General features: G+C 31.9%; 7 protein-coding genes and 1 long non-coding RNA gene across 20 annotated transcripts in view; 4 read left to right on the top strand and 4 right to left on the bottom strand.

The window, feature by feature from the left end:
- Positions 1–57,602, bottom strand: part of LOC143045978 (MAM and LDL-receptor class A domain-containing protein 2-like) — a 74,979-nt gene extending 17,377 nt beyond the window's left edge. Inside the window, exons 1-34 of the mRNA XM_076218881.1 lie at positions 57,426–57,602; positions 56,971–57,068; positions 45,287–45,361; positions 40,997–41,080; positions 36,792–36,879; positions 35,068–35,188; positions 34,584–34,653; positions 34,081–34,272; positions 33,136–33,265; positions 32,452–32,562; positions 32,036–32,142; positions 31,421–31,545; positions 30,862–31,016; positions 30,293–30,409; positions 29,598–29,695; positions 28,642–28,765; positions 27,793–27,977; positions 26,504–26,576; positions 25,957–26,076; positions 21,878–21,972; positions 17,063–17,189; positions 16,520–16,695; positions 14,991–15,072; positions 14,596–14,706; positions 11,730–11,824; positions 9,233–9,353; positions 8,773–8,945; positions 8,208–8,289; positions 7,873–7,995; positions 7,019–7,363; positions 6,482–6,585; positions 5,821–5,950; positions 4,984–5,159; positions 4,684–4,762 (exon numbers count right to left, since the gene is read on the bottom strand). Coding sequence (XP_076074996.1) covers positions 4,684–4,762; positions 4,984–5,159; positions 5,821–5,950; positions 6,482–6,585; positions 7,019–7,363; positions 7,873–7,995; positions 8,208–8,289; positions 8,773–8,945; positions 9,233–9,353; positions 11,730–11,824; positions 14,596–14,706; positions 14,991–15,072; positions 16,520–16,695; positions 17,063–17,189; positions 21,878–21,972; positions 25,957–26,076; positions 26,504–26,576; positions 27,793–27,977; positions 28,642–28,765; positions 29,598–29,695; positions 30,293–30,409; positions 30,862–31,016; positions 31,421–31,545; positions 32,036–32,142; positions 32,452–32,562; positions 33,136–33,265; positions 34,081–34,272; positions 34,584–34,653; positions 35,068–35,188; positions 36,792–36,879; positions 40,997–41,080; positions 45,287–45,361; positions 56,971–57,068; positions 57,426–57,501 — 4,168 coding nt within the window. The 5' untranslated portion in view covers positions 57,502–57,602. The remainder of the gene's footprint in view (positions 1–4,683; positions 4,763–4,983; positions 5,160–5,820; positions 5,951–6,481; positions 6,586–7,018; positions 7,364–7,872; positions 7,996–8,207; positions 8,290–8,772; positions 8,946–9,232; positions 9,354–11,729; positions 11,825–14,595; positions 14,707–14,990; positions 15,073–16,519; positions 16,696–17,062; positions 17,190–21,877; positions 21,973–25,956; positions 26,077–26,503; positions 26,577–27,792; positions 27,978–28,641; positions 28,766–29,597; positions 29,696–30,292; positions 30,410–30,861; positions 31,017–31,420; positions 31,546–32,035; positions 32,143–32,451; positions 32,563–33,135; positions 33,266–34,080; positions 34,273–34,583; positions 34,654–35,067; positions 35,189–36,791; positions 36,880–40,996; positions 41,081–45,286; positions 45,362–56,970; positions 57,069–57,425) is intronic.
- An 8,436-nt stretch (positions 57,603–66,038) lies between these two features.
- LOC143045976 (polycystin-2-like) lies at positions 66,039–85,021 on the top strand. Of its 5 annotated transcripts, XM_076218873.1 has the most exons (16): positions 66,039–66,187; positions 69,741–70,081; positions 73,367–73,480; positions 73,845–73,972; positions 74,986–75,242; positions 75,663–75,887; positions 76,234–76,396; positions 76,626–76,862; positions 77,687–77,868; positions 78,134–78,353; positions 78,791–78,924; positions 79,114–79,231; positions 79,600–79,935; positions 80,745–80,927; positions 81,949–81,984; positions 83,327–85,021. In XM_076218873.1, exons 2-15 carry the CDS (start codon positions 69,826–69,828, stop codon positions 81,982–81,984), a joined length of 2,589 nt encoding a protein of 862 aa, XP_076074988.1. In that variant the 5' UTR covers positions 66,039–66,187; positions 69,741–69,825; the 3' UTR covers positions 83,327–85,021. The 5 variants fall into 5 exon arrangements, with proteins under 5 accessions (XP_076074988.1, XP_076074992.1, XP_076074987.1 ...); XM_076218872.1 differs by lacking the exon at positions 66,039–66,187 and having other exon boundaries at positions 69,606–70,081; XM_076218875.1 differs by lacking the exons at positions 66,039–66,187; positions 81,949–81,984 and adding an exon at positions 81,844–81,876 and having other exon boundaries at positions 69,606–70,081.
- Positions 85,022–91,947: 6,926 nt separating this feature from the next.
- LOC143045974 (alpha-2-macroglobulin receptor-associated protein-like) lies at positions 91,948–104,808 on the bottom strand. 2 transcript variants are annotated; one of them, XM_076218869.1, is made up of 7 exons: positions 104,585–104,808; positions 99,287–99,428; positions 98,434–98,583; positions 97,590–97,685; positions 97,005–97,234; positions 95,417–95,575; positions 91,948–93,789 (listed from the first exon to the last, which is right to left on the bottom strand). In XM_076218869.1, the coding sequence occupies exons 1-7, from the start codon at positions 104,720–104,722 to the stop codon at positions 93,721–93,723; spliced, it is 984 nt and encodes a 327-aa protein (XP_076074984.1). In that variant the 5' UTR covers positions 104,723–104,808; the 3' UTR covers positions 91,948–93,720. The 2 variants fall into 2 exon arrangements, with proteins under 2 accessions (XP_076074984.1, XP_076074985.1); XM_076218870.1 differs by having other exon boundaries at positions 104,716–104,773.
- A 234-nt stretch (positions 104,809–105,042) lies between these two features.
- LOC143045975 (FAS-associated death domain protein-like) lies at positions 105,043–109,218 on the top strand. The gene is made up of 3 exons (XM_076218871.1): positions 105,043–105,553; positions 106,449–106,475; positions 108,547–109,218. Exons 1-3 carry the CDS (start codon positions 105,136–105,138, stop codon positions 108,813–108,815), a joined length of 714 nt encoding a protein of 237 aa, XP_076074986.1. The 5' UTR covers positions 105,043–105,135; the 3' UTR covers positions 108,816–109,218.
- A 2,713-nt stretch (positions 109,219–111,931) lies between these two features.
- LOC143045977 (ankyrin repeat and KH domain-containing protein 1-like) lies at positions 111,932–145,976 on the bottom strand. 3 transcript variants are annotated; one of them, XM_076218879.1, is made up of 34 exons: positions 145,673–145,976; positions 144,098–144,251; positions 141,803–141,959; positions 141,224–141,374; positions 140,078–140,234; positions 139,326–139,559; positions 138,630–138,772; positions 137,566–137,755; positions 136,122–136,313; positions 135,535–135,644; positions 134,854–134,941; positions 134,315–134,442; positions 133,838–133,978; positions 132,529–132,625; positions 130,893–131,807; positions 129,699–130,514; positions 128,818–128,963; positions 127,844–127,986; positions 127,239–127,344; positions 126,815–126,922; positions 126,280–126,455; positions 125,896–125,957; positions 125,153–125,349; positions 124,444–124,661; positions 123,710–124,119; positions 123,208–123,316; positions 120,775–120,903; positions 120,012–120,161; positions 117,249–118,549; positions 116,494–116,733; positions 115,370–115,597; positions 114,570–114,751; positions 114,052–114,231; positions 111,932–112,136 (listed from the first exon to the last, which is right to left on the bottom strand). In XM_076218879.1, exons 1-33 carry the CDS (start codon positions 145,847–145,849, stop codon positions 114,061–114,063), a joined length of 7,926 nt encoding a protein of 2,641 aa, XP_076074994.1. In that variant the 5' UTR covers positions 145,850–145,976; the 3' UTR covers positions 111,932–112,136; positions 114,052–114,060. The 3 variants fall into 3 exon arrangements, with proteins under 3 accessions (XP_076074994.1, XP_076074993.1, XP_076074995.1); XM_076218878.1 differs by having other exon boundaries at positions 114,091–114,231; XM_076218880.1 differs by having other exon boundaries at positions 114,091–114,231; positions 140,087–140,234.
- Positions 145,977–162,329: 16,353 nt separating this feature from the next.
- On the top strand, positions 162,330–199,569 carry LOC143045973 (arf-GAP with dual PH domain-containing protein 1-like). 5 transcript variants are annotated; one of them, XM_076218865.1, is made up of 11 exons: positions 162,330–162,450; positions 169,508–169,641; positions 170,283–170,374; positions 172,320–172,364; positions 174,356–174,560; positions 184,030–184,176; positions 184,864–184,947; positions 185,388–185,522; positions 193,046–193,268; positions 193,684–193,727; positions 195,905–199,569. In XM_076218865.1, exons 1-10 carry the CDS (start codon positions 162,369–162,371, stop codon positions 193,722–193,724), a joined length of 1,188 nt encoding a protein of 395 aa, XP_076074980.1. In that variant the 5' UTR covers positions 162,330–162,368; the 3' UTR covers positions 193,725–193,727; positions 195,905–199,569. The 5 variants fall into 5 exon arrangements, with proteins under 5 accessions (XP_076074980.1, XP_076074978.1, XP_076074983.1 ...); XM_076218863.1 differs by having other exon boundaries at positions 184,030–184,197; XM_076218868.1 differs by lacking the exon at positions 172,320–172,364.
- A 1,821-nt stretch (positions 199,570–201,390) lies between these two features.
- LOC143045971 (cytosolic endo-beta-N-acetylglucosaminidase-like) lies at positions 201,391–217,562 on the bottom strand. Of its 2 annotated transcripts, none has more exons than XM_076218861.1 (13): positions 217,499–217,562; positions 212,754–212,869; positions 211,235–211,419; positions 210,633–210,781; positions 210,018–210,172; positions 207,837–207,985; positions 206,510–206,681; positions 206,124–206,227; positions 205,490–205,598; positions 204,900–205,090; positions 204,282–204,590; positions 203,133–203,244; positions 201,391–202,107 (listed from the first exon to the last, which is right to left on the bottom strand). In XM_076218861.1, the coding sequence occupies exons 2-13, from the start codon at positions 212,829–212,831 to the stop codon at positions 201,820–201,822; spliced, it is 2,001 nt and encodes a 666-aa protein (XP_076074976.1). In that variant the 5' UTR covers positions 212,832–212,869; positions 217,499–217,562; the 3' UTR covers positions 201,391–201,819. The 2 variants fall into 2 exon arrangements, with proteins under 2 accessions (XP_076074976.1, XP_076074977.1); XM_076218862.1 differs by having other exon boundaries at positions 217,534–217,552.
- A 2,701-nt stretch (positions 217,563–220,263) lies between these two features.
- On the top strand, positions 220,264–227,982 carry LOC143047050 (uncharacterized). Its single transcript, XR_012969381.1, has 5 exons — positions 220,264–220,386; positions 220,488–220,592; positions 223,698–223,740; positions 226,858–226,972; positions 227,874–227,982. It is a non-coding gene; the product is annotated as an uncharacterized LOC143047050 (long non-coding RNA).
- Positions 227,983–288,358: the final 60,376 nt, after the last annotated feature.

The raw sequence follows: 288,358 nt of genomic DNA, 5'->3' as shown, positions 1-288,358 counted from the left end.
CTGTAGGTCGTGACGTTTTCTCCTGGTTTTTGCATGCAGGGATTTAAAATACAATCATTAAAAGTCTTGGTTTTTAATCATATTTTAACGTAATCGTAAGCGCGCCGATGACTAATGCTATATCTTATAACCATCCGATAATAAGAAACTAAAATGCACAGATGTGTAGTTGTACACATTCTATATTTACCGTATATATTTCGATTTATTTTTGTAGACAGCACAAGAAATTATTATTATTTTATTTGCTTTAATATATGCTTTTTCAGACTGATAAAGTGAATAAATTAAAGTATATAACTTAAAACTGTTAAGACAATATATATAGGTTTACGCTTATTGACCTCTTACTACCTACTATGACTAGGTATATGTGATGTGTGTATTATTCACCGACAATACCTGTGAAAGGCCTGTATAAAGGTGAAATGTTATTTGCAGATCGGTAATAAGTTTGGCCTCTGGGGCACACCGTGCCAGGAGTGACTGTCTATTTGGATTTAGTGGATAATACAACAGGAGGTCGCGTTTAATACACAAATTTAAAATAAATGTCTTCTACAAATACTTTAAACAAACATATGAAACTGACATGATCGATAGTGTATTAAAAAATACATGTTTGTATTTTGAACTTTTGCTTCATTCTAGCAAACATTTTCACTTGCTTGTACTGTGGAAATAAAATGTGTATTAATTTGTGACACTTAGTGAACGTTAAATGCGTAGTTAAACTCGTAGTAATTAAAAGATTAGCATTATGTAATTCTTATCTTTAGATCTTCAGTGACATCTAGGCGTCACGGTTCACCATTTCAGGTGTGAACAAAATTTCGTATGAATGATACAAATAATTGTTAAAAAACAAAATGTCAAAGTGGCTTGACACTCAAATGGCTTCATGGTGCCAAGAAATCTTTCTTTTGCATGATTAAAATTAAATAAATTTTCATTTTTCAAGTATAATGACACATTTCGTAAACTTGAATATGAATATATGTATTAAAAAGTAAATATTTCAAGATATTTCTCTTATATATTCAAACAATTGTCAACAGATTATTTGTGACTTTTTGTCCTGTGACTTTTTGTCCTACCAAATTTGTGACTTTATGTCCTGTGACTTTTTGTCCTGTAACTTTCTGTCCTTTTATCGAATGATATACGGGAGTCAGTTATAGTTTTAGACACAGAAATGTAAGAAAAAGAATTAAAATTAATTTAAGGGAGTAATAAGGTCGCACAATAACTGGATAGCTGTTGTATATTTTTATATATTTTGCATAAGCTCACTTTTAAATGAATTATAACTTCCGATTACTTTTGTAACGATAAAATACTGAATTATTTTAATTGAATAAATTTATAAATAAAATTAGCCTTCTAAACACGAGTGTATGAACTAAAAATTGTCCTTTTTTTAAATTAGAATCAGCAACCTTTTATATTTCAAACAGATCATTAACAATTGCAATTATATAATTTAGTCCACCCAAAGCGATCTTTATTTACCTACTTAGGAATTAATGTTCTCATCAAAATAGTTTAAATCTCACAACACATGAATACTTCAGCTATTTGAAAAAAAAATTCGTAAGGGTTCCACGGAACCCGGTGTCTCGCCTACTTTTTCTGTTAATCGCAGACTCAACAAAAATGAGGAAAAACATCAATAAAAATTTCCCCCACAATACTGTCTTTTGATTGAAAGAAGCTTCCAAGTTTGGTAAAAAAATCCAGGATAGTTTATGAATCTAATAAATGTTTTATAAACTTTAACTGCAGACTGTATGTAATGTTAACTGGAAGAAAAACTAAGTCCATTTATAAGTAAAATACGGAAAAAGCGAATTTTTTTTTTACAAAATTTACTTCTGAATAATATCTTATGATCAGAAATAAGCTTTTGTCTAAGTTTGGTAGAAATCCAGGATAGTTTAAGAACATTATAAAATTTTAAAAACTTAAACCACAAAGTCCATTTATAAGTAAAATACGGAAAAGTGGAAATTTATTTTTACAAAATTTTCTTCTTGATACTATCTTATGATCATAAACAAGCTTCTGTCCAAGTTTGGTACAAATCAAGGATAGTTTATGAAAGTTATTAAAATTTTAAAAACTTTAACCACAGAGTGAATGTAATGTTTCCTCGCAGAAAAAACTAAGTCCATTTATAAGTAAAATACGGAAAAGTGGAAATTTATTTTCACAACATTTTTTTCTTGATACTATCTTATGATCATAAACAAGCTTCTGTCCTAGTTTGGTACATATCAAGGATAGTTTATGAAAGTTATTAAAATTTTAAAAACTTTAACCACAGAGTGAATGTAATGTTTCCTCGCAGAAAAACTAAGTCCATTTATAAGTAAAATACGGAAAAAATGGAATTTTATTTTTACAAAATTTACTTCTGGATACTTTCTTATGATCATAAACAAGCTTCTGTCCAAGTTTGGTAGAAATTCAGTATAGTTTAAGAAAGTTATTAAAATTTCAAAAACTTTAACCACAGAGTGAATATTTGTGGACGCCGCCGCCGCCGCCGCCGACGACGACGACGCCGACGACGATGGAATGTAGTCTCGCTTAGTCTCGCTTTTTCGACTAAAGTCGAAGGCTCGACAAAAAGATGTTTTAAAAAATTGACAGGAAATTTAAGGATCTTCTTGGAATGGAATCGAAAAAGTACGAATAGATATTCTTACAAGTGTGAAAAACGTCAACCGAATTTATTCATAATCGGAAACGTCCTTATTAAAATAATCTTCGTCTCACAACGTATAATACTTTAGCTATTTGACCAACGATGACCGATGTTTAAAAAAAAAGACAACGAATTTAATGTCATATTTCCCTATTTTTGAATGTAATTATAAGTCTGTTCATCTGGCAAGAATACCCCTAAAGCGGACAAGCAGTTTATTCTTTAAATTGCTGTCATTGAATATCAAGAAAGAAAATAAATCCCGAAATGGATTTGAAACTTTAATACTCAATAGTTTTCCTAGAAAATATTCACATCCCTTGGGGATTATTAGTGAATGTCCAGTTGCACATATATTACATGAATGTCGGAACAATTGTGATGATGACGAATTTCTTCCTTTATTCGAAAACAATCTAATGATCGATGAATGAAAGGAAGTTATATATCGACCTGTATTTAAATCAAATTGGTTCTCTTCTTCTTTTGGTATACAATAGTCTATCGAATTCAATGATTACATACTGTTGGCATACGTGGACTAGTCTATTTACAAATCTTTTACCCCAATTTACACAAAATGTATGTTTCTTTCTTATGTTCAATGTATACATGTATATATTTTAAATTGCGCTATAGTTCCGTAACTTTCTATCCAGGCGTATAAACGAATCGTCGACAAGTGCGTACATTTTTTTCAAATCAATATTTCTGGTATGTTCCAATCTGTCCTTTACTATTGACAACGAGTATATATTACATTTTCCCAAATTAACTCTTGGAAAAAATATGTAAATAGATTTTTATTTCATCAAATCTTTTTTTGTTTGTATTATTTATAATATTCTTTACACCAGAAATGTTATTTATAAACAAGCGTTTGCCTTTAGTAATGACTAGTATATTATATCACTTTCGGACACGCAAGACAGAGATGTATAGTATACACCTGATAGTTCAAAATGGAAAGTTATAAGTTATCGGCTGTGTACACTGATCAATACCTACAGAAGTGAAACGATGCATGAACTTGCAAGCCCGACTGGAAATCGCTTGAATACCTGGACGTGTCACCTCACACCTCTCACAATACCTTTGGGAGTAATACCTTTAGCCATGCTGGTGATCAGATGAGGGAAGATCCGAATTTATTTGGATAACGTTTATTACTTTAAAGAATTATGAACGAATTAGATTTTCGTAAACAATTTTCACGGAACACTTATTTATGATTTGAACCTTGACTTTTTAACTAATTCCAATATTAACAGTTTAAAAATAACAGACTATGGTTATTTAAAAAAAATAAGAACATTTTCCGTATCAAGTTAGTTAGTCAGATAAAACAACCGTACGATTGACAAGATATCGACACGCAATTAGGACTACATCGGTTACTGTAGTTTTGGTCCTTTGTGGTTTATAGATATATCGGGATTTTTAATCAGAGGAGATGACAAAATGGCGGAACGCAGAGAATTGATACTCTAAATTTGAAATCGATGGTGATCTCTTATCTAGCGGAATAAAACTTTAATATCTATAAATTTGAGCATTCTTATACAAAATGGACATAATATCAATTTTTGATTTTTTGGCGAAGTTTCCCTTTAAAAGGAAGACATTTCACCCTATAAAAACAGATTATTCTGACTCCGAGCCAACAAGTTATTGGTGTTACTACTGAATGCTGCATACCTAACACAAAAGCAGCAAATAAAAATGTTAAAGTCATTGGCATGACTTGGCCATGACTTGACCAGGGATTGACCACACAACCTCCTCCTCTCAAGGTGAGAATGTTTCAATGAAACAACCAAGAAGGTTCACCTATAAAGAAAATTAACAAGAAAATTGCAATTGTTCATTTGGCTTGTTGGACTAGGTAAAGTGCCGGTAACATATGTTTACAACTAATTATCTGAAGATAACATATGGTTGTCATTTAAACCTGAAGTAATAGAAATACATACGACATTCCTCTGGTTTCAGTAAAATATTGTCCACAGCAATGTGTCCTTTTTTCCCCCCTACTACACCTTCTATTGCCAGCTGTAAAACAGAACAAAACAATGGCATTATGTAGTTTAAAAGTTAAAGAGTCCAAAATAAATGGTTTACACAAAGATATGTCCCACCTGTATGTAATTTTGAAAGTATAAGGCAAATGTTAAAAGCAATACTTTGATATTTTAAAAAACACTCAAAGTCAATAATCCATGACTGAGGATGCTGGGCAAAATAATATTTTTCAATGGATTTGACTAAATTACCTGCATATCTGGTGAAGTGTTAACATTAACACTTCCTTGCCTCCACACATTTCCCTTGTTTCCATTTCTACTCCATAAATTTGTTTCCTGTTCACTAGAATCTATATGAAGTACATTCAGAGATCCTATCTGGGGACCATTCATGTTGTACGAAAAGCTGAGACATCTACTTAAAGCTGAAAATAAAATTAACTAAGATGAAATGGAGAACAAAAAATATTTGAAGTAAAACTAAGCTTGTTACATCTTACAGTCAATAGACCATGATTATTTATCAGAAATATATTTCAAAGAATGCCGCTCAAACCAGTGCTAGGGATTTTCTTAAACTTGAAGTGAGGTGAGAGTTTTTATGCTCCATGTCAAAGGCCTCACTGTGAATTCCAGATGAAGAACAGCAATAAAAGCACTGTTCTTTTGCTTTTGTGCAATGTTTGCTATGCAGGTACTAATTTTATGTCACGAATGGATACCTCATTCCCTTTGTTTTTCTATTATGAATGCTTATAAAATGAATGCGTTAAGAACTAAGCCAACCTATACTAACAACATGGAAGAATTAAATCTAAAGAAAAAAATAGCAAGGACAATATGAATATTATAAACTGTGGATTCATTATTATTTTCGTTGGATACCAATTATCATGGATTTCGTGGGTATAGGTGAACCAACAGATGACAAATGTTCTAAAGGCTTGTATAGAGACTTCGGCAAAATCACGAAATTAAATGTTCACAAATATGCAAGTTGTCCTTCATCCACAAAAATTGGTGCCCACGAAAATAAATGAATCCACAGTATACTTTATCTGCACTAGCCATTCATTAAAGAAATACCTTTGAGACTCTGTGAATTGACAAGCCTTGCATTCTGTCCTTTTTTCCTAGGTTTCAAAGTTTCTATATATTTGTAGAATGTTCCACTGGCTGCAAATGAGGGCCCAGTCTTCTTTATTTTAGTGGGACCCTATAAATGTATTAAGACAATAGATGTTTAAGTAAAATATGATAATGTTATACCTTCATTTTCATTATCAAATAAAAAGTACTAATTTTACTGCATTAGATGTGCATTTCAACTATTAATGTCTCTTCAGTGATGCTCAGGGCCTTTTGAAAATCCACTTACAACAAATATACTTTCTGGTGTCAAGATTTATTTTGCTGACATGAAATGAACAACTTTCTGGTGTCAAGATTTATTTTGCTGACATGAAATGAACAACTTTCTGGTGTCAAGATTTATTTTGCTGACATGAAATGAACAACTTTCTGGTGTCAAGATTTATTTTGCTGACATGAAATGAACAAACTATCATAAATGACAAAAAAAGCCATATTAAAAAAATATTCTTTTCTTATCCCCATCAATAGCCTTAACAAGCCTCATGGTATATTTATAAAATAAAATGCAGTGCTCGCTGCTTGGTAGTGTTATATATGTCTGATATTTTTAGAAAGCAAAGAAATATCTTTTTGGTACAAAAAAGTAACTTACAGAGTTTGTAGTCCAATCAAATATATCTCTGGATGGGTTTTTCTCATCAGTCAGAAAACAGGAATTATCACTAGCCTCAAATGTGCAACTAAATGTTTCATCATCTGGAAAATAATGACTCACTTTTAGACTCATCAGGATTCATGCATTATCTAAACAAACAATTAGTACTTAGAATAAGGTAATTGGTAATGGACTTTTTATAGAAATGTTTCTTATCACCAATAATTCTTTTTTTCTATAAAGTCACGTCAGTCATATAATGTAAGTTTGTATGTTCCAAATGAACAGTTTATCTTGGGCAGGTTGGTACTATTTGCAAATAAGACTATTTTATAAAAATTTATTATTCTGTCTGTCTGTCGGCGGAGTGAGTGAGTGTAATGGTTTCTAATAGGTGATTTGATGGTCCTAAATTAAGTTTACTGGTGACATGTTGTTTTGTTATTTTTTCTTTAAACTATAAATAGAATTTAAATATAATTGGCTTCATCTAATGTTACAGGTTTTTTAAAACAAAATCAAACCTGATCTAACCTGGACATTTTTCATCATTACAGGATTCTGATTCTGTAGATGATCCCATACAATATATTCCTCCCGACTCTGGAACAGGATCATCACATGACCTTATCCTGGCCTGTGTTCCTCCGCCACAACTCACTGAACAGGAAGTAAAATCAGACCAAGATCCCCAGTTACCATTGACTGGAGGACATGCTCCTTCATTGCAAACTTGAATTTCATTGGCTGATCCTATGCAAGAAGCTCCACCATTGACTGGTACTGGATTATCACATGTACGTGTCCTGGTTATTTGTCCATCACCACATGTTACAGAACATAAGCCATCTGTCCAGGATCCCCAGTTACCATCCACCACTGAAAAATAGTGACTAAATAGTGAAAAATAGTCTTATTAATATAAAAGTCCTCTTTTTAAAAAATAAATATGCCATGACCCTGAAGTACAAGAACATTAAGAATGAAAAGCATAAATTTTAACAAACTATCTTCATGACTTCATATGTTATTGAGGGAAAAAAATCACTGATTTAATGCCAAATTTTAAAGCTAGGAAATGGTGCATTAGGACTGTAGCTATTGGAAGCATCCATTAAGATGAATTAAATATTAAAATTTAAATTAATTTATTAAAGTAATATTAAAAATAATTTAAAGGAACTACTTTATAGAAATAGATTATTAAGACACAATACGTTTTGGAATGCTATACATACGTTATGCAGTGCCTATTAAGATTATTTACTGACAGTTCAAAACTTCAAATAATTATGCCTGCTTCTTTTGACTTTTTTATCATGTTCAACCATTTCACACTTTTCACTTCAGATAAATGTTAAAATAACAAGTTACTATAAATTACTCACCATCCAATTCACAAATATTTCCAGTAAACTCTTGTTTACAACTACAAGTGAAAGACAGGGCTGTTTCGGTACATAATCCAGAGTTCTGACATGGATTTGGAGAACAAAAAGATGAATTCTGATCTAAAATATATGAAAAATTATTTTGAACTAATATGTAATGGAGAAAAAATTTGAACTTTTTTATATAGTGGGAAACATTCATAGTGCTAGGCCCTAGTAATACACAAAGAACATACAATATGCTATTAATGAAAAAAGCACAAGAAATATCAAAGTTATGATACATATAAACAGAATAATGTTTTTAAAATAAACTTGACCATAATACTTACCACAAGTCAAAGGTGATACTGAAATGAAATCTACAGCAATGTCAGACTTGTCGCCACTTCCCACAATTCCTTCTATTATTATCTGTAAAAAAAATCAGGAAACTAACTTATCTTTTGTGTTTTTTTAAAGATACTTTGACTATAACTATTTTGTGTTTATAAAAAAAAAACAATGAAACATGACTAGATTTATTTTTTATTAAATTAAAGATTTGTCTACTTTTTCAGGCTAATTTCAATATCCAAAATCTAACATTTATCATGGAGTCCATTCCATTCAGTTGTTCTCTAAAAGAAGACATTTGTATGTATTTCCCACAGGGTCCTATATTAAACTAAGTCCCCTGTTAGCAACCATCTTTGAATGATGGATCAGCTTCAAAGTAGCAACACTTGGTAAGCACCTTATAAGGAACATTCATGCTATTTTTGGTTCTATTCCATTCAGTGGTTCTCTAGAAGTTAAAAATGTAAAACGTTAACAATGACAATGGTGAACGACGACAGATGCCAAGTGATGAGAATGTAAGATCAAAATGTAAGATATTGCTTATATAAACTTTACCCTAGATGTTGAAGTAAAGTTCAAATCAATTTCAACTTGATGCCAACTTTGACCTTGATCTCCAGATCTTGTCCACTGAGTTGTCTCCCCTACTTCATCCTTTGTTATCACATTCAGGGAACCAGTATTTACACCATACATATAGTAGGAGAATTTCATGCAGTGCTCAGTTTCTACAATCATAAATTGATAAAATGATAAAGGTTATTCATTAGGATTTATAGGAAATATGAAGTTTCAAGGTTATTGAATAAAAATGATGAAATAAATGTAATTACAGATATGAGATTGAAAGACTGTGTTTGATATTCAAAAGAAATGCCTACATCTATTGACTAATTAAAACCAGTATCCAACAGTTTGATAGCTCTTGTTAACTTTAAACCGTTCAGTTAAGTTCTTTCTTCATAAATTTAAACCAATCAATTGTGTATATTTGAATTGTTTGCTGATGTAATACCTGATAGTTGTAGTGAGTGCAGTCTGGCAGTAGAGTCTGTGTTACCCTTCCCCTCAATGTACAGATAGTATGTCCCTGCTGCAGCACTAGAAGGTCCTGTTCCTGACATTGATGTGTGTCCCTTCAATTATATACAGGAGGTATTATTTAACTCATTGCATCTAGTCCCTTTAATCTTATACAGGAGGTATCATTTAACTCATTGTATCTAGTCCCATCAATTATATACAGGAGGTATTTTTCAACTCATTGCATCTAGTCCCTTTAATTATATACAGGAGGTATTATTTAACTCATTGTATCTAGTCCCTTTAATTATATACAGGAGGTATTATTCAACTCATTGTATCTAGTCCCTTTAATTATATACAGGAGGTATTATTAAACTCATTGTATCTAGTCCTTTTAATTATATACAGGAGGTATTATTAAACTCATTGTATCTAGTCCCTTTAATTATATACAGGAGGTATTATTCAACTCATTGTATCTAGTCCCTTTAATTATATACAGGAGGTATTATTAAACTCATTGTATCTAGTTCCTTTAATCATATACAGGAGGTATTATTTAACTCATTGTATCTAGTCCCTTTAATTATATACAGGAGGTATTATTCAACTCATTGTATCTAGTCCCTTTAATTATATACAGGAGGTATTATTCAACTCATTGTATCTAGTCCCTTTAATTATATACAGGAGGTATTATTCAACTCATTGTATCTAGTCCCTTTAACTATATACAGGAGGTATTATTCAACTCATGGTATCTAGTCCCTTTAATTATATACAGGAGGTAATATTCAACTCATTGTATCTAGTCCCTTTAATTATATACAGGAGGTATTATTTAACTCATTGTATCTAGTCCCTTTGATTATATACAGGAGGTATTATTCAATTCATTGTATCTAGTCCCTTTAATTATATACAGGAGGTATCAGTGTCTTCCCTAGAAAATTCTTCATGCATGGTGGGTCTAAGGTGAATTTGCAACGCAGAGCGCGGCGTTGTTTTGTAGAATTATTTTTATTACACTAGTGAAATGAATTGTGCATGTCAGTTTTAAAACTTCACATAAATCTGCAATAGTCAGGAACAGTACTTAACATTTTCTCCCAAAGTCAGCCTGGATCCAAAAGTTTATTTCAAGGGCCCTGTAGATTTTTTTAGGCTCTACCAGGTTTTTTTTTACTACAGGTACATACTTATTAATAGACTGGAATGTTCTTATATAAAAGCCAATAATATATGTTTGAAATACCTTATACATGTAGCTTGTTTCTGATTATGATGGAAATAATAAAGGAATTAAAAAAATTTACACATGAGTTTTTCAGAATTAAAATTCATTTAAGTAACTATGTATTTTCAGACTGTTTAACTTTATATATTTGTAATATTATTTTGAAAAAAAAACATAAACTACCCCCCCCCCCCCCTTTACTGTCTATAAATAACAATGAAATGTAACTGTTTCCTGTTAAGGGGTTTCTCGAATTTTCCCGCCAAAAAGCACATGGCTTTCAATAATTGTAAACAAAGCATTCAATTTGTGTTCATGGATTACAGCTTTAATTGATTTAATTTGGATATAGATATTCAACTTAAGGTACAGTCAAGCAATGTTTTTACTTTCTTCTGGATTAAAACTAGTTTGAAAGATCAGTTTGAAAAATAAAATAATTTTTGACATCAAAACAAAAACGATGTGAATTGTGAATATTCAGTGACCCATAAATTTTTTGAACTCTGCTACGGAGGTCAAAGTTACATCATGTTTCAACCCAATGATGTGTATTCTATGTTACAACTATATTTATATACATATTTCAATGTCAGACTTATGATTTCAAAACGTAAAATTTATACTGCAAAAGGTTTACTTTTTATTTTTCACGGAAGGATATTTGGAAGCTGTATCAGGCTATAATATTTATCAATAAAACAATTTGAACTCCCAATTTCTATTATGTAATCAGTCTTGAATGTTGTTCTATCTAATCAACGTGGTTGTAAAATCAGAGCGTTGCATCTAATTATGATCAATTATCAGTCCAGTGAGTTTGTAACACCTGTAGAGTTTTGTCACTTGTCACTTCTTATTATAAGATAATAAAAATTTCACACATAGCGGGATGCATAGCGGGTGTGATAAATGCATGGCGGCCGAAAGTTTATGCGTAGCGGTACCGCAATGCATGAATAGCCTAGGGAAAACACTGCGTATTATTCAACTCATTGTATCTAAGAGCATATATTCATAATAAAACAATCTCCTTTTCCAAACATTATAAGGCCAAAAATTATCCCAAAGGTCTTATGAAAATGCTGAACATCATATATATATAAATTGTCCAAGTGAAGCTGAACATAAAATATGATCAGGTGAATAAATATATTGAAACTGATCATGTGAAAATTAATATACAGGCAAATTGAACAAGTGAAACTGAAAATTACATACAACCAGGTGAAACTAAAAAGAAACTTACATCGTTTAATTTCCAGTCTATAGTATCATTGTTCTGGTCTTGCTCCAGGAAAGAACAAAATGTATTCTCAAATGAACATATCAAAGCTGCAGTATCTACAAATAATAGACAAACTTATAAGGAAAAGCTATGGACAAAGGTACATTCATCTATAGCAGTTAAAATGATAATGGCAAGACATTTCTTCTCCAATCTTTAATCATTATCAACCTTATTCATCAATATGATTTTGTGCATTTTCTTCCATACAACTATTTTAGGTCTGTTTCATTTTTATAATCATCATTATTGTAAAATTGAGAATGGAAATGGGGAATGTGTCAAAGAGACAACAACCCGACCATAGAGAAGACAACAGCAGAAGGTCACCAACAGGTCTTCAATGCACTGAGAAATTCCTGCACCCGGAGGCGTCCTTCAGCTGGCCCCTTAACAAATACTAGTTCAGTGATAATGAACGCCATACTAAACTCCAAATTGTACACAAGAAATTAAAATTCAAAGTAATACAAGACTAACAAAGGCCAGAGGCTCCTGACTTGGGACAGGCGCAAAAATACGGCAGGGTTAAACATGTTTATGAGATCTCAACCCTCCACCTATACCTCTAGCCAATGCAGAAAAGTAAACGCATAACAATACGCACATTAAAATTCAGTTCAAGAGAAGTCTGAGTCTGATGTCAGAAGATGTAACCAAAGAAAATAAACAAAATGACAATAATACATAAATAACATCAGACTACTAGCAGTTAACTGACATGCCAGCTCCAGACTTCAATTAAACTGATTGAAAGGTTATGTCTTCATCATATGAATATCAGGCAAAATCCTTCCCGTGAGGGTTTTAGTATCATACCATCATAACATATATGAGAAGAACATATCCCGTGTCATGCCAACAACTGGTTTTCAAATAAATGTGTTTAGTTCCGATGCAAAGACCCTATAATTGAATCAATATTTACGCCAAAATATGCAATCTTTAATGACCTGACAACAGTATCGTAACTATATTCCTTCCTAATAAGTTTATTTAAAGGTTTTGTTAGCTTCTGAGGTGAATACTGACATTTTTGTGCTTTATAAAGAATATTTCCATAAAATATTGGATGTGAAATACCTGAACGTATAAAAAGTCTGCATGTTGAGCTATACTTACGAATGATGTCCTTATACCGATGACAAAATTTAGTAATTGTTTTGACTAGTTTGTGATATTGAAAACCCTGGTGTAATAATTTTTCAGTAACACATAAATTTCTCTCGTTAAAATCTAAAACATTGTTACATACACAAGCGAACCGTACAAGTTGAGATATATAAACACTTGTATCAAGATCAAGGAAAGGGCAGTGGTCATTGTTAGTATTAGCTTTATTTAAAGTAAGTTCAACAGGATAAATTTCTTTAGTATACATACTGAAGTCATCATTATTGAGAGCCAAAATATCTAAAAGTATTATTAAATTTGTGTATCAGATGTTGTTTCGATGGGTCTTTGCTGATTTTTGTCATAAATTGTAGTTTGTAAATGGTGATATCTTTGCCAAGTCAAAATTATGCAAAAGCTAATTATGAGAAAATTTCCATATCTTTTTGAAACTTAACATTTAAGAACTGAATAACAATGGTTGCGATTTTCTTGAAATTATTGTTTTTTTTAAATACATGTATTCATACAATGGCATACTGTAGATTCATTTATTTTTCGTGCATTGATGAAAACTTGTATTTTTGTGGACATTTAATTTCATGGTTTTACCATATTTTACCATATTCGTTGAACATTTAAATATGTGGTTCACCTGTACCCACAAAATCCACGAAAAATTTGTTTACAACGAACAATTATGAATCCACAGCACATCCTGTGCAAAAAAATGTTCATTGATCTGAAAAAATTTGTAAGAGTTCCACAGAACCCAGTGTCTCGCCTACTTTTGCTGTTAACCAAGGCTCAACAAATCAATGAAAAAAAATATTAAAAATATTCCTCATGATACTATCTTTTGATTGTTAAAAGCTTCTGTCCAAGTTTGGTAAAAATCAAGGATAGTTTATGAATCAAATAAATGTTTTAAAAACTTTAACTGCAGACTGTATGTAATGTTAACTGGAAGAAAAGCTAAGTCAATTTATAAGTAAAATACTGATAAACAGGTAAAAAATTTAAACAAAATTTCTTTCTAAATACTAGATTTTGATCATAAATAAGCTTCAGTCTAAGTTTGGTACAAATCCAAGATAGTTTACAAAATTTATTAAATTTTAAAAACTTTAACCACAGAGTGATGGAATGTATTGTTTCCTAACAGAAAAACTAAGTCCATTTATAAATAAAATACGGAAAAAAAGAGAATTTTATTTTTACCAAATTTACATCTGGACACTATCTTATGATCATGAACAAGCTTCCATCTAAGTTTGGTACGAATCCAGGATAGTTTAAGAAAGTTATTAAAATTTCAAAAACTTCAACCACAGAGTGAATGTAATGTTTCCTGGCAGAAAAACTAAGTCCATTTATAAGTAAAATATGAAAAAACAGGAATTCTATTTTTTACAAAATTTACTTCTGGATACTTTCTTATGATCATAAACAAGCTGCTATCCAAGTTTGGTACGAATCCAGGATAGTTTAAGAAAGTTATTAAAATTTCAAAAACTTTATCAACAGAGTGATTATTTGTGGACGCCGCTGCCGCTGCCTCCGCCACTGCCAATGACGGAATGTATGATCACTATGTCTCACTTTTCCAACTTAAGTCCAAGGCTTGACAAAAATGAATTTCAAAGGAAACTGTTTTCAAACAAATTAAAATAATTACCATTTCAATTGCATTAACATATGAGTAATATCTTACCAACAATTTGACAATTTGCTCCACTAAATCCAGCAGCACATGAACACTGATAGGTTGAGTTGTCAACAGGGATACAAGTTCCACCAAACATACATGGACTGGAATCACATACTGAAATAATGGCGGTACAGAATGCTAGTAAACTTCTTTAATAATTATTGAGCAAACAATAACAAGAAAAGTTTACACATGACATTAAAAAAAAAAAGGACTGATACACAGAGTTTGTAACATCTTTGAAGATAATGGAACTGTTCTCATGGGGATATGACTTCTCAAACACATTATTTGGACTGCAAGGTAGATTTGTGTCAATTTGGAATATTTTTTTGTTTTATGGCAATGCAGTACACCTCTAAATGTGGTAACAACACTAGACCAGCTTAAATACTTACAACAAAGTCCAGGCCTCAGCAGTACATCATCTATGGCAATGTCTCCCATATAATTACCACCACTAGAAGCTTCAATGTATATCTGTTTAAATAAACATAAATAAAAATAAACTGAGGCTCTCAAGAGCCTGTATGGCTCACCTGACTCTACCTGGGTTTTTGAAATAAAAAAGTTAAAATTTGGCATCAAAGTAACAACACTTGGCCAGCACCTCATTAGGAAAGGAACATTTATGCTATGTCTGGTTTCATTCAATTCAGTGGTTCTCTAAAAGATGAAATTTGTATGTATTTTCCATAGGGTCCTATGTTAAACCAAGTTCCCCAATGATGGCCATCTTGGATGTTGGATCGGCAACAAAGTAACAGCACTGGGTCAGCAACTCATTAGGAACATTCATACTAGGTTTGGTCTCATTCCATTCAGTGGTTCTCTAAGAGAAGTCATTTGTATGCATTTCCCATAGGGTCCTATGTTAAACTAAGTCCCCTGCTGGCGGCCATCTTTGATGATGAATCAGCTACAAAGTAACAACACTTGGTCAGCACCTCATAAGAAACATTCATGCCATGTTTGGTTTCATTTCATTCAGTGGTTCTCTAGGAGAAGTTCAAAATGTAAAAAGTTAACGCCGATGACGGACGACAGATGAGAAAAACTCACTTGGCCCTCTGGGTCAGGTGAGCTAAAAACACATTTGGTGAAAATATCATTGTTTAAATGCATAGATGTTTTATCCCTGTGCGGTATAAAGCACATTCATCACTTTTTCTAAAGCATGAAAAAAACATGATTATAAGTTACTACTAAAATAAAAATATCATTTGAATTCATCCTCTCTTGCAGAATACCTTTTTGTTTTATGTATAAATAATAAACTTTTGACATAATTATTTCATAATGTTCACTCCTTGCAGGTTTACACAACTGGCTAATCTCTTACAGTGTTCTAAAAGAGAGGCGAAAGATACCAAAGGAACATTCAAACTCATAAGTCAGAAGTAAACTGACAACACCTTGGCTAAAACAGAAAAAGACCAACAGGCAAACAATAGTACAGAAAACTAAAGAGTGAGCAACACAAACTCATCCAAAAACTGGGGGTGATCTCAGGTGATCCAGAAGGGTAAGCAGATCCTGCTCCACATGGGCACCTGTTGTGTTGCTCATGTTAGTACAAATCCAGTCATAAGTCTAATAAGGGATGGAATTGTAGGTACAACATTAGGAACATATCTGCTATCATCTAATGGATATTACATAGCTGTCAACTCATGATGGCATCCATAAGATTTCAACTTCACCACTTGGAACTCTTGGTATATTAGCTTCATTGTGAGCAGTAAGCCTTAATATCAAGGAAATCATAATAGGAAACACAAGCCTAAAAGAGTGAACATATTATCTCCAGCATGTCACTGTCTATTGATAAAGGCCATACTCTAATCTCTTTTTTTATTAATTTCTGTTGCTTAACTGCTATCAAATATTATGAACTTAATCAGTTTTGATGATTTATAGTCCATACCTCAAGACCAGCCATGGAAGGAATATCTAACCCTGCTTGATGCCACCTGTTTCCATGTGAGTAATATTTGATCCATTTAACTGTTTCTTCCATCTCTGTTCCCCTTACTTTTACTTCTAGACTAGCCACAGACAATCCAAACATATGATAGCTGAATATCATACATCTGTCAGTTGCTAAATAATAATTTGTGAAATAATGCATGTCAATATATCATTTTTAAAGTGCTTCTTTTATACCAAATATGTACATGTATATATATAAAATTAAAATGAAATGCTGAAAAGATTTTTTGTTCATAAATAAGAATTTTCTCAAAGTTAGGAAAGTTATTTCTTGTTCATTATAAACATTATTTTATCTATTTGCAAAAATTTGACAATTTATGCCGAGATAAACAAGAAAACATAAACACCACAGCAACAGTATGGGCAGAGACAACCTTTCATCTATAACTTGTAAGCAGATATTATCAATATTTAGTACATTTATCCTGCACATCTAATGTGTAAGACATTTGTTTTTACTTGATAAAAGAAATACCTTGAAGATCAACATTCGATTTATAAATGGCTTTTTGTCCCTCGTTTGTTGATGATGTCTCTAAATAACTGAAGAATAATCCTTCCGCAGCAAATGATGGCCCAGTAACTGCTGATGGTGTGGCTTGCTGAAAGTAAACAATGAAATACTTGGGGTTATAGAGAACTACCATATATTGGGAGGGTTATTGTGATTAAAACTTTAGCACTTCCTATTTTGGTTCAAGTTCTGACTGTCCTTCCTAACCCCCAGATGGGGTTTTGAAGGGGATTCAAAATATATTTTTCAATTTTTTATGGAAAGGAAAACCAGATAAAGTGAAAAGAACAATGGTTATGTCCGAACACTGGTGGCGGTAAATTTTTCTACAATTTATTTCTGGAAGATAATAAAGTATTATCACTATCTTCCCGTAACAAATGGGAAATAGACCGAAATATACAGATTAAAGATTGGAATGCTATTTATTCCATGCCCTTCATTATAACCAGAAATTCGTTTTTACAAAATTTTCTTAGGATTTTACCATGTAATTCCTTTTTATATAAATGTAAATTAAAAGAAACCGAACTATGTACATTTTGTTCAGAAGTTAGAGAAAATATTTTTCACATTTTTTGGGAATGTAATGTAACACAAAACTTTTGGTTTTCAATTATAGATTGGATTAGAAATTATGACATCTTCTTGCCTTTTAGAGCAAAAGAGGTCATTTTAGGTGTGTTTGAGGATTTTGTCAACAGTAAAACAGTTAATAATATCTTGTTGTTACTTAAATACTATGTATAGAAACGTAGATGTAAGAGCATATTGCCCACAAAATATGGTGGGATAGAATATTTAAAGTATTGGATTAAAAAGAACCAGATGCTCCGCAGGGCGTAGCTTTATACGACCGCAGAGGTTGAACCCTGAACGGTTAGGGCAAGTATGGACACAACATTCAAGCTGGATTCAGCTCTAAATTTGGATTGTGATTAAATAGTTGACACAGCATAGGTTTCTGACACAGAATGAATGTGTTCTAATGAACTTAAAATTTTTGTTTCTCTTAGAGCAATTCACTATGCTGTTGAATATTAATCCTCTCAAAAAAATGTTTGAAGAAATTTTCTTTTTTATTTATGAAATTTCAAATGAGAAAAATTGAACCCAATTTTTTTAATCACATCCCCCTTTCCCTTATTCCAAAACTAATCTCAATTAAAATTTCTAATGGAGTTTGCAACAATAACTACTCATTTAAATACATCATAAAATATTAAGATGTAAAAAAACTGCTTGTTATCACTGAATGGTAAAGATTATTTTAATTTATCAGTTGGTAGTAAAAAGTGAATATACATTGTATATTGTATATAACAAAGATTTAAGTTGATTCTGGACAAAGAAAGATAACTACAATTAAAAAAAAATCTTGCTATTGCACAATATTTTGCAATTAGATATTTCTTGCTTACTATTCTGGACAAAGAAAGATAACTCTAATTAAAAAAAATTTTGATATTTCACAATATTGTGCAATTAGATATTTCTTGCCATTGCGCAATACTGTGCAATTGAAAAGACTTGCTATTACACAATACTTAATATAATAATTTTAGATCCTGATTTGGACCAACTTGAAAACTGGGCCCATAATAAAAAATCTAAGTACATTTTTGGATTCAGCATATCAAAGAACTTCAAGATTTCAATTTTTGTTAAAATCAGACTAAGTTTAATTTTGGACCCTTTGGACTTTAGTGTAGACCAATTTGAAAACAGGACCAAAAATGAAGAATCTACATACACAGTTAGATTTGGAATATCAAAGAACCCCATTTATTCAATTTTTGATGAAATCAAACAAAGTTTAATTTTGGACCCCGATTTGGACCAACTTGAAAACTGGGCCAATAATCAAGAATCTAAGTACATTTTTAGATTCAGCATATCAAAGAACCTAACTGATTCATTTTTTGTCAAAATCAAACTAAGTTTAATTTTGGACCCTTTGGACCTTAATGTAGACCAATTTGAAAACGGGACCAAAAGTTAAGAATCTACATACACAGTCATGACAGTTAGATTCAGCATATCAAAGAACCCCAATTATTCAATTTTGATGAAATCAAACAAAAGTTTAATTTTGGACCCTTTGGGCCCCTTATTATGTTGGGACCAAAACTCCCAAAATCAAACCCAACCTTTCTTTTATGGTCATAAACCTTGTGTTTAAATTTCATAGATTTCTATTTACTTATACTAACGTTATGGTGCGAAAACCAAGAAAAATGCTTATTTGGGTCCCTTTTTGGCCCCTAATTCCTAAACTGTTGGGACCTAAACTCCCAAAATCAATACCAACCTTCCTTTTGTAGTCATTAACATTGTGTTTAAATTTCATTGATTTCTATTTACTTAAACTAATGTTATTGTGCGAAAACCAAGAATAATGCTTATTTGGGCCCTTTTTTGGCCCCTAATTCCTAAACTGTTGAGACCAAAACTCCCAAAATCAATCCCAACTATTCTTTTGTGGTCATAAACCTTGTGTCAAAATTTCATAGATTTCTATTAACTTAAACTAAAGTTATAGTGCGAAAACCAAGAAAATGCTTATTTGGGCCCTTTTTGGCCCCTAATTCCTAAAATGTTGGGACCAAAACTCCCAAAATCAATACCAACCTTCCTTTTGTGGTCATAAACCTTGTGTTAAAATTTCATAGATTTCCATTCACTTTTACTAAAGTTAGAGTGCGAAAACTAAAAGTATTCGGACGCCGGACGACGACGACGACGACGACGACGACGACGACGACGACGACGACGACGACGACGCAGACGCCAACGTGATAGCAATATACGACGAAAATTTTTTCAAAATTTGCGGTCGTATAAAAATACTTTGTGTTTTTTAACCCTACACAAAAAATAACCAAGTGCTCCACAGGGTGCAGCTTTATACAACCGCAGAGGTTGAACCCTGAACAGTTGGGGCAAGTATAGACACAGCATTCAAGCTGTGAATTTGGATAGTGATAAAATTTTTGACATAATATTGGTTTCTGACACAAAACAAATGTCAAGATCTTATAAATCTATTGCACAATATTGTGCAATTAAAGATTTCTTCTTGCAACCTTTTTAAAAATTTAAAATTTGAAAAATTTGGAAAAATATATTGAAAACTACTAACAAACCCCCTTTTTTTGCAGTTAGTCCAAAACTTGACATTTCTTTATACATAATTTAAAAGTATTGTAAAGGAGGTAAATCTGAACATACCCAACATTGTATGTTGAATACTTCTGAATTACCTCCCCTACACTGCTTTGAAATTGTCTTAATTGTCCATTGACCAGAAGAAAAACCTAGTTTTTTTCCCTTTTTTTGCCCCTAATTCTAAAATATTTTGAGCCATGACCCCCAAACTCAATACTTACTACTCCTAATGGTATGGAAACTCGTGGTAGAATTTCAGAGAGATTCTTACACTTAAACAAAAGTTATTGTTTGAAAACTACAAAAATGCTTATTTTGGGCCCCCTTTTGGCCCCTAATTCCTACACTATTGGGACCATAACCCCCAAAATCAATACTAACTATCCCTTCTTGGTATGGAAACTTGTGGCATAATTTCAGAGAAATTCATTCACTTAAACACAAGTTATTGTTTGAAAACTACAAAAATGCTTATTTTGGGCCCCTTTTTTGACCCCTAATTCCAAAACTATTGGAACCATAACCCCCAAAATCAATCCCAACCTTCCTTTAGTGGTATTGAACCTTCTGGTAAAAATTTATAAAGATCCATTCAATAAAACTAAAGTTATTGTCAGGAAACAAAATGCGTCTTCGGACGATGACGACGCCATGATAGCATTATACAACGGTCTTAAAAAAATGGATCAGAAGTGGCAATTGTTAGAAGCAGCATTTAATTAACAAAATAAATTGTAATATTTTTATCTTATTATACCATTATGATTTAATCGATCTTACAAGTGTTAATTAACTTTTTATACTTTGTGTCTAATACATGTACTGTATTATGTAATTTCACATGTTTCATCTTGGAACTAAAATAATTACAAAAAAAAGTAAACAATGAAAGCAATATTGACAATGACCAGCTGATGCAGCTAATTAACACAGTTTACTATAAAATATATATCTACAACCTAGGTTGAACTAGTTCATAACAAGTCCACAAAGTACAAAAGTATACCCTTTTTCCAACTAAAATAGATTATACACTACACAACAATCAATCTGCATTATTATCTCCTGCAGTTCTCGTTTTCAAAGTTTATGTATGTGTATCAGAAATTATGTGTATGAGAAACAACTTTTTATGTTTAAAAGTAAACAACAGTTGCACACTTTATTATGCTTATCATATCCCAACTATTGATTTTAAAACATGTAAACAAACAAACAACAGTACAATGTCTACAAGATCCTAAGTGTTATTACTCATCACTGTCATCATAAGCTGCTGACTACATGAGAAGTGATTCTTTTCTTAAAGTACAAAATAAATTTGGAATCGACACAGATGATGCCCCATCTTACATAACATATAAAGCTTTAAATGTAGATAACTGAAGAACAATAAAAGTGATGCTTCCCAAATTTATACTTGATCTGACATGCGTATATAAACCACATATATTTTTTTTGGAAAAAAGCGAACGAAAATGATAAAATCCAATGTGTAAACATTTTTGGAATCAAACATCAAAAACTAAAAGGAAACTTTATGACATAGTTCTTTTTTGGGGGGTTTCAAACAGGATAATTATTTATTAAATTCTAATACAAACTTACAGATGTAACAATCCAGTTCTTTTGACCAGTCTTTGATTGTGACAGAAAACAATCTGCACCATCTTCAAATGTACAGCTGTATATGGTTGACACTCCTACAAAACATAAATCATAACTATACACAACTGACAACTAAATACTGTAAACCATCTTATTTTCGTGGCTACTTATTATTGCGTTTTAGGAAGTCAATTCAATTTCACGGCTATTTAATTTTGAGATTAACAGTCTCTCTAACGATTAACACTCTCTTTAATGTGTATTCTAAAATTAACATAAAAACAAGAGTGCACACACTGAAATGTCTCGCCTTCTTTACTAATCATTGATATTATGTTGATAGTCCTAAGTATAAAGCGTTATTACAACTGTCACATAAACTTAACATTAAACAAGATAGTTAAACAAAGACCAATGAACCATGAAAATGAGGTCAAGGTCAGATGAACCATGCCAGGCAGACATGTACAGCTAACAATGCTTCCATACAACAAATATAGTTGACCTATTACTTATAGTTTAAGAAAAATAGACCAAAACACAAAAACTTAACACTGTCCAATGAACCGTGCAATTGAGGTCATGGTCAAATAAAACCTGCGGGACTGACATATAGATCATAATATATTTCCATACACCAAATATAGTTGACCTTTGGCATATAATATTAGATAAAAAGATCAAAACTTAAAAACTTAACTTTGACCACTGAACCATGAAAATGAGGTCAAGGTCAGATGACATCTGCCCGCTAGACATGTACACCTTACAATCATTCCATACAACAAATATAGTAGACCTATTGCATAAAGTATGAGAAAAACAGACCAAAACACAAAAACTTAACTATAACCACTGAACCATGAAAATGAGGTCAAGGTCAGATGACACCTGCCAGTTGGACATGTACACCTTCCAGTCCTTCCATACACCAAATATACTAGCCCTATTGCTTATAGTATCTGAGATATGGACTTGACCACCAAAACTTAACCTTGTTCACTGATCCATGAAATGAGGTCGAGGTCAAGTGAAAACTGTCTGACGGGCATGAGGACCTTGCAAGGTACGCACATACCAAATATAGTTATCCTATTACTTATAATAAGAGAGAATTCAACGTTTCAAAAATTCTGAACTTTTTTTTCAAGTGGTCACTGAACCATGAAAATGAGGTCAAGGACATTGGACATGTGACTGACGGAAACTTCGTAACATGAGGCATCTATTTACAAAATATGAAGCATCCAGGTCTTCCACCTTCTAAAATATATAGCTTTGAAGAAGTGAGCTAACACCGCCGCCGCCGGATCACTATCCCTATGTCGAGCTTTCTGCAACAAAAGTTGCAGGCTCGACAAAAACTCGAGGCTCTCAAGAGCCTGTGTCGCTCACCTTGGTCTATGTGCATATTAACAATAAACACAGATAAATTCATGACAAAATTGAGTTTTGGTGATGGTGATGTGTTTGTAGATCTTTCTTTACTGAATATTCTTGTTGCTACAATTATCTCTATCTATAATGAACTTGGCCCAGTAATTACAGTGGAAAATATTTCCTAAAAATTAACAAAAATTAACAAAAATTTATGAAAATTGTTAACAATTGACTATAAAGAGCAATAACTCCTTAAGCGGTCAATTGACAATTTTGGTCTTGTTGACTTATTTGTAGATCTTATTTTGCTGAACATTATTGCTGTTTACAGTTTATCTCTATCTATAATAATATTCAAGATAATAACCAAAATCTGCAAAATTTCCTTAAAATTACTAATTCGGGGGCAGCAACCCAACAACAGGTTGTCCGATTTGTCTGAAAATTTCAGGGCAGATAGATCTTGACCTGATTATTAATTTTATCCCCATGTCAGATTGCTCTAAATGCTTTGGTTTTTGAGTTATAAGCCAAAAACTGCATTTTACCCCTATGTTCTATTTTTAGCCATGGCAGCCATCTTGGTTGGTTGGCAGGGTCAAGCCACACATTTTTTTAACAATATACCCCAATGATGATTGTGGCCAAGTTTGGTTTAATTTGGCCCAGTAGTTTCAGAGAAGATTTTTGTAAAAGATTACAAAAATTTACGAAAAATTGGTCAAAATTGCATATAAAGGGCAATAACTCCTTAAGGGGTCAACTGACCATTTTAGTCTTATTAACTTATTTGTAGATCTTACTTTGCTGAACATTATTGCTAATTACATTTTATCTCTTTCTATAATAATATTCAAGATAATAACCAAAATCTGCAAAATTTCCTTCAAATTACTTATTTTGGGGCAGCAACCCAACAAACCGTTGTCCGATTCATTTGAAAGTTTCAGGGCAGATAGATTTTCACTTGATGAACGATTTTACTCCATGTCAGATTTGCTCTAAATGCTTTGGTTTCAGAGATATAAGTCAAAATCTACATTTCACCCCTATGTTCTATTTTTAGCCATGGCAGCCATCTTGGTTGGTTGGCCGGGTCACGCCACACATTTTTTAAACTAGATACCCCAAAGATGATTGTGGCCAAGTTTGGATTAATTTGGCCCAGTAGTTTCAGAGGAGAAGATTTTTGTAATAGATTACTAAGATTTACGAAAAATGGTTAAAAATTTACTATAAAGGTCAATAACTCCTAAAGGGGTCAACTGACCATTTCGGTCATGTTGACTTATTTGTAAATCTTACTTTTTTGAACATTATTGCTGTTTACAGTTAATCTCTATCTGTAATAATATTCAAGATAATAACCAAAAAGAGCAAAATTTCCTTAAAATTACCAATTCAGGGGCAGCAACCCAACAACCGGTTGAAAATTTCAGGGCAGAGAGATCTTGACCTGATAAACAATTTTACCCCATGTCAGATTTGCTCTAAATGCTTTGGTTTTTGAGTTATAAGCCAAAAACTGCATTTTACCCCTATGTTCTATTTTTAGCCATGGCAGCCATCTTGGTTGGTTGGCGGGGTCACGCCACACATTTTTCAAACTAAAAACCCCAATGATGATTGTGGCCAAGTTTGGTTAAATTTGGTCCAGTAGTTTCAGAGGAGAAGATTTTTGTAAAAGTTAACGACGATGATGACGGACGACGACGACGACGGACGACGACGCTGGACACCGGACGCAAAGTGATGGGAAAAGCTCACTTGGCCCTTTGGGCCAGGTGAGCTAAAAAAGAACTTCTATTTTCACTAATCAAAACATGACTGAAAGTGAACTGAATTCACGCACATATACAACTCCAAAATTGTTTATTCTTTAAGGAATGACTGTAATATTTTTTCTGTCTATGAAGAAATAACATAAAAATTTTGGTGCACACTTAATAACTTACGTAGCGGGTTATTTAACAGTGTGCACCACATTTTTTATGTTATTTCGAATAGACAAAGAAAATATTACAGTCATTTCTTATAATTTAATTCTAAATTCCATTTTAAACCGTAGAAAACCATGAAAAAATGTTGATGACGTCACGGACACATGACTAAATTATGTCTACGGGCTCATAACAAAATAACGTCAGCCAATCAGAAGACACGTTACATCCAAAATTAAATTATTATTATTTAATTGTCAGTTTAACTACAAGTGGATAATTAGACAATGTTTTGGATTCTTTACTGCCAAGTTTAATACACAAATAAGTCTACTTAGTGGGATCTTATTGGGGTATTTAATTTAAATGTATTATTAATCAAAATAAAATTAACTCTGCCATTTCATTCATATGAAGGGTATGGAGAACGATGTCAATTGAGCTATGTGGTCTTTAAAATTGGATTGTGCCGCATGTTGCAGTATTTTTTGTGAATTTTTTGTCGTTGTGCCCTTATGTGTACTATGCAAAAGTACACGCTCAGATTAGAACTGATCATCGTTGTAAACTTATGTTGACATCTGCGATTCAGACTATCCATTTATCTAATTTAGAATGAATTCGACAAACACAAAGTTTTATCCTGACTATGACAAAGAGATGATGTACTGATGGTTCAAACCATTATAGGATCTGCAACCTTTTGCAAAATTGCCTGTTAATTGCCATGAGTTTTTTTTAAATCAGCGAAGAACCCACCTGTCAGTGTACAATCATCCCCAGTAAATCCTGTCACACATTGACAAGTGTATTTTGTAGAACCATTGGGGATACAAACTCCTCCATTCTGGCATGGCTTGGTAGCTGCACATGGTCCACCTAAAATACAAGTTCAAGTATTGCCACTAAGTAGATATAGGAAGATGTGGTATGAGTGCCAATGAAACCAATTTCCATCCAAGTCACAATTTATAAAAGTAAACCATTATAGGTCAAGGTACGGTCGAGATATGCTCTATAACAATTACAACTCATGCTGATGTTAATCTTTCAAGTGTTGGGGAAATAATTATTTGGGATCAATTATGTTAAAATTTATTGTGCTCCTTACCCTGGTATTTAATAATTTTTACATTTTAGAGTATTTTGTATCATTCGAAAATTATCAAAGTTGCATACAAAGAAATATTAATAGATTTTCAAAATGATTTTGCAATAATCTCATTAAACTGAGTGAAAAATAACATTATTATCAAAATTTATTCTCAATATGAATAAGAGGTAGAAAATATATGCAAAAACTTACTACATGGTCCTGGTAACAGAATTAGATTATCAATAATCACTTCACGGTCACCAACTGCAGCTTCTATGGTAATCTGAAATTAAAGTTATCAAATCAGTTTGTTTTCTATTTTTTCTCTCAATATCCAAGAAATCATTGCCCAAGATGTTTCTGTACCTTATCATGGATCTTTAGTACTACACAAAACTTTAACAAACAGCAGGCATGAGGCATTTAATTTTTTCCTTAATGCTTCATGCACATTCAATAGACCACTTTCGAGTTTGTCCTTCTCCAGAAAAAACTCGTCAATTATGCGTGCCTTTATGACGTGTATTTACCAGATAGAGAGGATCGCCTATATCCCTGCACTATTAACATTTATCAAGCGTCTTAGTAATCGTCATTGTGCAGGATAAACTAGTAATAAGGTTTGTTCAGTAGGTACTTAATCACAATTCCCTAATGACAGCAGTGCTGATTGTCAATTATGAGAATACAACTTGCCTAATAATTTGTGCAATATAGAATCAGACTTTTCCAACCTATTGCTCAACATGGGAACAGAAGTGATAAAACCAGATTTTTGACGGAAATGCATCGAACTCGAAAGTTGTCTATTTAAGGACTGTCAACCAATCTTTATAGGTAAAAGAAAAATCACATTCCATAACTTGCAAATATTTAAAATCATTAAAAATAGAAAGGTAACACATATGGAAACCTGAATATAAGGTAAAAGTGAGAAAATTAATCATAGTAAACGTACAAAATACATTATTATTCTCAACTTTAACCTAGAAGTCAGATATCAAATTGAATCTCTTGACAAATCTATGCAAGGAATGTGTTTAAATTGCATACATATCAAAGAGACCAGGAGTTGCAATTTCTGGCAAAGAATACCAACTGACTTTTAAACAGTGAAAAAACATTTCATGCTCAGAGGGTATCAAAAACTCAAAGTATCACTTAACAAACAGCGAGTGCTGGGCAGATATCAAAATCTTTAAAAAAAATATAAACAAACTTAATTTTTGAGTTTTTTTTTATTTTCATTTTTGCATACTATATTGAATCACAGCATTTAGTTTTTGAAATATTGTTTAAACACCTGTTTGTTTTTGAAGACTATGTGACCATCTAAAATGTCTTATGTTTACTTTTATCTTTGGGTTCAGGATTCATTGACATATACACCACATCTCTTGAGGTCTAGTAATTCTTGAATGATTAAAAACATTTATAGAAGTTCTCAGTGAAAAGTGCATTTTATTTTTTATTTGCAGCTTTCCTGTTTAATGCTTTACCTTCAAATCCTCAACTGATGGTATATCCAGATTTAAACTTTTCCACTTGTTAGAAGTATCTGCTTTCTGGTATAAGAGTGATGTTTTGGACTGATCTTTACCAGTGTAGCTTATATCCAGGTAGAAATTGGGATCATTTGCATAAACTGTAATCTGGTATAACAACTGTAAACATCTATCTCCAGCTTATACATGAAAAATACAACAAATTGTGTTATGAAGTACTTAAATGCTTGCACTGCCTTTCAGGTTTTTTTTAATTTGATAATAAAATATTTTAATTAGAAATTCTTGAGAAATATGCAAAATTAATTTATTTGGACTGTTAATCAATGATGTTTTTTTTCTAAAAGTGAATCAAAGAAAGTTCTTTATGATTTGTATCATGATTAATAAAAGTATAACCATACTAGGGTATAGTGCACAAAAATGGTGGTCAGACAATATCAATATTTTAAAGATTAATTTACAACTTAAGAGTATACTATTTTTAATGAAAAGAGAAAAATAAATAAATACTTTTAGATAATTCTAGTTATGTAAATACACATCCATCAACCTATTGTTAATAAACAAAATATTTGTTTATTGTTGAAAAAAAATGTCTAGCAATATGAATTCTGATGTAAAAAGACAAACTCTTCAGATTGTTTTACAAATAAATAAATAAGAATATAAATATTTTTCAAATGTTTCTGTCTCTGGCCTTTATCAGTTTCTCTTTTATCTCCCTATATCAATTTAAGAGAGACACTAAAGAAAGCCAGGGGCTGAAACTTCTGCAAATGGTTTTTATAAAACAATGCAATCCAAGTTCTTTTTATAATTTCTACACAAGAATAACGTTACCTTCAAATTCCAAATTAGTAACAAGTCGAGCAACATCCCCATAATATGTCAGTTTATAAATATATAAACCAGCCATAATATGACCTGTCTGTGGGTAAACTGTTCTGGAACTCATATAAAATGCCTACAAAATAATTAATACAATTAATAAAATCTGAAAATATCTGACATATGAAAATGTTATTGAACTCACTTAGACCTCCACGCAAGACTATGTAAATATGTCTATAGAAAGATTTTCGGAACACATGAAATTTTTTATTTTTTTTTAAGAAGTTTGTTGTTTAGCAAACACAGGTTTCATTATATACACAAACTGTATATAACACCTATTTAGTCACACAGCTATGTTGCACTATTGAAACAGTACCACAGATTAAGGATGACAAACTTGAAAATTTCATAAATTGAAAGTTAGCTTTCTCTCATCTATTCCATCAATATTGTAAAGTTTGGAAGAAATCAATCCAGGAAAACTTGAGTTAGTTAACTTTTTGTGAAAAAGAAATGCCTTAAATGTAACAGTAGGTTCTGTAACTAAGGAATAACAAATATAAAAAAATAAATGAAAGGGAGCTTTCTGTTGTCAATTTTAATGTTGTGTTAAAGTTATAATAGAATTGGTTAAAGTGAATTTGAGTTATCTCACAAAGCGTGTACAGACACACTTAATTTAAGGACAGACGAATGAAAACCCTTAAAATTTGTAAGCATTTTCATTGAACAACTCTATGAAAAAGTCAACCTACAATTTTGGCCTTTATATAGATTTGTAAATCTTGTCTTGCTGATCATTTTGGCTTTTCAATAAGGTTTTTTTTTTTATCTATTGTAGCATTTCAAACAATAGGCAAAAATGAAAAAAAAAAGGTAAAATTCATCTTTTAGAGAAGCTAAAATTATATCTTATTATGCCAAGAAATGCAGAACTTGAAATTAACAACACTAATTCATACCGATAACATGCTCCATTCTATATCAGTAGTTCTGTCAGAATCCATAAAACAATTTCCAAGTAGATCTGTTTCAAAGTCACATGTTACAACAGCTGTGGCTAAAATAAAATATATTGTCAGTGTTAGTATGTCTATGTAGTAAGAATAAAATCCACTCTTAACTAATTTAATTTTTTCAACAGACATGTCTCATTGAATAAATAACAAGAATGTGTCCCCAGTACACGGATGCCCCATTCGCACTATCACTTTCTATGTTCAGTGGATTGTGAAATTGGGATCAGAACTTTAATTTGACATTAAAATTAGAAAGATCATATCATAAGGAACATATATACAAAGTTTCAGGTTGATTGGACTTCAACTTCATCAAAAACTACCTCGACCAAAAACTTTAACCTGAAACTGGACAGAAGAACGAACGAATGGATGAACAGACCCACAGACCAGAAAACATAATGCCCCTCTACTATCGTAGGTGGGGCATAAAAAAAGATTTTGTTCTCTGTTAAGTACATTAAATTGGAACTTAAGCTTTCTTTTTTCTCATTCACTGATAACATTTTGCTGTACTACTAGTGATGGAACTCACTAAGGATCAGTCAGCCCCAGTTTGGTTAGAATTTGTTCATAAGTAAAGGCAGTATCTCGTCTGGTGCATTCAAACCAGGGTAGCTTATAAAAAATAACTTTACCAGTCACTTTGTTACAAGTAGTTCCACTGTAGCCAGGTAAACATAAGCAAACAAAGGTTCCATCCCCTGGTACTTCTAAACAGGTTCCTCCAGAATCACAGGGGTTATTATGACAACCTGAAATAAAATCAGAATGTAATAATTTTCCTTTGAAATTCTTATTTTAATGTCATTGTCAGTAATGGTTGTGCTGTAGGACATTTCTAAGCATGTGTGAGGCAAGTATATTATGAGTACTAGCATCCTTTTTTCTGTATTTGCTATTTTTTTCTCTGTATAACCATTGAAATGGATAGAATTTTTATAACAAAAAAAATCATATTCAAGTGATAGATTTGAACATTAAATTCTGCAAATTAGATAAATTTTGTAAAATTTGGCCACAAATTGTACATGTCCTAATGTGTTTATACTTATATTTTAAAGCTGTTGTAACAGTCATCCTTTTGGTAGGTCAGTAAATTCACATAACAATTTTGAATTCAATTTCAAAGAAATAATTGAGACCAAGTTTAATTCCATTTAGTCCAGTGGTTTCAGGTAGAGCAACAGTATATAAATATTCCAACCTGCATTGAATGCCTCAACAATCATAAAGAATCCTCGAGTTGGCTCCTTGCTGCTGACAAACTGACTATCAAATTTAAACATCATCAAGTTGTATTCTCCATTATTAGTTGTTTCATATTCTAATGTCTGTCCACCTTGTAGCTCTCCACATTTTCTGAAGAAAAAAAGCAATTGTTTTAATATTATTCAATAGCTGCACTTTACTTCTTAAGAGTTGGTTTCTCTGAAAACATTGAACTGCAAACTTGTTTTACACAGATTTACAGAAAGACAGGTGAATAAACTTGACATTAAATTTAGAAAAACTTCATTTACAAGACAAAAATTTTATCAATGTTGCATCATTTCAATAGAAATTGTCAATTAATGACTGGAGGGTAAGGTATTATGAACATCAAAATCTATACATTTAGACACAATGTTAAAAAAATATGGTTAACTTTTACAAATTGTGACTTGGATGGAGAGTTGTCTCACTGGCACTCGTAACACATCTTGTATCTATTATCTATTTTTCTAATTGGTCAACACTTATAGAAAACTTTTCTTACAACTTACATAATTCCTGGCTGTGCAATCAAATTATACTGAACTTCTAACCAATGATAACATCTAGTCAGTTCATGATTATAAGCTATGTCCATGTCTGTTATGGTGGCCTTTATTTTAGCACCTGCTGGAGCCTACAGAAATAAATAATAATCTTATTCAAAGAATTTGATACACGACACATAAAGGTTAAAAATAGAAAAATAATGTGTCTGAGGACACGAATGCTCAAGCTCAAGCTTGAAGTTTTCCATTTTTAAAAGGGGCATTACTCAAGAGTGGCAAGTGGCTCACTGCCAAATTTCAATCTCTTATCTGCAAGTTTTGGTTCTTATCATTGTGAATAAATTATATAAAATTTGCATGAGTTATAACTTAATGAGTAGAAACTATAGGTTAAAGTGTGTAGAACAAAATTGTTTGCAATTTTCCAAGTTTTAAAGGGGCATAATTCTAGAAGGGTAGATGACTCAGTGCCCAAATTCGAATTCTGTCTGCTAGTTTTGGTCTTTAGCAGTGTGTAGGAGTTTCTTAAAATTTGGATTAGGAGTTCTTCAAGATAGTGTGCAGAAACTAAAATTGAAACTTAAATGAAGAAGAAGAAAAAAATACATAAATACATACCTTCAAAGCCCAAACACAGTTGTCCCCAATACTGTATGGTGATGGATAATTTGAAGATTTGATCATGTAAGGTGTACCAACAGTTAAGTCAACTATACCTCCACAGTCTAAAATACAAAAAAAGATTAATGTAAAAAGTAAAAACCAAAATTAACATTTTTAAGAAACCAAATATTTAAAAAAAAATCAAGATTTTTATCAGATTTTCCCTATTAGATAAGCAATATATCATAATAAAACTCCATGTCTGCTAGCCAGGTAAAACAAAAAATAGACAACTGTTTTGTTCTAGGATAGTTAAGCGACTGAAAAGACCATGCTGTGGTGAGAACATAAAATCAAAGCTTTGGTGAGAACATAACATTACAGCTGAAGTAAAGACATAAAAACAAATTTTTGGTGAAAACACTTCTTACTTCCTTCTGTTTCAGTACAAGTTGGTCCTTTTAGTCCTTCTGGGCATAAACACTGACACTGGAAATCTACAAATCCACCATTTTCACACACTGGAGGTTCACTGCAATCTTCTGTTAATATAAACAATATAAATATTGTATAATATATTTCTACAATCAAACATTTTATCTACATAATAAAGATTGTGAAGTGTGGATGATACAGACAAACTTGAACTAAAATAGAAAATGCCTTTATACATCTATCAACTAATATCCTTCTTATATTTTCTCTTGACCATTGTTCTTCACTTTCATCAGACCATATTTATTGTCCTCTGATCTTAGTTATGACAAAAAATAAACGATCTTATATATGTATCTCTTTCAGGGAATTCTAAGGAAAAGGGGAGTTATACTCCTACTTGCCTATTAGAAAATATATTCTATCCTGGTACTTTTTTAGATACTGTCGATTCATATATTTTCGTGGGTATCAATTTTCGTGGATTGCTGAAAACTTGCATATTCGTGGATATTTGATTTCGTGGTTTTGACAACATCTGTATACAAAGCCAATTGAAAGTATGATATTTGTTGAACATTTGAATTCGCGGTTCACCGATTCCCACAAAACCCACGATAATTGGTATCCAACGAATTATAATGAATCCACATTAATTTAAATTGAGATAAACAACTTACTTGTACACTGGTATGTATCCGTTATATCTTGTATATCATAGAAAGTAAGGTTCCTCGTCTGTTCTGTGAGGAAGTTAAGTTTAGAATCTGTCAAGTACATACTCTTCTTCTGATTACTGGTACTGAAAGACTGAAATCACATAATCACTTTAAATATGTACTAAAACATAATCCCTATCAACAGTAATACAACATATTAGATGAATAAAAAGGGATGTAGAGTATACATATAAAAAAATTCTCCGAAGATTAGAGTATCAGGACAAAATCAGTACTTGGGTCTTTAAATATAAAGTTTATAAAAGTTAACAATTCCTTCTCAGATAAAAATAAGCAAAGACATCAAGGAAAATATTTCATAATTGAATTTTGACCAAATGAAGAACTGAAGACAAGACATCCAGAGTCTGATCATGAAAAAAAAATAGAGGGAGGGTCGGAGGGGTCCTGATCCCGAAATCCTAGACTTAAAAACGTTGAAATCCTGAGGTCCTGAATTTGAAAAAAATTAAATCCTGACATCCCGAAATTCGAAAAAAGAATTCCCTGATTCCAAAAGGATTAATCCCGAAATCCCGAGCTTAAAAACACCCCCGATGCCGATGTCTTGAAAAAGGTCCTTCCCCTCATAAAACCATGAAAAAATTTAAATCCACTAAGACATCTCAATCTTTTTATCTGTGGAGCATGCTCACTTTGATAGTGTTAATCTTATCAAAGTCAGTCACACTGGCGGATCTAGAAATTTTCATAAGTGGGGGCCCACTGACTGCCAAAGAGGGCATGCTTCAGGGATTCCCTATATAAGCAACCAAATTTTTTCCCAAAAAGGAGGACCCGAGCCCCCTTGGCCCTCCCCCCTCCTAAAATCCGCCTCTGAGTCAATCATTTAGGTTTAAAATGGAATGATAAGATATTGTTTGATTCATCATCTGCAATACTTACAGATAAGCTATACTGTAGAACAGAGTGCTGGTCATATGGGTTATGATTGTTTGTGTAAGCCATATCAAAATTGTATGCCCACATAACTGGTATATTTTGCCAGTTTGTTCTGAGATATAGGTATCTATCATAACGGCTCTGTTCATGTAACTGTCCTAAAGCATGGCACATTTCATGGATCACTGTTTCAACCTAGAAAAAAGTATTTGAATACAATGGTAAAAATTGAATTTTATATATCTAAATACATTAATGAATTTAAAAACTATAACAGGAACAAAAGTGCTGAATATGAATCTTGATAGTTATGTAACAAAACATATTAAGGTTCTACTACAAAGTGCTGCATTTCAGGACAGGTTTGTAAGGATGTAATGTTACAGGTTATTATTCAATAAAATTTATCCCTTTGAAACTTATTTGGTCATACTAATACAAAGAAGTGAAAATATGGAATACACTTCTATAAATTTTGTCTGATCTGTTAAACTGACACAACTTACATTTATACATCCAGGATCTTGCAATGTGATACTTTGTTTACCACCAACAATACCAATCCAAGATCCACATCTGTAATCAGAAGGCAGAGGATACATAGTTCATATTTTAAAAAAGAAAAGAAACAAATATATTGTATGGTGCTTTTATTGTTAAGGAAAATCTTAGTCTCCATATAATTTAACTGATTTATTTCTTGATCTAGGTGGTTTTTTTTTACTGATCAAGACTACATAAATTCAACATCCAATGTTATCGTCACACTTGTGAGAAATAGCTATGTTTCTTAAACTTTTAGACTTTCTAAAGGTTGCATTGATACTGCCATCACATGTCATTGGTCTATTTATACATAGATATAATGTTTAAAGTGTTTATACAAATTTTGAATGTGTTCTGTCCTATTTGTCCTATATGTATTGTATTATCTTGCACATAAATGTTGCTTATTATTCAATAAAAGTTCATTGATTGACAATATCTTACCCTCCCCCATCTTCAAATGATACATAGTTTGCCTGATCATCTCTTGGTATCCACTGGACACATGTGTGTTTATTGAATTCTTCTATTGAATCAGTAATCAAGGTCTTAGATGCACCATTGCCTGTAAATTAAAGAATAAAATGATTGAATGGAAGTCTCTTTTTATTTAGAAACACCTGAGAGGTAAAGAGTGAACTATACACAATTTTCATTCATGAATTTGTTTTAATATACTATTACAAATTAAAGGCTCTAAAGAGCCTGTGTCGCTCACCTTGGTATATGTGAATATTAAACAAAGGAAGCAGATGGATTCATGACAAAATTGTGTTTTGGTGACGGTGATGTGTTTGTACATCTTACTTTACTGAACATTCTTGCTGCTTACAATTATCTCTATCTATAATGATCTTGGCCCAGTAGTTTCAGTGGAAAATGTTAGTAAAATTTACAAATTTTATGAAAATTGTTAAAAATTGACTATAAAGGACAATAACTCCTTAGGGAGTCAATTGACCATTTTAGTCATGTTGACTTATTTTTAGGTCTTACTTTGCTGTACATTATTGCTGTTTACAGTTTATCTCTATCTATAATAATATTCAAGATAATAACAAAAAACAGCAAAATTTCCTTAAAATTACCAATTTAGGGGCAGCAACCCAACAACCGGTTGTCGGATCCATCTGAAAATTTCAGAGCAGATAGATCTTGACATGATAAACAATTTAATTACCAGATTTGCTCTAAATGCTTTGATTTTTGAGTTGTAAGCCAAAAACTGCATTTTCCCCCTATGTTCTATATTTAGCTGTGGCGGCCATCTTGGTTGGATGGCCGGGTCACCGGACACATTTTTTAAACTACATAACCCAAAGATGATTGTGGCCAAGTTTGGATTAATTTGGCCCAGTAGTTTCAGAGGAGAAGATTTTTATAAAAGATTACTAAGATTTACGAAAAATGGTTAAAAATTGACTATAAAGGGCAATAACTCCTAAAGGGGTCAACTGACCATTTCGGCCATGTTGACTTATTTGTAAATCTTACTTTGCTGAACATTATTGCTGTTTACAGTTTATCTCTATCTATAATAATATCAAGATAATAACCAAAAACAGCAAAATTTCCATAAAATTACCAATTCAGGGGCCGCAACCCAACAACAGGTTGTCCGATTCATCTGAAAATTTCAGGGCAGATAGATGTTGACCTGATAAACAATTATACCCCATGTCAGATTTGCTCTAAATGCTTTGGTTTTTGAGTTATAAGCCAAAAACTGCATTTTACCCCTATGTTCTATTTTTAGCCATGGCGGCCATCTTGGTTGGTTGGCCGGGTCACGCCACACATTTTTTAAACTAGATACCCCAATGATGATTGTGGCCAAGTTTGGTTAAATTTGGCCCAGTAGTTTCAGAGGAGAAGATTTTTGTAAAAGTTAACGACGACGACAGACGCCAAGTGATGGGAAAAGCTCACTTGGCCCTTCGGGCCAGGTGAGCTAAAAAATGAAGCTTTTCAAATGAGTTTAAAAAATAATAAAATTGCAAGTAAAAACTAATATTTACACTTTAAGTATGTGTAAACTTTATCATGCATAAAACTAAGCATGCAACTGTTAAAATTTATCTAATTGTAAACCAGTGAAAATGATCTTTTTGAAAAAAAACTAGTCATTGCCCCTCCTGATTGTGTAAAATAATAAACTTTATACTTACTATGTTTAACAATATAAGGTACAATTCCATTTGGCCAAAGGGAATCAAGGATCCCAACATTAAAATTTCTTTTCTCCTTTGAACGAGGCTAAAAATAGTTAGGGTGACAAAGATTAAATTATCATTACAGTGAGTTGACTGTTAGTGTTGCTCTCCACCAATTGCAACTCATTCAAAATTTTGACCAAATTGTTCAACTGGTCAGAATATTGAACAAATTGTTCAGTCAAAATGTGAAAGTGCAAGGTGATAAAATAAAATTTACTTACAATCCTATAAGACTTTAACTCCACTTTAATGATGTTGTGACAAAATTAGTTTATCAGTTTGTATAGTTATATTATAGTCATTTCCATGCTGAAGAGGAACTGTTTATTTTGAATTGCTATAAAATTGTCCAAACTAAGCTTTCATGTAGTTTTTCTTTCTAAAAGTATTCTATATTCATAAGAATCAGATATCATTTTAAATAAAACACCATATATTCAGTAAAATATGTGTGAAATAACAATATGCTATTGATAAGTTTTCAGGGGAGATAACCTAAAATATTATTCTTTTGAATAAAGACTTTTTGAAAGAAAAGTTATTATCTCCCCCATGGAAACTTCCTACAAACACATATTGCAATTTTACACATATTTTACTGAATATGAAATGTTTTAATTCACATAATGTCTGATTCTTACAAATATAGAATACTTTTAGAAAGAAAAACTATATGAAAGCTTAGTTTGGACAATTTAATAGCAATTCAAAATAAACAGTTCCCCTTCAGCATGGAAATGAATATAATATAACTATACAAACTGATAAACTAATTTTGTCACAACATCATTAAAGTGGAGTTAAAGTCTTATAGGATTGTAAGTATATTTTATTTTATCACCTTGCACTTTCATGACTTGGCTGTGGTTTTCTACTGCAGTTGGTTCAAATTTCTGACCAGTTGAACAATTTGATTTTATAAAACAAATTGCAATTTGGTCAAAATTTTGAATGAGTTGCAATTGGTGGAGTGCAACACTAACAGTCAACTCACTGTAAAAGTCTAGTAATAACAAGTTTACTATTTTTTTCTGATCTGAATAATAAATATTGTCCTACAATAAGAAAATCAAAATACTAAAAAATAGAAACAGACATAGGAACAGCATTTTTAATTAATATTATGCATCATTGCAAAACAAATCTCATTAAAGGGGACATAAGCACTTTGTCTGCATGTTATATTTCTAATTAATTTGTGTTCCTCAAACACTGCTAAATGTTTAAGGCTGTAGTTTAACCACCATCCTTTGGACTAAGCCCATTTCTATATATTTGACTCATTGGCAATCATCTCAAAATAGCCTAATCTAATATTAACTAGAGGCTCTAAAGAGCCTGTGTCGCTCACCTTGGTCTATGTGAATATTAAACAAAGGAAGCAGATGGATTCATGACAAATTTGTGTTTTGGTGACGGTGATGTGTTTGTACATCTTACTTTACTGAACATTCTTGCTGCTTACAATTATCTCTATCTATAATGAACTTGGCCCAGTAGTTTCAGTGGAAAATGTTAGTAAAAATTAACAAATTTTATGAAAATGGTTAAAAATTGACTATAAAGGACAATAACTCCTTAGGGAGTCAATTGACCATTTTGGTCATGTTGACTTATTTTTAGGTCTTACTTTGCTGAACATTATTGCTGTCTACAGTTTATCTCTATCTATAATAATCTTCAAGATAATAAAAAAAACAGCAAAATTTCCCTAAAATTACCAATTCAGAGGCAGCAACCAAACAACCGGTTGTCCGATCCATCTGAAAATTCCAGAGCAGATAGATCTTGACCTGATAAACAATTTTACATCATGTCAGATTTGCTCTAAATGCTTTGGTTTTTGAGTTATAAGCCAAAAACTACATTTTACCCCTATGTTCTATTTTTAACCATATCAGCCATCTTGGTTGGATGGCCGAGTCATCAGACACATCTTTTAAACTAGATACCCAAAAGATGATTGTGGCCAAGTTTGGATTAATTTGGCCCAGTAGTTTCAGAGGAGAAGATTTTTGTAAAAGATTGCTGAGATTTATGAAAAATTGTTAAAAATTGACTATAAAGGGCAATAACTCCTAAAGGGGTCAACGGACCATTTTGGTCATGGTGACTTATTTGTAAATCTTACTTTGCTGAATATTATTGCTGTTTACAGTTTATCTCTATCTATAATAATATTCAAGATAATAACCAAAAACAGCAAAATTTCCACAAAATCACCTATTCAGGGACAGCAACCCAACAACGGGTTGTCCGATTCATCTGAAAATTTCAGAGCAGATAGATCTTGACCTGATAAACAATTTTACGTGTGTCAGATTTGCTCTAAATGCTTTGGTTTTTGAGTTATAAGCCAAAAACTGCATTTTACCCCTATGTTCTATTTTTAGCCATGGCACCCATCTTGGTTGGATGGCCGGGTCATCAGACACATTTTTTAAACTAGATACCCCAAAGATGATTTTGGCCAAGTTTGGATTAATTTGGCCCAGTAGTTTCAGAGGAGAAGATTTTTGTAAACGATAACTAAGAATTACGAAAAAATGGTTAAAAATTGACTATAAAGAGCAATAACTCCTGAAGGGGTCAACTGACCATTTTGGTCATGCTAACTTATTTGTAAATCTTACTTTGCTGAACATTATTGCTGTTTACAGTTTATCTCTATCTATAATAATCTTCAAGATAATAACCAAAAACAGCAAAATTTCTCTAAAATTACCAATTCAGGGGCCGCAACCCAACATCGGGTTGTCCAATTCATCTGAAAATTTCAGGGCAGATAGATCTTGACCTGATAAACAATTTTACCTCGTGTCAGATTTGCTCTAAATGCTTTGGTTTTTGAGTTATAAGCCAAAAACTGCATTTTACCCCTATGTTCTATTTTTGGCCATGGTGGCCATCTTGGTTGGTTAGCAGGGTCACTGGACACATTTTTTAAACTAGATACCCCAATGATGATTGTGGCCAAGTTTGGTTAAATTTGGCCCAGTAGTTTCAGAGGAGAAGATTTTTGTAAAAGTTATCAACAGACGACGACGGACGACGACGATGTACGACGGACGCCAAGTGATGATAAAAATGATTGTGTATTCCAGATCATAATAAAGAGAGTTGTGTTTATCTTTTATGTCACTTTTTCGTGAAATAATCAATAATCAATGCAAGAAATATCAAAGATGTAATTTCAAATTGTGAATGTCTGGGAATTAAAACAAAAAATCACTGTGATCACACATGCACTATGAAGACCTTTGGTTAATGAACATTCTTAGATCCTTAGTCTGACGTTATAATTGTGTTTCAGAATTATAAACACTTTGTATTTTGTAATGAACATTTTGAGTGTTGACTCCATAATGTATGAATAAATCATTAAACAGGTTCTAATACATGTATTGATCTCCTAAATTACCAAATTACATTTTTTTCCCTCAAATAACAATATCAAATATACATTTTACCAGTCAAAGTTCTCATTAAACAAGAAACAGGTAAAACAGTACAAATACTGAGATCACAAGTTATTACCTGACACGGGCTAGTAATATAGACAATAACTGTTTAATGTCTTTAAATATCAGTGGAATTATACAAGGTTAAGGAACCTTGTTTTGAACCAAGTGACATTCACTGATTATTGAAATTGCTACATGGTTGTTTTCTGGGTAACATATGTACACATTAAAGTTTTGAACTTGAAGATTGGCACAGTTTAAGATGGAGTTAATCCTGCTGTTCATGTTTGTCTGTGAACAAAGTTGATTGTTTGGTCAAGAGACTGGAACATTTACCAAGTTGTAAATACGTCATAGGAATACGACTGCAATACACATTCTAAAGTCATGAAAGTTCATACAACACTAGTCAACAGCGATACACAAAAGTAGTCTTGTAGTTAGTAGAGCTTAAAACCATATCTTTATAGTATACAAATACAGTTAATGTATGATTAGTCACCCAATGGCAGGATAAAAACTCATCTTTGGTGAGTTTGTAATATCCTGGTCACACTCACACAAATTGTGTCAGGTGAGAAGTATACATATAAATTTTACATTTGATGGCAGAAAAATCTAAATAATTTGATATTCACAATTTAATTATGAATGACAAAGAGTATTTTGTACATATATTTTTAATGGTTTTACCCGTAAATTTTGTTGTTTGTAAAGGTGGTGATCAAGATTCTCTGCTGTAATTTCATTTTTATCCAAAATGTGTAATCCTTTAGGCTGAAATAAAATATGATACAAAATCAAATATGTAGTTAATAATTCATGAAAAGAAACTTTGTTTTAATATTCTATGTAACATGTAATGTTTTCTTCATTTCAAATCAAAGTTTCATCTTTGAAAGTTCAAAGCTGTATAGAATATTTCAGCCAACATAGCAAGATAAATCTTAATCTCAGCATAAGTATGCTTTCCATTATTCTTTTCTGCTTCATTTGGAGTGAAAAACACTACAATTAAAATCAACTCCATTTTGCTGACATTTTATATATTTTTTTATTGTTATTGCCTAGATCTACGAAGAACAGGATTTGACAGAAGATGGGACTATAACAAACAAAACGGTTTAAACCATTTAAAAAAAGCAGGATCAAGGATTAGGATAAGGTCATTAACTTCAAAGCAAGTATATATCATAGAGCTGAATAAAATTTGGGACATTCCTATAATTTATAAAATTGCCTACAAGCTATGAAATAACATTTGTGATGTTACATGTATAAAATGCTCTGTATATGTTGATTTTATTGACCAATCTGATAGGTTACATAATATCTTCATCTGATAAATAGGGGACAACATTAACATCTATTGTAGATGTTTAAAAATGATAATTAGATTACTGGAGTATGATAGAACAGCACATATTACCTTAAGGTGAAATGTAAAATATGACAACACTTGAAATTTTTTAGGTGTGCAAACAGTGATTTTTATACTCTGTCTTAATTTTTTTTTTTTAAATTTATGAGGAAATATACAATTAATTAAACCAATAACCTAAATTCTTGACATGATAATTCAAGAAGAGAAGACATGAACATTGTCATTTAGCAGCAGTTTGAAAGCCATGCACAATATTTCAAAACCAAAAGTGTCAGATGTACTGGTAAACTAAAATATTCGAAAAATGACAAGACACAATCATTTTTCTTATTTTTATTTTCAAATAGTCTTATTATATACAAGTCTCTCACTGAATCTAGAAAAATCATTTGTATAGTGTAAGTTCTGTACAGAAAGGTTTTATCTCACCAACTAATTACATCAAATTTTTAATTTGAGGCCATAAAAGGCCAAAAATTTATATACATGTATCTGCAGTCTGAGAATTACTTTTACTTCTCACATCAGAAACATATGATTTATTGCATAATGAATGAAATACTGTAAATTCAGAAATTATTGCATGCATTTGTTACGGAGATTTTTTGGAGAATGGACTTAAGGATGCACTCTTCTGACGTTTCAGTCTCATTGAAATCTCGTTCTGGAATTATTTCAAAAATATGTGATACAAGTGGAAAATATCAATGAATTTAAAAAAATGTTATAATTAAACTTACCTCTGTGAAAAAATTGTGTATTTCCTGTGAATAGTTTTTGAGTAATCAATTTTTCAAATTTTATTATCAATCAAGTCAGTCTTTTTAGCCAAAATTTTTAGAAAATGTGTGAGGGATACAAAAAATGATTTTACCAGAAACATGTACATCCCACATCCCTTTTTTGTTTTCAATTTTCTAAGATATGTATTTTTCAATCAATTATAACAAAGAATTTGAAAAAATATGCAATTTGTACTAAAACAGAGAAAAATCACAAATTTACAAAATTGACAACATGGTGAAAGTGACACAAAAAAGCATCAAAATATGATGAAATTTTCTTATATTAACACCTACCTATAGTTTTTTTATTTCAAATTTATTCAGATAGGTCTCCTTCATTTTTATTGAAAGTATGACAAAAAGTTTAATTGTGGAATTGTGATTTTTTTTTCACGATAATAGCCCAAAAATAAGTAAAAATTGATGCAAAATAGGAAAATCATCAAAATTGGGTACTTTCAAAGGGTCGTAGCAAAAAAAAAAGTGCACCACCAATTGATTTTTTCTTCACCAATTATTTTTTTAGTCATATAAATTTAAAAATCAGGTTTAGAAAAAAAGTTTAATTCTAGAAATGTCTGTCTCCTCAGAGGTGTACATCCTTAAGGTTGCATTTCTGTAAATATTGACAATGCAATTTCCCATAGGAACTCCTTTTACGGCTAAAACTGTACCACTTTTACTATGAAGTTTTGAAAAAAATCTTATCCTAGAATTGAAAGTTCATTTGCACCACAATTTTTTTCAAAGGTCAAAATATAGGGCTGTGCGGCATATTTTCAACGTTTATATGCCCCGAACTTCTCAGAGTTGAAACTTACACTTATTTTCTTAACTACCCCTACCTCGAATGAAAGGTTACCACAGATTTCAATGTAAACAATAAGCACGTGTTTATTTACTGGTAACATTCCCCAGTTCTGTCTCTGCGATATGGAACACAGAGAGCATAACTGGGAACCAGTATGTAAACAAAATTAATTTTCTATGAATATTCTATTTCTCCCCAAAAGAGGCGTGTTGTCAGAAACAGCTGTATTTACAAAGTGCAACCTATACAGACATTTATTCAAATAGAAAACTCTCTAAAATCAGTTTTTCTCACATTATGACTCATTTATCAGAATTATAGTCTTAAAGAAATCACTGTGTATACTCTAAGTTTTTCTTTACTATACATTTTATACCCCCTCCCCTGTTGCAATTTTTTTAAAGAATTTGAAAATAAGACTTTAATTATTGCCAGCTTACCCTTTTTACATATTTTCTGATAAAAAATGCCTAGAACCTGATTAAAACTGTTTTGATAACATATTGAAAGCATATCAGAATATAATAAATGTAATGTTTAGCAGTCAATCATCACAACATTCAAGATTATATAAAGTATCCAATCCAGCCTCTGTCTCCAGTCCACATCTTACTGTATACCTATTTGTCAATTAAAGAACACATTTTCTGCCTCAAATGGTCAATTTAGAATTCTTGTCACAACAGTATCATCTGTAACCATATATCTGACACAATTTAGCTACTATATATACTAGAAGTGTTCAAACAAAGCCATATTTGCAATAGTTGTATGTATGCAGATACCAGTCTGAGATATAAATTCACTTAAAATGTTGTAGAGATGACTGCTAACATCTGATTTTTGCATAACTTCCAAACATAGTTATTGTTTCTATATCAAGAACATTAAAATCAGAAAATCATACCATTTACAAGTTAAATTATTTGTTTTATGACCCAGGGGGTAGGCAATTTTCTATGTTTTTTGCCCCTGGGGCCTCAAATTTCCTAAATCATTCTGCTGTTTCTAGCAATTTGAAATATTTAGTACATATTCAGGATAGAACACACTATTGTAAGTTTTCTTGAGATATTTTTGTTTTTCTAGCTTGTATTTGTTATGCCGTGGTGACAAAAAAGAAGAATTAGGTGTTGCGGCTTAATTTTGGGTTATCGAAAGGACACAAATACTCCATAAATAATATTCAGGAAGGATCTATGAGTTTCAATGACTGCGAAGAGTAAATATAAGCACTTTTTAACAATTTAACTTACAAATATGCAAATGTTATGAATTAATTTTGTATCCAGGACTTTAAGTAAACTATGCATACTGTAATCTGTGAATTTATGCTGAGTCATCATATCTAAGGCCCAGGATTCTATCAATCTTCATTAAATATTTATAAAACTTCATATTTGAGTTAATTTCTTTAAAATCTGTGAAATAAAGCAAATTTGGTTAAATTCTGAATGTTCCCCTTTTTCACCCTATATAGGTTGCATTTCTGTAAATATTGACAATGCAATTTCCCATAGGAACTCCTTTTACGGCTAAAACTGTACCACTTTTACTATGAAGTTTTGAAAAAAATCTTATCCTAGAATTGAAAGTTCATTTGCACCACAATTTTTTTCAAAGGTCAAAATATAGGGCTGTGCGGCATATTTTCAACGTTTATATGCCCCGAACTTCTCAGAGTTGAAACTTACACTTATTTTCTTAACTACCCCTACCTCGAATGAAAGGTTACCACAGATTTCAATGTAAACAATAAGCACGTGTTTATTTACTGGTAACATTCCCCAGTTCTGTCTCTGCGATATGGAACACAGAGAGCATAACTGGGAACCAGTATGTAAACAAAATTAATTTTCTATGAATATTCTATTTCTCCCCAAAAGAGGCGTGTTGTCAGAAACAGCTGTATTTACAAAGTGCAACCCTAAGGATCACCCATTTTGATTTATATTTGCATTAATAAAATCCTTGCAAGAATTTCTGAATTTACAGTTACCTACCCTTAGTTCTCCTGCAGGGGTCTCAACAAACTGTGCCTCTAAACTGTGTTCTAAACCAGACTCCTTGTTGACAGTCTACAAAAAACACTATCAAAATACAATGACTTCTTATGATGAGTTCGAAATTATTATCTGTTTTACTACAAAACAAACTCTTCCGGCTTAATATTAAAATAAGAAAATGTGGTATGATTTTGAAGTCTCCGCCTGAGACCAAATAAAGAAGAAGGTAGTAATCATTTTTTTATTTTTTTTGCTGCCTCATTGACTCATTTCTTTTTAAGTGTGTCAATAATTACTTGGTCTTCAACCTTGTTGTAATACATAAAAAAAAATGTCTGATTTTTTTATTTAATATCAACATCTATCAGGTTTATATGGGCCTTTTTCAAAAAATGTGGATTTTCTTGTACAATCAATATTTCCAAAAAAGTGTAAATATTTTTATCCAATTTTTACATACACCATTTAGTTTTTGGTGTGTGTAACAAGTTCCAGCAAATTCAATATGAAATTTAGCTACAGAAATTGCTTCCAGTGGGTTTCAAAGGGTCCAAAAACCCCAAAATTGCTTGTACGAAATTGAAAAACTAGTCTTTTTTAAATGCTGGTTTTAATACCCAGCGGAAATTATTATTTTTCTTTTGTTATTATAAATATATAGGTATCACTGCAGGTATGTATACACAAATACAGGGAATTATTAGATTTTATTAGCATTTTTTTTTTACTTTTCATTTCGTACTTAAAAAAATGTCAACTACATAACACAAATGAAATAATGTTGCCAATAAACAACTGATTATATCCCTTGTAACTAAGGAAGTGTTCTCTACTTACTCTTCATCCTCTGATGACGTGCTTAAAGTTACAGGATGACATCATTGATTCATTTCATTATAGATTAGTTTTGGTGAGTACAAATTACTCCGTAATTTTATTCTATGTCAACTTTGTAACGGCAAAAACATTGATAAATTTTGGCATAAATATTTTTTTTTACATAAATCATTCAAAGTCTATAATACTGACTCTAATTCAATAAAAACCATTTATCTGGTAGTATTAGGGTCAAGAAAAACATCCAAAAACCACAAATAGGTCAACAACATAACGGTCAACTACATAACGCAGTGAATCGTTATGTAGTTGACAAAAAGCGTTATGTAGTTGAAAATGCTGAATTAAATTCACTTTAAAATATGTTTCTAAAAAGTGTTATTTTAACCATGTTAACTGTTTTGAAAAAAGTGTGATGATTTTTATGGAAATATATATCAAGCAAAATGTAAATATTATTACAAAAAAATTAGGGACCGAAACTAAATCCGTTATGTAGTTGACATATGTCCCATACTTGTTTCTATGTTATTTTTTAAAATATTTTTGTAGTAGCATTTAAGATTGCATATTTTTATTTCAGGTTGTATTGTTGTTAAACTATTCAATTTCATATATTAAAGTTGAAAATTGAATATTTTTTTGTATTGTTATTTCACAACTGAAATATCCACATTTTTTGAAAATGACCCATATGGCTCTATTGTAGTCTGAAAGTTCAAACATTCTTATTTTTAGTTTTTAATAACTTAACTATTTCAGATGTTTCAAAAGTTAGAATTGCAATTGGTATGTTATAAGATTTATATCAGATTGTCTCTTACTATTGGCAGTCATAAGTCTAAGTTAAATGCATCACTGCATATCAAAATCTTATGTTATAAGCCAATTAATTTCAAAACAAGAAATGAGCTGTCAAATTGACATTATTTAGCTTGTTGTGTAATTTGAAAGGTCATATAAGATTTTTTGATCTGCAACATGCTGTGCTGATTTTCCGATTTATCACAATTCATCAACAGTAAAAGTGAATACCATCAACTTGTCATCAGTAACAGAATATTCCAATTTTAGGAGCATTGGATGAATGATAAATAAACTAATTACATAAAATCTGTCACAACAGAAAAGGTCAAAATTATCAATATTTATCTTGAGTTCAATTTATGCATCGGTAATAAAATATTAAAATTTCAAAAGCGGTCGTCAGTTTGTTCACAAGTAATTGAATGGAAACAACAAAAAGTGTAAATTTACAGTAAATCAAGGACCTCAACTCCTAAATTGTAAAAGTTAAAATTGTCAATATCAAACTTTAAACCTCCAATTTGTCATCAGTAACAACATATAATAATTTGAAAACAAATAGGTGAAACTTTAACATGTGAAAGTGTTCAAAAGTATATCTTCAATGCTAGCTGACTAAGTAATTCTTCTAATTATGGTTTTTAGTGTTGGGAGAGTATGATCAATATTACAAAATTACATTGCCTCCTAAAAGATTTACCCAGGACATCTATGTTACAATACAGGGCTCTGACAAGTCTAGCTGACTAAGTTTAAGAAGTACTCTGTATATACATCTGTTAGCTCAACTGATAACAGATCACTTAGTATTCAAGGGAAACAATCTCATAAAAAAGTTTAGTTGAGATTGGAAGAAATCTCAGTCCGAGGAATAGCAAAAATCCAATCCAAATATAAAGCTGAACTAATCAAACACCAGCTAGTTGAGAATGGAAGAAATCTCAGTCCGAGAAATAGCAAAAATCCAATCCAAATATAAAGCTGAACTAATCAAACACCAGCTGGAGGAGTATCTTACCATCAATGAAACATATGAAAGCCAAGAATCTCCATTTGGTAAGGCTATTTATCAGGCTATGGATTTGTTAAAAACAAGAAAAGTAGATATGGCAAGCCGTTCTCGTCAAAACTATGTTTAAACCATTTTTCGAAAAATTTACACACTGAGAATTACAACAAAGCACACTGAGATTTAAAAACTTCAAAACGCACACTGAGAATTGAAAATTACACACTGAGAATTGAAAATTACACACTGAGAATTAAAAATTACACAATGAGATTTCATAAAGACGCACTGAGATTACAAAAATGAAAAACGCACACTGAGAATTGAAAATTACACACTGAGAATTGAAAATTACACACTGAGATTTCAAAAAGACACACTGAGAATAAATTAACTGAAAACACACACTGAGAATTTGAAATTACACACTGAGAATTTAAAATTACACACTGAGAATTTAAAATTACACACTGAGATTTGTGCGCACTTTTTATGCGCACATAGCTAATTAGCATACTTAATCTGAATCTATTACAAGCTTAAAACAACAAGGGGACAGAACTCGTTAGTCCTTCGATTTGGTTCCAAATTATTAATAAAAAAACTTTAAAATACAAGAACAAGAAAAATACCCACTTACTCTTATTACAAAATATAACCAAATGGTGAAAAACTTTATTAAAATTATAAGAAAACATTCGAACAATCTGCAAAAGAATGCAGTGAAATTTTTACCCAAGTGTCTATTATAGCATATAAACGTAACAAAAATATACAAGATTAACTAGCGAAACCAGGGAAACAGTTGGAAGACTTTTGAAAAGGGACCCACGGTTTTAAGTAAAATAAAAAAAAAGCATCCCGATACACTGGTAGTAATGATCTGAATTATAGGCAATAAACTTATGAATATGAGCGATGTTAAGTCTTGAAATTTATTACGAATGTTGGTTGAAGGAATCGCATTTCATTATAATGACAAGAGTTCTTGAGATCAAGATATTAATCTGTTGAATTATTCATCTCATGAATATTCATTAGTAATTTGCATATTAATCTCAGTGTGTAATTAACAATTCTCAGTGTGTGTTTTTCAATTTATTTCATCTCGTGTGTCTTTTTAAAATCTCAGTGTGTAATTTTCAATTCTCAGTGTGCGTTTTTCATTTTTGTAATCCCAGTGCGTCTTTATGAAATCTCAGTGTGTAATTTTTAATTCTCAGTGTGTAATTTTCAATTCTCAGTGTGTAATTTTCAATTCTCAGTGTGCGTTTTGAAGTTTTTAAATCTCAGTGTGCTTTGTTGTAATTCTCAGTGTGTAAATTTTTCGAAAAATGGTTTAAACATAGTTTTGACGAGAACGGCTTGCCATAAGTAGACATAAAACTGATAGAACCAGAAATTACCTACATGTACAAGACAGAAGTATAAGACTTTATGCTGTCGAGAGCACCAAGCTACTGGAGTTGATTGGGAAGCTCGAAAAACAGCACTGCAGAACCAACTGCCCAAAGCAAACAATTTGTACAAGAACTGATAGGAGAAAGCTCAGAGTCAACAGCTATCGCATTTACAGATGGCTCCTGTCAGGGAAATCCAGGAACATGTGGAGCAGGAGCAGTTATTTATACTGCGAACCACCAAGGAACTAGCCTAAAAAGACCAGTAGCTAGCAGAGGCTCAATACTCTTAGAGGAACTCATAGCTATCCTTATGGTCCTAGAACACTGCATTTACACACTTAGAGAACAGTTCACTGAAAATAAGGATTCTATCAGATAGCCAGACAGTGGTTGGCATCTCTACTCCTAACTGGAAATCATCTAACTACATCAACACTATCACAGACGTCAAAGAAAGCATTGGGACCCTCCTGAGAGGCAACTTACAAACTACCCTATCTTGAATCCCAGGCCATGCTAATATAGCCGGGAACGAGATACATGTACATGTAGCGGACCAGTTAGCAAAAGATGCAGCATAGGAGGCCTCAAATCTAAATGACCAGTACAAGGTCATAACAATTTTTGATGTGAAAAGTGCAGTTAAATATAAGATGTCAAAAACAAAAAACTAAAATGGAAAAATAGATGGACTAGAAGTGAAACTGGGAGACAACTCCTCGAATTAGCTCCTATTGTAGGTAAGACCCATCCACTTGATTATCCCAGCCTAGCTATAGGGAGAATCATGTCGGAATTTAGAACCGGCTATAATAGGCTCAATGAATATCGCCATCAGATAGGCCAATCCCTCATGCCAAACTGTGAATGTGGTGAAGAGGAAAACACAGAACACTACCTACTAAACTGTCCGGGATACCACCAGGAAAGAGAAAAAATGGAAAGTCAGCTGGAAATTCAAAACATTAAAATAGATCTTCAAACCCTGTTAGCGCCAACAAGTAAGGAGACATACAAAAAACAGTAGATATAATTGAGGAATACGCAATAAGTTCAGAATTAAAGATTCATATATAGCTTTGAAAACCCGATTCCTGTGTATCGGTTTATTTCTTCCTCTGTGATGTGTTATCCTGAGGATAAATTGTCACGGTAAATTTTTTCCAGGCATGGTATTTCACAGGTAGAATTTTTCCAGGAGTGAAAATCTATCTGTGTTATGCGGATAGTATGTACCGGTATATATTTGCCGTATCATATTTCACAGAACCTTGTGAATACTGTCCCATTAACTAGTATGTAAGTTACTCACAATCAGGGTTTCCGCTGGCGGTCGCCATTTTCGCAATTTGCGAAAAAATAATAATTGTGGCGATTAAAATTCGTCATTGGCGAAAGAATTTGGCGAAAGAAATATATAAAACGATTTATTTTCAGCCATCTTGTTTATTTACTTTTTTCGGGTTTCTCTGACTTTACCGATCAGACAATACTCGGAATTCACCTTGAACTCGTTAAGATTTTGACAGAAAATCAATAATCAGCTGATTGCATTCATAGATCATTCGTAGCTATCGACATCAAAGGACTAATTAATAAAGGTGTTGATTGTTATGATATAACAAAATGATGTGATTAAATGGCTTCTGTCACATGTCACAAAATTGAACTATTAACCACTTTGCGACGCACGTGTTTGAAGCAAAATGTTTACGCTGCCTCTCCTTCTTTTAATGATAGTCCAGAAAAGAAAATTGTTGTTATGACGAAAAATGTTCAAAAGCAAGAAAGGTCTCTGATTTAAAACTTTATCATTTAACTTTCATATAGATCATTGATTTGAGTGGGTACTCCAAAGTCGTTTCAGTGACACACGTGTTTCAAGCATATCAACATGTATAGTTTTACTTATTTACGATGGTCTAGAAAAGAAAACTGTCGTTATTCTCAGATCCGGACATCCTGGCATTTACATTTGTCAGGAGGTGATGCCATCCGGAATCCTCTAGATTTTTCATCTATTTGAAGGGGATTACTGATTATTTATATTGCCGATAATTTTTTAACGAGAGGTTATAGTATGTTAAAAATCAAAATAGAGATATTATATAGTGTCTTTAACAGTATTAAAAGAGTAAAATTACTATATTCAACTGGTTACGATATATATCAATTAAATTAATTTGCAATAAGTCTATGGAAAATCTAGAGGAATCTTATCCGCATCACCTCTGAACATTGTTTACATAACAAAAATGCTAATCATTGATTGGTCAGTTACATGTTGTGATGTCACTGCAGATCTGAGAATGAAGAAATCTATTCAAAAAGTTTGGCATGAGAGTAACCCTTCAATGTAATGACTACACCTTACACGAGGGATCAATTCTTGCTTCGTTTTGTTGTAAAAACGACTTCTTATTTAGGGGGGGGGGGGGGGGGGGGGGGGGCTGGAAAAAAGGAAAATTTTAAAAGAAAAATATATTGTGTTATTTGGCGAAAAAAATAATAAAGTGGCGAAAAATATATTGTTTTGGCGAAAGAGGTGGCGAAAAAAATAATTGACCCAGGGGAAACCCTGCTCACAATCAATATATACCTGACTTTAATTATAAAATGTTTCACAAAGGTAGAACAAATTTGCATAATTTATCAAAGGGAGGTAATTATGAGCAATTTATATTTTAAAGATATTAAATATATTCCTGAATCTATTTCATAGTGAAATTTTTCCTTGAATCTTCTTGAATCTTATTTTTTATATATTCATTTATATTACAAGATGACTTACAACAGGAATTTTTAATAAGACAGATAACATTTCACAGGTAAATACTATCCAGCTGTTAAAATTGCTTTTGTTCCAATATAGTGTTATGCTATAATTTATCTGATTTCCATATACATGATATAATCAACAACAACATCTTTGTCCCCAGACTATTTATATAGTTAAAAATATTATCATAATCAAATTCTTCCATTACTATTAACAGTAGCAATGCAACTATTTTCTACCTTTATGTTTTCATTTATATTTGTACTGAGATCTGAAAACAACTCACTTTTACATGTATTTCACTTACCTTATTTAATCATGATATTATTTCACAATTCTTAGAAATTATTTCTGGTTTTCTTTCTTATGTGTATTGATAATTTTCTTTTTTAAAGAATGATATTTACTTGAATTTTTTCAGGAAATTTTTTCAATGATAATTTGTGAAATAATTCCCATTATAATACATTTTTTTTACAAAATAGGTTTAATTAAAATACACTATTATTATTTCATAGTATTTGTAAAGGATAATTTTTTTTCTAATAACTATTCAATAAGTTAAATACCCAGATAGAATTTCACAGCGAAGGAAAAAATATCCCAGGGAAATATTTTCCTCCGGATAAAAAAATAACAACAACTACTGTGACATTTTTTCCTCCGGATCAAATTTCACCCGGATATAATTTTGCTTTACACCTGCTCCTAACAAATTAACCAATAAGTACTGTGTGAAAATACTAATGGAGAAATTAAGTACCAGGATGAAAAAATCCAGCACAAAGAGTTGTGTCATAATATTATTGACCTTAAGCTTAGGATCAGGAGAGCATCAATCTATATATAACAAAATCACTTTGTCTCCTCCATAGGCGGATCCAGGGGGGGACCTGGGGGGCCCGGGTCGCCCCTTTTGCGGGAAAAATTTGGTTGATTATATAGGGAATCATTGAAGCATGACTGGAGCGGGCCCCCCCTTAGGAAAAGTTCTGGATCCGCCACTTTCCTCATGCACCTAAACCAAGGACCTGCATGTGTTCAATAGCAACTGAACTAAAGAAGTGCTATCTCAGCTCAATCACTAAAGGCTGATTAATTATCTACTATGAAAATGCAGCAATCCTGTTACATCTGAATTTATTGATCTACCCTGATTCAGTGATTGACATATGGGTAAAAGGAAGGCAATTACAATGGACATTGTGAGGTAAAGATATATGCTTTCAGATGTCAATTGCACAGGCACTTGTTTCTATCCATTGGAAGACCCACTATCAACGTATATTGACTCGTAAATATACGTTGATAATGGGTCTTCCAATGGATAGAAACAAGTGCCTGTGGTCAATTGACCCGGGGAAACCGAAAAGGTATCAATATGGAAGATAATATATAGTTGTTAACAGTAACAGTAAGCAGTAAGTGAGTAACAATATGACACACATCAGCACATATACAATGTCCATAAACAAAAATGGGGATTAATTTCTTGAACACCCAAATTAGCCATCTGTCAATCTTTTCAAAACGAGCCTATGATCCTGTTGCAATTTGTGTCTTTTCTGTCAAGCGGTGAACAAGTATATAAAGATAATTCATGGGAAAATAACCTATTTTTTTTTTCAATTACTTTCGCTTGGCGCCAAAAGGGAAATAACTCTATCTTGAAATGACAACCTCACCGGAGACGGACAAATTCCGGATTAAAAAGGTCTCGACGGTGGAAAAAATATTCACAATACAGTTGTAAATTTTAAAAGAATAAAGAAAAATAAAACCGTACACAATGTGCCAAAAATCGAAAAAGTTTAAAATTGTGCTTTAAGGTTACCGGACAATTTTATGCTTTATTTGTAATTTGTATGACTGATAATATCATCAGCCTGTAAAAGTAGTCAAAATAATTCGAAGTAAGGCGTCAAAGAAAAAAAATAGTATAGCCTTTCAAGACGTCATAATTATTTGGCCTACCTGTAAAAGATGCTATAAAAAGTTCAAGTCTATCAAGAAAATAGGAAAAGAAATATTCAAAATTGGCATTTTAGGGCATCAATTATAACCCCAGGTAACAACTGACATTATAAAATCAAAATGTAACTGTACACTACGACTAAAGTTTGTTATGCAACTAAGGGTACCAGACAGAAGGAATTGGAACGGGTCAAATGAGTTGAGCAGGAGCTACGAACCCTTCTTCCAGGACGGCACCTATACAAAACTGAGCACCTATAACTTCGTCAAAGTATTTCGAGCGTGGTTTGTGTTGCTTAGGCATCATTACTTTCGTGTAAAGTCATTTTAATTAATTCATTTCAGTACTGATGTGGTGAAATTTAAATAAGCTGAGGGTGTAAACTCTGGCCGAGGACCATTTATCTAAGTTAAGATAATATATTGTATTTAAGTTTAAAATCCAAACAATACTTAGGATTGTTACTAAATACAAGGAATTGTATATACAATTCCTTGCTAAATACAAACAGCACTGAGTCATCACCCATGTCAAGGATTTGTCACTATACAAATCATTGCCCATGTGTTTAAGTTATATCAAGGATTTGTATAGTGGTTATATGTTTTGTTTCATTTACTATTAATAAAGACATTGAAATTCAAGGTGTCGGTTGTTTCATTTTTAAAACGTTATCATGGGTATATAGACTGGGACTACGCACATTTGCGGGACATGGGTGCCACTTTCCCGTCGGTTACATATACTAGTAATCTTATATAAATCAAACGTCTTTATCTTTTCAGCCGTGTTATTTGATGAAACAATATATATATATGCTATTCAATGAAACAATCTGGTGTATATATAATTTACCGGTGATAAGAAGCCGTGTGCGAAAATTAAAAGCGGTAGAAATATATCTACCCAGCATTTGTTGACAAGAATTGTTGAATCCAAATCAAGTGGAATTTCACTACATGAAATCAAAATAACGTTATTCAGTTTACTTTAAACATATTTTATTTGCTTAAATATGCAAAAGGGGTGAGACGCAAGTTAATCAAACTTATATAGTCTTCTCCCATAACAATTTATAACAATAGAATGTGATTTACAAAGCATGCATACAAACAATATATTATATATATAAAAAAAATATTGGAACTGTGAAGAGATGGTGTGTGATGATGTGAATGGTTATACACAATATGCATGTATTTGCACTTTATAATGTGCTATATAACACAATTAGAAACCTCTTAGACTCTTTAATAAATTCATATACATTCTTTACAATTCTTTCATTTCAACATTAGTTAAAGACGTATCGCCGGAGGTTAAAATGTTCAAATTTAGTAGAGAGTTATCTGGTAACCAATGTAGATAAATAATTTGGTTCTTATATTCGCATAATTAGGACAATAAAAAAAAGAAGTGACATGAATCTTCGCACTTAGCACCACAACTGCAAGACGGATCTGAAATAATGTTGACTCTGTTAAGGGGGCTCCTTGGTATAAATCAATTTTTTTTCTAATATAGGATTTCGCTATATCTTTTTAGAAATAAACAATATCATATACTTAAAAGAAAAATGAAATAAAAAAAATGGGGTCACCGTTCATTTAAGCTCACAATCTGCCTCCGGAAGAAACATACATTTTTGTTAATGTCACATTTTTTTTTTTTTTATTATTGTCTTTTTTTTCTGTTGAACTAATAGGAGAAATAGAGGTAATATCGAAATAAAAAAATAACCTTATTACAGAAATCGCTTAGATTTTACAATTATTTAGTTTATGTACAGCTTATTTGAAAACAATAATAAAAAATATAGGTCACCGATGAGTTAAAAAAGATATTTCAAATTTAATGCCAAAAAAAAATGACATCTTTGTACCAAAGGGAGATAATTTGGAGCTTTTTAAATAATATAAACATTTTAAAAGTCATCTGGAGCCAAACCGAATCGATTTTTTGGGTTGATTTTTGGTAAAGTAATAACTAATAGTGTAACAAATAAAATTTTAAATGAAAAAATAAAGGTTTAATTTTTTGCTGAAATTTTTGAACACACGAGCCACCCTAACATCATAATTTAAAAAGAAGCTGAGCACCTAAGTTGTGTCAAAATAATGTTGAGTTTACAATTGCCAAAGTCTTTGAATTCAATTTAAGATTTACCTAAAGAGTCAATGTTGCGTGTCACCACATTAAGGTTATTTCACAGTCGTATTGTTGAAGGTATGAAGGATTACAAGTTAGGTTAATGCAAGTCTACAAAAAAGGTATATTATATATATCATTCCCATTACGTAATGGATAAACAGCTGTACTTTGGATTGTTGGTGGAATTGAATTGCAAAGATAGGCTGGTGCATTATTATGTTGAATATTATAGAATAATTGTAACTTCCTTCTTTTCGGATTGGCGAAATCGCACATATTGTTTTTGACAAGTATACGCGCGTCGGTGTACTTTGAACACAGAGTATCCTCTACCATTCTCCCATATGAATAAGGCACAAAAACTTACACTTGAAAGCTTTCGTTGAGGTCTAAGTTATAATAGTAAAAAATATGAACAACATCTAGAGTTAACATTTTTTTTTTTTTACAAAAATGCTCATTTTGACGACAATACTCGAACGAAGTGTGTTGAACAAGAATAACAGGCATATACTTCAAACACCGTAAACACTCAAACATTATAAAATCCCGTCATAAAACCGATTGTGAAAACTGATGCTCTCAAAAAGACGCCGTCCCTTCTTCGAAAAGCCGAGCTTAAGATCATGAAAAACAAACAAACCAAAGATAGCAGCCAGAGCAATCAAATTACTTTTGATTTTTACAAAGATTGTTTGATATAAAATGCATTTCCTATACCTTAGTGTCAATATCATGACCATGGTCTCGTATAACTATAAGACTGCTAACGTCGGTCGCATCAATAGATGTAGTGTTGCCCAGAAACTTCGAAGTTGCTGAAATAAATAATAAAACATGTACAAATATAACAATAGTTCCGTCAGTCACAGAGTGTATTGTTTGTAGAATATATCAGGCCGTTAATTTTCTCGTTTGAATAGTCTCATCTCTGTTATTTCGGGGCCTTTTATACCTTATTATGCGGTATTGGTTTTGGTTATTATTGTAGAATGTACCGTGAGCTATACTGAGTTGTTAATGTCTATATTTGTCATTTGGTTTCTGATTTAGAGTTCTCTTAATGGCAATCATATCACAACTTCTTCTTCTTATATTTTTCTGTATTACTAATAAGTGTGCCCGGAATTTTTCACGAGTGTATTCTGAAAACGTTAAAAATAGATACTACCTACCGTTTTTCACTATTGGTAAATGCCCTTCGCACATCAGTCCAAGTAAAAGAAAGAAGTACGAGATAATTTTGTCCATAATTGTAAGTTTCCGAGTAAATTAACTAGAAGAATGATGAAATGGCTCAATTTACAATGTAGTTCGTTCCCCGTTGACCATTTAGTTGTATAACGCTTGACCAGCACTATGAAATTTAATGGATATTACTCCTAGGGGCTATGGACACCTTTTAATCAACTTTAAAATCAGATGTTCTTTTTTTTTTTACAGAATGACTCATTAAAATTGTATACAGAAATAGTTCAGAACTTCATTTATCCCTCTGCCATTTTTTTTTTAGTCTTTTGGTGTGTGTGTTTTTTATTGTAAATATTTATTTTTCCTGATCATGGACGTGTGAGCTACATCAATGCCATTTGACATTTTCAATAATTAACATTCAGCGACAGCAAAACAGAAAAAAAAAATACCAAAAAAAATCATGGAAAAACAAGACATTATATAATGGGTAGACAAGATAGTCATATGACACTGAGACTATGTGTTATAGTAGTCTCAGTACATGACATTAATTTTACTAGACACTTTTTTTTTCTGCACTAAGCAGAAGTTGTACTAACAAGCCAAACACACTAAATACCACAAAAAAATCTTATGACAAAAATTGATGGTGAGTTATAAATAATGCTTGGTTATACTAAAATGTTTATGACTTGCGAGTATTTTTCTCAAAACATTTTTGTGAAATGAGTCGCAGCACTTAATGTTAGTACTGATATGCTTGATATCAGAACACAGCTTTAGGGGCTTAAGAAGTACATCGCTGAACATTTTAAAATATGTTGCAGGTGGGATAAGAAAATTGATTTTACTGGACAGATTGTGTGTATTTTCGGGTATTGTTGTGTTATTGTTTTCCGTCTTGATTACTTATATCTAACATTTACTTTTAATTCAGATACTAGAAGTATTTACTTCAAATGTAATAATGAGGAAAGGAGAGGATCGAATCAGATATTTTGCCATCTATATCAGGTAGCTAAATGGGCGAACGTACGGATGTTAAAAAAATGCCCGGAACAATAGCCGACAGTTAAGATGTGGTACGGTTGTCAATGAGACAACTCTCAGACAGAGACCAAATGACATAGAAGTAATCAACTACATGAATGTAAAGTACAATGATATATGCAACTCAGTGTTGTTTTCTGAGATATACTAGTAGTTAATTAAGACCTTGAAAGTACTAGTATACAAATATAGTTAAGGGTTTTTATTGCATATAAATTACAATTTTCGTTGATACTCTCCATTACTCTTTATACGCGTTTTTTGCTCTTATCCATATACGAACAATACTTTATATGTGATGCTTCTCTACCCTGGTGAAAAACGAGGGCATCACTTATAAAATAGAATTATTTTGAATTCGGAAAAAATGTGTCAAGACTTCATTTTGCACACTTGGGAAAAGAAATTCCACACTTTACACTCATCAGTGGCAGATTTAGGCCGAGGGGTCATAGTGTACGTATGTCCCTTTTTTTTTTTAGGAAAACCTTTTTTGCTTAAAATTTTTTAAAATGTCCATCCTTGGTGGTTATGTTGGCTTGAAAGTAGTAACAACGGACAAATTTCTTGAACAATAAACCCAAGGGATTATTGTGTTCAAGTTTGGTTTTAGTTTCCAGATGAGACTTGAGGTTTTTGTAAATGTGAACGGGTGATGAACAACAGACGACAGACGCCAAGTGATGACCGGCGGGCTGATTCAGATGAGCCAAAAATGATGCAGAAGATACTAAGGGAAAATGAAAAAAAATAATAAGTCTTTGAAAAAATGGGACTTGCCAAAGTTTATACGTAAATAACATATATCAAAAACTAAACTACTGGGGATACTGAAACCTATAGTGATTTACTTTTACAAATTGTGACTTGTATGGAAAATTGTTTCATAGGAACTCATACCACATCTCCTTATATTTATTTAACGTATTTCTTTCTTTTTTTTTAAATGTATTTATTGTAATAATTAAAGAAATTAGAATCGTGAGGATAAGTATGAATGAATAATCATCAAAGTAAAAGATTAATCATTGTGTGTATGTGTTATATTTCCGAATCTAATTGAGATTCTGAGTGGAGTTAGATACATAAACATACCGAGTGTTGTCTGTCAAAATTACATATACACTATCAGCAGATGTAGCTAAAACTTCAGTTTCATTTGAACGTTGGACGATGAATATACAGGAAATACTTTAACATGTTCACACTTAAATTTTCCCTGATATTCTTTATTTATTCGTTTTTTGTTAGAACTGTTGTAATGCAGATTGTTAATGAAATACTCGAGGAAGATGTAACCGACTTAAATAGTTCATTCTGCCATCAAAAATGGTCATGCAAAGAATTGGATATTAACGATAGGAATTGTAATTGTGATTCTGAATGCACTGTATATAATGATTGTTGTTCTGATGTCGCTACCAACCAAACCATTCAAACCTCCATACCAGATTTTAGTTGTGAATATATTCCTGGGATTGATGAGGACTCGTACGTATTTGTGGTGCAGAAATGTCCAACAGGCACAAATACCGAACTAAAAAAAGAATGCGAAACATTTGGTAGTATACAAATTCCAGTGAGCGGTAAAGCTACTGGATATATGTATAGGAACATGTATTGTGCAGCATGTCATGGAGAAGAATTCTTGTCATGGCAAACAGGGTTTTCTTGTAATTGGCCTCACAGAGGAGACGTTAATAGAACACTCGAAAGTATGAAAAACGATGAACATTGTAGCAAGCGTCTCTATCCACCAACATCGGGCGCTGATTCAAGATACAAATCTAGGCGATGTTTCCCTATAACAGATACTTGTTTATCAACACATAGTGCGAGCAGATGTCAAGATGGACCAACTGAAGTAGTTTTTAATGGTCATGTTTACAAAAATAAAGACTGTGCCCTTTGCAACAATGTAAGTATTGATCAACTTGTCTGCAGTGCTCGTGCATGGACGCTGAGACCGTCCGGAGAGAAAAGGAAAATAACTAGTTACAGTTACAGACTTTTGTTTGATTATCACACTAATCTGGCTACTGGTACATATGTCAAGCGACGTCGAGCGCAGAAACCAGAAAGAAACAGTAAAATCTGCCCAACATTTGAACTGTATGATCTCTTTACCGATGTTTGTAGAAAGGTTAATTGCATAATTCCTCTTGTTTATGAAAATGGGAAATGTGTATATAAACCGACAGTTTCAAGTAAAGACATACTAGATACATTTTCCCGGGGCAAAGTTCGGAGTGATTGTGTTTATATTCAGTTGAATGATACGGAATATGAAATTATAAACAATAATAACATATTTATATATACTATAAACAAAACATTAACTAATGACTCCTTCTATGAAGATAGCAATCATGCATATGTCTGCCGTGATCTACTTAATGAATTGTTTTCTGGCGATTATTTGGTCAGCATATACCGTGAAGCGGAGAGCATTTTGTCCCTTGTTGGGTCAGTGGTATCTATCACTGCTCTGACCGTAACACTCTATCTTTATCTACGTTTTCCAAAGCTTCAGAACATCCCCGGTAAAAGTTTAATCTGTTTGATGGTGTCTATCATAGTCGCACAGTTATTATTCTTACTCGCCAACACAGTGGAAGACCAAAGACACGTTTGTATTGGGTTTGCAATAACTATACATTATGCATTCCTGGCTTCCGTATTTTGGATGAACTGTATGTCATTTGATATTTTCATCACATTTTCGAAAGGATTTGTGAAAACAGAAGAGGACGAGAGTAACAAGAAATTTGTGTGGTATTCAGTATACGCATGGGTTAGCCCAATGATCATTGTAGTATCGGGAGTGTGCTTAGATGCATTTACAGTCAGTGACTTTAGTCCGCAGTATGGACAAATTGTGTGTTGGATTGGAAACAAGCAGGCATTGTTGGTGTACTTTCTTGTGCCAATTGGGTTTTTAGTGCTAACTAATATGTTTTTCTATATTTTCACCGTAAGGTCTATTTTTGTTTCTAGTCGAAAAACAAATAAGATTTTAAGAAAAAAAGAGGGTTGTAAACTTCTTGTCTATGTAAAATTATCAATCGTAATGGGGCTAACATGGGTTTTCGCTTACATCGCTTCGTTTTCAAACGAAACAGTTTTTTGGTATTTATTTATTTGTTTTGGTTCTTGGCAGGGTGTCTTTATTTTTATTTCGTTTGTTTGCTTTGGGAAGGTACGAAGTCATGTTATTGATAGGGCCAGAGTTGTGTCATCCTACCTCAGAAGTCGTACTATAACCACGGTTCTGACGGATTCAACAAAAACTTAATGACATGTTGTATATGTGTGAAAACTTTCAGCTTAGTTTTTATTTCAGTAAAATGTATTCTATTAATTTTCTCTTCCTTTTTATTGTCAAGAAAACATTGTAGCTATTGCAAATGAGATGCTTTAACTACTGGAAACTGTTTCCTCTTTCTATTTTGCATCTTGCCACTACGATCTCGAATAGAAAATAACAAAATACAACGTTTTTCCTGTATGCTACTATATAACATTCAAAATACTTTTATGATTTTAAAGTATAAAACCACTGTCTTTTATCTGCGTAGTTTAGCCAACTGAAAATAAAGTGGGATTCGTCACCAACTACAAATGTATTAGAAACACAAGAACACTTTTTTTCCCAAATGTTTCAAATCCTTTTGATACACCCCACCACCCCTAACTGTCTTTATGTTGTGTGCAAATTCCCTGTTTACTTGTAACCAGCGTCTTACATGAAAGATGCTAAATGTTTATTTAAAAAAATGCATTGTAATGATAGTTGAGGTTGTTAATAAATATAATTTGAACTGAGACATTTTATTCTTTAGTTGATTCATGTAGTACTTGAAAAGATTATACTTATATATAGGTTATTATCAATCACACGAAGAAAATCGGGTTAAGTCATATATCAAGTAGGGACAATTAATGATGATTCGGGGTGAGAATGACGTCAAATATATATATTGTTTTATACTTATTGGTGTACAAACTGAATTTGACCAAATCGCCCACTAAAAATTGTTTGAAAGCTAAGTATAGAATCGTTGTATCCCGATTTCCTGGTTATATTTATAACTAAAGTAAGAGATATGCAGTGATGCTTTCTATGTGTTGATGGACATATATCTTACAGCTGTTTTAGTGTACCTTTCAATCGTTGTTTAAAATAAATTGCGTCTACATCTTACATGAAAAATAAGATTATGCAGTTTGTTTATTCTGTACATCCTGATAACGGCTCAATAACTCGCCAAGGTTATAACTATTAATTATTTATAAAAGCTCAGATAAACTAGTACTTAGTGTTCAATCATTTGGTTTTCTTAAAATAATCATTTTCAACTCAAAGATCTAGTCTTACACAAAAAAAAATTGTGACCTGTTTAGTCTTTCTCTTTTAAAGACTTTCACAAGTACTTTTTTTTTACCACAGTTAATAGTATGGTACAAATACCAGACCTGTTGTCGATACAATTTAATTCAATGTTTTTATATTAAAAACGTTGTCTCTTAACAAGTACATTCGATAATAGGTATACATTGTAAAAATTGTAAAAGGAGGGGCGAAAGATACCAGAGATATGCAAACTCATAAGTCGAAAATAAACTGACAACGCCATGGCTAAAAAAGAAAGAAAGACAAACAATAGTTCACAAAACGCAACATGGAAAACTAAAGACTAAGCAACACGAACACCACCAATCTTCTCAGGTGATCCAGAAAGGTAAACAGATCCTGGTCCACATTTGGCATCCGTCGTGTTGCTCATCATGTTATAACGAACCCGGTTCGGTACACATAAGTCACATTCGACGGGTTTATAACTACGACATTAGGAACATATAAATGAGACTCAGAGCCATTATATACAGAATTATAAAAGACTATTGAAATGCATAGATAAAACAATATAAAATAAAGTACTATTTACAATATATAAACAAAATATGTCTTCTTAAAATCAAATAACAGGTTTTGGCACACATAAACGTATCATCTTTACACATGAGAATAAAAACACTTACTTTTGGTAATTATCTAAAGTATTCAAATTTTCATTAAAAGTTTCAGCAACATAATATAAATGGTTTTTAAAATAGTTATGAAGAGGAAATCTTAATAAAACATGCACTTCGTCTTCGTTAAAACCATCACATATATGGCATACTCTGTTTCATGTGCTTTATTGAAGGCTTAGTTCTATGAATATCGCAACAGTTAACTTGGTTAGAAGGTTAAATTCTCTTCGTAATCTTAAACATATATAAGGCACTAGGCATCAGGCACCAATCGTCAGTGGCGGATTCAGAAATTTTCACAAGGAGGGTCCACTGACTACCTAAGAGGGGACCCGCACAAGTCTAACCTCAGTGATTTCTAATATAGTCAACCAAATTTTCCTCACAAAAGGGTGCGACCCTGCCCCATCCCTTAATCCGCCTCTAATCGTAATATATCAATAGACAATCAGAATTGTATAAAAATACAAAATTCCACAAAGGAAGAGGACGGATCATATTTGAATTGGCAACAACAAAGTTCGGTTTACACGTGCATATACGTAGATATTGCTTTCACAAAACTGTTTTTTTTGGGGGGGATATTTCAACAGGAAAACTTTAATTTGAAAAAAAAGAATCTATTCAAAATGATTTATCGGGTAAATTGAGTTACGTCATGGGGAATTTGAAAGGTTCTTTAGAGGAATCATTTTGTTGTAGCTCTTGGTATGTAAATCAAAACAGAAACTTCTGACCTAGCTTTATTCGATCTGTTTTTTATTCAAAGCTGCACTCATCAAAGTTTTCCCTATTTTGTTTGCGTGCAAACAATATAAACACGTCTCGTATGTGTGCATTAGCCTATACCATGTATATATACAGTCTCGTATGCGTATCTTTTGTATAAAAAATTTCCTTTTTAGTGGACCAATACACAGAACACGTTTGATAGTTTTAATTTAAATCTAACTCTGTTATGCAAGTAGCAGTATAGATTGTATAGTCTAAAAGCATTGTAAATAGAAACTTAAAGTTTTATTGGAAATTTTAAATTAATATTAAATTAAATTTTATGAGCAATATCGATTATGCTGTAAATATATATTGCCAGAGTTATTGAAGTGAAATGGAATTATAAAGCATTTCAGGATTCCAAACAATTCATATCGATTACACAAACAGTTTTATTAAGCTACTTTGTTCATATTGCATATTGATTGAACCAAAGGATTCATACCTACTGAGCTGGTTGTTCAACATTGTATAAACCCATTCCAAAGGGAATTACTGGAATACCCCGAAGACCATTAGTGCTTTTTATTTTATGTATATAAGAAAAATAGATATATCATTGACGTGTGTCCATTGTCATCACTTGAATATATCTCTTACAGCCGATTGCATTGAGTGTGAAGTCAAAAGTAAAATCTCTGGTTAGCTTGCTTGTTAGCTGAACCGTGAAGTCATTGTTAGATCAGGTAAACTATCCTCCTTTAAGAGTAGACTAGTTCAGCAGATAACCAATCTATCTGTCTGTTGGACTAGGCTACTTCGAAAGGTGTGTTGTATACCTGACCTAATAATGACTTCACGGTTCAGCTAACAAGCAAGCTAACCAAAGATATTACCTTTGGCTACACACTCACTGAAATCGGCTGTAAATGAAAAAGAAAACCACCCTTCAGTTTCTGTAGGGTTCGCCAATCTCTTTAAATATTGAGCACATTTTTTTTTTATGTGATAAACAAATCCCAGTTTGTCCAACGTTAAATGATAATTACCCAAATGACTGAATGAGTTTCGGGTATAGCAACTATAACAGACACACACAAGGTTAAAAGTAGGATAAGAAATTGAAAGAAAAATATACTAAGTCTAATATTTTTTGACAGAACAGTGGGAACAATGTCATATATCCAACTTTGTATTTGTAATCTGATTGGGAGGGGTGTCCACAGAGTACGGTACATCCAATCGTTTGTCACTCGTCCAAAGAACTTACTTCGGGAAAAATTGATTTACCAATAGGGATATATGTAAAAATCGATTTTAGATATACAAAACTTGCAGAATTTTAACCCCCCCCCCCACCCCCAAACTATTTGATTTAAGTTTTTTATCCTACATCTACATCGATCTTTTGATGTCGTCCCTTAGTTTCTTAATATTTTTTTTTTTTTTTCCTTAACATCTAGTGCCAAATAAGACTTATTCATGACAATCTACATTTTAAAACAGACCAATCAATAAAAAATTGTCCTCCTCTAGTGTCGATTAAATATTTTACTTAAATATTGATATTAAAAGTCTAATGCAAATATTGATCAAACCTACCACTTTAACCAACCCATTATATTAAATTAAACTACCTGTTTTGTTCTATATTAATAATTGATAATTGTATATTTGACGCAAAACATCTTTCCAAATCAATATTATTTACCATTTTGGTAGAACTGTAATAAAAGTTTGATTGATTTTCCTATCCGTATTGTTTGAAAATAAGGAAACTATAAAAGTTTACTGTGAAATATCGATACGGGACCGTGTTTCTACATCTATTATGCATGGAACTCTTCAGGTAACTTGATTGCCTAGGTAGCAGGTCGATAGTGGTATAAAACTTAATGACGCAGTTTCAGGACCATTACAGAACTGGGGAACGAAGATACAGGTGAGTGTATCGTTTTTATTATTTTTCTAAAAAAAGAATAACGACTGGCAAAAAAGAGACAGAATATTTAGGAAATGAAACAAAATCTGACAAAAACATGATTTTATGGTTAACGTTTTCAGCAATTACAAGTACTTTTTCTTGTTCGTCAATTGATACGTTAAAGATGTACGTCCGGGATGCTTAATGAGACTGCACAATCAGTTTGAGTGAGAGGACACATCCACGTGGACCCGTCCGAATTCCATTCGAATGTCTATGTAAACGGATCCGTGACCCGTACACCACATCCGCCATTAATCTGAAAATCTACAACTGAAATTTAACCAAACAATGTTAGATCTGTAAACTTACAGAATGCATTGTTCTTCTCTCAAAGCGATTCGAACTCCTGTTTTTGTGACAATGTGGCAACACCTACTGCATGCACAAGGCCAAGCGCCCTAGACCAATCGACCTACCAGGCTATATAAAATATAGCTTTCGTTAGTAGAGTGAGGCCTTTTCTCAACGACTAAGAGAGTAAAAAATGCAAAGATCTGATGTAATGTGGCATGCCAGTAAATGCCATATCTGGCAGATCAGCTATGCTTTGTGTCTGTCGAAAATGATGATGATATTATTTACCGATGACATACAGTCACATCAAAATTGAGTGACATATTTACGGCAATATTATTTTAATTTAGACTTGTAGATATAAAAAGGTATGGTATGAGTGCAAATGAGACAACTCCCCATCCGAGTCACAATTTGTAAAAAAAATATAAATAGTCTAAATATGTGACAAATTTACACCAGACGGTCTCAATCGGACAACCTATGGTTATACAGGGCTGACTTTATATTCATATAATATGAATACTTCGACCGAAATTTAGCCAAACAAATTGGAAATTTGCGATAGCTAATTATTGTTCTTCACCCAGTGGCAATAGATTATAGATATATAAATGACGTCTCTGTTTAATTTATTTAAAACTTGACAGCACTCAGCGATATTTAAAGAGTGATAATACGCAAAGGAAAAAAGCAGGAATTATGAAAAATATTGGACAATACAACATACCAATCCAAGCAACAGCAAACAGCATCCAACTCCTATGGTGTCTGTTCATTACATAAGGATAAATAGATGTTCATTTGAATTGGTCGCCGTAATTTGTTTGATTGCTGTATCTTAAATTGCGGTGTTTATCTATGCAGACTATACAGAAATATAATTATATATATAGAACTAAGAAGATGTGGTATGTTTTCCAATCAAAATCTTGCTTGATATGAGAAATGGGAATATCTTTTTTATATTTATAAATTATCGTTGATCATCTCAACGAGATTGATTTTCTCGCTTGAGCTGGTACAGCGAAAGTGAGAAAAGCAATCGAGTTGATATGACCAATGATAATCTGTTTATCGCTATTTTACCTTTGACGACGTTGTCATTTTCATGTCAATTTCGTTAGCAACGCCATGTGGCTTCCTTAGTTTCTAGCGATAATTTTTCCATCTCAAGCGAGAAGCATGATATGAAAATTATCACAAAAAAAAAAAAAAAAAAAATCAAAGGAAAAATGCACAAAATAGCGATAAATATACTTATCTGTCATTCTAGATAATCTGTTTCTGTTTTGACTTCGGACTTAATAGAATATGTATATATTTCACTAACTTATGGGTAAATTAATTGGCTCCCAGATACAAAATTGTTCAATTGAATAAATGAATACATGGTAATTGCTATCCCTCAGTTTCTATAAAGGCTTAAAGTTAACTGAAATGCGTCAAACTGTTTCAACGTAGCCAATCGCACATGCCCTTGTGATGTATAAAACCAAAATAAATTACATATAACGGATGCAGACTCACGGTAGGCAAAAACAAATAACAAAAATACCGACCTCCGAGTAAAATTTAAAACGAAAAGTTCCTAATCAGATGGCAACCGTTAAAGCTCAAACACATCGAAAGAATGGACAACAACTGGCATATTCCTTAATCATGGAACATTATACATTAATATGAATGCAAAGTGCAGTAAAACGGGATTGCTATTACTTTGAATTGCAATTTCTCAAAAACCTCTTCACATTATATACTATGATTGTGTCTGTGTTTTAAATTATATGATATGTACATCAATATTTTCATTTTTGTGATATGAAAATCATATGGAGTCATCGGCTTAGTGTTTTGTGTCATAGAAAGGATGGAAACATTTTTGATTTTGCCACATGACAACGTCTCGGCGATTAGCTTATTTTGTAAAAAGTCGCAATTTAATTTTAGGTGCGGAGTCAGATTTTAAAATAGGGGGCTAAACAAGACAACATAAGGATTAAAACATTTAAAAAGTGTATGTATTTACAAAATGTACCACAGTATAGCCCAATAAAGGGAACCGGGTCCCCTGTCTCTATCTAAATCCGGCTGTGGGACTCAAATGCGTGAAACCCAAAGAAAAAATAAAGAAGAACGATATATATGAGATTACAAAAGAAAACCGACAACGTTTCGGTAGATAACTAGGGAAATAATTTATGATTTTGTATTATATTCGTTTTCTTTTAATCTTAAAAACAATCTTCAAAATCTTGGCAAATGTGGCCGAATTATATAGTAACGGATGGATACTTAAAGTTTACGTTGTTTCGTAGTAAGTGTAGCTTTTTAAGAAGGCACTGGCTACGATCACGCTGAAAATGTAACAATAACAAAAATGTTACTGTTACGTAAATGAATTAGTGTCCAGCGTAATTGTGTCGTGTCAACGTTATCATAGCCAGTGCCTTTGTAGGACAGATTGAAATTTTTAGTTTCTGATCTCAGTATGTCTCATATTTAAGAATATACATCGAATTATTTAACCCTTTGATTCTCACATCTATAACGTTGTCGGTTAATGTAACCAACAAAGAATCAAAGTCTTTCAGTAGTTTTGCGTGAGAATAGAATCCCTACTGTAGACGACTAATGTTTTCATGGTTAAATCGGGATGACATCTAATGTTCATTAGTACAAATTGTTTTACAAACGTTTTTTTTTTTAAATGGAAGGCCGTAATAGGTACTCCTTTCTTTATGCAAAGTCACATAGAAAGTTTATTTGACGCAACTTTTGATGAATGTTGATGAACTCTACAAGCCACATCTGCAAAACTTCTAGCCGGATAGCGTTACATTAACCTACTAGTACTTAGATTGCATACACTTCACTGACACTGGTGGAAACAGTAACCTTTCATGCAGTACTTAAATGTATTCTGGCATCGGCGTCAGATTAACCTTACAGTTGTGGCTGCACTGTAACGCAAAAAGAACGTTACATATGTCCGTTTAAAGGGAACGTGTTCGGGACCACATACACATACTATGTATTTGAAGGGAGACAACGCTTGAAACATTTACGTCACTCTTAACTTTTTTGTCCGTATTCGGGTTTTGGAAACTATTTAAAGACTTTTAATCGATGATATGAATATATGGAATTGTACCTTGACTTCGATACATTAGTCAAATTGATTTAAAGGTAACATTATCCCTCTCTATTACAGATCCCAGTTGAATTTATTTCTGGCATTTTGACAAGATCTATTGTTTTACTGAAAGACTTATCAGATTATTTAAACTTTGACAAATATGAGCTCAAAGGACGTTAGGCCTTCGAGCGCGCAGTCTCGTCAAGCTTGGGGATTAGATCCTTACGCTTCTGGTGGACACGCTAGACCTGATAATCAGTTTGACTTCGGTGGACCAAGGGACGATCCAGATTTACCTTCTGCTATGGAAAACGACATGTATGCTGATAGTGAACCCAAAAGGAATAATGATGTGTCCCCAACTACTCCTAAAAAGTCTGGTGGCTGTTGGAGTTGTTTTACAAGTGGTTTAAGATGTAAGTTTCGATTTAAACACATTTGTTGTTGGTTTAATTGAAAATTTGTAAAGAAATGAAAAAAAAATAATATTTTGTTCATTCTGAATATTAAACTAGTTTAACTACATGTATATACATTGTAGTAATATCAGTGTTTTTTTTTTATTTTCCTGCATAAGTGTAAGTGGCAAAATAAATTTGTAATTCATAAAATGAATTTGACATGGTTCTTTTTTGACAACTTCAAGATATATGAATCATTTATCATATAATATTTAAAAACCACAAAGTCCAGTCAATTAACAGGATTTCTTACAATCTTTAAAATTTCCTTTCCCTTTTAAATGTGTATATTCTATTCAAAAACATGTGCAAATAAAGTATATACACATACATTGTATAAAGAAGTAGTACTAATACCTTTATTGCTTTAAATTTTAACTGTTTAATAGAAATGTACATGTGAACAGTGATGACTAAAAATATTGTATATCTTGCATTTTTTCTTGTGTGCAGTGAAAAATATTTTTATTTCCAAACTTGAGTAAAAGAGGGTATTCAATTGTTATATGAATTTCAACAGCTGTCAATTCAAACACTGGTATGATTGAATGATTGATTGATTGTTGGTTGTTTAATGTCCAGTGGCAAATATTTCATACATGTTCTGTACAATCCGTCAATACTGTACACCTTCTGGAATATACTGTCAATGCAGAAAATCACAAATTGGAAAGACAATATCATCATCAACATGTCAAGATTTATTCATTTACAATATGTTGAATATTTAAAAGAAAATGAAAGAATCATTTAATTCTAATTGTACTTTTAGAAGTTATAAATTAACTGTTTTTTTCAATTTGTTTCTATTTATCTGTATTATGCAGTTTATTAAGTAATAAGGGGGTCTAACAAATACCTTTAAGATATATTCTCATGTATTTTTCATAAACTTCTAACAATTTCAGGGATTTTATATATAATTCATATATCTAATATTGTTATTGTTTATCATTTGTCTCTAGATTTCAATTCATTCAGAATTTAAAGTTTTACACTAAAATTAGTCATAAAAAACTATGTACATATGTTTTTATATATATATATATGAATGTTATCTTCAGATTTTAGTTCATACCTTGTCCCCATTGAAACTGATTATAAATTTGTTTGGAAACAAACTAGGCTAAGTTATTGGGTATTTAAACAGATCAATAGAAGGATTTTGGTATATATGTAAATGGTGAGGACATTTAATACATTCCTGTTAGTTTGTGAAATTAAATACCAGGATAACCTTGATATTTATAATAATCATTACCTTCTCAATACACAATCAACATATAAATGTGTATTGACTCTTGTTTCAAGAGTCAAATGAAATTTTTTTTTAAAATGTGTATGGAGATCTTATTTTTCTATCCATAATTTTAATACTTGTTTGACCCCTGCGCATGTATTAAAAGTCCATTTTATACTATATTTTTATTCTTGTCAATATGCAGCTTGATAGCCTCCTTTTGATTGTCTTGTTTTATAATATGTTTTGATTCCTGTACACTTAATTAAATTGTGTCTGTCATTGCAGGATACGCAAACATTTTTTAACACTATAATTATGATAAAATCTAAAACTATGTTTATGGTCAATAAATGAATCTTTTTGTTATTCATTATTTCATATTTTTGATAACAGAACAAATTTGACATCTCAGTATTTTTTTCTTTCTTGACATTTGCAACTATTCCAGTCATAATTACGTTCTTATTGGTTTAATTAGGATTATATAAAATTTACTGGTTACCCCGATGAATTAATGAAAATTGAAAAATATAGTTATATTACCTAGGTTGATATCCATTCAAGATCTTCTTTTATGAATATAAAATAATATAATGAATTTCATTAAGACTCGGACAACACTAATCTACATGTTTTGTCAAAACTTACATCTACATAGGTATTATCAAAACTTACATCGCGATTAGGTGTCATGTTTGTTTTCTTTGATCACGTTGATGTTATGACTTAATTTAGCTTTGTCCTTGGCTATCATTATAGTGACAATAACGTGTCATATTTAATTGCAATATAAACAGTGACATTGAATTGAATTATTTGCATGGACAAAATAAGTGTCGAACATCTTCTACGTTTGAAAATTATTTGGTCGCCATTTTTTCAAAATTTTATAAAAAAAAACCCAACAGCATGTATCAGCTTTATCAAAAGAAACTAATGTTTGATTCTATGCTGCTTTAAGTTAAGACGATCACTGAAAACACGAGCATCCAAAAGTTATTAGATTTTTATTGTAACAATCTTACAAAATAATTTTTTACCAAGTCGGCCCACGCTGTAAATGTGGTCACTATCTTGAAAAGTAATATAAGATTTTCAGAAAATAGCTAATTTTCAAATCAATTTGGAAGGGACATTATAAAAAATTAAACTATTGTATGTACGATATTTGAAATATATATGATATAGTAATAAGCACATACGTCCACGATTTTTCCATCTGTTTTGTATAAAATGCAATTTTAGGTTAAACACGACAGAAAATCCAATATTTATCGTAGTTGTATGAATTAACAGTGTGAACTATCGTGGCAACAAGACAAATTTTCAAAAGCATTTGGAAGGGAGAAGACCAAAATTTAAACTTTTCCAAAAGGCATAAATATATTTCTAAATATATGAAGAATTACTATAATTTTCACACATTTTGTATCATGATCTAACAGTAATTTATTTAATCGATTCCGGAAAGCCCCTGTGCATTCCTATACATTTTACTTGGGCATGATACGCGTGATGCATGATGTCGCCAAAGTCATGTGATGACTGCTATAGTTAGATATGAAAGAGTTGAGGTGAACCAATCAAAATAAAAATCTGAGCTTGAGGTTATAAAGTCCAAGAACTTGAAATTGGTGTACATTTATATACTATTGTATCACCAACTATCCATATAAGCATGTGGTCAATAAAATTTCACTGATACTTCTGAAATATTTTATTAAGTGTAAAACCCCGGATGGTTGTTATAAGATTTTTTGGATAAAAGGTAGTTGGCTCAAGGAAATGATAGTGCGGATGGGGCATCTGTGTACTTGGGACAAATTTTTGTTTGGATATAAGGTAGTTGACTTAAGGAAATACAGACAAAGTTTGCATATTGCAGGGTGACTTAAGTTCAAGTAGACAAATGACATGTACATTTTAAAGTTCTATTCAACTCCAAGTTTTTAGTAAATCTAGTGAAATTGAGAATATTTACTTTGATAATTTTACAGCACTATGGGCGACCAGACAGACAGAAGAAACCAAAGGAAACCGAGAGCTACATGTGAAGACAACTTTAAGGGAACTGATCATCTACCTGGTTTTCTTGGTCATCTTGTGTGTAGGTAAGTACATGTAATATAAAAAACAGGTATCAACTGTAAAACATGGAAGAAAAATATTATATGACATCGCAAATTATTGTTCTGACTTTTGATATATATAAAAAATGTAACTTTTAAAAAACCTGATTGGCCAAAAGCTATAACTGTAATTTGACATAGCTAAGAAACTGTCTTTGTGCAAATGTTATTTAAAGTAGTTTATTTTAGGTAAAAGATGATTTTAGTGGTTAGTCTAGTGGTTACATGTCGTCGTTCAATGACACCCAAATGTTTAGTGTTATTTGTAAAAGATGTAAAATTTGATATAGAACTACAGTTTGTATACATGTACATGTATATTAATAAGTAAGTTAACTTTTGACAGTGACCTTTGGAATGACCAGTACAACTATGTACTACTACACCAAGGTGATGAATGACCTGTTCTTGGATACAGTTCACAGTGGAGGAGGAACTTTCAGGTCTATTACAAACGTCAATGACTTCTGGAAAGTAAGTTGTTATTATTTGTTTAAATTTATTTAAATTTTTTAAACATGTCATTAAATTTATGACATGTTTGAAATATTTTCAATATACTATATAGAATGAAATTCAAAACAGTGTGGCTGTGGCCATTGATTGACACATTAAATTCATCCATTGACTGGGACAATTTAGGTGAACGTTTGTATGTAAAGACCATTGCTCACTGTGTACTTTTTAAAGACACTTAAACTATGGGGTCACCAAAGGTTCTCAACACCTTAATAAAGTAATTCGAAAAAAATAATCAGAAATAACACGATGTTTTGATTTATATCAATTATATAAATAAAAACATAAAGGTTATTCCTGATTATTTTTTCGAATTATTTTATAATTAAAGGCGTTAAGAAACCTTTGGTCACCCCACAGTTTAAATGTCTATCGTAGGTACGTCGTGAACAGTGGTCGTTACAGACAAACGTTCACGTAAATTGTCACAGTCAATGGATGAATTTAATGTGTCAATCAATGGCCACAGCCACACTGTTTTGAATTTCATTCTAATGTAAACCAACTAGTTTTTATTAGCGATTCATTTCTGTGAAAAATAACTTGAATATAAATTGTCATGAAAATGTAAAACTGTGAGTTTCCTTCACACAAATACACCCAGAAAATGATGAAATCATGAAAATAAATTGCTTTAGAGTCAAGATAAATTCTATCTCTTCCCTAAAGGCAAGTAATCTATATCCGATCCTTGTTGTCTGATGGAATATATTTAAAATTTTTAGTCAAAGTCCAAATTCTCACAATATTTTATGGTCTTTAGAAGGGAAGCGATAGTTACCAAACGGACATTCAAATAAAACTTGATGTGAATATACATTAGGAATAATAAAAGAATATTATTTTTTTAACATTCATCCATCATGCAAACAAAGTTCAAGTTAAACAATAACAATATTACATCATTTCAGTTGTTAGAAAAGAATTGTGGGAAGAATGTGGTACAAATTTATAATTTATATTTACAGTTTGCAAAGAAACCCTTACTTGATGGACTTTATTGGGAGACATGGTACAACAATGAGAATGTTCCAAATGAACAACTTGGCTATATATACTATGAGAACAAACTGCTAGGTGTACCAAGAATCAGACAGTTGAAAGTCAGTACCAACTCTTGTCAAGTCCATGATGATTTCAAAGATGTTATTCGTGAATGCTTTGATTCATATTCAGAAAATTTGGAAGACAAAACTTCAGAAGTTTCTCATGCTAACTATACAGGGTAAGTTAATACAATGTGATCATATCTTTGCATTGAAAAACAGAAATCTTTATTTGTATTTCAATAGGATCTAAAGGGGACTAGTTAATGGTAAAAAAAGAAATTACTCTCTTACAGTATACTAGGAAATATACATTACTAAAAACTCAATTTTATTACTAAAAGCAACATTGCTTTATTGCTGTTTCACATATTGACAACTTCTAGAAGTTCTTAATAGTAAGTTGAAGATTTAGATTGTCCTTAGCTAAGCATAACTCTCTGATATTCACATATCTATAGTTGTAATCCCACTGGAATATAGTTGTACACCTTTAGCAAACTTTAGCAAAAGTATTTTGTACAAGAGTCTTGTAACACATGCTGAAATAAGTTTATTGATAAAGAACCAGCTGTTGATTTGAGTTGATTATATTACAGATGGACGTATCAGACAGAGAGTCAGTTAGATGGTTCGTCCTACTGGGGAATGTTGACTACCTATAGTGGATCGGGTTATGTTCAGGACCTAACAGGTCGGAAGAACACGTCAGCAGAAACTATAGACTATTTGTTTGATAATCTGTGGATACAACGAGGGACTAGGGTGGTGTTTATAGACTTTACTGTATACAATGCCAACATTAATCTGTTTTGTGTTGTCAGGTAAGCATGAATAATGATTCATTGGGGTACCAGTGTCACTTTTGGTGCACACAACCAAATGTTTTCTTTTGTTAGGGTGATTAAGATACATAAGGATCAAACAAGTAGAATCATCTTTAAACAATTTACAGTTAGCAGTTATAAAAATTAATTTATGTAATGTAGGAACATATTCATTACACCAGTTCATCTGAGCACTCAGGTCATCTTTATAACTTACAATTTTTTTTTTATTTATTTAGAAATTTAAAAATTAAGGATAGTTGCTGTTAGCTGTGGGTGTTATTTTAGAAAAGAATTAAGAAATCGTTATATGAAAGTACTAACTTTACTATGTTATTTTTAGACTGGTTGTTGAATTCCCTGCCACTGGAGGAGCTATCCCATCCTACACTTTCCGTACTGTCAAGCTGATTCGATATGTGACTGTCACTGACTATTTTATTCTGGCCTGTGAATTTATCTTTGTTATGTTCATTGTATACTACATAGTGGAGGAGGCTATTGAGGTATGTTTAAAATATACAGTTCATGTGTGTAATAAAATTCTTAATGATAATTTGTTTATAAGCCAATTTACTCAAACTTAATGGTAAGTAAAAATTATCTTAGCCTTCAAAGTGAACCATTGATATTATATTTATACTATAATTTACGAACAGAATCATTAAAAAACAGCCTGAGCATGCATAAACGTAAAATTGAATGTTTTTAAGAAATGGTTATTTATTTTTACAGATCAAGAAACACAAGCTGTCCTATCTGAAAAGTATGTGGAACATCCTGGATATTGTTGTAATTATCATAGCGATACTTTGTATAGTGTTTGACATATATCGGACAATAGTGGTAGACAACAAGCTAAAGGAACTACTAGATAATCCCGACAAATATGCTGACTTTGAGAACCTCAGTTACTGGCAGACACGTTTTGATAATGCTATAGCTATTGCTGTCTTCTTTGCCTGGATCAAGGTAATGTTTAGCATTAAAACAACAACTTTAGTTACTTCATAATAGAGGCTTTAAATTTAACTTTAATTTGAGAAATATATCAGCTGCATGTGATGATTGCCTATTAGGTAAATAAGATATTTGAATACAGCTGGAGAAAATAAGCATTATGGTCTATTTTGAATTTATTTTTCTGAATATTGTTCTTTGTTTGGGTAACTCAACTCAAATAACTCTTGTTTAAGGTAGCACAATACAAAGATTTTTCATCCCCAATCAGACATCTTTAAACTGATGTAATTCCACTCATCCTTCTTTGAATTTTATAAATGAGGTACCAAAAGAAAGAAGAAAGATTAATCTATCAAATTGTGATAATTTCATTATGACATAATTATTACTTAATTAATTGTTATGTAATTAGTTGCTATATTGTGATATCCATACTTCAATGTATTTAGCTTCTTTGTTATTCATAGCATCCCAAAATATTTGATAGATTCTTGCACAACACAGTTTGACCTCCAAACTGTGTCTCAGATTTTTCCTATTGTATTTCATTCTCTTATAAACCTTCAATGAAGTTTGCAACATCAATTTACAAGAGATCACTAAAATCAATTGGGTATAAAATTTGTTCTATTGATGTTTTTGGAAATCTGAGACACAAAGAAGGATGAAATGAATTACATCAGTTTAAAGTTGTCTGATTGGGAGTGAAAAAATCTTTGTATTGTGCTACCTTAAATTAACTATGTGCTCTAGGTCATATCAGTCCGTAAAAGGCTGTTAGTCATCTTATATAAATATGTCATTTCTTAAGTATTGTATTTTATATTTGACAGATTTTCAAGTACATTAGCTTTAACAAGACAATGACCCAGCTTTCCTCCACTCTTGGTAAATGTGCCAAGGATCTGGCTGGATTTGCTGTCATGTTCTTCATTATCTTCTTGGCCTTCACACAACTGGGTTATCTCCTCTTTGGTACACAAGTCAAGGACTTCAGCAACTTCCAGAATTCCTTGTAAGAATTTAACAATTTTTAATCAATGTATCAATTTGTGGTTCAAAGAATAAAATGGTTGTTGTTTAAAGTACCTTAATATGAATGAATGATGCAAGTTATAGTAACAGAGATATCATACAATTTGGTATATTTCAAAATACATATTTTCTGTGTTTTGTTGTTATTTAGATACATAAGTTATGTAACTTTTTTGTTGTCTGAAATCTTAATCCTTTACAAACATATGGAAGGCTCATATTGACAGTTAAGAATTATTTTTCAGCTTCACACTGTTTCGTATCATCTTGGGAGATTTTGATTTCCACCAGCTTGAAGCAGCCAACAGAATTCTTGGTCCAATCTACTTCATGTTGTTCGTATTCTTTGTTTTCTTCGTTCTGATCAACATGTTCTTGGCTATCATCAACGACACCTACTCAGAGGTCAAAGGTGATATGGCTAACCAGAAGAACGAGTTTGAGATGACTGACTACTTCAAGAGAGTAAGTTTATTGATTCTATACTATCATAGTTGGTTTTGTAATGAAATTTACACATTGATTTTCTAAAAACCAGAATGACATCAAATTAGGTAAAAAAAAATTATTGTGTTAGCATGTCCTTTTCTCCAATACTAAACATTTTACACATTGAAATATGATTATTTTTCTGCAAAGAAAACAGATTTCCTCAATATTTAATTGACTTGGTTCTGTTTGTTGACATTGTAACTTTATATACTCTTCATATATATCAGAGATTTTGTCTTAAACAGTCTAAAAGCTAAACATCAGCTAAAAACTGAACCTTCACAGTAAAAGGACACATATAAATTATGGTATAAAGTCATAAAGTCAGATGAATTAAGTTGTTATCATTAAACCAGTAGAGAACTTTATATTTATTCTAATAAACATAATTTTCAAAAATATTTTTTTAGGGATACATGAAGATGGTTGACAAACTGAACTTCAAGAGGGACAAGATTGTTGATATTCAGAAGGCTCTGAAAAATGCTGACATCAACCAAGACAAACAGCTTGACTTTGAGGAATGGCGTCAAGATCTCAAGACGTAAGTTTGACTATTTATTAAATAATTGTATATCTTTATAGATCTATAATATAAATGTTTAATTCAAATAAAATAAACTTTTATTCAGAAAAAAACATACTGATCATGTTTGAAGTTTGAAAAGCATATTACTAATGGTCTGTAGTAAAAATGAGGACAAACCTCAAAACAAAAGATTTTGTTTTTTAGACGTGGTTATGCTGATGGTGAAATTGAGGCACTCTTTGCTAAATATGACATGGATGGTGACCGTGTGCTGGACGAATCAGAACAGAAGAAACTACAAGCTGACCTTAATAAAGAACAGGTAACATGTCTTGTATTAATGCTCTCTCTACAAACTATAATAAATAAAATAATTTGGCAGGGATTTATGTCAGACTTAGTTGTTAATTATTTCTAATTAATATAAGTAAGTAGGGATATATGAAACAGCAACCCAACTACACAAAGCATTAAAAGACCAGATGTGGTTTCTATAATTTTTAGAATTACAGATTCTATCATATCATTTAAATCAAGTTTTAATTAGATATTTATGTGGCTCATCTCCGTCTTGAAACAGTGTCATACCAATATACATTCAAGGGTGAATTTTTAAACAAAGTTATTTAACCTGAAACCCTGTAACCAAAATATTTTTTTATTAGACGGTTTTTTCCTTCTGTGTTATAGGATGCTCTTAACAAAGAATACGAACATCTGGAGAAATCAGGCAACAGACCGGGCACTGCCAGAAGATCAAGTAGTCGTGTTAGTTTTAACGATGACAGTGGTGAAGATAGTGATGACGAAGATAGCGGAACAAAATCCTCGCGTTCAGGAAGAGCATCAAATGGCGTATCATATGAAGAATTTACAGTGTTATCTCGCAGAGTAGACAGAATGGAACATTCTATAGGCAGTATTGTATCAAAAATAGACGCTGTTTTAGTTAAATTAGAAGCTATGGAAAAAGCTAAATTAAAAAGACGAGAAACAATGGGAAAAATATTAGACAGTATAACAGAGGTAACTTTTGCTAATTAATTTTTTGTGTATTAATTGTAGTATTTTCTTTCCAAAATTGATATATGTTTGGTGTATTCTGAATGACAGTTAAAAAAAAAGTTTCTTTTTTTTAATTTTATTATTTTGGAAAGTTAATACTGGTTGATAATATCATAAAATGTACCACCAATAACACATGGTAAAAGTGAACTAATTATAATCACTTCCAACCTTGTGTGGGTTTCATTGTGCAACACATATACAACAGCTTTATAAAATGTCAATATTGTTATAATACATGTGCATATATGATGATGGGGAAACAATCAGACACATACAGGTGCAGGTTGTTTGATGATTTAATAAAAAGACGTACCAGAGTAAGTATTTAAAAAAATGTTTGACGTGTGATATAAATAACAGTATATACCTATACATTAATATTCCTGGCAGTAAAAAATAAAATCTCCAGAATTTCAACTTCTAGAGAAATGTTGATAGTTTCTGGAGTAGTTTGATATTTTAACAAATATTAGTGTGATTTAACTTTAACCTGAGAAGGTCAGATTTTGTCAATAGTTACCATTTGGTATGCCTTAAAAAATAAATCTGGCCTTCTTGGAATGCTTTGAAAAAGTCTATTCTTGATTTTGTCCAGTTGTGAAAATTAAGACAAGACTATTTTTTTTCCATTTGTTTGATTGGCATTTCTGTCTCTCCCTTATTTTTTTTAAAAGTTGAATTATTATATCAAGTAAAATCAAGAATAGATTTTTATAGTGTGTTTTAATCAATTGTGACTTCACCATGTCTTGTTTTGTTATACTAAGACTGATGGAAATAGCGATGAAGCTAAAAGAGAACAAATGGAAAGATTAGTAAGAGAAGAATTAGAAAGGTGGGATTCAGAAACATCATTTTCTCCAAGTGGTAGAGGGGCATCACCCAGTAGTGGCACCTCAGCTCGCGGAGTCAGATCTAGGTCACGACCTGGCTCAGGACAAAATGAACCAGTGAGTATGGAAGGGAAATAACTCTACCCACAAACTATAAGTCAGGTCAATTGATGATGGAAGAAATCTAGGAGTTTAGGGAAAATATATAGTTACATGTATCTTGACATATTCGCTAGCCAAGGGTTACGATCCACTCCCGCTCTCTTCACCCTTGGCGGATTGAGATAAAATTTCGGAGACACAAGATAAGGATTTTTATTGGTTGCAGTCAAAACTCGCTGCATCCAATCAAAAAGCGCCTATAACATGATCACGTGTAAACGTAGAAAGTGTTTGTAAACAATTACCACATGTTTATTGTGCAACAAGTCTTTACATCCCTAAACATACAACTATTTAGTGACAACTTGAATTTTTTTAATCAACCAATAGAAGTTCCTGTGTATGTTTCATGCACAAATGCATGAATGTTGACGTATATTTTCATTTCCGGCTTTACCAAGTGTGTAGAATCTAGACACTACCATGTTTTTACCTCCAAGTTGAAGAGTTCAAGTTCTACCATTGGTCAATAATAATGTATTCGGAATGGGCGTGATTTTTATCTTCCGATAGATGGCGCAACATTGTTATCACAAATCTTGGCTCAATCCGCCAAGGGTGAAGAGAGCGGGAGTGGATCGTAACCATTGGCTAGCGAAGATGGTATCTTGATAAGTTGACCACATATTCACATGTTCTAAAAAAAAATTTTCATTAAATTTGAGATTTGAACAAAAAATCAAGTCTAAAAGTACAAATATTTGTGTAATACCGTATATCTTAAATCTCATAGGAAAAGAAAATATTTCATTTTTAGTTTATATTACATTAATGTTTCATAAAACTGTAGTAAAATGAAATGAACATTTTTTTTAGCTGTTTATTAATTCCTTTTGATGTTGTTTAATTAATAATATGTTTCATTTTGAAGACATCAGATGTTTAAACGGTAAACCTTGCACAGGTATGCAATGCATGAGTCTTTATTTTGATGTTAGACAAATAACTTTTAACACTTTTTATTATTTGAATTTAGATTGTTGTAGAAAATGCAGGTTGTTTTTTTAGTTAGGTAAATTGTTCTATAAATATTTTTAATGCATGGATCAAATCAAGTTTGGCAGAAGGTTGCATTCAATTACTTTTTTTTTTTTTAGATAATTAGGGTTTATCATATCATTCAGTTCTTATATCTTGTGAATGCACAGAGAGGTGCACACTAGGATTTAGAGCATTGGTTTTTCTCAATAATTAAAAAAAGAAAAGAAAATTGGTACATATGATAGGTGGTAGACACAATTACAATGATTACTCAAGGTTGTTAGAGTGAAAGTGTATCTGTTCAAGTATTAAATATTTGGGTGTGGTGCAAACATTTGTATTTCTGAATTTGCACTGTAGTATTGATAGTGTAATAATCTCCCTGCTCTAGAGGCATGCATGGGCCACCTAGGTGGTTAAATAACAAAAGGACTGAACATTTTTTTTTATCTTAATCATGCATGACTTAGTTTATAATTTATGCCATATTATCTAAAACTTTCAACCATACCTGACCAAAAAGTCCTTTGGTTGTCATTATTGATATCTGAAAGAAAGATAGAAGGTTAAATTGAGGAGCAATATTCTGACGATGGTTTTATTTCGGTGATTGAAATGCATAATTGTTTTTTAATGGTTCTTTATACAAACAACTATAGGCAGTGAGAATCAATTCAATTGAAATTTGAATTTGAGCTTTATTTATTGTAATTTTTCTCTATATGAATATAATGTTGATACTTTATGTGAATCTGTTTATTTGTGTGTTTGTCTGACCACATTGCATTTGACTAATGATCCTGTTTTGATTAATACAAATTAATACAATGAATTTGAAAAAGATATATTCTTTCTTTTCAACCTCAAATTATATATTTGAATTCTAAGATTCTGTTTCTGTTTTTGTTTATTTTGTCTTTTAGTTTGTCTGCAGAAATAAATTTAGGTTTAATAATTGTTTCTGCACTTAAATCTTGACAGTAGTAAGATAAAAGAAAATCATTATTGCAGTGAATGAGGATTTGAATGTGTAATTTAATCTTTGTTGTTGTTTGTTCATAGAAAACTTTCAGTTTTAGACACTTTATTCATTATCAATAACTTTTCATAAATGTAGATAAATTGCAGTATGAATATAACAACAAAATAATTTGCTGCTGTAAACAAAATTTTTTTTTACCTTTAATATTTTGTTTTGAAAATAAATTGATGTTACTTCATGTTTGAATTACTTAGATCAGTTTTGCTGGCACAGGAAACTTTAGATCATGTTTATACTGGTATGTTTAACAATAGTTCAAACAAATTTGACAAAGTTTTTATCCATTATAATTTTACAAAAATCTAATAATTTTTCTTTTTTTCTTTTTCAGGATTACTTTGATCGAAACTACAGAGTTTAGTAGAAAACATTCCTGTTTGTTATTTTATGTCTCTCTGTGATACACATCGTCGTACTATCATTTATTTGTGTTCACTTTCACATCATTGACAAATTACAAATGTTTTGCAATAATTTCTAATTGATGTTATAAAAATACTGATATCATCTGACAATATTTGCATTTGTGTTCTTTAAACTACTGATATCTAATGCTGCTTTTTCCTGTACTAATTTTAAGATATTATATACAACAAAAAATTGATAAATTTACAATGTAAATGAATTTTAAAATATTTTTTGAAAAATTTGATAAGAACAGTACAATGTATCATGGAATCAAAATCTCTGTAATAGATTTTTTGGCAAATTTATTGGAAAGATTTTTTTTTTATATCAAATTGTAATACATTGTAAAAACATTTTAAAGACATAAAGGCGTGTGAAGAAAGGATGCTTGTCCTGTAAGAAAATGAAATTTTATACAGGAGATATTTTATTGCAGAAGTGTTGTGAAAACAGTAATTCTCATGAACTACGATAAAAGCTAATGTTCTAAAAAGTGTTTTTCATATAACTGAAAAATTCATGTGAATTTTTGTTTTTACAACATGCATTGTGCATTTATATGAACAAAACCAAATATAGTTATTGTAATGTTTTACTGAAGTTTAATTTTAAGATTACCATGAATGAAATCCTTTTTATCTACCTAATTTTTACAATCAGGGAATAATTGTTTTACATTTACCGTCCTTTGATCATAATGTGCCCAAATGAATCTCCGTCCAGTTGTATATGTTTGCTTTTAGGTTGGTTGTACAATTTTATGTTTACATGTTATAATTATAAGCATGCTTTAACTTTAGAAATTATATATATTTATATATCAAATATTATAAAACAAATTGCATGATTTTTTTTTTATATATAGATCAGTGTACAATTTGATCAAAACCAAGATTAATTTAAAAAAGATGTATATTTTTACAGAAAATCATTGTTTGTTAAATTACAATTTCATATTTCCGTCCTGAGAGAGACATTTGTTAAAGAAAAGATTGATCTTCAGATACTAAAAAATAAATTTTATCGTTGCAAAGATACCAGTATTAAATGGGAGAGAAAAAATCCTGACAAGTCTTTGCCAATTACAGTATTTCCGTCCTAAACTGCTATAATTTGTTATTTATAATTGATTTAAACAATCTTTACCTTTTGGTAGGGAGCCTAACATTTATTTCATTGTTTTTCTCATTCACTGCTGATTTTATCTGTGATTTCAGCTTTTTTCATATATTTTATTTTTTGAAACCAGCAAACTAAAAATGCTACATGTAGTAATTGTTTTAATTGTACACATTATGTGCAATTTTAATTTTGTCCTGATTTTGCATGATATATTTTCCACTGGGCATTAGGCAAACCAAAGTTTGAAAATCCAGTTAAGACAATATGTAATATTTTTATTACTGAACGGATAATATATAATACCTACATGTACTGGTTTAATTCATCAAAATAATGAATTGCAAAGAAAAATTAACAAAGGCAGCAACTGGAATACCAGATCAAAATATATTGAAAAAAGCTGAAATTTCCGGAACTTTGTTTACTTGTTATGTTAGATGCATTTCTATGTGTTACATTATTATTATTATTAAATGTTAATTAGGAAGCAGGTTAATTGTTGTTGTTGTTTTTATCTTATTTTGAAATATTGAGATGTGGTATGATTGCTTTTGAGACAACCATCCAACCAGGCCAAATAATATGGATATAAGCATTATAGGTCACTATATAGCCTTCAATGATGAGCAAATCCCTTTAAAAGACAATGATGTGCAAAATGTGAACAACCAACAACCTGATTTATAACAAAACAATAAATGAAAAACAGATATATCAAACAGTAACCAGGCAACTGCTGAAATACAGGCAAATACAGAATGTTGCATAGTTGAACATGTTTTTGAGCACCCAACTCTTCCATTACTATGACAAAAATGTAACAGCACAACATTTAAACAAACTCAAAGTCTATAGAAATGGCTCAACTCATCAGATTGACAAAAAAGTATGAGTCTTAAGAGAACTGACTGTTACTGAAAGCTAGTTCCAAGTCAATTACTACTAATAGATGAATCATTTATTCGAGATTAATTTAATCCCGCTGCAAATGTTTGCACCTGTCCTAAGTCAGGAATCTGATGTACAGTAGTTGTCGTTTGTTTATGTAATTTATACATGTTTCTCGTTTCTCATTTTTTTTTATATAGATTAGACCATTGGTTTTCCTGTTTGAATGGTTTTACACTAGTAATTTTGGGGCCCTTTATAGCTTTTTGTTCAGTGTGAGCCAAGGCTCCGTGTTGAAGACCGTACCTTGACCTATAATGGTTTACTTTTATAAATTGTTATTTGGATGTAGAGTTGTCTCATTGGCACTCACACCACATCTTCCTATATCTATCCATAGAACAATCAATCAATGTTTATGAAATATACTATGAAAGGTACAGGGTTAATTCTCTACCAGATCAAACAAAGATATCATGTAATTCTTTGCTAAGCATGTATCTTAAGTGACAAAGAGCAACCTCAAGCTATTTATTTGTCTAATACGAAGAAGGTGTGTTTGTGAAGGCCAATGAATCAAAACATTCATAAGACATGAGGTCAATAAACAGTCTTTAAAATTGGATCTCAAGTATCTCTAGAGTATTTTGATATCTAGAAAAGATGAAAACAAATCAACAGAAAGTGTTTAAGATCCACCATCAACATCCTATTTCTGAACTAGAAAATCACATTAAGCTTTAACTATTGACATAGTAGAAAAATTGGATTATCCATTTCTTGTGCCAGTCTGACATTTTCACCTATCTATCATACAGAGTTCATCTGACCTTGACTTTGTTTGCATTGTTTAATGATCAATGTGAAGTTTTTGTAACTGTGTCATTTTTATTTTTCAGTTGCTATAAATAATAGTGTCTTGCTAGAATCAATCTGGAGTTTTCGTTATACCTGTAACTAAGATGTGTAACATCAAACCACAGTTCACATCCTAACATGTTTCACCTGCAGGCTACTTCACTAATAATTATTGAATTATATTTAGGAAGCTTTTCTACTGTAATCACACAAACTTTAAATTATCAAACATCCATGAAATTAAGGTCAAGGTCAGGTTAACATGTACACCTTTCAATTATTTATACTCCAGATAGAATTGACCTATTGCTTATAGTATCTGAAAAATCAGAAATCAATGAAATGAGGTCAAGATCTGATGAACCCTGTCTGACATTCATGTATTCCTGACAATAGTTCCATACACCAAATATATTTTACTTATTGCTTATGATTGAAGAGAAAAATCTAATTAAAAGAAATAAACTTTTAACAATGACCCATAAAAATGAGATTAAGGTCAGATAACCCAAAACAGACATGTGCATCTAACAATAAATCCATTCACCAAATATATGAAATATTGCTAAATGTGTTTGAGAACAGGACCTATTCACTAAACCTGAGAAACAAAGCTATCCATAGGCGGATCCAGGGGCCCCCCCCTTTTGTGGAAAAAATTTGGTTGATTATATAGGGAATCACTGAAGCATGACTGGAGAGGGCCCCCCCTTAGGTCAGTCAGCGGGACCCCCCTTAGGAAAAGTTCTGGATCCGCCACTGCTATCAACAAAAACTTAACATTGATCACCAATCCATGAAATACATAAAGGCCAGGTGAACCCCTCTGTAGGACAAACATGCAGCTTGCAATGATTCTATATAATATATATACTTTGTACTATTTCTCTTTAAAACTGATATACTATTTCATGGTTTAAAAATTTAAAAAACTTTTTTCTGCAATTGCTGAACTTAAAAATGAAGTTAAAGACAATAGACAGGTATTCTTTGATAATGATTTACTTTAAAAAGGAAAACAATACAAAGCCATATAACTGAAATCAAGGTGAAACTAAAATCAAGAGTGCACATGCTGAAAAGTCTCGCCTTCTTTACTAACCATTAATTCAAGAAAATGAGGTCAAGGTCAGATAAATCAAAATTGAATATACATTTACACCTTCCAATCATTCCATATACAAAATATGCTTTAAATATAGTTGACCTAATGCACATTTAAAAAACAAACTTAACCAGGAACTTAAAAACTTAACATTGATTAATGAACCATGAAAATGAGGTCTAGGTCAGATGAACCCTGCCAGACAGACACCTTACAATCGTTACTTACTTTAAATACAGTTGTCCTATTGAATATTGTATCTAAGAAACAAACTTAACCTGGAAAACTTTAGATTGAACAATGAAAATTATGATAATTGCAAGACAGACATATACGTCCTAAAATCATTCCATACTCCTAATATAGTTGTCCTATTGCTCATAGTATAAGAAAAACAGATAAAACAAACAAAAATTCAACATTGAGCAATGAATGTCATGATGATGAGGTCAAGGTCAAATTTTCTATTGTTTTTCACATTGTGTTGTCACATATCACTGCTGTTTGAATGCCAGTAAGTGTTGATACATGTACAATAATAACAAAGTGATTGAGCAAGGTCAATAGGTACAGGGAAGTATAATATGATATATTACAAATGTACTACTGGTACTCTTCTTGTTGAAGATTATATCAAAGCTGCATTAGATTGGTTATTGTTGGATATTTTAAGCACATATATCAAGAATCACATGGACATAAAGGTGCAAAGCAAGATTCAGGTCAACAGAACAACTTTGGTGATAATTCAAGGTCAAACGCTTTTGACACGAAAAAACAGTGATATACCATTGCATGAAGATCTGTCAGAGTACAATGATATAGACACAAGGAAGGCATTATTTTTCCAATTTTCAGTTATTGTTCAACAAGCCAAAATTGTATGCTAATTCTTTGTTTTAATCTGTGACATAGCTCATTTACTGTGCCTTGACCATGTGTACCAAAATGGATCTTTAATGATAAATCAAAAATACACAGAACAAATCAGAAAGATTTTTATTGCAAGTAGGCTAATTGAACTTATGATCGATGGAAGTATGATCCTGATCGATGTTAACCATGAATGAAGAATCACAAAAACAAGACAATAACATTTTAAGCTATAACTGATTTGAGGTTCTTAAAAGTAGAGATCAATAAGTACGCAGAATATTCTATAAGCAATAAATATGATCTAAAAGAAACAAAAGTAGATGCTTCAGGGAACAATAATCAATCAACAATGACACCAAGTCTAGGTTTTTTAATTGAATTATTAATCCCTTTTATACTAGGCTGAAGTTTTATTGTCCTAAATCATGGCACTGTATAAAATATTCATGTGATCTATGACGTGATGTTTGACATGCTTCAATCTATTATGTAGCGAGAACTAATTATTTCTTCAGGTAAACAAAATATATATATCTTCTATGCGGCGTTTTGCATTTGCGCCGATCTGCATTTCATTTGCGCCAATTTTTTTCTTTCATTTGCGTCGATTATTTTTTTCATTTGCGCCAATTTTTTTACAGGTAAATTACAGGTGAATAGATATAAGAAGATGTGGTATGAGTGCAAATGAGAGAACTCTCCATCCAAGTCATGTAATTTTTATTTTATCATTTTAGACCTCTTCCATTAGCCATTTGTATAAATGTAATGAATTGTCAATCATAACATAGATATATGAAGATGTGGTGTGAGTGCCAATGAGACAACTCTCCATCCAAATAACAATTTATAAAAGAAACCATTATAGCTCAATGTACGGCCTTCTATGATGAACGATTTGATGACTGATATTGCCAATTGGTTTTTTTTGGTATTACTAGTAATACAATAATATATTTGAAAAGTTTTTAGAGTTGACCAAAGGGATAAACAAAAAACCCCAAAATCCACTATCTTTCAACACCAGTATAATTTAATGATAGGACTATAAATCCTAGAGTTATTCCTTCATTTTGAACCAAAAGAACCAAATGATGAGTACTTCGTGTATCAATCTATAGACTGATTGTTGGTTGGTTGCTTTATGTCCAATGTCAATATATAGATTTGATTTAATTTCTGAGTTTTTACACCATTTTTAAGCACCACTTTTGGGCTATTTTGTGGTGGCCATTTTTTGTTGGTGGAGGAAGCCGAAGTGTTTGGAGAAAACCACTGACCTTCGATCATAGGAAAACTGACAATCCTAGTCAATTAAGAATGGAGTGCACCAAAACAAGATCATTCACACCACATTTTTTTTCAAATTTTAAAACCTGCTTTTCAGATTCTCGTTACATGGTCAGACCTCTTGATATAGTGTCTGACAAAATTAAGAATATAGAACACAGATTTCATAAGTCTAGAGCTTATAATCTTAAATTTATCAATTCTCCAGACTTTATTATTCTAGCCAACATCTATAAATAGATTTTATTAATACACACATCTATTTTACTGAATCAGATGAGTAAATTAAAATGTCTTAATCAGTAAGTTTGACACTTTATTCTCAATACATGGCAAACAAAATTTACAATTCAATAATCAAATGTATTATGTACAAATAAAACATGCAACATAAAACATATAAATGTATTTACTAAAAAATCACACTGGAATGTCTAATTCTATAATTCAATATAAATAGTTTTATTTGATAGTAGGCAGTTTTTTGAAACTTCATATTTCTTGTAAATTTAGTGAGCAAGTGAACATTTTATACAAATTTATTGCAGTCAAGTTCATATCTTTCCACCTGAAAAAATGCACCTTAAAAAAATCAAAAGAACTAGAAAGTTAACATAATAAACCAAACTATTCCCTTGGAAATACTTTCATTTAATTGGAAACAATTTTCCTGAATTTATAAAAAAAGGAAAATATTTAACAGAAAAAAGTAGAAAAGTTATTTATAGTCTGAGACCACAAATCAAAGAAAGTTTGAACAAATACTTTCCAAAACATTAAAAAAAAACGGACATCCATGAAATAAGCACTTTCACACATGATCTAGTATAATATATAAATCAAAGCCTTAAAGGCTGTAAAAGCAATTGCTGCCATGTTAATGTTTGGGGACTTTCATTTTTCATCCACATATATACAAGAATTAAACCTGACATGAGTGTTGTCTAGTTAAAAGTAAGAAGGTTTTAACTTTATATAAATAAAAGACTTTAGCAGAAAGTCATTTTTAATATGTTTTATATTTCACAAGGAGACAACACGTTTACCAGGCTAAAGTTGGGGTCAAATATACATGTGCTGAAACATATAACTCAAAAAGAAATCATCATGGATTATCCCCTGGTAGTGTTTGTAACTTCCTTGGCAATAATTTCCTTTATTGATTTAATTTTAACAATTTTCATTATTAATTTATATTTAACCATTAACACAAATGATTAAGTTAAAACATTTCAACTTTCCAGACGCAAATGTTAAAAAACGGGAAAGAAATAAAATATCTTACAAGACATAAACATGTAAAGAATAAATGTATATTTCAGCTTAATAAAAATATTTTCATAATGTTACTTTGTCATCATTTTTAAAACTAAGTTCCAAACATTATTGCTCAGTTGATATGTGTCCTTCTGATGCGGTACGAGCACAGGCACTTGTTTCTATCCATAGGAAGGTCGATTATCCATATAAATAGTTTTATATGGATAGTCGACCTTCCTATGTTTCTATCCATAGGAAGGTCGATTATCCATATAAATAGTTTTATATGGATAGTCGACCTTCCTATGGATAGAAACAAGTGCATGTGGGTACGAGATAACTACAATTCTCATTCAATCCCGAAAAGGGGGGTCATCACAGACAAACATGACATTAAATCGTTATCATTGAACTAGTATATATATTGTATAGGGGCCAGCTGAAGGACGCCTCCGGGTGCGGGAATTTTTCGCTGCATTGAAGACCTGTTGGTGACCTTAATTCTGCTGTTGTATGTTTTTCTATGGTCGGGTTGTTGTCTCTTTGACAAATTCCCCATTTCCATTCTCAATTTTATTATACTAACAAGAACAAACAGCTCTACGTTGCTTTGATATTTATCAATTTTCAGGAAACATTGCGAAAAATGATCTTCAATATTTCGAAAACATGTGAAATAAAATTGCTAACACGGTGGACCGTCGAGTGTCAACAAACGTAGTAGACTTGTTCACTGAAAAGACGAGGATAATGGTTTCATCTGACATTTGTTATGCAAACCCAGTTTTGATCATGATATTTAAAAAGACGTACTTTTTTTCAATCTATGTATTAATAAACTAGAAAATTCCAAATTGTAAATATCTCTTCATCTGGACCGACTTGGCATCTACTACGGACGGGTCCATTTCATTAGTAAGGTGATCGATAAATATTACGGAGTTTTGACAGAAAAGGAAAACGAACTTATTGTTATGTGTTTTCAACAAGGGTTTCGTTCCGCTAAATTATTTGCGCAAATAAAGTTTGTCTATTTTTAGATTACACATTAACCTGTGTAGTGATTTTGATTTTACGATAAATGTATGAATGAACGATAATTTTATGAATGAACAAGAGCACCTGACCTCTTAAAGAAACACAAATTAAACATAAAAAACCGTATTTATTAGGAGATAATTCAGTTAAATTTTCAATACTAAATCAACAACTGAAATGAATCCATATTTTGTTGAAACATCGTACGAACGGCGGAAAACGGAATCGCATTTATAAAAATGTACTTTTTTTCACTCGGACTTCTATGTTATTTGATAGTCAAACGGTTGACCCTTTAAATACAAAAATACATCTACAAGAACATATTCTGAAACTTCTTAAATCCACTAACTTTTTTTTTAAAGTTTCAAGCTATGTATTGCATTAGAAAACATACATAGGTGTTAAAGAATGACTGACCAGGAGCCTGTTTAACAAAATACTATGGCTTGATCTGGGCGGAGTCTCTGATCTGGGTCACAAAGATGGCCATACGCGACGGCATAAAAGCAATTGCTTTAAAAACAACATTTTGAGTCTATGAAATATAAATCTTAAATAGATTAGGAAATACTGAAGCACCATCCAATCAAAAGAATCAGCAGTACATAAAAAATGCAATTGTGTCTGAAGAACAACTATAGCACCATACCTCAAATACAGATCTTTTAAAATGTAACACTATTGTTCAATAAAATACATCTACTCTACAATAAAATGAGGGATTGCTTAATAATGCGAAATGAGGAAAAGTTAGACATCCATGATTAAGGTTTTGCACAATGCAGCCAACCAAGAAGTGTGCCACTGATATTAAATTCTAATAGAAGTTAGTTATCATACATATCAAACAAATTGTTCACAAGCTCTTAACCATACACATGAATTTATTTCACAGTTTTAACATGTAACAAAACTATCATTGAACTTTTATACTGACATACTCATTTTGTATCAATTTATATACATCAATATTCATGTAACATAGGCATGATAAAATAAAAAAAAATTATTTGTTTATGACCCCCCTAAAGCTTGATTTTTTTATAATATGTATTATGTCTCAAACTTTCTAAGGCTCTCCATGAATGAAAGAAAAGACATAATCTACTTTGTTATACACATAATTTTGTTCCTGGCTTCCTGCTTCTCCCAATTACAATTGGAATTTTATTTTTACATTGAAAAATCTTAATTATCTATACTGCTTTTTGTATTATACTTGATAGAAAATAGTACAGTTTTAGTTTATAATTATGCATTTAAAATGCAGAATTTATAAGGGTGTCTAGATTCTCTCTAGGCAGACTCAAAATTAGAAAAACAGATTAAAAAAAATAATAAAACTTTAGAATTATTTTGTGTCAGCTTTAAATATTTATATCTTCAAAGCAATGTAAAAGATTGTGATGCGCAAAGAAAGACAGCGGTTATTTTTTTTCTTACAAAATTGAATTAGTATGACTAGATTTTTTCTTCTATTTATATAATCAACAGCATCTAACTATCATATTTTCAAAATAAAATATTCAAAATTCATAAAAAGACTTGTAATAAAATTGAGAATGGAAATGGGGAATGTGTCAAAGAGACAACAACCCGAATTTTTATTGTAAATATACATAGAACTTTATCATACCAAAAAAGTTCAACATTACTTTGATTTTTTTTTTAATAAAGATAGCATTATGTATGTGTAATTTTACTTTTCTTTCAAACCTAATTTTTACATGTAAAATTTGATCAAGACTTACAATTTTGTTTGTGCTGCCTGAGTATTAAGAAATAAAATAAATGTTATGCCCTGTATTAACACACTGGTTTCCCTGTAACCGGTTCTGTATTCTAGTATAACTGTTCTTTGTCTTTTTATACAAATATCACAGCTCGATATGACCTGCTAAAGCTTTGTTAACTTTCTTTTGCAATTCTGCATGATATTTCTTAACCTATAAATAAAAAAAAAAACTTTATATAATTTGAATAATATTCTATTACGTCCGACTACTGTTTGTCTATGCATATCCAAGTAACCATTTCCAATGAACAATATACAATGAAATATTAAATCATTTTGTTGTCAATTAACATTATACTGGTGTTCATAGATATCTTATACCACGTTCACACTATGCCTGTTTAAACAGGTTTCGACCCGAATTAGTTAATCTGGGTTAAATTTAGGTAGTGTGAATGCCTTAACCTGAGGCAACCCCGGATTAAAATTACCTCTCAGTTGAGGTGGAGTTAATGTAGGGCGAACCCGGGATAATTACCTCACTTCTAAATGAGAACGCAAAGTGGAGTTAATGTGAGGTTGTTGCTATAGTGACGTTTGCGTAATAAATCTTCAATGTGACGTAACTATTACTTGACGTTATATATGGAATGACGTCATATTTTGACAGATGTCCAGTTACCGTGTTTACTGGGTTACAAACTATATAACCCATATCAAATTAGCGGCAGCAAGAGGAATACAATTGTATAAATCTTTGTTGAAAACCTGCTTAATGACACTGTTTAATCCTATCTCATTTAAAAGTGACGTTATTTGATAACACGGAAAGCAGTTGATGGTGATCGAATTCCTCCAAGCGGCCAGGAGTGCGTTCAAAAATTTCAGACTTAAAAATAATGCATCTGTGATGAAAAAAAATGTAAATATGTACAGTGTACAGATGCCAGTTACAATATTGACGCTAACATTTCTATTTTTGTCAAAAGGGAAAATCTCAACCCGGGTTAAAAAACAATTTCAAGTGTGAACTGGGGTAATTAATTCAGGCTAATTAACCCGGGATCGACCCAGTGCAAATTTTATAGTGTGAACACAGTATTAGTAACAATACTCAATGAATAAAATACTGTGGATTCATTTATTTTCGTTGGTATCAATTTTCATGGATTGATGAAAACATGCATTTTCGGGGATATTTGATTTCGTGGTTTTGCCAATCTCTACATGCAAAACGTATGGAAATTTGTAATCCATTTAACATTTGACATTCGTGGTTCAACTGTACCCACGAAACCCACAAAAATTGGTATCCAACGAATAATAATGAATCCACAGTACATGGAAATGTTAAATCATATTTGGTGCCAATTGGTTTAACGGATATCAAGAAGAAAATTTTGATTGCTGCCAATTCTTTATTCTGGTATCCTGTATTTGGCAATGACTGTTATTAGATGGTAACCAAATGACAGAACTTAGTATTGTCCATCCAATTAAATGTTTTAGTTCTCATTAACTTCAGCAGTCGAAGAGATATGAATGACAAGAAAACAAGTGATAGAAAACAAATTTTTCTACTGAAAAGTCAAAAACTTAACAAGAACAGGTAAAATCATGAAAATTGAACTTGACCTTCATTTTAACACAGGAAACAACATGTCTAAATTTGAAAAAAATTTGTAAAGCGTTTTCATATCAATGAATGGACACTGTTTGGCAGCAGTAGTCCCCAAATAAATAACAGATTTTTACGAGAATCTCCATAGGGCCAGCCAAACAACTGTACAAAAAAACATAGAATTATATAAAAGGCTACCATCTTGGTTAATACTAACCTTACTTCCATATTCATTAGCCTTTTGTTTTAATAAGACATGTTTTTGTGGCATTTCACCATCCTTAGTTTCTCTTCCAAGAACATTCTCAGCAATCTGAACTTCTTCTTTTAAGTATTCATGTTTGTCAATTCTGTGTTCAAAGTGCCGTAACTCTTCCTGAATATCATTAATTTACATAAAATTAGGACCATGAAAACCCTATAATTTATATAAAACATCAAAAGATGTTTTAAACTGCAAAAATAATTTATAAAATTTCATTATTTTCATTAGCTTTATTCCTAAAATAAAATACAATGCACTGTTTTCAATTCCCAAATCTGATATTTGTATTAACTATGAGAATATGATAGAAATTTTAATGAAAGAAAATTATTCAAAACATATGGTAGTATATGTACTGAGAGTAGAAGCATTGAGAAAAACATCATGGTTTTATTTTCAATATTTACTTTTAAACTAACAAGAGTGCACACGCTGAAATGTCTCGCCTTCTATACTAATCATTGATATTATGTTGATAGTCATAAGTATAAAGCTAAGCTTTATTACAACTGTCACATAAACTTAACATTAACCAAGATAACTAAACAAAGACCAATGAACCTTGAAAATGAGGTCAAGGTCAGATGAACCATGACAGGCAGACATGTACAGCTAACAATGCTTCTATACAACATATATAGTTGACCCATTACTTATAGTTTAAGAAAAATAGACCAAAACACAAAAACTTAACACTGTGCAATGAACTGTGAAAATGAGGTCACGGTCAAATAAAACCTGCGCGACTGACATAAAGATCATAGAATATTTCCATACACCAAATATAATTGACCTATGGTATATAGTATTAGATAAAAAGACCAAAACTCAAAAACTTAACTTTGACCACTGAACCATGAAAATGAGGTCAAGGTCACATGACATCTGCCCGCTAGACATGTACACCTTACAATCATTCCATACAACACATATAGTAGACCTATAGCATATAGTATGAGAAAAACAGACCAAAACACAAAAAATTTAACTATAACTACAAAACCATGAAAATGAGGTCAAGGTCAGATGACACCTGCCAGTTGGACATGTACACCTTACAGTCCTTCCATAAACCGAATATACTAGCCCTATTGCTTGTAGTATCTGAGATATGGACTTGACCACCAAAACTTATCATTGTTCACTAATCCATGAAATGAGGTCGAGGTCAAGTGAAAACTGTCTGACAGACATGAGGACCTTGCAAGGTACACACATATCAAATATAGTTATCCTATTACTTATAATAAGAGAGAATTCAACATTACAAAAATTTTGAACTTTTTTTTTCAAGTGGTCACTGAACCATGAAAATGAGGTCAAGGATATTGGACATGTGACTGACGGAAACTTCGTAACATGAAGCATCTATATACAAAGTATGAAGCATCCAGGTCTTCCACCTTCTAAAATATAAAGCTTTTAAGAAGTGAGCTAACACCGCCGCCGCCGGATCACTATCCCTATGTCGAGCTTTCTGCAACAAAAATTGCAGGCTCGACAAAAATCAAAAACTTCTGAATTTTATTTTTAAGCTTACCATAAATGACTGCAGTTCAGCTTCTGTCATATTTGATTTTCTTGCCATAGCGTATAGTTCATATACCCTTTTATCTTTAAATTCTAATTCATCATCTTCAAAATGTTTCTTGGATCCAAGTGTTGCCAGATTTTCATATCCATCTTTTATATCTTTGTTCATTGATTTTAAATTTTTGTTCTTTTTATCATAGTTAAACCCATCCAAGCTATTGTCTATCATGTCTAAATCTGATAAAATGGAAATGGACATTCATTTATTAGTCTTCATTGCTCATTTGTGTAAAGTTCTGGATCCGCCACTGTGCTTGGCAATCATAGCACATCTTCTTATTTTTATAATTAATTTTAATCAGAACATTTTCTTCTAAATTCATACAAAATATATACTATTTATTATTTTCCTGAGTGTTCTATAGTAAGAACAAAATCTGACACTGTTTTCAAACACAATAATGAGTTTGGAGATTCAATTTTTTCATGTCAACCTGTGGAATCATTAATTTTTTGTACTAGATAAATGATGTACCATATTATATTTTTTTCTAAAACCTTACCTTTCAAAATTCAATTTAATATAACCAACCTGATATAGATTTAAAACCATCCTTCAATAAATCATATTCATCCAGCTTAAGCTGTTGATGCCAAAATTCTTTCTTCAGATTTTCCATTTCCTCATCTAAACAAAATTAAGAAGAAATTTTTTATTTTTTTCTTATTTTATAAAGATATCAGATTTTCATAGATCTGTAATATTCATTTTGAACAAAAAGAGATTTGGAATTTACATCAACATGCAAGGTAATCACAATCACGCAAAAAGGTCAACTAATAGTCTTTAGCAATAAACTTTACACATGTACCTTTAAAAGCACAATATTCAATATATAACATCTGAAGCTGTCCAAGAAAAAGAGAAACTAATTCCTTTAATTAAATTAAATATCAAAATGAGTTTTTCATTGTTGTTTTAATGTTAAATAATGTAAAATAAAAACATAGAATTACACAAAATTGACAAATATATGAGTTCAAGAAACAATAATTGTAAATGAAAATAAATGATTGATTCCTTCTCCAATTGTTTTTTTTTTATTCAATACTTTTCAGATGATTCAAGGGACAAAAATTGAAGTGATTTATAGCATGCAGTTATACAACATTCAAGACATGATCAATTCTTGGAAATCAAGTTATTATTTTACATGAATAACACAACAACAATTAAGAAGATTGTGTTTTTGTTACTTTAAATGATTCTTTCTTGTATAGATGTAATCCACCATGTTCTACATGGAGACCTGTGCAAATGTGACAGCTGTTTTCAGTTCCTTATGTGTTTGAGCTTTTTACCATTTGAAAGGAGACTTTCCTTTTGAATTTTTCTAGTTTGTTTTTTTGTTATTTTCCTTTTTTGTATAATTTACCAGAAAATCCTGAATCTCCAGCTTTCTCCCATAATTTCTGCAACTTTTTGTCTTTAAAATCTGGTGGTATATCATTACTGAATGCCTCATTAGTACCGGTAACATCTGGGATGTGTATTACATCTTGTAAATTGTACTTATTCACAATATCTAAAATTTAAAGATGTACAATCAAGTTCTGTTTATGAAATTTTACCATTTGACTAAATAAATTCATCTCTAGTGCTATTTTCCACAGAAATATATTTTTTTGTAACGCTATAATAACTTTGTTGACTTTCCAACTCTCAGTGACATTTAGCAATAAAATGAAAGCTAGATGATATTCTGCTCTGCAGAAAAAATTTACGACAACAGAATGAGACAACATTTCATGAAATATTTTATACTAATAACAACATATTTGAACTTTTGTGTACCTTGATTTTTTGCAAATACAATTTTATTCTACGTCAGTCCATTTCCCAATATGTGAATGATACAATTATATACAGTCAGATTCTGTTAGGTCAAATTATAGTTTACACTGCTTTCACCCCCATCAGATTGTAATCCCTATATCTTGCATTCTGCAATTTTCGTTGCAGGTAAGTCAATAAAAGTACTAAATTATTGTTACCAATGCTGCAAAGCACTAACTAAACTGTATCCATTCTAATCCCTATGGTTCTTTCTTTATGGTTTAATAAGAATTAGATATTTATGTTCAATTGTATACATGGTACATATTTAATTGTTCAATGAAAACATAAATAAAATTATTCAATTCGGAATGTCTTTATTGTAATTTTAACATCTGACACAAAGTCTTCATTTAACTATTGTCAAATTAATATTTGTAAAATAAGGTCACCTCTTAATTTAATTCTCACTTCTGCCTCTTTCATTCCTCCTTTATCCATATCTTCAGACTTGAGACGTTTCAGTTGTAATTCTAAACCATCTTGAATCTTTAAGTCAGCATACAAGTCTGCTAGCATATGCCCTTTTAATCTCTATAGATTAAAAAATGCCATGGAAAAATAATATTTTAAACACTTCAAATATTAATACAATCACAAGTCATCATCAAGATAATTTTAGAAAGATTTTGTTATGGAATTGAGATTTAAAATGAAAATAAACACCAAATAAACAATTTTCAAAAATGAACACTGCCTTTAATAATGCTGAAAATTCTTTCATTAACAAACAATGAAGTACATGATGCAAACGAAAATAATGACTACTACTCAAGGAAAGCAATCCCAACACACTTCATCCACACCAGAGTCATCATGCCATTAAAACACTTCATAATACAATTAATTCATGATTTTACAATTGAATCTTATGCTTTATTTAAAGTGTTTATAAAGATTTGAAAATGTCTCTTTGAAAAGTTTTATGCACAATACATTAGTTTAGTTTAAACATATTTATTTATAGTCTATTGGGAAACATATATTAATCCCTTTCCACTTTGTGGGTGCGAGTGTTGCCTTGTAGCGGCATTAGCCTACTCTTTTTCGAAATCTACAAGGGTGTCTTTAACGTGCAAGAGATATGGCTCTCTCTTAACAAGGGTCAGCCATTTATCTTCCCCTTCATCGTTTCCTCAAGACCATACTCGCAGATGGTGTCAAGGGAGAGCCGAAAATTGAGTTTCTGAAATTTTCATCCCAAACGGGAATCAAACCGGGAACCTTTGTGTTAGTAGTCCGATGCACTAACCACTACACCACGGTCCTGACAATACATTGTTAAAACCAGGCTTCAAACAGCTTCAACTGGTATGTGATCTTTAGAAAAAGTTGTGTAATTTCAGAACTGTTTTAGATTGGATTTAAATAACTTGATTTTCACTCACAATTTTTTTTTTTTAATTTGGGATCCGCATACCTGCCAGCCTCTGAAACCTTAAAAGAGGGAGATCTCCTTTAGCTATAAGAGCTGAGGGGGATTTTGCACGAACAACAAGTCAAGCTAAATATACATGATATATGACCTGTACACTTTATATTCATCTACAAAACACCAATAAGAGTGTTGGAGAGCCGGTGGATGTCGATGAGAACAGACGTGAAATTTTTGTAGAGAGAATCGATCAACATCATCCAAATAAGTCTTCTAAATTGCTTTCTTGTATGCATTTTATCATCCATAGAATATATACTTTCAATTTCGGTCATTATTTTCTTGTTGAGGAAAACATCTGCAGATATTTTCAGGTATGTTTGAGACATGTGCTCTGCCCATATGGAATCCATTAGTAGTTTCCATTGGAAACTATCAGACCTTTCATTTGAAGTCTGAGAGTTCTTGCTGTTCTCCTTATGGATCGGTAGTTTCTTTCCGAGATCCTTTTCAGTAGGATTTTCGGCTTTCCTCTACCATTGATACAGCAGGGCATTGGGTAGTGTCGGTTTTGATAGATTTTGTCCTAATCGATTCCTCGTTATTACCTTAGCATATTTTGCCAAGGCATTTATGGGGCATCGGGGGTGACCCTTTCCCATTTAAAACACACAGATATTTAAAAAAGGATATTTGATACATAAAAAAAAAAAAAACACTTTTTATACTTTGAGGACTGAGCGAATCAGGTGAGTGTGTGAGTTGGTATGTTTTATTTTGTTATATCGTATTATGTTTAGGAAAGGTTAACTTTCTGGTAATAAGACCCGTCACGGCCTGGCTTGGGAATTGTGCAGGCAAATGCTCACATTAATCTGTACCGATACAGGCTCCAAATGCTTCCTTTATACGCCATAACTCATGGTGGTGATCCTTATAAAGGATGCTCATACAGAGACAAGAAGAAGTTGGTTCAACATGTCAAGCTAAATATACATGATATATGACCTGTACACTTTATATTCATCTAAAAAACACCAATAAGAGTGTTGTTTCTTTAAACATGTTCAATTCATGGATGTAATCTATACAAGGCGTTTACTTTTTTAATACCTCAATTCCCATAACTGATAATATTCCATATTTTGATCGTGATGTGAGTCACACTAAGCATGTTATTGAGCGTTGAACAGACCAACAGAAGCAACCAAAATAGTTGAGTGGCATAACATAATGTGCACAATTAAGATTTATTGTGACGAGTAAACTTGGTCTTAAAAATTGAACTTGTTCATCCAATCTGCTTGACATTTGCAGTTCTATTTTTATACTGCCACTTGGTCAAGACAAAGATCTCTATCTTGTTGGAGTTGACATCTAGCAGAAATGATTGTTGATTACTAATAAATCGAACCATAAAAACTGCCAATAAAAGATTTCAAACAACTGGCGATTGTTTTTTTCTTTTTATTTCAGGTTAAAATATCCAAAAGTTTGAGATGTCAGAATTTCATTGTTTGCTGCACCTAACAGCAGGGTTAACATGGTTAACAGATATGTATATGCATGTGTGAGCCAGTGGAACTTATTTCACAGGAAATATGTTCTGGGAGAACTTTTTTCACAGACAATTTCTTTATAATTTGTTCCATCTCTATGAAATAAGTTTCACACTTTACCTGGTGAAATAAGTTCTGGGTTGGTGAAATTTGTTCCTTATGTAACCGGAGAGCACGAATTTCATTACAAAGTAGCTTGTCTCCACCGGGACTCGAACCCGGGACCTCTGTGTTACAAGGCAGCGCGCTAACCGACTGAGCTAAAGAAGTACTTCCTTAACTCAACCGCTTACGGCTGACTAAGTATCTACTAAGTTTTTCTAAGGGAAGCAATCCCGTCACACTTACCTAGTGAAATAAGTTCCAAGTTTGTGAGATTTGTTCCTTACCGGGTGAAATAAGTTCTGGATTTGTGAAATTTGTTCCTCACCTGGTGAAATAAGTTCCTTTTCTGTGAAATATGTTCCACTGGTTAAACAAGTTATCTTGTATACTGAGCAATTGTGATCAGTAAGTTTAAAGTCATTATAAAAAACATGTATTATATTGATAATGTAAACATCCAATTTGGATCATGTGGAGTAAAGCAAAAGTTTAATAACATACTCAATTAATAATACTAAAAATGAAACTTATGAGCCAGGAAAGAGTAGAATAAGAAATAATAATAAAAGTCATTCCGAAAAAAAGTATCATAACGGTTAAAGATGAACATTTGTACCTTTTTGAAAAGGACAAAGTGACTGATCAATTATATTAAAAGACATAAAGAAACAAAAGACACACTCTTTAAAAACTGTGCAATGACACAAGTAAGTACATGTATGATTAGAACACCAATGACGGATCAACAGGAAACAAGGAGGTCAAATACCACATAAACAAAAAAATATAGATACAAATTATGATACATCATAATCGCTTTTATTTCTTATCTTCGTCCTACAGTCATGACATGCTTTTTGAAAAGGACAAAGTGACTGATCAATTATATTAAAAGACAAAGAAACAAAAGACACACTCGTTAAAAACTGTGCAATGACACTAGCTAAGTACATGTATGATTAGAACACCAATGACAGATCAACAGGAAACAAGGTCAAATACCACATAAACGATAAAACATAGATACAAATTATGATACATTATAATCACTTTTATTTCTTATCTTCGTCCTACAGTCATGCCTTCAATTGCAAATGTACCCCATGCAAGCACAGAACTTATTTTCTGTGAAATAGGTTCGAACAGAACATTTTCATTGATTTCTATAAAATACCTTCGTTCAAAACTAATATCACAGGAAGGTATCTGGATGATTCGTTCCAACTCTGATTCGTACCAACAAATTCGTCCCAAGTTGCTTGGTCAGTTCGTTCCAACGTTTCCAAAAACTGGTCAGTTCGTTCCAACTTATTCAAGAACAGTATTAAACAATATTAACCATTTAAATAGCTTTATTATTTTTATTTTTAATGCTGTATTTATAAAAAATGAATATAAATACGTATCTAAAAAAAATCTATGGTTTATTAATTGGGAAGAACGATATATTGGGCATGATATATATTGATAATTATTAAGGTAAGTATTTCATGACAAATTTAATATTTTAAATATGAATAAAGTGACTAACTAGTGATATTTTCAAAGAAATAGTTATCATTATAATTGATTATTGTATTTCAATGATGTGCGCATAACAGTTGTTAATGCATTCATCAAAAGAATAATATCGTACTTATCTTGGGTCATAAACGCTTGTCAATAATAATTGAAGGCTGACATACCACATTTGCTATGTTTTTCTTACGTGCATCGTTACTACTCATTAGCACTGGTTGTTTATTTTTACAATATAAAAATTTACTCAGTGTCCTTACATACGAAACCACAAAAAAAAGTAAGCAGCCACAAACAGATCACAATCCAAGATGATGGAGCTTTAGAACAGCCAAGGATTTGTATGGTCTCACTATACAAATCCTTGGGAGAGCTATAGAAGACAGCAAATTACAGTTACCCAGCTGATGACATCTGTTGCACTTATCATTGTGCACTCCGTTGACCAGCAACATGAAATATGTGAAATACTGAAAGACTATTGAACAATTATCTATGAACTGTTAGGATGAACATATGTCTTTTATATGAAATATACAGACAAAATGGACAAGGAATTGCGATTTTTGCCGTGCACTGTACGTTGATTTACACAAATACAGTGATATACGGACATATACATTATAAAAAAGTTGGAACAAATTGTTAAGTCTGATTAGCATTTAACAATGAAATCAATCAGGTGGAACACATTGTTAAGTCTGATTAATAATGAAATAAATCAGTTGGAACGAATTGACAATTGACTTGGTACGAATTGTCTAAATCTGGAACGAACTGGCTTGGAACGAAACGGACTTGGAACGAATTGACTAGCATTCCACAGGAACTTATTTCACTTTTTTTTTAAATATTAATATTGGAACAAAACTCATGGTGCTGTGATTTTTGTTCCGGAACTTATTTGACACTTGGTGAAAAAATTACTTCCGGAACAAATTTTATAGTGCTGGAACATATTTTCTGTGACAATAGTTCCGGTGGAACACATTTCCTATGAAATTTGTTCCAGTGGAACAAATGTCACGCCGGAACAAATTTTTTGTTACAAATGTTCTTTTAGATGTGATAAATTAGACTACTGTTCTATGTTATGGTAGTCTCAGAGTAGAAGAAGGCCATATGTTGTATACCTTTGATGCTTTGTGCCATATCTGATTTATCTTGTTCATTCTAAACGGACTTGACTGCACATCTTCTTTGTACTTATTGATTGAACTGATTTGTGTCACAGTTAAAGTGAAAAGAAAGAGCATTAACATACAATTCATTTTATACGAGTTGAGATTCTCGATTGAAATATAATTTCAATGTTACTTTTTATCTTCGCTTCACAGTATAAAAGAAGGTATTTGAAGCGCAGAAGAGACTATAAAAAAATGAGAGAGATATGTATAAACAAGCATTTGAGATCCGTATACTTTCGTTTTATTCTCAATGTAATTAATAATTAGGCGTGTCATCTTTTTTGCTGATTATATGTAGGCTTAAAAATCAATAAAAGATATATAGTTTACAGTAACAATTGATTCTTAATATATTTGTTTGTTGACAATCATAATATTAAATTTAGAATTCAGAATACCTAATTCAGGTTCACCAAGGTAAAACCCCATTCAAAGTGAAAGTAGGAGAAGGAATTTCCTGAATTATGATTTAACATTATTAGATAGATATTGCAGTTATGGGAGACATGGAATTTAACTCGATGTTAATTGATGTTGCAAAACATTTGAACGCTGATGACATACATCGCATGAAATTTATGTGTAAAGATATTGTGAAAAAAAGAGACATGGAAAAAGTGGAAACTGCTTTGGATTTATTTACTGAATTACAGTCAAGAGAAAAACTGACAGCAAATAACACATCTTTCCTGAAACAACTTTTAGACAAGTGTGAAAAGTTTAATGCTATAAGAGTAATTGATCAATTTGAAAATAACAGATTAAATCATCCTGTAGCCAGTGTAGGAAATGGAGAGGTTCGAATGGATACTTCACCTGGTGTTCTACATCAGGCTTTACAACAAGCTCAGCCAGTACCGGTAGTCCCACAGCCTGCACATCAATCTCATAACAGTGTTGCTAGCAGACGAGAAGGTATAATGATTTATTTAAATGAATTTGTCCCCATGCTAACAGTTGTAAAAAGTCCATATTATAAATTTTGCTAGGAAAATAAGTCTTGTGTACAGTTTAATTTCTCAAACAGTCAAAGATATAATTTTGTTTATAAATTATAACATAATCATATTCAGCATGTTCAAATCCTACCTTCATGTACTTAATTTTCTTTAAGCATGTTAAGATGTAGTATTCTTGGATTTGTATATATAGGGAGTCTAACTTGGTTGAGTAAACAAAATTCTTTTCTATCAATACATGGTATTTTTACTGCACTGGGGCAGCCAACAACAACTGTTGGTTCATATGTCTCAGGGTCTCTAATTGTCTGCAGTCTGTACCAAGCGATAAAATAGATATGAAATTGAGAATGGAAATGGGGAATGTGTCAAAGAGATAACAACCAAACCATAGAGCAGACAACAACTGAAGGCCACCAATTAGTCTTCAATGCAGTGAGATTCTCGCTTGGGCACACTCCAAAATCTAGTATATTATAAGAGCATAAACCTGAAGCACGGGAGGCACTCTACTGTCTCCACATGGCACTAAAGACAAACTCTGTAAAAAATAAAATTGAGCCTATTATTCATTGTTTAGGCAAAAGATACCATAAGGATAATCAAACTCATATGTTGAAATAGACCAAAAGACAAATTTAATAGCAGTACACAAAACACATCATGGAAGCAACAAGAACCAAAAAAAATCCCAAAAAACAGTAGTGTTCATAGGTTCTCTAAATCCTGCTCCTTATGTGACATGCATTGTATTGCTCTAGTAAATACAAACCTGGACAAGTCTAAATTGATACTGAAAACTAATTGCTATTGTGCGCATATGTTTACAATTATTTTCATTATATTTTTAGATCCTATTGTACAACAGCAACTTAATGGTGAGTAATTAAAAACTGTGTTTTATTGAAGTAAAACATTAAAGTTCAAAGTGACAGCAATGCTTAACACACAGAAGAAATCCTCATTTTAATGGAAATAGAATATCAACTTTGCAAGACAGCAATGTTCACCATGCAATAATTCTATAAATGAAATATAGTTAATATATTTCTAATAGTATCTGAGTAACTGACCAAACCTTAAAATTATATTGAGAATGGAAATGGGGAATTTGTCAAAGAGACAACTACCCGACCAAAAGCAGAAACCATGAAAACATTAATTCACAGATGAACTATGAAAATGAGGTCAAGGTCAGATGAATACAATCATTTCATATTTGACATTCTGCTAATAGTACCTGAGGAACAGCCCTTATTATAAAAACTTAACCTTGATCACAGATCCATGAAATGGAACCGTGAAATTTATTACTAATTCAAATTGTTTCATGTATGAGAAAGAAGTGCCATTTACAGACACATTTTATAGGATAAATTTTACTAGACATATTTGTGAGGTGTCAGGGCGAGTGTCATATTATTTATACAGAATGTTTTGAAATCTTATATTATTATACATGTAGGACTCTAAAGTGCGATGGTCAAGCTAAAGTGTGATGGTCTACGCTAAAGCGCGATGCTTCCATACGCTAAAGTCTGATTGTCCGCGAAAAACATAGACGTTAGAGACATAGTTAGCTAATGACGTTAACAGTCATTTATACAAACCAAAAATTAACATGCCGGAAGAATAGATTAGGGATATTACACCAAATGTCCATGACTTTAATACTAGTAATCGATTTTAACTTTTTTTTGTCAGCTGAAGCACACATTTTTTTGTCGAGGGCTGGAAGAAGGACTTCTATCCTACAGTCGACAATTTTACTATATAAATACAAAATAGTATACGCATACTCATCTACGTCTGTAAAATAGAGTTTTCATGCGTGAATTGTAAATTGTTTGCTAAAACATTATTTTGTTCTGTACATTGTAGGAAAATAAAACATGTATTAGTACTCGCTACAAAAAAGGAGAAAGCTTGGCGAACATTGCCTTTCTTTCGCATTTAAATTAAAGCTTTTACAAATGAATTTTGCATATTCCGATAATGAACAAATTTGTAATTTTGAATGACGACTGTAAGACAAGTTGTCACATTAGTGTGAATAACAACCTACACCAATCTCCGAATTGTTTTTACATGAAATATAATATTTTGCGACACATAAAGAAACTTTTTAGCAATTATTACGTGGTCGGTTTTCTAAATTTAGAAACAATCACTTAATCCTTCAGGTAAATTATAAAACCTGTTACATACGTTATACCTTAGCATACTAGCCTTTGCAAAAAGACTATTTTTTAACCTCAATGTTTTAATACTTTGAATCTTACTCTTCAGGTTCATCGCACTTTAGCGTGATACACCATTGTACTTAAGCGAACAAATTAACTACCATCTCACTTTAGCGTGTGACACCATCGTACTTTAGCGTAGACCATCGCACTTTAGCATGACCATCACACTTTAAAGTGCCATCCAGTTTAGAGTCCTACATATATATGTAATCTCACATCTGTGTTTCTTGCTAAAAATTACATGAATAAAAATGCACAGAAATTTCTTCGTTTACCATGTTTACAGTATAGAGACTGAAACTTTCTTTTAAAGATTTTTTTTTTATTATTACACAAGACAATGAAACCATCTTATTATTAAGAATTTATTATCATGTGAGCAATGTCCCTTTTTAAAATAGTTGCCTACACTATACAGCCTGGAATACATTATTAAAAGTGTTTGTCTAAAAAATACATAATGTAAATACTTTATACCTGTGACTGTTGAAAGCGAACATGATTCTTAGTTCATCTTCCAAATTTATGAGGTTTTGGGGCAATAGCTAATGTAATGCTTTTCATTGCTTGCAGTGTTCCAAAGGATGCTCAAGCACTTAAAATACTAATCAAAAGTATGTTACACAGAAATGCTAAACATACTCATACATGTACATGTACTAAAGGAACAAATTACTATTAGTATTATAACTTATTTTTGTAGCTCTGAGACCAGAATTTAATTTCCTGATGAAGAACCTAAGCAGAGAATGGAGATTTTATCTAAGAGCCTTAGGTATGTCTGATTCTGATGTTGATATAATAGAGACAGATTATCCACGAAGTTTGAGAGATCAGATTTATCAAGCATTGGTCATGTGGGCAAAAGAGAACAAGGAGAGAGCAACAAAAACTGAACTCATTAGAGCTCTAAAGGATGGATCTGTGGAAAGATTTGACTTGGCATCAAAACTTGAAAAGGGAAATTACTAAATATTATCTAATTAATAATTATTTTATATTCTATTCTGTGATATTGAAGAATCTTATCATTTAGAGAAAAAAATTGTAATTTTTTTTGGATAATTTTGCAAACACCATTAAAAGTTGAACCAATGAATGTAAGCCATTTTTCATTTAGGATGTTTCATTTTGTAGAATTCTAAACAAATTTGTCCAATGTCATATTACTTATGAATCTTACTTGTCTTACTTTTATAAAATAAGAGAAAATCAGTTATAGAAAATATTTTGGTTTTGTGCTAAGAACTGTATTTAAAAATGTATATTATTTTTTTTATTTTGATAACTTCTTTTATCAAAATAAATGTCTGCAGATTTATTTGAAAAGCATGTATTGATTGATCTTGTAAATAAATATGTATATATGCCTCTATTGACTATCATATTTTTATAGTGCAGTGGAAATTTGTTGCTATTGGTCAGTGCTGGTCCTATATTCAATGTTTTCATTGCAGTAATCTTCACATTGAACAGGATGCTGTATCTAACTGTAAATCTTCCCAATTTGTATGAAAAAATGTGCACCCATTAAGGCCCACTTCATATAAAAATAAAGATATGTTGTATGATTGCCAAGTAGACAATTATCCATCAGAGGCAATGATTTAAACAACCAAAGATCACTGTACAGCCTTCAACAATGTTAACACGTATACCTGTTCCAACTAACTAGAAACTTTGTTAATAATATTGCCATATTATCTGTTCTTGTTGGAACCAATATTTTATACTCTTTCAGTGGCGGATCCAATAATCTTAAGAAGTGGGGCCCACTAACTGCCTAAAAGGGGGCCCGCTCCAGTGATTCCCTATATAATCAACTAAACTTTTCCAAGAAAAGGGGGGGGGGGGGGCACCATAAATCCGCAAGGAAAAAATACTCTTATGCATTTTGTAGTTTTTCCCTAGGAAATAAAATTGCAGAATATTTCTTCAATGGCCCTTTTTTTATATAAAAATAAACGGGGAATATGTTCATGGGACACAAATGATGCCCCTGCTTGCATAATGCATATAAGATTATATAGACATAACTCAATACAGTAATAGTGACACTTCACAAATTTGTACTTGATCTGTGTGCAAGTTTCTTGGCATTTGGTAGAGGCAAACTTAAGTTAGAGATCGGAAACAAAAAATTCAGCATTTTTTTTCTTTGAAAAGGGGCACAATTCTGAAATGGTTTAAGGGACACTTTCAAAATTCAACTTGATCTGTGTATAAGTTTCATAACATTTGGTTTAGGCAAACTAAAGTTAGACAAAGGAATCCAATTTTAGGACGTGCAGATAGACGGGTTAATTTTAATGCCCCCTTAGCAAAGGCAAAGGGCATTAACTGTTACCGCAGAAATATGTGTTGTCATATTGTAATTTTGATTGTAAAATGTAGATGTCAAAATAAAAATATTAAAACTATGAAAAACATTGTAAGTAAATTAACTATATAACTGAAGGTACAGGACCAAGTAGTCTCCATAGAATTAAGATATGCTAATACAACTGCATACCAGATATATCTGACCTACGACTAGTGGTTCCCCAATAAACTGACTAATCACAAACCAAGATATTATTGACACAGCCGCCAGAAACATCATACCCATGTCCAGCTTTTAGGCTCCTTCAAGACTATATAACAAGAGTGCACACGCTGAAATGTCTCGCCTTCTATACTGATCATTGATATTATGTTGATAGTCCTAAGTATAAAGCTAAGCTTTATTACAACTGTCACATAAACTTAACATTAACCAACACAACTAAACAAAGACCAATGAACCTTGAAAATGAGGTCAAGGTAAGATGAACCATGCCAGGCAGACATGTACACTTCTATACAACATATATTGTTGACCTATTACTTATACATGCAGTTTAAGAAAAATAGACCAAAACACAAAAACTTAACACTGTGCAATGAACCGTGAAAATGAGGTCACGGTTAAATAAAACCTGCGTGACTGACATAAAGATCATAAAATATTTCCATACTACAAATATAGTTGACCTATGGCATATAGTATTAGATAAAAAGACCAAAACTCAAAAACTTAACTTTGACCACTGAACCATGAAAATGAAACTTATTTTTGCTATTTAGACATTTGTAGCAAAGATCTAGTTTCCTTCAATTTTCCACATCTAAAACTAAAACCCCCTTTGAAAAAGTCACAGAACTGATGATTAGTTGACTGACGATTCATCTTTTCCAGTTAACCATTTTTGCCATTTACACCATTATAATAATCTAAGATTATAGGTAAAATTGCAACATTGGTTGCCAGAAACTCTCTTTGGACACATGTCTTTTTTCAACTTAACATCCAAATAATGATTTAGGTCAAATTTCGCTCCATAGCCTCAGGAAAAGATTCTTGAAAAAGTTTACAGTTGACGATCGTTTAAGTGATGCAAAAAGCTATTTGGAGCTAAAATTTAGGGAACAAAATATTGTTAGTTGTCTAATTTAATATCATACCACATCTTAGTTTATACTGTTAAGAAAAGTTTCAATGCCAGAAAGGAACCTGTTTGCAAAAACATTTAATCTTTTTTTTTATGACTACCAGGTATGTGAAAATCAGAGTTGATGTAGATATTTTATACACTTGTTTTGTAGACAATTTCAATTTGGTAAACCAAACAGTACATTTCCTTCAGATAACCAACCTTTACTTGTGTTCTGTTTAGGCCCTTTTGGTTTTACGTTTCCAAACTTAAGTTGTGTCATTGGCACCCATACCACATATTCTGATATCTATTTAGGTCTCATTTGTACCTGAAGATTATTCCAGAAACACATGTTGTGAATAATGAAAGCGTATTAAACATTACTTGTCAAGACAGTCTGTCATACTACTGGAGCAAAACAGCATAGCTAGAGTAGTCCACAACTCATTGAAATACAAAACATTCCAGGAGTTTTTCCAACTTTTTGAGATTTGACACTGACAGAACTGTACAACAACCAATAAATTTCAAATTGAGAAGATCTTGATCTTCAGTCTATTCAAATCAATTTTTCCGCTATCCCTTTGAATAGAGAAACACACTTACGCGTCTGTATAAAGAAACTCAAAGACATTTATTAACTTACAACAAGGGCGTTCACCCTGCTGATATTTTTTATCTATAATGAAAGAGGGCAATGCTATGTCTGACAATTAACAAGAAAAAAAAAAGACGCCAAGCTTATAATCGTCCATTAACACATAAAGACTTCCAGCTTTCTATACAATGGCAACAACAACAGTCACAAACTTGTCTGAGAGCTCCAGGAATTCCACATCTAAAATAGAAAGAAGTATAACATTTACAACGAGAATGTCAGAAATTCAATATGCAATAAGTATCTTATTCAAATTTCTCTTTCAATTTTCTTTCATTCGTTTTTTTCTTGAGCTGAAGACTTTTTTTCGTGTGTTAAGAACATCAATCTCTGACTTTGGGTTAAAATGTGTCCGATTCTGTTGTCTGCTCTATGGTCAGGTTGTTGTCGCTTTGACACATTCACCATTTCCATTCTCAAGTTTATTTAAACATATTCATGTAAATGTACATAGCAGATCCTATTCATTTTTAGTCTGTTTTGTGGTTGTAGACACAATCATAACATTATTCAAATAGAAAATCATTGAAATGTGTGGTTTAAGTTTCCAATAATTTGCCTAATTTTGTTGAAAATTTACTCTGCTGTGGCAGCCATCATGGTAGGGGACCATGTATTAAGCATTCATATAATATAACACAATTCAGTTTAATGACATGAGTGCACGTGCTGAAATGTCTCGCCTGATTTTATTCTGAAGACACATGAAATCCCCTCATTTCAAACATGAGAAAATGCAGGTTTAAGTCTGAAATATTATCTTCTTAAATAGAAATTCTACAAGCTAATCATTGTCTTCATTTGACATCTGATTTGAGCATAAGAACACGTTTGCAGTTCCAGATCGCACGACTATATACAACATCATAAGAACATTCCAGTAAACAAGCACTTTCTCACCTCCCAAATATCAGTGACAAATAACATATTTACACTATCATTATTAGTCAGATAAACCCTGCTAGACAGACACATATTCCATACAAAAGATATTACTGACATATTGCTTTAAGTTACAGACAAAACAAGAAAAAACTGAACTCTGTGAACCCTGTCTGACAGAGATGTTTATATTTACCAAATATACTGTTTTCTTACTCCTAATTTTAAAAAAAAATCTGTATATACGATATGAGGAATCTAGGTCTTCTACCTTCTGAAATATTTAGTTTAGTTTATACAAAAATTTGTAAGGGTTCCACGGAACCCAGTGTCTCGCCTACTTTTGCGGTTAATCACAGACTCAACAAAAATGAGGAAAATCATCAATAAAAATTTCCCTCTCGATACTGTCTTTTGATTGAAAGAAGCTTCCAAGTTTGGTAAAGTATAAGTAAAATACGGAAAAAGTGATTTTTTTTTTTTTACAAAATTTACTTCTGAATAATATCTTATGATCAAAAACAAGCTTTTGTCTAAGTTTGGTAGAAATCCAGGATAGTTTAAGAACATTATAAAAATTTTAAAAACTTAAACCACAGAGTGAATGTTTTGTTTCAGGCAAAAAAACTAAGTCCATTTATAAGTAAAATACGGAAAAGTGGCAATTTATTTTTACAAAATTTTCTTCTTGATACATTCTTATGATCATAAACAAGCTTCTGTCCAAGTTTGGTACAAATCAAGGATAGTTTATGAAAGTTATTAAAATTTTAAAAACTTTAACCACAGAGTGAATGTAATGTTTCCTCGCAGAAAAACTAAGTCCACTTATAAGTAAAATACGGAAAAAATGGAATTTTATTTTTACAAAATTTACTTCTGGATATTTTCTTATGATCATAAACAAGCTTCTGTTCAAGTTTGGTAGAAATTCAGTATAGTTTAAGAAAGTTATTAAAATTTCAAAAACTTTAACCACAGAGTGAATATTTGTGGACGCCGCCGCCGACGACGATGCCAACGACGATGCCAACGACGACGGAATGTAGGATCGCTTAGTCTCGCTTTTTCGGCTAAAGTCGAAGGCTCAACAAAAAGTTTGAAATGATGCCGCTGATAAGCATCCCTATGTCTCACATCTTCTTTGACATCAGCCACTGACCAGACAAAAACAAATGAAATTCATGCACCATTTTTGTCATGGAGATATTACCATACAAAATTAGGCAGATACTTTTGGATGATGTCTTACCCCTTTATCAGAGGGTTCAGACATTTGCCCCTTCACTGGGGCATTCCACATGTTAGGCATATGATCACCAAGAGGACCAGGATTAAAAGATGGTGGCAACGAGTTTCCGGCACACTTCAGGAAATTCATATCTACATTACTCTGAAAATAAAAAAATACATGTATTAGAATCTACTCAGCAGGATATTTTTTTAGCTTTTCATTTGCACAATTAATGAATAAAATAAATATTTTTCACATATTTTTTTGATCAAAAGTACAAACTTTAATTCTTTAGACCTAAAAACTAGATACGTTATGAAGAGAAATGATTTTTACATTCCATGTACATTTTCAAAATGTTTATATTTCAAATGCTGGATAATAATTAGTGTGCATCCTTTTTATAATGTTTCTTTTTCTTTTTTTTTATTATGATGGGTAATAGTAGATTTTATTGAAGGTGTTCATTTTAAAAGAAATGAATATATTGGACTTACCTCAAATGATTTATCAACTGGACCATTCATGAAATCGGTGTTGTTTTGTAAAGATGGTGGAGGACCATCTTCCATTTGAGGTGTAGGTGATCCATGGGATATCACAGAGGAGGTTATGATGGGAGGGTTCGACACCGAAGTCATTACATCAGAGCTCACAGGATTCCACTGCATACTTAACTCTAAATGGAGACAAAAGTTTATGTTTAAAATGTTTAATTTATATAATTCTTGAAACTTTATAATTGGCTCATTGTTGATTTGTATAATGTGATGATTAGCAAAGTATAATGTGAGTATTTCATGAAGTCTTTTAACATTTCATTCATAGCAAAAATGCAACATAAGTTGGCGTTTCCTAATGCCAAAGCATTACAATAATAAATATGATTCATAATTCAAAAGCATTACAATAATAAATATAATTGTTAAACCTATATTTATTCAAAGCTTTTCATTTCAGATTTAAAGACAACTTTTACTGTAACATGTGTAATACACTTTTTATTATAAATTTTAAATGTCAGTTAGGTCATTCAAGACAGATGATTAACCCATGTAACTTTAAAAGTGAAGATAATTATTCTTTTACAAATAGTGACTTGGATAGAGAGTTGTCTCATTGGCACTGATACCACATCTTCTTATATCTATATATAGTCAGGTTGGATTGATTTTTTTTCAAAAAGTTGACAGATTCTTAAAAATGTTTAAGCATATTATCGAATCTTAATTTGGTAGGATGGTAGTAATTGTTTGTAGAAGATAATTCAATGCTACCATTACCAAGTTCTACTAACCTGAAGCAAGGTTCCACACTGCTGTTTTATAGTCAGTAGTGAAATTATTTGTCATACTGTTGACTTGACCAGGTCCACCAGGTGCTCTCCGCTGAGCCCTTTCACCACCAATGGGCCGTAAATGCTTCCGATCGTCTCCCTTGATTGGTTCCATCATAGGAGGAGGTGTGGCAGGCAAAGGCGATACAGAACTTGGAGGTACTGGTCCAGGTGAGCTACCGTCTACTACTGAAGAAAATAAAATAGATAAAGTTTACTTTTTGTACCCAATTTTTGTTATCTAATGATAATGCAAATAATTTTGTTAATTCAGAGATTATAGTCAGGTCTTTATTAAGGTGAATATTGCGTCTGTATGAGAATAATTTGCATTTCATTATCCAATACATATAACTGAATGCATATTTTCCTAATATTGTAATAATTAATCTCACATTCGTGTTTTGTTTTAAAAAATTGCAATAATAAACAAACCCAATAATATCTTAATTTACAGTATATCAACAAGGATTTTTCTCATCAAATAAGTTGGAAATAACTGAGGGCTATTCCAGAAAAAAATATATGGGGGGGGGGGGGGGTTGGAAGGCAGTTTTTGTCAGCACCCACCACACAGACAATTGTAATTGAGAATTATAGTGCATTATAGTGTGAAAAATTGCTCTGATACCCATCACCCATCTATTATTAATACAATGTGCCTTCCAACCCCCCCATACATTTTTTTCTGGAAAAGCCCTGAGCAGGAAGCACAATGAACAATATAAATATTTGTCAAAAATCCACTTAAAAACAGAATATACTCATCCCAGAGTTACCTTAACCAAACTGACAGACATAAAATTATAGAACTATATAATTAGTGAAGTTATTTAAAGCAAAATCATAAAAAAAGATATAAGAAAAACTATTATTCTTACAAATATCTTTGATGTCAATTTCCTTTTCAGTTTTGCAAATATGGAACCATAAACTTTGATCAAGATTCATTTCATAATGCTTCAATCTGGACACAAATTATTGAGTATACACATGTTATTATTTCAGCTACAAATATTTTAATACAATTGAATATTAACCTTTTTTATATCTTAAATTTGTTTTATTCTGTATGTTGTACTAACCTTTAGGAATAACTCCCATTACTGGGGCACTATTAGGTCTTCCTGTTTGTAGTGGTGAAAATGGTCTTGGTTGTATATTTTGGGGGCCTGGTACAAACCCCCCTGGTCCACTTGATGGTGGTACAGGTGGAGGTGGTCCCTGAGCCTGACCACTAGCAACAAACTGACTTATTAGACTAGCAAACTCTTGTTGTGATATCATACTTTGTGGGTTCATACTTGGAGAATTACTTGGTCCACCTAAAATATATTTATAATTCATCATCAGTGTTCCAGTTTTTTTCCATCTTTCCTACTTCCGTCACTGGACAATTTGATATGTGCTGTATATCACTAGCAGAGAAAAAATGTAAACTACAGTTTACTGCTCATTTGGTTAAGAATATTGGTTGTTGCCATAAACAATAATTCACAACTGAGGTTATATATGAATAATTTTCCTACAGTCTGACAGTTAACAGACCGTTTAATATATTTATATAATATAAAATGTACCAGTCATGTCAATTGACAGTTTGTTATTGACAATAATTCTACAAGAGGATCAGAGATCAGTCAATTCCAACAATTAAATAATATACAATCCTACCATTTTTTCAATATTTTACATTTGAAACTCACTTGAGGAAAGTATTATGCATATACATTTATTAGTTAAAAAGAATGCCTCATATAGTGATTCATGTCCAGTATGGTCTATATTGATGTAAATGTAAACACATAAACAAACACAGATTATGAAGTGAAAATCTTACCAGGTTGGTTATTAAAGAGTTGTGCTAAATAGAGAGACTGTAGATACATTGCAGGGGGTATATTCTGTCCTTGTGGTTGTCCTGGCTGCCGTGATGTGAAGTCAGGAGCATTTGGATTCAATGTACTTTCAATCTTGGGTAAAGTAAGTGGTTGATTTGGAGTGGTATATTCATCTTTACGAGGCTGCAACTGACCAATAGAATGACTAGGTGGAGACAGTTCTCCCTGATTTCTTGGAGATATTACTGGTGACTGGTTAGGCATTCTGTAGCCTGGAGCTCTATTCAGTTCATTCTCTCCAACACCAATTCTTACTGGTTGCATTCCTTGCATTCCAACAAAGTTGTATATTCTTTGAGCCTCCATTTCCTGAGGGGTCATAGGTCTTATATTTGTTGGTCTATATCCTGGAGCTTTGGCCTGGAGAGCTGCATCTGATTTGCCTCCCATCTGGCCAGGTAAACCAGAACTTTCAGACATTGGACTATTTCCCATTGAGGCGACAACCCCAGCTGCAGCAACGCTTGCAAAATTCATACGTTCTGCTGATTCATCTCTCTTGAGAAACTGATCAGCTACATTGCTAAATGAATTATTAAAGGGTGAAAACGTTCCATGTGGAGCATTTGTTGATTGCACTGGACCATTAGACATTGATTGTTGTTGGTTACTAACTATTGGCAGTGGTTCATTCTTTTGATTAGGCGGTCGCTGTAAAACTTTAACCATGGGTGGACCTGGGGATCGAGGCATATCTAATTTGCTCGCAGAAAATATTGGTGATGGACTTGTTGTAACCTTGCTTGAAGAGCATGCAAAAGTATAAGTCAGACTGTTATTGGTACTAGTTGTTGGTGGATTCGAAAATATAGGTTTTTTACTCTCCATAGGGAAAAGTTGTCTAGTGACATTTTTATCCTGGTTTAATCCTGCTGGAATAGACGATGTTGATTTCTGTTGATTTCTTCGAGGTGAAGTAATAGTAGATGTAGTTGGAGGTCCACCCCAAACACCAATACTAGCTGGAAGTGTTGCCAGTCGAACATTTGAAGCCTGTGACCTTAATCCTGACCTTCCACCACCAGATGACCTTGAAGACGATGTAACAACAGTAGATGAAACAGAAGAACTGACACTAGAAGTGGTTGGTACGGAAGTATCAATACTAAAATACATGGACTCCTTTTGTGGGGGTTGTTTATTAGTATACTTTGGTATCAACTCGTTTAATTCTTTTTCAGGATCAGATACCAATGCCATTATCAAAGCATGTGCCTGCTTAGTGCCTTCAGGTGGTCCTCTGAAGAAGAAAAAAATCAGCTGTTATATGAATGATTATCAAACAATTGACTTCTAACCTACCAAATTTAGATTTAAAATTATTTGTTTTTTTTTATCCCCAAAACCTATCTATCCTATCACAATTACCACAATAAAATATAATGCAGAAGCATGTGATTTTCAAAGTCTATATGACCTATAAAAGATCAAAATATTGCTCAAATCCAGGACTTCATTTCTACACATTACAGTTTAATAATCAGGAATGTTTTACGATGCCGTGTTGTTTCTAAATATCTTTTTTTTTTTGGAATTAAGATCTTTGTGGATGACAGTTACTCTTTAGTTCTTAATTGATAAAAATGACAATATTTAAGGTCAAAATGCAGTTCTTCGTGTTAAAAATATATTTCGCAACTTTCAGGATAACAATGCTCCTTTTCATAGCTTTTAAAGTTTAGGTTGTAATCATCCCTTCATAAATTTTACGGACGCCATCACATGGTGGTTGACTGTTCTGGAATAACCCTTTCACAGTTGATATCGGATATGTTCGTTACTTCGTAACTACAATCCCCTTCCCTTTCATGAATGTGACCTAGAGTGAATAAGACTATTTACCGGATTTGTTATAACATGAGCAACACACCAGGTGCCACATGTGGAGCAGGATCTGCTTACCCTTCCGGAGCACCTGAGATCACCCCCAGTTTATGGTGGGGTTAGTGTTGCTTATTCTTTAGTTTTCTATGTTGTGTCATGTGTACTATTGTTTGTCTGTCTTTTTTATTTTAGCCATGGAATTGTCAGTTTATTTTCGATTTATGAGTTTGACCGTCCCTCTGGTATCTTTCGTCCCTCTTTTTTAAAATATTCACAGTAACATGTAAACGTAAACAAAATTGTAAGTGTTTTGGTTTATATTCAGATTCTTTAATTCATAAACAAGAATGTGTACATAGTACAAGGATGCTCCACTCGCACTATCATTTTCTATGTTTAGTGGACTGTGAAATTGGGGTCAAAACTTTAATTTGGAATTAAAATTAGAAAGATCATATCATAGGGAACATGTGTACTAAGTTTTAAGTTGATGTAACTTTAACTTCATCAAAAACTACCTTGACCAAAAACTTTAACCTGAACTTCGCATAATCATTTTCTATGTTTAGTGGACCATGAAATTGAGGTAAAAACTATAATTTGGCATTAAAATTAGAAAGATCATATCATGGGGAACATGTGTACTAAGATTCAAGTTGATTTGACTTCAACTTCATCAAAAACTACCTTGACCAAAAACTTTAACCTGAAGCGAACGGACGCATGAATGAACGGAGGCACAGACCAGAAAACATAATGCCCCTCTACTATTGTAGGTGGGGCATAAAAATATTAAAATCTGTCAGTATCAGTCATTAAAAGATTTTGACTTTATGTGATCATCCCATTAATTTTCTACATAGATGTTTAACACTTACTTGATAGTAATGACCCTTTCTCCACCATTTCCTTTCTGCTTCTCTACTTCTATGTGTGCTCCAGACACTTCACGAATAGCATTAATATTACAACCACTGCGACCAATCACACGACTTATAGCTGATGACGACACCTGTACTCGTTTTGACCTAAAATAAGAAGCAAACCAATTAAATTCATGTAAAATGAAAATCATTAGGCAGCATGTCATTACTTATATATGCTAAATATATTCTCCAGTTAAATCAGATGATGGAGCCTCGAAGCATTCACTTATGACAAGGGAGGTAAATATAAATCAAATATTAAGTTCTTCTTACTAATAATGTTGGATAACAAAACAATAGTAAAAGTATACATTTTGAATATCTTACATAATACAGTACCAGAGATATGAAGGTTAATATCAAGTTGAACCAATGTAAGTAAAGCACAAGTTAAAATGCACATGTATGTATAATAACATAACAATACATCATATAGTACCTTAAATGTCAATGTCTACTTCTTATTTATAAACAAAAATAACCTATGTTGACAACTTTTGCTATTGAAAATAAATTGATACACATACCCATGCAATGCAAACCCATCTTCTACCTCACAGTTCCTTTATATGCAAGTCCAATATTTTCATAAAAACATTGACAAATATTGGTTCTTATGTCATGTGAATAGAAGGTAGACAAACAAAAAATTACATTTAACATACATTAAGGTTCAGATTTCGTCAAAGTTACAATCTGCTTTTAAAGAACTTACTTCCTCATTACTTCTTTCCATCCCTCTTCTTTTTTCTGACCTTTCTTTGGACTAGATAAACCAGGAGAAATTTTATGCTGATGTACCACTTCAATGTTTACTTTCCCTTGGTTTTCATGTTTGTTGTCCCTAAAATCAAATATTCATGTCTTAAAAATATATATCAATTAAAACCAGATGCTCCGCAGGGCGCAGCTTTATACGACCGCAGAGGTTGAACCCTGAACGGTTGGGGCAAGTACGGACACAACATTCAAGCTGGATTCAGCTCTGAATTTGATTGTGATTAAATAGTTGACACAGCATAGGTTTCTGACACAGAATGAATGTGGTCTAATGAATTTAAAAATTTGTTTTTGCCTTTGAGCAATTCACTATGCTGTTGAATATTAATCCTCTCAAAAAAATGTTTGAAGAAATTTTCTTTTTATTTATGAAATCTGAAATGAGAAAAATTTAACCCCCCCCCCCCTTTTTTTCACATCCCCCTTTCCCTTTTTCCAAAACTGATCTCAATTTAAATTTCTAATGGAGTTTGCAACAATAACTACTCATTTAAATACATCAAAAAATATTAAAATGTAAAATAAAGTGCTAGTTATCACTGAATGGTAAAGATTGTTTTAATTTATCAGTTGGTAGTAAAAGTGAATATACATTGTATATTGTATAAAACAACGATTTAAGTTGATTCAACTACTATTCTGGACAAAGAAAGATAACTCCAATTGAAAATATCTTGCTATTGCACGATATTGTGCAATTAGATATTTCTTGCTATTGCACAATACTGTACAATTGAAAATATTTGCTATTGCACAATACTGTGCAATTGAAGATTTCTTGCTATTGCGCAATACTGTGCAATTGAAAATTTCTTGCTACTGCACAATACTGTGCAATTGAAGATTTCTTGCTATTGCTGAATACTGTGCAATTGAAAATTTCTTGCTATTGCACAATACTTAATATAATAATTTTGGATCCTGATTTGAACCAACTTGAAAACTGGGCCCATAATCAAAAATCTAAGTACATGTTTAGATTCAGCATATCAAAAAAGCCCAAGAATTCAATTTTTGTTAAAATCAAACTAAGTTTAATTTTGGACCCTTTGGACCTTAATGTAGACCAATTTGAAAACGGGACCAAAAATTAAGAATCTACATACACAGTTAGATTTGGCATATCAAAGAACCCCAATTATTCAATTTTTGATGAAATCAAACAAAGTTCAATTTTGGACCCTTTGGGCCCCTTATTCCTAAACTGTTGGGACCAAAACTCCCAAAATCAAACCTTATGGTCATAAACCATGTTTAAATTTCATAGATTTCTATTTACTTATACTGAAGTTATGGTGCGAAAACCAAGAATAATGCTTATTTGGGCCCCTTTTTGGCCCCTAATTCCTAAACTGTTGGAACCAAAACTCCCAAAATCAATCCCAACCTTCCTTTTGTGGTCATAAACCTTGTGTCAAAATTTCATAGATTTCTATTCACTTAAACTAAAGTTATAGTGCGAAAACCAAGAAAATGCTTATTTGGGCCCTTTTTGGCCCCTAATTCCTAAAATGTTGGGACCAAAACTCCTAAAATCAATCCCAACCTTCCTTTTGTGGTCATAAACCTTGTGTCAAAATTTCATCGATTTCTATTCACTTTTACTAAAGTTAGAGTGCGAAAACCAAAAGTATTCGGACGACGACGATGTCAACGTGATAGCAATATACGACGAAAAATTTAAATTTTTGCGGTCGTATAAAAAATAATTTAAATCCAGACTTCTTGTCAAAGTGACAAAAATTTAATGTAGAATTACTAATGATTTGCAAAAGCATCTTAAATTCATAACTCATCACTGAAAGCTACAGGAATTGTAGATTTTGTTAACTTCTTTATTTATTAATGAGCCATGTTGTTTAACATTGTGCAGATAAAAAAAAAAATGGCATAAGATATGATTTTAATACTGGTCTAGGAAAACATGATCAATTATAAGTTGCTGTTTTATGTCCTTGCTAATATGCCTTTATGTCACATTCAAATATGTGTAACCTTTATGTTATATGCATGTCTCAAATATGTGTGTAACCATTATGTTAATTGATGTCTTTAGCTTATAATTATTCCTTATGTGTAAGTCATTGTCTTTTTGTACTTTTATCTTGAACTGATCTGTGTTTTGTGTTAATCCGTACGTTTCGTAACATTAGGTTATAAAGGAAAACTTAAGTAGAGAACAGAAACTATATTTAGTGTATGTCCATATCTAAGAACCTATTATGAAATTAGCCTGTTTCTTTTACAAACGTCCACACAAATGCAAGCTAACATTTAATGTGGCTTATTTTGCATTTAGTAACAGTTCACAATACAGAATAATTGCTCATCCTACAATAAAGCAATGTTCATAATAATTTAAACTTACAATTTAGATATTTTTGTTTTCTCCACACTCTTCCTTAACTTCTCCACCTCCCTGTCAGAGATCTTCAGTTTTTCTGGAAGTGTACCAAAATCATCTAGATCACCAATACCTAGAATAACAAGTAAAGATCATTAAAAGTCTTGTACCCTTTAAAAAATGTATGAGACATCCTATACAAGTTAATGCATGTCTCATTAAAAAAAATCTGTATGCTGTTAAAAAGGATATTGTTGTGATTTCTGTGCATTAACCTTTGGCACTTCAACAATTAGGTCTCACTTAAATTTGCTTTCTACAATCTTTTTTACACTGGTATTTAATTGCATTTCTGTACTGACACACACTAGTGCCAAAATTTCAAGGTTTATATCATCATTTTTAGACAATAAAACTGATTTTTGAAAATAAAAATTTCAAGTAGTTAAAATAAAAAAGAACATGCTAATGTATATCAGTTAATATATAACACAATGTAAAACGTATCTACATTGTCAATACTAACCAGTAGAACCTGATTTAATTGATACATCTGATCGATCTTTCTTTCTCTTTAACTTGTTGTTATTATCACTATTATTTGTTGTTGTTTGTTTAATTGGTATTGTAGGTGTTGCTGTCATAACAGAACATATAGAGACTGGCGGAACATCAACATCCAATGGTTTCTCCTTTTCTCTTCTATTTTTCTTATTTTTCTTTGACTCGGTTGCTGTTACAGTAGTCTCTGCTCTGTTGTTCTTGTTACGACTAGCTTTGGTGTACTTGGGTTCATTGCCAATTGGTAACGTTATACCAATAGTAGAAGTTACTGTTGCCATGGGTGGTGCTACCCGTATCGGATCATCTATTATGTCGTCTATCACCTCATCTTTTTCTTGAATATCAATTTCAGGCTCAGGTGTTGAACTTTTACTGAAATCAAAAATTCCCAATTATGTTTCAAAATGAACATATTAATTCCTACTGTGTAAAGTAAACAAGTAAAAAAAATTAAAAATTAAAAAATCACCTTTCATCAAAAATCTAACCAATGAAATAAACATATTCTCAATGAATGACCTAAAAATAAGTGCTGTTTCTTTTTATATCTGAATGCTTTGTTTTATTCTGATATCTTTTTCCAAAAGATGCCATTTAAAAAACTTACATTTCCAGACTCAAGCAAACCTATAATTTAACCCAATATTAAAGTATTACAAAAGTTATAAAATGATAAATAGGTAAAGAAAGGCTTACGTTGTGGTTGGATCTTTTTCTTTCTCTTGTTTTTCCTTCTTCTTTTGTCTTTTCTTTTCTCTTTTCTTAGCCGCCACAGCTCTTTTTTTCTCCTGTGATTCTCTTTCCTTGTCTAGTTCTTCCAAAAGTATAGATGCTATCTTATTTGCCTCTGCAGCTTGACGATCTTTAGCACTAACAATTATTTCCATTGACTGCTGGCATTTCTTTGCCAATTCCTGAAATAGAACAGAGAAATTTATTGTCAAAATAAGCTGTAAGCCATGGCAGCCATGTGGGTACATGCACCAAAATATAATAAATAAACTATAAACTGGACACTGTGATGATGAATCTTGTCAATATTTAATTCAATTGGTTCTGAAGTTTGAGGAAAAAATCTTCAAAATCTGCAACATCTGATTGATTGATAGTGTTTAAGACATTTTTAGCCCACTTGGCTTTTTCATTGCAGTCAGTTTTATTGGTTGCAAAAGCAGGAGTATAAGGAGAGAAACAAGACCATCAGAAGACAGAACAATCCTGGTCCCAGTAAGAGTGTCCTTAATTTGTTAAATATCTGATGCAAAAAATCCATGCTTATATCAAGATTACCATTAAACAATGTTAAACATAAAAATTATTTTTTTCTTTCATAGGGCAGCTTTAAAGGTCAATTGACCAACTTAGAACAAAATTGTTTAACAAGTTTCTAAACTTTATTACTTACTTTATCTTGAACAGTAGAAATGTATCTAGATAATTCTTGATCTGATGGAAACTGGTTTACATGTTTAACCATCCATTTGACAACCTTTACATGCCCTTTCCTGAATGCTGCCATCAAACATGATACTTTTCTATTGTCTTGACTATCAATGTCTGCATGGGCAGAAACAAGTAACTGTACGACATCTAAATGTCCACCTGAAATAAATATTTCTCTCTGTAAAATTTATAATCTTGACATTCTATTCATTAATTCAATTCACCAATTACTTTCAATTGTTAAGCCTGCAACTTACTTGTGATTTTTTTTCTCACAGCTTTCAGCTGGCATCTTTTATATAAATAAAAAAATTAAACATAATGAGCTATTGCTTTTTTATTATACCTCCAGCTCATTGTTGAAGAGACTGTTTAGTAGTAAATTAATTAAACCTCATTATTGCCATCTCTATTTTGCAGTAAATAGATGAATGAATCTAATATTACTTTGTAATAGAGAAATAGTATTATGCAGGTGACAATAATCTGATAAGAGGTTCACAAACTGGGCCAACTATCAACCACATTTTAAGTGTGTATAACTAGGTATTTAACACACTTCCGTTTATTCTGTAAGGTTTACACGATATGAATGCATGTTTAACAAGTTAAGGTGATGTATAAAGAATTCATTTAAAATGTAGATTTAAATACGCTTCTATGACAAAAAGCTAAAGAGATCTACTAATGTTTTTAAATACGAACCATTGCATGCTAACCACAGTGGAGAATTGCCTTTCTTGTTCTTCACATCAACTTGAGCACTTCTGAAATCATATGCTTTCATTATGTATATGGCATTCATCTTAATTTGTATGAATAACACAAATTCATTTTTATTTCATTCAATATGGCACTTTCATAACCTTACAAATATTATAATTTCACTGTAACATAAAAGAAACAGCCCCCCCCCCCCTAATTTAAATTTCAACGTTTTCTACTGTTGATTGATTAATAGTCAAAAAGATATTCAATAACACCTGCTTTCATCTGATTTTTTTTTTTTTAATTTGGATGGGAAGTTGTTGCACCACAATCCTTTTATTGTATAATTTGCTCTTAGCTTAATACAGTGAAAATCCTTACCTCGACAAGAGTAATTCCACAAATCTATAATGTCCTTTATCAGCTGCAATGGTTAAAGCTGTATCTCTTGATGAAGGGACAGGGGGAGCATTGACATCAGCTCCCTTGTCTAACAATACACGCCCAACTTCTACATAACCACCTGAAGCTGCTTCCATCAATGGTGTTAAACCAGTCTACAATTAAGTGATCAAATGACTATTTTTTCCAACATTATCAACAGCTAGTTCCCCCAATCAAAAAATATTGTAATTATAAAAGATGGAACTGTGGCAAATTAATTTTTTCCACAATTTGTTTTCTTCAAACTAGAACATACATGTAAGAACTTAATTTGAGCCAATATTTGTAAATCCTTTTAACATATCATCATCTACTGAGTAACTGAGAAAATTTATCATTTTGCTTTATGCCCAATTAGACTGCTAGACAGATTTCTAAACCCCTTTTTTCTTTTCAAAATTAATACAAGAGAATTAATTGACATAATACTAATTCTTTACACCTAATAGAAGCACCTAAGAAAATTACTCACCTTTGCTCTATGTTCAATGTTTGCTTTTCTGTCCACAAGTAGACTCACAACTTCATGACGACCTTGAAAGCATGCTAAAGTCAAAGCTGTGTTTCTATTAGTCTCAATCTGAAAATTGATGGAAGTTACATGTAGGATGGTTTTACAGTACTGTTTACATTTTCTCTTTGACCTATGATATTATGATGTCTGGCATTGTTTTTCTTTTCTGTGGAAAGTGAGGTATAAATTACATTTTCAACAATCCTTTTACGATCTATTTCTGCAATTGCCCTTATCATCCATCTTTCATCTATAATTCTACATAAAATTCTGTACTAGTACTGCTATATAGCTTACTAATGATTTTCCAAGTGTCATTTCAGATCATCAGACAAAATAACATTTGCAGTACATTAAATAAATAGTGTTCAAATTTAATTACCTGTGCATTTATATCGCTGCCCATATCAAGTAGAAGTTTCACAGCAGCTGTATGCCCATTCATTGCAGCCAACATTAAAGGTGAAATGCCCAACTTACTGCCAGTCCTTTGAAATAGAATTGTATACCTCAGATTTATTTGGATTTAAAAGTTAGATCATAAGTTCAATTTATGAAAAAAATTTAAACACCTAATAAATAAATTTTTATATTTTTTTCTCAAAATTTTGTTGACAGATTTGCCTCATATATTCAATTATAAAGTAAAATAAACATAAAATTCAGCTGCCCAGATGTTTTATCTATTTTCAAACTGTGTTCAAGAAGATATAATTTTGACATACTATGGATTTATTAATTCTTGTTGGATACAAATTTTTGTGGATTTCGTGGTTACAGGTGAACCACGAAATTTAATGTTTCATGAATGACAAATTTGCTATAGGCTTGTATGAAGACTGCATCAAAACCATGAAATTAAATATCCACGAACATGCAAGTGTTACCGATCCATGAAAATTGGTACACACAAAAATAAATGAATCCACAGTATGCAAAACAATTTTTAAATTTTCCAATTACCAGTAAATTTAACACATATCTTACCTGGAGTTGATTTCGGCACCATGAGACAGTAAGAGTTTGATGATGTTTACATATCCTCCAGAGGCAGCTAGACTAAGGGGAGTGTAGTCAGATACATTCCTGTGCTCCTTGTTAGCACCACGACTCAAAAGTAACTCCACAACCTGTACAAATACATCATATAATAAGCTCAGAATAATTCACAATTTAACTGATACTCAAGTTAAACTTAAAGAATTTTTTTGTAATTACTTAAGTTGATAAGTTTCTGGGCACATTGCTCTAAAAACATTTTCTAGAAAGGAAACTTACTGTTTTAAGATTTAATTCTTTTTGTAGGGGATATATCCTGTTTATGTTTTTTCCCATTGGGCCCTGTACATTTTGAGGTTGAAACTCTTTGAAAACATTCAATTGGACAGATTATGACCATTAACAAGATTTCAAAGGCAATTTTAACTGGCAAATAAATGTCCAGTAGAAAAAACCCAATTGATCTTTAATATCTGAATTTAAGTAAAGCCAAAGATAAATGAGGGTCACATCAATTTTTTTCGTGGAGCATACCAAAGTGATGGGGTTAAGAATAGATTCCTTCCTGTCATGCAAAGGACTTCCTAAATTTTAAATATATTATTTACAACTCTTCTATAAAAGCATGCAAAGCAAACCTTTGATCAACTTACTTGATGTGTTTGACTGGATATTTGCAAAAATTAGGTAGGCAGAGTTTCAGTCTGTTTCATAAATACTGGGATTTGATAGGATACTAAAAATTGACATGCAATAAAAGTAATGTTTATTGTCCAATCAAATTCCAGTATATAGTAAACAGACTGAAACAGACTACCTACCTTTTTGTTTACAAACACCCAAACAAACATAGCAAACAAGTTTATCAAAGGTTTGCTTTGCATGTATTTATAGAAGAGCTGTAATAAGAAACTAAAACTTTTACTGTATATAAAGTATGCAGTCTATTTCAGTACATTTACCTCGAATCTTCCTCCAGAACAAGCCAGAGACAATGGTGTATCTTTGGTTCTTTCTGACTGTGCTTCCATGTCAGCACCATGATCCAATAAAATCTCCACCACATCTACATGTCCTGCTGTAGCAGCTAGTATCAGTGGTGTAAATCCTGAAGCAAAAAAAAACATATACATATTGCTAATTAACTTTATGAAGACTTGATTTTCTTTTTTTTTTTTTTACATCTGGTTCATTAAGGCCAAAACAAAATCTGTTTCCGGTAACATCATTTTGGAAAATAGGGTTGGTAGGTCCGACTTTTTTTAGATTTTTTTTTACATTGTAAACAAAATGCGGAAAATAAGCATGGTTTTTCCAGGTCTGGGTCCGTAATTAGTTTCAAATACCGGAAATGCAGCCATTTGCAATGTTTTTGAAGCACCTGCTGTGCAAATTTCTTGGATTTTAACCTATTTGGAATACCTTTTGACATTAATAAAATGTTTTACTGGCTTTCTGTGCCAGTAGAAGCAAGTTAGATAAATTATTATGTTGATTAACAGAAGTCTGTGTCAAAAACAGGGTTGGTTGATATCATTTTTTTTTTTTTGAAGATCCAATAAAAAAATTAGGGTCTGGCTAAAAAAAACAGGGTCCGTCGGGTTACCGTGACAGATTTTTTTTCCTCGGCCTTACATGAACTTCATTTTATTTGATCCAGAATGACTGAATGTTCAATTTACCGATGGTTTAAGTATGTTTACCCCTCTTCCTAAAAAAACCAACAACAAATAAGCAGCTTTAACTGATTTGTTCTTATGATACAGTAATTGAAACTATTTATGTTTTATACCATTTCCTTGACCAAAAAATTTCAGAAAAAAATACTTTTTTACTATTATACCTTTCTTGTCTCGATGTTCTATGTCAGCTCCTTTGGACAATAACAAACTGACAAGTTCAGCATGACCACCATGACAGGCCAGAGTTAAAGCTGTATCATGATTGCTCTCTGTCTGAGAATCTAAGTCTACTGGAGCACAGAGTGGTGATATACTCTGTGGAGAAGCTGGTGAAGGATTGGGTGTCAGCGGAGTGGAAGGTGGAGGAGTAATCGTCTCTAGACCTTGCATGCCTGGTACTGTCTGGTTGTTATACAGATGACGCTTTGGTCGTTGGTTTTTGGGCATGGTTGCTGGTGGTACTGGTGGTGGCTGTTTAATCTGTTGTTGAAGCTGTTGTTGAAGGAGTTGTGCCTGTTGTTGTTGTTGCAGTAACTGTTGTTGCTGTTGCTGAGACAACTGTTGCGGAGATATCAGGTGAGGTTGGATCAAGGGTTGTGGTATAAAAGCCTGTGGCAGTGCTTGAACAGTCTGAGGTTGTTGTTGAAGCTGCTGCTGTATATACGGTTGAAGTTGACTGATTTGTTGTCCAATGGTTTGTTGTTGAACAATTTGTTGCCCTGCAATAGGAATGTGCTGGGATGCTAACTGTTGCTGGGCAGCAAAGTTTGGTTGTGATAACATCTGAAGTAGTTGTTCTTGTTGTTCTGGTGTAAGGGTTAGTTGTGGGAACTGAATAGTTTGAGTTTGTTGTTGTTGAACCTGTATTTGTTGTTGCTGTTGTTGTTGCCTCACTGACAAAGTTTGGATCTGTTGTTTATAAGCAGCAAGAGTCAGTGACCCAGGATTTGCAATTTGTGGTATACCTTGGGCAATTGCTGAAAATAGAAATATCATAAAAATAGTAATAAGATAGTGGGTAAACTCGTCATCTTATATGCAAAACAAGTTTCTGTAAGTGTGTTTAGTGTTTTTCTCAAAAACCTATTACTATTTATGAAACTGCAAAGAATAACCTTTACTACTGAAACAAAAAAAAATCCTTCAATTGTTTCCTTCCAATATAACACTGTGTCACTGTGGATTAAACCATGGACCCCATTCAACAGTTCTACCGACAAGCCAAAGGAATTTTTACTTATGGTTGTTTTTGATGAAGAAAATCAGGCTTTGATGACCTAATTCATGAAGTGTAGTTTCATATTTTTTTCATTTTAGAAAATGCATTTGTCATCTACATACTGTGATTGACTTACCATTTTCTTGGTCGGGTGTTAAGATACCATTTACAATTGATGAAGAAGTGGTCACTGTTGAAGTGGTAGAGGTTACAATCTGATTGTTTCTAGATGTCCTGGTTACTTTGTTAACATTACGTTTGGGCGTATTTCCATTATTTCTTGCCCATAATTCCTTATTATCCATTGCCTGACTTCCTTCTTCTACTTGCTGACTAGATGTCACAGGTATTACCCCATCATAAGGTATATTTGGAAAGACAATTTGTCCTACTGCAGTTGAACCATCAGTTGTCAAAATATTGCTTATTTGTTTGTCCAGATCATTAGATGGTTCTGGATCAACAGATGATTCAATGCACAGTTCCTCTAAGGTGAGATCATCAGGTGAGGTTAATTCATCTTGTTTACGTTTAACCTGAGCATCAAGTTTATTTTGTAATGCCTTTGCCCCCTGTTGCAAGACTTGGTGTAACTGCTGTTGCTGTTGTTGCTGTTCTAGCTGATGGTGAGCACTAAGTATCAGTTGAGCTTGAGCCTTCTCCTGTAACTCTTTTTCAACCTTCTGTAACTCTTGTAAAATCTGTTGTTTCCTTAAAATCTGTTCTTCTCTGGTTGATGCGGAATTATCCAGTTCATTGGCCATCACATTATTAATAATAGCCTCTAATCTCTCAGTGGCCTTGACATCAACCGTATGGTCAGACTCCATATTATCTGGTTCTTGTTCTAGATTAGAGGCTACATTTTCTACAGTTGTTGATAAGGTAGCTGTCGTGTTAGGTGATGGTTTACTAACTTTTCCTCCGCCATTGTTGTTATTATGACTTCTCTTGATTGAATTCTGCATGTTTTTCAGAATTTGTGGCTCATTATTTCTAGCAGCAATATTGAATTCCTTTTCTAGTGGTTTCTTTGATAGATTTTGGGTACCTGAAAAAGTATTTAGAAATCAAATTAGAATCACGATACTAAGTAAGCGCTTTTGAATTGTTACCTTACCATTATAAACAGCTGGGAGTTCTTAAAAAAATTGTTCTCCAGAAGAAAAAGGCAAGGTAGCAAATGATGAGAAAAAGGGTGAAAAATAGGCTAAGTATTCACAAATGTATTTTAAATACTGATGCTTCATTAAATTTCCGAGCAAGTGATGTCCCTGATAATCTGTAAGATTTTGTGATTTAACAGTATCTGGTTATTTCTTTGGTTTGTATTTTCGTCATTTGGGTTCTGGTGGATAGTTGTCTCATTGGACATCATACCACATACATCTCTTGATTCTTATATTGAAAAGGAAAAAAAAACTTATTGAACAAAAAATTACAAAGAGTTGCAACTTGTAAATTATTGGAATTAAAAATTGTATTAGAGGGTCTTCATTCATCTTTTATAATATATCTAGTAAATTCTCTCAGAAAGAATATATAGAACTATTATTCATTTAAAAATGTTCAACATAAATTCATGAAGCTAGTTCAACTGAAAGGTTTGCAAACCTACAACACAGGCCTCACTATTTCATCTTAAGGCTATTTTATATAAATATCCATATCAAATTGTACCTTGAGCTTGCCAGAGGTAAGAAGCTACAGGGGCTTTCCATTAATTAAACAATATAAACAAGAAGGAAGTCATTGATAATATATTTAATTACCTGGAGGGACAGTGATGAAGTTAGCGTTAGCACAAGTTGAAGAATCAGGATTACTTGGTGGTACAATGTTTCCTAAACCTTGTGTTGGTACTCTGGCCTGAAAATAAACAAAGAAAATATTTTAAATCAACTGCTTATCTTACCAATTAATAATTATCAGATTGGATTATTTATTTTTGAAGGTACAAATTTTAGTGTATATTTGATTCGTGGTTTTACAAAAGTCTCAGGGGTTTATCTGGGTATTTTGGGAAAAAGGACCTGGCCAGTTTTGGGAATTTTTTAGCGCCATTTTCAATGAAATTGGGAAAAACAACCAACATACCAGATGTTAGTTTTAGTGTGTTTAGTTCATTAAATTTGTTTTAAAATATAACAACATGGCATTAAAGTTTATTTGAGTATCAAAATAATGAGTTCTAACTTTTTAAAGGATTGTTATTTTTTTTTTATTTTCATTTGACATGAAAATTTGTGAACTAAAATATTTGGAGTTCTGTATAAAATATATCCTGTTTCTATTTTCTTTTATATATATCTTTTACTTTTCAATTTTAGTGTTGCTATGATAGCTGTCACATGTTTGGTTCTTTTCATTTTTTATTAACTGTATTGGATTGACAAACCCGGAATTATATACTTGTTCGTTTCCGGATTTGATCTGGTTTTAGTATTTTCCCACACTTCCTGTTTATTTATGGAGGCCATTGTTTGTCAAATGTTGTTTGTCATTCAATATGTTTCAACTTGGATTTACACATTACTTGTTGACGATTTTTGACATAAAGCTAGCTGTTGAATAAAATAAACATCTCTGTCATGAATAATAAAGATAAAAATAAATTTTGTGATCATTTGGGAATTTTACTCCCAAAATTGGGAAAAATGTAGGGTTTTTGCCGTTGGGAATGGGTCAGAAAACCGGACCCTGTGGAATGCTAGAAAAATCCATGAGTCTGCATACCAGTCTACGGATAAATAATAATGAATCCATAATAGTTGTTCCACATCTTTGGTGTCAAGACTAAGAATTTATTCCCGTAATCTCACAATTTTTATTGTTTTAAAAAAATCTCTTTAATAAAAATTTAAGCATCAACATTAACTTTCAAATAATTTCACTGTATTGGGAAAAGCAAGCTTTTATTGTTTGTTTTTTTTCTTCTGATTATTGTCTTGTCTAACGGGCAAAAGAAAAAAAATCTTTTTTTTAATTTTTTTTTTAACATAAAAATAATGATAAATTCATTGTAAATTTTCCCATTATTTACACTGAACATTTCCATTTCTTTTATTTATAGAATTTTACCTCATTAAGATGTTGTGGCTCTGGCAGTAGTTCAAGCTCTGGTGATCCATTCATCAGGACTCTATTAGGGGGTTCTAATAACAGTTTCACAACCTGGGTATGTCCACCTTTGGCAGCTTCTATTATCATGGTTGAGCCATCCTATCAAAGATACATGTTCATTTAAAAATAATTCATCATTATAAGAATCCAAGAATTTTTCAAGCAGCTAGAACATTTCATATCACACATAGGAAATGTCATAGAATATTGATATAAAACACTCTCTGCTGAAACTATATATAAATCAAAAGTAATATAATTGGTGTTTTTTAGCGGCAATCATTAACATTGTTAACATACAAAATATGAGATCATTTATTGCTAGCTGTATCAATAATATTAAAAACTGATCATGTCATCATGTTTATTTTTTCATCACATTTTATCAAGTTGTATTGAACAATATTATCATACTTCATATCATTTTTACTATACCTTCAGTTTATGAATGAAGTCTGCTCCATGTGCTAAAAGAAGTTCTACTACAGCTAGGTGTCCTCCAGCACAGGCCAGGGATAGAACTGTATGATCATTAGTTGATGTAGCTCTGTTTACATCAGCACCTTAAAACAGATATTAAACTTGAATCTTCCAGAGTAAATAACTATGTTCAGTTGCTGCTAAATAGTTTTAGTTATTATTTGCATTTTCTTGAGATAGTGTTGAAAGTATGTTTGATCTATCAACTTAAATTTCTCTAGACACTGTTAATATATACATTGTTGTAATATTACTTCTTATTGACGCTTGTATTCTATACCCCTTTTTTCTGTCAGAAACAATTACCGTAATATTTCTTCTGCAGGAAAAAAACATTCCAGAATACTCCTTTCATTAGGAGCTGCTATTACAAAAGACATGCTTATCTGTTAAGAAAAAAAAAATCCAAGTAAGAATTTTCATTTCGAGTTTGTTTTGTAGTTGCCACATAGTCACAGCTTTATTTTTGTGAGATAATAGAATAAAAGGCATACCTTTACTGATAAGAAACTGGACAGTACAGAGATACCCAGCTCTAGCAGCTTTCATCAATGGTGTTCTACCTCCCTCAGATTCATGCTCCTATAAAGTAACATTTTTAAATGTCATCTTATTATGTAGAGCAAACAAAGTTTGAAACAAGAATAGAGAACAGTACAAAAACTTTGGCAAACTTATGACCTTTGATACAATGGACTATCCTATATACATAAAATTTCTTTGACAGTACTTTATTACTATCCTGAAGTTATTACATTAACATTAATCAAAATAAATTTACCAGTGGGAGTGTCAGTACCAAATATGAAACAGAAAATGTATATCTTATAGCTTATACAAATTTAAGAGTATTGTGCAGATATTTAACAAATTTAAGAGTATTGTGCAGATATTTAACAAATTTAAGAGTATTGTGCAGATATTTAACAAATTTTCAAGATCATATATTACAAGCTAAATGGATATAAACAAGACAATAAATTCCAATATTTTTGAAAATCATCATTTTTTTTTATATCTTTGATATTATCAAGAAACACATTTTTCACTAACTATGGGAATTTCAACCAATGTAAATTAAACTTATTCTAAGTTGTTCTCTTTGGTATTTCCTACATGAAGTAGTTTTGTTGGCTTTTGCCAATACAGTGTACAACTTAATTCTGAAAACTTACAAGTTCAGCTCCATGCTGCAACAAGACTTCAGCAACATCTGTATGTCCATTTTCACAGGCATATGTCAGAGCTGTATCACCTGTTCCTGTCTGGGCATGCACATTGGAACCTGAAAACATAAACATTAATATACATAAAATGTATTTATCAAGTAAAACTTTGACCACTCTATAATTCATATTTCAAAATACTATTTTCCTCTACAGTATAATGTGTTGTTACTGAATGCTTATCTTCATATGAATAAGACACCTCTACAATACAATTAGCCTAAGACAAGAATGTGTCCATGGTACATAGATGCCCCACCCACACTATCCTTTTCTACTTCAATAGACCATTAAATTGGTGTAAAAACTCAAATTTGGCATTAAAATTAGACAGATCATATCATAGGGAACATGTGTACTTAGTTTCAAGTTGAATGGATTTTAACTTCATCAAAAACTTGGAGCGGGACACACTTACAAACAGACCATAAACCATAATGCCCCTATGTAGGACACAAAAATTCTTATTGCAATAAGAAAGTAAATTCAGTTATTACTTAAATATTTTCCTCAGTTCAAAACAATAAAATTCTTACCAGCTTTTAACAAGTATTTAACAAGTTCAAGATGGCCCTCCTGTGCAGCTTCCATGAGAGGTGTACTACATCCAAGTTCATAGTCAGCTCCTGCTTTGATGAGAAAGTCTGCAACATCCAAGAATCCTCCACAACATGCCAATGTCAAGGCTGTCTCCTGGGTTTCCTCAGTCTGGGCATTGATGTCAGCACCTGCAAATAGTTAACATAACTTATAAGCAATTGTAATCATTTCGTTAATTTTACCAAAAAGTGGATTTGTGCCAATTTCTTTTTTATGTTAAACAGTTTGGTGATTGAACTACAATGTTATCATAATTTAGAAAAGATAAAATGTATCCATATGCATCAACACTTATTGCATTCAGCGTTTTACTGACCTTCCAATCTCATGGCTAAATTGATGCTTTTTAGGCTATTCTACCAACAAAAATGGCAACATAGAATTGCTACTGTGGATTCATTTTTATTTGTGGTATACCAATTTTCGAGGGTTTCGTGGGTCACAGCGAACCACGAATTTAAGAATTCAACGAAGAATAATCCCGAGAAATGTGTATGGAGTCGGATGTTTATTTCCGGTTATGTTAGGCAGTTCTAGTATAGTGTTGACTAGCGATAAACATTGTAACATAACACGTGTTTTTTTATTGAAAGAAGATACAAGTATTTGATTAAATCTATAATAAATATATCAAATATCAATGATAATTTACTTTTTAGAATTGATTAAAACTGCAAGTTGTTAATTACCGTGTCATAGTTTGGTTTACCAGTGATTAGAAATCAATAGGATTAAGTACGGAGATATTGCCCGTAGGTAATATTGTTTATGACAGGAACATTTATTTTCACACCTTATACTTATATCACTGTTTATTATATCGTGATTAGGGAAATGAGCTTTCAATCATAAAGTTTTGAATGCCTTATAGAATTCAGACAAGAATTTATAAATTGTAAAACAAACAATTAATTAGTTGTCTCTGTCCATTATTGTAATGGAAGTTATCAATGAGCACTTTAACCTAGAATGACCAAGCGAGGATTTTGACAATTCAATGAATTCCTTCTTTTTGTTTTGTTTTATTATTGATCAAACCCAGGAGGTTATTTGATCTCCTAAATCAAAAGGAAATCCACGAATTACGTATCTAATTTTTTGGTGTTGTAATCAGCAATCCACGAATTTACGTACACCACGAAACGTCTTTTTTTCTCTATTTTTCTCTATTCTCTATCCACGAAAATTGATACCCACGAAAATAAATGAATCCACAGTATTTAGATGGAATCAAAATTTTTCAAATCATTATAATGAAAATTTCGTTAAAACTCCAGTGATTAAGATTTATACTAGTTAGAAATGTATATAATCTGTACAAAGACTCTATTATCACTGGTTAAAGACTTACTTATTTCCAAAGGTAAAAGGCTAACTTACCATGAGCTAAAAGAAGAGCCACCATTTCTTCATGCCCCTCTCTAGCAGCTTCCATCAGTGGAGTGTAACCTTCATCATTGACTTCTTCCAAGTTAGCTCCCCTTTCAATCAACAAACTAGCCAGTTCTACATGACCTCCACATGCTGCCAAGGTCAGCGGGGATTCAAAACTGTCAGCTGGCATGTTCACCTAAAATTTACAGTTAATATCTAGTTTTATTCTATCCTCTATCAATATTAACTAAATGAGAGACTAAAATCAGAGTTCTTTTTTCTTGTGGGCCTTGAGGGAAATATGCTGGTTTTCAATGGGCCATTCCAGTTAATTTCTGATAGGTAGGGATGGATGGGGAGATTTTTTTTTTATACGTATCAGAAAAAAACATCATTAAAAACTACCTGTCAGATCTAAAAATTAAGACCTATCAGATGTAGAGTTTCTGTTCATATTGGGTGGATGGGCTTTCATGGGAAAAAATAATCTATCAGAATTTTTTACTGCAAGGATTGTACCCATCAGAATTTTAAATACAATACCAGATAATGCATGATATGAAACTGTCTACACTCCAAAGCACCCCTAAGATCTGACATAGGCATTTTTGTAACCCTTAATATGTAAATTAATTTTTAATTATTTACTGCTGCAAGACCCTCAGAAGTTTTTGGCGTATAAGTGTATGTGTCAGATAAAAAAAAAAAAAAATTCACCCCTAACATGTATAAATTTTACACCCCATAGAAAGGACCATCCCCGCCCTTTAGCAGATATTAACTGGAATGGCCCAATATCCTTTCTATTGCAAAATACTGAAATTATGCGGATTGTTTGCAAATTTTGGTGGTCAAAACCTTAAGACACCCACTTTTCAAGAAATCTGCATTTTTTTTTTACATTTTCTATTCATCAAGCTTAATTGACAAATACTAATTATCATTTTTAGAACACACAAAAAAACATGTTTCTTTCCTATCCAAAATCTATCTTTATGTGAAGCATAGTAGCCACTAGAAATTCAGATTTGTAGCACCAGTAACAAAACAAGTCTATAATATCTAATCACCTGAGCACCACTGTCTAGAAGTAACCTAGCTACTTCTACATGCCCATCCATTGATGCCTCCATCAAAGCTGTATGCATCTCATCTGTCTTGTGTTCCTGGTCTGCTCCAGCTTCTAACAAAAATTTTACCATTTCAAGATGTCCTGCAACAAAAATTAAGTACTATTAAGTTATTCTCTGCATTTACAATGATAACAGCTAAGGGAATTTCACCAAAAAATTGATGTATGGATGGCTGGATTGATAGGTGAATGTAAATTTTACATGTATATCAGAATTAGAACATATTAATGTGATGTGAAAATATATGAACTTTGTTAAAAGCATCTTTTATTGAAGCTCACAGGATTAGCAAATAACAATTTCAAAGTCTTTGGTCTGACATTTCCAGTGATTGAACTCACAACACTGTCTTTTATGGCAAGCATGCTACTACTACACCTTTGAGGAAGTCGCAACTTTGATAAAAATACTAATGTTGACATTAATTCATTAAAAGCTTAACTTCAATAAATGTTATATGGGACAACCATTTTCTTTGTACTATTTGAAAAACATGCTGCAAATTTTTTTTTTTTAATCAAGTGAGTTTATCATTTCTCAAAATACAGGCTTCTTCAAAGTTGGTTACATCTAAGAAATTTCAAAATTTCATTCCATGAAAGCTTCTTAATAGTGTAACTGCCATCAACTGACCTTTGTAGCAAGCCAGTGTAAGAGCACTTTCTTTGAATTCATTGGAATGGGTGTTTATTCCAGCACCAGCATTAAGTAAAATCCTGGCAACACCAACATGACCTGCACTGGCTGATTCCATCAGAGGTGTATGTCCATTTTCATTATGCTGTTCAACATTTGCACCAGCCTCGATGAGAACCTGTACCACATCTTCATAACCACCACAGGCAGCATAATGTAATGGTGTGTTTCCTGAATTCAAAGGGATACACATTCAATATAAACAGGTAAATAAAGCACAAATATAGTGCATGTTAAAGTCATGGCCTACGCTTTTGTCTTCATTATCATATATAAATCCATATTTATTACATATAAAAGTGGTCAATAAAATTGAAACCTTTCATCATGGACTTATTAAAATTGTAGACAAAGTGTCAGGATGGTTTGCAGACATTTATTTGTAACTGAGGGTAGTAAAACATAATATACAATTTACTGTCTTCACCTTTCTTTAGTCATACACTTTTATCTTAAAATCTTAAGTCAGTTTAAGTCTGCAAAATATTGAATATGCACTTTCAAAATGACCTTGAACTTGTGCTTTGATTCACTGACTTTGCACACATGTACATGTTTTACGGCTCACTTTAATTTAGTCAAATCATAGACACAGAAACTATATTTTATTCTATACAGATGATTTGTGTTCTTCAAGATTCTAGAATCAAAGCAAATTTCCTGTGTCATTTGAAAGTGGACATGTTTACCATATTTACCAGCTGAAGACTGGGCATTAACATCTGCTCCATGTGAAATCAGCAGTTTTACAATGTCAACATATCCCCCACTGGCAGCCTCCATCAATGGTGTACAATCTCCCTTGATTCCCCTGTCCTCGACATTTGCCTTCATTGCTAGCAGAACCTATTTAATAGAAAGAAATTTATTAAGTTCCAATGTAGAAATGAATTTCTACTTAACAATTCTTTAATTTTGTTAGTTAAATTGCTAATAGTCAAAAGAAAGGACTAGGTTCAGTAAGACCCCTTTTTGGCCCCAAAATATAGCAGTTTTACAAAATTGTTAAAATGTAAAACTGTTAGTTATTTATTGGAAAGTAGAATGCTTCTGCTACATAAATCTGGGCTGTTTTTGACAATACAATGCACATATATTGGGTACTAGCATCATTAACTCATGCTAAATAACTGAAATCTTCACAATTTTAGCATATTAGTTAAATTTTTGACGGTTTCCGTCTTAAATGAAAGTGGGCCCATTTATGTTCATTCTTAATATTGAAATGTAAGTCGTATTTGATGATAATACATAATATATATAAAGGTTGAGGATGAACAAAGATTGGCCACGTTCATTTTTGACAAAAACCATCTGAAAAGTGACATTTTTGGCATATTTGATAGATTTTTCATAACCAAGCTTGAATCGGAGAGTTTTCAATGTCTAAATCAGTAAAAATCTTTCACGTAGACTAATTGAATTAACTGAAATAGACCCTTGAGTGATTTAAAAGTTTCCAAAATCTTTTGTCAGATGACCTTGAAATTTGAGGCCATAATTGGCCCTTACCGGACCTACTCCTTTCATTGAAGCATAAGTATCTAAAAAAGTAGCCAATTATTAGGTGTACAGCTAACTTAAAACACTATCTTAAATGTGATGCATACCTTTACAAAATTTACTTTTAAGTTACATAATTTGTTTACAAAACATATCAAAGTAACACAATATTTTTCTTCTACTAAGTCTGGTATACATTGACCAAAACCCTTTGAACATGACATTGCAGTTAGTCAATATACAAAATAGGCCCTCGTAGACCCATAGATGACAATCGGCTGTTTTCTGCTCTTAGGTCTGACAACTGAAACAATTCATTTTTAGGAACCTACCTGAGCTAGTTCATAGTATCCAGCTGAACATGCTAGTGAGAGTAAACTTTCTCCTTCCTCTGTAGTTTCATGAACACTGCCACCTTCATGAAGTAGTTTTCTTACAGTAGGAACATCTCCATCACTACATGCTTCTGCTAATGATCTACATCTGAAAAAAAAATGTTTATAGTGCAATGGCAAGGGTAACTTTTGCCATTGAATCTAACTTATTTCCTTTTTGTTGTATTTGGCAACAGGATTTTTTCCAGATTTAATAAAAGTACATCATGTAGTGGGAAATGCCACCAAAAATGCAAAACAAACAAATCAGATAAATAACTGACCCAAACATATCTTATCACTATACAAGAATGTGTCCATAGTATGCCACATTCGCACTTTAATTTTCTATATATATGTTCAGTGGAACGTGAAATTAAAGCTGAGTTTAAAAGCCAAAGTATTTGGAAACGCTGTATAATGAAATTGAACTTTGTAAAACTCACTGTTTTAACATTTTATTTCAGAGTTACCATTTCAATCAAGCTCATATATCAAAGATACAACAAGGATCTGTGCAAATATACTGTGACCTACCCTTCAGCACCAGCTATCTGTCCTTGTTGTTCAGCTCTCATTCTGTGCAGAGCTTGTGCAGCTTCATCAAGAGCACAGCTAACAGATGATGTTAACTTTCGTAACACTTCAGGGTCGGTTAATGCTTTTCCATCTGCTGTTGACAACTTTCCTATTCCTGAAATGAAGATTTCAATTTCAAATATAAATGAAAAACATTTTTTTCTGCCAATATTTTAATGAACATTTATTATTTATATCTGATACATTAATTTTGGGCGAAATAGAAATATATAGGCGATTCCAATTACATCCTTGAAAAGAGTGGTTAGTAGGGCAGCATTGATTTTTTTTTATTGTCAAAATACAGAAAATATTTTATATTTACAAAGTCCCCTCCAGTGTAATACACACCCCTACAGGAAGTTCACCATTTTCTATTTTTGGTTGTAAAATATAGACATGTTAAATTTTTGGTTAATTATGTTACACTCAGTTTGTTAAGAATTTCTTGCATTTTAGCCATAGTGGAGACTTCTAATGGAAATTCAAATGACTGGAGTCTGTAAATTTAGTTAATATTAAAATACACATTCCACCAAAAAAATTCTAGAATTGAAAAAAAAGTTCATGGGGGTTTCACCTAAGGTCTGTCGTGTTACTAGAACCATTAACATTTTTATGTGTCCATCGCTGAATATTCATATATTATCTATGGTGTGGCGAGCCCGTTGTTGAAGATGTACATAATGATGGCCTGTTGTCAACATTCTTGTCCTTTCCACCAGGGCTCACACTACTTCAGAATTATAGGGAGAAGTGACTTCTCTTTTTGAAACTGATAGGGAGAAGTGGTGAGATTTGAAAGAGAAGTGCTCATTCGCGCAGTGCGCTACAATGTTTGGATTTTACAATAGTATAAAGGGCCATATGAAAATAATGTTCTTTTTATATTGTTCAATTCATATCTGAGTTAAAAAAAATACAATTAAAGTAACATTTGAAATTAAAAGTTGTTTAAGTTTTACTAAGGTTCTTGTGAGAAACTTATTCCACCTTAATATCTAGCACTAAAAAAAAAAATTATTTTAAAAAATGTAAAGGAATTATAATATATCATTATTACAATTTAATTAAAAATTATCTTGTGTATGAAATTCAGTGTTTCTCATAAAAAAATATAAAAGTTATTAAGCTGGGCCATAATATATTGAAATTAGTATAATAGTCTCAGAGTTAAGCAACTTTAATCAATAGTTTGAAACAATCTATAAAAAATATAGGGAATTATATACACCAATCAATTAGATGTAACCAAAAGTCTCTTAATGTGTGTGGAATGCGTAATTTTCCCCTTTGTGATCAATATTCTTCTGTCAGCTGTTCCGTCCGTGCGTCCGTAGTAATTATTGTAAAAGTACGGATTTCGGTCATAGCTGGTCCGGTTCAGATCCGTAGTTTAGAAATCGGTCAATGGCGGACGAATGCAAGAAAATTTACAAAAATAAACGATGTTTGAAAAGTTATTTGAAAAGGAACATGACGTGTTTAATGCAATAAATGGATTAAACATTTACTGGAGGCAACTTTTATCACGTTTAAATGAAGTAACAAACTTATTTTGCCGCCGAAATTTTGGTTGATGTACGTTTTCGAGTAACAAGCACCGGAACTTGCGAAAATGCATGAAGTGATAAAAAGTTGTATTTTTATCAAATAACCTGCTACACACTGCGAAGACAATGCTTCAACCTTTTTTTCTAAAGATAAAGAATCGTTTATGTCTGAATTTCTTTAATTATCAATAAAAAATTGATGTTTCATCAACTTGGTAAAAATTGAAAATGTCCGATGACGGAAGCGACTGAAAGCGACTATCGTCAAGAACAGGGCGACTTGATTTCGCTTTTGGGGATCGGTGAAAGCGAAGTGACGGTCGGGAAGGCGACTTCTTCGCCCAAGTCGCCTGGTAGCGTGAGCCCTGTTCCACTTTAGTAGGTTAGTATCATTCACAATGATACCAAACTTCTTTTTTCATTTTTGCACAAAGATGTCATTAAATGATAAAAATATTTTCAGCTCCAATCGTGCTATTCAATAACATATGGTCAAATCGATGAAAGACCCCTCCTAATTAAGTGAAAACTATCATTCTGCATTTACAATAACCTCTTGGATACACCGAGCTAAAACCCTCAAGGTGTATCTAATACATGCAAGGTGATTCATTTACAAGTAAACTTGTTATAATGGTTTTGAGTTATCCTGAGTCATAGTGAATTAAAAATAATTTCTATTGAATATTGTGGCACTTACCAGCAGCTTCTAGTAAAGCTTCAAGTCTGGCATGGGTTTCAGGGTCTATGGAAGGAATGTTAGCATTTTCCATGCCTTCAGTTGGTAAGAGGAATTTAGTAGGTTCCAAGTCCTGATCATCATCTATTTCATTGTCCATAATAAAGGATCCGATCTAAAAAAAATAATGTTGTCTAAAACATACATGAAACAAACAATAATGTTATAACAGAACTGATGGAAAAATATCCATCTGCTGCTTGTTTAATTCTAACATTTTAGGTCCAAGTTCTTATCAATTCTTGATAGTTATCCTGTTTACAATCCAACATATTACATTATGTCAATCCAACGATACTAAGCGTATACAGGGCTCACTCTAAATTAAAGGGGGAAGCTAATTCTCTGACATAAAGAAGTGACAAGACCCTAAAGAGAAGTGTTTACTTTAACCACTTGAGGTGTGACAACATCTGCTTCTAACAATATTGCTACTTTCACATTTATATCCTTTTACTTTTTTAGGATAAGATGTGAAATCATACACATTTGGACTTGATTTCATAAAGACAATCACCGGTCCAAGTATAATTTCCCTGGAAATTGACATTTTTGAATTACTGACATGATATACCAAGTTTCATGTTGATGAGGTCAGAAAAACATGCATCTTAAACGAAAACATACTTAACACAGGAAGGAATCAACTCAGGAATCTATTGTTTCTTGCAGCTTATAAAAAGTAAGAGGTAATTCTTTACTCCAATGGCATCAAATACCGTGGAAAACTAAGCTTCTTTAGGTGAAGGTTAATTTAAAAAGATATAGTTGCTGTATATTTGCAGATATTTTTTTTAACAATGAACACTGCCAAGTAACATGTTTGTCTTGTCAACAAAAACAGAGACAACAACATTTACTTGTTCAATGGTTGATAAGCAAGGCATTTCCACACACTTGAGAAAGTTATTTCAAATTTTACATCAATTATACATGTACATGAATTGAGACAATTAATGATTGTTTATGATTACATCTTTCCAAAACAAATGTCAACCAAATATATAGTTGACTTTTGGAAATTACAATTAGTACACATGTACTCTGTAATTGATTGGAACATCTACATGCATCTAGAAAGGTATAAGCCAGTGTTCTTCAACAGCCAACACATCAAAATGATAAAGCTTCAATTCTTATCTAAATGATCCATGTGACAAGTAATTAAATATGGTTGAATTCATTAGATCATAAAATAAGAGGACTGTGCATGCATGATGATTTTGAGCTTTCTTTTTATTTGTAAATTGTATAGAGTATGATTATGAATGGATGTAAGGATAATGACTACATTTCAAGGCTTCATTTGTATTCAGTAAGTTACAAAATTGCAATATGTATTTATTTCAATTCAAAAACATATTCCTCGTGGCATAATTTATCCATTTTACTAATATTGAATTTCTTCTCTTGTAATCATGGATTCTAGGGTCACATGTTCCGGATAACCAATGGCTTCCTGTCCCTAAATCTGGTCGCATATTTCAACTAAATTATCAAATGACAACCGTTAATCTTTAATTAGTTCATACGTACATCTGAATTATCATCGTCGTCGCTTGCAGATATATCGGGCCCAAATGTTGACTGAGCTGTAGGCGCATTGTCAGACTTTTCTTCGGAAGATGACCCCGTCTGACTGCCTTGCTCGATTTCAACGGTTCGCATTTCATTGTTTTCTTCTGAATTATCATCTTGATTACCATTCTGCATTTCTGCGGTCAATTCAAACGCAATAACTGGTTATAGTTTATAATTGTAGCACTAATAAAATAAACTCTGCGTTTCATAAACTCATGCTAAGTTGCCACCTTGACCGCCATTACAAATGTACCATAAAAAGCCCCGGATGAACTGATGTGCGCAGGAGCAGACAACTATGACAATGAGCTAGGTTCGTCACTGTTTTCAACGCATTTAATTCATTTTTTGTCTCATTCGCTTCTTTGTTCGAATAAAAAAGTATACAAATAACTTTATTATTCATGGATAAAATTGTTTAAGTCAAAACCAATCTATTTTTTGGGTTGTATTTTTTTTACTCGCTCGCCCGCTCCTGGATAAAAAACAATAAATATTTCGATTATATAATAAAATCTTTGTCTGCTTTTTAAATAAATGAAAACAAAAATTTCTCAACGTCCCTGAACATTACGGTTTTTAAAAAATCAGAGCTGTTTCACCATGCGAGTTGCCCCATCATGTTTTCATTATGCTTATTTTTCCGTATAAAACAGTTAATTTTTAGATTCATAAGAGTGAAAAACAAATCACCCGCTCAAAAATCAAAAGAAGATAAATATGTTCAACATGAAGTCGGAATAACAGATAAATGTGTTATTTTTTTATATTTTTTTAATAGAAACTTGAATTTCAAAATTACATATTTTTTTTTTTTTTTTGAAAAGTTCACCAAATAATTAAAATTTTAGAATTATATACTTGGATTTTAAAATTTGATAGTTTATACATTTAAACAATCTGTTTCAAACAACGAACTCTTGAGTAAATTTAAGTCAGTTTCATGATGGCTATTATTACTGATCATCAGTAATGAATGTTTGGTTCAAATTGAATGAATATTTAATAGTAACTGATTGTTTTCTCATCATTATTGTTTTTATAACAATACGGAGATGTGGTGTGATTGCCAATGCAACAACTAGTTACTATTTTAAAAAAGTTCAAACGAAGCAATTGCATCCGTACGGCATTCAATAACGAGCCAAAAACCCGGCTATGAATTGAAAGGCTCCGACATGAAAATATGAAACAATTCATTTGAGAAAACGAACCGTCTAATTTATAACAAAAAACAGTTATGTCGGACATTCACCATGATTGTGGTCATTGTGAGCATTCGGCAACGTTTTCCTAACCTGTGACATTAATACAACATAAGAACAAAAATCAGTTGACAGGGATCAACTGATCAGATCGATTGTCCATTTTTTCGATTCCCGTTTTTCTCTATTCTTATCTTTTTTGTCAATTATTCTCTATTTTGTGAACCCCACCCAAAGTTACATCATCAGTTATGATGACTTTCAAAATCAGCTTTCTATTGATGTATCGCATGCTTGCTTTCTTTTGATGTATCGCATGCTTGCAGTAGATTTGCATATTAATACTAAATCATGTTTTAGATAAGGTAGAGCACGTTTTAATTGAAATGTAAATTGTCACCAAGTCATGGGGATACGAGTAGAAAAATATGCATACCGTAAGATGGGACAAAAGTAACATCACCATCAAATAAGGAAAAGTCAACAAAAGGAAACAAAAATTGCCTATTTTAGCGTAATTCTTTGGATATACACTTTTCCGCGTACATGTGAAACAAAAACTAATTCAGTTCCATTGACCTTGTAACTGGTACTCATATAATGATCTAGGCAAAGCGGATTTCAATGCAGGTTTTTGAATATTAGTAACATTTGCCACTTTTTTTTATCTAATGATCAAATTAGTATATATTTTTTTTCATATCGTAAAATGATTACTACTGCAGGGGAGGTGTTTTAAAGGATCGAGGAACGTAACTGATAAATTGGGTATATTAATGGTAAACAAGGATCAGATTGAACCAAAGATAGAAGATTGTCATATTTGACAATATCATTTTAAGCGAGAAAGGCTAATTCGCGATCTACAAAATGTACAAGAACGAACCGTGTTGTACCTTGGCCAGAACGTATATCGAAACAATATGTATTGCAACTTGAATAACATTACTATACCATTTACAACCTTTCCAGTAAAAGTTGTGATAACTCACTTTGTCCAAACTGCATGTATAGAAAAGCAAAATTTGAACAGATCTACAGATCTATCTCTTTTCTGTACACAGACATCTTAAAGAGAAAAACGTATTCAAATTCAAGTGAAACGAGTGCATAGAAATCATTATGTGCAGAAATGTATTGATCGAACACAGCATAAGTGCAGACGGTGATGCCACACTGTCACAGAAACAAGGGTTCGGATCCCGCTGAGGGAAAACAGAACAATAATAACTCAAATTTGAAGATCTCACATTGTTGGGCTAAATTGTATAGACCAATATATACTGAGTTGGTTGATAGTGTTAATAATTACATATATTGGTTTGCACTTGAGTGCATCAGGGTTATTTTCATATGCTCAGACTGAACTGTATAAAAAGTCTTTGACGGCTTATAATAAATTGTATAAGAATTTGTTATCACTTAATCCAAGCATAAGTACCAGCTTACATGTATTTGATCAAACCATAAAGCAAATTCTCCTAAATAGGTCTGAAATATGGGGAACTTACAACCCATTCTCAGCAAGATTCAGAAATGGAACTTTATCATTTAAAAAAAATCTGTTCCAGTTTTGAATGTGAGCGACTACATAAACAATCCGTGGTAAACTTGCTTTAGGTGTTCATAAAAAATCCACTAATTTTGGAGTTTCATATGAGCTAGGGCGATTTCCATTATATTAAGATATAATCAAATCTATGTTAAATTACTGGTATCGCTTGGAAAATCTCGATTTCAGATTTTCTCTTTCCAAAGACGCTTATTTTACATCACAATATATATTTCATTTGAAAAATGAAATATCTTGGTACGGCTCTATGAAGTCAATTCTTGAAATTATCCCAAACATATATCATATATCTTTATCATTACCAAAAATTAATAGCTTCAAAGCTTATACAAAAAAAATATTGTATAGCCTTATAGAACATTGAATTAATAAAGCATTCAGATGGTAAACTTATCATACATTGAAATCAATTTTGGGAAGAGAACAATGTGGAGGATGACTATCATTTTCTATTCTAATGTGTTAAATTTAATGATGATCGCTTTCATCTATTTAAAAGTTACCCAACTTTTTAAATTCTTAACGCAAGAGATAAGCCATATATTGGTTCATTGAGTGACAGAAAATAACCATGCAGTAACTTAAATGAGTAGGTCAAAGGAAGCAACAGACTAAACGGTATCTGGAGAAGAATACTAATAGTAGTCTCTTCTTCACTGATAATTTTTTTTACATGTTTCGGTCTAAACGTGTCTCAGTACAATGTGTTTAGAATCGTGTTTAGCTTAGAAATATGTGTTTAAAATCTAAACACTTTCATTTTTAAACGTGTTTACTTTCAAGTCATGTTTAAATATGATGTGCTTACTGAGGAATGTGTATAGAAATTAAACTCAATTCTAAACACGTTTAGATCTAAACATGTAACACAAGTGTTTAATTTCTAAGCACGATTTTTACAGTGTAAAATAGGATGTGATGGGTTTCTGGAGGAAAGTACAGCAAGGGAAAAACAGGTGTTGGAAAAGAGTCCTGATATAAATCGTCAAAATAAGTTCATAGATTGTTAGCATTATCGAGGTATAGGAAACTCCAGGATTTTTTTTCGAGCATTGGTTTTGTTAAACCTTTAAAATTGAATATGCCTTTATAGATTTGGTGAAAAAATATTTCTTACTGTCATTATACTCTTCATGAACGTCATTGAAGGTAGATCATTAGTATATATTTTTTGAGACAGAATTTTCTTATACTTAGCCAAAACGAAGATTTTACTATGCTCTTTTCAAAAATAAAATAAAAAGTATGGATCACCGTGCTATTTTTCAAGCTATGAGTCGTTGAAAATTGCCTAAATTTGGTTGGATAGTTCATGGAAAAACACATTTGTGTGCATAAAAAATAATCTATGATTTAGAATTTTGAAATAAATTGTGAAAAGATAGATATGTTTTGTAATATGTTTCAAGAAAATATAACGAAAAAAGGGTGTCACCGACTTTTTTTTTTTTTGCTACAAGTAAATTTTTTTTTAAAAATCGCTATCAGTCCAGTGTAATTTTTTTTTACTAAAAGAGTTATCTTCCCTTAAATAGCTCTTTTGAAAAAAATAATTCTAAAAGCAAAAAATTGATATTTGTTTAAATATTTTGTATAATACAAAAAATCACTAATTTTTAATAAATAAACAGTCTAACCAATACATTGCAAATCTGTATCCAAATTTGCAGATTTGGACAAATAACTAGACCGGTTTTTTACTGTGTTTGCACAATCCAAGATGGCGGTTTACCATGACCATCAACAAACAAAACGAGATTACGTTCTTTTTAAATTCATTCGTGGAATTTAACGTGTCCGAAATTGAATGTATCGGGAATTCACTTCCATTTGACAACAGTATAGTTTGTATTTGTTGTCGTGTTTAAACTTTTAACTATGCTAAATTTTCTATTGGGATTCTGATGTGTAAAAGTTACCTTCACGTTATTGATCATTTGAGTCAATTATATCTTGATTGCCATATGTCGGTCATTTACAGGCTGTAATAAACTTCATCAGAAAAGCAACATTTGAAAGCAAGGGATTGTTACAAAAACACTAAAACAAGTTGCTTTCTTTACAAAAAGAAATGCAATCGTAAACCCAAATGCTTGTTTGGCATTAAATATTAGATAATTGTTTAACAAGAATATACTGTTTAATGTTATTTTTGTGGTATAAGATTTAGAAACTGACAGTAATTGTTAAAGGAATCATTGCCCGCGTCCAAGGAATATTTTTTTCTCCTCTCTCCCGAAAGACAACATGATAAGTCACCCACATGATGTTCCATTCTAAGGTGCTGGTTTTCTTTTAGAAAAGAGTTAGTTTTTAGCCTGAAGTTCAAATGCAAATGTGAAGAAATGTAATCAATTAATGATTATTCGTGTTTAAGAAATGCAATACGTGAACCTGTATAATAGTTGTTTTTATTGAAATTTGATATATATGTTCATGGTTATATGAACAATGGCTTGATATTAATCATTATTAAGATTTTCACACCTGCTCTGCAAGGTTTTTGTGATGCTTAGGGTTGTAAGCATTGGCAATTTTTTGTGTGCTTTGTGCTTTTAAAAGTTTCAGATGACAAACCTCTTTTGTTAAAAAACAAAAACTTTTTAAAACCTTTAACTCACTTTGAAGATATTTTCTGAATGTCCCTTTTTAGCTCACCTGGCTCAAAGGGCCAAGTGAGCTTTTCTCATCACTTGGCGTCCGTCGTCCGTCGTCCGTCGTCCGTCGTCTGTCGTCCGTCGTCGTTAACTTTTACAAAAATCTTCTCCTCTGAAACAACTGTGCCAAATTTAACCAAACTTTGCCACACTCATCATTGGGGTATCTAGTTAATGTGTCCGGTGACCCGGCCAACCAACCAAGATGGCCGCCATGGCTAAAAATAGAACATAGGGGTAATATGCAGTTTTTGGCTTATAACTCAAAAACCAAAGCATTTAGAGCTAATCTGACATGGGTATAATTGTTGATCAGGTCAAGATCTATCTGTCCTGGAATTTTCAGATGAATCGGACAACCCGTTGTTAGGTTGCTGCCCCTGAATTGGTAATTTTAAGGAAATTTTACTGTTTTTGGCTATTATCTTGAATATTATTATAGATAGAGGTAAACTGTAAACAGCAATAATGTTCAGCAAAGTAAGATTTACAAATAAGTCAACATGACCAAAATGGTCAGTCGACCTCTTTAGGAGTTATTGCCCTTTATAGTCAATTTTTAACCATTTTTCGTAAATCTTAGTAATCTTTTATAAGAAACCTCTGAAAGTTCTGGGCCAAATTAAACAAATCTTGGCCACAACCATCATTGGGGTATCTAGTCTAAAAAATGTGTCCGGTAACTTGGCCAACCAATTAAGATGGCCGCCATAGCTAACAATAGAACATAGGGGTAAAATGCAGTTTTTGGCTTATAACTCAAAAACCAAAGCATTAAGAGAAAATCTGACAGTAAGCGAAATTGTTGATCAGGTCAAGATCTATCTGCCCTGGAATTTTCAGATGAATTTGATAACTGGTTGTTAGGTTGCTGCCCCTGAATTGGTAATTTTAAGGAAATTTTGCTATTTTTTGTTATTATCTTGAATATTATTATAGATAGAGATAAACTGTAAACAGCAATAATGTACAGCAAAGTAAGACCAAAAAATAAGTCAACATGACTAAAATGGTCAATTCACCCCCTAAGGAGTTATTGCCCTTCATAGGCAATTTTTAACAATTTTCATAAAATTTGTAGAATTTCACTAACATTTTCCACTGAAACTACTGGGCCAAGTTTATTATAGATAGAGATAATTGTAAACAGCAAGAATTTTTAGTAAAGTAAGATCTACAAACACATCACCATCACCAAAACACAATTTTGTCATGAATCCATCTGTGTCCTTTGTTTAATATTCACATAGACCAAGGTGAGCGACACCGGCTTTAGTTATTTTGATGCCTTCTTTTATTTTAAATCGTGGGTCATGAAAAAGGCCTGCAAGTTTAATGGTAAATATATCTAATTTGAATTTGAACAACAAAAAACATAACATGGTAAAACCTGAAATTACCACTGAATACCCATGACCTAAATATTAGTTTGTTTAAAGGCCACATTTATGAACTGTTGTAAGGTGTTCCTTTTTTAGCTCACCTGCCCGAAGGGTCAAGTGAGCTTTTCCCATCACTTAGCGTCCGTCGTCCGTCGTCGTCGTCCGTCGTCCGTCGTCGTCGTCGTCGTCGTCCGTCGTCCGTCGTCGTCGTCGTCCGTCGTCCGTCGTCGTCCGTCGTCGTTAACTTTTACAAAAATCTTCTCCTCTGAAACTACTGGGCCAAATTAAACAAAACCTGGCCACAATCATCATTGGGGTATCTAGTTTAAAAACTGTGTGGTGTGACCCGGCCAACCAACCAAGATGGCCGCCATGGCTAAAAATAGAACATAGGGGTAAAATGCAGTTTTTGCTTATAACTCAAAAACCAAAGCATTTAGAGCAAATCAGACAGGGGTAAAATTGTTTATCAGGTCAAGATCTATCTGCCCTCAAATTTTCAGATGAATCCGACAACCCGTTATTGGGTTGCTGCCCCTGAACTGGTAATTTTAGGGAATTTTTGCTGTTTTTGGCTATTATCTTGAATATTATTATAGATAGAGATAAACTGTAAACAGCAAAAATGTTCAGCAAAGTAAGATTTACAAATAAGTCAACATGACCAAAATGGTCAGTTGACCCCTTTAGGAGTTATTGACCTTTATAGTCAATTTTTAACCATTTTTCGTAAATCTTAGTAATCTTTTACAAAAATATTCTCCTCTAAAATACTGGGCCAAATTATTCCAAACTTGGCCACAATCATCTTTGGGATATCTAGTTTAAAAAATGTGTCCGATGACCCGGCCAACCAACCAAGATGGCCGCCATGGCTAAAAATAGAACATAGGGGTAAAATGCAGTTTTTGGCTTATAACTCAAAAACCAAAGCATTTAGAGCAAATCTGACAGCGCTGAAAGTGTTTATCAGGTCAAGATCTATCTGTCCTGAAATTTTCAGATGAATCGGACAACCTGTTGTTGGGTTGCTGCCCCTGAATTGGTAATTTTAAGGAAATTTTGCTGTTTTTGGTTATTATCTTGAATATTATTATAGATAGAGATAAACTGTAAACAGCAATAATGTTCAGCAAAGTAAGATTTACAAATAAGTCAACATGACCGAAATGGTCAGTTGATCCCTTTAGGAGTTATTGCCCTTTATAGCCAATTTTTAACCATTTTTCATAAATCTAAGTAATCTTTTACAAAAATCATTTCCTCTAAAACTACTGGGCCAAATTAATCCAAACTTGGCCACAATCATCTTTGGGGTATCTGGTATAAAAAATATGTGGCGTGACCCGGTCAACCAACCAAGATGGCCGCCACGGCTAAAAATAGAACATAGGGGTAAAATGCAGTTTTTGGCTTATAACTCAAAAACCAAAGCATTTAGAGGAAATCTGACGTGGGGTAAAAATGTTTATCAGGTCAAGATCTATCTGCCCTGAAATTTTCAGATGAATCGGTCAACCCGTTGTTGGATTGGTGCCCCTGAATTGGTAATTTTGAGGAAATTTTGCCGTATTTGGTTATTATCTTGAATATTATTATAGATAGAGATAAACTGTAAACGGCAATAATGTTCTGCAAAGTAAGATTTACAAATAAGTCAACATGAACGAAATGGTCAGTTGACCCCTTAAGGAGTTATTGCCCTTTATAGTCAATTTTAAACCATTTTTCATAAATCTAAGTAATCTTTTACAAAAATCTTCTCCTCTGAAACTACTGGGCCAAATTAATCCAAACTTGGCCACAATCATCTTTGGGGTATCTAGTTTAAAAAATATGTGGCGTGACCCGGTCAACCAACCAAGATGGCTGCCACAGCTAAAAATAGAACATAGGGGTAAAATGCAGTTTTTGGCTTATAACTCAAAAACCAAAACATTTAGAGCAAATCTGACATGGGGTTAAATTGTTTATCAGGTCAAGATCTATCTGCCCCGAAATTTTCAGATGAATTGGACAACCCGTTGTTGGGTTGCTGCCCCTGAATTGGTAATTTTAAGGAAATTTTGCTGTTTTTGGTTATTGTCTTGAATATTATTATAGATAGAGATAAACTGTAAACAGCAATAATGTTCAGCAAAGTAAGATTTACAAATAAGTCAACATGATCGAAATGGTCAATTGATCCTCTAAGGAGTTATTGTCCTTTATAGTCAATTTTCAACAATTTTTATAAAATTTGTAAATTTTTACTAACATTTTCCACTGAAACTACTGGGCCAAGTTCATTATAGATAGAGATAATTGTAAGCAGCAAGGATGTTCAGTAAAGTAAGATGTACAAACACATCACCATCACCAAAATACAATTTTGTCATGAATCCATCTGCTTCCTTTGTTTAATAGTCACATAGACCAAGGTGAGCGACACAGGCTCTTTAGAGCCTCTAGTTTAGGTCTTTCCACTTTTCTGTGGAAAGACCTATTGTTTTTCTTCTGATTATTTTTTTTTTCTTCCTCCAAATTTTGTTCTTGCGATAAACATTTGTTTCTCAATATGTTGCTTAGATATTTGGTATAGGATATCGAACAGTTTATGCGCTTTTGAAATTTACCCTGCGTAACCAAATACTTTTCTTTGTAGGAGTTATCTCCCCAAACACTGTTTTCCTTGTGTCCACGACTCCTTCACAACCGTAAAAGATTACGACAAATTTATTTTACAAAATTGCTTGTTATATCCTTCTCATGATTTGTCCTATTTTGACCGAAGCGATATGAATGCTCCATATGAGAGTTATTTCCCCTTATGCATTTGATATAAGTGATATGCATTTCTATCTTGTAAACCATAAGTGATAGAGACCTAGGATCTTTTGATTTGAGGTCCTTGGTCCAAAATAATGAAAATTAGGTCAAGGTCAAAGGTCAAGGTCATATTCTAATTTTTGAATTAGGCTTATTTTCACTCATTTTCAGAAACTGTATAAGATATCGACTAAATTGTTAGTTGCGACATGTCGTAACTTAATAATTTTAGTTGAAAGGGTGCGTAGACAATGAATGGGAGTTTTTGCCCCTATCATATATAAAACTATGTGTAAAGTGATATAACTTATTAACCATACATATTAGAGACCTAGGGTCTTTTGATTTGAGATCCTGTTTGTGACCTTGAAATTGAGGTCAAGGTCATAGGTTAATTTGACGTTCTAGATTTTGACCTTTGCTTTAAATTCATATCTATACATCATAAAGCCATATAAACTGACATTTTAGACTGATTTTTAATATTCTAATATTAAGATAGATATTAACTGGTGGAAAGACCTTCAATTGTTCTCTGAACAATTGGTTTTTAATTTTTAATTTTTTTTTTTTATCTGAACACGATTTTTTCATTAACTTTTAAAGACTGTCCTTTACATGGCAAAGTTACACTACTGTCTAATGGTATGTATGTAAATTCTTTGAAACCATGGGCCTGTTTATCAAAATTGTCCTAGGTTCCTTCCTAAGAATTTCTTAGGAAAGAATTTAGAATAAAGTTAGGACCAACTTACGACACGTCTCAGCATGCACATCGAAGCTATCTTATGAATATCTTAGCTAGGACGTCCTAACCGATGTCATAAGTATTGACGGAAAAGAAAGTATAAATTAAATATGAAAAAGAAAAAATATGATATCACATTTCATCAATAATTTTTTTTTTAAATATAGCTAATTAGAAACTAATTATTAGCTTTAAATAAAAGGTGATAAATAATCATTGTATAATAATTGTACGTTTAAAGTCATATGAAACCTCAAATTAAAAAAATATATGCATATGTTTTTGAAAACTAAATGGATAGTTTTCATTATACAACTTATGTACATATACTTTTTTCTGAGGAAAATTCTTTATTTTATTCTTTTATTCTTTTACTTATTTTTAATTGCTTGCTGCCAAGAAGCAATTCGCCGACATATTTTCCATATGCATAGTGACCTAAGTGTACCCCTCCCAGTGGCGGATCCAGGGGGGGGGTTCCGGGGGTTGGAACCCCCCTTTTTTTGGCCGATCAATGCATTTGAATGGGAGCATATAGTTGGAACCCCCCTTTACTCTGGGTTGGGACCCCCCCTTTTTATAAAGGCTGGATCCGCCACTGCCTCCTCGTAAAAATCCGGTGATGAATCTGTCATTAACATAAACAATTACCTGATTGTATATGTTAAACACGTGCTAAATACCCATGCTTTTTGTTGATTATTTACTATAAGGCGACAATCGTTAAACTTCGGCTTCAAAACACGGCATTTGATGAGAAGCCATATTTGTTAAATCATAAAAAACAGATAGAAAAAAAATTGACGATTATACGATATATTTGCGTAAAAAATGATAAAATCGTGCACAGAGGACTAAGTTTATGATATGTACATGCATTGGTTCAAGAATTGGATGAACATTATTTTTCACCAGTCACTCGTTTCTTTAAGGTCCAGTAGAAAATATTTTTCTAATTCAAAATTATTTTTAACTTTGTGACCTGTTCTTAGTTTATTACCATGACTATTACCATTATTAGAGTCACAAAAAAGAGCTTGTTTCCGATATTTTATGAATTACTCTTCTAATTCTTTGACTTAGTATTTTGATTTTCCCAGACATGCTGAAAACCAAGTTTACCTAATAACACTTTTAATTTACTACAAAAACCATTAGGAAAGTTTAATGCTTATTTATCAGGTCAATTAATAAGCTATTGCTGTTCCGAAAGACTACGGGCATCGTCCAATATATCAGGACTGCTGAAGGTTTGCGCAACCAAGGAGCTTTCAAGATTTTAAATTGATTAAAAACGGACAAAGCCATGAAGAAAAACTAAGAGAAAAAAAAAACGACGAAAAGACGTACAAAAGTAAATTTTATTTTTACTGGAGATTTCACACTGATATAGGAAGTGTGAAAGAGAAAAGAGTGTTGTCTTGAGAAACGATGATAATCCGTCGGAAGGAGACGATAAATGGCTGACCCGTGTTAAGAGAGAGCCACATCTCTTGCACGAAATACAACCTTGTAGATTTCGAAAAAGAGGAGGCTAATGAAACTACAAGGCAACAATATTATAGGATCAATTGATTAAATCATTTGAAACATGTCTCAAAGATATATAACATGTATTATCGTTATTTTGTGCATTTTTCCTTTGATCTTTTTTTGTGATAATTTTTCATATCATGCTACGCGCTTGAGATGGATAATTATCGCTAGAAACCTCAATAGAAACTAAACGTGGCGTTGCTAACGAAATTGACATGAAATTGACAACTTCGACATAGGTAAAATAGCGATAAACAGATTATCATTGGTCATCTCAACTCGATTGCCTTTCTCGCTTTCGCCGTCCCGGCTCAAGCGAGAAAATCAATCTCGTTGAGATGATCAACGATAACCTATAATTGTTACATGTATTATTCACACATGCTCTTGAAAGGCGACAGAATCATTAATATAATTTCAGAATATTAATGCACCATGCACATATCGGTTAATAGTATGGTGCATGTATCAATAAGCACCATATACATATAAAGTACATCGATATACATATGATATTGTACCAGATCCAGGATTCCAATTTCTATAAATAAGAAGAAGTGGTATGTTGCCAATGAGACAACTCTCAACAAGAGACCAAATGGCACAAAAATTACCAACTATAGGTCACAGTACGACCTTCAACAATGAGCAAAGCCCATACCACATAGTCAGCTATAAAAGACCCCGAAATGACAAATGAAAACAGTTCAAACGATAAAACTAACGGCCTCATTTATGTACAAAAAAATGAACGAAAAACAAATTGAAAAACAAATATGCAACACATCAACAATCGACAACCACTGCATGACTTGGGACAGGCACATACATATACAGAATGTGACTAGGTTACACATGTTAGTGGGATTCCAACCCTCCCCTAACCTGGGACAGTGGAGTAACAGTCAGTACAACATTAGAACGAACCATAAAACCAGTTGAAAAAGGCTTAACTCATCAAATGGATATAGATAACCCACAATTTAAAATGAACATATATTTATCAAAAATAATATTCTTGTAGATTAATTCATATTGAAAGTAAGTTGATCAATTGAAACTAGAATGTTTGACATGTTATAACACACATGTTATTCTCAGTAAGTTTTTGAAAAGTTTTTTATGTTGAGAAATATAGAATATATAATTTATATAATTTCGTAATACCACAAGGTATTATGTATTTTAATTGATACTGGGAGCTAATAAACAGAGCAATTGATTTGTTATAAGGTTAGGATAACAAGTTTATAACGAATTCCCTGATATGCATATTATGTAAAAAAAATAAAAATAAAAAAAACCTTTTGAACGCAATCCAAATTGTAAAATAAGATTAACAAAATTTACGAACGAGTGCTAAATTCTGCATTGACATGTACATTTAGTAAGAAAATGATTGAACATAATATTCGAAAGAAACAGACTTATTAAGAAGGGATATAGTTACGATACTGTTGTCAGGTCATTAAAGATTGCATATTTTGGCGTTACTATTGATTCACTTATAGGGTCTTTGCATCGGAACTAAACACATTTATTATTAATAAACCAGTTGTTGGCATGACACGGGTTATGTTCTTCTCATATATGTTATGATGGTATGATACTAAACCCCTCACGGGGAGGATTGTGCCTGATATTCATATGATGAAGACATAATTTTTCAATCAGTTTAATTGAAGTCTGGAGCTGGAATGTCAGTTAACTGCTAGTAGTCTGATGTTATTTATGTATTATTGTCATTTTGTTTATTTTCTTTGGTTACATCTTCTGACATCAGACTCGGACTTCTCTTGAACTGAATTTCAATGTGCGTATTGTAATGCGTTTACTTTTCTGCATTGGCTAGAGGTATAGGGGGAGGGTTGAGATCTCACAAACATGTTTAACCCCGCCGCATTTTTGCGCCTGTCCCAAGTCAAGAGCCTCTGGCCTTTGTTAGTCTTGTATTATTTTAACTTTTAGTTTCTTGTGTACAATTTGGAGTTTAGTATGGCGTTCATTATCACTGAACTAGTATATATTTGTTTGGGGGCCGGCTGAGGGACGCCTCCTGGTGCGGGAGTTTCTCGTTGCATTGAAGACCTGTTGGTGAACTTCTGCTGTTGTTTGCTCTATGGTCGGGTTGTTGTCTCTTTGGCACATTCCCCATTTCCATTCTCAATTTTAATTTTAGAAACATTTAGTAAAGTCAGAAATACTTATTATTAAACAGTATCTAAATAATCAGTACCGAATAAAGTCTGTAATTAAATCTTGAAACAGTACTTAAAAACCACTGTGACTGTTAAATGTTACTGAAAAAAATCAATACCGAAAAGTGCTAAAAATTAGTATTTGAAACGGTACTTACCATACAGATAAGAACTGAAACATGTCAAAAACATTACTCAAAAAATCAGAACTAGAACATGACTGAATAAAATCAGAACGGAAACATAATTAAAAAAATCAGTACTAAAACATAAGAAAAAAATCAACACTAAAATGGTAGAGAAAAATCGGTATTGAACCCATAAAATTATAATAAGTATAGATATAAGTATAAGAATACGCAGTATCATGTTACCGCCCAGTACTGATTTGCCAGAGGGTAGAACAATACTAGAAAAGTGTGACTAAATTCTTGGTAGTGTAGGGTGAAGATAGAACACTAACAGAAGGGAAGTTGTGATAAAAAAAAATCCTTGGTTAATTCCCTTTGAACGGTAACTTCGGGAAATATGTCATATAACCTTTTTATATTCTTTTGTATTAGATTCATTAAGATGGACATACAAAATATAGAATGTTAAGCAAACAAATGTCACTAAATCAAAGTTAAGGATACAGCTTAAAGTTGTAAACATTTTTCTAAACATCTGATGTAAAACTGTCAGCACACTTCATAGTCTTGGCGGTATTCTACATAAAAAAAACTATTTCCTCCACTATACAATTCAATATTGAAATCGACAATGATGTTTCTCTAATATTTTTTTTTCTTTTTGTCTAAAAATGGACGACACAATGACTGTAATTATCACTCATACATAACCAGGTTTAACAAGTTCTGAATTATTAACAGTAAATAAGAAAGAGAAGACGTGGTGTTATTGCCAATTATCAATAAACCAGGGGACAATTATGAAAACAATTAAGGGTCATCGTACGGCCATAACTTGAATATGCAAATCCCATACCGTATACAGTTACAATTCAAAGACTTAAGCATAAAGGTAAATATATCATGTAAGCAGATGTTTATTTACTTTTTTCCAGAATGGTATAATTAAAGATTGTCCCAGAAAGAATATGCACAACACTAGAAAAAGATCTACAATTGCAGGTGCGCTAATAATACCTGTAGGAATTCCGTAAAATTATTCATAAACGATTTTATAACGAACATATAAATTGTGGAGCAATTTTTACTTAGATTCATAGTAAACAGCTTCGTTTAGGTTGACAAATTATAAGCGGCTGAACTTGACATAGCACAAACCTGTAGTCATAGTTCGATAGATTGGTCAAATTAAAATATCGACAAATTACCTTTTTCATGCAATGAATTTTATACAATTCTTGGTTAAAATTACAAAGTTGCGAAAAAGTCTATAATCAACAAAAACAAAAACAGCAGTACTGTTTATGTTAACTAGTGTAAAGCTAGCCGGCATTAATATTCCTGTGTATTGCCTTCAATAATATTCACGAGATAAGACCGCATTCGACGAAGGAGTGAAAATTTTTGCCGTCAATTTCCCAAAATGATACTGTTGTTGGTTATTTCTGAGAACAGTACATTGGCAGATCCAGAACTTTTTGTAAAAGGGGGTCCCGATGAGGGTCCCGACTGACATAAGGGGGAACAGCTCCAGTAATGCTTCAGTGATTCCCTATAATCAACTAAATGTTTCCCACAGAAGAGGAGCCCGGGCCCACCAAGTGCCCCCCCCCCCCACCCCCCATTGGATCCGCCTATGCAGTATATCAATATGGTGTCTTCTGCAAGGTCCGCATCTTTTAACACCATTTACAATGAAAGTAAATAAAACAGTTAATGCCCTCATAAACAAGACACAATTCATCAAAACTATGTGATTAGTGAAACAATAAATTATACCATATGCTTCTTGAAAATGGGATATTCACTCAACCAATCCATATTAATATGGTTTTTATAAATTTTATCATCTCGGAATATTAAAATGGTTGACTTTGGTGATCTAGAAAATATATCACACGCACATTGAAAGGAATTGTAGGGAATTCAGTAATTGACACATTTGATCCTATAGTCCATTCATTGTCCCATCTCAAAATCTGAGACAAGTGCCTGGAACTACATGCCGTAAATACGAAAGTATATCTTCCATTTCATGTAAAACCAGAGACATATATACACATGTATGTATATATATGTCTCTGGTAAAGCATATCAGTCAACAATGGAAATGTACAGTTGAAAAAAAATAAAAACTACCGGTGACTATTTCCATCGCATATTCCCATGGATTCACAAAATTGACCTTGACCTTAGAACTAGACAGATGCACTCGAATCGTAATTGATTAAACAGCAATCATACATCACAATTTATTAATAGATTAATCACGATAAAAAATAAGTCCTAACATTGAATTGAAAAGTGAAATTTTCCTACATGATTTTATTATTTTAAACACTCCCGCCAATGAACTATATTGGGCGTAAAAATCACCTGATACTATATTTAGAATAATATTAATCCTGCCAAGATGGCGGATCGGAATAGAGCCACACTTCTGGAGTTATTGAACAAACCGGGAAATAATGTTTGTGCAGATTGTAAAAGTCCTGGTTTGTATTTATTGAAAGAATATATTATTTGTGTATCATCTGATCATTTATAAACAAGATATTATAGTATAACATTAGTTTACCACACACATTTAGTCGTAAGTATAAACCAGGATGACAGTATATTGAGCATGGTACAACAAGTACTAACAGATTGATAAACAATATACAGACATTTGAATATCTACGTATAATATTTTATATCCATTTTGTATTGGGGTTGATAACAATCTGATTTGAAATAACAATGGCAATATATAGACATGTCTAGTTAGTCATTTGAAAGTTTTAAGCTTTTAAGATAATGTGACATCAATTTGTAATTATGACTAATCAGTGCTCTACAAAAGGAGTCTGGCATAATAGATGACATTGTAATTTATAATTTCTTTTCAACACTTAGTTGTCTTGCAAAACAGATAACAGGGTAATTTATAATTGTTCTAGCACTGTAATTTTTTTGCAAAACATATGACATTGTAATTTAAAAGTTCTATCAATATATATATAGATATGCTGCAGTTTTCTTGCAATACATATTACATTGAAATTTATAATTGTTCTTAGCCGTAGCTTTAGTAGCTTTACCTTAGCCGTATTTGACACAACTTTTTGGAATTTTGGGTCCTCAATGCTCTTCAACTTTTGTACTTGTTTGAATTGGCTTTATAACTATTTTGATATGAGCGTCACTGATGAGTCTGATGTAGACAAAACGCATGTCTGGTGTATCAGATTATAATCCTGGTACCTTTGATAACTATTTACACCACAAGGTTGATACCACTGCTGGTGGATGTTTCATCCCCGAGGGTATCACCAGCCCAGTAGTCAGCATTTCGGTGTTGACATGAATATCAATTATATGGTCATTTGTATAAATTTCCTATTACAAAACTTTTGAATTTTTTGAAAAACTAAGGATTTTCTTATCCCAGGAATAGATTATCTTAACCATATTTGACATAATTTTTTGGAATTTTGGGTCCTCAATGCTCTTCAACTTTGAACTTGTTTGGCTTTATAACTATTTTGATATGAGCGTCACTGATAAGTTTGATGCAGACAAAACGCACGTTTGGCGTATTAAATTTTAATCCTGGTACCCTTGATAACTATTTACACCACAAGGTTGATACCACTGCTGGTGGATGTTTCGTCCCCGAGGGTATCACCAGCCAAGTAGTCAGCACTTCGGTGTTGACATGAATATCAATTATATGGTCATTTGTATAAATTTCCTATTACAAAACTTTTGAATTTTTTTTAAAAACTAAGGATTTTCATATCCGAGGAATAGATAACCTTAGACGTATTTGACACAACTTTTTTGAATTTTGGGTCCTCAATTCTCTTCAACTTTGTACTTGTTTGGCTTTATAACTATTTTGATATGAGCGTCACTGATGAGTCTGGTACCTTTGATAACTATTTTAACACTTAACAGGTAATACCACTGCAGAAAGAAAAATAACTCTTCACCAAATGTTATCATTAAAACCTGTATTAATTTCAACTTGTAATATTTCTCACTTTTAAGTTTGAAGTCAAATATTTGCATAAGTTTTTAATAAAATTATCCTCATCATTTATCATAATCCATTTAAATAAGTTTTGTGAAATAAGCATTCTTAGTTTTGGATATTTAATAAATAAATCATGTAAAATGGTTCTTGAAGTTACAAATAGAGGACATTCTAACAAAAAATGGAGTTCATCCTCAGTCACATTTAAATTACAATATAGACATTTTTAGTCTTTCACATCATGGCAGATGTCAGTCAGGGAGATGTCTGACTAGTTGGACTTCTTGATCCAAAGGGACATTTATAGGAGGAAGACTTTAAATGTACTGTACACTGTACACACCTTCCTCTAGTAATTGTAAGTGTTCTCTCTGATGGTACTTATATAATATACATGATGCTAGACTGTAGGTTTTTGATGGAGTGTGTCAGTTTTACAACATGTAGTCTAAGATAGGCTGTTACCCTTTTAGTGTGTTGTTTTACCCAGTATAAGCACAGGAGGGTGTTATCTGCCTTTAGCAAAATCAAAACTAAATTGAAGCTCTGATGACATAAATGTAGCCTACATGATGATGATTAAGTGAAGTTCTTATAGTCATTTTTGAGAGCTGAATCTGAGACCCCCCTTTTTTTAAGTTCGGACATAAAAAATCTTACAAATAAAGGGTATCAGTGTAGTTAACGGTTTATATCCTTTGATTTTCTATTATATTAAATGAAAAATCTTCCGACTGAGACAGAGGATGGTCCTACCACTTTGCAGACTAAATCACACACTCTTGACTATAAGAAATTGTTCCTCATAAAAAGACATGAATGTTTTATTGTCAAAATATAATGTGTTTACATCCTGTTGTAAGTCTGGCATGTCTACATTTGATTATTGGAAAAACATAAGACACATTGTTAATTTAACAAAGAGGGTTTTTTTCAAGTATCTACCAGTATCTTATTAACTGTAACCTTATAAATGTGAGCAAGATATAGAAGTTGATATAAAATGTAAATAGATATTTGTTTTGGGGCCAGCTGAAGGATGCCTTCAGGTGTGGAAGTTATCCGAGTTTCTTACTGCATTGAAGACCTATTGGTGACCTTCTGCTGTTGTCTGTTCTATGGTCGGGTTGTTGTCTCTGACACATTCCCCATTTCCGTTTGTTCTATGGTCAGATTGTTGTCTCTTTGACACATTCCCCATTTCCGTCTGTTCTATGGTCAGGTTGTTGTCTCTTTGACACATTCCCCATTTCCATTCTCAATTTTATTGTGAACATGCCTTACATTGTTATGTTTTTCTCCAAGGACGATTAATTTGTTTTCTTATACTTGTCAAAAGCAAGAATTATTTATGAATTATTTGATCTTATAACTATGTAATTGTCACATATTACACATCTCTTCACAAGAAGAATTAAGAATACATGTAATATACAATGTATATGAATACAAAGAAAAACAGCATATTCTTACTATATATAAAATCAAAAAGCATATCAAGGATTTTTTTTTTATTTAAGATTTTTTGAAAGTGTTATTCATGTTATTTGAACTCATCTTTAAAAAAGTGAAAGTAAAAGTAGGTTACATATGTCTGTCCATATCTTGAAAATAATAAAAGATCATGTTGATACGGAATCTTTAAAATAATATCTTTGTATTTTGGAAGATTTTTATTAATACTAATCTGCTTTTAAGTTAGTAGTACTTTGAATAATACACTTGACAAATTTGAATATGATTAATTTTGAGTTTGCAAAATTTGTTTGTGTTTGATTTCCCTGTATAAAATATAAAGACAGTAAGAAGGACCAATGACAAAGACTGAAATTAGTTTTGTGAAAAAAAATGAGTGATATAGAATGAAATTCAAAACAGTGTGGCTGTGGCCATTGATTGACACATTATATTCATTCATTGACTGGGACAATTTAGGTGAACGTTTGTATGTAACGACCACTTCTCACTATGTACTTTTTAAAGACACTTAAACTATGGGGTCACCAAAGGTTCTCAACATCTTAATAAATTAATTCGAAAAATTAATCAGAAATAACGCGATGTTTTGATTTATATCAATTATATAAATCAAAACATAAAGGTTATTCCTGATTAATTTTTCGAATTATTTTATAATTAAAGGCGTTAAGAAACCTTTGGTGACCCCACAGTGTAAATGTCTATCGTAGGTACGTCGTGAACAGTGGTCGTTACAGACAAACGTTCACGTAAATTGTCCCAGTCAATGGATGAATTTAATGTGTCAATCAATGGCCACAGCCACACTGTTTTAAATTTCATTCTATATAAGATTTACTCTCTATTTATTTCCTTTCTAACTTTTTAACACAATCATTTAACTATGTGTAGTTAATTAATAAACTTGAAAAATGTGTAGAGTACATGTATTTCCTTGTCACAGAATGATGTGTATCATCTTATGATATATATATCACATATTACTTTTTTTCAGTTATTTCCTGTTTTTCATTCATTAAACTTATTATTATCTATTAAAGCATAATGGCTAATGACCCCAGATGATTTAATTCGTCTTCAGAAACAGTTGCTAAGACAAGTACTGTATTTCATGATAGTGCATTAGAACTAAGAAAAAATATCAGGAAACTTAAGATTTTTAATCAGACTATTGACCCATATACATGTATCAGAGTCTGAGGAGAATCTCTTATTCAGCTACTTTCTCTCTAGAAAATACTATATTCATGTTCATGTTGTTTGCATGGTTTTTTGATTTTGTGATTTGTGAGGTTGAAACTAATAATTACCTATTATTGTATGATGATGTCAATTGACAATCAATATGATAACCCAAATACATTTGAATTTCTAATTACATTATTACATGCAAAATAACAGGTTTTTCTAGGTTAACAGAACACTTAAAAGTAGTGTGTATTTTTATAACAGTAACTTGTACTTATTTGGTATACATGCGGTTACTTTGACTTTTATAAGATAAATATTGTTTTTTGTCTAGGAAGAGGAAGAAATATAATTGAATAGGAAGTATGATCTTTAATTTGTCAACCTATTGTCAAACGATCTTTTATTGTACTGATAAAGTCATTGTAATTTCCTCTTTCTGTTTGTGGTTTAAATATCAAAACATACATGTTAAAATTTAAACTAAATTCTTTGCTTTCATAATGTTTGAATGTCCAGGCATGCCAGGGGTGGATCCTGGATTTTTTTAAAAAGGAAATGGGGTGTGATAACTGTTGAAAATCAAATTTATTTAGTAGTGGAGCAAGGCAAAATCAATTTTGCACCAAAAAAAAAACCCCCAGAAAAGCCCTGGTGAAGCTGGTGTCTGACACAGATGTTTTCTGGATGAAACTTTGATTATCTCTTGCTTGATTTGAAGGAACTTTTACATACTAAATAAATAGAGAAGAAGAAGAAGCCTATTGATTATGGGCCCATAGGTAAAAGGTCAGTGTCACCACTACTAATATGAAAATTAAAAAAAGATGGGCAAAAATGGGTGTTGGCACTCATACCACATCTTCTTATATCTGTGGATGATTACTTGAGTTTCCCTTGCTTGGTTGGAATAAAACTTATACAGATTAGAGATATAGAAAAGTGGAGAAGTCTAAATGATTTAGGTCAAAGGTGAAGGTCACTAAATAATAAGAGGATAGAATTTAAAAAAGTTGGAAAAAACATTTTAGGATGATTACTTCAGTTTCGCGTGCTTAATTGGGATGAGACTCGTCAGAGGAAAGATATTTACAATGGAAAATAGCCTATTGATGTTTTGGTCAATAGGTCAAAAGTCAGGGTTCATAAACTACTGCAACTTAGATAAATGTATGTAATTAAGCTATTTGAAAAAGAATGTTGGAATCAGTATTGTTTTTCTTGTTTAAGGGGAAGTTTTCACTATTTCATTTTGATAACTATATGAAAATGAAAGTAAATGATGGATAAAAAATATTCATATTGAAATTGAAGTTTCATTACAAAATTATTTCTTCCTTCAACACATTTATTTTCTTTTTTTTAAGAAAAAGAATGAACATGATGAATAGGTTTCATAAATTGAAATGGCAATTTATAATTTATATCTGTACATATATTTTGAGTATTGGTATCTATTTACAGTGTACAACATGTACATTAACCAAAAGTGTGAAATAAAAAAGTCAGTATTAAAATGTCACTGTCATAGAATTCTCAGTTTGTTTTCAATAGATTCATTGATAAGAGCTATGTAAAACATAAACAGGATTAACCCTTTAAGTGGGTCTCATTGGGGTCTAAGCGTGACGTGGGATTGCCGATTTTTTGTATAAAGCGTGACACGTGAAAGTCAAATTATTGTGTCGTGAAAAGCGGGACCCGGGAAATGACAAAAAAACCTAGAATTGCTTAAGTACATAGTGTAAGCGGGATACAGGAATCTGACAAAACAGTAAGCGGGATCCGGGATCAGAACCCCCAATGAGACCCCCCTTTAATGCATTCCTAAAAACACTGTTATTCATTTTCAGTCAGTTAGATATTATAGATACTTTATGAACTGTGTCTAACAGTATTCTATGATAAAAAATTTCTGATTTTGTCTTAGAATTAAATTTAAATCTGCATTGGTATTAAACACATGTGCATTTATTTTAGAGAGGGAAAACTAAAATCAGTGGAAATAATGGCCCTCCCTTCACCTTGAGCTTAAGCTTTGAGTTTTTGTCTGAAGATTGATAGGGTTGAGTTGTGCAAGTTGAAGTGATTTTATGATCTTCTTGGTAGCCTCTTTCTGGTTTGACACAGTATACTTTATATTCAGAAACAGTTGCAGGAATGTCTTATTGAGATTGTTGGGACAATCAACACAAATGCGAGTTTATTTATTGCATGTTAAGAAAATTCTGGTATACTAATGCCATTCTAATTTAAAATGGGAGTTTTTATTTTTGTAACACCCAACCTGTCCATTGTGATTTTTTTTGAATTTCCAGTAAAATTAGATTATATTATTAGATATTTTTGACTTTGTTTTGATAGGTATAATTCCATATTTAGTCTGTTTTGTTTCAATGTTTAGTTACACAGTGTTAACTATTTATAAGATTTGCCTGGTTACTGCTTCCTTATGATACACTTTGAATCAGCCCCTTTGAATCATACACCACCCACTGAGATTTTTTTTGGCCAAGATCATTTGGTGTTTATATTGAAAGTTTTAAAAATGCTTGAAAATTTTGAGATGTAAATGGAAACAATTTTCTGATCTTCTGTGTAGCCATTTCTAACAATTATATTACCTTAAAGCTTAAAAGTTTTTACCATTTTTTCGACTGACTTTCAATGAATTAAGTCTATATAAATATTGTTTCCATACCTTTCCTATAATATATTTACAAGGATGTATGGATCAAAAGCTTGACTTTAGAGTTATCAAAACAAAGAAAAGTGGCAGAATAATTAGAAGCTCACTAGTTACTTTAGTGTTTTCATGCACAATAAAACTTAAATAATTAAAACATTTTTCTTCAATCTTACAGATCCAGAATGGGTTTCTGTGAACTTGGGAGCCTTTTTGTGTCCAGAATGTGCGGGATGTCATAGAAATTTAGGAACACATATCAGTCGGGTCAGATCTATAAAGTTAGACAACTGGGAAGATGACCAAGTTCAGGTGTGTATCTTTTGTTATGCGATGTTACAAAAGTAACTTGTTAATGTAATGTGTAATAAAAGGATCATAAAGCCCTTAATTCATTTAGCCTGATTTTTGTTAGTTCAAATGGCATTGAGTGTAAAGGACCAATGCCTCTGATATTAAATTACACTTTTTATATGGTATGTGTAGAAACCTTTTGAAAGGGTAAAATCAGTTTTGAATTACTGTTTTTGATATGTAAGTGTTATCCCTACAAATTTCATAAGTGTAAAATGGTAAAAAAGTACTCTCTGATAATCCCAGTTTATTAAGATTTTATTCAAACTCGCCTGCTACATGTATGGTTTGAACTCCCTGGTCAGTTTTGACAGGCTAGTCCTGTTTCTTGAAATTCAAGCATCAAGTCCATAACACAATCTATCAGAAAGTTGTTTCAGATAGTATCATATTCAAGAAAAAAAGTGTGATATTACCATGTTGCTGAGAGGCTCCAGATAAAACACTGGATATATTGTACAGCCTGTCTGACATCAAGCACAAAGCAAGATGTACATGAAATTCAAACATGCATGTGTTGGTCTTTTCTTTGTCAAAGTCTTGCAGTTGAATATATATTGACCTTTTAGGTATATTGTCAACGTTCTATCTGTTTTCAGGCTGTGGCAGAACTGGGTAATGAGGTTGTGAATCAGAAATATGAACAATTTTTACCAGCATACTACAAGCGTCCAACCAAAGATGATCCAGAGTTAGTATATTTAACTGTCGTTATGAGAGCAAAAGAAAATGAACTAAATACTTCAACAAAACTGGACTTGAATTAGCAACAAACACACAAGAATGTTGACATGAATAAGTGTGTCTCTATCTTTTGTTAGTCACAAATTTATAATGTTCAAGTCTATTTACAAGTTATCTATGTTCCCAGTGTCTCTATCATTGTTAATCACAAGTGTATAATGTGGACAGTGTCTCGATCTTTGTTAGTCAAACTTTATATTGTTGACATTTTCTCTTTATTTGATAAGTCACAAATTATAACCATGACATTTTCTGAGTCTTTTGTAAGTCACAAGTTTATAATGTTGAAAGTGTAAATCTTTGTTAGTCACAAGTTATAATGTCAACAGTGACTGTATCGTTGTAAGTCACAAGTTTACAATATTGACATATTCTTTATCGTTGTTTAGTTACAAGTTATAATGTTGAAATTTCTCCATCTTTGTTTTGTGTAAAGTTTATAATTTTAATAGTATAGATCTTTGTTAGTCACAAGTTGTAATGTAACATTGTCCCTATCTTTGTAAGTCACATGTTCATAATGTTAACATTGTCCCTATCTTTGTTAGTCAAAAGTTTATAATGTTAACAGTGTCCCTATCTTTGTTAGTCAAAAGTTTATAATGTTAACAGTTTCCCTATCTTTGTTAGTCAAAAGTTTATAAAACTTAACAGTGTCCCTATCTTTGTTAAGTCACAAGTTTATAATGTTAACAGTGTCCCTATCTTTGTTAGTCAAAAGTTTATAATGTTAACAGTGTCTCTATCTTTGTTAGTCACAAGTTGTAATGTTAACATTGTCCCTATCTTTGTTTAAAAGTCATAAGTTCATAATGTTAACTTTGTCCCTATCTTTGTTAGTCAAAAGTTTATAATGTTAACAGTGTCCCTATCTTTGTTAGTCAAAAAATTATAATGTTAACAGTGTCCCTATCTTTGTTAGTCAAAAGTTTATAATGTTAACAGTGTTCCTATCTTTGTTAAGTCAAAAGTTTATAATGTTAACAGTGTCCCTATCTTTGTTAAGTCACAAGTTTATAATGTTAACATTGTCCCTATCTTTGTTAGTCAAAAGTTTATAATGTTAACATTGTCCCTATCTTTGTTAGTCAAAAGTTTATAATGTTAACAGTGTCTCTATTTTTGTTAGTCAAAAGTTTATAATGTTAACGGTGTCCCTATCTTTGTTACTCACAAGTTTATAATGTTTACATTGTCTCTATCTTTGTTAGTCAAAAGTTTATAATGTTAACATTGTCCCTATCTTTGTTAATCAAAAGTTTATAATGTTAACAGTGTCTCTATCTTTGTTAGTCAAAAGTTTATAATGTTAACAGTGTCCCTATCTTTGTTACTCACAAGTTTATAATGTTTACATTGTCTCTATCTTTGTTAGTCAAAAGTTTATAATGTTAAGATTGTCTCTATCTTTGTTAGTCAAAAGTTTATAATGTAAACAGTGTCCCTATCTTTGTTAGTCAAAAGTTTATAATGTTAACAGTGTCCTTATCTTTGTTAAACAAAAGTTTATAATGTTAACAGTGTCCTTATCTTTGTTAGTCAAAAGTTTATAATGTTTACATTGTCCCTATCTTTGTTAGTCAAACATTTATGTTGATGACAGTGTCCCTATCTTTGTTAGTCAAACATTTATGTTGATGACAGTGTCCCTATCTTTGTTAGTCAAACATTTATGATGATGACAGTGTCTTAGTGAACGCCTTTATCTTTGTTGACAGTGTCCCCTGAAGAGAAGAAATATTATATCTAATTTTTTCTGATTTTAACAATCCATAGTAGTATTGTAAGGACCATTCAATATCAAAGGATAGAAATCTAGTAAAAGTATTGACCTGTAATTACTAATATCTTAAAACTAATTAAACTACATACTTTTATTAACAAAAACACAGTTGGTATTATGCACAAAAAGATTTACCAGCAGACAAAAGATTCAAGTAAGTTGATTGTGATACTGTTCTACCAGATATTACAGATATATTTTACAGCTGTTTGCATTGAGTGTGTAGTTAAAGGTAATATCTTTCTTTAGCTTGCTTGCTAGCTGAACCGTGAAGTCATTATTAGGTCAGGTTAGCTACCCTCCTGTAAGAGTATACCAGCAACAGATAACGTCTATCTATCTGTAGGACTAGGCTACTTTATAAGGAGGGTAGTATACCTTACATAACAATGATTTCACGGTTAAGCTAGCAAGCAAGCTAACCAAAGATATTACCTTTACCTACACAATCAATGCAATCGGCTGTAATGTGTGGCTCACCAGGCTTTATTCTAACCCTACAATCACCCCTCAGTCACATGTGTCTTGTGTGATTATTGAAAGAAATCCAAACACATAGAGTATCCTAACAACATGCATGCTTAACAAGTTTTTCATAACACACATCACAAGTACCGGTATATTGAGATCACTTTTATTTCACCACTTCAGTTTTTTGTAAGGATGTATTTTGAGAAAAGTCATTAGAATTAAGTCCTAGTACATATATTTGCAAATTGATGCAAAAAACAAATTTGTCCACTGTTTTTGGACATAGTGTTCATGTACAGTAAAAAATGTATTACAAGAAAAGCAAATTAACAAATGATGTACTAATTTAAGTTACATATTCAGAATACCATATACATGTGTATAATGTAATAAGAAGTAGAAGTTAACTTAAATATCTAAATCTGTATAATTATATAAGCAGTGTCTATAGTACAAGCATTTTTCTGTCTTAGAAGTTTGAAAGGGAATAACACAGTGATATCAAGTATTAGAATATGTTCGCATATAAAATTTAACTGGTAATCTTTAGAGAAATTGAATGAAACATTTTGCCAAAAAATTACTTACATGTGTGGAATTTGTGGAATTGACTTAAAAAAGGAATGCTTATTTGTATATTTTATTTACTTCATTATATCCTATTCAGTGCAGAATACCACCAGATATAACTATTGTTACTTTTTAGCTGAAATTGTTAAATATACAGAATCTTTGATTTGAAGATACTAAATGAATAAGATGTTTAACAAAAGTCTGATGTTCCCATTACAGCTGCACCTTTTCTCACCCTCACATTAATAATGTCATTAATACTTGTGTATGATATATTTGAATGTTAACACCCACCCTTGCAAAATGTATCATTATACAAAAAGACCTTCAATATTGATGAATTCTACAAACTAAATGTTCTATATCTAGACATCTTTTGATTAGATGAAAAGTGTAAACTTTATGTTTTTATGCCCCTGCTGTAGCAGAGGGGGCATTAAGTTTTACCCTTGTCAGTCTGTATGTACGTACTTCCCAAAATTGGTTTCCATTCTCTAACTTGAGTTTGCCTCAACAAAATATCATGAAACTTTGCTTATTACCACAAGTTTGAATTTTGGTGGCATCAATTTATCCATTCTAGAGTTCCCTTTATAAATGGAAAAATTGCAAAATGTTTGGTTTCTGTACGTTAACTTTTTATTTCCACAACCAAAAGAAGTCAGTTACCTGTTCCTCCAAAAGTTCCTAGAAATTAACTAATTGGTTGATTACTGGTCTTTAATGCCACTGTAAGCACTATTTGCTATATTGTGACAATCAGTTTTTTTGTTTTTACAAATGATTGGTTGAGGAAGCTAAAGTGCCAGGAGAAGAAACATAGACCTTCAGCAAGAACCTTAACATTAAAGGAGACATTTTGAGATTTTAGTAAATAATTGGAAACATTTATGTTAGAACACTAGTATATTTTGGGGCCCTTTATAGCTTGCTGTTTAGTGTGAGCCAAGGCTCCATGTTGAAGCTCGTACCTTGACCTATAATGGTTTAATTTTATAAATTGTTACTTGGATGGAGAGTTGTCTCATTGGCACTCATAACACATCTTCCTATATCTATTAATATATAATTTAAAAAACTATTTTTTTTTGTCTATTTCAGGCTTCTAAGATCTGAATTTGTGAAAGCTAAATATTCAAGGCAAGAGTTTATATACCCTGACAGACAAACTGCATACTGCTCAGGCATTAAAGAAGGATATTTATATAAACGTGGGCGAGATGATAAAGGCTTTAAAAAAAGACGATTTTGTTTAACAAGAAAACTCAATGGACATACCTTATTATATTTTATTAAAGAAAAAGATGTAAGTAAAGTTTGAATAGCTCATATTTTGTGTTATGACTCAAATTACTGATATGCAATCAGATGGAGCAACGTTTCATTATGCTAAGTTGAGAGTTAGTGGTTTTTGGTGTAGTCTATTGTAATGGTTTAAATTTGAGTCATTCAAGACTTAACATTGACAGCACCAATAATAGTCGTTTTACACCTGTTTATAGGACGTTTTATGGTAAACTGTTGTCTGTCTGTCTGTCCGTCGTCAACATGTTGGACATTTACATGTGGAGCAGGATCTGCTTACCCTTCCGGAGCACCTGAGATCACCCCTAGTTTTTGGTTGGGTTCGTGTTGTTTATTCTTTAGTTTTCTATGTTGTGTCATGTGTACTATTGTTTGTCGGTTTGTCTTTTTCATTTTTAGCCATGGCGTTGTCAGTTTATTTTAGATTTATGAGTTTGACTGTCCCTTTGGTATCTTTCGTCCCTCTGTTACTCAAAAACGCTTTAACAAATTTGCATAAAACTTTTGTGAATTGTTTTTATGCCCCATTTATGGGCATTATGTTTTCTGGTCTGTGCGTCCGTTCGTTCGTCCGTTCGTTCCTCGTACCGTTCGTCCGTCTGTCCTGCTTCAGGTTAAAAGTTTTTGGTCGAGGTAGTTTTTGATGAAGATGAAGTCCAATCAACTCGAAACTTAGTACACATGTTCCCTATGATATGATCTTTCTAATTTTAATGCCAAATTAGAGATTTCCCCCCATTTTCACGGTCCATTGAACATAGAAAATGATAGTGCGGATGGGGCATTGGTGTACTGGGGACACATTCTTGTTATCTATTGATGTGAGCTCCCTTTCACTTTTTAGGAACTTTTAGTTTTTATGTTTCCCAGTTATGGGGTTTTATTGTTGATCCTGCGACAAAAGTCGCAGAAAGCTCGACATAGGGATAGTGTTCTGGCGGCAGCGGCGGTGTTAGCTAACTTCTTAAAAGCTTTATATTTTAGAAGGTGGAAGACCTGGATGCTTCATACTTTGTATATGGATGCCTCATGTTACGAAGTTTCCGTCGGTCACATGTCCAATTTTTTAAAGATTTTTTGTAATGTTAAATTCTCTCTTATTATAAGTAATAAGATAACTATTTTTGGTTTGTGCGTAGCTTGCAAGGTCCTCATGCCTGTCAGGCAGTTTTCACTTGACCTCGACCTCATTTCATGGATCAGTGAACAAGGTTAAGTTTTGGTGGTCAAGTCCAAATCTCAGATACTATAAGCAATAGGTCTAGTATATTCTGTGTATGGAGGCACTGTAAGGTGTACATGTCCAACTGGCAGGTGTCATCTGACCTTGACCTCATTTTTATGGTTCAGTGGTTATAGTAAAGTTTTTGTGTTTTGGTCTGTTTTTCTCATACTGTATGCAATAGGTCTACTATATTTGGTATATGGAATGATTGTAAGGTGTACATGTCTAGCTGGCAGGTGTCATCTGACCTTGACCTCATTTTCCTGGTTCAGTGGTCAAAAGTTAAGTTTTAGAATTTTTGTCTTTTTTTCTGATACTGTATGCAATAGGTCAAATATATTTGGTGTATGGAAATATTTTATGATCTATATGTCGGTTTGATTCGACCTTGACCTCATTTTCACGATTTATTGCTAAGTGTTAATTTTGTGTGGTTTGGTCTGTTTCTCTTAAACTATAAGCAATAGGTCAACTATATTTGTTGTTTGGAAGAATTGTTAGCTGTACATGCCTGCCTGGCATGGTTCATCTGACCTTGACCTCATTTTCATGGTTCAAAGGTCAATACTTAGTTTTCTTGGTTTATGTTAAGTTTATGTGACAGTTGTAATAAAGCTTTATATTTAGGATTATCAACATAATATCAATTATTAGTAAAGAAGGCAAGACATTCCAGTGTGTGCACTCTTGTTCATTAAAAAAAGTCTTTTTTTCCAGAAAATGCTTTCACTCACTTGTTACAGTGACTTGACTGATAGTGTTGCTATCCAACAATTGCAATTCATTCAAAATTTTGACCAAATTGCAATTTGTTTTATTAAACCAAATTGTTCAACTGGTCAGAAATTTGAACAAATTGTTCAGTCAAAATGTGAAAGTGCAAGGTGATAAAATAAATCATACTTACAATCCTATAAGACTTTAACTCCACTGTGTTGATGTTATTTTTAAATTAGTTTATCAATCTGTATAGTTATATATAGCTATTACCATACTAAAGGTGAACTGTTTTATTTGTAATTGCTATAAAAATGTCCAAACTAAGCTTTTATATAGTTTTTCTTTCAAAATGTATTCTATATTCATAAGAATCACACAGTATATGAATAAAAACATCATATTCAGTAAAATAATTTGTAAAATTGCAATATATTTGTAGGAAGGGGAGATAATCTTTTTTGGTTTCAAAAAGTCTTTATTCAAAAGAATAGTATTTTAGGTTATTTCCCAAAGGAAACTTATCAATAGCATATTGTTATTTCACATATAGTTTACTGAATATATGATGTATTATTTTAAATGATATATGATTCTTATAAATATAAAATCCTTTTCGAAAGAAAAACTATATAAAAGCTTAGTTTGGACATTTTTATAGCAATTCAAAATAAAATAGTTGACCTTTAGTATGGTAATGGCTATAATATAACATATATGATATAATATAATTATACCAATTGCAACTCATTCAAAATTTTGACCAAATTGCAATTTGTTTTATTAATCCAAATTGTTCAGCTGGTCAAAAATTTGAACAAATTGTTCAGTCAAAATGTGAAAGTGCAAGGTGATAAAATAAAATATACTTACAATCCTATAAGCCTTTAACTCCACTGTATTGATATATTATATCATATATGTTATATTATAGCCATTACCATACTAAAGGTCAACTATTTTATTTTGAATTGCTATAAAAATGTCCAAACTAAGCTTTTATATAGTTTTTCTTTCGAAAAGGATTTTATATTTATAAGAATCATATATCATTTAAAATAATACATCATATATTCAGTAAACTATATGTGAAATAACAATATGCTATTGATAAGTTTCCTTGGGAAAATAACCTAAAATACTATTCTTTTGAATAAAGACTTTTTGAAACCAAAAAAGATTATCTCCCCTTCCTACAAATATATTGCAATTTTACAAATTATTTTACTGAATATGATGTTTTTATTCATATACTGTGTGATTCTTATGAATATAGAATACATTTTGAAAGAAAAACTATATAAAAGCTTAGTTTGGACATTTTTATAGCAATTACAAATAAAACAGTTCACCTTTAGTATGGTAATAGCTATATATACCTATACAGATTGATAAACTAATTTAAAAATAACATCAACACAGTGGAGTTAAAGTCTTATAGGATTGTAAGTATGATTTATTTTATCACCTTGCACTTTCACATTTTGACTGAACAATTTTTTCAAATTTCTGACCAGTTGAACAATTTGGTTTAATAAAACAAATTGCAATTTGGTCAAAATTTTGAATGAATTGCAATTGTTGGATAGCAACACTATCAGTCAAGTCACTGTAAGTATTGTTGAATATTTGGCTGTTACGTCTTTATGGTACTGTTTTAGATTTGATATTACAGTTAAGAATAGGAATAGTGATGTGGGAATGCAGAAATTTTTAGGATTTTATAGTTAAATTATTTATAAAACTGAGTTCCTTTATTCCCACTCTATAAATCAGTATTTTTTTCAGCCATACGCAAGATTACAGGCAGTTGACAGCCTTGTCTTAAACTTAAGATTTCAGACTGATGACGACCTTGTCTTATACTCTAGATCGACCTTTGTAAGACTATTGTTTTCTGAAATGCCTAACTTTTCACAGTATTAGCAAAACTAGCTATGTGATTGTTGATCTATATTTTTCAGGTTTGGAGAGAAGAAAAATAATCATTCATTGCTCCTTGATTAATAATGTTTGTTGTTCGATAGAATATAAGAAATTGACAACAGCTTGATTTGCCCAAGGTTTTTCTCAAAGGTTATAGGTTATAATGTTATTAACCTGTTCTTCTGTCTGAATAGTCTGTCTGTCAGTCCATCTGTTAGTCATGTTCTTGTCATCGTAACTCATCGAAAACATATTTTTGTTTCGTTTCTTTCTAGCTGTTTTTTTTTTAACCTTTTATATAAGCATATATAACCTGTTAGTGCTTTTCCTTTGTGTGTTCTGAAATGTGCCATTTGCTAGTCTACTGATTTATATTAAAAAGGGGAGGTTTAACATATGAAACAAGAGGCTCTCAAGAGCCTGAATCGCTCACCTTAATTCTTTTGGTTAAATCTCTCATCAATGATTATTTTGGCTTTTCAATTTATTTAAATGTTTTTTGGATCGTCCTATTTTCTTCAAAAGCCAAAAAAAATAATCATTTTCTCCTATGTTCTATTTTAGCCATAGGAGCTATGTTTCTTGACATACAAGGAAATAAAATATAAAATTTATACCAGATACTCTGAAACTCATTTAGCCTAAGTTTGGCTGAAATTGATACAGCAGTTTCAAAGGAGAAGATTTTTTAAAGTAAGTCAACATGATGAACAAATTGTGAAAAAAGTCTTTAAAGGGCAATAACTCCTTAAGGGGTCAATTGACAATTTTGGTCAAATTGACTTAATTGAAGATCTTACTTTGCTGAACATTATTGCTGTTTACAGTTTATTTCTATCTACAATTATATTCAAGATAATAAACAAAAACAGCAAAATTTCCTTAAAATTATCAATTCAGGGGCAGCAACCCAACAACAGGTTGTCTGATTCATCTGAAAATTTCAGGGCAGATAGAAATTGACCTGATAAACAATATTACCCAACGTCAGATTTGCTCTAAATGCTTTGGTTTTTGAGTTATAAGCCAAAAACTGCATTTGACCCCTATGTTCTATTTTTAGCAATGGCGACCATGTTTGTTGATAGATCATAACTTCGGATACAATTTACAAACTAGATACCCTAAGGAACATTCAGTTAAAGTTTGGAAGTATTTGGCCCAGTAGTTTCAGAGGAGAAGATTTTTGTAAAAGATTACTAAGATTTACGAAAAATGGTTAAAAATTGACTATAAAGGGCAATAACTCCTAAAGGGGTCAACTGACCATTTCCGTCATGTTGACTTATTTGTAAATCTTACTTTGCTGAACATTATTCCTGTGTACAGTTTATCTCTATCTATAATAATATTCAAGATAATAACCAAAAACAGCAAAATTTCCTTAAAATTACCAATTCAGGGGCAGCAACCCAACAACGGGTTGTCTGATTCATCTGAAAATTTCAGGGCAGATAGATCTTGACCTGATAAACAATATTACCCCATGTCAGATTTGCTCTAAATGCTTTGGTTTTTGAGTTATAAGCCAAAAACTGCATTTGACCCCTATGTTCTAATTATAGCAATGGCGACCATGTTTGTTGATAGATCAAAACTTCGGATAAATTTATAAATTAGATACCCTAAGGAACATTCAGTTAAAGTTTGAAAGTATTTGGCCCAGTAGTTTCAGAGGAGAAGATTCTTGAAATAGTTTACGACGACAGACGACGACGACAGACGACGACGACAGACGGACGCCAAGTGATGGCATAAGCTCACTTGTCCCTTCGGGACAGGTGAGCTAAAAAAAGTTAAACCCAGTCTTTTATTCAAATGCCTGCCTTAATTCAGGACCCTAGTTAGTGGTTGTCTTATGTCATATGTTAACGTTTTTTGGAAAGATCAGAACTTGTTCTAAATCTTTACTAAGGCACCCCTAACAACACGACAGCTACTGTTACTAAATGTATTCACACTGAAATATAGTTCCCTTTGGTTTTCATGTATGTGCACATAATACACATATAAAATGAAAAAAATGGGTATATGATTGGAGCAGTTCATTCAAGAATGTATGTCATTAAGGTGTGTTGATGTGCAGGTTTTTTTTTTTTAAAACATTTTGATTAGGTAATTGGGTATTGATACAATACTAGTATGATTGATAACTGTCATTATCACTAAACAATCAGAGACAAGGTAGACCTTTAATTACAATGCCCCACCTCCTAAACTGTCAATCAAATTGACCACATTACTTATTTATTTATTGCCTACTACTTTCGATCTACATTACATAAAGTGATTCTGAAATTATGTCTGAAAGATAAATTAAATGATTAATGGATTAACAAGATCTTAAAAAAAAATGAAATATGAATATAAATATCAATATATAAAATAAGGTATTCAAGTAAAGCCTATAATTTACTTGATAAATTTCCAATAATCATCTGTAATTAATCTACAATTTAGGTTAGGTCACTTTTTTTTTTATCAGGAATTGGCTTGAAACAGTTTTAAAATTTTAAAACCTTTTAATTATAACAAACCATGGTTTATTAGTTTATTCCCATCAATCATTGTCATGTCTATTTTAGGTGGCACGGTAGTATTTGCATTCCAGAATTTAGGTTGCTCTTTTGTGTACCCTACTTAGGTTAATGTATCTAAACAGTGTGATTGGACAAAAAATACAGTATCAACTGAACATACTTTCCCAAACTGAGGGATGAATCAGGTGTAGAAAAATATGAAATAATTTTACATACAGATAAAAATGAATTTTTGAGAATTTTTGAGAATTTTGTATTCACTGCACCATAAAAGACCTAAAAGTACTAGTGGCCTTAGGTTTTTAAAAATAGCAAAAAAAGTAAACGGTCATGATACATATTCAAATTCATTTCTGAATAGTAAAATGAAAGTACTTCAGTTAACTGTGAATGTAGAATTTTTTGCAGTGTTAGAAAGTGGTGAAAATTCTAAAAAGGCTATCATTATCCCTTATGGGCCAGGAAATACTACCGTGCCACCTTAAGGGGGATATATATTTTAACACTAGATCAATAAAGGAATTTATTTTACCTATGCAATTTGTAAGTTTATCAATAAAAAGTTGATTAAGGGCAACTATGATAAAAACAAGCCTTAAATTCCACCCCTGAGAGTAAAAATTGCTGATTCAGCAAATTTTGCCTGATCTGTGGGTAATAATGTAAAAATTTACCTAGAAAGTAGAACTTCATTATTTTTATGTAACTTGCAATACATTTTTAATTATAAATGCTCGCTTTAACTTTCGCAGTGTCTGACACATGTGCAACCACTGAAATTTGAGAAGCGACATTCTTGGCTGCATGTACATCCTACTATTTTTACCAAAATAAATAAATTGCGTAATTTCTTATTTTTTTTCAACACAAGTACAGCTATACTAGTTTTCTTCAGGTTTAATTTGTGGTTCTGATGTAACATGACACCAGAAGCAGCTTTTGGGGAACCAGTAAGTGGTTTAGGGGTCCTTACTTATTCATTTAGCTCTCATATTGGTCTGAAATAGAGATAGAAATAGGGGTTTCTTTACATTGACTAGACATTATTTTTGACAAAGAATGTTTTTATGATGTTATATCAGTAAGATTAAATGGTTTATTCATTTTCCATGCAAATACTATTAATTGTTAAGATTTTCTGACAGTGTAAAACACAATAAAGGCAAATTGATTATGTAAGGGGACATAATTTAACTGAATGCATACATGAGAAATAGACAAACAGTCAACTTAGAGATGTATTCTAGTACATGTATTGTGAAAAGATTTTGGAATAATAGTTAAGTGCAATCTAAAGACTCTTGTTGTATAGCCCTCATAATCTGGAAATGTTTAAAGTAGTATAAGGCATGCTGTAAAATGTGGAATGGACTTTAATCTCATTTTTCATGATTTGGTGCTTAAACTGTTTCTTTCAGTCAGATTAACCATAAATAGAGTTGGCAATCCAATAATTCCTCCTGAATCACCATGTTTGACTTCTGTGTTGATTTGAAACATCATATATTTGGGTTTTGTTCACTCCTTAAGTAAAAATGGTAAGATGAAAAAAAAAGTGAAAATCTGCCAGATGGGGTAGGGATGTAATGTTTCATTTTTTTTTGTAAGAAATAAGTGCAGACTAGTATTATTTATTGTAATATGTTCCAAAGTAAGAAGTCTATGCATCATAGGTGTCATGACTGGTTTCAAGCTTGTTATGTCTTGGTTAAGGTGGCACGGTAGTATTTGCATTCCAGAATTTAGGTTGCTCTTTTGTGTACCCTACTTAGGTTAATGTATCTAAACAGTGTGATTGGACAAAAAATACAGTATCAACTGAACATACTTTCCCAAACTGAGGGATGAATCAGGTGTAGAAAAATATGAAATAATTTTACATACAGATGAAAATGAATTTTTGAGAATTTTTTTAAATTTTGTATTCACTGCACCATAAAAGACCTAAAAGTACTAGTGGCCTTAGGTTTTTAAAAATAACAAAAAAAGTAAACGGTCATGATACATATTCAAATTCATTTCTAAATGTAGAATTTTTTGCAGTGTTAGAAAGTGGTGAAAATTCTAAAAAGGCTATCATTATCCCTTATGGGCCAGGAAATACTACCGTGCCACCTTAAGTCATTTGAATTTTTATTAGAAGTGCATATATATATATATGCAATGAAGAAAGAATCCACATTGCGAAAAAAAAGTAAATTTTCAATGCCCTGTGTTGAAAAATACTTTAAAAATTAATTGATCAAAAGGCACTCTACTACTTTTAAACTTCAATGTCATATAACCTCTGTTTCAACTTACAAAATGCCCCAATTTAACAACATTTTTAGATTATTTTTGTTGACACTTTAAAGTTCTTAGCTGTTGGTCTAGATTTTATGTCTTACAAGGATGGTTGGTAACATTTACTAGAAGAATTTTTGATTTGCAATTTTTTGTTTTTTTGAAACATGTTCAGAACATATACAGGCAACACTATTTGGATAAGATATAAAAATAAAATTGTGCAAATTAAGAGACCCATATTATTTAATTTGAGATCATTTTATCCTCACACTGGAAAAGCATGTTTCCTTCTAAAGACCTGCTGTTAATGCAATTTTCAGCAATAGTGCTTTGTTTATGTTCATTTTCCCCACCATACCCTAATATGAAATTATTCAAACTACTCTTCTAATCTTTCCATGAGTGATTTCCATCACTTTGATTGTATTTGGATATTTGGTGTTAATTGTAGATATTTGATAGTTTTCTTTTTACATAAGGAATGATATTTTTTTTTAAACAAAGAATGATTGAAACTGCAGTATATATACATCTGTCTATTATTGAAGATTGTTTGCTGGTTGTTGTCCCAGAGCAACGTTTTGCCGGAGACATAGAAATACCAGCCATCTGTCGGTCTGATCTTGTTAGCACTTTATAGTTTTATATACCCATACTTCTTTTATATATTAATTTTATCACAAATGTAAGCAGTATTCAATTTAAATCAACTCTTGTCTAATATATGATCAATTACAATATCCATTTTTTAATCTTCTTTTTTTTCCTTTCTCCAGACAGCACCAAAAAGTGAGATAGATTTAGACAGTGTTAATGTTGTGTTTGCTAAAGACAAAATTGGTGTAAATCCAAATGGCTTGCAGATCACATATTTTGTAAATGGTCAGACTCGTAGTTTGTTTGTGTATGCTGATGATCCAAAGGTGATGACAAAAGAAAACAAGGTGTTCTTATATACAGATAGATTTGAAATAATAATGATACTAACAGATTTGACCTTCAAGATATTAACATGCTGCTGTCACTAAAAATGAAATGGCAATGTCATTCAAATTTGACCGTAGCTGTCAAACTGCAGTTTTTGGCTAATATAAAGAAAATTTAGCTACTAGAAAATAGTGTATTATGGGAAATTTTTTTTTAATAAACAAGTTTGCAAGTTTTATATTTTAAACACATTTTCATAAATCCAATGAAATATTGCCCCTAAAAGGTAAGTTATATACAACTATCAATTAAAAGTGTGTCTTTTATCTTGAACCAACTATTTTATGAGTTATTGCTCCTGAAATGTTTTACTTTTTTGTGATTTTGTTAGTTCTATTATTATGAAAGCAATGTCTAATTTGGAACAATATTTGAAACAAAATGAAAAAAATTTGCAAAAATTTTTCTAAAAAAAATACATTTTTACTTCATAATGAGTTCATATAAAAAAAAATGGCAAGTATGGTTTGAGGGGGCAAAAGAAGTGTCTGAATTATTGATCTTATAAAGATTTTCAATATAACCAGTAAATGAAAAATAAAAAATATGTGCTATGGATGATCCTCATAATCAGATCTGAGCAAAGCAGACTTAATATAGCATTATTGTGTTTTCTCTTACAGGAAATTGTTGATTGGTATTATGCTATCAGAGCTGCTAAGTTTGAGTGGCGACGAATAGCTCACCCACAACAAGATGAGATAGAGGTATTATTTTAGGAGGCGTTCTTTGATATGCTGAATCTAAGCATGTATTTATAATTTTAATTTTGTGCACAGTTTTTACTTCGGTCCATATCAAGGTCCAAAATTAAACTTTGTATGATTTAAATGAAAAAATTTTTTTTTTTTTTTTTTTTTTTATATGCTGATTCTAACCATGCATCTAGATGTGCCACAGGAAGCATTTTATTTATCTTGTTACAATTCTGAAAGGAATATATACCAAATTTGGTGAAAAAAAAAACAGTTTGAAAGAAGAAGAGGCTGCAAAAGGTCAATGTTTTGTCTGTGACAGTTAGTAAAAACACTTTTAATATTTTTTGCAAAACAAAAGTGCAGCTATTTTTGCATACACAAAAAAATGTCAATGAAAAAAAAAACATCTACTGTTACAATTTTGTCTAATTTTATAAATTGATTAAAAGTTAGCTGAAGGCTTGACTACTGATTTCACGTTAGAAGGATGGTTACAGAAAATGGGACCAAAAAAGAAAGATGGTTTTAAAAAGAGATGGTTCACATTAGATAACAGAAAACTAATGTATTCTGAAGACCCTTTGGTAAGTCATGAAAACTCTGGTTGACTTTCATTGAAGCCTTACCATTACATGCCTCTTGGCCAGAAACAACTGGACCTTTAGTTTTTTCGTTGTGTACAGTATAACAGTACCACAATCAAATACAAAGCTCCACAGAAAGTTTCTAGTACCAAATGCCAAAGATACAATGAAATAATGAAATCCATTTAATTTATGAAAAAAATACAATTTATACATTCCAATCGAAATGCAGCATTTTATAACAGAAGGAAATCTGCACAAATCACACCTTTTCTTTCAGTACTGAAATTCATTAATTCTTAAAATGAAAATATGTTCTATTCATGCAAAAAAAAACTGTTTCTTGCTTTTTCCAACCACATGAAGGACATCTGTTTTTGTTCTTGCTTTAGATGAAATGATATAGCAAATCATTTGACTGGCAGGTTATTTTCCATTTGATAAATAAGTTTTGGATATGTTGTTATTGGTTTTGGATATGGCAAATTTAAGTACAACTCTTTGTAAGAACCAGGCAGCGTGCGATACATGAAGGTTTCAGATTTTTTCTATAATTGGTCTAGTAGAAGCAATAAATGAAAAATGCTCAAAAAATAATTTTGAGTGGGAAAATATGAGTGGTTGCCATGGTAACGGACACACAATTTTTTGGTTGTTAAGCATGGTAAAATCTTTCAAAAATCAGCTAAATCACCACAATTCAGAGCCTGATTATGAATCAAATGGTGCATTTTTCATTAATTTTCATATGTAACATTGATAGAACTTGGTTTAAGCTTCATTTTGGTGAAGATTGCATGTCAACCAAATTTGTAACTTGTTTGTAAAATTTTGTGAAAAAATGCATATTTTCAACTTTTCTGAAATTGGGATTTTTGCTGAATTACCACATTTTCTCTGGTGTTTTTCAGAAAAGTGCAAATGTGTACAGAATAGTTAGTACTGTAGTTATGAAGTTTGGATACTACTTTACCAAATTTGATAGAAAAATGTGTGGGATTTGTTTTAGTTTTATCACCATAGCAACCGATTTTTTCCTTGGAAACGGAGTTTTCTTTTGCAGAATATTGCAGTTTAAGAGCTTAAATGTCCTGAATTTTTCATAACCGATAAGAAAAATACATAAAAGCTAATGCAAACTTTAAATTACAATCGTCAAGTGTTGTTGACTTCAATTGTTACCACGGAAACAGATATAATCCATAGCAACATTCACTCTGAAATTGCATAAATAGAAACTTATGTAAAAAAATAAATAAATAGAGGGTGTTTATTTTCAAATTGGAATATGACTGCTTTGCTTCACTTACAGTCTATTCTGTTTATTTCATAAGGTTCAACAAATGTAATATGTAATGTAATATTATGGTTGGAAGGTTTGAAAAGTGGGGGGGGGGGGGGTAGGTTTATTTTTTAAAGATATACATGTAGATTCTTGAAAAGATTATGTTTGGTCGGAGAGCCTGATTATAAATAGAATCATTTTTTTTTTCAGAAATTTTATATATACAAGATCGATTATCTATAACTTGGGTTTAGCTTCAGAGGTTTGTAAAGGTATATTGCAGTTCGCTTGTCAGGGTTTTTGATTTTTTTTGTCAGATTTTCGGAAACCTCAGGTTTTATTCATTTGAATACCAAAAAAAAAATTGCATTGACCCCCATTTATCTTTTTATAAATCTTTTACATGTATAATGATATTAAGCAATCTGTAAAAGTCTTATAAAATTCAAATTATTCTTTGATAGTTTTGAGAATGTAGAGAATGTAAACTTGTCAATGAAATAGCTATGAAAAGTCAAGAGAATATTTTCCAGCCAAAATTTCAATGGCTAATATCTCGAAATCAAGCACATTGATCTCTATATTTTTTTACTCTTTTGATTCCTTTATTAATCCCCTATCGATATTCACTTATATTTAAATTGAAAGATCCAAAATAATGTCATACAATTGTGAAACTCCAAGTCAAATGGACAAATTTATCTTTCTGCTTTAAAATGAATTTTTAATAAGGAAACATTTTTTTTTTGGAATCTCAGAATATGATCAAGATTCTTTGATAGAAAGTCATTGAATTTTTATTTCAATATAATGAAGTATTTTTAAGATGCTTGGATAGTAATTTAAATAGAGAGAACATAATTTTATTAATAAAACATCTCCATTCTATATATATTTCTTGCCAACCTACTTTACACAAACGAGAGCTTACTTTGGTAGTATATTTATATTGGGTTATACAGCAGCTATATTAGCAGGGTTGATGTTTTGGTTTTCCGTATAACCGCAATTTACTCAATTTTCTTTGTAATATATATATATATATACTAGTAGTAACAAGGATATCGTTTCTGGGGGGCCTTTATAGTTTGTTGTTCATGCAGTGTAAGCTAATGCTCCGTGTTGAAAACCGTACTTTGGCCTATGATGGTTTACTTTTAGGAATAGTGAATTAGATAAAGAGTTTTCTTATTGGCATTCATACCACATTTTCTTATATTATTCTGCTCATTATTGAAGTCAATGATATATGATCTAATTATTCAATGATTTTACTTTGCAATGACTACAATAGTGATACATTTTAATATATATATACAGCCTCCTCTATTAATAACAACTGTTTCCTTTGAATCTTAAATAAGAAATAAGATAAAACAAAGGTTTGCATTATTTCGCAAAGGTTTGCATTGTAACGCAAACATTGGAAGAAAAATTTTTAAAAATGTGTGGCGCTAATACGTTTCCGTAGATTTTAAGAAAGGTAGTGCATATGTTAGTTTAGAATCAATGCTCACCCATTACATTAAGAATTGAAAAATCGTAATGTACAGCTGCTAGAGTTGAGGATGAGTGTCATTTTTCAATCGAATGCTCACTTCATAATAATTTGAGGGAGGAACTCTTTCAGCACATTTCTAGCACATCTCGATGTTAACACAAGAAAACTTGACTATTATGGAGGATGCTGACGATTGTATTGTTAAAAAATAGTTCTTTTGAATTATGTAGTACATGTCTTCATACTGACTGTTATTTGAAAAATATGGTTGGGTTTTTTTCTATTTTGTTTTGGCTCAGATTGTGACTGAGGCTTATGGTGCTATAAAGATAATTATATCATATTATTATTGTTGTAAAGTCTTTATGTTGTTCCAATCATTATACCGCCGCTTCAAAAAAGTGTGGTATACTGTTTTTCCTCTGTCCGTCTGTCCGTCCTTCCAACCGTCCAGTTCACCCCTCCGTCCCATGAATATTTTCGTTGAATTTTTTCATGAACTACATTACAAGGATTTCTGAAAGGTTTATTGAAGTCGGCTATATCGTGTGATAAGTTTTCCGATTCATCACTCAACCACTTCCTGTTTAACGAACACTTTTCACATAACAGCCAAGTTAAAAAAAATTGTCATATTTTTCTGAAGAACTACAATTTAATACAAAGATTTCTGAAAATTGGTATCGGGGTTTATATTAGTCAGCTATACTGTGTGATGCTTTTTCAAATTCAAAACTCAACAACGAAATATTTGGGCGAGGTATCATCAGTAGTTTGCACCATCATTGGTTGTTTATATGCTCTTTATAGACCCTTTAATTTGGAAAAATGAAATATTCTGTTCTGTTTTATTCTATATACAGATTTCGAATTGAATATACAGAAAGTATTCGAACTACCTAAGCCTGATGTTATATATACGGAGTTATTTCTTTAAAAACATGTTTTTATATCTAATAATACACACAGACATTTTTTTAATCCTGTTACCCTTATGCTTGACTTGATAAGTGTGGATTGTGGGAGTATTGGGCTGTCGGAACAATGGATTGTCGGACTATTGGGTTGTTGTACTAATGGGTTGTCAGACTAATTGGCTGTTGGACTAATGTGCTGTTGGACCAATAGGTTTTCGGACTAATGGGTTGTCCGACTAATGGGCTGTCGGACTAATGGACTGTCGGACCAATGGGCTGTCGGAATAATCACATGTAAGCTATATGGCCTGGTTAACTAATGAAATTTATCAAAATTTACCATTTGATCTTAGGAGAACCTTTCTGGAGCCCTCTTTTCGTCATACATACACTACTATATTGTTCGACTTTCATATAGATTTTTTTTTTCTTTTCTGTTAATTTAAAAAAGAAGATGTGGTATAATTGTTAATGAGACGGTTACATGCCATTATTCCGAAAAGATAAAAAAAAAAATCTACATGAAAGTAGAAAAATATAGTAGTGTATGTAGATTTTTCTTTAGTTAACCAGGCCATATAAGGCAAATTATACAGTTAACAGTGACACCAAAAAAAATCAAACTTGATCTCTGTGTATACATGTTTCATAAGATTTGATTGAGGTAAACAAAAATTATAAAATATACACCAACTTTGTGACAACTATTAATGTACTGACGAACATGAGTTAAACCTACTACAACTCCTCCCCGCCCCCAAAAAATAAAAAATTGCGGCACGAAAGTGTTTGTTTTAGTTTTTGCCCTTGTACCTTGAATCGATCAAATGTGTGCATAAAGAGTGGGACATTGGAAATTTACTTTTTTTTATTTCACATGGGACACTTAAGTCTTGTATTCATGAATGTTTACAACTTGTTGGGACTAGAAAACATTGATAATTACAAAGAACAATAAGAATGGTATGTACTGCGCTGTTTCTAGTGTTGCAGTTAATTGAATGTGTGGAATTTGTATTCAAATTATTACTGTTATTAATCTTGTATTGATGCAGACATTCTCAGCTTAGTGGTTCCATTCCAAATCTCGGGATTAATGCAGTCTTTTGTAAAGGTTACAGAGACAAATACAGAAAATAAGGGCGTAATTCATGTAAAGGTTAAAAAAAACGTTGAGAATAGCAAAACAATTTTTTTGAAGATTAATCCTAAAAAATAATACTTCTATTTACCGGTTTACTATCTTAAAGGAGAGGAGGGGGATTTCAGAAGGATAAGAAGTGTGCTTCAGCTGAATCCCCCTCCCAAACACACACACAACAAGATATTAAGTTATCGGAATCTAGAACTTGTGAGATATATGTAGAACGACGCATAGTAAGGAATGATTCCTTATTGATAAAATTATATTGCTTGATAATTCTGATTTGATAGTTTTGTCGGTAATAGCATAATTATTTTACCGGGATTAGCACAATTCCAACCTAGCAGATGTATTCTATTTGTCTATCTCGGAGATCATGAATTTCATTTGCGGGATAGTAGTACAACAAAGCAGTTATTAATGATATGTTAATATCTACATGTATATATTAAGAGGATTCCATTATACTGGACTTCCGATATTAGCTATCACCCATTGCCTATTATATTTTTTTTTAAATCACCATCAACTTAAAATGTGTTCAATTTGCCTGTCCCTCTTTATCCACCCGTCCATCACACTTCAGTTTCAGTTTAGAAATGCTTTGACCAAATGATTCTATTATTGGTTTGTTAATATTATGTTACGGGTCAATTTTGTGATTCATGCTGGTGGAATAACATCTCAGACGGATGTGTGCCATAAGAAATTAAGAATTTTCTTACGTTTGTTAGGGCCATATATATCTTGCCTTTCCATAAGCCAGGTTGGCCCGGCTTTTGCAATCCCATGAAGTTCATCACCTGTGAACCTTAAACCAGATGCTCCACAGAGCACAGCTTTATACGACCGCAGAGTTCGAATCCTGAACAGTATGGACACAACATTAAAGCTTGATACAACTCTGAATTTGGATTGCGAATACTTGACACAACATAGTTTTCTGACACAGAATGAATGTGGTCTAAGAACTTAAACTTACCTATTATGGTCCAATATCCCAATTCTAAATACATGGTTAGATTCTTCATATCAAAGAACCCCAAGAATTCATTTTTTGTTAAAATCAAAGTAAGTTTAATTTTGGACCCTTTGGACCTTAATGTAGACCAATTTGAAAACGGGACCAAAAATTAAGAATCTGCATTCACAGTTCAGATTCGGCATACTAGTATTTTAGAACCCCAATTATTCAAGTTTAATTTTGACCCTTTTGGTCCCTAATTACTAAACTGTTGGGACCAAAACTCCCAAAATCAATCCTAACCTTCCTTCATGGTCATAAACCTTGTGTTAAAATTTCATAGATTTCTATTTACTTATACTGAAGTTATTGTGTGAAAATCAAGAAAAATGTATAAATGGGCCCTTTTTTGGCCCCTAATTCCTAAACTATTGGGACCAAAACTCTCAAAATCAATCCCAACCTTCTTTTTGTGGTAAATAACCGTGTGTATAAATGTCATAGATTTCTATTAACTTAAACTAAAGTTAAAGTTCGAAAACCAATGTTTCTTCGGACGACGAAACGCAGTTATCTTTTCAAGTATCTACTTGTATGCAACATTTAAACAAATCAACTTATACCCCAGCCCCCCCCCCCCCCCCCCCCCCCAACCCTAATGTTTCATGACATATTACATTTATTGAACAATCTGAAGAAAAAATCCCAGACAAGACTGTGAGTGAAGCAAAGACTTAAGTCATATTCCAATTTGAACGCTTTATTTATATGTTTTTTGTACATAAATTTCTATTTATGCAGTTTTTTAGTGGATGATGCTATGGATAATGTCTTTCCGTGGTAACAATTGAAGTCAACAACACTAAACGATTGTTATTTAAAGTTTTCATTAGCTTTTATGTATTTTTCTTATCGGTTATGAAAAATTCAGGACATTTAAGCTCTTAAACTGCAATATTCTGCAAATGAAAACTCCGTTTCCAAGGAAAAAATCGGTTGCTATGGTGATAAAACTAAAAAAAATCCCACACATTTGTCTATCAAATTTGGTAAAGTAGTATCCAAACTTCATAACTACAGTGCTAACTATTCTGTACACATTTGCACTTTTCTGAAAAACACCAGAGAATATGTGGTAATTCAGCAAAAATCCCAATTTCAGAAAAGTTGAAAATATGCATTTTTTCCCAAAATATAACAAAAAAAATACAAATTTGGTTGACATGCAATCTTCACTAAAATGAAGCTTAAACCAAGTTCTATCAATGTTACATATGAAAATTAATGAAAAATGCATGATTGTATTCATAATCAGGCTCTGAAATGTGGTGATTTAGCTGATTTTTAAAAGATTTTTCAACGCTTAACAACCAAAAAATTGTGTGTCCGTTACCATGGCAACCACTCATATTTTCCCACTCAAAATTATTTTTTGAGCGTTTTTCACTCATTGTTTCTACTAGGCCAAATGTAGATAAAATCTGAAACCCCCCATGTATCACATGTATATGGCACACTGCCTGGTTCTTATAAAGAGCTGTACTTAATATGTTTTAAAATACAAGAAAAGTTAGTTCTCCACAATTTTACAAAAATGTTTTCTGATTTTCTAATGTTACTATTTGTTAAACAAAAAATCAGTGTTATTCGTTATTTTTATAAGTGACTATTTATTTTTAAATGATCTTTATTTTGACAATGTAACTTTTTAGAGCCCTTTTCCAAAAGGAGAAGTGTATATCGGCCATGTTGATGGAGGGTATGGGGTGACGATGGGGGCAAAGGATGTGAGGTCGAGTATGGTGTACGTGTTTACTCTCAATACTCCAGACAGAGACTTTATACTTAGTGCTGATACCAGGGAAGATATGGACCAATGGATAAATGCATTCAAAGAAATACAAACAACAGAACCAACATCCCAGGATTTAAGACGTAAGTTTATAGATTATATGATTTTGTTTTTGTCACTGCTTTGTATAACGGAAGAATTGTATATAGTTTGTGTTTTGTGAATTAATATCACCACTTATATCTCACTGTGTTATTGTATATGTAGTAATAAGATGTTTTGCTTGCTATAGTGTTTCAATTATTTGTATAAATACCTCTGTATATGTATTTGATAAATCTGATTTAAAATTTTTTTAAATTAAGTGACCTTTTACTGAAATTAAATGATTTTAATAGGTAAATGGAATTTCTCAAACAAACAGACGAAAAAAATAAATAAACAAAAGATGTTTTAAACCTTCTAAATGTAAATCTTAAGTTAATTTTTATGTGAGGTGTTGATCTTCAATAGTGAAAGTGAAGTGAAAAAGTTAATAAATTAGTTGATTAATTACAGAGAAAAAGATGTATGATCAAACTTTAGCCATGAGAAAATAGGAGGTATAATACCCATACTCAATATATAGCTAATTATGCATTCCCCTATTTAATGCATTTATTTATAAATCTTCACATACGACACGACACAATCTATGTTTGCTTGGCAGATCACTTGTTTTATGCATTGTTAATGTCTTTGCTTTATCATTAAATTTTCAAAAAATATTGGTGCAAAAAAGTTAATATAATTGTACATCACCTTATTTTCAAAAATGGTAAAGACAGTTGGCAATTTAACATTTGTTGATTGTAATTTGCCATGCTTTCAAGGAACTGCTCAGAAATCACTTATAAAACAAATGGGAAATTGTATTATGTTAATAGCCTATACACTTTTATTCATCTAAATTGCATTTATTTGCCCAATTAGAATTTAATAAGGCAGTCTTTGTTAAAGGTTAGTAGTTCTTAAAAAATCTTTGAGAAAAAATAGCAAACAATTCCTTTTAAAGAATGTTTCACAGATTAAATCCATGACATTTTTATACAAATATAATGATTGTTTGCTAACTTGATGTCCAGTCCAGTGGCAAATATTTCATGCATGTTCAGGTAAATAATAAATAAACAATACATGCATTATTGGTACTAAAAATAGCAGGTAATTAAAAAGAGGGACGAGAGGGACGAAAGATACCAGAGGGACAGTCAAACACAAAAATCGAAAATAAACTGACAACGCCATGGCTAAAAATGAAAAGGACAAACAAACAACAATAGTACACATGACACAACATAGAAATACTAAAGAATAAACAACACGAACCCCACCAAAAACTTGGGGTGATCTCAGGTGCTCCGGAAGAGTAAGATGCACACTTAACATGCAGACAACATAACCATGGGTCATTCTGTACAGGGGGTCTTGTATTTATAATCCAACACAACTACTCTATAATCCCGCCACATGAGTATTGGTGCCGGACTAGGAAAGTCCAGGTAACCTCATTTATGTAACCCGAGTGTCACATGGGTCTGATTAATTAGAAAAGAAGATGTGGTATAAACATCAATAAGACAACAACAAAGTAATGCAATTAATTAAAGTGGAAAACATAATAGAAGCTAACAAAATGAGTTATTGATTGATGGAGGAACCTGTTGTAATATATAATCAAATGGTACAGGTAAGTGTGAGAAAATTGCCAAGAAGTATAGTGTTTTACTATGAAAATAGTAAAACAGAATTTAATTGAATGCATCCATACAATAAATATTGATGATAAGATTTTAATGAATATGCATGAAATACTATACTATACTAACATGTTAAAACCGTCTGTTTTATGTATATAAGTATGCAAAAGAAATAACCATCACACTCCACTCGTTTTAACACCACTCTTACTGAAAATTGCTATGTTAAATACTAACACAAATATAAGCTTTTTAATAAATTAACATTAATTTTAGCAGTATTTAAATCGTCATCTATGTTTTGTCCATGCATTTTCATTGATTAGAAGTAATGAATGATGTGATATGTTACTTGTAAATGCTGATATTCCTGAATAAGCTTCAATTTTGATGTTACTGCTATTGAAACCATGTGATATGTTACTTGCATAAATTGGTATCTCTGATTAAGCTTAAATTGTTGCGTTACTGCCTTTGCCTCCTGTCAATGATGTATAGACTGAAACAAAACCTTACATGCTTTTCCAATGATTGAAATGTTTATACTGTATCTGTGTTACAGGTGCCCTCTGTTACACTTAGTTGTAAATGGATCTTTTCAAATTTTTTTAATACTTCCAAAAGAAAAAGAAAAATCCTGCTGGAAGTCATGTGCATGTTTTTTTTACACATTTAACTTTAGTACCAAGGTAATCAAATTCATCATTTTTAGCATCTCTCAGATTTTTTTTGTCAATTTTTCACATTAACAAATGCATGCAATATTTTGTGATTTAACAGTGATGTTCCATCCAAAAGCTATCCCAGCAATCCTTTCTTTTTTTAAGTTTCGTTAATTTAATGTGATTAATCTAAAGTCTGCTTTTGCTGACCAAATTTAAGTTTTGTTTGTTACACTTGTACATAATTCCTAGTATTAACAATAAATGTTATTAAATATTAAACCTATACGTGATATGTTTTTCTCTTAGTACTGTTCTTTTAACTTGATTAATTTAGAATAACTGCATGTTTTTACTTATTTTTGTTTTGTTTTGCAGTGTTACGAATGCTGAACAATAACTCGTGAAAGAGAGTCAGCTTTACAAAAGACAATTAAGTCAATAAGATAAACCTTTATGTATAATAATGTGTTCATTATATAAGTCCATTTGTACAAAGTGTCATCTTTTTGTTAACAGTATATTTATTTTATGTTTGTTTTTGTTGTTACAAAAGATGTTTTGAGAACCCATACTTTATACTGAACCTCGTTATTGAACCTATAATATATTTAAAATGAACGAAGGAACATGGTTTAATTTGAATTGTCTCCCCTTGTTCATATAAAATCTCAACCAAACATGATCATGTTCCATTCCTCATAACAACTTCATATATGTCTGATAGGTCTAATACTTAGGTGAGGTATAAAATATGTAGCTTTTCCAGATGCATTTATATGTAGTTTTGTACTGCTTTTAAAAATACCATTTGAAGGTCATTATCTGACTAAATATAGAAGACTTCAGGGATAGAGACAGTTTAGAATTTTTTTTTTTATAATAGATGTTTATTTTAAAATTTGACAAAGTGCAAAATACTGCTTTGTTGACAACAGCTAATTGTGACTAACTTCCTGAAAAGCAGACAGCATATGGTTTATTTCAATTTTGGTATATAAGCTTTTGCAATTGTTTGCATGGTTATATCTAATGAGTTCTTATTGCATGTATTTGATTGATACGTCATAGGCGAATCCGGGGGGCCCGGGCCTCCCCCTTTCGTGGAAAAAATTTGGTTGATTATATAGGGAATCACTTAAGCAATGACTGGAACGCCCCCCTCCCTTAGGTCATTCAGCAGGCACCCCTTATGAAAAGTTCTGGATCTGCCACTGTATGTGTTCTGTAACACTAGATTTCAAATGGTGCCAAAGAACATCTGACAGTCGGACTAAATAAATTGTTCAATTTTACCACAGAAATAAGTTGCCAGGAATAAGTTATAGTTGTGACAATCCTTTAACAGATAATCAATCTTCAATGGTATTTTCAATGCAGTTTAAAAGGTGGGAGTAAGATAAATATCATCTTTATGTTGCAAAAACATCTGGAAAAAAACCTGAGCCATTTGTTTGATTACAGGACAAATCTGTAAATTGGCTGAGAACTTTCTGTATGAAAATTTGTTGATAATGTTAAATTTATATAATATATTGTATACTTGTAAAACTATTTATGAGAAATTGAACTGTTTCATCAGAAAAAATGACTGAAGAATTCAAATAAATTCATTGAAATCACAGTAATACATATTAAGAGTACGCAATCATGAAGTTTCTTGTAGACAATTTTTACTACTTTTAAAAAACAAAAAATGCATACTTGTTTATTTACCAGACTGAGTTCTTAAGCTTTAAGACCTTAAAATCTCATTTTAATGTGATAGTTTGTTATATAATGAAAACATTGTTTATATAAATATACAATTTTGTTATCTCCCCTTTCAAACTGTACGGTACTGATTGAAAAAATCATCGTCAAAATATAAAAAGCTGCAGAAACTATTAAAATGATTAACAGACATTAAAACTACAAATGTCATGGTAAATGGTCAGTTTTATACTTAAATTTAAATCATATTACCAAATGAGAATAATAGAAGACTATCTACTCTCAAACTTTTTCACATGTTATCAGATTGATAATTGTTATGCTTAAATTTCTGTCTGTGTCTTTATGTATGTTTATATGATGTGAAAAATTGTGTAATTTGTCTTTTTTCCAAGGCTTGAAATCTCTTATTTAGTATAAAAGGGCATTGACAAATTTGCAATCAATATCTGTTGAATGTGTATTGTCCCTTCTGAATGTAAACATTTGAGTATTTATAAAATTTTTGATAATTTTAAAACCAAAGTATGGTTAGCAACCAGACAATAGCAAGTCAGAGATTGTTGGAAATTTTGAACCATGCCATCTGGAATTAAATCATATCTAATATACGCAAAATAAATCAAAAGGTTAAACTGTATACCTATGTTTTTTTTGTGATAGCAAACATATTCTGAACATTCATTTGACAATTAATATATGAAAATGTGTTGTTCATGAATAGGAAATGAATGTATTAATTTTGTTTTAAATGTAGTCAAACTTCAAAGTTAATTTGTGTACTGTAAATGTTAATCATTTTATTTGAAAGTCATTAAAACCTGTCAATACTGAGATAGGCAGAGACCTGCTGAGCACCTGTGTCAGATAAAACAGGTATAACTAGTTTACTTAGATTCAAAATAATCATAACACATGATCAAAATAAAATAAGATCTGTGGAAAAAAGATCTGTTAGGAAAGACAGCGAAATGGACCAGAGATTAATGATCTCAGTAAAGGTTTCTGAATTTTTGTAAACTTTTGTAAATTTCTGTAATTGATTATTAATAATAATTGATTTAAATTTGAATAAAAACTAGTCATCCCTATGCAAAAATACTTGATATAATTGCTTTTTTTATAAATTGGTTACAAATTGGTAACCCTTCAAGTTATTGTTGACATGTTTTTCAAATATGCAGAGTAAACATACAAATACAGTTACCAGTTTATTCATTATGACATACCACACTGAGAGATAATACATTTTATGCTAATGTATTTTTTATTGTTATAATTTTATATTGTACTCTGTAACCAAATTATTTTTTAAAGCCATATTTGATTGTCTTCCACTTTGATGATACATTCTAAGATTTTTACTGAATTTTTTTGTGAGCTATTTATAATGATCTCTCATGAACAGCATATACTTACAACATTCACTTGTTTTTTTTTATACATTATTTCTTTTTACTTGTTAAGGTTATATGATAACTACTTATTTTTTTACTACAGATTTGCCTCTGAGCTTGTTTCTTTTAACAATAAATAATAATTTAAAAAAAAATACAAATAAACAAATCCTTGGCTTTATATATGTCTGAAATAAAAAGGTGTCTAAAACTAAAATATAAAATTATGTAATCCAAATTGCAGTGGCAGTTCTGGGTCGGGGTTGGAACTTGGAACACCAATATGTTTGATGATCAATGCATTTGAATGAGGACATATATTTAGAAGCCCACTTTCTCCTGGGTTGGAACCTCTCTTTAAAAAACAGCTAGATCCACTACTGATATTTTGAAAGTTACATAATGCAATGTGTTTTTAATATTGTACAAACCATCTTTATGCTTAACCCCAAGGCCTACAGCCCAAGATCACTAAACAAAGTAAGAATGTTGAAGGGCTAGTCAAATTTTCTTTATAGAAGTTTTCGCAAGTCATACAAATTTAATTTAATTTTATAAAAGACTTGTTTTTGAGCTTCTGTGTCAAAAGTTGTATTGAAGATCAAGTAATTGCAGAGAAAAAGTTGTTGTAGTGGATTTGAAAACTTTATACCTGTGTTTGATATTCAGGTAAAAGTATAGCTGTCAGCTAGTAATACAGGTAGTAATTTTGTTGTTATTTCTGTTTAATGCAGATAGCATTGTTTTTCTTTTTAGAAGAGTTAAATTTGTAATGTAACTTTCTTAAACATGTATTAAAATTAGGTGCTACCAAATGATCAAACTGTACACAGTATATATATATATATCTACACAATTTTATAAATACATTTATAAAAAGATCAAATTATATATTTTATTGAACATTTTTGTAAATAAACAACATTCATTATCTGTAGTCTTGTGTTTTATAGCTTCCAATGCAATATGGGTTTTGCTCATTCATTGTAATGCTTTAAAGGCCCAACAGTTACCTATAGTTGCTAACTATTGGATCATTTGTTCTCTGGTGGTTGGTAATCCTTTCACATCTTCTTGTTTTTATATAGAAAGCATCAAAATATCTGTATGAACCTTGTTTGATATTTGGCATAATTATTGTTACTTGGCAATTGATTCTTAACAATACATAATTCCCTGGTCCTTCTGCTTGACTTATCATGTGACACATTGTTAGGATCTGAGAGATAAATTATTATCTTTATATTGAAACAATAGTGCACACACTGAAATGTCTTGCCTTCCATACTAACCATTGATTTTATGTTGATAGTCCAGGAATACAAATATAATTGATCTATTGCTTATAAGAAAAACAGAGCAAAGCACGAAACTGAGCAATGAACCGTGAAAATGATGTCATGGTCAAATAAAAATTAGGAGACGGACATGTACAATATAAAATATTTCCACATACCAAATAAAGTTGACATATTGCAGATAGTAATAGAAAAAAAGACCAAAACACCAAAAATGAACTTAGACCACTTAACAATGAAAAAAGGTTAGACATGTACACTTTACAGGTTGCACTTTGTAAATACAGCTGTTTCTCAAACCACGCCTCTTTTGGGGAAATTTAGAATATTCATAGATAATTGATTTTGTTTACGTACTGATTCCCAATTCTGATATGTAGGTTGCACCTCATAGAGACATAATTTGGGAATGTTACCAGTAAATATAGACGTGAATATTGTTTATATTGAAATCTGTGGTAACCCTACAGTAGAGGTAGGGGTAGTTAAGAAATTTATGGTTAGTTAAAACTCTTAGAAGTTTGGGGCCTATAAACGTTAAAATATGCCACACAGCTCTTATATTTTGACCTTTGTAAAAAATAATACATTTGTAGTGCATATTAACTTTCCATTCTAGGATAGGCTGATTTTCAAAACTTCATAATAAAGTGGTACAGTTTTAGTGGTAAAGGGAGTTCCTATGGGAAAATGAATTGTCAATATTTACAGAAATACAACCTACAATCATTCCATATACCAAATAAGTAGACTTATTGCTTATAGTATATGATATATGGACTTTACCATTTAAACTAAACCTTGTTCACTGATCCATGAAATGATGTTAAGGACCTTGCAAATATAGTAATCCTAAAACTCGTAATAAGAGAGAAATTAACATTACAATTTTTTTTTTCAATTACTCTCTAAACCATGAAAATGAGGTCAAGGGCAATGGACATATGACAGATAGAAACTTCATAATATCAGGCATCCATTATCTATTTACAAAGTTTGAAGCATCCAGGTCTACCACCTCCTAAAGAATAAAGCTTTAAAGAAGTAAGCTAATGAGGCAGCCTCTGGATCACTATCGCTATGTCAAGCTTTCTGCAACAGAAGTGGTAAAATTTTGCTGCTTTTCGATATCTTCCTCTTTTCCTCTTTATTCCTCTGTATGATGAGTTTTTGAACGTTTTGCAAATCTACCTCCTGTTTGACATTTGATGAGTTTTTGGGGAATGTTATACAGATACAGAAAGTATTACGCAACAATAATAAATAAACTCATCATAGATACCAGGACTATATATGCCAGACGCACGTTTTGCCTAGCAACAATAAACCACTATATCATGTACAGTTAGTGGGCTGTATAAGACAACATATTGTCTTAAATTGGAGCAGAAAGTTATACTATATAATAAACTTTATATGGCCACAAGAAATTATGAAATATCAAGAATTTAACAGATTCTGCTAATGATGAACACTTTATTTAGTAGATTGTCAAAAAGAGTACAACGACCAATAAAAATAGCCATAGATTAACACACGATATTGCAAGATTAGTTTTTTTAACATTTAGAAATTCACTATTTTCAACAATTGAACCATGTTAGTTATAGTACTAATATCAAAGTAATTCATATTCAAATGATATGATCAACACATTATATGAGTATTGCAATGCTTATATTTTCCTCTACAAAAAAAAGATACTAAATAGTTTATTTTAACATTTAGAAATTCTCCATCTTCCACAGTGGAACCTTAATTTCAGTAAAAACATCAAAGGAATCAATATATTCTGAAATAATCAGCAAATTATATGAGTATTATAATTTTGTTAATCCCTCTACATATAATATATTAAATAAGATACAAAACTTCTAGGAATGTTCTATATATTTACATTAAATTTTTCAGATTTTGCCAGATTTGTAACAAGTCCAATATTTAAAACAGCTTGAACACTGATAATAAATGATTTTTTGTCATCCTTTTGATTTTCCAGAAAATAATATGTTGAAGCTGCTCTGCCAAGATAAATATTGTCTAGGTACACAATGTAGTAACTGACATCTGCTGGATTGCTACATGCCCATGATACTTCTATGGTACTGTCAGCTTGCGTTGAGATTTCTATGTTGGAAATGCTTGGAATTCTGAGTTGAGATAATGGAAACATCTGTGGAAATGAAAGAACATTCTTATTATTCATGCAGTTAGCTGATGGTAAAATATTTTTTTTTAAATAATCCTAATTAATTGTCACGTGATGTTCTTACCTTGTTTTCCTGGTTTTGTGTTGATAAATCTTCAGATTACTGAGAAGTGTATTTATATTTTACTATGGATTGTTAGTATCTTGGATACCAATTTTGTGGGTTTCATGGTTACTAGTGAACCACAAATTTAAATGTTCAACAAATTTCAGATGTTATATAGGCTTGTATGCAGACTATTAAAACCACGATATCAAGTATTGACGAAAATACAAGTTTGTCCCCATCCACGAAAACTTGTATCCCTGAAAATAAATGAATCCACTGAAGTTCTATTTATTTTACCCATAGTATTTCTTGGACTTTTTTGTCAGTTCCTTATCCTTTTTTCATAGGTATCTTAAAACTATCTTTGTTGTATCATTGTAAAATGATATTGCGGCATCGGTAATTATAATTATGTTATTTTCAAGTCTACTCAAAACAAAAGCTAACTCCTGTATTGCCTTTTCTCTAACTTTTGTGCTATTTTCACTGACCGGTGTGAGAAAAATATTTCTCCTCACTAGTGAAAATTCTGTTCTCTGCAAATAATTGGTTGAAATTTAATTGTGCCAATAAATTTGTTATTGTGACGTCATGAAAAAAGGTGACCATGCCTGATGACGTCACATCAAAAGTACACAACTTTCCTCAAATCTTTGAAAAGGAAGGATAAAAATCAATAGAGAAACAGATTCTACCACTGTAACTGGTGTATTACGATATTTCTCCACTCTTAACAGTTAAATTTGAATTATTTAAAAAGCTTGGCAAGCCTCATGCTTTAAATATTAAAATTTAACTGTCTTGAGTGGAGAAATATTGTAATACACTTGTTGCAGTTGTGGAATCTATATAAACATATGTAGTCACAATTGCAATCCTATTATAGCAGGCAATTCCAGCTTAATGAAATTGAATACTCGTCCCTAATATGAACTTTTACCTGTATTTGACCTATATTAATGATTTCCTTTTGGGTGTTTTTGGATGATAATCCACACAATATTGAGGTTAGAGAAAAGTCTTCTATCTGTTCCTTATCCAGTATATACCACCTGTAAAGGTAAACAGTAAGCATTTAGTTACATAAAACAAGCTTTTATATGCATTTATGATTGAATCATAGATTCCTTTAGACTAATTGACATGTTTTTTAAGATACTTTGGCCTCAGTCATAGTTGAAGAGTGGTCTAAGTAGTTTATGTACTGTAACATTATTCCTGCGTTTAGGGGCCTTGTCACTTGCATTTCCATGACGACCGAGTGGTTGGAAAACTATGATGATATATTGCATGAATTATTCGGCAAATTGAATTCTTATAATTTAAAATTAGCACTGCTGTCATAAGGGAATTGTGATTAAGTATCTACAGAACAAAAATTGTTTCTAGTTTATCCTGCACAAGGTCGATCACTAAGAAGCTTGATGAAGTTTAATAGTGCAGGGATACAGGCGACCCCCTCTATCTAGTAAATAACGTCATAAAGGCAGGCATAATTGACGATTTTTTCCATTGAAGGACAAATTTGAAAGTTGTCTAGCTATTCAACCTTTATGTTAATGGACTAGGATTGTCAGTTTTCCTGTCTAAGTTTGGTGGTCTCTCCTTGCACTAGGGCCTCCTTCACCAATAAAAACTGACCACCACAGTATAGTCAATAGTGCTTAAAGCAGCAGTAAACATCAACAATCAATCAATGAAAGACACTAATATGCTTAACATATCTAATAATTTGATGTGGTCTGATGCACTGTCAAGCTTTTTTAAGTGATTCATGTATAATTATTATATTTTAAACAAATTTTAGTAACAAGTAAAAAGTTATAACTGCTAACAAATACTCCATATATTTGTTGAAAGAAAGAAAAAAATAAGTGCCATGTATGGTCTTGTATTTTAAGGTTGAGAAATTAGCTAGAAAGGGATAAAGAATTTTTTTTTGTATGGATGGAACAAACATATTAAAAAATAAATTCTGAGAGCATAAAACCTGATTATATCTTGTAATATTGATAAAACAGTAGTATAATAATTATACAAGCCACCATGTTCAACAACAAAATAATGTATGTATACAGTTAAATTGTACCTAGAAGTCCAATCACAATCCTTTGCTGGCAGACAAATCTGGTTAAGACATTCCTTCAGCACAGTCTCAATAGGCTTGGGGTTTATTATCACTTTACTACTTTGTATTGGCTTCTTCTCAAAATAATCATTAGTTGCGTCACTGTCACTAATACTTGGTAGCTGTTCAGTTTCGGACAAAAAGATAAAACTTTTCTTTTCATTTTGTCTTTGACTTTCTATTTCTAGAAATACTTCGTTATCTCCCTTAGTTTTGTAAGCATAACTTACAATGTAAGACTCCTTAGGTTTACAGTCAAGGTCAAATAACCTACAATACAAACAAATTTTTAATGCTTATATCATTTAAGAAAAAAATCATTACACATGTATAAGAAACAATTAATATTGATTTATCTTGCTTGAAATTTAACATGAGATTGATTGATTAATAAAACTTATTATTCTGATATACCAGATATTAGATTTTTGAAGGATCTTAAATCACTTAGTATCCTGAATTAGTGATTTATTTTGGATCTAAAACTGACCAATCTGGTCCTATTAAAGGCCATTTTACCTTCAATGACCATTATCCACAAATGAAGGACCAAAAACTAGGAACGAAAACAAGTTATACCTGAATAACTGTGGAATTCCAGTAGATGGTAACTCTCCGTTGTAACTTAAACAACTTCCTCCTAAATATGCACATTCAAAACAGGGCTCTAGAGCAGGGAGTTCCTGAGGAGCTACCACTATCTGTTTCCTTCTATAATATGGCTGAACCTCTTGTAAACTTAAATTATACCAAGGATTCTCATTACAGACCTACAATAAATTCAGTCAACTAAGTAGGAAATCATATTTGTTAAGTTCGTTTTATATAGCATTCACTTACAAATCAGAAATATACAACTATGAAACCAAAACAAATGGCTAAGTAAAAACTGTTTTGATGATAAACGAATATTTCAATGTAGATTTTGTTTTTTTCTATCATTTATTCAGAAAAAAATTAATCATTGAATAATAAAAACTCAACCAATTATCAATTAAATAATAAATAATGTTCACATAGTGCAAACTAATTTCTCAAATAGTCCACTACAGAAAAGCATGGTTGTAGGTATATTTTTGTCATGTAAATAATAGACATTATTATGCTCTGTATAAAATAAAGTTTTATCTCTAATGATAAAATGTGAAAAGTATTTAACATTTTCTTACATTTCCTTGGAGATAAAATTTGCGCCCTGCTCCAATGCAAAATGATGACGACAAGATTCCCTTTGTCCACACTGAAGTTGGACACAAATCACTCAATAAATCCCAAAATCTAAAACAAAATATTTATCCAGTCATTAAAATATAAAAATACTTCAATCTTCAACATGTACTTTATTAATCACCCTGCACTTCTCTAAATAATAATAGTGTGCTGATCTAGGAAGCGATCCATTAACTAAAGATTTTCAATGTATACAGAGTTGACAAAAAATATTTTGTCTGAATACAAAAACATTCTAATTTTATCATATTTGTTGTCCATTAAATGGAAGTCATAGACATTTCTGACTAGCAATTTGTGTCTTGAACAATCAAATCCCAATATCCCATAATCATATCTGTCAGAGTACATTAAAAATTCGCCTGTTAAAACAAAATCTTTAAAAGTCTATTTATTATCTGTGCAAAATCTAAAAAAAAAGATCTGGTATGATTGCCAATGAGACAACTCTTCACAAGAGACCAAAATGACACAGAAATTAACAACTATAGGTCATCGTATGGCCTTCAACATTGAGCAAAGCCTGTACCACATAGTCAGCTATAAAAGGCCCTGAAATGACAATATAAATACCTGTTTTCATTATCAATATAGTTGTCAACATCACAACACTCATACACCCATCCAAAGGCAAATATAGCAACTGACATATTATACTTCCTTATTGCTGTCAATGCCTACAATAAAACAGCTATTAATCACATGGATTTACTGGTTATTTGTTCTGACATAACTTTTACAGAAATAATTAAAGTAAAACAGGAAGAGCAACTTTTAGTTTGTAATGTTGATTGTAACCAGCATACACAAGGGTTTCCAAATTAAAATATCTATTTTTTATCTATTTAGTCCAATAATCAATGGTACGATTTTCTTTTCAATTTACATATAATACCTTTCTACTAAAAATGAAATTAATATTTATGTTTGCTCTCTTCTTAATGGTTAATAATCAGTACCTCAATGGAGTTAAATCCACCACCACCCAAACAACCACGACCAAATACGTCTAATCCAACATAGACATCTCGAGGTCTGTCTTTAGACATAGCTAGAGCCATGGAACTGAGTAACTTTTCTGAGTTCCAGTTGTAATTCAAGAAAATACCATCACAAACATCAAAGAACATACTGAAATTACAAGCAGCATTTACATTTAAAATTCTAAAGTATGTCCAACTTTTTACACATTGTGACTTGGATGGAGAGTTGTCTCATTGGCGCTCATACTGAGTTCCCCAATAATCTTCATATTCATTCTAATATGTGAGGGTTTATTTGTTATCACCTTAAATCAAAAAGAAATCATACAAGAACCTTTTGTATGTATAACAAATAAAAAAAGACAAAAATTATGTAAAATACACATGATGAGAAGTCTGCTTTTACAGTAAACATATCAGGAATATCTGTTTATACTGGAATACAAGAAGGTACAAAATTTAATAAGCAGATAGAGTGCTCTGTGTAAGTTTGTGTTTTTGATGGGACTATTATACTAAAAGTCATAAAAAAAAATTACTAATAAGTTTTTTTCATTATCTAGTATCATCTATATTCACCAGTTTTATTATTGGACTTATTAATATTTTTGAGTAAAATTACTTTTTGAATGATTTTTTTCTGTATTTTATTCATATGGAGCAGGATCTGCGTATCTTTACAGAGCACCTGAGCTAACTCCTCTTGTTTTAAAGGGGGTTAAGATGTTCTTGCATTAGTTCTCAGTGTTGTTCTTTTTATCTTTGAATGTTTGTGATGTTTATACCAATAATAGTCTTGTCTAATACATGTTCAACCCCGCGGCATTTTTGCGCCTGTCTCATGACAGGAGCCTCTGGCCTTTGTTTATCTTGTATTATTTTTAATTCTAGTTTCTTACGTACGATTTGGAGTTTAATATGGCGTTCATTATCACTGAACTAATATATATATTTGTTTAGGGGCCAGCTGAAGGACGCCTCTGGGTGCAGGAATTTCTCGCTGCATTGAAGACCTGTTGGTGACCTTCTGCTGTTGTCTGTTCTATGGTCGGATTTTTGTCTCTTTGACACATTCCTCATTTTTATTCTCAATTTTATTGTCATGAAATACTTCGTTCAATTTGAAATTTCACATTCAGTCATGTTCAGGGTAAGAAAAATCCACATGAAAAATGGTTATTAATTTTTTGATGTCTTAGGGTTAGATATGAGTCAATTAACAATCCACTAATGTGCCATGGCTTAACATCTATGCTTACAAATATTTTACAGACTAATTTTCTGTAACAAATTTTTTACTTACCAGTTTTTATCATTGAGTGCATCCTGCCATGTCAGTTCTCCTGTGTTAATGACACTATCATACCATATCACTTCAGATCCTGGTAAAGTCTCATGTAGCTTAGCTGTCAGATATTCCACAAACTTACATAAACAAGGAACCTTTTCTTCCTGGAAAATAAAAAAAAAAACAATTCAGAATACATAAAGGAAACACTCTTAAAATGGTATAGCCTGAAATCAAATCCTTTCATAATTATCATAATTACTCTTTTAGCATAGCTGAAGATTTTTCATTGAGGACAAATAAACGTCATAACAGCCTGAATATCTATACATAAAAGTTGTCTGAAGCCCCTTTGTTCCTCCATGTGGAAGTTTGAAAAACAATTTTTTATGAAACTACAGAAAAAAGTTTGAAATGATGAAAGGGATCCCAATGGACATTAAGCAACCAACAATCAATCAATCAATGAAAGGGATCCAAAGCTTAATTTGCTTATTATCTCCCCTTGATTATTAATCATCTTTTTATCCAATTCTAGTCTAGATATTAAGCAAAGTCACCATTAAAGCATTTTTTGAACACTTACTGACTGCAACATTGCTATCTAGTGTTTACTAAAATGATGTTGTCTAGTCTAAAAGTAAACAATAGCGCAGCTGTGATTCAAAAATGAGCACACTCAGGTTTACAAAAATAAACTATGACCTAATATAATTGAGACAAGTTCTATGAAACCAGCACACCACTTGAACATGTTTTGAGGATAATACTTAATCTTTAATTCACAAACACTAAAGCTCAAAAATGCATAAATAGCATTGAATAAATTCAGAAAATGCATCACTTGCTTAGATTGTAACTTCAACCAGATGCTCCACAGGGCGCAGCTTTATACGACCGCAGAGGTCGAACTCTGAACAGTTGGGGCAAGTATGGACACAACATTCAAGTTGGATACAGCTTGGAATTTGGATTGTGATTAAATAGTTGACACAGCGTAGGTTTTTGACACAGAATGAATGTGGTCTAATGAACTTAATTTTTTTTTTTGCTTTTGAGCAATTCACTATGCTGTTGAATATTAATCCCCTCAAAAAAACAAATATTTGAAGAAATTTTCTTTTTAATTTCTGAAATCTAAAATGAGAAAAATTGTACCACACCCCCTCCCCTCCTAATTTTTTTCACCTCTCCCTTTCCTGTATTCCAAAAATAATCTCAATTCAAATTTCTAATGGGGTTAGCAACAATAACTATTTATTTAAATACATCATAAAATATTAAAATATAAAATGTCATACAGCCATGCCTCATGGTTAACATATTAATTAAAAGTAACTTCTAAAAAAAATTACTGCTTGTCATCTCTAGACAACCATCATTTCTTAATACATGATTTTCAAGCAGTTTAAGGAAGGTAATCAAACATATAATATATATAACAGTATTCTTTAAATAGGGCCCTCTTTCGGCCCAAACTAGTTGAAACCCCCCTGAAGCAAAAAACCCAAAACTCAATTCCAGCCTTTCCTTTGTAGTAAGAAACCTGTAGTATAATTTCAGAGAGATCCATGCACTTAAACACAAATTATTGTGTGTAAACTAGAAAAATGCTTCTTTTTGGACCTTTTTTTGGCCCCTTATTCCTACATGTTTGGGGAAATTAACCCCAAACTCAATCCCAGCCTTCCCCTTGTTATGTGGAACCTTGTGTTACCATGTCAGAGAGATCCATATAGTTACACACAAGTTATTGTCCCGAAACTAGAAAAATGCTTGTTTTTGGACCCTTTTTGAGCCTTAATTCATAGACTGTTTGCCCCATACCCCTTACAATAAATCTGAACTTTCTACTTATGGTATTAAACATTGTGGTACAATTTAAGAGCAATTGAAAAACTTCTGCACAACATATTGTCCTGAAACGACATAAATGCCTGTTTTGGGCCCCTTGGGGCCTCTAATTCCAAAACCTATGGGACCATAACCTCGAAAATCAATCCCAACCTTTCTTTTGTGGTTATAAACATTGTGTTAAAATTTTATGCATTTCTATTTACTTATACTGAAGTTATTATCTGAAAACCATCTATCTTCAGACGACGCTGACAATGACGTGATACCAATATACCATTTTTTTTTTTAATTTTTGCTGTCGTATAAAAATATTTGTAATTGTTTTTGAAAGATAATTACCACAATTTTATTTTCTATATTGATCAGCCATCCATCAAATCTGTAAAACTGTGTAATTTTGACCATTTGATCTGCAAGTGCTTGGTATGATGATTCTGATGCTAAGAACTCTTCACATATTTTATACCCATCATTCCATTCTGTTATCAGAGTTCCTGTAAGAAAAAAAGACTGGTAAATAAGTGAGAGAAAAAACGTGGAAATTTCACAATATCTGTTGAATAAAGTTTCAACGCTAAGATTTTTGTCCTATAAATCAATGAATGGAACATTCATACTTTTGTGTAATATTTAGAGCTTTATACCGATAATAAACATGCATGCTCCATGCAAATGCATACAGAAAGTCATAGCCAAAAAACTGCTTATAATTTTTAAACCCTATGAAATGTCCAAAATAATTAAAGATTTTTATCTGTGACAATAGTGCTGTCAACTGTAATTTTCCATACATCAGTCATATTTATACATTATAAAGAAAAAGAATACACAGAAAACTTTGAGAGTTTAACTTATAAGCATTTACTTTTGGATAATTTGTATTTCTAATTCTATTTAACTTGTGAGATGGAACAAATAAAATTTGGGATTTTGGAGCAACCAATATAACATTACCTAACATTTTCACACCATTTCTATGTGCTACATTTATCCATGTTACCGGTGGGATGGTGATGAAATTATGACTAAAGTAAACAAATGAATCAATAAGCTGCCAGTGGTAAAAGTTATAGCTTTTCTCGTTCTTGTCACCCTGGATAAATCTGTTCAAAATAAAGATTTAAATGTCAAAATATGAAAACTTGACTTATTAGATCAAACAATAATCCTATATCACTAGAATAATTGATTTAATATTCCACTTTTCTGTATAAAACCTCAAGTTATATTCATAGCTTTTGACCATTTTAAAGTGATTTTTTTCAATTTCAAGCCCAAAATGAGTCCCTTATCATCAACATTCAGTTTTCTTTTTTTTTTGTTTTTGAAATACCGTATACACAACAATAACATTTCATGTGTTTAAGTAATCCTGAACAACTCACTGCTGGAATGTAAACATTACATGACTTAGTAGATTCTCTATTTTTCTCCAAATAAATACAAACTGATCAGTAAAACTTGAACACAACAAACCCTGTATGAATAACTTATAAATGATTCTATTTTTATTTTTTTTTCCTACAGTGATGTGTACACCTTAAAATAAAATTTACCTGTCTTCAAGATAGCCTCCTCTCATATCATGACACACAAGTGTTTTTGGAACTGTTTCATTTGTGTGGGGTCTCTCTCTCAAACATTCAGTAGCCTGTTTCATCTTGTTCGGAATACCCTCATCTGACCAATTTCTTACTTCCTCCAAAGTCTTTAGAGGATGACATTCCATATCAGATATTGCCTAATATTAAAAAATATTATTATCATTAATGTAACTATAGGTGGAGACAATTTGATTTTTTGGGAGAAAGGCTCAGTGCAGGAGAATCTTTTGCTGATGAAATATTAATTTCCTCTTATTGCTAGTATGGCTTTTTCAAAATTATGATTTGTACACAATTATTTCCTACAATTTCTTGCATTTTGATGGGCCCCAATATCAAAAGGTTAAACTCCAAGAGCATACAGTTTTTGGTTTTGCGTTTTTTTCATATTCATTGTTATTTTCTATAAAACATCATTTACTGCTTACTATACAAATGATGATTGTATTTAATCCTTTGATAACAAGTACATGACTATAAATGTCTAAATACAATAATGTTTCTGCAGTCAAACTTCTGCTGTCTCAATTTGTTAAGCACCTTAACCAACCTCAGTAACTCAAAATAAATTTAAGGTGGTACATAACAATACAGGGAGATAACCCTTGTAAAATTAGCTGAATGTTTTAATCCCATTCTATTCTTAAAGATATATTAATCTTCTGTATTATCAAAATAGGTGTTTGTCATACTGGTTTCTTTGTGATAGAGTGTGTGGTTCAATGTCATACTTTTGTTATAGGGTCCAATTAAATATTTCATTAATACTTACCACACCTCTGAAATTGAATAAAAGATGAATAATGGTTTGCACAATAGTACAAATTTTACAGTTATTGCATGTACTTTGTTTTACTTTTGGGGTTTTGTTTCTGTTTTGTTATTCATCTTGTCTGTGTTGCTCTTATATGTTGGTCTATATTTTCATCTTTTTATTTTTTTGTCAAGGGTAGTAATTTTTCTTAAACTTACCATTATAAAAGGAAAATTGGTAAGATTGCCAATGAGGCAATTATATATCTAACTATTCCAAATAACATGGATGTAAGGAGGTAACCCTACAGCCTAAATAATAATTAGCAAATCTATGATAACGTATAGTTAGTTAGGCAACAACCATTTGATTTTCTGGGGGGGGGGCTATGGTTTTTTTTTCTGGACAAATTTTCTTTTTCGCCTGCAGCGAAAAACAATCTATTTTTTTCGCGACAAGTCGAAAACAATTTTTTTCTTTCAATTTTAGCATTACATATAGTGGCAGCTGAGGGTGAAACAAACAAATTATTTTTTTCTCCAAAAAATGGAAACACTTTTTTTTCCAAAAAAAACCATAGCCCCCCCCCCTCCAGAAAATCAAATGGTTGCTGCCTTATTAAGACCCTGCCTTTGCAAATGTAATTGTATGTATCTTTTTACTTATTTCTGCTTGACTTTCAACATTGTTCAATGGTATATTTCTACATGTTCTTACCTGCTGTTCTGACATTTTAAATATCTTAGACAAGGAGTTTATCAACCTGTAAACATACAGCATACAAACAGCATACATACACTACAAAACTTGGTGGAGGATCCTTTACATTTATCCTAAAATAAGAAATTAAAAAAAAAGTATAAACATCATTTACTAGTAGATATATACATTTTGCACTCTTCTAACATATAAAAATAAGGATATGTGTTATGAACTGTTATGATTACAAAGGACCAGAGACCATGAGTTAGATTCACAAAAACATTTACGACTAAGATTGATCGTAAGTATACTGAATTGTTCATGACTTAAGATTAATCTTAGACAAAGATGAATTATTTTAATCTGATACTAACCAGTACTGGTATGTTTTTTTTTTGTGAAACCGACTCTGTAATACCAGGATGGGAATAATTACATGGTACATGTATATTCAAGAATGTGGAAATTTTTATTTTATCAAAAATGATTAATTACTGAGAAAGAAATTTATAGTCTTGCAAGAATTTATTATTTTTCTGTTCCTGAGGAATTTATTTATTTAAATGCTACAGTCTTTTCGTCATACTGATTTTGTCAGAACTTTTTTTATTGGATTGTAAGTTGAATTCTACTCACTTTCGTTTACCTATTAAATTACATACCTTTTTACTTCACTCCAAGATTTGCTTTCACACGGTAAACACTTAGTTCTTATTTATACTATTTTTGAAATTTGAGTTGAAGCGTCGATCAACACATTTTGGTAGTTTTGAGAACATTTTTTAAAAGCTGATTCAGAGGAAAGAAGGGTTATAATGGATCTTAGTTTTCCCAAAGGTAACTCTGTTAATGATTGCATTGAAAAAAATGAGTATTTGGGGAATAAGGTTGATTTACATTATCCAAACGTGGATAAACTTGTAGAGATTATCAAGAAGAAAGGTCTGCAGTGTCATATTTTTAAGCGCGATATGCGCCGGGCTTACCGACAGTTTCCACTAGATCTCAAGGATTACAATTTAGTAGGTTTTTTCTTGGCGCAATCATATTTTTGTGGACAGAGTATTGCCCATGGGTTTGAAACCATCGGCTTATATTTGTCAAAGAATCACAAATGCAGTCTCTTATATTGTTAAAAAGTTCGGTGTTGAAGTCGTTAATTATTTGGACGATTTTGCCGCGCTGACTATCCAGACACAGCTGATAATTCATCTCAGATTTTACAACAGGTGCTAGACAATTGTGGTTTAGAGGAATCGCTTGAAAAAGCTTGCCCCCCATGTTCCAGGATGTCTTTTCTTGGTGTCTGGTTTGATACGGAGAAAATGACTTTACTCCTGCTAGGCTTACTGAAATTTTGGCTTTGGTTATTGCTTGTTTGTTAAAAAGTAAGGTTGTCAGAAAAGAAGTGCAATCGTTGATTGGAAAGTTAAATTTCATAGCCAGTTGTGTCAAACCCAGTAGAATATTCATTTCTAGAATTTAAAATTTTTTGAGAGAATTTGTTTCTGATGATCAATGTCTAGAATTATCAATGGAATTCAAAAAGGACATTTTCTGGTGGTCAGAATTCTTACTGATTTTTGATGGTATTTCCATTTTAAGTCTGGAAGAATGGACAGAACCAGATCAGTTTTTCTCATGTGACGCATGTTTGTCTGGTTGCTGTGGTATTTCATCTTCACAGTATTTTCATTGTGCTTTTCCAAGTTTTATAATAGAACAAAATTTGCATATTAATTCTTTGGAATTGTTGACTGTGATTGTTTGTTTAAAAGTGTGGGTTCGAAAGGGAAAGAAAATTTGCATTTATTGTGATAATGCCTTTTCTGTGCAAGTCATAAACCATGGTCGTTCGAGGAGTAGGTTTTTACAAGCTTGTTTAAGAGAAATTGCATTTATTTGTGCTATAAATGAGTGTGAAATTAAAGCGATTCACTTGAATGGAAAAGATAACAGAGTTTCAGATTTGTTATCTAGGTGGGATTTGTCTCCCTTTTATCAGTCGGAATATTTTAATCTTGTTGACAAACATTTTTTTCAGGAAATTGAAATAAACAATTTTCTTTTTAGGTTTCAACATGAGTTGTGATTTAGTCAGGTTGAAAGGAGAAGCAAGATGTTCAATAAATAGTGCTAATGCAGTTGGTACTAGAAAAAATTTGAAAACACAATGGAATTTTGTAGTTTTTATGATTTAGCGCCTTTCCCTTGTTCAATAGAGACTATATGTTTATACTGTCAATTTTTAAGTCGGTCATTTAATAGCACTGACTCGATTAGAAATTATGTTAATTAATTTTAAATGTCTTAATTTGTATTTGGATTTAGAATTTCCGCGTTTAAATTCTTTCTATTTTAAATTATTTTTAAAGATTTAAAAAGAGTAAATCGGCATGAATTTAAATCAGCCTTTCCCATTTCTCCGAATATTTTATTGCAGTTTAAAAATATTTCAAATTTTGAGGAGAGTAATCATCATACTTTTTGGAGTTTATTTTTGTTTGCGTTTTTTCTTATGTGCCGAAAGTCTAATTTGGTAGGCACCGCAGATGACCCTTTGAAATGTCTAAAAAGGAAAGATATTTTTGTAAAACATATTAATGTATTGCTTGTAAATTTTAATTGGTTCAAAACTATACAAATTGGAGAAAGGAGTTTGCAAATTCCTCTTGTTAGAAATACTTCTTCTCATCTTTGTCCTTTTACGGCCTATGTTTCCGTGTGCGATAAATTTATTGTTCCAGACTCAGACTCAGCCTCAGCTTTTGTTGTTAAAAATAATGGTGTTTTAAAACCAGTTACTTACAATATGTTCAATGCCTTTTTGAAAAAATGCATTTACAAGTATTGGCTTGGATGTAGGTAAATTTTCAACTCATAGTTTTAGAAGGGGTGGTGCCATGTGGGCTTTCAAATGTGGTCTACCATCTGATTTAATTCAACTTCAGGGTGACTGGAAAAGTTCTACTATATCTGCCTTATGGTTTGAATGAAAAGCTAATTGTGGCAAATAAAACGATGTCTTATTGTTAATTGTTTTCTAATACTTTATTCTCGTTTTAGGAGGCAAAGCTTGGTGCAGAAGCACTTTGATTTTGAGTGATTCATTTTTTTAAATACTTTCCTGATTTAAAGAATACAGAGATACAAGCGTTTGGTGGCATAACAAGTGAACGTTTGCTATGGAAAATAAGACATGGGTATTTTAATATCAACGAATTTTGTAATGTTTTAATTCATGTTGGCACTAATGATATTTTTGCAATAACTAGTAATCAACATAGGATTAATATTGATTTAATTATTCAGGAAATTAGGTGTGTAAACGCCTCCTGTAGAATTATTTTATCTTCAATTTTACCTAGACCAGTAGATTTTAGGATGTCTGACTGCTTAGTTCAGGATTTTAATTCACAAATTTTTGATTTTTCTCAAACAGGATGTGCGAAGGTTAATCATATGCCAGTTTGTAAGTCTTTCTATGACAGATTTCATAGACCTATGTTCTCTTTATTTCACAAAACTGACCTGTTGCATTTGAATCATGCTGGAATTCAAAAGTTTGTTCATTTAATAGACAATACTTTGGCTCATTTGAGTTGAGGGAACACTCTTTACGAGAAAGGCTTCATTTATTTCTGACCCCTTTTGAGGGGGAGAGTTTTTGTAGCAGATTTCTCTCATTTAATTCTTCAGAAGGCTGACTTTAGCTTATCTCTACGACATCAAAAGTTCAATGTAGGATAAAAAACTTAATTCACATAGTTTTTTCACTGACCCCCCCCCCTTAACTTAATTTGGGAAAAATTGATTTACCTATATGGATATAGGTAAAATCGATTTTGGATTAACAAAACTTGCAGCAATGTTGACCCCCCCACCCCCAAAACTATTTGATTTAGGTTTTTTATCCTACATCGATCTTTTGATGTCGTCCCTAACTTGGTCTTTTTTTGGGCGCTTAAGGGAGGCTTTTTTTTTAGCAGATTCTGTCTATATCAAAATTTAGAGTGTACTCTTGGTTCAATTTTCTTTTAACACTGACTGTTTTTTGCTGACCTTCGGTATGGCGGGTTAACTTCTTATGTATTAACAATTTTTGAATTTCTATATTGGATATTCTTAAATTTGTTTATTGAATAGTATTGAACTATTGTGTTGTGTGAATCCATTTCATTAGCGTAATAAATGTTTTTATTGTATTGGTTGTTTCATGTTTTTTATAGTAATTATAGTGATTTTGTGATTAGAAGTGTATATTTTGGAGACAAAAATAAGTACTAAATATTGGATTAACCATTTTACATCAGCAATGTTTATATAAAACAACGAAGACACACTATAGCCAGTATTGTAATTGCCAAGGTGATCCATTAAAATGTCACACACAACTATGGGTAGAAGTAAATCACATTTAGTATTTGCAAAAAACTTTATATGTGTTGCTACAAACGTTAGACAAAAAAGAGGGGGGGTATATAAAATTGTTCAACTTTCACTGTTGATCACTATTCTGTTGACACACTTGTTGGCATTAGTGCACAGGGGCTTGTTACAATTGCCGGGTTTACTATCCATACGAACCCCTGTTTTTTTAGGGGTTCGTATGGATAGTAAACCCGGCAATTGTAACAAGCCCCTGTGATTAGTGTACAATATGAACAAAATATAATTAACTGCACCTAAATATGGTGCAAATACTATCACTGAATAAATGACAATAGCAACAATGTCATATCACGCACAAACCATATTACCTGACTACATAAGACTAACTGCAAAACTTGTTTACCTGTTGTTGACGTATTACAGTTATCTCCCATTCTACAGTTAATTGGCCAGACTGGTTGAAATCTATAAAGAAAGAAATGCAATCGTGAACCTAATACCTGTTTGGTATAATAGTAGTTCTTTTATATGAAGATGTCTGATCTTACCTTATTTTTTATATCATGAGAAGCAGAAAAACTGACACGGATTAATAAAACTGCTCTTCAGTGATGGACAGACTAGGATGAAATTTGAAAAAAGGCAGGACGTGAGTTTTTAGAAAAAAAGACCGGATGACAATTTTTGTAAAAAAAGTGTGGATAAACTAATAAGAAATGGCAGGACCGAAGAGAGTGAAAACTAATAAAGATTACAACTAAAAAAATGACTAAATTGACTAAAATACCCTCCCCTAAATAATCAAATGGAAGCTCCCTTACAACATAGATCAACAAAGTAACTAGGAGCCAACCACTTTATGTTCCATTCTGATGTGCTGTTTTGGAAATTAGAGATAGTTTCCTGGCTTGAAAATGTGTAAATGTGAGCATGGTGAAAACAGTCTTCGTTTTGAAGAAGTTAATGAAACGAATCAGATATATGGAGATCTGGTATGGGTGCCAATGAGACTACTTTCGATCCAAGTCACAATTTGTAAAAAGCAAACCATTATAGGTCAAAGTAAGGTATTCAACATTCAGCCTTTGCTCATCCCGAACAGCAAACTATAAAGGGCCCCAAAATTACTTGTGTAATTCAAAATAGTTCATGAACTAAACCATATAATACAAATATATTCTATTTTGTTAATTCCGAACTAAAATCGTTTTGGAAAACCAATGCCACTGGTGTATATGGTTTGGCCATATGCTACCCTATTCAAGATATCAGGTTAATCTCAATAAAGTTAATTTATACGCAAGGCAACAAACTCAAATCAATATTTTACTTAAATTAGAAACAGTTTGAAAATTCAACTTTATACTTAAATCAGTTTGTTAAAAGAAAATCTCACTTTCTCATTCCATAACTTGTCCTTTTTTAGATTAGCCTAATTATAATGAATTGGTTGATTAGTAGTTTTTATACGACTGTGTGACTGACTGAGGGAAGCAGGAACAACAGTACCAATGCACTTATAGCTCATGTCCTGTACGCAATTGAAACATCCGTTTTTGCAATCGTATGTCCATTAATGATACGGTATTGATTTTGAGAAAAATAACTGTTTACTAAGTTGTGCATTTTTTGTGCTTAAAAATACAAATGTTTTGCATCGACTAATTTGTAAAGATGTCGTCCTATTTTGTCCCCAAAAATTATCCCCAAAATTTCAAATGATGCGGATATGATCAATTACATGCAACCGTGGCCTCCAACAACGAGAAAAAAACCTGCCGTACAGTCGACTATAAAAGGCCCCGACATGGCAAATATAAATCAATTCAATTGAGAAAACTTAGCAGCCTAATTTAGAACAGAGAAATTTGTTTCTTTATATAAAAAAGTAAATCTTTGTGGTATGATTTCCAATGAGACAACTCTCCGGCTAGTGGAGAAAGGACGAAGAAGTTAACAACTTACACTGTACATGCCATAGCACACATTGTGACTTGGAAGGCGAGTTGTCTCATTAACACTCATACCACATCTTCTTATATCTTTAGCCTCTGGTAACTGTACCTAAAAAAATGTAATCTATAAAAAAATTAAGTTTAATAGATGATAAGAAACAAGGATTTATATCTGAAAAAGAAATCCTTGTAACAAATAAGTAAATTTTATTTGTTTTCACCACATTCATATGTACACCTATGAAACAATAAACACCAGCTTATGAAAGCCCTTACAACCGACTGTCAGGATTCTGTAGTTCAGTTGTTGCCGTTGGGTCATGTCTTTCATATTTGTTTTTCGTGAAATGTTTTGTTATAAATTAGGCTGTTAGTTTCCTCAATTGCATTGTTTCATATTTTTCATATCATGGTGTATTTGAGCCGACTATACGGTATGGGTTTTCTCATTGTTGAAGCCTGTACGGTTGCATATAATTGCGAATATCTACATCATTTGAACTTTGGTGGGTAGTTGTCTCATTGGAAATGGTACATCATGCAAATTGGCAGGTGACGCTATATATATCTGCTGAATATAAAAAGAAGATGTGGTATGATTGTCAATGAGACAACTCTCCACAAGAAACCAAAATGACACAGAAATTAACAACTATAGGTCACCGTACGGCCTTCAACAATGAGCAAAGCCCATACCGCATAGTCAGCTGTAAAAGGTCCCGAAATGAAAATGAAAAACAATTCAAACGAGAAAACTAACGGCCTTATCTATTTAAAAAAAATGAACGAAAAAAAAATATGTAACACATAAACAAACAACAACCACTGAATTACAGGCTCCTGACTGACTTGGGACAGGCACATACATACATAATGTGGCGTGGTTAAACATGTTAGCTTACTTTCTTTGGGCTCGGCGAATATTTGTCTTATTAACAATCTTATCACATTTTTTTTATTTCAGATATTACACAATCTAGGACACTGCTATGGGACGGGATAACCTCTTTAACCTTTTCTAAAAGCTTTTGTTAGGAGTTTTATGACAAAAATTATCAGTATTTTTTTTTAAATTCTCTAAAGTCAAATTTGCCTGAGGGTGTTGAAACTTTATAGCTTCTAACTATTTTCATAGTTAAGTGAAGGGAATTTTGGAAAAGTATGTTACAAATCATATCCTTACCGAAGTTCGAAGATAAGAAATCACGTAAATGACACTAAGACTTTGATAAGTGAACGACTCAAACAAGGACACCATCAAAGAATAATGCAGTCTACTTTTGTTTTAATTTGGTGTATTAGTAAGTAATTTTGATAGATGCTATTTACTTTTTCGTCATTTATATAGAAATTAAAAACATGAATAGTTGTTATTTTACTTTATTTTTAAATTTTTTTATAGGTTTAGCAGCTGCTTGTGTTGATTTGTCTGAAGATTGTTCCGACAAGAGTCTGTGTATCTTAAAATCCTATAGAGATGGTTGTCAGAAACTCTGCGGCTGTCCGCGTAAGTTTTATTTAATAGCGTAATATACTGTGATGGCTCCCTCAACTATACCTGCTGTTTTCATAGATCATTCTAAAACTGTCCAGTACACTCCCGAATGAAGCGTAGTATAAAAAAGACCACGTATCACGACCATACACAGGTGCGAGACTCAAATGTTAAAGTTAATAGTACCACTTAAGTCGGGAAAAAGATCACAGCACACTCCCCACTAAAGTTGTGTAGTGATTTTTCAATGCGCGAAGAATGATACAAAAACCGTGCGCACAACAAGTATATTGGGAATTACCTTCATCAGGTATTCTCATGACCATGTTTGAAAGCCAAAAAATGAGAGAATTAAAACTCGAAAAGGACCTGAACAGAACACAAAAAACTGCTGACTGCCTATTTTTGATTGGTTAGCTGTTAATGTCGTGTCCGTGACGTACGATAATAAACAATACAATGTTTGCAGGTGATAAACAGACTTCTGCAATCGGCTCACTGATCATGCACTCCAAAACAAACTATAATATTATTTTATCATACTCAGTGGTTGTGAACACTTACCAAAGATACTAGGCTTATAATTGGAGACACCAATTCGTGTACGGTGACGGTCGAATCAAAACATTTAGAAAGCTAAATCCAATATCAATAGCAAAGGTATTTATATTTCAATAAATATATATATACCAATAATAATTTTTCATGTCAGCACAAAAGAGTTGACTACTGAGCTGGTCATACCCTCGGGACGAGACGTCTAGCGGCAATGTCATCGACTAAGTGGTTGTAAAATTTCATCAAAGATACCAGATATCAGATAAACTGGAATGGCAAACGCGTCTTTCGTTGATGCTCAAATCAAAAGAGTTGGAAAGTTAAATAAAATACAAAGTTTAACAGCAATATATGTATAACCGAAAATTCCGAAATGCGGATTACGCAATCTGCTCCTAGGGGTAGAGAAACCATAGTGTTTTTAATGTTTCAAGTTTAATAAACAGTGAATTTACAGAAAATATACATATAGCTGTTAATGTCGCATCCGTGACTGACGTACGATAATAAACAATACAATGGTAGCAGGTGATAAACAGACTTCTGCAATCGGCACACTGACCATGTACTCCAAAACAAACTATAATATTGTTTTAGTTTTTACCCTATATACCACTTTGCCTAATATTCTTCTTAAGAAAAAAATCACATCCCTAATTAACTGAGCATTTAAAAAGTCAGAATGCGAGTACATATGTTCAAACTCTTTTAGGTCCTTTTGTAGTAGCAATAAACAAAGGAACTATGTCAACTGGACATGCTTTGATACTATATCTGCGCTTGAATTTTTACTTGATAAAATTTTTGTTCGCTTTGGAGATTCCGTATATCGTCAAGTTATTGGAATTCCAATAGGGAATTACTGTGCACCACTTATGCGGACCTATTTTTGTATTGTTATGAGTTACAATTTATGACTAAAATTAACAAAGACCAATCGAAACAACATTTGATACAAAAATTAAACAATACTTTTAGAAATTTGGATGATATATTGGCTCTCAATAATGACAACTTCAGTATGTATACTAAAGAAATTTATCCTGTTGAACTTACTTTAAATAAAGCTAATACTAACAATGACCACTGCCCTTTCCTCGATCTTGATATCTATATCATTTACGGGAAGCTTAATACAAAAAATAATGATAAAAGAGATGATTTTTCATTTCCTATCATTAATTATCCATTTTTAGATGGTGACGTTCCCTTGTCACCATCTTATGGTGTTTATATATATATATATCTCAACTTGTACGATTCGCTCATGTATGTAACAACGTATTAGATTTTAGCGAGAGAATTTATGTATTACTGAAAAATTATTACACCAGGGTTTTCGATATCACAAACTAGTCAAAACATTTACTAAATTTTATCATCGGTATAATGAAATAATTCGTAAATATAACTCAACATGCAGACATCTTTTACTATCAGGTATTTCACATCCGATCTTTTATGGTAATATTCTTCACAAAGCACAAAAATGTCAGTATTCACCTCAAAAACTTACAAAATCTTTAAACAGACTATAGTTGCGATACTGTTGTCAGATCATTAAAGATTGTGTATGTTGGCTTTAATATTGATTCACTTATAGGGTCTTTGCATCGGAACTTAACGCATTTAAAAAAAAAAACATTTGTTGGCATGACACGGGTCATGTTCTTCTGATATATTTTACGATAGTATGATACTAAACCCTTAACGGTAGGGATTGTGCCTGATATTCATATGATGACGACATTATCTTTCAATCAGTTTAATTGAGGTCTGGAGCTGGCATGTCAGTTAACTGCTAATAGTCTGTTGTTATTTATGTATTATTGTCATTTTGTTTATTTTCTTTTGTAACATCTTCTGACATCGAACTCAGACTTCTCTTGAACTGAATTTTAATGTGCGTATTGTTATGCGAATACTTTTCTACATTGGCTAGAGGTATAGGGGGAGGGTTGAGATCTCATAATCATTTTTGCCTGTCCCAAGTCAGGAGCCTCTGGCCTTTGTTAGTCTTGTGATTTAATTTTAGTTTCTTGTGTATAATTCGGAGTTTAGTATGACGTCCATTATCACTGAACTAGTATACATATTTTTAAGGGGCCAGCTGAAGGACGCCTCCGGGTGCGGGAGTTTCCCGCTACATTGAGGACTCATTGGTGGCCCTCGGCTGTTGTCTGCTCTATGGTCCGGTTGTTGTCGCTTTGACACATTCCCCATTTCCTTTCTCAATTTTATACACTATCAATAAAAAAGTAAAATAGCAAAAATACCAAACTTCAAGATGAATTCAAAACGGGAAGTCCTTTATCAAATGGCAAAATCAAAAGCTCAAACTCATCCAAATGTCATATTTTTGGCATGGTTTAGGTCATTAATGTTGATCTATGGAAGCGTTCAGTTGCCTTTTAATATAAGAAAATTGAGATATCGTTACGAATTAGTCATTTTACTACTTCAGAACTGCGACCGTATAGTTTGTGAAGTGAGTATTCAGTCAGTTTTCTTGATTACATTGCAAGCTTCAATGCAACATAATTTCATTATTTTATTTAGATAAGATACAAGACAAGACAGTAGGCACAGACGCAGAAACAAGGTGAAAACTTAAATGAGAATAAGAATCATGGTTATATTAATGTACAATTTTCACTAGAACTCAGTCAATATTTAAGAGTGTTTAACACTAATTACAGAAGAAATTGCTGTGGTTTCACAATAACGAAACCTTTCATTTTATTTGAAACAGTGATTACTTTAGAAAAAAGTAAAATAACAAAAAGACTCGAAATTCTAAGCAAAATTTAAAACGGAATGTCCTTTATCGAATGGTAATAATCGAAAGCTTAAACATCATGGATTTAACCTGGTTTTATAGCTAGTGAAACCTACTTGCACTTGCATAGAATTTCATTATATTGTTTGAAGTAATAATTCTATTTTGATGAATAATTGAACAAATATATATGACTACATAATCCCCTTCTAAATAACTTCTACATATAATCATGTAAATTTTATAAGTGTCTGGTTGCATATGGTCCCATGTAAGTACAGTGAAATAGATTTGTTTATATTAACTTCCGCGTATACTAAATACATTTCTCAACTCAGATAATATTCAAGAGGTTGTAGCTGTTTGTCTTCCTGCTATTATGTTTTTTTGGTCTGTGCTATTGTGCTATGGTAAATTTTGGTATTCTTGTCCTCTTTTTTTTGCTAATGTTCTTTGTCTATTTGTCTTTTTGTGTTTCTTTGTTGCATATTTGTTTGGTTTTATAGTTATTATAACTGGATACAATGAACTAGTTCAGGTAGGTTCCTAAAAATGAATTGTTTCAGTTGTCAGACCTAAGAGCTGAAAACAGACGATGGTCACCAATGTATCCTATTTTTGACATTTTTTGCTATTATGTCTGGATGTTTTTCACTCATTGCTTTAAATATTGCCGAACTTTATGCTGCTGTCATACAAATGAGAGATTTAGCTAGCTATAAAACAGGTTTACTCCAACATTTTCTACATAGGAAAATGCCCGTAACAAGTCAGGAATATGACAATTACAATCCATTCGTTTGATGTGTTTGAACTTTTGATTTTTGCCATTTGATTACGGTCTTTCCGAAATGCCTGGAAGTTCGGTATTTTTGGTATTTTACTTTCTACAAATAATCTTTTGTAAGCGTCTTTTGTCAAATTTACTATCAACTTCAAGATTTTTGTTGGAGTCTTTCTTAGATATATTTGTATGTTTGTTTGATCTTTTTAGTCGGTTGTGTTAGATATGTCTGCATTGTATATACATACAGTTTTGACTGCTGGATCCCCATTATTGTCACATTAACTTATTGTGTTTGGTTGTGTTGTATACCCAATGTATTCATTGCAACGGACCTATCAACAACTGCGGTACTTGTATGAAGTTAAGCTAGCTCTCAAAAAATGTTTTACCTACCATTTTCAGCTTATTTTTTAAAAATGATGCATCCTTGATATTTTCCAGCCGCAGTAAGTTCGTCCTAAAACTACGACAGACATTTCGCATCCAAATTTATAAGACTATTAAAAGTCTGTGGTAGATCTGCACAATCTTAATTTACATTGTAAAAAATTTTCGTTCAAAGGAAAAAAACTAAATTTGCAGGCCAAATTACCGTAAAAGCTAACCACAAGGCTGATTTGTTTGTAAGAGGTATTATTAGATAAAACTAAGAAATGGTACCTAGGAAATGAGCATTCAATCATTTCTTAAAAGATACTTTCGAGAGCAAACTGAATTATATGACTAAGCTACTTAATGAACATGAATCTTTTAATCGCATATCTTTTGGGGATGCTCTCTGGAACTCGGTCATCCGCCCTTCTCTAGCACACGGATGTGCCGTACGGCTACCGTCATCCGCTTCTAGTCAACATATACTTGAAACATGGAAATATAAAACTGCAAAACTGATTTTTAATACTAAGATGAATATTCCAAAAGCTGCTTTATTCAGATTTGGGATGGGAGCCAATAAACGATTTTCTTGATAGACAAACGGTGTCTTATTTTGCTAGGATCCAAGGCCTTGACTCAAGTAAATTATGCCGAATTGTATTTGAAGAGCTCAAGTCCTTAAAGGTTCAAAGGGGATGGGACTATCCACAATATATAATCACTTTATTCAATATGGTTGGTCTGGACCACTTTTATAACTTGAATGTCAACTATAATATATTTAATCAGTTTCTTGGAAGGTTTGTCCGGAGTAGGCAATATCAAGAAATAAATGATAAAAGCAGTCTAGATATTTTCTCAAAATTTAACTTTGCACAAGGAAGGCAACCATATCTGACGAACTTGCTGGACTTCAAGTCTGCAAGACTCAAATTGTTAATACGAACAAATTGTTAACCTGTAAACAAAGTCTTGTATAGGATGAATCTTATCGAGAGTCCCACTTGCCAAAGGTGTTTATTTAATTCTGAAGAGTCCATTTAACATTTCCTATTAGAGTGTTCTGGCTTCTCCTCAATCCGTAATAAATACATATCTGATATAAATAAATATCTAAGTTTTACTTTCCCGGGCCTCTGCTTCACAGAATTATCGTCCTACGATAAAATACAAATACTGGTTGGTGATTGCTTTTATCAGGTTGATCCCTACATTAGTAAAACATTGGACAGTTTAAGTAAAAAGATGTTCAGTGAAATGTTCTCTAAGAGACAATTGGTTTTGGAACCAAAACTTTAAATGTTATTTTTTTTACGTTACTTTTAGTTTAGTTCATATTTTTATGCTGTACATAATGTTTATTTTTCTTATGTAAAGATGATGTCTTATTTTACAATGTACCAATTGTAAGTCTGAAAATGTTTTATTAATATTTTTACTTGTCTGTATATATTCATTGCATATGTTGTTAGATGCATTTGTGGATACCCCGTCTGCAAGTACCCCCGTTGAAAAGGGGTAGTTTCTAAATAAATATATAATATATATAATTTCAGGGATGCATGTACATATAATATATATATATTATATGTACATGCATCTCTGAAATTAACTTGAATTTTAATGAATTATCATCTTATCCCCTTATTTAAGATATATATACTAGTAGTTGAAACTCATCTTTTCAGCACGGTTTGTCTTGACACCTTGCAAAACCAACAACTAAGCCTTTTCACAATGAGTATGTCGTAAACCCTTACTCTCATTTCTTTTCACAGTTTGAAGCAGAGAAGAGGATACTGTGGTACCAGTTTCGATTGTAGTTGCAGAAGTGGACAGGTCGCAGTTTGCGTACATCATGTCTGCATATGTGAGGATCCAGTTGGAAAATAGGTAGCTAAATTTATAACAAATATATTTTATATTAGGAGTTTTCCCGGATTGATCATATATATATCTTCAACTGATGTTACGCATACTTATTTGTTATTTTCAAAGTGTACACATTTGCTTCCTGCATTGCGTGGTGCAGATTATTCATTTCTATCCTGCCTTGTGCGAACATATCTATTTCAGTTCCAACCATGCAGGTTATTTATTTTAAAAATGACACCCCCTCCTTAAAAATCAATTGGTCGTCCCTTAATGGTAATAGGTAAATCTCAAGAAAGATGTTTTTAGTCAGACTCCTATATGAAGAATCTCTTTATATGTTGTCGCTGACTGCATAAAATGTCCCCCCTTTTTTTTAAAAATTATTTATAGTAAATGAGCGATTTTTTCATGTATAGTAAACATTACATTACATGAAAGTTGATTCACAAAAAACAAGGAAAAAAATCAAAGTAGGCTATTCATTGTTTAGAATAAAAATTTAATATTCCGTGCAAACAATGAAAAATTAATCCAAATACAACATATTCTGCCCCAAACGCTTGTGACCCATACGCAAAATCAGGGACAACCTTTTGCAGAAGTTCGAAGTTTACGGTCTTCATAACGATTTTGTTTACAGATGCGATATGTCTATGTCTAGATTAAAGATGTATATTCTTCTAGACTGACGACAGTCACACAGAGCGGTAAATTTATCTATGATTTGACAAATTCATATTTGAGACATACTTGACTGAGTATAGATTCGCATATCGGATGTTAGCTGATGTCGACTATACTGTTGACATATTCGGTTTAGTTCCATTTGCAATTACTTCGTTTTTTATTAAATGAATTTTTGAGCATTGGTAAAGTATTGTTGTCCCTTATTCATTAAACAATTTTCTTCTCTTTTCAGAAGAAAACCTAAAGGTATTTCAAAGGTTACATTTGGACATGTAAAGAATAGTATTGAAATAAAATTACACTGAAGTATATACTATTATGACCAATAGTATTGAATTGAATTTGCTTTGTTTAGTTATATTGAAGTTTTATTACTTGGAGATATAGTAAACTCTACTATGTCATACATAAAATACAAAATTAATAAGCATTTAAAACTGTTCTTTTTTTATAAATGACCCTCGAACGCAAATACAGGAGCAATTCTTTTATATATCAAGTTGGAATACTATTCACTCAATGTTTAATTTCCTGTTTCTTCACTCAACGAATTGTTTCTATCAAAGTTGTATTTCTTTGACTTAATAGCTCGTCATTCATCAATGATTTATTCGGTAACATTTGGTTCTGAGTAAGATATTATGGACATAATTGAGCAAATCGTGATACAAGCATGAAATTTGGTTTATAGGTTGACTAAATGATAATTAAAAAAAATAAGCTGCTGGCCATAATTTTTCTTTTTTATTCAAATTGGCCACCGGTCATTTGGAAATGGCGTCATATATAGTTATCAAAGGTACCAGGATTATAATTTAGTACGCCAGACGCGCGTTTCGTCTACATAAGACTCATTAGTGACGCTCATATCAAAATATTTATAAAGCCAAACAAGTACAAAGTTGAAGAGCATTGAGGATCCAAAATTCCAAAAATATAATTGACTACATTTCGTAAGTCCTTTTAAAGCTGTTTTATAGGTATAATCCAATGTTAGTTTTGATAAAACTTCAATTAAAGTTCCTAAAGTACGATAAAACAATACATACATGAAGAAAAAAGTGACTTCTGGTTAAAAAATGGCAGCCACGACGTGGAAAATGTCAATTTCATCATTTCTATCAACTTAACAAGATATATCACGGTCTTTGTTTGGTTCAAATGCATATCTACATGTTGCCTTTCATATAATTATCTTACATTTACTAATACACACAACTTTACGAGTAAGACCAGAACGGTAGCATCTACAGTTATCCACACATCTTGATTTCTTGCATTCGCATTTAAAAATTCCTGACACGAGGATGCAACGGCAGCCAAAGAAATCCATTTTGGTTTCTAACTGTCATTTTTTTTCTTTCATCCAACTCGAGTGTTCATGACTTGGAACAAGGACCTGTACCTGAATGCATAAATCTGGATGAGCCCAAACATGTCCACCTTGATATGTGATTCGGAAGAGAACCTCTGGTAGAAAGAATAGCATCATAAACCCGCTGCTTCCCTGCAAACGATTTAAATCGTGCCTCGTTAACAGCAAATGTTGATGTTGCCATACGTGATGCAAACAAATGCTTCTATGTTGTCAATGTATGTGTCTGTGTTTTAATAATAAAGCGGGGTAAAAACGTCCATTACATCTGGGAATACTTTTCATTTGTGCGAAGCCAACCTTTTCATTTTACCATGAAATGCCGACATAGTGTCACATCAATTAAATGCATGGTAGAAAAGAAGGACAGCTGCAAGTGGACCAAACGAATTGGCTATGGCATGTTTAGAGAGCCATAGAAAGCCTTTATTCATTCAAAAACATATTTACAATTTGTCCACACCTTTACTTGCGAGTGTTGCAATTTATCATACTACTACATCTGTGTCAGTACTACTAAGTACTTAAAATTACTTTTAACAATCATTTTCAGCAGCATGCTTACCATGGGCAATCATTTGGATCAGTTGATGGGAAATCGCAATCTTTTTTAAAGTATACCCACTTGCTCCGATTTAATGCCACTGTTGAAAGTGACATTCTGAGACAAAGACGGAGGAGCATTTTGGTTTTCATGACTTATTAAATCTTCAAAGTCAAACTGTCTACTTTGACCAAAAATTACAAAGAAGTTTCCAGTTTCATTTTACGCCTTTTATAGGGAATTGTTCTTTTTTATCTGGTTATTAAAAACAGATTCTTTTTCGTTTTGCATTTGCTTCAAAACATCTTCGTATTGTTTGGACCAAATAGCTTGAAGTTTATATACATATCTTACCTGCTTCCGAATCAACAACTTCCTTAACTGGAGTCAATTGTGTACAAATCTGACGACTCTTCTAGAAATGAATTTCCAAACTCGTTCATCACTTTGGAAAGACTTTGAAGTTTTTCGAAGAAATACTTTTGTGTATCGTAGAGTCTTCATGATGTCGTACTTCTGTTGTAGAATGACTCAAACACCTAGATCTTTTAAATTCGTCTACCAGTCTACTGACTTCAGGTCCAGCTACCATCCATCGTCTAAAAGGGACCTTCGGTTAAACGTATGGCACCAACATCGCCCTTCACAATTTCATTATTCTGTGTTTGTGCTTTATCAATTGTGATATAAGAAAACAACTATCTTGTCTTATGAATAGTAAAATTACCACTTGCAAATTCAATTGCCACCTGTAGGTGATATTCGGAAAGGGATCGGTAACCACCGAGCATAATTAACATGATAAAGACAAACAAAATACGATATCATGCTTGGTATGGACTGTTTGTAAAGTACGATATCTGACTTGTGAAATGGGCGTACTACCGACTGCACAAGAAGTTCATAATTCATAATTGAACGTCAGAAATTAAACTGTGGTCGAGATGACTCTCTTTCCTTACACCAGTTGATCAAATACTTAAACGTCACAGAGTCATGAGTGATATTTTCTTCGTTTACGCTTTCGTAAGCTGACATTATCAATTCAAGCAAAACACATGCTGTTTATATGCTGTCATCGATGTGCGTATTTAGTCCTAATTACATTTGAACATACATGAAAAGAATATGCCATTCTAGGTGTTGCTATATCAGCTTTTCTAAAAAAGAACCAAATATTTTGTCAATAAAAAAATCAAGCATTTTGATGCTTTTCAACTTGTTTTGATTCTATAGGTCCTAACATTTATATATCCCTGGCTTTTAAAGGTTTTGGTTTGATGCTTTCTAATGAGGATACATTGATACAAGCGTGGTGGACGAATGTAATTTATAAATTGTTGTCACCATTTGGTTAAGCCAGTGTCGGAGAAAATAATTCTTTCTTTTATAACTACACAGAACCAAATTGATGCTCATTTAGATGTATATTTTTATGATGGACTGTAAAAAATAATGTTTACGGCGTATTTCTTACACTTTTTACTTGTCTTTGATTTGTAAAAGGTAGCACAAATGTTTTAAGTTTAGCAGAGTGCTTACATGTTTGTTCTTTCGTTGGTGTTCAAAATTACCATTTAGCCATGATGAATATAATGTAGACGAAACGTTAATCTGACTTGCACAGTTATTAATCAGATGCTTTAAACACGTAAAACCACTCCCGAACTTGCCTGGAACATGCATGTATAGATTTAAAAATGAGTTATCAATACGAAGGGAGAAATCGAAAACAATATATGTCTGCATAGACATTGCCATGGCCAAAAGGCGAACAAGTAAACGGCAGTTTACACAAGTCTACACCCGAAACCAAAACTATCCAATAACGAAACAGGGTGCACTTACATGGTCATCTGAGACATAGAACAAATCCTGATTTGCGCCCGTAAAACTTTGGAAGATATGACTTCAACACATTTTATTATTCAGTTAAGATAATCTATTCCTACAGTAGAAAATCCTTCGAATTTCGAAAAAGATTTAAGGATTTTCAAACAGTTTATTAGTAATTCTGACCAAATCAATGACATTTCATGGCAACACAGAAGTGCTGACTGTTAAGCTTAGTACCTCCACCAGCAATGACATCGACCCAATGGTTGTAAATTAACGCATCAAAGATATCAGGTTTAAACCTTTGTACTACAAACGACTCACCACTGATGCTTAACTGGGAAATATATATGTTTTGCTGGAATAATGCTATCTTATAAGAAAAATCAGAATAGTCTTCGTTGAATTATGTTGTTGGTTCAAGTGGCACTAATGAGTCTTGTATTTACGATAACCCTGGTATCTCGGATTTTACAACCACTTGGAACGCCACTGCCTATTAAGTTTCGTTACCTACGGTATCATCAGTGCAGTAGTATGCACTTCTGTGATGACATGAACTATAATTAATGCTTTCATTTTCTCTAACTGTACTTTATAGATATTTATATTTTCTAATTCTAAATGTCGAGTAGTTAATCAGTGAAGATTTGGAAGAAAAAAAACTCGTGCATCTTGTTTACAAAATCATAAGTGTAGTATCTTTATTGAATTTTAATATTATTATCTACAACTTAAAAAGGCTTAAGAACGAATCTGGATACTTTTATTTGACAAAAAATAACAATGTTTGTACTGTAAAATGAAATTCGTTATGAAGGCAGTTTTAATGGTATTTTCTAACTCTCTAATGCGCCATTGGTGAGATTTATCTAGACGATAGGCACGTCACGTCTGGTGTACTAAATGACCGTATTTCGGGAAATATTAGCAATTTTCGCAGAAACTATTTTACTGCAAAATTTACTTTCCACAAATATTTCCTTGTATATTTAAATGCATTGTACCAATCTCTAAAATAAGGAAAATTAACACAACGAAAATTTAACAGCAAATTAAAGCCAAAGCCTCGAAAAAAATCCGACGAGTAAATGATCCAATGTACGGTATAAGTCTGATATCTTCGGTAGCTTTATTCAATTTTCATATTTAGCTATGAACTTCTTCTAAAATTCCATAGAACATGCAGAACAAACACCATATTCTGATTTTGTTGATTTTGGATCAGCTTTTGCTTTTTTTTAAAAGTCATACAGCGATTTTAAATATATCCTCGTCGTCTGTAGCATAAACGCTTGATTCTTTCTGTTTTTTGTTGGCATAGTCTTGGGCGAGGGTGATTATGATGGTTTTAGGTTCATGTATGTAGCCTGGGATCATTTTTAAAAATCATATGTAATAAAAACATGTGATATTTGGTTAATAAAGAGCCTAACCTCAGTAGAAATTTCAACATGCGTCTATCGTTAAACATATATGACAGAGGACATTTGCATAAACAGTAGAGCATATTAGTCTATTTGAAATTTGCCAAGCCTGACTTTGAGTTACTTTGATCTCAGTAACAGTAACTGATGTTCCGGTTTTTTTTCTTTATTGAAATTGTATTTTCTTCCAAAAAGTACTCATACAAACATTTGTAACGGATCTGAATAAAGGCAACAGAAGTATACCACTGTTCGAAAGTAATAAATCGATTGAGAGAGAGATAACAATTCCAGGATACAAATTAAAACTGGAGTAAACGCATCAACTATAAGAGGAAAACAACGAAACAACAGAAACACTGAAGTGCAACAAAAAACCAAAACGACAATGCAAAACACACAGAAACGAAATATAAGATAACAACTGCCATTTTCCTGACTTGCTAAGGGCATTTAAAGAAAAAAAAAATGATGGATTGAACCTGTTTTTGCGGCTAGCCAAACCTTGTGCTTTTATGGTAATGTTAAATATAACACTAAAATGACAACACTACATGCCATAACATTCAGGACAGAGAAATGCACAAACAAACATTACAATAGGACATTTCGACATGCTAATAGTTCTCAAATGTACCAGGCTTATAATTCAATACACCATGGGTGCATTTCGTATACATAAGGCTCACCAGTGACGCTCAGATAAAAAAAGTAAAGAAAGCCAAACAAATACAACATCAAAGAGCATTGATTACCCAAAATTCTAAAAAAAAAGTTGTGCCAAGTACGGTTAAGGCCTTGAATAAGAAAATCCTTAGTATTAAGAATAATTCTTACTTTTGCAAACAGTAAATTTATTACAATGACCATATAGTTGATGTTCATGTCAAAAACGAACACATAAAACAAAATAGGACAGCACATAAAAAAGAACAAAAGAACCATGCATTGTCACCGACTGGATAACGCTACAAAAGTGACGTCACTGGTAAATATCTAAAATTTTGATATAGTTCAAAATCAGGTTTGTAATTATGGTATTTGATGTATAACAAAACAATTACAATTTAATTAATATAGAATTATGTTAGTAATTAGATAATTAACTTTATTATCTAGCTATGTCTTCTAAATCAAACTATAAAACCAATAAATCGTGTACTTTAAGATGACCCAAACTAAAATCTTATGAATGAACTGGGTGATTAATTATCTTTACTTTTACATACGAATAGAATATTAATAAAAATAGAATTATAACTAAACGACTTTTATTTGTACTAACTTAAACTCTTTTTAATGTCTAACCTAAATACTAGAACTCTTGTCATGTTCACTTTAGGCATTTAGTGCCTAACTAATGGTCAAGACATGTTCCAAGTTGGAATCATTCGGCTGCAGTAATCTAAAAAGCATGATAATTATATAGTGTTGTTTTCATTTTCAAGATTTGGAATGTATCTCTGCGTTAGACCTAAAGGTTGAAACCGAATTCAAACAATCAGTATAAATTAAGGTAACAGGAGTATACCGCTCTTCAAAAGTCATGAATCAATTGAGAGAAAAAAAAATCCGGGTTACGAACTAAAACCGAGTGAAACACATCAACTATAAGATGAAAACAAAGCTGAAGTGCAACAAAACACGCGAACTGTTTGATAACAACTGTCATATTCTTGACTTGGTATATGACAATCAAAATAAAAATGGTGGGTTGAACCTTGTTTTATGGCTAGCCAAACCTCCCGCTTATATGACAATATTAAAATAATGTCGTTAATATGACAACACTACGTTTCAGAAATACAACACAAACACACGCGCAAGAACACTCATTACAGAGAAACCCACAAGTTTGATGAAGATTAATACAGGTGTTTTTGGTGTACCCCGTTGCTAAAATTTAGGTTGCACACATACACATATTTACTATTTCCCATCATCTTATCAAGTTTGTTTTGCAATATATTTGTTGTAGTAAAGGGTAAAATAACAAACATACTGAACACCAAAAAATTCAAAAACTGAAAGTCCAAAAGCAAAAGGCAAAATCAAAAGCTCAAACACATCAAACGAATTGACATCAATTGTTATACTCCCGACTTTGCCGTAACTTTCTTGTAGAAAATGATAGTATTCTTGTAAGTATCATCAGTAGTATCTACGATAGGCAACAAGACGAGGAAATCATGATCTAAAATGACATCGAATGTCTAAGTTCGAGTTCAGTTAACTAAGGATTTTCTCATCCCAGGCATACATGACCTTAGCCGTATTTGGCACAACTTTTTGAAATTTTGGATCCTCAATGTTCTTCAAAAGAGGATCGAAAGATACCAGAGGGACAGTCAAACTCATAAATCGAAAATAAACTCCATGGCTAAAAATGAAAAAGACAAACAGACAAACAATAGTACACATGACACAACATAGAAAACTAAAGAATCAACAACACGAACCCCACAAAAAACTAAGGGTGATCTCAGGTGCTCCGGAAGGATAAACAGATAGCGTCCGTAAAATTTACGATGTTATGATTTCAATTTCACCATTTGGAACTCTTGGTTTAATAGCTTCCTTGTGAGCAGCAGCCCTCTATCAAGAAAATCATGATAGGAAATGCAAGCACGGGAATATCCTATCAATTGGGAGATGTATACCCCGTATGCAGGCGTTGCTTGAATGTTGCTTCTTAGAAATGGAAAGTTCACAATTGGAAAGCTGAAATCATCTGTTTTGTCATAAAGTTTTGATTTCAACCAACCCTCATTGTCAATTTATAGATGTAAGTCAAGATATGAGGCCGACTTAACTGTATCTGTTGTATCCTTTATCTCTAGTTCAATGGGATAGATGCGTTCAACATGGTCACCAAATTTTGAATTATTTAGTGAAAGAACATCATCTTTATGGCTAACTTCTTATCTTTCTTCCTAAGAAGTTCCTTTATGAAGTCAGCCTCAATAAAAAAAACAAGTCGGGAAGAAGAGGGGTACACTTTGTTTTTCATTAGAATGCCGACAGTCTGTTGAAATATACGTCTTCCGAACTTAACAAATATATTGTCAATCAAAAAATCAAGCATCTTGATAATGTCAGTTTGTTTGAATCAGAGTGATCCTTTACAAAGAATGATTTATTCCTCCCCAAGACAAGATACTTATATCTACGTTGGCCATTATTTTTTATGAAACAAAGCAAAACCAACTCCTTCAATTTGTCTTTTAGTTTGGAATGTGGAATACTTGTGTAAAATGTAGAAAATGTTTTAATACTATTACAAGATGAAAGAGACTTAGATTGTATGTACTCTAAAAACTTTGGAATTTTTAAGCATCAGCATCTGATTCACGCCACCTCTAGAATAGGCAGTTTCACAATAACTTTGAAGTCCGTCTTTGATTGCTGATAAAACAGATGTTAATAATTTAGAAAGAGGTTTCGTGGAGCACTAAGAAGACTTAGCAATATACCATTGTGTGTAAGGACACTTATGTATCCAATACAGAGATGGAAGATCCAGTTCTTCATCTTTGGTTAAAATTTCAAAGGAACATAAAACAGACCTATGATTATAAGGATTTCCTTTTTGGTAAGTGTCGTGAGAGTATATGTTGAGTTTCCAAGTGAATTGTCAATACCTAATTCGTTTATCAAGCAGTTAATGTAATGAGTTTAACACACAAAAACGTTGTTGTTTGGTGCTTTATCTGCGTGGACAACAACAAATTTGTCATAAAGGTAGGATAAGTGTTTAGCAATATTTGGGTCTTTAAAGATTGACATAGCATGGGCAACTTTGTACTTGTTTGGCTTTATGAATATTTTGATATGAACGTCACTGATGAGTCTTATGTAGACGTAACGCGCGTCTGGCGTACTAAATGATTATCCTATATTATTCAGATAAGCATGGGAAATATTATATTTTCGAAGGGGGGAGGGGTTTGTCGTCTTTCCAGCTTGAAGAGAAATTGTTTTGCATGTGAAAAATTCCAATATTTCTTATTTCTGTGTCTACAACTAATGGCCATACTTATATACGAAAATGAGTGTTTATTTTACTGAGCACTAAATAATACTTCAATGCTTGTTATGTACTCATATCCCTGAAATAAAATTTCCCGGAAAGACAAACATGTAGTGTTTGGACACCAAAAGAAATGCTAACGACCCAAACAATTATACTTTTTGATAAGTATACTAATCAACTTTAGATAAAACTGCATATTGCGGGATGTTTTAACATTTAGAATAACGATTTATTTCGATTTTCTTTTACAATTATTAGCTAAAGGCAAACAGAAACCGATTGTAGAATGTTTAAGCATAAAAAATAAACATGAATAGAAGTATTGAAAAAATATTGTTTAATGATAATATGACTTCGAGTATTTATTAAAGGTTTAATGTTTAAATGTTTTGTGAACAATTTGATAAAATAGACATTCTGAAATAAATCTTTTAACATTCTAAATATGTAACGCAAAACACATATTGACATTGCAGAAAGAAAACAAACTTAGTCTATTCCGTCAAACTTTACATTCAACAAATATGGATTATACTCACTTATTGTGTGAATACTGCAAGTATCTGTTTTAATCTATAAAGACATGTATTATACTCGCTTATTGTGTGAATACTGCAAGTATCTGTTTCAACCTATAAAGCAAGGTTATTTTAAAAAAAATGTTACGAAAATTTTATGTCAAATTACACTGTTGAAAATTGCTTACCGAACGAAGAATAAAGAAATGATGTATTCCTGATTGTTATAATTGTAATGTTCCTTTAATTTCTTTTCTTTTTTGGGAGAGATTGGGGGAGGTTGTTTTAACTCAAAATTATGACATAACACTTCCAATGACAATATTGCATGCCATGACTTGATTTAGTTTAAAAAATGATATTAACTGTAACCAGAAAAATCCAGAAAATTCAGCATAAAATACTTTATATTGAATAATCAACTACCGTCCATTAAAGTGACATTCAATAAGAGATGAATGTTTTGTGACTAGGCAGAATAAATGAAGTTAGATTACGAATTCAGCAATTTTCTGTAGTTTAATTTCCCATTTTTTATACAATTGTTATAAAAAATTATTTTTAACAGAGACTGTTCTGTACCAGAAAGTGATACTTTTTGTATTTTATTGATATTTTATTGTAATGTTTATACAAATAAACCTCCCCCCCCCAAAAAAAAGGAATGAATGAATAAAATAACATTGAAATTAAAAAAAAAATTGTGGCGCTCTAGGATAATGGTTTTTTTCTTGTTTAAAAAAGTAAATTTTGAAATATGAATAGGAAAGAAAAATCAGGATATTGTAGTTTCAATGTAAATCTATGACTCTGTTTTCAATATTGGAATAGAATTAGAGATTTAAGTAAGACGAAATGAAATTTGTCTCAGAAAACACAAATATTAATTAAAAACTAACAGTAAGGATAAGGGAATACAGTTTCAGCAATATACTGAAATCATCAATCCAACTTAGAGACACTGTCAAGTCTCGTTTAATTCTTAACGAAACAGTAAATCTGAAAATCTAGCACCAGTAAAAACCACAATTTATTGAATAAACGAACTAATGTTTATTTACCACAAATTAGACAAACAAGTAATCATTTAAGTACAACGACGATTCAAATATTAATTTCAGGGACTATGGATTTTATAAAGACAATCATATTGTAAAGAGAAAAAAAAAAAAAAACACAAAAAAAAAAAAAACACAAAAAAAAAACCAAAAACAAAAACAAAAGCTTTATATACTAAAGCCAACGAATCTTTGAATAGCAATATTGCATATGGTAAGTCTTACTGTGCAAATCTTTGCCTAAAATCAAATGATTGAGATTTTCAATTTTTTCAAAGTCTAATTTATAAGCAGTCGTATACAAATTATACGATATTTGTAAAAAAAATGTTTGACCTTTTAACGAAATTATTCGATTTATATATTATATTAGTTGTTAGTTTCAGTAATAACCAAACAAGTGAGATTTTATTTCAATTAAATACACAGTTTTACTATGTATTTATATTAACATTATCATTTATATCGGTCATTAACAACTTCCATTCATAAATAATATGCAAAACATTTTATGATATAATTTACCATCTCAGTTAAGTTCAGTTATAAAACAGGCCATGAGATAAAGACATCCATTAACCAATCAAATCGATTTGTTTAACCAATCAAATTTCAAGAGATACGCTTTGTGGTCAGAACGCGGAAGTTCATTCCAGACATACCTTAGATTTAAACTTCGAACTCACACATTTGCGTAAATTAAAAGTTAACATGACCGAAAAGAAAAAGAGAAATAAACATATATTAAGATATTCAGCATATCAGTAATTTTATTAATAAAACAATTAAAATTACAAATGGAAATATCTTTTTTTTTCTCGAAAGAAAGTCGTTAAATAGGTACGAAAAGATGAATAGAATATATGTGAAATATCGATTAAGTGTAAAAATGCAACAAGAAAGTAGAATGTAATTATATACAAGTTATGTTAATAAATGTTCTTACCTGTAATTAAATTTAGACCCTGGAATCCACTTAGTTGTCAAGGACGCGAACTTTTTAGGATTTTTGGGGGCATTTTCATTATTTTAAGAAAATAATGCCACCTAAAAATCCCAAAGAAACGCATCATATCTGTAAGATCAATCTGAATAATTTGCTGTCGGAAGCCTAGCGCTGGCACAAACGTGTCTGATATATAGAATGTAACATAAGAAATATACTAGAACGCAGTTTCGATAGGTTGTATGTCACTGTGTCGAATGTTGATCTTTCCGGACTAAGATTTGCTGTAAAAGTTAATGGTTTAAATTAGTGATATTCATATAAATTATCTGTAAAGTCAGGACTGTTCCAATTTCCAAGGGGCGTCAATGAACTAGAGCCTTTTTAATAACGAAAAAAATTTTAATTATTGTATGTTTATACTTTTGATTGTATACGTATGTTGGTTAAATCAGAGATATGAATAAATGTACGCATATGTGTATTAATCAATATATGAAATAAAAATAACGTTTAATGATATTTTATAAGAAAATGCACTCCCAATGATTAAATTTAAAAATAGATTTTTAAGGAAAAAGCAGATTTAAAAGAAAAGACACACTCATACAAGTAGAGGCAAAGAGCATGCAATAACAAATAAGTAAAAGTTAAACCTGTTGATCTTTTGCGTGGTATTTCGTCCACCAGTTTGTTCAAAGTGAAAATTTTAAAATTTAGATTGAATTTATATTAATGCTTGTGTCACACTTCAAACTAATCTATCGGCATCATCATCTCACATCCGAAAACTCTTAAAACATCCTTCCATGTTACAGTTTCCTTGTTTTTTTCTAAACCACTATATTTAATTCTATGAATGCAATTAAAAAGAAAGAGAAAATACATATTGTAACTATTTGAATAAACTCATTATAGATACCAGGATAGAAATTAGTTCCATTTTAAGATTTTATTGTTTTTCTTGTAATCAATGTTGTATATGTTTTGAATAAACGACATTTGATTACGCCAGTAGTATTTTCATACATGCATTTGATTTTACTCATATACCTCTATGTTTACATACTAAAAAAATAGAACGACAAACAATTATACTATAATAATTTCAACATCATATAGCTGTTTTGTATTAGGAGCAAAATTCAGAAATGTACCTGGTTCTTTTGAAATGGTTAACAGAAATACTATTGAGCAATAAGCTTTTGAAAAAATGAGGTGGAGTTATTTTTGAAAGATTCTAAAGACAATATGACGATTAAAGTATATAGTGATTTCCAAAAGGTCAGTTAACTTATCTATATCAAACATCTGAAGAACTTGAATATACACTATGAAATCTCTCACCAGCGTTATTAATCAAGAATCAATACTAGTGGTTGTTTAAAATGTTATGTGATCAAGGTCAAACAACATTTATCAAAGGGTATTATCAGCTCTATAGTCAGTACTTCGGTACTGACATAGATTACAACAAAACCTTTCTAAAATTGTCAGTCCATAAATTTTGAAATCATAAAAAACAAGGGTAAAAAATCTTTCAGGCAAAGATGACCTTAGATGAATTTGTCTGATTTTTCTGTAGTTTTAGGTCGAATAGCTCTTTTACTGTTTCGGTTCTTATACATCGTTGGTTTCCAAATATTTGATCGTTTAAGCGTTCCCGATGAAGGTCTAGAAAAGCTCTTCGAACGCATGCAATTTATAATGTGATGTTATTTTTGTGTGTGTGTTTTTTTATCAAAGTTTCAAAAGGTAAATACATTGTAGTACCATGAGTATTTTTATTTCAGACTGTGGATGTCAGTATTATGCTGTTTAAAAAAAACAAAAGTTATTTAGAATTGACCTTTGCACTAAGCTCAATATGATAACAAATTCAATTAAGATGTCAAAATCAAACTTTAATGCATATTACAACGAATTTTATCGGCAAAATAAAGATCTACATATATTCTAAGTCAGCTGGAAAACTGACATAAAAACACGAAAACAATGAAAATGAGGTCCATTAGACAGTCTTATATATTGTAACAATTTTACAGGCAAAGATAAACCAAAGTATAATTATTGACTAGCATGAAAACTAACCTTACTACAAAAAAACATTTACATTTGAACCAGGAACATAAGATTAAAATCGGATATTTATATATATTACAAACATTCTACAGGAAAGATTTAGACGAAGATGTGATGAACCGACTGGGAAACTTACCTAAATCAAAACGTTAACAAATTAAGTAAGAAAAAGGAAGTCAAAGTTCAGTGATTCCTGTAAGACAGATACCAACACTTTAAAATTTGAATTAAACAAAATAATGTGTTCTTTTACCGATTTTATGTATCCGATAATTTATAAATCCTTTAGTATGAGGGTTTTGTGCAAAAAAAGATATACAAATCCCTCTATGACACTTTAAATATATACTGTTTATAATTTTATTAAAAAATCTTAACAAACTTTGTGTTTTTACTAATCAGATGAATCAGTCTTCTAATCACTATATAAGACACATAATTTGTTTGTATTTCAATTACTGTTTGTCTAATTAGGAAGAAGATTTACAATATTTTGCCCCAGGTTATACATTGTACTCCATTGGCAGTTTTATAACCTATAATTAGGGTGGTTATCCAGGAAAAGGATTAAATCATGTCTGATTGTAATTGGTACCTTATAATTATATTTTTTTTTTTATCTTTCCAATTAGCTGAACTAATTAATTATTCTACTTTTTTTTATATTTTCTTCAGAGAAAACCTCCAACATAATAAATAAACTATGCTAAAAAATAGAAAAAATACCTACATTAAATAAATAAAAACAAAAATGCTAACTTAAGTCAGCACGAAAGCAAAGTTATTGAAAAAAACCTTAGATATATATAAGTGATTGATGAAATGCAATTTCATCACTAATTCATGTTGAAAGTCAAAATTTCAAGATTGTTTAAATAATTCTGATCCTCATTAAGAGATTCCAACTAGATTACAACTGTTAAATTATAATTTGGAAACAATGTTTTAAATGCTGTTATTTGGTAAAGTTCTAATTTTCCTCTATACAAACGTTGATCAAAATATTTGAGTTTAACTTACTTTATTATTTTTGTAAATTTTGAAGCATGTAATTGACAGTAATCGAAAAGTAATGTAATTACTTCTGATAAAGTAATCGATCGATTACATACAAAAATCTGAGCAATCGATTATTAATCGATTGCACAAAATACCTTCATGTAATCGATTATTAATCGATTACGTTTGTCAGTAATCTTGCCCATCCCTGCTTAGGTAGGAGAAAGTAAAATCACAAAACTACTGAACTTCAAAGAAAATTCAAAACAGAAAGTCCCTAATCAAAGAGAAAATCAAAAGCTGTCATATTCCTAATGTTGGTACAGGCATGAGAGAAAGACAGAACACAATTTAATAAATAATAATGTTGTTTCGCATATCCTGTTTTTTTTTTTTGAAATTTTGTTTAACGGAATATTAAAGAAAAAAGAGTTTGCTAACATGTCAGAGGTTATTAGTAAATTTCCTGTTTTAAGTTCAAAAACATGTAGTTGTACTAAAAAGAAATGTCCAGCATAATTTTGCACGACCAAACATTCCAAAATGTTAAACTAAATACAGCTAAGGTAATCTATTCTTTAGAAAATCCCACGTATTTTACACCATACAAAGTTATGTAAATAGTTCATTTATTAATAATACCATAGCAATAATAATTCAAGCCAGCACACAAGTACTGAATAATTGGCTAGGTGATATATTTAAAAAAAACTTCTTTTATATATATATATATATATATATCTATCCAATTTTTGATCTTGAGAGTTCCCAAGGTTATTCAGAAACACGTGTCGTTCACATGTGCGTTTGTTTTCTTCTAAATTTTCAGTTAACTTAATCTAGTCGAGATATTTTTTCAAAGAAGTTCGATAATTAAGCTGTTTAGACATTGTTGTTAAAACAAAACAAAGAAACATATAGATTTAATTATTCAATTTTCTGAAAATTGGGAAAAAGAAAACCCAACGAACTCTGGCCTACATACCTATCTCTTCAAATTTACCTGTCTTCTATAGTGTCAATAACGGTTATAGGAGAGATATTATTATCCACACAATTCAATCACTAAATAAGTTATTTCAAAAATTAAAAAAACTATCGTAATTTCATTGACATATGACGGACCCTATGATTTGACTTTCTAATTCTCGTAAGTAATGGTAAACACCATCGATGTTTTGTCAACATTTATTGTTTAATATTTTGGTTGATAGTTGAACATGGTGACGTTCCCTTGTCACCATCTTACGGTGTTTATATATCTCAACTTGTACGATTCGCTCGTGTATGTAACAATGTTTTAGATTTTAACGAGAGAAATTTATGTATTACTGAAAAATTATTACACCAGGGTTTTCGATATCACAAACTAGTCAAAACATTTACTAAATTTTATCATCGGTATAAGGACATCATTTGTAAATATAGCTCAACATGCAGACTTCTTATACGTTCAGGTATTTCACATCCAATTTTTCATGGAAATATTCTTTATAAAGCACAAAAGTGTCAGTATTCACCTCAAAACCTAACAAAACCTTTGAATAGACTTATTAAGAAGGGATATAGTTACGATACTGTTGTCAGGTCATTAAAGATTGCATATTTTGGCGTTAATATTGATTCACTTATAGGGTCTTTGCATCGGAACTAAACACATTTATTCAAAAACCAGTTGTTGGCATGACACGGGTTATGTTCTTCTCATATATGTTATGATGGTATGATACTAAACCCCTAACGGGAAGGATTGTGCCTGATGTTCATATGATGAAATCATAATCTTTCAGTCAGTTTAATTGAAGTCTGGAGCTGGCATGTCAGTTAACTGCTAGTAGTCTGTTGTTATTTATGTATTATTGTCATTTTGTTTATTTTCTTTGGTTACATCTTCTGACATCAGACTCGGACTTCTCTTGGACTGAATTTTAATGTGCGTATTGTTATGCGTTTACTTTTCTGCATTGGCTAGAGGTATAGGGGGAGGGTTGAGATCTCACAAACATGTTTAACCCCGCCGCATTTTTGCGCCTGTCCCAAGTCAGGAGCCTCTGGCCTTTGTTAGTCTTGTATTATTTTAATTTTAGTTTCTTGTGTACAATTTGGAAATCAGTATGGCGTTCATTATCACTGAACTAGTATATATTTGTTTAGGGGCCAGCTGAAGGACGCCTCCGGGTGCGGGAATTTCTCGCTACATTGAAGACCTGTTGGTGACCTTCTGCTGTTGTTTTTTTTCTATGGTCGGGTTGTTGTCTCTTTGGCACATTCCCCATTTCCATTCTCAATTTTATGGTCTATTGATAAAAAAATCTATGTATCTACAGAAAACTTGTGTGTTTAAAATGAAAATATAAGTTAATATCTGGACAAATTGATAGCTTATTTGATAGTTCTGGTTTTACTATACCTATAGACTTGTGTCTAACAAATTTTAATTGATAAACTATTCAACCTAACTTATCTCATGAACCTATGGAAAAAAGTATTACAAAACAAAAAAAAACGAACTCCAAGTATATTCAAAAAGGGGATTTCTTTTAAAAAAAAAAACCCTGACAAAATCAAACGCTATTAATCCACAGAACAAGTGAAAAATAACTGCCATTCCTGACTTGATACATGGATTTTCCTAAGAAAATTTGGCTTAAACATTGTTTCACAGCTACCTAAACCTCCCACTCGTATGAAAGTTTTTTTTATAAATTCATTATGTTGATAGAGTTGGATGATCAATCCATACAGACATAATTGGTTAAGGTGACAACAATTAGAATCCAGCAGCCAAAAAAAAAAAGGCAACAGTAGTATACTGCTGTTCAAAAGTCATCAATCGATTGAGAGAAAACAAATCCGGGTTATATAACTAAAACTGGGGTAACCACATCAACTATAAGAAGAAAACAACGAAACAACAGAAACACTGAAGTGCGACAAAAAAAGCAAAACGACAATGCATTACACATAGAACGAACATAAGATTACATTTTCCTGACTTGGTACAGGACATTTTAAGAAAAAAAAAATGGTAGTTGAACCTGGTTTTGCGGCTAGCCAAACCTCACGCTTAAATGGCAATGTTAAAAACACTTAAATGACCACATCGAATGACAGAACTAAAGTACAAATAAATGCCAGGACATGCAGGACAGAGAAATACACATAAAATAGGACATTTCGATATGTTTATAGTTATCAAAGGTACCAGGCTTATAATTTAGTACGAAATATGTAGTCACCAGTGCAGCTCAGATCAAAATCGTAAAGAAAGACAAACAAGTACAAAGTTGAAGGGCATTGATGACCAAAAATTCTAAAAAGTTGTGCCAAAACTATGAAATCATACATCACAGAAATACAGAACAAGTGACAAAAATATTCAAACAAACATACAGATTATTTCAACAAGGAACTCAATAAAAAAAGGGTAGTTAGGGGGGATCCCGCTAACATGTTTAACCCCGCCACATTATTTATGTATGTGCCTGTCCCAAGTCAGGAGCCTGTAATTCAGTGGTTGTCATCTGTTTATGTGTTACATATTTGTTCTTCGTTCATTTTTTTAATATAAATAAGGCCGTTAGTTTTCTCGTTTGAATTGTTTTACATTGTCTTATCGGGGCTTGTTGTAGCTGACTATGCGGTATGGGCTTTGATCATTGTTGAAGGCCGTACGGTGACCTAAAGTTGTTAATGTCTGTGTCATTTTGGTCTTTTGTGGATAGTTGTCTCATTGGCAATCATACCACATCTTCTTTTTTATAGTAGGTAATAAATTTGACATCAACACAAAATATGGTAGATAATTAGAAATTATTAGTGTTTTGCAAATTGACCTTGAGTGTAAGGGAACCATTTTAATTAAGCTACTATTTGACTATCAAAAGTACCAATACAAACCTTTTACAACCATTTTGAGCAAAAACATTAACGGTAAAAGGGGAAACACTAAACACTAGGTATGTTTATTTGCAATGCTTTACTAGAAAATTGCAATAACATCTTTCTGCTCACCACATTTAACATAACTTTACAGAATAACACTTAAAAAAGTAAAAAAAAACATTGAGTGTTTTTATGAACAATAAGTTTCAATCAAACCAATGATAAAAATATTATTCGTACTGCATTTTATGATACAACAACACCCACCTTACTGATATTTTGTAGAATACTTTATGGATTTTCGTAAAATTTATACAGATTTCATTTTCCCTAATTTGTTTATATGAAATATTGTGTGCTCTTGGGAATTGTTGATAATGTTACAATGCAATCATTGGTATATCGTTTTTCTAACTCATTGCATCAGAAAGCTACACATATGTCAACCAAAAACTTTGTGTAATACGAGTCTTTCTGTATATAATTATGTGTCCATTGGTTTGATAGCATAATTTGTTCTCAAATTTTCCACAAAACTACTCAATAGGAGAACTCTTAGTATTGAATGAATTTTTAGCCTTTTACTTGATAGTATATCCAAATGAATATTATAATTAACTTAGGCAATTTTTTTTTAAATTGTCATAACAACAAGCATGCAGCATTTATCTGCAACTTCTCTTAATATAAAAAAATCCATTAACGATTTCAATTTCACATTCATAGAACTTTCTATCTCATTCATAGAAATTCATACCACAGAAAAAGATTGCCTAAGTAATATTTGTCAAACCTTTGAAAATATTTTATCCTTCAATACTCTTAAACTTTGTATTTCAGATGGGATTTTAACTTTAAATTTGATTGTCACTGATGACTTTTTTGCATGCGGAAAACGCTTCTGGCGTATAGCATGGGAAGCCTTGTATTTTCAATGAGTTTGTTTAATAATGCATTTGAGCACATTCTGTAATGTTTCTGAATATAATAAACGTATTTACAATTTTGGTCTTTAGCTGTATTTTGCCTCCGAATGACCTTATATCACCTCCGAATAACCTTTTGACGTCAAGCAACAATCACTTTTAAGTTGTGACGTCAAATGTTTTGAATTATGATGTCAAAGTTTACGGGAACCTGTGTGATTTTATGTAATGGCGGACAAATTTGCATACAAGTGTAAATACGTCTATTATGACTTTGGAAGGTGTCTCAAAGCAAAAACATAGCATTGACAATAGTAGATATGCATCTCTGTATCGTACGTTAACCCATATTTAAATGAACGTTCAAAGACTCTTCTTGATTGTTCATATATATAAGTGAATTTGTGTCACCCATAGCAAAACGCTAACTTTGTTATAGCATTAAAAATTTTTGGGTACAAATTCTTACAACTTCCCAGCTAAAATTCCTTCTAATTAGATCCCATGTTTCAAAAGGCTCTTTTAGGAATCTCAACAAACGTAGATACTTTCTTTTTCTAAATATGCATATATGTGCAAGTACATATTAAGGCTGTTGTATTCCTTTTTTATGTATACTCGTTTTCTCATCATTATACTAATTTGTCATTTATGATGTGTCTTCTTGTAGTAATTAAGTTTGAGGTATTAAAGTATCCTCGAAATTTTTGGTCCTCAGAGCGTAACGTTACGGACGCCTGGCGTACACAATATAAATAATGGTACCTGATGAGTTTATTTGAAAATTTACGCTTTATCTAGCATATATGACAAATTAATCCCACTGACTTTTGCTCAGCTGAATAATACCTTATAAAAAGATACGTGGATAAGTTACGAGACCAAATATCAAAACAATGAACAACAAAACAGTTAATATCCGATTTTCTTTAGCGAATAGAAAGTTTCATGATTTTTGTGTTGCCACAATTCTATTTCAAATTCGAATGATTGATCAATACGTAGTGTAAAATAACACCTGTAAAAGGAAAATACAAGTTATAAACAAGGGTTCACACCTACTCCATATTAAAAGTTACATTACATTATATTTATAGTAATAAAAAATTCTTTGATTTGCAATTAAAGATTACTTATAACATTCATTTATGGTCTGCAAATATGAAAAAATAATCAATACAATAGGTTTTGAAAAATTCGGTGTTGACATGAATAGTAAATATAGAGTCATTTTTATAAATTTACTATAATTAAGTAATACTAAGGATATCATTATCCCAGGCATAGATAACCTTAACCATATTTGGCACAGTTTTTGGGAATTTTGTGTCATCAATGCTCTTCAACTGTGTACTAGCTTGATCTGAGCGTCACTGATGCGTCTTATGTAGATGAAACTAGCGTCTGGCGTATTAAATTAAAAGCCTGGTACCTTGAGAACTATGTACATCACTGGGTTGATGCCACTGCGGATGGACGTGTCGTCCCCGAAGATATTACCAACGCAGTATTCAACACTTCGGTGTTGACATGAATATCAATTATATGGTCATTTTTAAGAATTTACTGTTTGCAAAAGTATGAATTAATCGGAATAGTAAGAATTTTCCCAGGCATAGATAACCTTAGCCGTATTTTGCACAACTTTTTAGAATTTTGGGTCATCAATGAAACACATTTATTTAAAAACCAGTTGTTGGCATGACACGGGTTATGTTCTCATATATGTTATGATGGTATGACACTAAACCCCTAACAGGAAGGATTGTGCCTAATATTCATATGTCTTCCAGCTGGCATTTCAGTCAACTGCTAGTAGTCTGTTGTCATTTATGTATTATTGTCATTTGGTTTATTTTCTTTGGTTACATCTTCTGACATTAGACTCGGACTTCTCTTTAACTTAATTTTAATGTGCGTATTGTTATGCGTTTACTATTCTACATTGGCTAAAGGTATAAGGGAAGGGTTGAGATCTCATAAACATGTTTAACCCCGTCGCATTTTTGCGCCTGTCAGGAGACTTTGTCCTTTTTAGTCTTGTATTATTTTTAATTTTAGTTTCTTGTGTTCAATTTGGAGTTTAGTATGGCGTTCATTATCACTGAGCTAGTACAAATATTTGTTTAGGGTCCAGCTGAAGGACGCCTTCGGGTGCGGGAGTTTCTCCCTGCATTGAAGACCTGTTGGTGAGCTTCTGCTGTTGTCTATTCTATGGTCGGGTTGTTGTCTCTTTGACACATTCCCCATTTCCATTCTCAATTTTATCTTCAACTTCGTACTAGTTTGGCTTTCTAACTATTTTGATCTGAGCGTCATTTATGAATTTTATGATTACAAAACGCGCGTCTGGCGTATTAAATTATAAGTCTGATACTTTCGATATTTATATGGAGCCCCAATTCAAAGTAATGGATGTAAAACAATTATTGAATGTTGAAAACATTCCAATTGAAAATCGGTGAGGTAAATGAATATGATTGTGTCGAATATTCCAAAGGTAAAATTTCCAGAAAATTCCCAGAAAAAGCGATATGGCAATACTCGGTCGGCTGATCGTATCTATTCTAAGAAACTGATATTATTGATAAAACACTATAGTGTCTTGATTTTACCGATAAACACATGAGTAAATCTTTGTGAAATGTTATGGGTTTCATTCTACACAAATCAGCAAGACCTCTGACATCTGAACTATACTTTTATTGTTGAAGAAATAAAAGAGGACAAACTAACACACTTATTTACACTTCGTTATAGATAAATGATATTTGTGGAATAAAGTAAAATTGATAACATAAGGATGATATAAAGAAAATATTGTCATCGTATCAAATTATAGCAAAATATATCTTTCAACATACTTGATCATTGCAGCTCAATCTCAAAGGCGTTAGTCCATAACAGTAATCAAGAATATGTAGCATCGTTAGTCCAGCACAATAGATAATAATGTGTTATATTGTTAGAACAGTGCAACACAGTATATAAGAGTATGATATATCCAATTTGTACAGAAGTAGATTGCTTGCTGTCCTCTTTACAGTTTTTGTTTCAAAATTAATTTATTAAAACACTATTTATCTGGACAAATAAAATGTATTATAATCCTATAATATGCAAATTAAATGTAGTTTTGGGAGTGATACTCAATAAGGTCTGTAGGATTTTTTTTAATGTTATAGAGCTGGGAGTAAAACCATGTATAGATAAATGTACTGCTTACATATTAATCATACATTTAATTAAAAACGTAAATATTCCAAGGTACATAAATTGAATGTAATGTGTTTCCATTCCTGCACGAATCAATATTTTCATAAGGAAGTGAGTGCATATACAGATCTTTATGATTTGATTACTTTCTTGTCATTCATTAACATCCATGCGTCTTAGTATTTTTAACTATAACGTTAACTCAAAATATTATCGATTGTAGTTATGTTTCTATCTCAGAAAACACAAATATGTCAATCAGAATAAAGTTAATATGATTAACATCTCCAGTAAATAGAATCTTTACTTCAAGACCATCGTGAATTAATTGTGAAGTTTATACGTAATATTTATTAACAAGGTCTTGGTATCTTCCGATGACATATTATACAAAAAGGATAGACTTTGTTTGACATAACCCTAGTTCCTATGTGCTGACATACATTAGAAGCCTTCTTATATAAAAAAAAAACAACATCTTAATAGTCGATAATAAATGAATAATTCAGAAATAAAGAACGGATGAAATACAATTTAAAAGTAAAATCACAAAAATAACGAACTCCTAAGATAATTCAAAACGGAAGACCCCTAATCAAATGCCAAAATCAAAACTTTAAACAGATCAAACGAATGAATAACAACTGTCATATATATAAGAGAAGGTTGTTTGAAAAATTAAGTTTAATGAATATTTTATAGCCTTTTATTCTGTTTTAACCGCATCTGAACCACTTCATAATAAACTGTTGAATTTCATTATTTTGGGCCACTGACAATTGTATTTTTATCGTTCGATCAGGAAACGTGATTTTATAAAACAATTGTCGGCATATAACATTATGTCCTAAGGGAAACTGATCCTTTGATAAAATATGAGATAATTTAATGTCAGCAGAATTTAGTTTCCCAGATTTTTATTTCCCGTTGTCTATTGATAAAGACATATTTACTCAACTTAACAACTATATAATAATGTAATGTTAAAGAGTAATTGTTTGAATATAAGTTTTAAGTCTTTTTCTATTTTGCGACACTTGATGTCCTTATACCAATTCTGTATTCTTGTTTATATGTATTAAATTTATTTTAAGTTTTAAGTTTAAATAAAAAAAATCATGATATTATAAAGAAATGTATCATCAAAAAGGGGGGGGGGGAGAAGCACTAGCTTAAATATATCCATTATTTTATGAAAGAAAGCTTAATAATATAAGTATACACGCTATAACTAAAAAAATAAAGGTATGTAATTGTCGAGTTTTGTAGACGAAACCGTGTCTGGCACATTGAATTATAATCTATTTACACCACTGGGTCGATGCTACTGCTGGTCATCAGCCCAGGAGTCAGAACTTCGGTGTTGACATGAAAATCAATTATGTTGTCATTTTTATAAATTTCCTGATAACAACACTTTAAATTTTTCGAAAAACTTAGGATTTTCTTATCCCAGGCAGAGATTTAGAAAGTTATACATAAAGAGGTAAAAGCTTGTTGTAACAAAACCGCGATCTTTTAGAAAGTCCACCATTTATCCTTATATGTTTTATAAACAATTATTGTATCTTGAAAAAAGCGCTTGATACACACATAGCTAAATTACAAGGTACTCTAAATTACTTATAAATCACTTTTGATTTTGCAATTTGATAGGAACCTATCCGATTTGAATTTTCCTTGGATGTAGGTATTTAGATTTTTTTTTACTTCTTTCTATACAATGCAATGTATGCGTCTTCAACATGCAGTCAAAATGTCACACAGGTGAATAAGATACGATCGATCGGTTAATTTACAGGTTATTTTTTTTGTATTCTCGTCCTTTTATTATTGCTTATGTGGTTTGCCATTTTTTCTTTGTCGAAATAACTGTTTATTTTATAGAGATTATGATTATAAAACAATGTTGTCTGCTTAATCTCAATGTGTACCTTTATTGTTTTTGTTTTGTTTTGTTCACACATCGATGTCAATACAATGGAATTCTATGCACCGACTGTCAAATAATTGAGAGGTACAGCTAGCTAAAGAACCAGCCTAAAACACTATTTTTCTATATATTGAAATGCCTGTATCCAGTAAGGAATTTGATAGTTGTTTTACATTAGTTTGATGTTGTTGATCTTTTTGTTTTGCCATAAGATAAGATAATTTCCGTTTTTAATTTTCCTTGGAGGTTGGTGTTGTTTTTTAACAGACTGAATGATTATTCTGACATCTAAAAAAAATAATAAGACCACGCATAATATTGATTGCGAATTGAGACAAGGGCACATTGAATCGATCAATTAGTTCGTAGGCACATGTGAAATATATCCTTTTTAATTTTTTTCTGTTCTACAGATATTTGCAAGCAGGGAATATGTACCGCAACACTACTCTTACATCTCCGAAATAATATGGAGACTTGTCATATAAGTTGCCTTCAATTAATGAGAAAAATACGTTTAATAAAACCAATATTATAAAATCAAGAAATTGTATTGAAAATATTAAAAACACAAATAATTAAACAGTGTTGTTAACTCATAGCAAAAATTTGTTAGAAAACAGAAATTGAATAATGATTTATTCTAAATCGCAGGGAAATGTTTATATTTATTACCTATAAACCCTTTTGCAAAAAGACGGTTTTGGTGCAAACAATAAGATGATTGGACATAAAGTGCTCACCATGCAGTACCACTAGTATTGAATATTACGAATTGACTAGTGCAAGAGAGTTACTTATAAGTAGAACTTTCTTTAACAATGTACATGCATATATTATTCATTTGATGACAATGTGTTGCACGTTTTTTTTCTCAATTTTTTGTCCATATTATTTGGATTTTTTGTGTGTTTATCTTAAATTATCTATGCAGTTTGAAGGTTATAATGTATAGACATTTTAATAATTTTCCAAGAAAAAGATAAATATTGAATTTTCAGAAATTTCCGTGTTAGTTTGTATTACTTTTCGATACAATTGAAGAGGCATTTTTCTTATCTTTCCGCCACTTGTAATATAAGTTTAATGTGGACTTTGAATACAATAACAAAAAACAAAGTCTATATAAATTGAGATGTAATACTGCACCGTTCCTGATTGAAGTCAAATAACAATCTTCAGAGGAAATTACGAAAAAATGTCCTATGTTCTATTGAAATTCTTGAAACCTTTTTCGGTGTAATTTGCCTTACTCAAATCAAATGACACTGTTGGTTATTGACTATGAAATTTGTCATATTCAATGTCACAAAATGCCCAGCCAAATGTGACATCTGATGGAAATTCAAACCAAGACGTGACATGACAAAAAAACGGTTTTAAAAGACATGGGCAAATATCGCATCTGACATTTTGGGTTTGTCATGTAGCTACACATGTTGCGTAAAAAAACTTATTTTTACTTATTTTCTCGGACACTCTTTATTTATTGCAAGCCTAGCGAAAATAATTGACGCGATTCCGGGCTTTGACAGGCACATTAACATAGCGGGTTTTTCAACATTTTCAATACATATGTTGATCGCAGCTTTAAATGAAAATTCCGTGACCAAAAATAAATTTTAGTTTGATTTGAAAATTTCTAATGATTACACTTATAACTTGAACTGGATTAAGTCTGGTACCAATATTTTGGGAAAAACTGAAAAGGTAGATTACAATTAGAAGATATAAGATTTGTGAATTAGGTATAAAGAGGATTTAATAAAACCAAAACATGAACTTGTCTATGTAATCTTAAGATAAACCTTTATTTAAAACCGATACTGCTTCTACATTTAACGTTTCAAGTATATATAACCTCTTCACAACTACTAGATATTGAATTACTGATACATCCAACATCTAATTAATAATACAAAAAAGGCTATTAGTTTTTCTCGTTTAAATTGTTCTACATTTGCAAGTTCAGGGTCTTTTATAGCTGACTATGTGGTATGGGTTTGCTCACTGTTATAGATTGTATGGTGACCTATAGCTGTTAACTTCTATGTTAATTGGTCTCTGATGGGGAACTTTCTCATTGGCAATCATACCACATGTTTTTTTTTTGTTTTTTTTTATAAAAATGTTCTTTATTAAAAGCCGATCAATACAGTTCTTAAGTTTGTGAACAGTACAGGTTGTGGCTGTGGGTGGATTGACTGAAATCTTACAACATTATTTCCTGGACGCTCCTTTGTATAGATAGGCACGCGAACGCTTAAAATTAAACTTTTTGTTTTGCAATGATTCTGTGTCTGAAGATTAAAATGCTAAAATATTCAAATCGGTTTAGCTTTACATGAACCAAACACAGCGCTTTGTCACAAATTTATCCCATTTTTAATTGTTCATGTTTAAAATTTCTTAATTTCAATTTTAATTCTTGCCCCCAACCAAACCCTATCGGTTTGATCCATTTCCTTTTTAATTGCTGTTTCCTATTTGATTGTCATTTTCTTCTTTTCCCTTTTTTTCTGAAATAAACTTCACTAGGCAACTCCTACATGAAGCATAATTGTTTGTTTCCTTTTTTGATTTATACAATTGATTTTGTTTGTTTTAACACTTATGTTATTTCTTAATATATGTATAGCTGTCAGGTGTATGTGAACTACAATGTTTGAAAATGTTCTTTGTGTAAGTGGGAAAAAGTCTTTTGTTTATTTCGCAATAAAACATTTTTGCTTTATATATATATCTACAGTCAATTTAACTTACAGTTTAATTAATGTTACAAAAATTTTAAGAAAACTCTAAAATATTGTTATGATTTAAAAAAAAATCCCCGATCACCTGTTAAACATCCATGCAAAATAAGGACTTAATAAATACCCTTATCTATTCAGTTTTTATACAAAACTGAAATTTTAGGAACTTTACAAAACTATTATTGAACAAATTCACTGTCACCTATAAAACCTTTGTACAGGTTACAATTAATAATGCTTTATTGGCTTATGAAAATTAAATATTGTTTGTCATTTTCTTAAAAAAAATTAAATGCAGATACCACACATAAGAACTTCTATAGAACATCAATAAGTAAAAAAAATGAATATCAAACTTATCAAACAATAGAAAGTTTGGAAAAAAGAAATCAAATAATAATGTAATAAAATAATAATGAGTTCTTAGAATAGCCAACTTCTTATGGCAAATCTATCTCTTCTAAAAGTTCAAACAAGCAAGTTAAAATCTTTTACAAACAGTTGATACCAATTTCTTAGAAATACATTTTTATCTTAAGTAACACGCAGATTATTAAATGATTTCCACATTCACGACTATAAACGCTTTTTTTTTATTTATTTCGAATGCATACAATTGAGGAATGTTCGAAATAAATCTGTTTTTACCAGCGGTACACTACTGTTGCCTTTATTTATATAATCCTTAACACGATACTGATTGAGCAATTAATCATTGTAGGTTATATGAATATTCATGCATAACAAAAATTATATTTTTGACTTATAAACGATAGTATATAGTATACTATTGGACTTAGACATTTCCAACTACATTAAAAATCAGTCAGTTAAAATGAGCACACAATAATATGTAGGTTCTACGTCTATGAAACAGAAACTTGACCACTGTCGATGGAACTGCTGGTGGAGATTTATTTCCCCGAGAGTATCACCAGCCCAGTAGTCAGCACTTCTGTGTTGACTTGAGTTATCATTGATATGTTCATAATAATAAATTAACTGTTAACAAAACTTTGAAATTTTGAAATACTAAAGCTTTTCTACCTCAGAAATAGATTACCTTAGCTGTATTTGGCAAAACTTTTAGGAATTTTGGTCCTCAATGCACTTCGTACTTTATTTGGCTTTTTGAACATTTTTTGTTTCGAGCGTCACTGATGAGTTTTGAGTAGCCGAAATGCGTCTGGCGTTAATATAAAATTTTAATCCTGGTATCTACGATGAGTTTATTGACAACAGAAAATCAGTCTTCGAACAAATTTTGTGATACTAACAGGAAACTTTATCTGGAAACGGTTTATGGTATATATTACAGCATATCTCACTACTTCCAAAACAGACTCAGGTAGCAGCCAGCAAAACTAGTAATCATGGAAATGTAATAAAATCCTTACTAGTAGGAAAATAAGGAGATTTGATATGATTGCCAGAGAGACAAACATTCCACATGTCAAAATAACATGGATGCAAAAATCTTTAGGACATTGCACAGCCGTCAACCATGGACAAACAATGGACATCCTGTATGCCGAAAGCAAGTTTTAAGTTATTAAAGGAGTAAACCCGTGAAAGCAACGGTTTATTCTATGAAAAAGAAAAAAAACGAAAGCCAAATATGTCAGACAGCAACAACCACTAAATATAAAAGAGGATCGAAAGATACTAGAGGGACATAGGTCGCAAATAAACTGACAACACCATGGTCCTGACCAGTACAAACATATTAAAAAATGAATAGGATAACACATGTAAGAAAGTACCATTGTTTTATTCTGTACATACACAAAAAAAGGAGATATGATATGATTTCAAACAAGACAACTCTCCAATAGAGTCCAAATGACACAGAAATTAACAACTATAAGTCGCAATACGGCCTTCAATAATGAGTAAAACCTATATCGTATAGCCAACTAGAAAAGTCTCCGAAATAACAAATGTAAAACAATTCAAACTAACTATTGTTTCCCCATCTAAATCTGTAAGTTCTTAAAATAAAAAAACTCCAATACGGTATTGTTTTGGATAAAGTATTGTATTAAAACTGCTTACTACTTGCATGGAACTTAGAGAAAATATTGAGTTGCTTCCCGTAAAAAAAAACCTTACCAAGAATTACAGAATTTGGATTAATCATTTAGTCTTTTTTTTTTTCTAATTTTGTGTGAATGCTTTTTTGTATGTCTGAATTTGATGTTTGTGTTATGATTTGAATACTTTTCTACCTTTTTCATGTTCTATATGTTCAAATAAATTGTATTTGCATCCGTTATAAAGATTACCTGTTTTGGTATGAGAACCCATATGAACCAATTTACTAAGAAATGTGTCAAAATAAAAAGGAAACATCTAACCAAGCATTACAATTGTAAGAATGGCTTTGATTATAAATTCCTAGAATGCATGTGCATAGTTTAAATTTATTTTATGTACAAAATTACTAAACAGGAATCCTGTTCTATTGTTTGCATGAAGTAATTTTAGCTAAGCTTGAAACACTCCCTGTCATTATATCTATCTATTTATAATATATCTGGCCAAAACCACCCATAGTTGTACGAACATATCCACGTTAAAACGTAAAAGCTAACATATAGGTTCAGTAGGAATAGATGTAACTTAATAAGATAAAAAAGCTTGACATAAGTACGTTATTCGTTGTAATAAGCATGACAGCAGAGAAAGTATATACCAGCATTTAATATCATAAAGGAAATACAAAACTGTTATAAATAAAATAATAATAAACAAAATCATCAGTCATCATAGATACCAGGATTGAAATTCTGTATTTACGTTAGACGCGCGTTTCGTCTACAAAAGACTCATCAGTGAGTCAGTGACGCTCGAATAAAAAAGGTTAAAAAGTCCAAATAATATTACGAAGTTGAAGAGAAATGCATTTTGAATCGTAATGTATGGTATTACATTCTATTCTCAACAATATATTGTTGAGAATTAGGCAAGATATCAATTGTTTTTATTCATCTACCTTCTAAAAAAGTTGCACTAAAATATTTTCCATAACTTTTGACTTTACAATGCTCAAATTCTATGTTCATGAAGAGGACAGAAACCTTTTCCTGCGGTTCATCTATTTAAATATACCACTTATGGAAGGGGTATACAAGAAGACGAGAGATCATGTTACAGCATGTCTCAACTCCAAATATTTCCTGTTAAGTTGAGCTGTTGTATAAATTACATATTGAAATAATTTTTCTTATTAAAGCAGAATCTTTCACAATAAAGCTCTGATGATTACTTAGAATTATAAATTATGGGTATTTCATATATCCTTTATATTTTTTTGGCAAATCAGATAACTTCAGTTTTATTTTCTGAATTTATTTTAAAAATAAATAAATGGACAAATACAATTTTTTCAACTCTGAACCAAAACAATAACAATTATGATAGAATTCAAAATAAAATATTTTTGTTTTATATTTCAGTATTATCAAATGTTATTGTTTAATTTAAAATTGTTATTAACTTGAATTATTACTGACATTTTGCAGTCATTATTAATGTTATAATTAAAAATTAAAAAAAAAAAACAACATTTTAAATTAAATAGATTTTTGAGCTTTGTTAATGCACAAACAATTCTACTCAAGTATTGAAACTATGGCAACGAAATAAGAAATTATTGAATTTCTTCTACTTTTTTTCAGATTTTTTTTAATGATCTTCTGTTAAGCCCATATGAATATTGTCGAACCAATGAGGAAAATAAAATGATACAGTTATAGCATGGACGATAAATGGATCAGATATGCTGACAATACAATTTCTGGACAAACGAAGTTGACCGCTAACTCTCAATTTTCATCTTCTGATTTATTTCTCTAATTAACTTTTACATGTTTTAAAATACATTGAGAAACTGATTAAATTTCTATTAATACTTAACAAACTAAAGTACAAGAGAAACGAACTTACCGGTACATGTGCACATACCCAGATATAGGTCACATGACTAGACAGGATATATACCCGTTTAAATCAGGCGTTCAATTTATGACATTGCACATAACAATTTACGTATGAAGCCAAAACAGAAAGTAGACATATAAGATAATGAATTGATGCAATTTTTACTATTGTTTTGATAATGCACAGAAACATACATTCGTTTTAACTTTGAATGGGGAAAAAATGATTTGATTATTTTTTACATTCTGTTTTTTTTTTTTCAAATCACGCACGCATTGGATACTTATTTTTAAAAATATATCTCTCATCAAAATATGTTTTTCTTTTTAAAGTTGGGAAAAGAGAAATCAATTGAGAAACCAATACACCTCTTTATGATCGTTCCCTAATCACCTACACACAATTATCAAAACAAACATTGAAACATTAGTATTTACTCAATGTGAGTAATTTTGTAATTTAATGCTACCAATAATAAAATTTGAAAAGAAGATGATATTTTTAACCATTAAAAATTACTTTCTAATGTATTTGATTGTTTAAACTACTTTTTTTTTTGCTACCTGTTTGATGATAAAAACTATTATGAATTATTGCATTTCTAAATACTACCAACACGGAAACCGTAGTTAAATTTTTTAAGCCTAAAATAACTCGGGAAAATATTCATATAAAAGAAAGAAAGATGGGAATATGATTGCCAATGCGCAATGGCAGACACAGATAGTCTGTACAAGACCTCTTAGGAATTATTATGTTATTACTAAAAAGTAAAATCCCAAAAATACTGAAAATTCAAAACGGGAAGTCACTAATCAAATGGCAAAATCAAAAGCTCAATTACATCAATCGAATGGATAACAACTGTCATATTCCTGACTTGGTACAGGCATTTTCTTACATAGCAAATGGTGGATTCAACCTGATTTTTTTAGCTAGCTTAACCTCTCACATGTATGACAGCCGCATCAAATTCCATTATATTGACAACGATGCGTGAACAAAACAAACAGACATAATAGGCAAAACTTTCAAATATACAGCAGTTAATATTATGTAATAATCTTAATCTCTAAAAAATAACCAAAAACAATATGAAAACAATTATTAAAAACACTGACGTTGTTTTTTGGGATAAATTGAAGTTGTCATAAGCTATATTATCAGCACCTATTTTGCAAGATAAATACATTTACATTTAGCATCATTTCACCTTTCTCATACAGAATAAATAAAGTCAGCAGTAGTATAACGCAATAAAGTCATAAATCGATAATAATCGAGAATAATATCAAATATTTAACATTAAATAAGGATGCTCTAAAAATGAAAATGAAAGTTCAATAAAAGAAATAGATGTTGATTATATATCAGACCATTACACAACTGCAATATTTATATTATTACATTTCCTTATCAAATTATTTATCCGATTGTATTAAACAATGTATTTCGATTGCTATTTTGTAGGAATAAAAACATTCGACATATCTTAAATGACATAAGAGAGGGAAGAAAGCAAAAAGACATCATAAGTAGAAATATAAAAAAAAAATCACAGTTGTTAACCCTGTGTTTTAATCTCAATCACTGAAAAAAATATGTCAACAAAGAAAAATAAACCAAAAAAATCTGTCAAAACAACAACATATATAGCAGAAACGAAAGACAAAAAATACAAACATCTAACATAGAACATAACGGGATGTATGAGTACCGAGCCACATAAAGGATATAACCAAAAGTAGACGAAACAGTTAAAGTTATAACTTACAAAGACAAATAAAAGAATACTATATTTATCAACAAGGTATCTTCCAATGAATTTTTATAAATTCACACTCAATAAAAGCATAAAATGTCACCAAGAGATGTTAAATATGAAAACAATAGTCCAACTGTTGATATTCGAGAGTATTTTAAACTACTGCGTAAATGCCATGTTTGGTGTATTTTGAATAATTACATCATATGGTATCACCACTTTACCAGATGGCTCCTTTGCTGACATTATTGATGCGACCCTTTTCCGTAATTAATAGGTATCGAAGGTACCAGGATCATAATTTAATACGTCAGACGCGCGTTTCGTCAACATTAGACTCATCAGTGACGCTCAGATAAAAAAAGTTATAAAGCCAAATAAATGCAAAGTTGAAGAGCTTTTAGGACCAAAAACTTCCTAAAAGTTGAGCCAAATACGGCTAAGGTAATCTATTCCTGGGATAAAAAATCCTTAGTTTTTCGATAAAATTCAAAGTTTTTAAACAGGAAATTTAAAAAAATTACCATATCATTGTTATTCCTGTAAACACCAAAGTGCTGACTACTGGGCTGTGATACCCTCGGGATCGAAATGACCACAAGCAGTGGCATCGACCCAGTGGTGTAAATCGTTATTAAAGGTACCATGATTATAATTTAATACGACAGACGCGCGTTTCGTCTACATAAGACTCATCAGTGACGCTCAGATCAAAAAAGTTTTAAAGCCAAACAAATGCAAAGTTGAAGAGCATTTAGGACCCTAAATTCCAAAAAGTTGTGCCAAATACGGCTTAGGTAATCTGTTCCTGGAATAAGAACATCCTTAGTTTTTCGTTAAAATTTAAAGTTTTTAAACCGGAAATTTATAAAAATGACCATATTATTGATATTCGTGTCAACACCGAAGTGCTGACTACTGGGCTGGTGATACCCTCTGGTAGTGTTAACAACAATACCTAACTCGAAAGATTATACAACAATGTCGGTGGAATCGCACAAAAACTTTAACCGATTGTTAGGTCTACCTTTTATCTTTTCTTTCATTTAGAAATAACAATAAGGGTTAGTTAAAAACTTTACGACAAAATAGATAATTTCAGATACTAGTACACAACTGTGAACTTTCCGTTTCTGTTTTGCAACATTCCAGTCGCGTCTGCATATCTCCTAGTTGGTACATTATTCCAGAGCATGCATTTTCTATGTGACCTTTAAAAGGGTGTTGCTACTCACAAGGAAGCATTCAAATCAGGAGTTCCAAATCAGTGGCTGTCGTTTGTTGCTGTTACATATTTGTTTTTCGTTATTTTTTTCGTACATTAATAAGGCCGTTAATTTTCTCGTTTATATTGTTTGACATTTGTTATTTCAGGACTTTTAATAGCTGATTATGTGGTATTGGCTATGCTCATTGTTGAGGCCGTACGGCGATCTTGTTAATTTCTGTGTCATTTGGTCTCTTGTGAAGAAATGTCTCACTCATTGGCTATCATACCACATCTTCTTTTCTTTATATAAACAAAATTACAAAACATTTCAGATTTAAGAGTCTATAATAAAGATAAAGACCTTCATCAGTAGTATGGCAAATAGAAACTTTAGAAGATATGAAAAAATGATAAATGTTTTCAATACATTACATAAAAAATCCCCGACTGTCCAATACAGAACACAAAGGTGAAACATAGAATTCAAATGTTCAGAATTCAAGTCTGACTCCGGGTGTGGGTTTTTCTCGCGTTGACACACTTTAGTTTTGCTTTATCAACGTTTTTTATTCGAGCGCCACTGGTGAGTCTATTGTAGACGAAACGCGCATTTTGCTGACATTAATTTTATCCTGGTTTCTATGTTGAGTTTCTTTACCCATTGAACATGATGTTTTGTCTTTCCTAAGCAAATAACAGATTTAAATTCGGTTGTTCTTGAGGGTTATTGTTTAATTTTTGTCCATTTAGGAAATCTCAGCTGATGGTGGATCTATGGAGTCTCTGATTTTCTTCTAAACAAGATTCTAGAGGTGAGGATTGTTTATAAATAATTAAGTTATGTTTGAAACATTTACAAACGTATATATATATAAAATCTTTTATTCGTATAAAACACTTATTAACACAAATTAACAATACAAACGTGCAATATAGACAAACACTATACTATTACCTACAAAAAACTATTTGTATGCTTATTTGAATCGTTTGGTCAGTTATGCTGTATGTATTAAAAAAATGGAGAATAATAGTTCTGAAATACCTTGCTCACAAAAAGAAGTAATGAAACCTATATTTAGTGAGAGTGTGTTAAGCACAGATGAAGAATCTAGTACTTCTATTCCAACAAGCGATGGAACTGTTAAAAAACTGAGATTCTTGAGTGATGTTAAACTCAATTATAACACGATTATAGAGGGACTCAATCTGGCTAAAAAGTCTAAAGCCTTACCCCCATATATGAACATAACAGTGAACTTTACACCTAGAATGCTGCAACATCAAACGAAAGATAGTGTTAAAGATCAAGTCCGGGAACTAAATGCCAGAATCAAGACGGAAGTGCTTTCCTCACTGTCTGGCATTACTGCTAAAGCCATTACAGAAGTTGGAAAAGAGATGGACAGCATCGTCCAAGAGGTAGATGAGCAGTTCCTCAAAGCTGAACAGTTTGAAGAAAGAAACAGGTTCTTCAAAACAGCCATTGAAATTAAGCAGGAATATGCCACTAAATTGGCTAAATACAAAGAAATCTACCTCGTAAACAAACATACAGCAGTGGTTTTAAACCAAAGGACAAATTCAGAAAATTTTAATGTTTTGTTTTGCATACAATGATTCTATTAGTATATTGTAGGATTTTAGTTACTATAGTTCAGTGAATCTTCTAAGGATTTTAATTTCTAAGTTGTCAGTTATGTGTGTGTTATCTCACTTGGATTTATTACAATATTGGATTTACGTGTTTATATTATAATTGGAAATATTAAATCTTTTCTTTCACCTGTGTGTTATCTTCTGCTAAGCGTCTAAGCGTCTAAGCGTCTCACAAATTGTTTTCTTGTGTTTACGAATTGTCTTTGACTTATGAGTTTGAATATCACTTTGATATCTTCAGCCTATTATTTGCAAAATAGAACAAACATTTTGTTTTTTTGAAAAAAATATAAAACAAGGAATTTTCCACTACAATAGTTATCAAAAGTACCAGGATTATAATTTTATACGCCAGACGCGCGTTTCGTCTACATAAGACTCATCAGTGGCGCTCAGATCAAAATAGTTAAAAAGCCAAATAAATACAAAGTTGACGAGCATTGAGGATCAAAAATTCCTAAAAGTTGTGCCAATATGGCTAAGGTAATCTACTCCTGGGGTAAGAAAATCCTTAGTTTTTCGAAAAATTCAAAGCCTCTTTTATGTGATTTTCTGAAGGTTTATCGCATAGTTTCGCCAACTCACTAAATACCATCTAATCACCAGGAAGATACAAATAATAAACAACTCAGGTTGATCTTAATAATACAACCTAGGTTGAAGGCCATCATTCAAACGATAATTTAATGAAAACATGAAGCGAGAAAAGAAAATTTCAAATGATTATATTCTTTCCACAACACATGTATGCCATATTCATGTTCTGACACATCCAATGCTCAAATGCTAGTAAAGAAATGAACCCGTTGTACGTTTCCACTACGTTTAGTTCTTTTTTCAGTGAAAGATTCAGAAAATGTATCTATTTTGATAATAAAATAGAGAAATGTTTACCAATGAAATAATCTGCCAGAAAGAATTCAATAACTTTGCTGCTATGTCTATGACCCTTAATTTAGACTTTGGAAAACAAATCACAAAACTCAATGGCACATCAGGGAATATTGGACTACGTGGTCCAGCATTTCAATTTATCATATAAAATTTCATCTTGATAAATGTTGAATTAGAGATTGCTCACACAAGGAGATTTCTAAAAAGACCAATTAGTTTTCTCACCCAATGCTTATTTTTACTGTCTATTTTAATACTTTCCATTAATTCAACAAAAATCATGAATACAATAGATGTGGTATGATTGCCACTGAAACAACTATCAACGAAAGTTCAAACGAGGTGGATGTACGAAAATGTTAATTATGATATGGTAAATAATTGTCACATATCTTATTAACATACCATTTTAGCTGCTTCCCTAATGAATTGCTTGGTGCAATCTGACCATATGGCTGGAACTGTTAATACCCAATGTATGTCTTCATTTTGACGTTACACTCGACGCCTAAATTTACCCTTTTCATAGTATGTTACGGCATCTTTTAGTTAGAAATATATGAGATCTTCACCGTTTTTGGTCCATTTTTTTAATCTAAATTTTCAGTCAAGTGAAAGGGAATGTTTACTATTTTTTGTCTTTTCGTCACATTTTATTTTCTTTTGCCATTGTGTTCACGGTTTTTCTTTGATTAATCGTTTTGAATTGAACCTTTGATATTTTTATCTATATTTTTTTGTCAATTTATGCTGAGGTTCTTTGACAAATTTTGTTTAACCCTCTTGCTTGTGTCCATACCGACTGTGCCGGAGGGATACATTTGTCCAAGTTTTAATTTATGCAATCTTCTCCTCATTGCTATATCTCTTTCAAATAAATACCAGAGAGCCGAGGTGTAGTGGTTAGTGCATCGGAGTACTAACACAAAGGTTCCAGGTTCGATTCCTGTTTAGGATGAAAATTTCAGGAACTCAATTTTCGGCTCTCCCTTGACACCATCTGCGAGTATGGTCTTGAGGAAACGATGAAAGTCCGTCGGAAGGGGACGATAAATGGCTGACCCGTGTTAAGAGAGAGCCATATCTCTTGCACGTTAAAGACACTCTTGTAGATTTCGAAAAAGAGTAGGTTAATGCCGCTACAAGGCAGCACTCGCACCCGCAAAATGGAAAGGGATTAATATAAGTTGCAAAACTTGTTTCCCAATCCACTATAAATAAATATGTTTAAACTAAAACTAAAATACCAAAGAATAAACTGTGTTATTTTTTTCTTAAATGGTCAATATGTCATGACGTCAATTTACTGAATGACGTCATTGATGTGCATTTTACTTCACAAACGTAAAGCTGTCGTACTTTCTGGCACACGCAATGCAAACTTAAAAAAACTAATGAATCATTTTTTTTATTATACTTAAAATGACTATAGTGAACTAACATTTTAGGAAGCGCCCCTCTTTCATATTTTATGTAATGCATAGAAACAATAAATCGATCATAATAATGCAAAAAGGCAATCAATAGACAACATTGAAGTAATGTCCTTTACCGGACAAATTCGTCAATGCCGACGTCATTTACAATAAACAGGTGATCGTCTGTAGCCCTCCATTATTTTTTATAAAAAAGAAAATGTGGTATGATTGCCAATGAGACAATAAATATGTACTGTCATCAAGCGAGATCTTCATATATTTACACGAAGCCTCATATTTTCCCAACTGGTTAAACATGGGAAGGAAGTTACGAATCCCATAAACGCACGAACTATGTTCCCTAAAACCAAAGTTTTTGAAGGAAACGCAACGAAACACGAAAGTTGTCTATTGGGTAGATTTTTTTTTCAATTTCGACACAGGGATATAATATATGATAAGTTCAAGTAATACTAATTTTTGTTAATCATAGAGTGTTTTTTCCGCATCATTTTTGAAAGCCATTTGAAATATTGGCGACAGATACAATTTATGACACAGGAAATATATATTGATAGCTTATAATACTTATACAATCATTTTCATTTAAAATACTGGCACAAAAAGATATATCTCAAAATGTACCAACCTATTGTTAAATATATTTTAAGTCATAAAAATAAGATTCGCAAAATATACGATTTGCTAACTAGACTTTAAAAAAAATGTCCAATTCATGAACACATACTGATAAATTCACATCAATATAGTATGCACAACAATAGTGCAAAATTTCCTCGATGCCTTGTTTTAATTGCGTTTACAAAATTTGTTGACACATTTATTGTTATATTGGTCGATGCGCATACTATTGAAGGTACAAATCGAGAAAACCGTTTCTGATCTGAAGAAGCGATATTTTCTCTTGTGATTTTGGAAAACCACATATGCTAATCACATGTGTAAGAAAAAAAGGAAAACATTAAGGTAAATAAATATTTTTCTTTGCTTAAAACAGGGACGTATTTATCAGGAAAAACTTCAGTATAAATTTCAATGCACTATGTGCATATAATTCCAACAAACGCAAATACATTCTACAATATACTTTCATAAATAGTCACCTAATCGTAGAGTTCGTTTTTACTTCAGAGTTAAAAAAAAAACTATTGGGCTTGTGTGTCAGATATGTTTTCTAAATATTTCTTTTTTCATAATTTTTTGCTTGAAATAGTTAAGCATTAGTTTGAAATAGTTGAACATTATTTATAACTTTAACGACTTTGAAAATACCTGTTCGCTTTGAAACAGTTTTGAACTTTTCAAGGAAAATATAATCTTTGCTCTGATTGTCATCAACAAATTGTATATAATTTTGTTCCACTATGAAAACTTCCATCTTTATTGAAGAGTATGGCTGTTTGTGTTTTCAATGTAATCATACCATCTCCCGACTTCCAGTCCGTGTTAGTATATATAAGGTTGTGATCTTTGTTATATTCTGTACGAAAGGAATATGCATAGCCAGAAAATGTTGTTCCAAAATCTATTGCTACAACAACTAAAGCATATTGTTTTCCATATGGCTTAGCTACAAATATATATTGAATACTATTGTTAAAAAGAGAAATTGTGTGCTAATCTGTCTAGTGCTGCTACTCTATTGTCGACATCAGTCCGTTATATTGTCTCCGTTTGATTTATTTGTTGCAGGACAATATAATAAAATTATTTAAGAATTGAATGCTTCTTTTTGTAAATTTATTGGGGTGTAAAAGCGTTGACCGAACTACATTTTCCGCGCTTCATTCTAAAAATATACGCACGGTCAACGCTTTTACAACCCTATAAAGTTACAAAAAGAAGCATTCAATACTTATAATTACATTTTTTAGTTATGATCATGAAAACACGAATTTTATATATTTTATTATTTAATTCACCTGTGCACTTTATTGTTGGAGCACATGTTATCATGAGTGAAAAGTTGTATTGAGCAATGCAACTGCTTACGGAATAACACGTGATGTGCAGTTAACCAATCAGAATAAAATATTATAATGAAACATACATCTAATGTAATTATTGTTTTTTGTTTCAGATATGATAAAAGACTTTACATATAAATATCAAGCTAGTCCAAACAATAAATAAGTCTGGAGCTGGCATGTCAGTTAGCTGCTAGTAGTCTGTTGTTATTTATGTATTATTGTCATTTTGTTTATTTTCTTTGGTTACATCTTCTGACATCAGACTCGGACTTCTCTTGGACTGAATTTTAATGTGCGTATTGTTATACGTTTACTTTTCTACATTGGCTAGAGGTATAGGGGGAGGGTTGAGATCTCACAAACATGTTTAACCCCGCCGCATTTTTGCACCTGTCCCAAGTCAGGAGCCTCTGGCCTTTGTTAGTCTTGTATTATTTTAATTTTAGTTTCTTGTGTACAATTTGGAAATTAGTATGGCGTTCATTATCACTGAACTAGTATATATTTGTTCCGGGTGCGGGAATTTCTCGCAACATTGAAGACCTGTTGGTGACCTTCTGCTGTTGCTTTTTTCTATGGTCGGGTTGTTGTATCTTTGGCACATTCCCCATTTCCTTTCTCAATTTTATAAATACACAAATGATAACATACTTTAATTAAAAAGTAAATTAGCGAATACTTAAATTTCAAATATTTCTCGTACACAAATCAGAAAAGTTGTTTTCTTTGTTTTTTCAACTGCGTCGTGCATTGACGAAAAAAGTTAAAATTATTATATTCTATACATAGTAGGACACCTTATTAGTAAAGACAACAGTAGTATACCGCTGTTTAAAAGTCATAAATCAATTGAGAGAAACAAATCCGTGTTACAAACTATTATGTTTCTTTTGGTTGTATGACTTTTGGTATGACCCGGTAATCATGGATCCCGCCATCGAATTTTTGACATTCCTGTTGCAGGTCGATCCTGGGGTTCGATTCGGACACAAAAGTGTTTTTACTAAAGTAATTGTATACAGGAAACATTTAGGAATAAAACGTTTTTAATTGTTGAAAAAGAGGTTTTTTTACCCTTGTATTTATATATATTTACCTAATTTTTACTTTATCGAGAAAGAGTACACTGTAAACGGCATGAACTATTAGCGAAAAGTATTGTCATCGTAAAAAAGTTCTACCTTTTGCTCCTGTTTTGTTAACGTCTTTGTTAGACTCATTTGTATGTTTGTTTGAATTTTCAAGTCAGTTATGTTGTTTGTCTATGGTGTATGATGTAAACACAGTTTTTCGCTGCTTGATTCCAAGTATTGTAACGTTAACTTAATATTTCTGCTTGGGTTGCGCATCCAATTTTGTAAATATAACGAAATTATACACAACTATACAAGCAAGAGGTTTAGCTAGCGTTAAAACCAGTTTAAATCCACCGTTTTGTCGGGTTTAATGGTCTTTCCAATTTTGAATTTGCAATGGAAATCGGTATTTTGTTATATATTTTTTAGGCCAGTTAGACAAAAGTCGATAATTTCACTCATCTGACATCATACAACAATCGTTGTTGTCAATACATTTTCGATGACGTTGCATCAAAATTGTGAATGCATATAAAAAGTATAATTCCTTATATAATATACTCTATTTCCAATTAAAAGCCCATAGTAAAAGTAACAAAAAAAGATAACTAATTCAAAAATTGAAATAAAAAAAGAAAAATCAAGTTGCTTTGATCGGTTACTCGTTGGTTATTCTGGAAATCTTAAATAATAGTTATCAAAGGTACCAGGATTATAATTTTGTACGCCAGTCGCGCGTTTCGTCTACATAAGACTCATCAGTGACGCTCATATCCAAATATTTATAAAGCCAAACAAGTACAAAGTTGAAGAGCATTGAGGATCCAATTGTAAACTGCCTCTGATGATCACCAGACTTTAGTTTCTGTATAGTGGTTAGTGGACTGTTTGTCGGTCCTTTCTCCGCGATATTACCAGTCCTTCTTCTTATGATTGATCCATTGATAGCAAGTTCAAAAAAATTAAGTTCCCTAGTGTTTTTTTTATACTTTATATTTAGTTATTTATGTTAAAAACGATTTTTCTAATCCTTGTTATTTTGTTTGTTATTTCATGATAAAAGACTTTATATATAAATATCAAGCTAGTCCAAACAACAAAAAATACACAAATAATAACATACTTTATTTAAAAAGTAAATTAGCAAATACTTGAATTTCAAATATTTCACGTACACAAATCAGAAAAGTTGTTTTCTTGGTTTTTTCAACTGCATCGTGCATTGACGAAAAAAGTTAAAATTAATATATTCTATACGTAGAAGAACACTTTATCAATAAAGGCGACAGTAGTATACCGCTGTTCAAAAGTCATAAATAAATTGAGAGAAACAAAGCCGTGCTACAAACTATTATGTTTCTTTTGGTTGTATGACTTTTAGTATGACCGGGTAATCATGGATCCCGCCATCGGCTTTTTGACATTCCTGGTGCAGGTCGGTCCTGGGGTTCGATTCGGACACAAAAGGGTTTTTACTAAAGTAATTGTATACAGGAAACATTTAGGAATATAAGTGTTGAAAAAGAGTTTTTTTACCCTTGTATTTATATTTACCTAATTTTTATTTTATCGAGAAAGAGTACACTGTAAACGGCATGAACTATTAGCGAAAATAATTATCATCGTAAAAAAGTTCTACCTTTTGCACCTGTTTTGTTAACGACTTTGTTAGACTAATTTGTATGTTTGTTTTAATTTTCAAGTCAGTTATGTTGTTTGTCTATGGTGTACGATGTTAACACAGATTTTCGCTGCTTGATTCCAGGTATTGTAACGTTAACTTAATATTTCTGCTTGAGTTACGCATCCAATTTTGTAAATATAACGGAATTATACACAACTATACAAGCAAGAGGTTTAGCTAGCGTGCAAACCAGTTTAAATCCACCATTTTGTCGGGTTTAATGGACTTTCCAATTTTGAATTTGCAATGGAAATCGGTATTTTGTTATATATTTTCAGGCCAGTTAGACAAAAGCCGATAATTTCACTCATCTGACATCATACAACAATCGTTGTTGTCAATACATTTTCGATGACGTTGCATCAAAATTGTGAATGCATATAAAAAGTATAATTCCTTATATAATATACTCTATTTCCAATTAAAAGCCCATAGTAAAAGTAACAAAAAAAGATAACTAATTCAAAAATTGAAATAAAAAAAAAAAAGAAAAATCAAGTTGCTTTGATCGGTTACTCGTTGGTTATTCTGGAAATCTTAAATAATAGTTATCAAAGGTACCAGGATTATAATTTTGTACGCCAGTCGCGCGTTTCGTCTACATAAGACTCATCAGTGACGCTCATATCCAAATATTTATAAAGCCAAACAAGTACAAAGTTGAAGAGCATTGAGGTTCCAATTGTAAACTGCCTTTGATGATCACCAGACTTTAGTTTCTGTATAGTGGTTAGTGGACTGTTTGTCGGTCCTTTCTCCGCGATATTACCAGTCCTTCTTCTTATGATTGATCCATTGATAGCAAGTTCAAAAAAATTAAGTTCCCTAGTGTTTTTTATACTTTATATTTAGTTATTTTATAACTTTTGTTGACTTAAGTCACTAGTTCCCTAGTGTTTTTTATACTTTATATTTAGTTATTTTATAACTTTTGTTGACTTAAGTCATTTCATTTGTAACTCTTAAGTAATTAATAAATATTTTTATGCCCCACCTACGATAGTAGAGGGGCATTATGTTTTCTGGTCTGTGCGTCCGTTCGTCCGTCCGTTCGTCCGTCCGTTCGTCCGTCCGTTCGTCCGTCTGTCCGTTCGTTCGTCCGTCTGTCCCGCTTCAGGTTAAAGTTTTTGGTCAAGGTAGTTTTTGATGAAGCTGAAGTCCAATCAACTTCAAACTTAATATACATGTTCCTTATGATATGATCTTTCTAATTTTACAGCCAAATTAAACTTTTGAACCCAATTTCATGGTCCACTGAACATAGAAAATGAAAGTGTGAGTTTCAGGTTAAAGTTTTTGGTCAAGGTAGTTTTTGATGAAGCTGAAGTCCAATCAACTTCAAACTTAGTATACATGTTCCTTATGATATGATCTTTCTAATTTTACAGCCAAATTAAACTTTTGGCCCCAATTTCATGGTCCACTGGACATAGAAAATGAAAGTGTGAGTTTCAGGTTAACCTTTTTGGTCAAGGTAGTTTCTGATGAAGCTGAAGTCCAATCAACTTGAAACTTAGTACACATGTTCCTTATGATATGATCTTTCTAATTTTACAGTCAAGTTAAATTGTTGACCCCAATTTCACGGTCCACTGAACATAGAAAACGAAAGTGTGAGTTTCACGTTAAAGTTTTTGGTCAAGGTAGTTTTTGATGAAGTTGAAGTCCAATCAACTTGAAACTTAGTACACATGTTCCCTATGGTGTGATCTTTCTAATTTAATGCCAAATTAGATTTTTTACCCAATTTCACGGTCCATTGAACATGTCAAATAATAGTGCGAGTGGGGCATCCGTGTACTTTGGACACATTCTTGTTATATATCGTTAAAATACAAAAAAAATTTACGAGTGACTAAACCCGAAAAATGTCTATTCAAATAAATACTGCATACGTTGGTACCAATAAATTATCTAAACTTTAAAACCAAGTATACCGGACTGTCAGTGGAAGCTAATATAATAAGTAAATATTCGGTATATATGTTCACGCTCAACAAACAACACAACTCAACAGTAGATACGAATGTTTGTTTATTAAAGTTGCAGGCTCGACAAAAATGGTGTCTTTTGGCTCATGTTTCGTAAAATTTAATCCCAAAGTCTTGCGACAAAAAGTTTGAAAAAAACATGACAATAATTGCAGGACCAATTTTTGGTAACAGCCCATATTACATACATTACATAATCTTGATTTTCCTATAAACCCACTATAAAGGCTATTTTTATCTTCAGCTATTCAAAAAATAATTTTATTGCACACAAGCTTTCATATTCTAAAAATCCAAAGGGGCCAAAATGCGAAACTACAACCTAATTGTAGAGTGCTGTCTAAGATGAACACAACGAAACGACAGAAACACTGAAGTGCAACAGAAACAACTGACAATGTAACATACATAGAAACGAACTATTAGATAACAACTGTCATATTCCTGACTTGGTACAGGACTTGCTGACTCGACTCTAGTCCCGTTATTTTTCTTTTGTGTTATGCTGCTGAATATTTTTTTTTTATCTTGGTTTGGTTTTGTGAAGCGTTCTGTGTCGCTTTTTCTATATTGACAACGGTTTTTCTGACTAAATGTTTTTTTTTCTTTGCATTTTTATCTATATTGTTTTCTTTTATTTTGACTTACACAGTAAACTATTTTTAAGGAGTTAATCATTATCCATGTTTGTTATCAATATCTGTATTATATCATACTTGACTTATGTCTAATTGTAAATGAACAGAAAGGCGTCCATACCTCCAAATTGCCGATTCACTTTGCAACAACTGGAACAGTAATCCGTATCTGGTGTATTAAGTGTATAGCAGAACTGGCAACACCACATTCTAGACTTCTGTAATATGAACCGAAATAACGTTTTTGGACGATAATAACTTTAACTTATATACAAAAAAAAATGAATTTGTGAAGTTTAATCAAATTGGTACAAACAGAAGCAACATTGTCATAGTTTTTTTTTTGTTTATTTGTTCACACTTTTGTATTGAAGTATTATCATTTTTCGGATGATATAAACATAAGTATGATTGAAGTGAAAAATATTATTATACATGTTGACAGCAGATAACAAAAAACTAGCAGAAAAATTACGCCGTCAATACTATTTGAATCTTATTTTGAACGAAAAGAAATAAATTACTGATGGTGTTTCTCGTTAGGAAATTAAAGTAAATTTTGGTAAAAGTTAGTTTAGAATATATTTATCGTGAAAACGGGTGGGTTTTTTTTTCTCTTAAAAGTATTTTAATTCTTTAATCGAAATGTATGCACTTGAAACGTTTTGAACATTCCAATTTAAAATTTTGCTTGGCCTTCAAATTTTCATCAGAAACAACATAGATTTTTTTAACGGATCTGTTCAACCCCAATCGTCAGTTATTGCATGCAAACGACATAAAGTGACAGTTGTTTTCAATCAAGAACCAGAGTTGATAAACAGAAAAAGTAGATCATTATTTAGTGTAACCGTAACAACATATTACAAATTGAAAGGATTGGTTCTTAAGGTCTCAAATGGTTGAAAGAGAAATTATTCAATCAACCAATTATTATACATTTGAAGACAAAAGTGAAAATTACAAAAAAAAATAAAAAAAAAAAAATACAAAATATAACCGAAACTTGGTTTGTTAGGGGAAAATAGTTAACTGCTGTTCAATTATCGCAAATCGATAACAAATCAATATAATAAATACAAACTGATGGAAATAACACCGAACGAACCCAGACCGACTGCGTCGATGGGCAAACAGTAAATAAGAAAAATACCGAACTTCAAGGAAAATTGTCTAAATCAAAAACCCAAACTCATCAAATGAATGGAAAACAACTGTGATACGTGTTACTGTTCTATCTTTTACTGCTGTTATGTAATCTTTCTGTGTTTTTTTGTTGTTGTTGTTGTTTTTTTGCGATTTTTAATTCATGAACATGAAAACAGTAATTAAAGTCTTATTTAGTTCATAAATATTCTATTGGTGTATTATCTAAGAAACAAACACACTCACAATCATTGCTTTTATAGTATACGATGTTTAACCACTTTCATTATATATATATATATATATATATATATATATATATATATATATATATATATATATATATATATATATATATATATATATATATATATATATATATAATGAAAATATATAACTATGTAATATAACGTGAATAGAGAAAATGCATTTGATCAATTTGTGTTCTATATGTTTAAAATCAAAATTTTTCATAAAATTGTTAGGCATGACCAAGTAACTGATAATATTTTGATGAGAATATGTTTTTTCCCCTGTTTTTTTCCTATCAAATCATAACTGCGTCTAAAAAAATTATGCTCACCTGTAAAACCGTTAAGCCTGTCTATGGTATATGCTTATGCAAATACTTCCTGTTTCGTTTAATTTTAAACATGTACGATATGTCGAGGTGATACTATTAAAAATTTTGTTTAATGTAGTTTGGGTGTCTAAATTATAATCCATAGAACTTTTTAATAATTTGCCAAAATGTAGTTTTGGTCCTCAATGCCCTTCAACTTCGTATTTTATTTGGCCTTTTAAACTTTTTTGGTTTCGAGCGTCACTGATGAGTCTTTTGTAGACGAAACGCGCGTCTGGCGTATATATTAAATTCAGTCCTGGTATCTATGATGAGTTTATTTATATCATACTTATTAAAAAACAATAATAAAAAGAATAGGTCACGGAGAGTTAAGTAAGACTTTCTTATTTCAAATGTGTTCTTAACTTCAATCAATCAATCTTTTGTTACATCTTCTGACATCAGACTCGGACTTCTCTTGAAATGAAGTTTAATGTGCGTATTGTTATGCGTTCACTTTTCTATATTGACTAGAGGTATAGGGGGAGGGTTGAGATCTCATAAAAAAAGTTTAACCCTGCCGCATTTTTGCGCCAGTCCAAAGTCAGGAGCCTCTGACCTTTGCTAGTCTTGTATTGTTATTAACTTTAGTTTCTTGTGTATAATTTGGATTTTAGTATGGCGTTCATTATCACTAAACTAGTATATATATTTATTTAGGGGCCAGCTGAAGGACGCCTCTGGGTGCGGGAATTTCTCGCTGCAAGACCTATTGGTGACCTTCTGCTGTTGTCTGTTATATGGTCGGGTTGTTGTCTCTTTGACACATTCCCCATTTCCATTCTTAATTTTAACTTACATATGTGCATAAAGAAATATGTATAAATTAAAAAATACAAATAAATAAATAAATAAGAAATAATGATTCGAAAAAAATGATAGTATGAAGTCTCCAAACAAAGTCCCCATAAGTATAAACCCCTAAGGACTCACCTTTTAACCATTCAATGTATCTTTGCAGAAAGTATGGTTTATGATAGGAATCTTGTATTAAACATTCTAAATTAAATATTCATATCAATTATTTGCTAGTTACAATTTCCTTCAGGAGTCCAAGATCCTCGTGATGTTCCCTGTTACATTCCATTAATCACTTAGGGCAGTTTTTAGTTATAAAATTCATATTACATCAAATACATATTAAATAATATCACTCATGATAATTTTTCATGTTTTCTAATGGTTGCTAGAACACTATTTTTAATTGGCAAACATACTGTTCTATTGAATTCATTAGGAGACACTGAAAAAACATTGACATTTGTTGCCTTTTGAAAAATGTTTACAATTTTCCACCTGAATAAAAGATTATTTTTAGATAGAATATGTTGTAGTAATTTCCATCTAAAATTTTTAGTTTATTTTCTTTTAAATATTTAAATAAAAATTTATATAAATTGTTTTGATATAACATATCTGCTATATTAAGTATAAGCAGCCATTTTGTTTTTAATAGCTGGTTCAACTCATTTATTTATCAGAGAATTATAGTAAATTTTATTTGATAGTGATTCTAATTTTATAGTTAAACCTTTCCATGTTATTTTTTTTTATGTCAGCAGTACTTTTTATAGAATTTTCCTACTTTGCGATTACTGCCTATAGTCTTTTGGTATTGATTTCTTTATCAAATTAATTTCAAGCTATCCAGTTTGATTTATCTTTTAGTTTATTAAAAATGATGTCTTGTGAACTGCAGCCTTTTTCATTTATTATATCATTAATATAAATAAGATAGGGTTCGTGTTGTTGTTGTACACCTATTTGTAACACTGTTTACGCATCTTTGTTAATATAATGGAATTTGATGCGACTGTCGCACAAGTGAGAGGTTTAGCGCTATAAAACCACGTTCAATCCAACATTTTCTACATTTAAAAATACCTGTACCAAATCAGAAATATGACAGTTGCTGTCCATTCGTTTGATGTGTTTATCATTTGATTTTGCCATTTGATTAGGGACAATCCGTTTTGAATTTTCCTCGGAGTTTTCAGTATTTTTGTGATTTAAATTTTTAATCCAATTTTTAAAAACTATAGCTTTATTTTCATTTTTTTTTTATTTTAAAAATATTTTATTAGTTATCACCTGTTACATCAACTCTTAGCTGCCCAGAGGAGCAACTTGGGGACCCCGATTTTTACAGTCTCATGTGACGGGTGGAAAGCAAACGAGGAAAAAAAAACCATTTATATTATTAGCATCTATCGATGTACAAGTGTACATGTAATTATCATCTGATTATATAATTTATGGTCACCAATTTGACTAAAATTCTCGTAGTTCATTTATAACAATGTAAAAAATTTATCCAAACTATCAAAAGTCTAAAATAAACAGTTTACAGAGCATGGGGTATAAAATATATAGGTTCGTTTCGTGTGTATTTTAGTCCAGACGCCATCAAATCAACTATCGATTTGACCTCAGATGACCATAATAAGCGATGTAAACATAAATAAAGATATGAATAGATTAAACCAACACGTGCAATTGGATTTTTATAGGTCTGTTTGATTTTATTTTATAGATTAAAAATAGATGTTTCTCATTGTTTTTAACCCTATAAGAATGATTTTATGTGCATCGAATTAGTAATCAAATGATTTACCGTAGTTTCACTTTCTTTGTTGACATTCTTTTTCTTTAAATAACCAGTACACGTACAATGCATGCGTTGTCAATCTCTAGCTAGGGGTTAAATTGAAGTTCACATGAATACGGATTTAAAGAGGTCGACTCATTCACTTGCAAGTGAATTAATAATTATCAATGTTTCTTAGCGTAATTTGACAAAATTGAACCTTTTTGGCTGCAAAAAGCGAATTGTTATTTCACTATTTCACTTTCATTATTGATTGAGCAAAAAAAAATCAAACTTAAGATTTTTTATATATCTCGTAGCAAGTGCCCCTTTAAGGATATTGTTATAAGAATCTGGAATTTTCTCAAGGGTTTCTTCTAGCTTATCCCAACTGTTTGTTTGAAACCAGTTTGACCAAAAATGATAAAAATAGTACTGAGTATAATCTTCCGATCTCCTTCAAGCCTCGGTCACACCTTACCGGATAGCACGAACGGACGCCTAACGGATGAAAATAAAAGTTGTCCGTTGACAAAATTGTTAAATTGTTATCCGTTGGGAGTCCGTTGATGTACTGACCGAATAAAACGGACGTGTAAAGGATGCATAACGGACACACACCGGATATGCAACGTACGAGAAACGGACACGTACCGGACAGAACTGATGTCGAACGTTTGATGAATCCAACGGACGAGTACCACATAAAACGTACACCTAACGGAAGCGTACCGGATAAAACGGATGAACAAGATATTTACGTACGGAAAAATCAAAGGCGACAATAATAATACATGTAAATCGCATATATATTCAAAAAGTTTCTGAGTAACTGGTTTTTGGTTTATTCTTCAAAATTCCGCCAAAGGACAGTTTCTAGCCTGAATAAGAACTGCTTGATTGTGAAGACGTGGCTATACTCTAAGATCGATCATGAATAATAACTAAAGAACCTTAAGAAATCTGACATACCAATAATTGCCATTTCTGACGCGAAATTTTCAATTTGCATTTATCCGTTTCAGATCCGTTCATCATCCGTTTTATCCGTTATACGTCCGGTAAAAATCAGTTTCTCGTCCGTTCAACATCCGTTTTATCCGTTAAACGTTCGGTAGAAGTCCGTTGGTGAATTTATCTTCCAGACCTCCAACGGATGTATAACGGACACGTAACGGATACAAAACGGAAACCAAACGGACGAGTACCGTACAAAACGGACGCCTAACGGACGTTAAACGGGCATTTTATCCCGTTCGACGTCCGTTCAAAGTTTTGAACATGCTCAAAATTTTCCAACGGACAGAACGGACACCGACGGATAAAACATACGCTTAACGGACATGCAACGGATATGGACGGACGTCTAACGGACATGAACGGATTGAAAAAAAGTTAGCCGTTAGGCGTCCGTTCGAGCTATCCGGTAAGGTGTGACTGAGGCTTCACAGTCACTTACCAGTTTTTTTTTTTACAACCACATAGTTTTTAAAGCAGTGAAATAACTTCTCATATCTAATTATCATATCTAGTCTCCCTTTTCATATATTGACCAATGATTGAATTATTTTTTACTTTATCTGGTTTATAATCCCAAACAAATTTAAAACTATTTTTTCTATTTCTTTCAAATATTTCTCTGGAGCTATACAGGCAGTACCCACAAAAGTAAAAATAGGCATTTATATTAGTGTTTTATTAGTCAATTTTTCTCCCCAAAACAGTAAGATTCTTACTATTTTTGGAGAAACAAGATAGAATTAAAACACTAATTATGCCAATTTTTACTTTTGTGGGTTCTGCCAAGAACCAAACAATTAATTCTTCAAAAATAAGGATGATAATGATTAGTTTATCAACTGCGAATTCGACCAAAAATGCAACTGACAAACAGAACACATGAAATAATTCTTTGTGGGGACGCTCATATACCCAACGCCCACACATTTTCCCTGGGCTAACTAAATCTCATCAAATTCCTAAGTTCAAAGACTCAAAACTAAAAATAAAAGTGAACTATAAAACTTTCTGGTGGATATTCACATCTACATATTATATCCACAGTAACTACAAAGTTTCATGGCATAGTGTTTTGTGATTTAAGATGATTTGCGATGTCTCTGAGTTGTAGTTGTATATTACGGCCAAACAGTTATCAAAGGTACAAGGATTATAATTTTGTACGCCATACGCGCGTTACGTCTACTTAAGACTCATCAGTGACGCTCATATCAAAATAGTTATAAAGCCAAACAAGTATAATTCCAAAAGGTTGTGTCAAAAACGGCTAAGGTAAACTATGCCTGGAATATGAAAATCCATAGTTTTTTTCGAAAAATTCAAACTTGTAAACATGAAATTTATAAAAATGACCACATAATTGATATTCATGTCAACACCGAAGTGCTGACTACTAGATTGGTGATACCCTCAGAGACGAAACGTCCACCAGCAGTGGCATCGACCCAGTGATGTTAACAGTTATAAAAGGTACCAAGATTATAATGTAATACGCCAGACGCGCGTTTCGTCTACATGACTAATCAGTGAAGCTGATTGTTCAAAGGGGCATAAAAAGAAATATTGAATAGTAATGTCTTGTCAATATGCACATCTACATAGGATGTCCTTCTTATCTACGAAGTTTCAAGAAATTATTTTGTGTGGTTTGAGAGGAGTTGAGATGACAAATTGGTATATTAGGGCCAAAACTGTAAGTTCAAACGGGGTAGAATGTGAATATATATGTTCAAACTCTTTTAGGTCATTTTTTAGTAGGACATGTTAATTGGACATGCTTTGATATTATATCTGCCCTTGAATTTTTACTAGATATCATTTTTGTTCTCTTTGGTGATTCCGTATATCGTTAGGTTATCGGAATTCCAATGGGGACTAACTTTGCACCACTAATGGCGGACCTGTTTTTTGTATTGCTATGAGTTACAATTTATGATAAAAATCAGCAAAGACCCATCGAAACAACATCTGATAGACAAATTTAATAATACTTTTAGATATTTGGATGATATTTTAGCTCTCAATAATGACGACTTCAGTATGTATACTAAAGAAATTTATCCTGTTGAACTTACTTTAAATAAAGCTAATACTAACAATGACCACTGTCCTTTCCTCGATCTTGATATATATATATATATCATTAACGGGAAGCTTAATACTAAAATTTATGATAAAAGAGATGATTTCTCATTTTCTATCGTTAATTATCCATTTTTAGATGGTGACGTTACCTTGTCACCATCTTACGGTGTTTATATATCTCAACTTGTACGATTCGCTCGTGTATGTATCAATTTTTTAGATTTTAACGAGAGAAATTTATGTATTACTGAAAAATTATTACACCAGGGTTTTCGATATCACAAACTAGTCAAAACATTTACTTAATTTTATCATCGGTATAAGAACATCATTCGTAAATATAGCTCAACATGCAGATTTCTTATACGTTCAGGTATTTCACATCCAATATTTTATGGAAATATTCTTTATAAAGCACAAAAATGTCAGTATTCACCTCAGAAGCTAACAAAACCTTTAAATAGACTTATTAAGAAGGGATATAGTTACGATACTGTTGTCGGGTCATTAAAGATTGCATATTTTGTCGTTAATATTGATTCACTTATAGGGTCGTTGCATCGGAACTAAACACATTTATTATTAATAAACCAGTTGTTGGCATGACACGGGTTATGTTCTTCTCATATATGTTATGATGGTATGATACTAAACCCCTCACGGGAAGGATTGTGCCTGATATTCATATGATGAAGACATAATTTTTCAATCAGTTTAATTGAGGTCCGGAGCTGACATGTCAGTTAACTGCTAGTAGTCTGATGTTATTTATGTATTATTGTCATTTTGTTTATTTTCTTTGGTTACATCTTCTGACATCAGACTCGGACTTCTCTTGAACTGAATTTTAGTGTGTGTATTGTTATGCGTTTACTTTTCTGCATTGGCTAGATGTATAGGGGAGGGTTGAGATCTCACAAACATGTTTAACTCCGCCGCATTTTTGCGCCTGTCCCAAGTCAGGAGCCTCTGGCCTTTGTTAGTCTTGTATTATTTTAACTTTTAGTTTCTTGTGTACAATTTGGAGTTTAGTAAGGTATTCATTATCACTGAACCAGTATATATTTGTTTAGGGGCCAGCTGAAGGACGCCTCCGAGTGCGAGAATTTCTCGTTGCATTGAAGACCTGTTGGTGACCTTCTGCTGTTGTCTGCTCTATGGTTGGGTTGTTGTCTCTTTGGCACATTACCCATTTCCATTCTTAATTTTATACTTCATAGAAAAACTAGACAGGGTGGTGCCCCGCGTGTCTTGGAGATTTAAATGATTCCCCTGCAGATGCAAAATATAAATTTGAAATACAAAAAGTTGAGTATAGAAGCACATGTTTCTTTTGTTCACTGTAGGGGTTATTATCCTACTTCTTATGCAAGTATAAACTCCAACAAAAGGATAAAAGTTCAACTATCTCCAAAAATCTAAACCCTGACTACATAAACATCTTCAATATATGTACAAACAGCAAGCAATATGAAAACTTCCTAGCAAGCAATTTACATGAAGAGGAGTTATCCAGAACGCTATACACCTCTTTTGCAAGTATGTTCTAAAAAAAACAGGCAAAGTTCAACTATCTCCAAAAAAAAGAGCAAATAGTAATAAATAAAAATCCACACTCTGACTATATGCACACCTTCAAATAAATAAACCCCCAAGGGTGACTGGGGAATAGAAATATGGTCACTTGGTCTTCTCCCGACCGGCAGTAAAACGCTTGCTGAAGTGGTGCGTCCGTTTGGCTGTGCGGGATGTATCAAGTTCGCAGTCACGTCCGGTCAGAATGGGGACGTTAAAACCGATGTCTCGTGGAGGGAGAGTGCCACGCTCTTTGCACGTAAAGAACCCTTGCAACAACTCTTTGAGGGGCCCGTAGGTGGCCTGTTGCAAGGCAAAATTTATGTCCCTATCCAGTATACCCTCATTTTCCAGTGGCATTCCAAATTTCACCGACCATCATCCCAGATACCCACTATTGTGACAAGACTTCCAAATTTCACCGACCATCATCCCAGATGCCCACTATTGTGACAAGACCTACCTATTGTATTTATTGTGAACTTGTTCTCGTTCTGAATATGCAATTTGCCACTGGACGTTAAGCAACCAACAATCAATCAATCAATCAATCAAATAAATAACATAAATTGTAATGAACTTGAAACAACCACATAGAGGCTTGCACCGGAAAGTAATCCTCAAAACGTTGATTTTATTCTACACTAAAGAAGAAGAAGAAGAGTATATGTACAAATAAAGGCAACAGTCGTATACCTCTGTTCGAAATTCATAAATCGATAGAGAAAAAAACAAATCCTGGTTACAAAAACCCACGCCAAACAAGCCAGCAAAGTATAAACTGAATCGCTATACACCTCTTATTCAAGTATATACTCCAAAAATGACAATGTTCAACTTTAACTCAAAAGAGCAAATATCAATAATAAAATGTTATCACAGAGATATGTCTCGTTTTTTTTTTTGTAATTTCGATAATGCAAATGTTGAAATAAAAAATAACAATACTTTAACATGTAAGTTCAGCAAATATTCAAAGACAATGAACTATGACTGAAGGTAAATGGCTAAACAATATCCATGGAAATGAGATGTGCCAATGCTAATACAACTGCATACCAAATACCATCAACTCATCACAAGTAGTTCTCTTTAAAGAACCTAAACACAAACTAATACATGTAAACTAAGCAAAATTTCAAAGTCAATAAACCATAACTGGGGGGAGGGTAAAAAAAATTCCATGGTAATGAGATGTGCCAATGTTAATACAACTGCATACCAAGTATAATTGACTTACCACTACTGGTTGCCCACACACTGACCTCATCACAAACTAATACATGAAAACTAAGCAAAAGTTTCAAAGTCAATAGACCATGACTTAGGGGGCGGGGCCAAATAATCTCCATGGAAATGAGGTATGCCAATGCTTATACAACTGCATACCAATTATCATTAACCTACAACTAGTGGTTCCCCATAAACTGACCTAATCACAAACTAATACATTAAAACTAAGCAAAAATTTCAAAGTCAATAGACCACGAATGAGGGGAGGCCAAATAATCCTCCATGGAAATGAGATATGCTGATGCTTATACAACTGCATACCAATTATCATTACTTTACCACTAGTGGTTCCCATAAACTGACCTAATTACAAACTAATACATGAAAACTAAGCAAAAGTTTCAAAGTCAATAGACCATAACTGAGGCGGTGGGGTCAAATAATCTCCGTGGTAATGAGATGTGCCAATACTTATACAACTGCATACCAAATATCTTTGACTTACCACTAGAAGTTCACCATAAACTAGACCTAATCACAAACTAATACATTGTTGACGCCGCCGTCGTTGCCGCCGCCGACGCCGGAAACAGCATACCTATGTCTCACTGTTTGACTCCGTCAAGCGAGACAAAAATCAACACCCTGGTCATATGCACACTTTCAATATATGTACAAACAGCCAGCAAAGTGAAAACCTTCTATAACTTTAGAAGATGTTATCTGGAATAACTAGTTATCCATAATGGGACAGACTGGGGTAGAACAATATGCCCTCCAACTTACAAATGCGGGGTCAGAAAATAAATTACTATTCTGTCCGTTCGCCATGCACATCTATCATAGCATATGCTTATTATATTCTGTCCGTTCGCCATGCACATCTATCATAGCATATGCTTATTATATTAAAAGTTTCATGAAAATCTTTTGTGTGGTTGCAGTTGTAAATTCAGGCCAAAATTCTAAGTTCAAAAGGGGGATGACTCCTAGAAAAAAAAATTGAATCATAATTTCTTGTCGATATGCACATTTACATAGCATGCTCCAAAATTTCGTGAAGCCAAGTTCTGATTAGTGGTTTCAGAGAAGTTGCAACTGACATACGAACGGACCAAACACATTATACCCCATGCAACTTTATTGTAATCCATTATTGATTAAAGCATAGAAGCAATAAAGAACTTGGATTTGCATTCAGACTCCACGACATAACAAAACTAGAAACATATATAGGTGGTCACATACATTGTATGTATTCAAGTTGCCATAATTTTCTGTTAAATATAGATTACCTTGAAAAGGGCATCGGTGGTCAAGTAGTCTTAGTAGTTTAACTACAGTATCATTATCCTGTCAACACATATGCTGTGAATTTGAGTTCCTGGATTTCTCTGTTCTAATGATAAAACCTTGGCTCCTGTTTTGTGTAAATTGTATAAATATGAAGGGGTCCATAGGTGGCAGGTGCAAGAGAGAATTGCTGCCTCTATTCAACATACACTCATTTATCATAGGCAGTTAAACTGGGTCCTCCCTTCATTCTGGTTAACCTACCTATTGTATTAATTGTTAATTTGTTCACAACCTGAATTGAATACACATGTTTTGTGTAAATTGTATAAATATGAAGGGGTCCATAGGTGGCGAGGTGCAAGAGAGAATTGCTGCCTCTATTCAACATACACTCATTTATCATAGGCAGTTCAACTGGGTCCTCCCTTCATTCTGGTTAACCTACCTATTGTATTAATTGTTAATTTGTTCACAACCTGAATTGAATACACATAATATATACTTGCCACTTGGTGTTATGAAGCAACAATCAATCAATAAAACGAAAACTGACATATTCAGAATCAAAGCGCTGTAAGCGCTGAAGGCAGTTAACCAAAAACCAAAGCAACCGTAATTATGAAAACTGTGGCAATGTTGCCTCAACATTAAACATTCATATATAGTACATTCATGTTTATCTAATGATTTATTTATTAAGGCAAATAATTTATATGTTATCAAGGTTTCAAAAGCAATCCATATATCAATGTATATTTTTTATGGTGTGTCTGCAGTGGTACAAGTTCCCAATGATTGCAATTGTTCTACTTGGTAGTTAACCTTGGTTTTATTTGACTGCTAGAAGTTCAATTTGACTTAGTATGAACATGTAATAGTATGAATGGACTGGTTTCCCTGGAAAGAAAACTGAGTTTGTGTTCTATAGTACAAAAGTTATGAGACACGAATCAGACAAATGTTCACTACAACAGGGATCAAAGATGAGGTCTGACTGACTTGCCCATAGTAAATGTAAATGATTTGTTATTTTGTCCCTTACATATGAATATATATAATTTAGGGGTGAGGATCTCAACGGTTTTTAAGTTCTCAAACAGGTAGGGGTAGGCAGAGGATTAAGGGGGCAGGGGCCCGGCCCCCCCTTTTAGGGAAAAAATTTGGTTGCTTATATAGGGAATCACTGAAGCGTGACTGGAGCGGGCCCCTCTTAGGTCAGTCAGTGGGCCCCACTTATGAAAATTTCTGGATCCGCCACTTGGGGTAGGGTGACCCTAGGGACTTCCCCTACATTTCATTTTAATTGTAATATTGTCCCATACATGAATATATATGGTTTAGGGGTGGGGATCTCATTGGTTTCCAAGTTCTCAAACATGAAGGGTAGGGTGACCCAAGGGACTCCCCCTATATTTCATTTAATTAGTTATATTGATCCATACATGAATATATATTGTTTTGGTGTGGGGATCTTGACCGTTTCCAAGTTCTCAAACAGGAGGGTTGGGATGACCACAGGGACTTCCCTTATATTTCATTTGATTTGTCATATTGTCCCATACATGAGTATATATGGTTAAGGGGTGTGGATCTCGACCGTTTCCAAGTTCTCAAACAGGAGGGGGTGGGGTAACTCCAGGGACTCCCCCATATTTCATTTTTTATTTATTATATTGTCCTATACTTGAATATATGCAGGGGCGGATTCAGACGGGGGAGGGTTGCGGGCTTGCACCCCCCTTAAATTTGCAAAGCATGGGTTGTTCTCAGCTTAATAAGGAATATTCCGATAATTTTACCTCAATTTTTTTTTAGCCTCGCTCTGCTCGGCGAAAATTTAAGTTTGCACCCCTCCTAACCTAAAATCCTGGATCTGCCCCTCATATGGTTTAGGGGTGGGGAGCTCGACCGTTTCCAAGTTATCAAACAGGAGGGGGTAGAGGGGCCCAAAGAATGCCACCTATATATCATATGATTTACTTACATTAAGGTATATATAATATAGTTGCATTATTTGTGAAAATAAAGAATGAAACTTTCAGCTACTTTAATTGACCCTTCAAAATTGAGAAAAAACCAAATAACCCCTCGAAATTGCAGTAATATGTTTACACTTTAAAAGCATCTCACATGCATTATCATCATTTATCATTTATAAAGAAAATTTAGACTGTGACCATGAACATGTATATTGTTAGATATACTGTTCCCAGCTGTCACGTTGTATTGGATTTTTAAATTAAAATTTATCAAAAAGTAATTTTTAGTTTCTGAATAAAATATTTTTCTGCTTTTTCTTTCTTTTACATATATCTTTTGGTTTACAATACTAGTGTTTATATTCATTTACCATGCATAGATGTATTTTTTCACCTGCTTGGATTTATTTTGTAAATGATCGTCAAACCCGGAATTACCCTTATCCGCTTCCGGAATCGGATCCGATTTTGTAAAATTTTGTCTTCACGGCCGCCATTGTTATGTGTTTACAATGTTGTTTTTGTCAATCAGATACGATTTTACTCGAATTTATACAATATTTGTCGGCGATTTTCTGTATAAAGCTAGCGGTTGAACAAAATGAACATCACCGTCACGAATAATAATGATAAAAATAAGTTTTTAGCTCGTTTAATTGGAGACTTTGGTGAACATGGTGAAAAGGTTTGCAAAGTAATTTCTTATTTACTTTCAAATGTAAAGCGACTACGTCGGGCGTAGCTAGAAACCAACTATCCTAGTCGAAATTCCGCTTGCAAAAGTGGAAGGTCGCGGACCTCGGACCACCGCTAATTTGCACACCTGCCTCCAAATTGAAAAGCTACGAAAATTTCGTTTTCTAATTTGAAATTGCCGCCAACAGCATGAACAGTTGAACTTATTATATAATAGACTACTGACGTAGTTGTACTACGTATTGATGACAAACAATATTCCTACGACTTTTGTCATTTGGGAAATCTAAACTGCTTGTCTTAAGAGATTTTCGGCGATTAAATATTTCATACAATTGTTCTTTGACATCTTAGCTTAAAGCACAAGTCATAATGAACTACACAAGGATTCTTAATAAGCACTACTTCCTATGTGTAACTTTAAAACTTTAAAATTTGGATAAATCGACGATCATTTAAGGTTTTTCTGGTCATTTTTTTTGTAATCCAGAATAAAAAGTATTAAAAAAGTGTTCAATTAGTTATATATAACATAGTAACAAGCTAGATAATAACAATGGCAAGTATTTCAGGATTTATTGGGTAGAACACAAATCTAGGGTGCTCGCATAATGCAGCTTAACTGCATAAAAATTAATGCTGCTCATTGAGCCATAAAATAAGGTCAAGGTCAGGT

This window comes from Mytilus galloprovincialis, chromosome 9 (genome assembly GCF_965363235.1).
Source record: "Mytilus galloprovincialis chromosome 9, xbMytGall1.hap1.1, whole genome shotgun sequence".
Classification (NCBI taxonomy): Eukaryota; Metazoa; Mollusca; class Bivalvia; order Mytilida; family Mytilidae; genus Mytilus; species Mytilus galloprovincialis.
This window is presented reverse-complemented; position numbering and strand designations above follow the sequence as displayed.

Excerpts from the sequence above, each read along its gene's own strand:
- LOC143045976 (XM_076218873.1), top strand. The coding sequence starts at position 69,826 with ATGAGCTCAAAGGACGTTAGGCCTTCGAGCGCGCAGTCTCGTCAAGCT. Across the intron at positions 76,863-77,686 it reads TCTTCTTTGCCTGGATCAAG|ATTTTCAAGTACATTAGCTT; the intron begins GTAATGTTTAGC and ends TATATTTGACAG. Across the intron at positions 78,354-78,790 it reads TGACTGACTACTTCAAGAGA|GGATACATGAAGATGGTTGA; the intron begins GTAAGTTTATTG and ends ATATTTTTTTAG.
- LOC143045974 (XM_076218869.1), bottom strand. The coding sequence starts at position 104,722 with ATGAATTGTATGTTAATGCTCTTTCTTTTCACTTTAACTGTGACACAA. Across the intron at positions 97,686-98,433 it reads TGGAGATTCAGGATTTTCTG|ATGAGGAAATGGAAAATCTG; the intron begins GTAAATTATACA and ends AATTTTGTTTAG. Across the intron at positions 95,576-97,004 it reads CTGAACTGCAGTCATTTATG|GAAGAGTTACGGCACTTTGA; the intron begins GTAAGCTTAAAA and ends AATGATATTCAG.
- LOC143045975 (XM_076218871.1), top strand. The coding sequence starts at position 105,136 with ATGGGAGACATGGAATTTAACTCGATGTTAATTGATGTTGCAAAACAT. Across the intron at positions 105,554-106,448 it reads TGTTGCTAGCAGACGAGAAG|ATCCTATTGTACAACAGCAA; the intron begins GTATAATGATTT and ends TTATATTTTTAG. Across the intron at positions 106,476-108,546 it reads TGTACAACAGCAACTTAATG|CTCTGAGACCAGAATTTAAT; the intron begins GTGAGTAATTAA and ends TTATTTTTGTAG.
- LOC143045977 (XM_076218878.1), bottom strand. The coding sequence starts at position 145,849 with ATGCAGAATGGTAATCAAGATGATAATTCAGAAGAAAACAATGAAATG. Across the intron at positions 132,626-133,837 it reads AGCCACAACATCTTAATGAG|GCCAGAGTACCAACACAAGG; the intron begins GTAAAATTCTAT and ends GTTTATTTTCAG. Across the intron at positions 131,808-132,528 it reads CTTCATCACTGTCCCTCCAG|GTACCCAAAATCTATCAAAG; the intron begins GTAATTAAATAT and ends ATACTTTTTCAG.
- LOC143045973 (XM_076218863.1), top strand. The coding sequence starts at position 162,369 with ATGGCGGATCGGAATAGAGCCACACTTCTGGAGTTATTGAACAAACCG. Across the intron at positions 162,451-169,507 it reads TGCAGATTGTAAAAGTCCTG|ATCCAGAATGGGTTTCTGTG; the intron begins GTTTGTATTTAT and ends TCAATCTTACAG. Across the intron at positions 169,642-170,282 it reads GGGAAGATGACCAAGTTCAG|GCTGTGGCAGAACTGGGTAA; the intron begins GTGTGTATCTTT and ends ATCTGTTTTCAG.
- LOC143045971 (XM_076218861.1), bottom strand. The coding sequence starts at position 212,831 with ATGTATGCTGTTTGTATGCTGTATGTTTACAGGTTGATAAACTCCTTG. Across the intron at positions 207,986-210,017 it reads ATATAGAAAATAAAATTGTG|GAAGAAAAGGTTCCTTGTTT; the intron begins GTAATTATCTTT and ends TTTATTTTCCAG. Across the intron at positions 206,228-206,509 it reads GTGGATTTAACTCCATTGAG|GCATTGACAGCAATAAGGAA; the intron begins GTACTGATTATT and ends GTTTTATTGTAG.